The sequence below is a fragment of the Alosa alosa genome, chromosome 21, assembly GCF_017589495.1.
Source record: "Alosa alosa isolate M-15738 ecotype Scorff River chromosome 21, AALO_Geno_1.1, whole genome shotgun sequence".
Classification (NCBI taxonomy): Eukaryota; Metazoa; Chordata; class Actinopteri; order Clupeiformes; family Clupeidae; genus Alosa; species Alosa alosa.
This window is the reverse complement of record NC_063209.1, coordinates 588,294-790,793: the sequence shown is the minus strand read 5'-3', so window position 1 is coordinate 790,793 and position 202,500 is coordinate 588,294. Positions and strand designations below refer to the sequence as shown.

The 202,500-nt window shown below is 40.3% G+C and overlaps 5 protein-coding genes across 10 annotated transcripts; 4 read left to right on the top strand and 1 right to left on the bottom strand.

Moving 5' to 3' along the window:
- Positions 1-12,723: 12,723 nt before the first annotated feature.
- Positions 12,724-40,358, top strand: LOC125286773 (stem-loop binding protein). 3 transcript variants are annotated; one of them, XM_048232041.1, is made up of 8 exons: positions 12,724-12,885; positions 21,416-21,556; positions 26,647-26,751; positions 28,770-28,832; positions 28,928-29,059; positions 32,609-32,755; positions 32,845-32,929; positions 39,952-40,358. In XM_048232041.1, exons 1-8 carry the CDS (start codon positions 12,836-12,838, stop codon positions 40,009-40,011), a joined length of 783 nt encoding a protein of 260 aa, XP_048087998.1. In that variant the 5' UTR covers positions 12,724-12,835; the 3' UTR covers positions 40,012-40,358. The 3 variants fall into 3 exon arrangements, with proteins under 3 accessions (XP_048087998.1, XP_048088000.1, XP_048087999.1); XM_048232042.1 differs by having other exon boundaries at positions 12,726-12,885; positions 21,416-21,547; XM_048232043.1 differs by lacking the exon at positions 26,647-26,751 and having other exon boundaries at positions 21,416-21,547.
- A 2,928-nt stretch (positions 40,359-43,286) lies between these two features.
- Positions 43,287-65,701, top strand: stx18 (syntaxin 18). Its single transcript, XM_048231408.1, has 11 exons — positions 43,287-43,510; positions 49,560-49,627; positions 50,375-50,490; positions 53,429-53,506; positions 54,251-54,317; positions 54,706-54,800; positions 58,097-58,188; positions 59,077-59,135; positions 64,660-64,729; positions 65,326-65,406; positions 65,496-65,701. The coding sequence occupies exons 1-11, from the start codon at positions 43,358-43,360 to the stop codon at positions 65,589-65,591; spliced, it is 975 nt and encodes a 324-aa protein (XP_048087365.1). The 5' UTR covers positions 43,287-43,357; the 3' UTR covers positions 65,592-65,701.
- Positions 65,702-72,294: 6,593 nt separating this feature from the next.
- Positions 72,295-106,380, top strand: si:ch211-159i8.4 (matrix-remodeling-associated protein 5). Its single transcript, XM_048232237.1, is given in 8 exon segments — positions 72,295-72,550; positions 73,322-73,545; positions 76,838-76,967; positions 90,267-90,657; positions 98,435-101,308; positions 101,698-102,592; positions 103,988-104,552; positions 104,554-106,380. Coding segments are annotated over 7 exon segments (6,381 nt in total). The 5' UTR covers positions 72,295-72,550; positions 73,322-73,345; the 3' UTR covers positions 105,880-106,380.
- A 1,343-nt stretch (positions 106,381-107,723) lies between these two features.
- rab33a (RAB33A, member RAS oncogene family) lies at positions 107,724-137,568 on the top strand. Its single transcript, XM_048230585.1, has 2 exons — positions 107,724-108,013; positions 137,054-137,568. The coding sequence occupies exons 1-2, from the start codon at positions 107,762-107,764 to the stop codon at positions 137,498-137,500; spliced, it is 699 nt and encodes a 232-aa protein (XP_048086542.1). The 5' UTR covers positions 107,724-107,761; the 3' UTR covers positions 137,501-137,568.
- Positions 137,569-145,144: 7,576 nt separating this feature from the next.
- zbtb49 (zinc finger and BTB domain containing 49) lies at positions 145,145-188,435 on the bottom strand. 4 transcript variants are annotated; one of them, XM_048231744.1, is made up of 9 exons: positions 188,350-188,419; positions 186,949-187,017; positions 178,123-178,282; positions 176,802-177,868; positions 172,092-172,138; positions 158,711-158,784; positions 157,963-158,045; positions 148,295-148,456; positions 145,145-147,289 (listed from the first exon to the last, which is right to left on the bottom strand). In XM_048231744.1, the coding sequence occupies exons 2-9, from the start codon at positions 186,950-186,952 to the stop codon at positions 146,793-146,795; spliced, it is 2,094 nt and encodes a 697-aa protein (XP_048087701.1). In that variant the 5' UTR covers positions 186,953-187,017; positions 188,350-188,419; the 3' UTR covers positions 145,145-146,792. The 4 variants fall into 4 exon arrangements, with proteins under 4 accessions (XP_048087701.1, XP_048087703.1, XP_048087704.1 ...); XM_048231746.1 differs by lacking the exon at positions 188,350-188,419 and adding an exon at positions 188,058-188,298; XM_048231747.1 differs by lacking the exon at positions 186,949-187,017 and having other exon boundaries at positions 188,350-188,435.
- Between the last annotated feature and the right edge of the window lie 14,065 nt (positions 188,436-202,500).

The following is a 202,500-nucleotide window of genomic DNA, read 5'->3' as shown; positions in this document are numbered from 1 at the left end:
CACTGTCACTTGCCACACACATCAGCGCCGAAGTTTTTAACACGCAAACACTGGATGAACAATGGATTTTATGGAGCGGCATCGACCAAATATAACTGAATCGTGATTTACACGGCGGCAAAGTGCGATGCTGGTGTGCAGAGCTGTATTGAAAAGAATGGAATCTAATGTACAGTAAATGAATGTCGAAAGCAGAGTGCATCGCACTCATGTCGGCATCGGTGTCCACAGCAATTTAAAACACCATTCAGCTGACCAGGAGTTCAGAACTGCGTTGGTGTTTATTATACGAATCTACTCTTTGGCCGGCTCATAAGCCTAAACAAGTGTGTGCAGCATGCCTTTACGTAGCCTACTAAAGCGCATCATCATAAAGATAGGCTACATTTAATCTGCATCACGCTCCATGGAAAACAAGTTAACATTATATCATTGATTCCAATGGGAAAGACAGCTAGCCTAATCACACCTTGACGTTATTAATTTACAGGGCATTAAATCATTTTACTAACACGGCAGTTATGAAGAATTATGTTTATGTAATGTACTCATGTCGAAACTATGTACATTACAACCCATTTAGCACGATATCCCATGTAAAACGGTTAGCTTGCTAGCTAGCTAACTGTGGAACTTCAGTATAACAGGCATAGCCAATTATCTCACCTAGTTGTAGGAAAGAGGCTACGTTCGTTCATATTACAAGTGATAGAATGAATGTGTGACTTATGTTTAGTTGATGTTATGACATGTAAAGTTAAGCTTGCCGAACTTAGTTATAGTCAGCCAAGAGCAGTTTGACTGTGCCTACATTCGTGACACTCCTGTTAGTAGGCTAAACTGGAAAGAGCAAAAAATAGGGACATAATGGTCACATTAATCCCATAAACACACAAATAACTCTTACACCAACCTTATTTTGTGCCTTTTATTCACGTTTGTTTCAAGATTTAGTAAGTATGCCCTTTTTCGCTCCCCACTTTGATGCAGCATAGGTTTCCATTATCCAAACAGCTCCCTTTCCCCTAAAAGGGGGCGTGTACATGCAGCACGGTCTAGTTAGATCCAGTGTGGTGTTGTAGTTGTTCTAATGTTACTAGTTGTTGCAACAGCATGTGAAAAAACTACAAAGTTTGTTACACCAAAAAGAACGTTAATCTCGCGATAAAAAAATTAACGCCGTTAAAATAGGTTTACATTAACGCCGTTAATGACAGCACTAATATATATATATATATATATATATATATATATATATATATATATATATATATATACACACACACATTTGATGTTTGTTAACATTTTTAAATTATTGTGATTCACTAGTCCCCTACAGTATTTTGAAGGAAGGAACCAGTTCTGGTTCATTATTGGTAAAGTAGTTGAATAGCACACTACACATGCACACACACAACACGCACACAAACACATAAACACACATACACACACACCCACCCTCACACACATGCAGCCAGACATATAAACACACCTACATACACACACACACCCTCACAAACATGCACCCACACATATAAACACACCTACATACACAAAGACACACACACACACACACACACAAACAAACACAAAAACACACACACACACATAACTAACTTACATGCAGGCACACACACTCAATAAACACACACAGAAGCACACATATACACAAAAACAACCACACACTCAGTTACAAACACAAAAAAAGAAACAAAGTAGGAAATGAACACAATTTAACAAACGTGACTTATTTTTGTGGAAAAAATGTGCTGGACTGGGCGGCGGTCATATTTTGTACTGCTCTGCGGTACATCTATATTTATGCTGTAGCCTACACTATTATGCATTTTACGCATGCACACACAGGTGGAACAGTTGTGATGATACTGCAATAAGTCTACAACCTCAAAGCATATTTGCTGAGTTTCACAGTTCAAAAATGGTCAAAAACAGTGTACATTTTAGCACTCCGTGAAATTATGTGGAAGTGGTCACCTGTGTTGTTCAGCTACTGTAGTTAATCTAAGCTAGTTATCTTGGTCATTGCAATAGCCATCTATACATGCTATCTTCCTTTTTCAGGACAGTCTGGGCTACCCAGAAAAGTATAATGGGATAATATTTGCACATGTCTTATGTCAGCCTATATATCTGCGTCTCGTGATTTTTTTCTTCATAGTTTTTGCATTAATGTTACTAGGAAGCATGCTAGTAGAAACATATATTGATATCTGTGTAAGTGGAATTGTCTGGAATCTGGAAATATAAGAACCGTGGTGGTGGGCTACTCTATGGCTAAGCAATTTACAAAAATGTATGTACTGACAAAAATAGTTTACATATAGCCTACATTATAATTTCTGCCTAAAGTTGGAGACCATGTATAAAATATATTGCAATTTCAAAACCAGATTACTCAGGAAATGCTTATTGTACAGAGGCAAGCTTCATATCTTCGTATTCGGTAAGGTCTGTGATATGGTTTGCCATGTGTTGAATGAAGAGTTAATGAGATGTTTCACCGATTAATGGGTGTGCTCGTGTGGCGCACCCAAAACAGGTGACCACATTGGTCATATGTTTATTAGTAAATAAATAAATATGATCTATATATATATATATATATATACACTGTCACTTTAAGGAGTGGCACAAGCAGTTGCGTTCCGGTTGCTATGGGAACGGACCTCCGCTCGCTCTCAGATGTGTCTTCCTGACCTCTGGCTCAAAGAGTTGTGCTCTCTTACACAGAAAGGTAGGTATGTGGACTTTGCAGGGCACACAGTCTTCTACAAGGAAACCCTTGTCAACCATTATGGCCATAGATGGGTTTAAGCAGAGACTTTCTAATGAGGAGACACAGCACTCAAAAAATCCTTCATAGATATGCATGGGGCTAGTTTGTAACGCCGTTACTACACATATCACACCCCATTCCTCAGCAAAACATCGACTGTGAATACATTGAGCCAATCATGTGGTGTGATGTGAATACATTGAGCCAATCATATGGTGTGATGTGAATACATTCAGCCAATCATATGATGTGTTGTGAAGACATCGTGCCAATCATGTGTTGTGATCTTGCTGCTGGAGCAAGATTGGTGTCGTGAAGCCTTGCGCACGCGCATTTCTGCCGAAATGGATGCCCGACGAGCAGGGTCCGAATTATCTTTTTGTCTTTAAGGGGGTCTCTCTATCTCATAAAAAGTTGGCACACCCCGCGCATAGCCTAACAAGGCGATACAATTAAATAGCCTAGGCACGAGTGGCGCTTTTGCGCAGTAGCCTATATGCGCACGATAGGCCTAGACTTTTAATTCATTTCAACATATTATTGATTGTAATATTCCATATTTAATTTTAATTTCACAATACAAAGATAGACTAAAGGATTTACTCTGAGTGCCATTCTCAATTTCACAATGTAGGCTAACTCATTTGAAGCAGACCACCGTCTCAGATAGGCTATCCTCAGTGTCAAACACAATAATGCATGTAGTATAACTTATACACAGGGAAAATGCACTAACTGGCAGAAAATAATAAAGCCATTGCAGCCAAACTATGTTCTAGTATTATAGGCTAATGTGCACATAGTAACAACACCTGGGCGTTCAGTCGTCTCGTGTGTTGAACCGTGGGAATAAATAGACAAACAATTTTGGAATTTGCACTGAGATGTTGTCGGGTAGCCATTGAATAGGCTATTCTGCCATCAGAGATTGCTAACAGGTGTTTCAAAATATCTGGGAACTTTCCGGAGCTCTGAATGACAGAGGATAGCTACAGATCAGTTCACAGAATCATTGAAGTAAGCTGCATTATGGGTCATAATTTATAGCTTTGTTAATCAACATAGAAGAGGCAGGGCCGTTTCAAGGAATTTGGGGGCCCCAAGCAAAATGGACATGGAGGCCCCCCCCACCGAACGCAAAGCCTACAGGAACCACCGCATAGCCATACAGTTTAAGTTCACCCACAGTTTATATAAATACAAAATTTTGACAGTGCAAATACTGCAGTTGCATATATATACTGTGCATTAGTTTTGAACATTTTGAACATTTGAACATTTGCAAAAACACCACCGTACCATAAAATCCAATATAAATGTAAAAAAGTGCACAATAACTAAATCCAACATACTTAAACACACACACACACACACTCACATTAACATTTTTCAGTTCTCACAAAGTGAGAAAATAAAACACTGCCATCTTATGCAGAAAAAGGATGCATTGTTCAAACTATAAAGAGTGCAGGTTGTATGGCAATTAAAAAATCCAACATAAATACAAGTACATACATACACACACACACACACACACACATAAGATTAACCTTTCAGGCCATCTTCATCAGTGGAGGTATCCTTAGGAAGAGCCTGAGGGCTGAGAAATTTAAGCAGCAAAGCACCTTGAGGGAGAAAGAAAAGATATGTTAGCATTTCCATATTTTGATATTTAGAAGGGATGCAGCTGCTTTCACAACTACCAATGCTTACTGTAAAAACATCCCAAGCTAATGTTATACATTGACCTAGGCCTACTTGTAGCTTAACATAGCATTTAAGCATTCTGCTGTTTGAGAATTAGACAGACGCACCTGGTGCTTTAAAGACAAAAATATTTTTTTTTTTGCATTTTTAAACAACCAAAACAAATAATGCATAACGAAAATGACATGGCTGTAAAATGATCAAGCAATTGGCACAGAGGTATTTATTCTAACTCCAACATCAGGCTACAAAACTAAGCCCATTTATTGCAATTTACCCATTTAGTGTTTATAAGTGCCAGTGCCAACGATTAAATAATGTTCAAAATGCTCTCTGTAAAATTGCAGCCTCTTGTGCATGACTTGGGCGATGAGCTGGGCGAACAAAGCTGTCCATACTATGTTGTGAAGTGCTCAGAGGGAGAAGAGGGAAAGCAATTTAATGTATTAATATGCACAACAAGTTTCATGCTGTAATCTAGACCCAGAGGTGGAATAAGTACTAAAATATTGTACTCAAGTAAAAGTACCAATACTTTGATGAAATATTACTCAAGTACAAGTTAAATTACCCATCTGAAAATGTACTCAAGTAAAAGTAAAAAGTAGTTCATTTAAAATGTACTTTAAGTAAAAGTTACTTAGTTACTTTTTTTTTGGGGGGGGGGGTCGGTTTTACCCAGCTCTAGTGGCTGCAGCCAGCAGCTAAAGTAGCCAGGCAGCTACCGCGCTACATTCTGGGGGCATGTTCGTGAGCCCCCATGTTCATGCCCCCCAGAGTGTAGCGCTGCAGCTGCCTGGCTACCTAGTCAGAAAAACTAACATGGAAGTAGGACATTTCAAGAGAGAAAGAGCACTATATGACAGCAGAAAAATTATAATGACCATGACTGTAAGTATATATACTTTTTTGATCCCGTGAGGGAAATTTGGTCTCTGCATTTAACCCAATCGATGAATTAGTGAAACACAAACAGCACACAGTGAACACACAGTGAGGTGAAGCACACACTAATCCCGGTGCAGTGAGCTGCCTGCTACAACGGCGGCGCTCGGGGAGCAGTGAGGGGTTAGGTGCCTTGCTCAAGGGCACTTCAGCCGCGGCCCACTGGTCGGGGCTCGAACCGGCAACCCTCCGGTTACAAGTCCAGAGTGCTAACCAGTGGGCTACGGCTGCCCCAACGAGGTTTCATTTAAATCCGGCCCACTACCTAATATGAGTTTGACAAGGCCAAAGGTCACTCTCACTCTCCCTTGCTAAAGCGCAAAATGGTTGGTCCGCCTGCACAACGATTGATAAGGTATCTCATTTTGTTTACGTAGTTGAGCATAGCTAGTAGTGGACAGCTAATTGTTGTGCTGCTGGTACAATGTCTTTCTCCAAGAAAACCAAGTTTGATTACCAAAAAACAAAGGCAAAAACGAGAAAAAGAGAGATGAAAATGAGGGGAAACAGATGCTAATAAACTTCTTTCCAAAGAAAGATGAGCACACACGTTAAAACACGAAATCCCATGGTGTTAAACTGCGCAATTTCCCCCCTTCCTTTCGGTTGTCGTTAGTCTTAACTTTTTTTTTTTTACTCAGTAACGCATGGGATTTGTGATGTAGCTGGCACAATACTTCACTCAAAACGTAATCAAGTAAAAAATAAAAGTACTAATTTGAAAAACTACTTAAAAAATACAAAATACACAAAAAAACTACTCAATACAGTGAAATGAGTAAATGTATTTAGTTACTTTCCACCTCTGTCTAGACCTGACATCAAAGTAAATATCTGTTTTATGTAGATTTCTACACCTGCATCATTTACCATTAGGCTACTAACAAATAATTTTACTATTAGGCTACTAAAAAATAATTTCTGGGTGAGCTTATTTGCTATGGTAACCTAGCAACCTGTGTGTGTATGTGTGTGCACGCTGCATGTGCGTGAGGGAAGATGAGGGTGCATGCATGTGTGTATAAGGGGTTCTTCTTTAGGCATACTGTCTTGCAATTGAAAGTGAATAAGTTTACTACTTAAAAACATCAAAGCTAAACATTATATCACAACATCGCTACAAATACAGTATGTGATTAAAATCAGCCAACATCAATGTAGGCTATAGGCTACGTAGATGATAGATAGGCTAGATAGATTGATAGATGGCCTACTTTATTGACGCTTGGTGAAACAGCATGGAGTGGTTGTTTTCGGTTCAGATGCTTGTTCTTTTCCTTTTTGAGTATGTAATGATCCCAAAACTTTACTTGAAAACTTTAGACATTCTCTGCCATTTATGGACATCTTGACTCCGCCATCGCGCCAGCTAAATTCAGAATGCATCACGATTCACGCGCTAGTGGTGTGCTTCCTGAACAACGGTCCGTGTGGAACAATCAGATCCCGCGCCAGTATAAGGGCCATAGGAATTTAAGGAGGCTTCGAGGCAGGGTTTTTGCCTCGAGTAATTTTTGTAATCGAGTTATTCGAGTAACTCGATGAATCGTTTCAGCCCTATAAACATTTTTTGCTAGGCTAGCCTTCCTGCTGCGACATTACACCATTTGTACAAGACAAGTAGAGCTATTTTATCCAGTGTAATTTATCACTTACCACTATCTTGTTTTTTATTGTCATCCTCTTCCTTTCTCTTCTGGCTTCCGGACGCATAACTCCGCTTCATTATGACTGCCGAGGTTTTATATTTTTGCGGCAGCAGCAGAGACCACAAACCTGGCTGGCTGGCTGCTGTCAGCATAGACTGTATATATAGAACTGGACAGTGTGGTTGCATTCAGCAGTGTTCTATGGAATTGAAGCCGACGAGGCGACGCCATCTTGGAAAATTTGCAACCAATTTGAAGTGCGGCTGCGCAGCAGAAGTTGAAGCATGCGCAGTGAAGAGGAGTTAAACACGCCCCTTGTCAAGTGAAACCCGCCCCCTTCTCCTTTCCACAACACAGGTCGATAATGAGGTTGACTCGGCGCCGAAGGCTAGCTGGCTGAATGAATTTAGCGGCTGTGAGTTAGCTAAACAGCACAAACAACAGTCTTCGGTTTGTTCTTGTCTGGTAAGTTTTGTGTATCAACTGAAACGTTTTTTTGTCTATTGTTGTTCTTAAATACGTCTAAGAGAGCTTATTATGTTGATTACAGACTGTGAGAAATTAGTATGGTGAATACTAATCAGCTAACAACAGAAATACGGACAGCGAATTACATGCTAACGTTAGCAGCTACATTAACGTTACTGTAAACGGTAGGCTAAGTTGGTCATTGAGGTGAAGATTAACAAACAACAAACAGCTCCCGTAAGAGTCGATGCATGTTTAGTCGGTTTTATTAGTTTTTGCTGTTTTCAAATATCTCAATCTGAATGTATGCCATCTCAACATGGAGTAACCATTGACTGTACATGGAGATTACACAGTCAGTACAGTTTATGATGTGATAAAGCAACGAAAGTTAACGTTATATGAAGCATGGACCTCATCAACTTGTCATATTAATGTAACTAGCCTACTAGCCAGTTTACCAACGTTGCATTTTTTCTAACGTTAACGACAAAGACACCTCCGTTAGAGCTACACCTGTGACGGTAGGTCGGTAGTTGTAGACCGCATAAGTGAATGATCGATAAATGAAACGCCTGCATTAAACACTACGCCAAGAACCAGTCACAAATTCCCAGGGATATCGGTGAAGGTAACACCTCAATTTGTCATCTAACGTCCATGATCAGTCATACTGATAACGTTATTTTTCAAGCTGACGCAAGTTGATAATTCACATATTTAAATATAGAATTTAATATTAAAATCGCATGTTTAAACGTGTAGTTAACATTAGGTAGGCAGTGACATTTATTGCACACATATATTTAATTAATTGGTATTACTAGTGTTGTTGAGTGCCTCATTATATGCTTTGTAATATTGTAAAATTGTCTGACTAACTTTATTGTAACTTTCCTTTTTGCATATAAGGTATGGGTGATGGCTGAATGTACTGGAGGTGGCGGCAAGGAGGTCTCCATTAGTCTGCTAGGGAATGCCTACGTGAAGTGGTTTGGCTGGGGTGGTCTGAGGTGGCATGTCCTCCCCCTTTCTCCAAGTTCCCAGACATTCATCTCCCCGACACCACCCACTGTCACTGGATCAACCTGAAGCCCCTTATACATGGGACATGGCACAGCACCACTACGAAACACATGACTTTCAATAACTTGCGTGGCACCAAGATAGGTCTGCCGCTGCTCTGAACCTTCTGTTAACTTGACATCATTCATACTTGAGGCTGTACACATCACTTTGTTTCTATTTTCTTTTTTGATGCCACCCAAATTTCAACTTTCTGTATGCCCCTGAACTCACACAAATTGTAAATTGCAATGCGCCATTTAACCAGTGGTGTAGTCTAGTTAGCTGTAGTGGTGGGTATACTGTGAGCAATCCTTGCCTATTTTAAATGGGTATACTGAGATGGTGATGCTTTTTAAGTGGGTTTACTGTGTAGTCCTGTGTATCACATAGACTATACCACTGCATTTAACTGCCTTGGTATTTAACAGTAGCCTACACACAAATGTAGAAGTTAGAAGAACATTAATATCAGAATAATTATTGGTTGATACTAAATCAATTTTGAATGTTTTTATTTATTTTGTTTGAAGTATCAATCAGAATGCCGCAGCACGCCTGGTCTTCAATCAGCCTAAGAGGACACATGTAACCCCTCTCCTAGTTACTCTCCGTTGGCTCCCTATAGTAGCCAGAATTAAATTTAAATCTCACACTTTGGCCTATAGGACACTGACTGGATCTGCTTCTTGTTATTTTGATTCAACGATCAAGATGTACATCCCCAACCGCCCACTGCAGTCTTCTGCTGAGCGTCTGTTATGTCGACCAGTCTTAAACGCTAGGTCAAATTCAAGACTCTTTCCCTCAGTGGTTCCATGTTGGTGGAATGAGTTGCCCAGTGCTCTTCATTCCTGTGATAGTTTTTGGTCTTTTAAGAGGGGTCTAAAGGCATATCTGTTCAACATGCACTTAGTTCATTAACCGCTTAAGTGTTATGGTTTGTATAGTACTGTGTTATTTTCATTAGGCTGTTGATTAATTTGACATTGTTTTTTTTTATTGATATTCTCCTTAATGTAGTGTTACCATGTTATTGTTATATTATTGATTGAATAGGCATTGTTATTTATTATTGCCCCCCTCATTTTCATTGTTTATATTTAATTAGGCTATTGATTGATCCCTGTTAAATTGAAGTATTATATTGTTTTGTATTTGTATATGGCTTTGGACAAAAGTGTAACCTAGCCATCATAATGTGGTATTTTCTTATGCACTTGCAAAAAATAAAAATATGTTTCTTTAAATGTAGTACCACTTTAAACACATGACTCACTGAACAGCAAAGTAGCTTCCTGATTATGTGTAAAATGTCTACAAAGTATCCTGATGTAGTAGGTCCATGTTCTCATATTTTTACAGCTGACATGAAGGCTGCAATATTACATTTTTGATTTATAATGGAGCACCCTCTCTGGTGAAAGACTAGTACTAGCAACCCTGTGGTAGAGTCATACGATTACAGACATATTGAGAGAGCCTATGATGAGTTGTCACAGTTTTCAATTTAGACGTATTGAAATGGGGCGATCTACGGAGGATTTACACATCACTGGCAATACCTGATCAAATCATACCAATGCAAAATGCTTCTCCAGCAGTGCAATCGCAGGTAACAACAATACCTTAACTCAGCATTTTCAGATACCGCTGTTATGAGCATACTAAGCAAATTGTCCATTTGTAACTTTGAATCCCTCCTCACGTTAAGCTATGGTCCAATATGTGTTCACTAAAAAACAAGTAACGTTATTTGTCTGGCTTATTAATAAATGGTCATACCGAGGTTGTCGACCTAGCAGGCTAGGTGACGTTTATTGCCATTCGTGCAAAACTAAGCAAGAGTTAACGTTAATGAAACTTAACATCGCCTTCTCCCAGTGACTTAAGTGTATTCAAATGAAGTTGCAACGGTGGTGGCGGCAATCACTGGTCACATTAAACCATTTGAAACGAGTAGGACTGTAAATGATCGTGACTATGGCTAACGTTACTTCGGATCAATATAGCAGAGCCCTTTTACTTTACCTCTCAACTGGCTAATGCTAGCATGATTTAGCATGCTATAAGCTAATATACTTAGCATCTACGAAAGAACAGCACATATATTTTTTCACTAAGAATCTGTCACAACTAACAACGATGTCTCTTACAAACAATCACACAATGTATGACTATCAATATGTATTTAATCAGACTGTGATAAGATATAGCCTAATGATAATAACAGCAACACTTATTTAGGTTAGATTAGGTGTCGATATCAGGTGTCGTTAAAATAAGGTAGCGACAAAGCGTCGAGTCTGCTGCCAGCCAGCTTTCAATCATAGATGTAAACACGCCCTTTTTAGATTTGTTAAAATAACATTAAAAAAAATAATTTCAGCGAGAAAAGAAAAATAGTGTGTATTGAAGCATCTTGAAAACTATTTTTTTGAATAAAAAGTTGTTGATGCAAAAATAGTTTTAGGTGAGAAAAGTGACACGGAAAGTTGGCTACTTGCCCATTGAAATACATGGAGATGGGCGGAGTTACGCATTGTACTGCAACCAGCCACCAGGGGGCTCTGGACTAGCGCTCGCATCACTCTTAACAGACGGCACACTGTCCAGTTCTATATATACAGTCTATGGCTGTCAGCGACTACTGAGAGGGGCCCCCTTGAGGGGGATCCCGGTATTGCCGGTAACAGTGTCGTTGCACTTTACTGCATTGACTATCAAAGGGGCGCTCACAGTTTGTCGTTGCATTTTATTCTTAACCAGTGGTTGTCTTGGGGCCCCTGGCCAGCTCGAGGCCCCAAGCAATTGCTTGGTTTGCTTGCCTTCTAGCGACGGGCCTGAGAAGAGGTAAGGCGCAAGTTCAACAGCAAACAGGACTTTTCCGCACGTATCAACCCATGTAGGCTAGCCCAATGAACGCCTATGTAAATACACAAAACATTCTCATCAAAGCAGGGTAACTTCTTCAGACTTGCGAGTGCTGTCAAATCGATCGTATGCGGTTTGCTCATATAGTCTAGTGGTGTAGTGTCATCATGCTGCGTTCAAGAGCGTAGGGTAGGTCTACGTCCTAGCCTGGCTAGCACCACCACTTCTCAATGAGACGTGGTCTGGGAACCAAACGTTCATTTTCTCGTATTTGAAAAAAAATGCCCGGATCCGTTTATTGGGTGCCACGGATGTCTATCAAATGCGTCTGTGCATAGCTCATCATCGTCTTGTTTTCCCCCCTGTTCTGTGATTGGTTCCCTATCTCAGGCGAAAATTTGCTCCATGGTCTCCAGGCTGCCTTAGCAGCGTGAATCAAATCGCGCGCAAGGCAGCATGGGAACACCCAGGCTATCTACGTCCCGTAGTAGCCTATATTTTAATTTCACGTCTGTAATGGTAAGAGATCGCACAGGGATAGATAATGAGCGGTTGTTTAAGATTAAATTACAATGCCAGACACCTTCAGATATCAGAGACCCCCTCAGATTTTTTACTTTGTTGCTTTCATGGGAGCCAGTCCTCACTCTATGGGAGCTCGGCTCCCTCTGGCTCCCACGTAATTCGAGCACTGCTGACGAGTGCCCAAAAAGCGTTGCCATATGGCCGCCGAGTGGAGGGACATGCCTAAAAGGACTTTGGTTTAAGTTGGCAAAGGTTTGCACTGGCCAACTAGCTCTGCTGGTGGGAAAACGCATGGGACTCATCGCGCTGTCCTATTGCGTGCAGAGGGAATTTGAAAGACAACCGATTATCCCGCCCCTCGAACTGAGCACTGCCAAAGCCCAAAGGTGAGTGCCCAGACCCTACATTTTAATGTGGGTCTGGCTTGTCAGGCTAATACAGACCAGCTACCATTACAATAGCATTAGGATACATAAGTTTAACATTAGAGGGTTTACTTTCTTTTTCTTCTTTAAAACCACCAGCATGGAAACGTCTTATTACATACTTAAAATCAACAGGTGAAAGGATTTTAGAACATCACTTAACTCCTTTTCTCCCGTCTGATCCTTATTTCCATAGATCCACATCCCTAACAGTTGGTGGCGGTAATGCACCAAGTTGTTATGCCAATCGCCAATTAAATAAAAGTAGAAGAAGGCTTCACGCATGTGCAGTCGATGCAGCTTTGTCGCTGCCAGTATTTCTGCACAACACAGAACCGCACGCATAGAAAGCAATAGGTTACGCTCTCTCATTCAAAGACATGTCTTCAAACAGTCAAAAACGTCGGCAAATTACAGGTGGCGATTTAAGGTAGGTGGAAATAACTTTAATGTTAGACCTTAGCCCCGTAACGTCACAGGTAACGCTAACGTTAAATCTAAAGCAATTAACTAACTTAACGCAAATGTCAATTTCCTTAAGCAATTCATTAACTTAAACGCTTAGCAGCTACGTCAATTTTCTGTAACGTTTAACTTAGTTAACGTTAATGTAATTTTTGTTAGAGATGTAACGCTAATGTTCGTAATTTTTGCCAACGTTGCTTTGTCAGAGTTTAACCGAATGATAAATTATGTTAAAGCCAGGACGCCAGTAGCTAAGGTAACTTAACGTTATAGTTAGCGTTCCTTTGCTTCCGGAATTTTAAGCCAGTCACGTACACAATCGTTGAAATTGTGTGTAACCATTACTTCTATTAACTTAGGCATACCTTTAGACAGCTTGTATTGTAGATTTTAACGTTACTGTTTGTAAAGTGAAAGGTCTTGTCAAAGTTACATGTCTGTGTGTCCCTGCAAGCTAACGTTAATGGTAACGTTATTGGTTGGCTAACGTTAGTTAATAGGGAAACATTAACTTATACATTTTTGTCAGTTGTTAAGTCAACATGTACAACTTTACGCATTTTTTAACACAACAGTTGAGTAATTCAGTCATAATAAGGTTGAAATTCACTCAGAACGGCTAAGTTCGTGAGCTGTACCGTTAGAAAAATACTAACATTAACGTAAAGTTGGCAGGTTTTACTAGTTTGATAAGCATCGAATGAAATTGGCCATCAAGCTAACATGATTCCCGCCAAGTTTGTGTTGCATAGTAGAAAACGCAATTGTTGTCGAGTGTAAAACTCGCGAGTTTACATCGATACCTTCGGCTTACAAACACAAGTCTTAGCGTTACACCCAGCATTGAGAAGAACAGTTGCAAGCCAGCTGGTGCCTTTTAACAAAAGGGCTTTCGCGGTTCTTCTCTGTTTTCGCGGGGTTTCCGACGAATGGAGCAAAGATTCTAGAGCGGAGCAAGATAGATCAGTTACGTCATAGGCATGACGTACGCTCTGAGCCTGACAGGGCGCCATTTTAATAAGCTGTGCAAAATGTCATATACAGTTCCAATTATATGAGCCCATCTGAACAGCTGTTTTTAACGTTGCCAGCTATTTTTTTTCTTTCTCGGTAATGAACTGCAAGAACTGAAGGTGTGAAAGGCCCGATTGATCTTTTTCCAAGTTTACACTGAATAAGGAGAGGTAAATAGGCCTATTATTTAGACAGAAGTAGCTATTGCACTGGTAAATAGATCACATAAATTCCCATTGAGAGACTGTACAGCCTACTGATAAGCTAGCAGGCAAACTAACTTAGCTAACGTTATATTATCACCATTTTTCTTTTTTCTACCTGTAGGCTATAAGTTAACCCTTTGTTCACAGCCTGCTTAAACACAGGCTATCAATCACTAATAAGGTCGAGATTTCACTCAAGCGTCTGATGTTCATAACTTAAATAAATGCAAATGGTAGGCCTAGGCTAAACACAACCGTGCTTGACACTTGTATCGTTTCCATGCAGTCAAAAACTCCCAAATTGTCCTGCTTGCCTATGTAAAATGCATATGACCACAGAAGTTCGTTTTCAAAAAATCATTAGCCTATTTACAACTTAAAACACGTCCAGATGAATCTAACCGTTGAACTTAATTTGTGCAATTATATGTTAATTGAAAACAATTTGCTTGAGTTATAAAATAGCTGCAGTCCTATTATTTAGGCCTACTCATCTAGGCCTACTGTAAATCCTCAAATTATGGCAGGGGTCTTTTCTTTACTTATAGGCTGCGTAAGCACATGCCTTTATTGAATTAAGAATTATTTACTTTTTATTATAGGCTGCGCAATTGTGCATCTTAAGCCTCTCGCAAGCTCAAAAGAGGGCAGCAGGCGACTGAGCTTGAGAGCGACGTGAGACCCGTGGTGTAAATATTAACTTTCAGTGTTTTACGATGTCTTTGTAAATTAGGCCCTACGTTTAATTAAAAGTGTTTCTTGCGTCGTTCATTCTCTCATTCCCTCTCCAAAATGTTCCTGTTCTAGGCTGATCAAGTGCATGAACCCAGCATCGGTGTGCGCGTCACATGAATCACAATTGAGACAATAGATTTACCATCTTGTACAACTGCAAAGCCTTATCATAGGCATGTTACATTCATGACATGAAAAATGGAACTTATAGAACGAAAATGATAAATTAGGCAGTCGGCTAAATGTTTTAAACTTGCGCAAAACTGATGAACCCAGCATCGGTGCGTCGCATAAAACAAAACACAAATTGAAGCAACACTGACCATTGGACAATCCTACCACAAAACCTTTCCATAGGCATTCAACATTTATGACATAAGAAGTGGAATATGGACGCATTTCATCACACCAAACGGAGCTGTGGCTGTTCGCGATTTGACTGATTCTTGAGGTTTCAGCGCAGTGTTGACTTGCATGCGCGTCTTTTTAAGATGGTGAGCGTAAACGAAGGAAAGCCCTCTAATCGGACGGGCAAGACTGACAAGTAGACGGGCCTAGGCCTGTCCGTGGCTACGCGTAGGCCTATGTCAAACAGATGCTTTCTCTTCGATCTCCACAAATTAAGCTACAGTTAATTCCTTAGCTGTTTGAATTAATGTGCGATTGACAACGCGACAGACAACGTTGTGATGAATAGGGTATAATACTAACTTTGTTCAAAATTAATACATTCAAGTTGACTTTGCAAAGTTGTGTAGGCTACCGCGCCAGTTGAAGTCTGCTTTAACAGTTATTGCACAAGCCACCGTTTTGATTTGCTTATAAGGGAGATGCAGGCTGAACCCGTTTGAGGGAGAGAGGTGCAGGGAGAGAATGCGTGCTGTAGCCTACACTACGCACATCTCTATGAAATAATGTAGCCTAGGCTGTCAAGGCTAATCCATATTTTAAATAAGCAATCATGGAGACAATAAGTTAATAGGCTATACGAGTAGGCCTAGGCCTAATGCAGGAATGGACGATATGTTTTGCAACAATAAGGTTGCAAAGGTCTTGGGAGCTCTTTGCCTTTACCCATCATGAAATGTTTCTTGTGACACCTTGGTAACAAAAAACTTTTTATAGCCCACCAGTATGTACTAACCCAGCTTATATCAATTTGCACAGACAGGAGGGATAATTTCTCTTAACTACGTATAGATTCCAGTGTGTTCCTTGTCATTCCTCGCCTTTGTGTACTGCTTTTTCTTAGTGTGTTCAATACTTTTTCCCTGTGCCATTCCACTTTTTTACTAATAACACTACTTTTAGACATTAATGTTTGGGTTTTTATATATGTGTGGATTACCTAAGTTAATACTAATGTCTGTATTCAGTATACTTACTGAAAAAAATGTTGACGCGTTCAATACTTATTTTCCCCGCTGGAACTGGTCTAGACATGGTGTGGTCTATTGGGTTTCTCGTAATTTCAACATACAGCTTTAAAGAACAAATATTGATAACATTTTAGGATCAGCGCCATAGGATTCCCACGGTAGCCAGTGTCTGTGACGACACCTGAGCTTATTAAAATGGCGCCCATAGAGTCATAGAACGTACTTCAACATATCCAACGTATTTTCCAGCCAGTAATCCATCTTGCGCGTAGCGCTCTAGAATCTTTGGAATGGAGTAGGAAAGCCGGAAAGCGTAGGACTACTACATGTAGCAGCTGACGTCATAAACCAGTATTGTCAGGAAAGTTCAGAGCGGCGCCAGTCTTCTAAACTCGAGTTTAAACGCCAAACCGGTAGGAAAAACTATTGTCAAGACATTAGGCAATTAAACTGCTGTATCCTGGGATACAAAAATAAAATTAGGACAAACAGACATAAGTTTGTTTTCAGAGAGCCTCAATGACCGAATCATGGATTTACCTGTTGTCAGTTGAGTTCATTCATCGCAGCTCTACAAACACAGCTTAGGCTATTTTAGCTATACACCTTATTCAGCCCCGCCCATTTTTTTACATTTCTTGTCTTCCACTTTGTCTTTAAACTTCTGGTCGGCTAGCCATGTCTAGTTAGCTTCATTGGGATAACATGGCAGAAGTGGATGGAGAGGCTAATTTGTGCAGAAAACGAAAAATGCCATCAGGAGGTCAAATATTGTACTTCGCTACCCAAGGCTATTCACCTCTACGGAGGGGGTAGATGATATGCAGGGGTGGCCGCTTTATCGTATGGAGATATATTTTAGAGACGGACTGGCCATTCTCAGCACAGTATGCCAATACATAATTGTCATAATATATTCTCATAAAGTGCTTTCTTTATTTTTTTTTTAATCAAAAGCCCAATGCATTATCTGATTATTTACTGTCTAAAATGCTAAAACCAAAACACTTACTTCGGCGTGTGTGTGTGTATATGTATGTTTACATTCCACACTTCATTTAAAAGCCATTGATGGCATATGTTTTTTTTTTTTTGTTTTTGTTTTTTTTTACTTGGCTTTAAAAGCACCAATAGTTGGTGTGGATCTAATGTGAAAAGGCAGGTTGTTCCACAACTTGGGCCCAGCTACTGAAAAAACAAGTCACCTTTATTTTTTAGACAACTCTGAGGTACTGAGAGCAGTAGTTTGTCTGAGGACCTCAGAGTTCTGGGAGGGCAGTGAAAGTATACAAACTCACTTGGGTATTGGGAAGCTTGTCCATTTAAAGCTTTAAAGACAAAAAGAAGAATTTTGTAATCTACTCTAAATTTCACTGGTAACCATTGCAGGGATTTCAAAACTGGAGAAATAAGTTATGTTGTGTCTTTTTAGACTTGGTAAGCAGCCTTGCAGCTGCATTTTGCACCATCTAAAGTCTGGATGGAGTGGACTGAGTGACACCAAAATAAAGCGAGTTACAGTAGTCCAGGCGGGATGAAATAAAGGCATGAATCAATATCTCAAAGTCTTTGAAAGAAAACATAGTTTTTGCTTTACTTAAGATTCTAAGGTGGTAAAAAGATGACAACAGCATTAATCTGTTTCTCCAATTTAAAATCAGGGTCAAGTAGAAAGCCAAGATTTCTTGCATACGGTTTTACAAATCTGGCAAAAGACCCTAGTTCACTAATTGCATTATTTGCAGCTTCATGTGAACCAAAAAATATAATTTCTGTTTTGGATTCATTCAGTTTTAAAAAATCTTTAATCTCTTTTAGGCAATCAAGCAATGGGTTTACAACACCAGAGGAACCACGTTTAAATGGGAGATACAGTTGTGTATCATCCGCATAGCAATGATTGGATATACCGTGCTTTTTCATAATTTGACTGGCGACATGCACAGTTGGGGCCCTATGAAATACGTTTTATTATTTTCCAAATTCCGTTTTTTCAGATTTAATTTTGGTTGTTTCGGATTTTTTATTTTTTTTACTTGTCTTTTACTTATAACAATTCAATTTATAACAACAAAGCTTTTTAAATATTCAGCAAAACCAATAATTCAAAATTCTCCAACATTGAGCCAAACATTCAGCAAATCTCTGCGCAAAAAAACAGTTAGGGCCTAGGCTACATAACTTCAAATTAGGCTGCAAGTTTAGATCTCAATAAAAGGGCACTTTGTAATTCAAAATGTCCCACTACTTAAAATTAGCCCATTTTTTTTTTGTAGATTCTTGTTTTATTTTAAGTATGTGTTGCTTTCTAGAGCATTTAGCCTACCTTTGTCAGCACACATCTCCACTGAAGTAGGGCTACATGATGGTAAGGCGCTTGATGTTGCACTCTCCTGTTGGTGAGAATCTATTGCAGCACTTTTTGAATGGTAGGTCTGCGCGTCTGCTTGGGGTTGCTGACATTCCTGTCTGGGAATGGGACTGCTTGCAATGTTTCAAGAGACTGACGTAGTAGTATGTCATCTTATTTTACACATTTCAACAATCTTCCACAAACTCACGTCTTGCATACTGATTTTGTCATTGTCTTGGCTGGAGGGATTTACCCGCAGTGGATTTAGCTTTGTTCTTAAGTTGCCCTTTTGATTTCTATCGTCGCTATAAGCCTACATGTGTATTTGCGAGTCAAGTCAATTATGTGTTGCGAACTTGCAAACTAGTTGTTTTCAGACTCATAGTAGTCATTGGGGTATTGTTTAGCCCTGTTATCTAGCAATCAAGCAGTTTAGTGTTTTGCCACCGTTGTCGGGATCGCTTATTTTCTTTGTCACGCACCAATCAACAAACTCAACGCACATGAATATTTGAGATATAATTACTAGGCTACGGAATGCGTTTAACTAATGTCTTTCAGTCATGGTTTAGGCAGAGACCTTCTGATATGCTTTTTGTTTTAAAGTAAACTGAAATAAAAGTGAAGCAAGTAGAAAAAACACCCGTTTATTTAATGTGTCAACAGAATATCTGCAAATTCCATGCAATTCCGTGTTCATAAGAGAATTCAGTTTTCATGTGTAGATTCCGTGATTCCGTCCGCGTTTTCCGCATCGTGGAAATCATAGGGCCCTACACAGTGAGAATAAAATACAACTAAGCACTGATCCCTGTGGGACACCATAAGATAAGGGGGCAGATGAAGATGAAGTATCATTGAAAGAAACTGAAAAGGTTCTTCCCTCTAAGAAGGAAGCAAACCATTTCAGTGCAGTACCTGCAATTCCGACCCAGGCGCTCTAAAAGAATGCAGTGATCTACAGTGTCAAAGGCGTTGCTAAGATCTAGCAGCATAAGTAATGCACGGTTCTTTGCATTCACTGATGGTAACAAGTCATTAGTGACTTTAATTAAAGCAGATTCCGTTCTGTGTTTAGGTCGGAATCCAGACTGGAAGTTGTCTAACATCTCATTCTCTGATAGAAAGGATTGGAGTTGTTGAAAGACAACCTTTTCTAGGATTTTAGAAAGAGGGCAATTTTGAGATGGGTATATGATAGTTTAAGTCAGTGTCATCAAGCTCTGGCTTTTTAAGCAGGGGCTGCACTATTGCATGTTTAAAATGAGTTGGTTCTTGGCCAGAGATAAGTGATTAATTGATAATAGAGAGGATGGAGGGACCCACACTTTCAAATGCCTCTTTCACCACCCTTGGTGGAATACAGTTGAGTGGGTAAGAGGAGGGTTTTAGATTAAATACAACTTGTTTCAGCTGTGACAAGGAAATGGGTTCAAAGCTAAGTAAGGAGGCCATGAGCACTGGAGGAGTTTCTAGATATACATGTGCACATCAAATGTAGATACTTGGGTCACGTATATTAGACATTTTGTTAACAAAGAAATCAAGGAAATTGCCACAGTTCAAAGAAGGAGCAGTATTTGCAGTTTCCTTGGGACTGATTAAGGTTTTTAAAGTGCTGAAAAGAACCTTAGGCTGGTGACTGTTTAGCTATAAGATCAGCAAACTATTTCTCTCTTATTGCAGATTTAACAGCCTTCTGAAACACGGTTAGGGGGTGTTTAAAACAGTCATTACAGAAACTCGCAAATCCTTATCTGTTTGGTAACTGTTTAGAAAGTCATTACAGAACTCCAAAGTCAGTGTTTTCCTAACTTCAGATAGGAAAGGTGTATAACAAAAATGTCTAAAGCCACCAAAATCCTAAATAAATGTTCCTAAGTTTAGGATGACCCAAAACATATGATGCCAGGCCTCTCAATAGAACTCTGCTATCTCAGTGTATCACAATGGATGTGCGGCTCAATCGGAAGACAATGTGGACAAAGCTAGCGCCCCCCATGTTTGCGTGCGGAATAAGGTGAATAGAGTTTGGGATAGTGTCGTCAAATCGCTAAGAATTGTGGGAATTACGGTAACAGCAGCTACTGTACAGGGGTGTGTTTCACAAAACCATAGTTGCTAACTGGTTAGCTACTTACTGTATTATTATTTTTTGGACAACATAGTTAAGGCAGGAGGAGTGTGTTGCTTAGGTGGCCACCTAAGATGTAAAGCACTGGGGGAAACACTGATTATGGTTCTGGAGCATCATCTAATGATTTGACTAATGTTATCACAGGATTATCGGGGCTAACTCCCCTTCACTTCAACTGCAGGTTGTGAGCAACAGGCACTCGCAAGATGCAACTTCAGTCAAATGAGTTGCAGCTTTTTTCAGTGACCAACAGTTCAAACTGTGCATAAGTTATCTATTTGTATTGTCTCTCCCTCTACCAGTCAGATGCACCGAGTCAGAGCTCATAGGTCAAAATCCCAGCATGAATACACACTTACTATACAAAAGTACAGAAAATAACATCCTTAATATAACACGGAGTTCGGAAAAAGTCTGGAAAATGTTTCACTTTCAAAAAAGGGCAAGCACCCTGTAAATTACATTTCCTATTTCTGGCCATTACAGGTAGGAAAGAGAACAGTCCACTTTGAAAAGCCTATCCCTAGTTCTAGCCTGTCCTCAAATTATATTGACATATCTTATTTCAAAACCAACAAGAAATAAAAATGTTTCCCTGACTGTTTGATGCTGTTGATAAATTCAAATACAACCCTGTTGTCTTTATGGATGTGATTGTTTTTCTTTTTAAGGAAAAATGCTCCTTCACCATCGCACTATGGTAGGAAACGAGGATCAGATGGACAACTAAGGTCACAAGGAGACCCACAACCTTCTCTTGGAGCAAAGGGAGAACACAGACACACAGACAACAGATCTGAAAGGCAAGCTAGGTTAACAAGTTGTCTTTTTTTATTCATTTGTGTGTGTTTAATGGCAAGAACCACTTTTTCCACCTGATATCCAGGACACCGTTTTGGCACGTCTTTACTAGGGCCCTATGAAATCCAATATTGTTATTTGTTATTCCAGTTTCCGTTATTCTGATTTATTTGTAGCTGTTTAATGTTTTTAATTTATTTATTTTTGTACAGTTTTCACCTTTGCAGAACTTCTGATATATTCAGCATAGCCAAACATGCACAACTCCCAGGGCAAACATAACAGTTAAATAAATGAAATGGGCATTCTGCTTTAATGCACAGATCTTTAATTTAAAAATCACAATGGAGGAAGGATAGAGATAAATGTAGAGAATCAGGTTTATTGCCAAGTAAGTTTTTACCTACAAGGAATTTGCTTTGGTCTCAATATGCATGATGTACAATAATACAAAAAAATATGAAATACATAAAAAGAATTTACAAACAAACAAAAACAAAACATAGCCATTCATGGTGCCATGGCATACAAGAGAAAAGATGCCGATTGTGGCCTACTGGTTAGGGCATCGGGCTTGTAACTGAAGGGTTGCCGGTTCGATCCCCGACCAATAGGAAAAATGTGGGTGGGGGAAGTGGTTGAGCACTGCTCCGGGTTCGCTTCACCTCACTGTGTGTTTCACTAATTCACAGATTGGGATAAATGCAGAGTATATACTTATACATACTTACTTATATAAATTGCAAGAGTTCAGCGACAAGACCTTAATGACCAAACAAAAACAAGCCTAGCCTAGCTAGCACAAAGCCTCAATCTCTCAGCTGGACAGTCAACCGACTAGGAACCCAGCATAGACAGGATAGAAAGGTAGAGAGACACTAGCAGGCAGCAAGTCTTCAATAGCAGTGCAGTAAGTTATTTTACTGTCTATTAGTAGTAGCATCAATAGATCGAATAAGAGCAGATAAAACATAATTATGTACAGTATTACTGTCTATAATAATGAATGATTCCAACGAATTACTCTTTGGGACGTGTAATAATTTAATTAGTCTGTGAACTGAGCTAGCTAGCTAGTGCCATCTTAAAAAGATATACAAGTGGTTGGCGGTAGCTATGGCAATAAAACTATGCACAAACTAGTGGGTGACAGTTAAGGGACTTCGCTTAAACATAATATAGATAAAATTCACTTGGATTAAAAAAAATACACTTTAGGTCATGTCAGTTATGTTATTCAGCTAGTTGTAATTTCAAAGAAATGGCACTTCTCCGTGTAAAATGTTACCTTAGCTGGCAGGCTCACTAGCAACCGGGCAGTAACTGGCAGCTGCATGGCCAGCTGTAATTTTTCCCCAGATCTAAACACTGACAAATTACAGTATTAGGCTTGAAATGATGACAAACATGTCTGGATTATGACCAATGTTTCCAAAAAACCCTCTGCAAATCCAGAAAGACATAATGACCAATTTATTGGTGAAATTCCAATGGAAGTCTCCCATTAACATTAGTGCAGTGAGGGCTCACTCTTGTCTGCATAAAGGGGGATTTTTCCCCTAGCAATAGTCAAATGCTGAAGTTGTCGAACATTTACGCCTCTCGCTCCGCTCTAGCCCTCAGATAATCGATTGAAAGAAAAAGTGTGTGCAAGTCCGGGGTGTGCAAGTTTCCATTGCATGCTACATCGCCAAGCATTGGTCAGTAAAAAAACTTTTGGAAGATCTTAGCAACACCTAAATTATTGTTAAAGTCAGGGCTCTACAGTGCGCCCATTTCACTCGCACATGCGAGTAAAAATAATGGCGTGCGAGTGCAAAAAAATATTTAGGCGCACTGGTACGAATGACTTCTAACCAAGTCAATGTTTGTCTACAAAATACACCTCAACATCAAGAAACATTACTGGTGCAAACCATAGAATCACGTCGCGAATGCAGCATAAAAACTACAACTCCCATCAACGTTAGCAGTTTCGCATTGTGACTCGCTAGTAGTCGCTTCTATCAAATCCAAGAGCACGCAGAAAAAGTGGAAAGTTAGACTAGCCAGCCAAGATGCAAAGATTGAAGAAATTAGTTCTTCTATCCACCGAATTCATCGGATATCGTAGGAACAGGATGAGATTCTGAGAATGCAGTGAGAGAAGGAAAGGTTACCTAACATGCCTTTTAGCCCAGTTGACGTATTTGCTGCAATATGCAAAATATAGCTGTAGCGAACAGGCACAAAAGTAGCTTCCCGTAACACTCCCATTTTATTCAAAGGTAGAACGCTACTGACAACTCCAGGCTTCCACGCATGCTTGTTTAAACACCGAATAGGCTACAAGCTGAAGTGCAAAACGAAAGTAGGCCTAATGTTTGCCTACTGCCCCCATCAATGCAGATATTTCAAATAAAAAGTAAAAGTATAAAATATCCATATCCTTGATTAGCCGATGTTGGGTTTTGTGGAAGAGAAAATGGACTGTTTTAGTAGTAGTATTAGGCAGTATGCAGTCAGATAGGTCACCATGGGCATATTTGGATTAGCTACAGATGGATTCACAAATAAATAAATTAGCCTACATTTGGCAGGATACTTGATATACAGACTAAATGCAAATATGGCAATGTATTATACTATTTTACATTAACAAAATGTAGGAAAATAGAACAGACTGAAAATAAAGTAGGCACTGATCTTTAAAATCCTATTTCCTGTAGCCTTAATGTTGTCAGTCATTCTTAATATTCACAATTGGTGCACTGGCATCTTTAAGTGTTAGCTGCAGTGTAATGTTAGATTATGTTTAAGTTAAGTACAGAACTGACTGTGCGCCCAAATTTTTGTCTGTGCTCCTAAATTTTTTAACTTGGGCGCACAAGTGCTCCTGGAAAAAAATGTTAGTGTAGAGCCCTGTAAAGTAATAAATGTCTTCAAGGCTTGTCCAATTAACAATAGACTGCGCATCTGCTAGAATGAAGCACACCAAACGCTGCTGTTACACAGAGAGGTCAAGTGGACAAGTGCTTGTTCGCTTTATAGAACTGCAGGAAAAAATGGAGTAATTCTTGCAAGATCATAATCGAGCACTCTACGAGCAGCTGACTTGAGTTTTTGATCAAAACGGCCTATCTTGCGTACACGTTTGCTCTCTACAGCGAGACTAACAAGAGAACGCAGGGTCCTGAATCAAACGTCATGCAGTGCAAAGATGCCCTCTGGCTTAATGAGCAAACTGGAGTACAGAGTTTGAAAAATGTCAAAAGGAGAGATACAGCAATTTCCACTGATTTTTACAAAAAAATTAAAAAAAAAGTCTGGTGATACTATTTGTGCATCCAGGGGTCGAAATGAACTTTTTGACTTATTAGTACTACTTTGGCTTACTTAATGATTATTGTTTACCAGCCAAAACTAGTTAATGGTTTTTTCATAACTATTTTGAAAGTAGCCCATCATTCGCCTATAATACAGCTTTTCAGAACGCTACAGAAGATCGCAAGTTCCGCTGTAAATTTCATTCAATTGAATGGGCCTGCCCAATGTTCGGAGGTTCAATCATTTTGTAGCTTATGTTGCAGTGTTGAAGCGGAGCGAACAAAAATATGAATCGCATCTTTTTAGATAATTCTGTGAGTTTGTTCGCCATCATTGAAAGTGAAAGTAAGCAACTAATAAGCTACGTTTCTACGCAGCATCTGAAACTTTCAAGTTCTAATTTGTGTGACGATCTATTTGTTTTTCGCAGCAGATGCATGAAGGGGTAACCAAATAACTGTAAGACTCCTGACCATGTCAACTTCGGGTGCACAGAACACCAATGCAAAGCTGAGTTGATATGGCAAGCCAATTTAACGTGACGTGAAGTAGTCTATTCTTGCGGCTGTTTTCCACACTCCAAACCCACATAGCAAAATGTGTCTGTACCACTACCTTGCCTCAGGATTACCTAGTGTTGGCCCACTTCTGGCTTGGTCCCCGGCCCAAAAATGGCCCAGTCACTGATAACTGACTGACCGGCCCAGCTGTGAGCTGACCGGCCCACACACAGTAAAATAACTCTGAGTGTTGGCTGGGTCCCCGGGCCTGTACTAGCCCAAACACTATAAAACTGATATGCTGAGTGTCGGCTAGGTCCCTGGGCCTGTACTGGCCCACACACTATAAAACTGAGTGTTGGCTGAATGTCAGCTGAGTCCCCGGGCCACATGTGGCCCAATAACTACCAAAAGTACTTGAAAATAAACACAAATCCAGAACTAGTAATTAAAAGCACAAGCTAATTTTATACACGTTTTTAACACGTTTCACAAACACAACCTTGCAAATAAAATAAACATTTTAAAATTCTACAAGCTTTTATATATATACTTCAGAAATTACACCAGTTAAAATATACAAGCTACTTTTATGTACAATCTAAATATTTCATTTAAATAAACAAAAACAAATTTTTAAACATTTTAAAACCTGTATAATGATTCAAACAAATAAATTATTCTAAATTAACATAGTTAAAGTGTAATTCCAACTCTCAAAGGGTTTTTCTGCATTAACCCATTCGCGCCGGATGCTGCACGACGCACCATTCTATCTCCCGCCGGTTGCTGCATAGCGCAACATTGAATCTCCCGCTGGTTGCTGTGTAGCGCAGCATGCTTTTTATTTCATGTTTCTAGGTGCTACAGAGGCTTACATATTAAATTTTGGTAGACGTTGACAATTTTTTGTATTTTTTCAGAAAATGAAATAGAAGATGAAATGTAAAGTTTTTTTTTTAACTGAATTTTTAGTCTTTGGTGTGAGTGCTTGTGTGTGGGTTTATGCTGGTTGGGGTGTGAGGGGGGGCTCAGCTTCCATAGTTACATGTGAGGGGGCGTCTTAGCAAAAAAGGTTGGGAATCAAAGCATAGTTTGCCCACAGTGGTCTACCTTTGCTGCTAACGTAGCTTGCAAAGCTACTGTGTTAATGTTCACTTACCAGGCTAGGCAAAGGTCTACGGTAGTTAATAATACAAAACAATAGTTCAGATACTGTTAAACATGCTGTTGGTAGTTACGTAATATTCCATGAAGCATTTCACTCACTTCCTCTTTCTGGCATTGACACTTAGTTTCACTACTCCGGAGACTGTTCGACCCTTATCAAGATGCAAAGATTGGGGAAGTGAGGTGGAAGAGAGCGAGATGAGAATGAGCGTTAACCGTGATATGCAGAGGTGAGATTTGTTTTTTTCTTTTTCCTCACTTGTTAATGTCTTGGAGCATTGACTCGTACCATGCATTTTTTTGTTTTGTTTCTGGAAGGGTTATTAGGGCCTAAACACCAGAGGTGTAAAGCCCAATTGTTTCTGGAAGGATTATTATTATAGTAAGTAGGGATGCACCAATCTGACTTTTTCAGTTTCGATAACGATGCCTGGGCTTTGTGTATCGGTCGATACCCGATACTGATCCGATACCATAGTTAAATTAATAAACCATCCTGTGGAAAAGACTAAGGGCATTAGGCCTGATTTACACATTCTTTCTCTAACTAAACATCACTTTCCTAGGAGAAAATCTAACAAAGTAATAACACTTAGATATAAATGTAATGTATTATTGGGGGCCAAGCAGCGAAGCTGCGAGGCAACCCATAGTGATTCTAAGTTTTCTTATTATGACCGCCGCTAGCGAAGCGGTCATATAGAGATTGTCAAAAACCGTGGCACCGAGGATGAAGATATTTTTATGGTATGTTGGTCTCAAGGGCCCACATCAACCTAGCCCATAATCACTCATTTGTGATTTGCACCCCCCCAGTAAAAAATGAAAATGCAATATCATTCTGCTTTAATCGCCCCTCTCTTCAGTTAAGATGTTTAGAACTGCACCAAATTTTATGTGTATGATTAACCTGACATTCAGTACATCAGTACATGGGGTCAGGATCTAATAAGGAGGAGGCTCAATAAATGTAATGACCTTTAACCACTAGAGGGGCGCTATAATCACAGGAAGTGGGCTCATATTTCAGCAATGCTTTCACCTATCGAAACCAAACTTATTATATGGACTTGAAACCTTATCATGAGGACACAAAATACATTTGGTGACCTTCAACCACTAGGGTGGCGCTAGAGTAACAGAAGATTAGGTCATATCTCAGCAATGCTTTCACGTATCAAAACCAAACTTGGTTCATGGACTTGACACCATCCTGAGGACATGGAAAAAAACGTTTTGACTTTCGACTACTAGGGGGCGCTAAAGTTACAGGAAATGAGCTAATATCTCGGCAAGGCTTTCAGGTATCGAAAGCAAACTTGGTTAATGGACCCGGGACCACATACGTAGTAGACCACATCCTGAGGACGCACAATACATTTAGTCACCGTTGACCACAAGGGGCACTATAATAAGCCATACATTCTCGTATCGACACCAAACTTGGTACATTTAGTAATGTTTGACCACTAGGGCGGCGCTAGAGGAACAGGAAGTGCTGATACATGTCAGTTGCAGTGCAGTTGAGAGACCCTGGGCAATGGGCAAGTGGTGCAGTAGAGACCTTTAGGCAATTGGCAGGCGAAGCAGTAGAAACCTTGACAATGTCAAATTTATCTGCCATCTCGGCAGCTCAAGTATCTGCAACCAGCTTGGCCCCCTCATTGCTGCTTTGCAACTATATTTTTTTATTATTATTATTACTATTACTACTACTACTACTACTACTACTACTATTATTAGTATTAAAAAATAAACAATTGTGCACCAGCAGCAACTTTCTCCCACCAAAACCAGTTTTGTGCAGATAAAAATCCCACATTAGTGATATACATTAAAACACCCCTGCCAAAAAGGTTTCACCTGTGAAACCCCTCTATTTACCCATAGTGGTACGGTCCCTCGGTTTCCCCGCAAGCCGCGATAAACTAAGTTCACGCAGAGTTTCAATGGTGGTAAACCTAACAGTATACAAAGTTGTAAGTTTTAACTAATAAATGAGAAGTTTTTAACAGCTAGTGTGAACATTTCCATTTCTTGATACCAGGAACAGTTTAGATAAGAGATGAAAAAGACTATGTTTGGTTTGAGTATTTGTTGACCGTCACGCATTGAACGTGTTGCCTAAAAATGCAACAAAAATGCATGAATCAATCAAACGTCAATGGTCACATGGTCGGCTTTATTATCTTATTAAATTTTGAAATCAAGGATATGTCTTTGTGTTTTTTTTTTTTTTTTTTTTTAGATACAGAAGGAGAATTCTCACTGCAGAGTTTTCCTCTAGAGAAAGAAAAGTGTCCTCAGGAAGGTGAGTTTTCTCAGGAGATACTACAGTTTACAGTTTTTTGTGTACATTGATACGTTTGCATCAGTTGTCTTGATCGTTCCCCTTTCTGTGTACAGCTGTGACTCAAGAGACTCTGCTAGTCCTACAGAATTGGAAACCGATGAGAATGTTCTACTAAGGAGGCAAAAACAAATAAATTATGGAAAGAATACCCTTGCTTATGATCGATACATCAAGGAAGTTCCAAAGTGAGTACATTACAAATGTATGATTGTAGTTTTGTTTACCCTTCTCTACTTTTATGCTGTTTGGACAGGCTTCTTTTATACAAATATTATGAATGCATGCAGGTAACCATTGCACTTACCTTTTTAATATCAATATCAGCAAACTGTAGCCTACAAAATGAACGGATTCTGTCTTCAGATTGTATTTAATAATGAAATTGTAGCATTATATCGGGGGAAGCAAAGACCCGTCTCTTGTGAGACTTGAGAACCATAAGTGCCGTTAACTTCGATGCTGGCTGCAGGTGTTCTGCTAATTTCTGCAGATACATGAACACTCGGGCTATCAAACATGGTACTCCTCTGCTCTTACATAAGTCCCTTTCGGGCCATTAATTACAGGAACTTAGTTATAGAAACTGTCAGTTCTACTAACTACTTTCCCCCAAAAGCCGTTTTTTTCATTTGCATTCGCACTGACCATAGAACTGGTACGAAGTCGTAAGTGACTTAGGTATGCCGACGACGTTTATAGCAGTGTTTCTCAACCTTTTTCAGTCACGGCACGCTTTACGTTTTACATGAATGAATAATGAAATGATTGTTCTCTTAAAGCTGCAGTTGGCAAGTCTGATAGATTGAGGGGACTTAGCCAAAATGTTGAATGTTTACAACTCTCATGCCCCTCCCCCACTACCACGAGCACCCTCTCATCGTGTTTGTGCTCGTCAGTGCGCACCAGACTGTGATTGACAGTCAGATCTCACACAGCCCTGCTCTGATTGGACCAGAAGAACCAGGAGCTGTGGATTTTTGCAAAACAAATAACAGGCTGTAGGTCAGGGTTGGGCAAACTGCAGGCCGGATCCGGCCCGCCAAGCACTTTAATCCGGCCCGCCAAGCATTCAGGCTGCTCGCTTTTTTTTTTTCCTGCGTTAGACTACGTTGGTTAGCTTTACTGCAAACTGCTTTTCACTCTTTTTAGAGAACGGTTACATAGAGATGATAGGCCTACTCTTTGTTATCCCCTTTGCAGCTGATCTAACTTGAACGTTATGCTACTCCATTTAATTGAGAACGCGTCTGCAACCTTTGGCGTTGCCGGTCATCGCAGCAGCGCCATCGGTGCAGACACTGATACATTTTTCCAACTTAGACGTCCCTGTTCAAGGTATTTCCTCTCCTGTTGTTTTGTGCGGCAAACACTTGCAAAATAAAAAATTCTCACAAATTTCTCCTCCATCGATAAATCGCACACCTCTCAAAAGTTGTGCGTGGCCACTCATGTCTGTTGATTCATGAACTTGCAAAGAGAATTTCCCACATAGAGAAAATCAGGCTAAGACCTCTTCTTTGTCTGCCGACATGTCATTAATACGCCTTCCATTGGTAGAGTTCGAAAGTGGTACCTTTGTGATCTCTTTAGCTGCTTGTGGGCCTAACATTTTGTTAGCCGTACAGGCTGGCACTATGACTGATTCGGCAATAGTGTGAGGCTTTTTAGCCTTAGCCATGTTTTCGGCTACCAGGTAGCTAGCTTCCAGTGCTTTTTCTGGCACTTTTGCACACTTGAACATCCCCTGCTCCTGCTCCTTCCCTATTTTGGTTGGCATGTGATGGGTGATTGGTTGTCAGATGTCCTTCAACTTGCTGGGTACAGTGGGTCCCAGTTAAGTTTGGACGGGTTCCTTCAGGAATCACGCACCCCATTTTCTCAGCAGAAATGGCACAAACTGCAGTTGACACAAACAACCACAAGGTGTCACTTTGGAGTTCTGCCACTACTATTTTTGATGCGACTTGACTTACTGCTTCCATGATGCAGTTTCCAAGTCAGTAGAACAATCAGAGAAAGCTGAGCCATTACCAAACATGTATGATAATACAATAGAGTGTAATCTTTAGTAAAAGGTGCAGAACATTATTAAACTTTGACTAAAGTTTCGATGTGTCGATGTTTTTGACTAACGAACATCGAAACGTTAGTCAAAGTTTAATAATGTTCTGCACCTTTTACTAAAGAATAAAGAAAATTTAAGAAGACCTCTGAGCTGCACTGGCGTCTCTCCTTCTCTCTAACACTTTTTGGCTTTGGCTAAATATTTCTAAAATCATTTGAGTTTCACTAGTCACATGTTTTAACAAGCAACACTTGTTATTGAACTAATAACAGGCGTGTGTCGAAAATTGACTTTATTTTCCATAACGGAGAAATAACATATGCAGAGTCTAACCAAGGTCAATCTTGCCAAAAAGCCCTCAAACCTGAAAACACATGAGGCAAAAGTGCAAAACATCACAAAACTAACTGAACTAACACGCCGCATATTTTTGTATTGCAATCATTGTAGCCTACAGTTGTAACAGCGTAACAGTCGTTTTACTCCCGTTATCGCTCATTATAAAGAACGTTTAACGTGTCCCAAAACAGCTATCAATTAATTACCAAGCGTCTTATAAACAAGTATTGCCAGGAGCAACACCTTGCAAAAAATGATAACAATAGGCCTAGGCCTTTATATGGCTCTGCTCCTGCCTACATTCGAACTCAGAACTGCCTGAAATACGTGCATTAACCCACTCGACCGTCAGACAACGCTATCTGCTTCGAGTAGGCCTATTGGGTAGGACTGTAGCCTACACTGGTTGCTGTGGCACAGTCTTGAGTGACTGAATTTGTTTTTCTTTGTCATATGAATGCTGTCATTTTGTTAACATTGCTGTTAAGGAGATGCTGTAGGCAAAGGCTATATTTCAACCTCGTTAGTGTAGTAAACCATGCGCCGTCTGGTTCGACCGTGGAACGCCACAGCGGACTATGCTGCCCCCAAGCGGCTGCAGTTGTACTTACATTTCACCCAGCTGCGTGAATCACCTTGATCGTGAATGAAGTGTCAATTTTTAACTGGGACCCACTGTACCATTGCTGGTTGGACAATTTCATACCACATAACATAAACAGGGCTGTTAACTTCAAGCTAATCCTGATGCTAATTCTGACTTTTTCTGACCACTGTGATCAAGCAAGCAAGCATGCTAGTTAACAGCAGCCTAACATTAGTTATTAGGTGTTTTTGAAAAAAATTGATTTTTTCCAGTGAGCCTACCAATGTTTGACATTGTCACCGAAGTAATAAATAACGTCTGGTATTTTAGTGGAATTGTTGCTGTGTCATATTTCACTAAATTACAGGTTGTGAACATGAGTCATCTAAGTGTTCTGACTAGCAGTAGTGTATTGCACTAAATTGGAGAAACAAGGGCTTAAACTGTCTGTTTTCCTAAAGCGTGTGCTATTACGTATTCTGTGTATGTGACAAATAAATCTCTGAATCTGAATCTTTTCACTGAACACGGCACACTACCCATGTAATAGGAACATGTACAGAAGCCCCCTGTTGTGCTACGTTTTGGTAGTAAACAATTAAAATAAATGTTCTGTAAATGAGTCTGGTGCCGTGTGTGTGGTTACTTATATTGTGACCTTATTTATGAAATACAACTCGGAGGCATCATCAGTGCATGGACAGGTATTCTCTGCTAACTAAAAATGCATGTTGTTTTTGTCAGACATCTCAGACAGTCAGGAGTCCACCCCCGAACTCCAAACAAATTCAGGAAGTACAGTCGCCGCTCGTGGGATCAACAGATCAAGATGTGGAAGGTTAAACTCCACACCTGGGATCCCCCTGCTCAAGATGGAGACCTTCAAGCTATGTATGAATAGCTATTCTATTTATTGTCAATGTGCATCAGTATGCTTCAGCTATTTCTTCTCAATACTGATTGATCAAAATCTGTTTCAGAGAACAAATTGACCTTGGTGAAGTCATGGATATTGAGTTGGACCCAGATGGGGAAACTTGCAAAACATCTGCAGGAGATGAGATGGTAAGCCTTTAAATGAAGCAGGGAAAATACCTTGAAAGTGATTTATAACCAGTGGATATCTTAATGGGGAAATAGTGCTGTTTATCAGTCACCAATTCTCTGAACCACTCAGTCAACCAGTCCCAAGAGGGCATAACACTCCCTTCTTGCCCTCTTGCAGAGTAGGTTTAGAGACTAGAGCTGTGCTCAAAATATCGATATTGAAATGTAGGGGTGGGCGATGTATATCGTCTGCGATAATATCGTGATTGTTGTTTTAACGATGTGCAAATTGACATTATCGAGTATTTAAATTACTTATGGGGAAAGAAACACTCAATCACACACTGAAGACTCATACATTCCCAGGAGGTAGGCTATGCGGGAGAAGTGCAGCAGAGCAAGTGTCACGTGATCACTAGTGGGTCACAGCGTTGTCCCACGCAGCCTAATTTTTATTTTGTGCAGCGAGAGTAGCCTACTTGGGATTTTATACGGCTACTTCTGTAGCATTGATGAGGCAGTCACGTTTTTTCCTACACGGTATTATAAGGAGAGAAAACGGTAGCCTTTGAGTATTTTAATAGTCAGTTGTAAACAAATAACTATTCTCATGTATCTCTTTTGTAAATGGACTGAAGTTCGCTCTAAATATCTACGTTTACTGATTATGCTAACCGTTAGCATCTCTATAGGATTTCTCATATACATTAGCCATAAGCTAACACATTAGTTTCTATTCTGTTACTTGGAATGCTAGCCTACGTGATTGCTCTAAAACAAAACATAGAAGGAAATAACTGAGATGTAGGTTACTCTGTTGGTCTGCTTTTAGTTTCACAGTGAATCCTATGTAAATGTTTGAAAGGAACTTCAGCTTCAGACTTTCTCTTGGGAAACTGTTAGGCCTATTCATCTTCTCTAATGAAGCTGGCTAGACCATGTCATTGCCACACACAAGTGGGGGCAGAATTGGAAATGTGTCAGAGTGACGATGCATTGGTTGATTTGGTTAAAGTGTCACAGGTTAGGTTATTGGTTATTATTGTAATGATGCTATTCATAAATAATGAGCTGTAAAGTAACTTACGGCTCCCACACACAGCTGCGTGCATCGCGTTGCTGGAGACGCATCCCATTCACTTTAAATGGGCTCACGTGATCCGTTGCCGAACTGAATTGTGGGTCCGTCGCGTCGAGGAGTTCAGCTGTTGCTGCACCGACAGACGGCACCGGCCAATCAAGCCAATCTACGGACGGCACCAACCAATCACATTACGGTTTTACTTCAAGTTATTTGCATAGCTACCGTCGGGAACACCCACTGGAATGCGTTGATGGAACGCAGCTGTGTGTGGGAGCCGTCAGACTTGAACAAAAACAATTTTTTAAAGGATATCGACTAATTATCGTTATAGTCAAAATCACAAAAAATATCGAGATTTTTTGTCCATTATCGCCCACCCCTAGTACCATGATGTACTGCAGATGGTGCTGTATGCAGATCTTATGTAAAAAAAAAAAACTAAGTGTAAGAGACAGTTTTTAAAGTTGATAATTGTCAGATGGGAAAGAGAATTATTTAAGCAATATTGTAGAAGTGAGAGTGCCGTTGGTATCGATTATAGGTAAGTGGTGGCTGAGTGGCACAGGTAGTCACTGCCATGGCAATATCTGCTACCAACGCCACAATCACGAGTGCCGTATTGCTTTTATACAAAAGTTCTACCACCAACTAATCGAGTTTTAAGATTAATCTGGCTATATTTTTCACAACGCAAAGTTTATTCTTATTTTACTCAGTCAGTGGCGAATTGAGCCATGTGATTCACTTTCATTAAGCCTTGCGCCCAGGGGTGTAGCAGAGGGTGTGGTCTGGCGCATGATCCAAAAATCGCTATCTTACACCCTCTAAAAGTGATTACGGCACTGACCAAGAAAAACCTGGTCTATGGTTGAACGGATGTTGGGCCCAAAACAAACCCATGACTGATTAAGAAACAGAAGAACAACCTTTTTGAACAATGCGCCTGACGTTTGATAACAAACCCACCCCGAATGTATTTAAGCTTTTCGCCACTGACCATGCGTTTCTGATCGCCAAGATGGAGCCCATTGAGTTTTAGCCTTGGTGTCTCCGTTGCCAAGCAACGCAAGACTTGATAGCCTAGTTCTGTCAGAGAGGATATGTGTTTGTGCACATAGTAATTTGTATAGCCTGTCTACTTGTATGTCTGTATGTCTGTATGTCTTATTCAATTGAACATTTCCCCTACTCGTGACTTGTGATGTTGTAGCGTTATGGCCAAGGAACTGGGCTAGCATGAAAAGATGTGGGTTCATATCCCTACTTCCACTGTTGATAAAGGTTTAAATAGCCTTGCTAAATGCTTTCTTTACACAATTACGGTGCAATAGTTCAAAGTTGTCAAAATTACCTGTACCAGTACTTAAATTCTGCTACTTTACATAGTAAGGCAATGTTTACATTTAAAGACACCGTGAACTGCCTTGTTTAGTACAGATTTTAAATCCACTATAAATGTGCGCACTGCGCACAGGATTGTGGGTGTTCGAAGCACGCAGAGGATACACGCATGCATCCTTGAAAATTCGGCAAAACAAAGGACTTAGACCTTGGTAGAATTTGGTAGACTTTGATGGATGCTTGACATTGGGACATTACTTTGACGGGACTTGATGACGTAACATCCTTCAAATAGCAGCCTTGAAGGATCCCACCTTGACTTGTATATAACTAAAGCTTAAAGATAAATAAAGCTTCTCAGTTTTAACCTTAATAGAGCTACTGTTGCATGAATTACCTCACAAGTAGACATCAGTATGTGAGGTTCCATGGCACCATGCCTGATACATCACCACAAACATGGGGGAACCCTAGTGTACAGTTTTATCTACCTTTTGGTTACTATGTTGGTACATTTATGTACACCACTGACTGCAGGCACACAGCAGTGATTCCTGTCATATCTGCCTTAGTTGGTTACATTCTTAATAATAACCAGTCATCATACCAAAATGAGGTGTATATAGTTTTGTCAGTTGGTGTGATGAAGCTCACCTGATTCTTAATATTGATAAGACAAAGGAGCTAATAATTGATTTTAGAAGGGGGGAAAAACTGAGGTAACCCCCATCCTGATTAGAGGACAGTCAGTTGAGGTGGTATAAATACCTGGCATGTGGACCAAAAGCTGGGCTGGAAGATGAACAGCAGTTTTGTCTTAAAGAAAGCCCAGTCCATATTGTTTTTCCTTTGAAAAATTGGGTCATTTCAAATCAGCAGATCTATTTGAAATATTTTTTTATCATGGGATTATAGGAAGTGTCCTTTGTTTTGCTGTTGGTTGAAGGGGCAGCAGCTTGACAGTGGATGACAGGAACAAGATAAACAAAGTCCTTAAAAAGGCACGGTCCATTATTGGCCTGAGCCGTACTTCTCCTGAGGCTATTTTACAGCAGAGAACAATGTTCTATCGTAGGAGGACCATTGTCTGCATAGCATCTTTGTAAAGACTGGAAAGAGTCAAGGGGTCCTATTACCCAGTGGCTCCACTGAAAGGTTTAGGTGGTCCTTTGTCACTCTTCTGTACTTGTGGTGTTTGTTGTACATTGTACTGTACTGTCATTGCAGGGTGTCCGCGCGGTAGTAAATAGAATCTACCAAAATTAAGGCCCTTGAAAGGTAGTAAAAGGTAATAAATGCAATTTGACTTTGTAGTACATTTTTCATCACCACCTTAATATATAATGAGTTTACATTTTTGGCTTAATATTTGTGTCTACATGTTTTAACTTCATCTTGCCTAATTAAAAAAATATATACGTGCCAACAGGACCTGAGTGAGTCGGAGTCGATAGCAATGACATGGAAGTAAACTGTGTAGAGTTCCGTGGTTGACAGCCTATCAGCGACGCCAACAAACAACATTTTCTCCTTTTTTGCTTCAGTTGATATTACAGGGATACAAACAATGCGCTTTTCGGTGTCTCCCTTCACGTTGCTTTGGGCGACTTGTATGAACCGTGCAGATCCGAAGAGTTTTTTAGGGGCCGGGATGCAGGGATGCTTTTCGGCGACTCTCGCGTTTTTCACGTCATCTAGGCCCTACCGCAGGCTACCAGAGCAGCGTTTATCATATGGGCCTGCTGGTCCGGTGTCCGGTGCTTCTGTCACTCATCTGATAATATTTGTTCATCTAGCAAAGGAGCGGTAGATGTAGGCCTATGCTAGCCTATCACTCTGATAGCAGCTAAGAGAATATAGGCTACACTCACTCCGTTAGGAGGCAACTCTCTGTTTGCACTAGGCTAATTCAGCTGGAAGTTTTAACAACTGTGGACTTGACTAGTGTAAGCTTTCGTTCAGCTGACGGTAGTGCTGCCATCTGACTGTGATCATCCAGAACCGTGCAATAAAATTCCACCTAGCCAGTCAGTAACAAAGTTCGAACTAGTCACTGACATAGTAACTGACAACAATTTTTTTTAACGTGACCTAGTATCTAATGTTACGGAATTGCAAGAAAACGAGTGAAAACAATTCCTTACTTTTAACCACGCAAGTGCGCGTGTCATTTATTAAAACGGTAGAAAACTGAATCACAGACGGCACTGTCCATCAACAAAAACAGCATGCAGTTTAAAAGTCCCGTTATTTAAAGTCCCAGACATTTAAAGGGACAGCGATCAGTCAAGACAGACCTACACCACAACTGAGTGATGAACGTGAAATTCTTTGAATAGCCTACAAAACACTGCATTTAGATGACAACTGCGTGAAGAACCACGCTAGTTAATGGCAAATTAAGTTTATGGCATTCACATTTAAATCATTCAATAGCCTATGAAAACTTGATCAGTTAAATTGTTCTCATAAAAGGAACAACAGGCCTACAAAATATTCCAAATAGGCTAGTTTTATTGCAGTGACCGAAAACTGCAACATATGAGTTTAAAACCATGTTAAATTTGAAAGCATCTAGCTAGTGACAGGAGGTTTTAGGGGGGGAAAAGAAACTCTGTAGCCTACTTAATTCCACAGTCAATGTTCAGTATTTGGCCTATAATTTAGCCTATAATATTGGCATTTGAATCCATGAAAACTAACCAAAATCTATAATTTCCTATCGACAACAGACCCCAGTAACGCATCGAATCGCAATCGAAAAGAATCAAATCATTGGCTTAAATAATATGTATATTGTATATATTACTATATTGTATCAAATTGTGATTAAAACTTGATTTACACTCCTAAATGGCATCCTTACCTACCTACCTAACTGTTGTTTTGGGAAGTATTTATCATGCAAGCATCGTGCATCCATGCTGAGTAATGCAATGCAATGAAAGCATAGTTTTCAATTTTGCATTAGTAAAGCAGTCCACTGATGTGCATGTTTTCACGGACTGCTTTAGTGTCAAATGTGCAACAACAATACCATACGAATAATAATGGCTTTATATATCCATATAAATAGATTTCTGGGCCTATCCTTAGACTGGAGTTGTTGTTTTTTTTTTTGGGGGTAGTCGGTGGTGTTTGTTCTTCATTTTTCACCACACATGTTTGGTGTTTTAGCGTCATTTGTGCCAAGGGCTGGGGGCTGGCTAGGATAACTCAAAGCCCCCCCCCCCCCCAAAAAAAAAGGGCTGCTGCTTGATGTCGTGTTGGTAGTAAAAAATATTGTGGAGGTAGTAAAAAAGGTAGTAAAAAGTAGTAAATTCAACTCTATGATTCCTGCATATACCCTGCCTTGTCTTTTTGCTGTCCTGTTGCTATGTGTTGTCCAAGGTAGCAAACTTGTTTCCCCTCTGGGGATTCATAGAGTTATCGATCTTAAGTTGAAGGTGTGGGAGAGTTCACAGTTCAATAGACAAAAGGGAGTAGCCTCATCTCTTGGTCATCATGCTAGCACCTCAGATATTATCCTGACGTTAGACCAACGTGCACAGCAATGTAAGATTGTTAACTTTAGGTAAATCAAAGTTGGAGAGGCACTGAGATGTAGTTTACGTTTAGATTTTATCACCTTTCCACCTTTTAAACCGGTGAATTTATGTTATCGGTTAGGCCTTGCGTGTACATGACGCCGGCATTTTAGGAGGCTGTAACCAGTAGTTTTTGTAACCGAAGTGGGATTTTTTTTTTAAACCGCCGGCTAACTTTTGCCGTGTAGACGTCACAGCCGGCAATTTTATGATGACAGCCCACCCATCAACTCAGCCACCGCACTCGACCTGACACGCTGCTTGTCATAACAAACCAAACCATTTGTTTATCATATTAAAATGTTTTTTCTTTCCCCCGTCATGATTTATGGGCACAATGTATTAGCCTTTTGTGGCTAAGTTAGAAACACACCGTTAGCTTAACTTACTTAACTTAGGCATGTTAATGTTTTCTCCAGTGGTGCCCAGACCTAATGCAATACGTAAGCATACGTAATTCCACATAGCAGTCACATAGGCTACCTTGAAAATGAACTTTATTTGTTGAACAGTTGAATTGAAAACCAAATTGTCTGTAGTCTCCTTATTTCATGTGACTGCTTAACAAACTGTTTCAACAATTTTAACGTTTTTTTCTTTACCAGTAGTGTTAAAGGTGTGATAAAAGTGGTAAGAGAAAATACACCCGTTGGTTTCGTGTAGACGTAGCCTAAGTAGCTTCACTCAACTTCATATAGCAAAAAGAAAGCAAGTTCTCTGTCTTAACATTCCGAAAATCAAAAAACCCATTTGAAGTCAGTGGACAAAAGTGTGTAGGGCAAAATGTCTGCATTTCAGACTTCTTTGTCACCGCAAGAGTTTAACAGACACAATTATTCAAAATCCCAAAGGAAAAAAGCAATTACCCCACTGTCGATCTCCTTATATGGGCAATGATGGTAGCTTTTTTGTAGGCAAACAGATGTCTTTGATTCCTGGAATTTCATGTGTAGAGAAAGTCAGAAAAATATATTTTTTCTAATTATACTAATACAATTTAACTAAATTGTCTTATTTTCTTGAATTAGGATTGCTTCTCTGTAACACCAAGAAAAATGAAGAAAACTGAGGAACTGCCACAAGTGTAGAAGGCACAGAATGCAGACACCATGTTCAGTGGAGTAAAAGCAAGTATTACTGGCCTGCAATTTGACAATTCCAAACCAACCAGAAACAATTGTTATTATTCCGATCATACAATTTGTAATTTTACTGTCCTAAACTGGGAATTGCTACTGTTTTTCTTTTTCATTCTTTTTTTAAGGCTGATGTTGGTCAAATGTTTGCTTTTAAATACTTTGTCAGATGTATGAGAAGTTTGTACATACACTTATTTAGACTTTGTTTTAATGATTGTTAAAAAGTAATATGTGTATTTTCTTGTAATTAGAAATGGTTCAACATTTTGTAAGTAATAAATTTGAAGTAAATAAGAGTATACATTGCATTTGTAAAACATTTTGAAACCATGTGGGCATCAAGGCTCAACTAAGATCTTTATTGAGAAACGGGGCCGCTACTAGCCATTTGGATGCCCTAAGCATTGTTTTTTTTTAGGGGTCCAAGCGAAGCCCCATTGTGTTTCTACGTTTTCCTGTTATTGGGCGCCAAGCTGCGAAGCCCCATCATGTTTATCTTTTCTTACTACAATTATTATTACACATCTTTCCTCCGCCATTGAAGTCTATGGCAGCCCATAGAACTGTCTGATAAAATGTTGTGACATTTAGCACACTGATTTTGCACACTGATTGTGAATTTAGCACACTGATCCTTGGAGTTCAACGGCCTCTGACGATTTTTCTCCATATTGGATTTTAGCAAAAGTGAAACTAAATTTTAACAGGTCACAAATTTTGTCTGATCTTCACCAAGTTTGGCTCGTACAGGGGGAACAAGCCACGAAAAGTAGGCTATTTAAAATGACAGAGTAGAATTTAAATATATCGCGACTCTAGGGGGAGCTCTGCAGTCACCAAAAATATGTGAAACTGCGTAGTATATTTTTAACAGTGAAAATGATGCAGCCTACAGTGCATACAGAAAGTATTCACAGCGCTTCAGTTTTTCCACCTTTTGACAGTTTCAGACGCATCTTAAAATGGATTCAATTATTTATTTATTTTTTTCTAATCAATCTACACACAATACTCCAACACCCCACAATAAAGCTAGTGTTTGGATGTATAAAAAAATAAAACACTGAAATATTCTATTTACATTTAAGTATTCACACCTTTTGTTATGACGCTTGCAGTTGAGCTTTGGTGCATCCTACTTCTATCAGTCGTCCTTGAAGTGCGTCTACAACTTGATTGGAGTCCACCTGTGCGTAAATGAATTCACTGCACATTAGTAGGAGAGGCACACCTCTCTATATAAGGTCTCGCAGTTGGTGTATGTCAGAGTGAAAACCAAGCCACAAGGGTAGAGAGAATTGTACGTAGACCTGTGAGACAGGGTTGTGTGAACAGATCTGGGGAAGGATACAAGAACATTTCTGCAGCATTGAAAGTGCCCAAGAGCACGGTAGCCTCCATCATTCTCAAATGGAAAAGTTTTGAAGAACCAACAGTCTTCCTAGATCTGGCCGCTCAGCCAAACTGAGTAATCCGGGACGAAGGGCCTTGGTAACGAACTGGACGAAGGGCCAGGCAGGTAACCAAGAACCCAATGGTCACTATTAGTGAGATCTAGAGTTCCTTTGAGAGGATGAGAGAAGTGTAAAGGACAAACATCAATGCATCACTCAGGCCTTTATGGTAGAGTGGACAGGTAGAAGCCGTTTTTTGCCAGGAGTTCAATAATTCGCCCAAAAAGAACCTCAACGACTCTCAGACCATGAGAAGTAAAATCTGCTCTGATGAAACGAAGACTGAACTATTTGGCCACAATTCCCAACGGTGTGTGTGGAAGGAACCAGGCACTGAGCTGCACTGATGTTTGTCCTTTACGCTTTTCTCATCCTCTCTAAGGAACTGTGGATGTCATTCATAGTGACCATTGGGTCCTTTGTTACCTGTCTGGCAAAGGCCCTTCGTCCCGGATTACTGTTTTATATTATTCAAATGATAATAATGACAAAGTAATTTTGTTTTAAAATATTAATTTCTTAAAAAATAATACTGATTTGATGCTGTTTAACTCATTTATAAATAGTGCACTGTTCCTTTTAAGAGCATGGTATACATAATATTTTGCCATCCATTCAAATATAGCCTAGGCTATATTGTTTGTGCCACATTTATAGCACAATATTAAAAATGATGAGCATACTATAAGTTGGTATAAACCTTCATTGCTTTTATTTGGAAATAGAAGCATGTAATGATGATGTTAGATCTTTTCTGTTGGCAATTAAAAGTGAATTATGAACCTGGTAGCCACCTAGCTATCTCAGAGGAATGTGTTTCAATTGGCATATGTGCTTCATGTAGTGTAGTGTAGTGTAGTCATGTTCATGTAGTTCATGCTTAGTTTAGGGAAACGAATTATTGAAGACCTCAAGACTCACCAATTCCATCTTCATATTCTATCACATTCCAAATCACAGTGCATGCAGCCAACAGTATGTAAAATGCCCTCACATTTTATAAAATGGTCAATAGTGGGAACCGGATAATTCCGCAATCTCCTCTAGCGTTGTTTTTGTTGTAATCATGATTTCCTTTTTAAAGTTTCTTATATTAAAAAGGAGATATAAATTACAGTAAAGCCAGCTAGAACTCGGTCTCCCTCTCATGCGTGCTCAGACGCGTTCCGAATTTAAATGAGCATAACGTTCAAGTGAGATGTGCTTCATAAATGGAGACTGCGAGAGGACCCAAAACCATCATCCTTATCTAAGATGCTGTTGGTGCATTTTGACATTGGAAACGTTCTCTAAGAAGAGTGAAAAGAAGTTTTGCCGCTATCTGGCTAAATTGTGGTGCCCCTCTGTCCCTTGGTGCGCTAGCACAGTGCGAGATGCGCATGCGGTAGAGGCGGCACTGGACACTTTGTTCCAGGTGCGTTTAGCCTAAGCCAAAACAAAATTACCCAAAATCCATGTCCCGGACAATTCGGGACAGTTGGCAACTTTACTGTGTGTGTGTGTGTGTGTGTGTGTGTGGTGCCACACTCCCAAAAGTTTGGCGTGTTGAACTAGCCATGATTTATCATTATTATGTGATTTTAATCATTTGAACTTGTATTTTATTGGGTTTACTTGGTCTTATATTGATGCAGATCTATGGTAACATTAAGTTTTTTAAATTACACATGTATTTGTTGTTAAAGCAACTTTACAACTGATTATATGTTGTGGGACGCAAAAGGCACCGATTCGGTGGAATGAACCATAAGGACTTTTATTATGATACGGGAAGTTAAGGAGGTGCGACTGGAAGTTGGTCCACTTTGATATGACGGTTCTCTTTTACTAGCTTATTTGCAATGGCTGTGGATATTACATTATTGTTCAAAGCTAGTGTCAAAACTGTGAAAACGCGTAATAAAGCAATAGGTCTTGCTTTTGAATCACAGAAAGAGGAAATACTCAAGAGAAGTCGCCCCATCAATGGATTTTCATCCAAAGCTAAGGAGGTGGTGAGTATCCATCAGATACGTCACGACAATTTCACGTTACCTACCCAGTTTACTAAGTAATCGTAAGCAAAAAGCAAACGTAATTGATTGAGAATTGAGGAACTTGTTAAGTAAACTCAGCACAAGTCATTGCATATAAACCAAAACAGACTGCGTAACTTTTTAACAACATGATGTCATAATCAAAAACGTGGACCCAGTGACAATTCTGAAGACACCGTAGGACACAACTCCGAGATCAATTCACTGCAAGGACCTAGACTATTTCATGTAGAAGCCTAGCTGTCAGCAAATTAGTCAAATTACTACGTGAAGTTTCCAGGACCAACATTCTTCCATAACATTCCAGTAGGGCCTATAATTAAACAAATATTAACAGAACGTCTTCTAAAACATAATGTAGAATAGATGTTTCATGGTGGGTGCCTGGGTGGCATGAAGTGAGTGTCAAGGAAATATCCAATTAATTCATTTTAATAGGCCTATATGAAAGAAAAGCTCTAAAAATAATGGTAATGACTATTACTAGACCATTGCCAAATAATGATTGTGACTGAATGAAATGCTTTATTTTTAGGAATGCTTACTAAACCATACTCAGAACAGTTTTGGCAGTACCTACAGGGCTGTAGTCAAGACTGTCTTTTATATGTCGAGTCCAAGCCAGGACTAGTCGAGACATATAGTCAAAAGAGATTCAAGTCCAAGACAAAGCCGAGTCCAAAGTTTTTGAGTCAAGTCAAGACTAATCCAAAATGAGAGTCAAGGCTGAAAAAAGCTCATTCTCAACATGACTTACCTATGTAATTGTTTTCTGAACTACTTTTTACACTGTTAGGTTTAGGTTAGGTACTTATATTTATGAGTATGGTATATAATCACCACAGGATATACTTATAGGCTCAGGTGAGCTTCAATACATTTTTACATGATACATGATCATATAAATTAGAATACACGTTTGGCTCTGCCCGGGCATATACAGCATACAAAAGGCATTTTCATCATAGCCACAACCCCCCTCCAAGCCTAATTACAGGTTCTTCAGAAACATTGAAAGACCTGGTGGTCTTCTGGATGGGATCATCTGTCCTCCCAGAACACATGTATGTTGAGTTGTTGGCAGGGTCAATGCCAACTGTATCAACATGCATGTCAACCTTGAAACTCCCTGTAGGGAGCAGAACATACAACATCTTTAAAGAATCTATGGATGTAGCACTGAAGTCAAGCCATTTCAGTTTTGGCTTGATCTAGCATTCACATCCTTCCAGTTTTCTGCAAGTTCAGTGCAGTATAGTCCAACAATTTCCAGAGAGTTCCAGACCCAGTTGTTTATCCAATGAATAAACTATGCAGTGAGTAAAACTGTATGCCAATTGCTGTTTTTCCTAGTTATTAAAATATATTTAACAACTACAATGTGTGCACGATATGCAATAGACAGAAAAATTGTGATTTTGTTTCTTAACACCAACTTGCTCTGGTAAGAATCAATGTATGTAAGTTGCTTTGGATAAAATGTCAGCCAAATGAATAAATGAGGGTTAGAATAAAATGATTTATTAATGTTGACATGGCAGGGTATCCCAGCATAAGAATAACATTTAAAACAGTGCCATTTTAAATGTGTTGAATAGGAAAGGGAAAAAGCCCAAAATGTTGATGTTTAGTTATTTTCTATATTTTTTTACTTTTTTGTAGTTTTTTAATAGGCTACACTTTTTGCCTCTCTCCAAATTATGTGCATCGACGATCGCTCTCCGACTGCGAGTTTTTGTCGGTCGGTGGGTAAAGTTTGCCTTGCAAAGCAGTTCCTGCGCAACTTCATTGTTTTCCTGGCCACAAACCCAGGAAGATCATTAAAGTGTAGTTTCACCAAATGGCAGGTCAGCACTTATTTTAAGTTTTCCAAATTTGCACCGACAATAGGCTATCTTTGCTGGTGAGCTTTCAATTAATGGGCCTTGGCTATTTCAGGATTTCCTAACATTAGAATTAAGGTCTAATGGATAGGCTATAGGCCACTTCTAATTTTGGATGCTCTCTTAATGGTGTTTAAAACACATTTTTATTTAGGGATACCAGGCAAGCCTGATGCTTTTTCTCTACGAAGCTCCCCTACCGGGTCTGTGCGCGTGCGATACGTAATGCGAGCCTTTATTTTTCGGTCTGAAGCTCTTTTCCTTTTCTTTGCATCTTCCGTCAAGGGTTTTCGCTGCTTTTTCGCCGGCTCTACCAATACACACCCGTTTGCAACAATCGCTAGCGTTTCGTTAGCCTGCCTCTGTGCTGGGGATGCAGGATGTAAACTGATCCTGCTTCTCACGATGTCTGAGACTTTGAGAGACTGAAGGTCAGCGGGTAGGATACACCAAACTTGCAAGTGGGATATTCTTCCTACAGGCAGTAGGGGTGGCGAGAGAGTCTTCATTCGCCCTGTAATGAGTCATTTAACCATATACCGACTTACGAAGATGATTAATTAACACGAAAAAATGTTGCCTGGTGCCCCTTTAATAATTGCCAGATGATATGTGATGCTTCACATCTTATCATAAACGTGGAGGTGAAATTTATGGCCTGGGCCAGTACACGATGCCAGGATGTACCGGGAATCTAGCGACACATTTCAACAGGGTGCGTTAGGCCTATACCTTACTGGAATATCATCAGATCCACTACAGACTAATTCATGAGTAGGCTGTAACTTAATGTTATATGTGCAATTACAGGAGAACTTGATGGGTACTCGGGGATAGAGGATACCCATGCCTTCTGACATTCATCACCCCAGCTTACCTTGATTCCAATGCTGGAGTGCAAAACATGTGTTAAAATAGAAAATGACATTTAAAGAAAGCACCATTCAAAGCAGTCAATACGTAATGTCCACTGAATTATTTAATATATTGTGCTTTTGACATTAATAGGCTATCCTAAACGTACGCATTTACACGGTCAGTTAGGCTATTCTCTGCCAAGCAAGGTCTCGTTCCTTGGCAGATGCTGAAGTATTGCTCTTTTTTTTTTATTACAGCTCTCTCCACCTCGTAAGCCTCGAGGAGAACTTGTTACTCCGCCTCTGAAAAATACGGTGCTCTAATTGGTAACCGGTGTTTTTGAACCGACAGCTCGGGTTTACTCGCCACAGGTTCAGACAACCCAGAGGTTAAGTTTTATCTCAGTGTTTGTTAAACCTCCTTTCTGAAATACCCCCAGATCTCTTAAATTGATGGTACACGGGGCAATGTTGCCAGGAAATGTTGCGGTGGTTTTGTTAACAAAGTTATTTGTCTGTTGCCCTCATTAGTTCCCAGCAACATTGCCCAAAAAATTGCCCCGTGTATCAGGACCACTGGCTGTATTAATAATGATTAGTGGATATAAGCTTACCTCAAGCGATGATTGCTGGATGAACTGAGATTCATGATTTGGCTAGCCAAACCTGAGCATCGCCATTGGCTATTAAAGAAGAAGTGCTAGAACAGTACTCGTACTTGCAAAAAATGTACTTGTGCGATTCGTAATGGCAGAATAGATTTGTAATTGAAAGACAGTAACTGTGGAAGGTTTAGTACCTGTGGAATATATTTGTCAGTGAAGGACATATCGGTAATACTAAAAATTGTCCATGTTATTTTTTTGTAAAGTCACAAATCTGTTTTACAGTTACAAATCCTGATACACACACACACAATGCAGATGAGACACTTCTCATCCCTAAAGTGGTGCAAAAGTCTGTGCACCTGCAGAAAAGATTTGTAACTGTAGAATTATAGAACTTTTTGTGTGTAGAATAGTGATTTGTAATTGTAGAATATTTTTGTAATGGTAAAATATTTGTCACTGTAGGATGATTTATCTGTAAAACCGATCCGTACCTGTAGAATAAATTTGTTAAGTGTAGGGTTTGTAACATCGACAGATCATTTTTACAGTTACAAATAATTTCTACAGTTTCAAAATATGATGCACACGTACAACACATTTGAGCCTAATTTGCTTCCATAGACTTCTCAATTTAGAATCAACAACATCTTGACATCATATTTGACATGAATCGGATGAATCGTCTAGGAGAAGTATGTCAAAATTGATCATGTCACAACACACAAAATCCCAAATATCTCACTTCCTGTTGGGTGTGGCTGATGCAATGTACAAATGAAAGTGGTTCATCTTACGGAGTTACAAACACGTACCAAATTTGGTGTGTGTAGCTGAAACTATATGCCAACCACAGTGCGTCAAATCCGTTCATGTGCACAACGCACAAAATCCCAAATATCTCACTTCCTGTTGGGTGTGGCTAATGCAATGTACATGTGAAAGTTGTTCGTCTTGGGTAGTTACACGCACCTACCAAATTTGGTGTGCAGAGCTGAAAGTATTATGTCAACCACGAGACTAAGTGACAAGGGGGCACTACGGAGTCCATAGGCCACACCCGGGGCCAAGCCTTTGTCCATGACAGATTTATCGCTCACCTGTTGTTTGTGCCAAATTTCATGAGATTTTCGTCCATGGGAACCACCTCAAAAAAGGCATAGCGCGGCAGGATACCGCCAACTATAATAATAATAATCCTCCTAACAATAGGGCCTTGCGCTTTCGGTGCTCGGGCCCTAATAATCCTTACAGAAACAATAGGGCTTTGCACCTTATAATAATAATAACATAATTATTATTATTATTATCCCCTTAGCCCATCGGCAAGAGTCAAGACATGATATCAAAACATTCTGTTCTTGGTAGGCTAAACTAGTGGAAAACATTTCTGTAAAACAAATCTTGTAGCCAGAAAAGAAGGGAACATAAATGGAGGGTACAAAATACAAAAAAAGGAGCCAAAAAACGCAAATAAGTTATATGGTTCTTGACCTAATGAAAGGGGCCCGGTGCATGATGTTGATCCCTGGCCCAGAATAGCTTAATGCTTAATGTAAGTTGCTTCGTACAACCTGTTCATTCTCATCTGTGTGGCGCTCCGTTGCATTTTCAATTATCAGATTTTGAGGGTTCTAAAATATGACAATAAGCATTGCTGCACTGAATCCTTTTTCCGTAAATGTTTTTCCCACTGGGGATAAAATAATTAAGTAGAGGCAGGGATAACAAGACCAGAAGTAGGGAAATGCCACGGCAAATTGCACCCTGCAGGTAACCAAAGTCCTTTTAGGCAAGTTCCTCCACTCGGCAGCCATATTGCAACGCTTTTTGGGCACTCATCGGGCATCCGTTTCGGCAGAAATGCGTGTGCGCAAGGCTTCACGACACCAATCTTGCGCCAGCGGCGAGATCACAACACATTATTGGCAGGATGTCTCCACAACACACCACATTATTGGCTCAATGTATTCACAATGGATTTTCTGTTCCAAAATGATGACTAAAACATTGACTAAAATTAAACTAAAATTAAAACTGATGAACACTGTCTAAAATTAGACTAAAATTGAAAGTTCCACTTCCACTGATGAAATCCAAAAGTAAACCAAAGTGAGACAAGAAGACTAAAATGTGACTTCAAACCAACTGCAATTTGGTTGGTAAATCTACGAGTATTACGGCCACACATGAAGAAAACAAATATTTTGCCATGACGAGATTAAACTCGACATGTTGAGAATAAAGTTGAAATATCATGAGTTATCATGAGTTCGTTGAAATATCATGAGTTACCTATTTGAAGTAGCTGCTAGGCCTATTATTCATGATTGTCACATATTGTGTGTTAGTGTAGGCTACATGGCTTAAACTGTAGGCTATGTTTAAACTTTATTTCGAGATTAAAGTCGACATGACATTTCAACTTTTTTCTCGAAATGTTAAGTTTAATGTCGACATGTCGAGTTTAATCTCGTCATGGCAAAAATACTTGTTTTCTTCATGTGTGGCCCTAATACTCCGTCGGATAAATCAGTAGCATGACCATTTTTTCTCTTCTACAAATTTTGTTAAACATTAATTTGTCATCTTGTTATTCGTTGAAAATTCCAAATAAACAAGTGATATATAAGGCTTTTTATGTTTTTGATTTCCATAGATTTCAAATATCACAAAACTGAAAGACTTCCTGCTGCAACACAGAAAGGACTATGTGAACCTGGGCAGGTAAGTTTGTTTATTATCTTTGGACATAATTATGTGATTTCCAGAGTAGGAATTTTTGGATGGCCACGGCGCCCATGTTCGTTGCCCCTGCTCTGGTAGCAGCAGATATGATAGAAGCTTTTAGCTGGGTAGGCTTGCAGACTATGTTACTTTACAGTCTTCTGTAAAGTACTATCCTAGCCACTGTTCTGAAATCCAAGATGCTCCTTCACAGCGCATAATAAAGACAGTGACTCCTGTTCAAGTGTCACAGTCTTCTTGAACTCCTATTTGCACAGAGAGCTAATGGGCTCATAGACTCCAGAGATGTTCTATGCATGTAGGATACAACAGTGCAGTTAACTGCGCAAGTTTTATGTAAGTTTTGAAAATTATAGAACATGATAAATGTGCCAAATTATCACAGTTCACTGCGTATTGAACTGTAGGGGGCGTACCGTCCGATCTGGGAATATATTGTGTACCAAAAAAAGTTAAACTTCTCAGAAGAAAAGCACCCAACGTCGAGTGCTTTTTTGACAGCTGACTAATTATAAGCTGAGTAATGAGACATTCTTAACCCATAAGAACCAGCAGAAATGGAGACGGTAGCACTGAAGTAACTTATTACGATAGACTTTGAGCACAATGAGCTATATGGTATGGGAGTTAAACTGTATCGCCATTTTCACGCTAGGTTATGTCATGTGATTTTCTCCTGTTGTTACCTTTAATATGGTTATACATTGGTGTGCTCATCTTTTTCAGCCTTATCTCATCAGATTTAACCCGCATGACAGACACTGAGAGGGATCAGATTGATCAAGATGCTCAGATCTTTATAAGGACCTGTTCTGATGCTATTAAACAGCTACGAATGGAGGGTAAGACTCCAAAGTAGATGTAAAAAAAAATAATTGTTTGTATGAATTACAGTTGACTAAAAGTTGACTAAAAAGAGGAATATAAAATCATCTTTTGGGAATTGATCTTAATGCCTTAAGCCAGTGGTCACCAACCTTTTTGAGCCCAAGATCCCTGACCTTGGCCTTGAACAAAGGCAAGATCTACCTCGAAGCGTCAAAAGAGAATCAAAACCAAAATGCTTCCAATTTAAGGCCTTTTAATTAGGCAAATGTATCAGGTCAAAAATATCACATCCTCCAACCCCTTATACAGGCGTCAATGATATAAAACTCTTAACATAGTCTTTACTTACATGATTTTGGTTTTGATTTTCTAATTGAAGTGTTTGTGACAACACATGTCATGATAAATTTGATAATGTTTGCGCACTCTAGAAAGTGAAAGTAACCAGGCCTACGATGCGCTCCGTGTCTGTAGCTGTCTATGCACGTCCGCAATGGATTACGTTCTTCAAATGGAGAACAAATTCCTGACCGTTCCTGATCGCTAAACTTTTGTTTTAATTTCCTGTCAGGTAGCAGTTGTAGAAGCACCTAGTATAATTTGACTTCAGCGGTGACAAGTCCTGTTGCAAGACAGAGAGAGCGCACCTGCAAAGTGCTGTTGTGCGCGTTTGTGTGTCTGCATGGGGTTACGTCAGAAGTTGGTCCGTCCGGTCCCGCATTCATGCCGCTCCATTTTTACATTAACGTTATCAGACAGCGATGTAAAATGTGTGCGGGAATTTCTCGCATTATGATGGCTAGAGTTGCGGGTCTTGAATAAATCATGCGCTATACCCGCAATCCCGCACTGAAATTTAGGCCTTGTAAATGTTGCCAAACATGCAGGAATTTGATGACTGTGGTTTTACTTTTCCTGTTATTCTCGGGATCTACTGGGTAAGTCCTAAAGATCTACAGGTTGATCGATATTGACGGGTTGGTGACCACTGCCTTAAGCCAAAAAGCGGAATTTTAATTTCATCTGACAATTATAGACTACACTTCCAGACGAAGTCACAGTACCATTCAGTTACACCTGCCGTTTACATTGGTAATTAAATGACTGGACAGGCTTTTACCTGGCATGCCCTCTAAATAATCTATTAGCAGTGAGATCACTTTTGAAGATGTTTTGGGGGACTTGGTGACCCCAAGATGATACCTTTTTCTGTAACTCTCCAACAGAGGTTCTTGTGGATTTGCCTATCTTACCATCCTCCATACTGTACGTGGGGGCAAGATAACCATGGGTCTTTGTCCAAGCATGTTTGTCACATTTCCAGTTGATTAGAACCTTTCAATCATTGTTTTAGCTGTAAATATAGGCATTTTCAACAAAGTATTTTGTTTTTATAGATATTCCCTGACTTACAAATGTCAACACACTTTCTTTTTATATAAATTTAGTGAATTATCTTGTCTTTCCAATGTTGAAAAATGAATAGAGGATTTAGCCTCTGTGTCACTTTATTTTTATACCTTAGTGCAGGGGTGGCGAACCTGCAGCTCTTTGCCTCCTCTCGTGCGGCTGCTCAACTGATGTTCTCACTTCTCCTTGGATTTAAGGATAAATAGCCTATTATTTCTGGTAAATGAAAATGCTTTTCATAAGTTGATAGTACTGCCAATAGTTAGGCTGCAATGTTTAAATTAAAATAATTTTACCGTCATGTTATGGATAGGAATCTAGCCCAAAAAGAAGCAGACTTTGTTTCTTTAGCCAGGTGTAATGATACTGTTGCAATTAGGAAAACCCTGACGCTAAGCATAAATAGAAAGCGGAACACGGACATTCAAAAGGATGATTCATCTTTTTGTAGGCTAGCATAGCCTTTCTGGTTAATATGTCAACGTAACCTAAATAACACCATTAAAAAACGTGTTCTACACGTTAGTTTGGTACATGGTATGCCAGACTTAACTGATGCATAAAGCTTCCAACCTGAACATTTCCCAAAGGCACTGACCTTTGCAAGTACAAGGTAAAGGTAGGCTATATAGACGTCAGTCAGAGAAGCAGACTCGTTTTCTTTTTGTTTATTTTCTTTTAAAAAATTTACTGAACACTAGACGGAACATTTGACGGTCACATTGGCAGCATATCAGTTGTTACATTGGAGCATTTCTCATGCTAATAAGTCATTCAGTGAGGGGAAATTTGTGATGTGTGTCAGATATCTTTGTTGCTTGCTACTCATTTCTGAAAACGATAATTTGTAGCATGAACTACTTCTGAAAGTTCACAGACACTCTGATTAACTTAAATAAGTTGAAATTAGATGGGAAAGTCCTTCTGTTAGGTTTTATATATAAGATTTGTCTAGGGTAGGGGTGCCAATAATTGTGAGCAACGTGTTTTCGTTAAAAATAATTATTTCTTTACGAGATTTCCCTTTTTCTCAGAATAAATTTGCTTTCCTTCAAGGGTGGATTTTTCCTTGTTTTCATTTTGAGAGTACAATAAATCACCAAAAGATTATTTTTTATACCTGTTTTTAGTCAACTTTACCAAAGGTGGCAATAATTCTGGAGGGTACTGTACACTCAGTCAACATAGAAAAACATGAGATAATAAATAAGGACCAAATACACATATTCAAAATGTAGATCAAAGCAATTTCATGACCATAAAGGGAGTTATTTCATGAAATAAACATGTATAACATATATCATTTTGGGTACAGAGATTTTTTTAGTGGGTACAGAGAGTTTTTAGTGGTGACTGAAGTGGGTCTTATGCTGTGCTGTATAAAATGTAAGATTTTGTGATATGAGCACAATTCTGACCAACAATTTCCCTTGAATTATTGAAGCACTCTATTCATTCAGTGTATAAATGAGTCAGGCATGAATATTCTTATTGTGTACTACATGACTGTGTCCTTGTGTGTTTGTTTCTTTGTGTGTGCAGCTGAGAGACAAGTCATTTCACTACAGATTAAGGAGCATCATGGTGCCATGCTAGACCTTGTAGAAGTGTACCTGAAAGGTGTGGTCAGAATTTTTTTTTTGTTTTTGTTTTTTTTTTCTTGGTTGAATTTCATATTGTGATGCTGTGTTTAGAACATCAATTATTTTTCCGATAATTTCACACCTACAAAGCAGTTCCAGTTTTTTGCCTGCATTACGCTTGTATATCAATTCGCCAAACTCCTTGAAAAATTTAAATGAAGTGTCACGTTGCAACAGAGCTACAAATTAGTGATCTGACAGATGTTCAGAGCATGGTGACATTGGGACATACTGTATGACTCAGGTGGCATTTAGCTCAGTTGCACTGCAGTAGACTAAGTAAAACAGCAATTTTACAAGCTAAGGTCCAACAGAATCCAGGGATATGCCCACTTGACAATGAGAAAGATGGAACTAACGACTGGCCTTTGGCCATAGTAACCATCCATTTAGAACTACTAGCGACAGTTTGTCCTGCAAGTTGAGAAATTAGTTGGCATGTGGTTGAAAGAAATAGTTCTACAAACAAGACAGTTTTAGTGATTTAAAAATGGGAAATTATAGCTGCAAATTAACACAACACAAGTGGCAACAGTTGTATAAGTGGGATAATGGACTCCACGGCATTTGGTTATCTGTACATCGAGGCTGCATTACCACCATGAACATGCATTATTTTTCTGATAACCGAAAGCCATGTCGTCCATTATCTCTTACAGAAACTATATTAAAATGTGGCTTATTTGAATTTTTGTTCACATAATATTTTATTCTGTAACAGGTGTGTGCAAACTGTATTCAGAACAGAGGGCTATACGAGTAAAACGAGTTGTAGACAAGAAGCGACTGTAAGTGGGAGTGCATACTTTTATTATAATAAGACAGGAAGGCATGAAATCTATCAAGCGTCAACTAGCAGATTAATTTATTACATTGCAGTGCTAAGACTGCAGGGAGCCTACTGTATACCATTGTTTCTTCCTTATGATAATGTATTGTTCACTAGTTTTTCTTGAAATATGGTAGAACAACAAGTGTTTTACATGTCCATATACCATTGAAATGAATGTGAAGATTTTCCAAAACTAATACCTGTAAAACATGTTTCAAATCATAGGAAACTCCTGCATATTTCAAGTATTCAAAAATGTTTCTCACTTAAGTCTCTTAAAGTCTTATGATTTTAATATTATTTTTTTGTAATCCAAAAAACTTGCTGACTGGAACTTTTTCCAGTTCAAGGCTTGAACCTGAGCACCAAAGTAAGGTGAAGACTCCTCCAGAGCAGACCATGCAGAAAGCACAGAAAGAGGATAGCAGTGGTACAGCAGGTAAACAGAAACACACAGCGTGATTAATTCTAAAATGTCAGCTGACAGAGATTCAAAATCCATCGGGTTTTTTTTTCTTCCCAATGTGTTTATTGGACTTTTATTTTTGAAAGAGAACAACGTTACAACATTGGTCAAAAATAATGATAAAGCGATGTTTTGTGAGTTTTTCCCCCGCTATTATATTTTCGCAACGTCTTTGAGACATTCTACTTAATGGATTGGAAAACCACTTTGTTTATAGCGTAACCCCCTTTCGATAGACACCAGTGGCACCTCTGGACAACGAGGGTAAGTCTGTTAAAGTTAGTCATTTCCCAGGGGTGCTTCAGTGGCATGGATCCGGGCACCATACAAAGAACGAGACATATGTGCTGCTAAGCATGCACAGACACCCAAACACACATAGATACACAAGCACACCAGTCGACATGCACCCATTAGAAGCCTACATAGAGCTTCTGTGCATACATATAGACCACATACATACATAAAGACTGCATACATGTAAAAGACAACATACATACATGTAAGACCATAGACCTACAATGACCTGCAGGCCCCTAATGACCTGCAGACCTGATGATTAAAAAAAAAAAGAAATGCACTAAGGCATTATAGTGTTCATGATTTCAAGTCACTGATACAGACATGTTATTGTATTTTCTTTGGAAAAGAAGGTATGCTGAAGAAGATTTTACACAGCTTTGAGTCTCTTGTCATATGAAAGAAAATCTTAGCAAAAAAGAATGGATCTAATGTACCACAAAAAAAGGGTCATTCTGTGACAAATCAGACAAAATTCAGGAAAATGGTTGTTTTACTGTCTCAGATTTTACTAAAAGTTTGTCTACCTAATATTTAGGTCCCAAAACTTAGACCTGTAATTTTTTTTTGTTAAATTCCAATGTTTTCATACATTTTTTCACCCGTCATATTGTATACATTTTACACTCTCAGAAATGCCTCTTGGAGGCCATGTTTGGGCATTAATATCTTGAAAAGTATTATTCCTAGCCTGCCCAAACTCTGTAGGGTGGTGTTGTGTACACATAATTAACAATACCCATTTATCTACATGTACACACTGCTAGGAAAAAGTAAGGGGACTATTATGAAGATAGAGTCTAGCAGTGTTGGTTGTTATAGAAACAGCTGCGTGATGTTAGGTGTGTGCGCATGCAATGAAGTGTGAGTGAACAAGTTGAGAAAAAGTGTAATACGCATTCCGTGTGTCTCTGCTCCTTCCTAAACATAATAGGTGGAAGACAGACATGTTCTCGGTATGATTGGACAGTTAAAAGTTTTAGTTGCAAAACTGGTGATATTGAGGGTCATGTATTTTTGAGGGTCTTGTTTTTTTTTATCCATTTGGCACCAATCATTGCTTTGTCTGTAAATACAATACTTCATTAATGTTGAGACAATATTGAAGTCTCTACAACAAATGCACATGAAAATATTAAGGATAAAAGTATGTGTGATTTGTATTTTTGGTAGTGTTCATAGGACTAAAATGCTATGTGGGGTAGCTAGTAGGAACATGAAAATCAACATGGGGATAGCTCAGTTTCTAGTAATTTCATGTATAAAGTGCAAATGATGTACCGTATTTTCCGGACTATAAGTCGCTCCAGAGTATAAGTCGCATTAGTCAAAAAATGCCTCATGAAGAGGAAAAAAACATATAAGTCGCATTTATTTAGAAATTTATTTCACAAAATCCAAGACCAAGAATAGAAAGATTATGTAACTGGAAACATAGAGGCCAAAAAGATAATTCTACCGGGAATCTTAATCAAGCTGAGGCGAACTGGGCGATAAGGAAGGTGGCCCGACGGTAATTGTAATGCAATTTACAAAAGATTCACTGAACAAAAATGCTGATGTGGTACATGAAAATTTAGCTAAACATGTGGAGAATGCAATGCAATCAAGCATTTTGGGCAATGTGGAGGGACAAGCCAGCAGCAGAGCAAATGCTCGCCAGGCTACCTCTGAGAGAGCGAGAGCGAAAACAAGATGCATGTTTAAAATAACATTTTGAGTGCGTGTCAAATGTCGAGTTAAATCGAAACAATGTAGGCAATTATTACCCCGGCTTATTTGGGGGCCGGCCTTTATTCATAAATAGAATCCCGGCCTGTAAATTTGAGGATTTACGGTATTCATGTGGGTTTTAGGCATAGTGCAAGCCCTAATCTCTGACTGAAAGTGGGCAGAACTTGTGCATTTATATAACAATATTTAATACATTTTCCCAGTGGTGACACCCCGAACCCCCTCTAACTTTTGGGCTTAAGTACAAAAAAATGTCTGACCTGTCGCAAGTTCACCAAGCTCCCGATCTCATTCCACAAGCCTAGAGTGCCGTCTCGCGGCTGTAGACGGTAATGTTTCATGTAGGGTTCATGTCAATTCATACTAACTAACAGTCCCAAACTATGAAAAACGTACGACGTATATACATACATACATAAATACATTTGGTTACATTGTATACCTATGGGTTTTCGTTCTTGGCCCTGAAGCAAAACAATGATTTTGACTCGGTGTGGAGAGAATATTGGTACAGCATTGGTACAGCATCAATAACATATACTGTAGTTTGTAGAGAAAAAAATAATGATTGATACCAAAAGCGTACAAAAACAAGTTTATACTATCCTTAATGTCACTGGCCCTTTTTTACTCTATAAGGGCCTAAATCTAGGCCCTTATAAAAAAATCAATGAGAATGCTGTACAAATTTGTAATTGTTCAGTCACACTAAGAATATGTTTGTCTTCCACCCTACACAGTTTGGGCTGGCTATGAATAATACTTTTCATTATATTACTGCCCAAACATTGCTTACCTGACAATGTGTTTAGGCTGTAAAACTGAAGTCATTTCAAGGGCTGAAAATAATATGAAGACGTAGAATTTGAACAGAAATATTATAGGTTGTCGGAATAAGGTAAGGTAATAAGGTAAATGCATAAATTTACCGACAGAACGGTTCGACAGATATGCGAATAACACACAAACACAGACAGACAGACGTTCCTGTTATTTATAGATAGATGTAGTGTTCATACGATAAGTTGATTTGGACAAAAGCATCTGTCAATACCATACCATCATAACATAAACATCCAATTAACGATATTCTTCCTGTGGCAGATATAAATGCATATAGCAATTACTTTTGTCACACATAATAGACCTTTCATGCCCTATAGTACAATTTATGTAACTAATATTTTCAGAACAAATTTAGTGAATGCTTGTCCTCTTTACCTATTCACTTTCAGAGAAGACAGTGACCGAAATGCCAGGAAGCAGTGCACCTTTATGGGAAGACAGCAAAACAGATGATGAGCTTTCTCCTGAAGAGATACAGATGGTACAGAACTGTTTTTATCAAGTCATTCTGGAAAACAACTATGCAATTTCTTAGTCTGTTAGCCATGTAACATTGAATTGCTTCAGAAGCTTATTTGTTATTATTACCTCCCTACCTGCCATGGAGTTATGTTTTTATATGTGTCCATTGGTGGATAGGTGTGGCATGAGCTAAGAAAGAACCCATTGAATTATGGAGCACATGCTGCTTACAGACATTTAGTTTCCCTTTCAGCTAGTTTTTTTTTACAAATGTAACAAATGTATCTTTGCTTCTGCTAATGTTGCAGTATACGGCACTCAAAGGCATCCTCTTGAGTTTAATTTCACTTTTTAAAATTTAACCGATTCTTCATGAACCTTTGTCCATGCTACACATTTCTGCCAAGTTTCATTAAAAGCAGGCCAGTAGTCACACACACACAAACTAACCAATAATTACATAGTTACAATAATTACAACAACATAACATAGTGTGAATGCTTAAAATGTGAAACTTTATTTCTCACATAAATCATAATAAATGCATAGTTTAGTAATGCATGAATGAATTCTAAAAAATAATAGGGGTGTGCAAAAATTATTCACATTTGTATTGTGATTCAAGCTGTACCAATAAAAAATTGATTCATAGAATTCCAAAAATCGATTTTGTAACGGTATTTAAACTATCGTCGCTGCGTCGATTTCGTACTCTTGACTCCTTTTTCAAATTCGAATTTGAAAAAGAAAAAGGAAATTTGAAATGCGAGATTATAATATTGAATTAGAGTGTCCAATTATTTATTTCAATTATGAATTTTCAAAAAGATTATGCAATTCCATCATTCATTCACATATTCATTAATGTACTTTGCAATTGAATTTCTAATATAAGCCTTTTTCTCAGTTTGAGCAGGAAAATCAGAGATTGGTCAGTGAAATGAGCAGTCTGGTGGATGAAGTCAGGTAGGCCTTGCTTTCTTTTCCATTTTCAGTTAATTAGGGCACGAGTACCAGAGATGCAGGCTGTGTCCTGCACCAAAGGTGTGAAGCTCTATTGTTTCCGTAAGGATTGTTATTCAAATGTTTTGGGTCTAAGCACCAGAGATGCAGGCCATAGGCTTTAGTCCAGTCAATCTAGCTCAAAAAGGCCCAACCCAAAACAAATTGCAATAGTAATGGTTCATAGTTTTTATTGGTCCCAATACCCTCCTATATCATTATTTAAGACTAGAAATGCATTTCCTGAAGGAAATACCAGTGCATGCAAAGTGGTTGCTAGGATGTTGCTATGTTTTTTGGAGTGGTTGCAAGGGTGTGCCTAGGATCAATAATTAAAAGGAAAAAGACATAGAGAAAGTAAGCATATTGAAACGTTATATAATTTGTACAAATTGTTTTGTCATTTTTAAAACATTCATAACTTTAGGACATAAGACAGGCAATAAAAACTTAATTGAAGAGACCTCTACAAATAACTATTTCTTACACCTTGAGGTGTCTGGAAAAAATGTCTTCAGATTATCTCGCACCAACATTGCTGGCTAAGCCGCCCGTGAGGCACAACATTGCTGTATTTAGGAAGCACTTGTCACCTATGTGCGTAATAACAATATATAATATTTGAATAACCTACAGTTATTTCTCTAGGGCATAACATGAAAAGCGTCTGGTATTTCCAGCACGGTGTGCTAAGCAACAAGTCTCTAGCAGTACAATGTAACATTCTTTCATTAAACTGTGAATTTTGTGGGCTCCCTTTTATTTTCCTGTTTATTTCACTGCATTGTGTAGGCCAGTGTTTCCTAAACTTTTTTTCTGGGTACCCACTTTTTAAAAATGACAGACCATCGCGACCCAATTCACTTCAGATCTAATATGCAACCACCAATATTGCCCAAAACGTTGATGTTTTAGGCCAAAGGTACACAAACTTGTCAATGCCGGGCCCCCCAAACCATTCTGCAGTGCCATATCTGGGTGGTTGGATAGATAATAGCGCCTACTACTACAGTTCTAAATGATGTGAAATGAATAAATGTCAGAACAAGAGGCTTTTACGCAATAGCCGAAAGATGAATGAGCATTTAGGCTACTGTATAGTTCAGTTAGCGAGATGGAAAATGTGAGGAAAAGCGTTTAAAATGTCCATTTAAATTGTAGCCTAATTAAATGCACTGTTGTGCATTTTAAATCCGAAATGAGAAGGAATGTGAGAAGGCTGCTATGAGTGCATCTACAATTGAAACTATCTGCAGCCAATGACGCAAATTTAATAGCCTTATGTCCGGTCTATGGATGTCTGCCTTAGTTGTTAACAGCACGTGGAACTATACTCTCATTCAGGAGTAATAATCCAGTCAGTGTCGGTGATCATTATCAATAATACCGCTTCATGGCTCAGAGCTAGTTGATCTACAGACTGTCATCATTCTATAACACCTTCTTCGCACAGAAGATAGAGGAATAAAACATTTACTTATTAGGCTACCCACATCTGTTTACAAGTGTCATCCCAAAACTATCAACTAATATAAACAATAAAAAATAATAATAAAGAAACCCATATACCGGTATAGTAATAGGACTATCCAATAAATTGCAATATAACAAAAGTGGTGTAGAAGAGAAGGGGGGAGGGGCACACTACATATGTACTGTACCGTATAGAGCAACAACATCTACAAAAAAGGATGTCAAACTCCTCATTTAAACCAAATGGGGTCTGGGTGTTGAGGGCGTGTATGTGATATACTTCACGATGTAGAAGTAGCCGCTCATGGTCACAGCCTCTAGGGAGCCTTTCAGCCTTCTCTATGGCCATGTAACAAAGGGAACTGATGTTGTGCACACATTTCTTAAAATGTGCGGCGACAGGACTTCGCTCATCCCCGCATCATAATATTACTGCGGTGTTCACTGATGCGTGTACGTAGGGGTCTGCATGTCTTGCCAACGTAACCTAGACAACATGGACACTTAAGTAAACCACAAAGGTGGTTTTGCAGGTGATTGCACTGTGCACAGTTTCCACACCTATAATTGCCATCGGGGATGTTAATGAGACTGGTGTGTCAACTCGTAGGGATAAATGTTCTAACCGTTAGATCCTTGATGTTGGGGGGGCATTTAAAGACCAGTTTAGGTGGTTCTTTAAAAATGTTTGCCATCTGGGGTCATTCTACTATGTGCCAGTGTTTGTATATAATCCCTCTGAGTGCAGAGCCCATAGGCGAATATCTTGTAACACAGAAGGGGGGATTCGTCTTTTGTCTGCTGGCTTTGGGTTTAGGTTTGGGTTTAAGAGAATCCTCTTGGGAGATGGTGCTAAACCTCTCAGCGGTCGCCTCAACCCATTCACTTTTGTAACCCCTCTCCAGAAATCTATTCGTCAGATCAGCGGCCTGTGTGTCATAACTGGGTGTCTGAACTGCAAATGCGTCTAATCCTATGGAACTGGCTGATGGACAGACTTTTAAGTGTGTAGGGTGGAAACTGTCACCCCGTAGTAGAGTGTTCCTCTCAGTGGGTTTACGGTATAGGTCAGTGTGAAGGTTATGTTCATGTTTGATAACCATTGACATCCAGAAAACTGATTCTTTCTGGGTCAGATTCTAACGTGAAATTTAGATGCTTGTTGCTGGAGTTCACAAATTGATGAAAGTTCTCTAGGGTCTCTGCAGTGCCTAGCCAAATGAGAAAAATGTTTTCTATGTACATGTAGCGCTGATAGGTCAGAATGTTGCCAAAATATGGATTTGTTAGTGGATCAAGAATGAAGGTATTTTCAAAAAGACCCATACAGATTGGCATAATTAGGGGCCATCTTACTTCCCATAGCTGTTCCCTTTGTTTGTAAAAGTAGTCGCTCTTGAAGAGAAAATACTTATTGGTCAATACTACTGTATCTTTGTCAAATCAGCAATGCAAGCAGTGCCGAGTTTGTTCGTGGGAGACAATTGACCCAGGAAAAATGTAACAGCCTCTATCCCCCCATTATGTGGGATGTCCATGTATAGACTAGCAACATTTAAAGTGACTAAAAGACACTCGGTAGCTGGCAATTCTATGGTCTTAAGTTTGTTAATAAAGTCAATAGAATCTCTGGTCTAAGAAGGGAAAGACATAACCCATGGTTTCAGGCAGTGACCAATAAAGGTGGAAACGAGGTTAATGACCCAATGCTACTGACTATATGCCTACCCACAAGAGGGACTTGTGTACCTTAGGGAGAGTATAAATTACAGGAGTGATGGGGAAATTATTTTTCATGAATTCAAATTCATTTTTATTTAGTTCACCAGCATCAAACCAACTTTTTATAGCCTTAAAATGGGTGGTAGGGTCAGAGGGGAGCTTAGTGTAGAACGTATTGTCATTTAATAGTCTTTTAATTTCTGCCTCATACTCGGAGAGGTGCTGAATGACAATAGCCCCGTCCTTATCCACTGGGCGTACTATTGTGTTAACATCATTGCGTAACTCTGTAAGAGCTTTCCTTTCGACTTTGGGCATGTTGTTATACACCTTATACTCTTTTTGTTTTTAAGTGCAGATCTAACATCATGATCAACTAAACGGCAATAGGTGTCTAATGAAGCATTTCTGTACTTAGGGGGAATGTATGTGGACTTCTTCCTTAAAGTACAGTAGGTACCAGGTCTAGTGGGATAGTGGGATCAGGTCTGCTGCACTGTAGATAGGAATTGATGCAAATTGTCCTCCCACTGCAGCCTTGACTGATACTTTGTCTTAATAAAGGTCAACGCTGAAAAGCAACACTCACACAAGTAGGTGGAGGTGAAGGGGATTAGAATGTTAATAGCTTTTGCGGAGAGGCGAGGAAACTCGGTTACCACAGAAAGCCAAAAACGCAGAGGTGACATTTTAGTCATTATTTGCCTCAAATCCATATTGGAGTCCAAATCCATACAGTTCCTCCTGCAATGTCAGTCCATCACAGGGCGTCACAGGGAAAGAGAAAGGATATCTCACCCACTGATTTCCCATCATCTCCGCTCCAAAATACTCCCCGGACTGCTGATGCAACCCATTGAGATGCCCAACGACCACCTCCTGCCAACCTCGTCAAACACGGGCACAGCACAGGTCCAACTTTTTCCTGAATGCAGAAACCAGATCATGTGCCAGAAACCCATGGCAGTCTTTGCCCTGCAGTGAGCTGTTCAGGGTATTGATCCACTCAAATATATCAGACAGATATGCCAACATAGCATCCCTTTTCCCCTAAAGAGAGCCACCTGACCTCAGAATGTAGGAGCAGCTGTTGAAAGTGAGCGCCCATCTCATTGCAAAGGATGGAGAAGAGACGGGCGTTCAAGCTGCGTGACTTAATTAAATTTACAATTTTGACCACCTCATCCAAAACAGCTCGCAGCTCTTTGGGCATCTTCTTAGTCGCCAAGGCCTGGCAATGGATGATGTAGTGTTTCCAGACAGCAGCAGGGGCAACTGCCTGCACCTGTTTCACCAGACCGCTGTGACAGCCTGTCATTGCTCTTGCACCATCAGTGCAGATTCCACAACAGCGGCCCCAATCAATGTGATTCTCTTGCAAGAAATCGAAAAGAGTTCATCAGCTGTAGTGCAAAACTCCTCCTGGACACTGCTCTTTAATGTAGCATACATACACCATCAACTGAGTGCAGCTAGCGACGTTGGTAGACTCATCCAGCTGAATCGCAAACAAAAAAGGCTCTCACAAACACAAACACCTGTTCCTTCACATCACATGCCATATTTTAGATGCATCACTGGATGGTGTTATCAGACATTGGTATTACGTCTAGTTTGGCAGCAGCAGTTTCTCCCATCATGACTGAACACATCTTTAACAGCAGGGAGGAGTAACGTCTCACCAATGTTGTGAGGTTTACCTGCCTTAGCTATATGCAATGCAACGCAATATGATGCTTCAGTCGCCTTAGTATTGATTGTGCCAAAACTTTGAATTACTTTCTTCTGTGATCGCAATTCGTCCAGCTTTCTGTCAAAAAACTCGACTGGGGCCCCGGCCGTAGCGCGACTAGCGTCATTCCAGTGGCATAAACACATTGAAAGAATTTACTGATAATACATAACTGTCATTTGAACAAATGAAATATGGTATCACCAGATAGGATTTTCCGTTATTTACATATATATATATACACATATATACATATAAGGCACTATATACTGCATAGCACAACCTTAATTGATAATCTTGAGTATCTCCTTTTGAAAAATGCTTGTTTCAAACAGTTGGGAGCCTGTTCTATGTAGCCATGCATGCAGACATTATCTCAACTCCACTCTTTCACCCATGTGCCGTAAAAATGTAAAAAAGAAATTGGTACTGTACTTTATCTCATTGTCTTTGGTCATGCCACAAGCTACAAAGGTACCCCTAAGGTACTCCTAATAATGCCCCCCTCTCTCTCTCTCTCTCTGTCTCTCTTGCATTCTTTCTATTTTAATTTCACTGTAGGCAAATAGAGGGGAAAGTGGTAGAGATCTCTCGACTACAGGAAATATTTGCAGAGAAAGTTTTGCAACAGGTTAGTCAATACCTTGTTAGTCTGATAAAGTTACTATGCTTTGTTAAATATTTTATCATACATTATGGAAGCATTTTTCTTAATGAATGACTTTAATATCTCATTAATTCAGAAAAATGCTTTTTTTCTGAATAAACAAATAAACAGACATGTTTTTCCTGAATGAATACGTTTATAGTAATTAATAAAAGAAGCATACCTTTTTTACTGAATTAATAACATGAATAACAAGTCATGAATTCAGAAAACCACCCCTCAGCTCACGGGAGAGATTGCTCCAAAAAGCAAAGATTTTCCTTTTTTGCACTTAATTCAGTTTTACTTTATTGTTGGTGCAGATTGTGGAAAATACTAATGTCTTTTAGTAGTGTAGATAACATAAGTATAAACTTGTCAACTTGCACCGACACCTCAAGACCTTTTGACTGCTTTTCTGAATTAATAAGATAATACAGTCATTCAGTCAGAAGAACATGGCCAGGTTTTTTCAGTGAATGCAGTACGCTTCTGTATAAAATGCATTAATTTACTAAATACAACTTTTGAAAACATTACTGGAGAGAAAATGAAACACATCTAAATACATTTTCCCACAGGAAACCGAGATAGACAGTATCCACCAACTTGTTGTTGGTGCCACTGAACATGTAAAAGAAGGGAATGAGGATATCCGAGAAGTAAGAAATGCTTTCTCATAGAAAATAATAAAGAATAAGTAACAATTCAAATGTCTGCTTTAAAAATATATTTTTTTTTTATCACTCAGGCTATTAAAAACAATGCTGGCTTCCGTGTTTGGATCCTATTCTTCTTGGTGATGTGTTCCTTCTCACTCCTCTTCCTGGATTGGTATGACAGCTAATTTTATGTGTGCTTCTGAAGAACGACTCATCCAAATGTGCATGCTATCCAGTGCTATATATTCTTACTGAGACAACCACATGCTTGTAAAATAAATTTTTTTAAAGTAAACAAGATGTGTCTTTTTTTTTTTTCACAAAAAATCTGGCGGAAATGAGAAAAACTAAAACACATCTTTTTTTGTTTTTGTCACACTTGAGTTATGTTCACTTATTGACAAGGAAAGTTGGCCAGGGTGCTTTTTCAATTTTAAAAACCACTGGCAGTATAATCAGTTGAGGGATTTTTTCAGGTTGATTTTAAAACTGAATTTATACTTCATCTTGTCTTCATCACGTCCACTATTTCCCTAACAAGAAAAGCAAGGGTTTTCATGCTTGGGTGCGTTTTGTACAGGTAGCCTAAATAGAGGGGACTTCACCGCCTCATCTGTCACAAAACGTTTACACTGACATTAATATTCCGAATATCGACCGTATTCAGAAAAAAACAATATTACGAATAGGAGTTGTTAATACAATATTCTGTTCATATTCCCATTTACATGTCACGCAGCATATTCTGATTAATAACGGCTCTACCAAAGTTCTAAATGTTTCTTCCGTGAATGTTTCCACTGTGTGCGTTTAAATACCTGTAACTATTGTTACATTGTGTTTGTTACATATTTGTGCTGACATTGCCAGTGGTATTTCTTTCTGTAAATGTTATGGTATTTAGCCCACCAATAATTTGTTCACTCTTTCCTGATTTACCCCCCATTAATAGTGGGTGTTCCGAGCACTGCCATGATGCGTTCAATGTGTCCTAATCAACCGTTACATCCTACTCCGTAAGAACCAGTGTGAGTAGCTGAGAAGTTTCAAAACGTAGCGTAGGCTACCGACATGCCGGTTTTCCGCTTGGGCCTGCAGGTGAAGCCCACACCGCGAAATAAGAATCCTGTGTGGCAGGCACGCTACTGAAATGTCTTGAAACATATAAGGTTTAAACGAGTCAAAAGAAACGTTGTGAACTCGCAAAACAACAACTATTATAAACAAAAGCCCACTCCTTCAGGCTCCCTCCTATGGTTTCTGCGTCTCTGACTCTGTGTGTCTCATTTTGAATGTGTGTGCACTTCCTATACACAGGAATTGACGGGATAGAGTGAGTTCCATTTCATTCTGTCATTACTAAGCCAGTGTGAAAAATACTCTGAATTAATGATTTTGCTACACAGTCTATTAGTGCAGCGTGTATGTCCATTGTACAGTATGTCCAATGCAGCGTGTATGTCCGTTGAGAGTGTGTATGAACCTCATTGCCTCCCCACCACAAACAATAAATGCCAAAACATTCCCTATTGCTAAGCAATTCAAAGATGCATGCAATGTTCATGCAATGTAACCTTTGGGCTAGATCCCATATTCTTCTTTTTGCTAAATATATTTGACTTACCCTAGTAGCAACCTGGCTCAGGAAACCATCCAGTGTTCTTCCATCCTCTTTTGAAACCAAAAATGTTGAAGAAAGTTGGGGTATGACTGTCCAATAACTCAACACAAAATAATCCAACCAGAAAGCTCCAAACAATAAACACAAAAGGCTCCTCCTTCCCCCATGGCAGAGACGTGAAATTGATGTGGCCATTAGATAATTTAAACCAGCGGAACGTGCCGCTCTGTCTTGACGGTCATGAAGTCTGCCCGGACCAAATGCCATGACGTACACAGCTCCCGGAGTCGGCCAAGGGGGCAGGCGAATTCCCGGAAGTAGAAGAATCGACGTAGGCTGGAGGGACCACCTCTCTGCTAACTCCCATAGAAGTCCATTCATTCTAGGATTTTTTTGAAATACCATAACTTCATATAACATATATCCTGTGCTGATATTGTAGCTTTTGTGTAATCAACATAAACACTACAAAGGCAAAACAGACTCCACTACCTCGTCCGTAATGTTGGTTACCCCGTAAGAAGAATGGTTAGCTTGTTTGGTTGGAGGGAAGCTAGCTTTGACGTAATCTCTCTTTCGCGCCGTAGGGAGATCACCGTATTGTTTGGATAAGAAGCTCAGTCCACCTTACTGTCTATGACGGTAACTTCGTAAGCAAAACCTAGCACACCTAACCGCATGTTAAGGTAAAGCATTACACAGAGGCAACCTAATTAAAAAAAAAACAGCAGTAATCATTTCAGAGGTTTTCGATGGATTGACCCGTAGGTGGGAAAAGTGGAAAGAAAATAGCTTCAAGGCTATAACTTTTTTGTTTTGTTTTAGCATGACTGTTTTTGAAGATGATCATGTATGGTAGCTTCAACATTAACACGACTTGGTGAGGATGATATTAATAATAATACATAAATAAATGTTTAACTTTGATGACTTTGAAGGCTAAGGAAATGTGAGAAGAATTTCTGTGTGTCTATCATATGAGTTACAAGATTCAGTTCTATGGCTATCGTCACGAAGTTAAGTGTGAGGCTGCGCAGTACTGGGGGGACCAACTGAAAAATCGTTCTATTTGACTCCGTGCCCTCCCATTGAAAACGACAGAGTCTGTTCGTCCATTTCTTTTACTGTCTATGGAGTCGGCCCATAGACAGTAAAAGAAATGGACGAACAGACTCCGTCGTTTTCAGTGGGAGGGCACTGAGTCAAATAGAACGATTTTTCAGTTGTGAACTTTGTGACGTTAGCCATCGAACCGAATCTTGTAACTCATATGATAGATACACAGAAATTCTTCTCACACTTCCTTCGCCTTCAAAGTCATCAAAGTTGAACATTTATTTATGTATTATTATTAATATCATCCTCGCCAAGTCGTGTTAATGTTGAAGCTACCACACATGATCATCTTCAAAAACAGTCATGCTAAAACAAAACAAAAAAGTTATAGCCTTGAAGCTAATCTTCTTTCCACTTTTCCGACCTACGGTCAATCCATCGAAAACCTTTGCTTATGAGTTACCGTCATAGACAGTAAGGTGGAGCTTCTTATCCAAACAATACTGTCATCTCCCTACGGCGCGAAAGAGAGATTACGTCAAAGCTAGCTTCCCTCCAACCGAACAAGCTAACCATTCTTCTTACGGGTGACCAACGTTACGGACGAGGTAGTGGAGTCTGTTTTGCCTTTGTAGTGTTTATGTAGATTACACAGAAGCTACAATATCGGCACAGGATATATGTTATATGAAGTTATGGTATTTCAAAAAAATCCTAGAATGATCCTATTAGCTGGTTTGATTTGCATTGAGCTCAATGAGCATCAGACCAGCTAATAGGCTAACTGAAATAACACCATGCCAATCTCTAGGTATGGTGAAGGGTATGTGATGATGTGGGGCTATTTTAATTTCAAAGGCCAAGGTAACTTTATCAGGATGCACAGTATTCTGGATCCATGAAATAACTGGCCTTTAAAAATAAAAATCCGCCTGTCTCTATGGGAATTTAACATAGGGGTGTCAATACTTATGACCCCTGTATTTTAAGGAAGAACATGTATTTATTTATGATACATTATTCATTCACTAAGAAAATTGGTGTCCTTAAAGGTTAGATATTTCCTAATTTTTCACTTAAGGCATTAAGATCAATTTCCAAAAGATGATTTTATATTCCTCTTTTCAGTCAACTTTAGCATGGGTGCCAACACTTTTGGCCATCACTGTAAAAGCCCAGGCTCCCAACTCAGCGGTTAGAAGGGTTCTTAAGGTTAGGGCTGTGAGGATTTACACGCGCTACTAGCACGCTAGCTCAGTTCGTCTCCGTTACATAGGCAAATGAGGGAACACATCATCTAAATCCCTGAGTTGAGTAACAGCCAAGCTCACTGTGCTCTTGCACAATTCATAGGCTCGGAGATGCTCATAATACCATGCAATCAGTTACTTGCAGATGAACAAAACATCACTGTTTACCACCAAGATTTCATCAATCTGTTTGAACTCTGGAAGCCCTGTACATGACCCCACAGAAATCACCATACCAGTTGCATACTTAATGCCATCAACATGAACAGATGATGCTTTAAGAACTGTACTTTGAGTAGTCTGCTTTGACAACTGATGCTGTACACCGTCTGGGAGAGAAGCAACCTCTACACTCTTCACTTTGTTCACTTCTAAACTTGGTAAGAAAAATGAGGCTGAATCTAAAAAAATCTAAGCCATCATGCTCTGGTATTGCTCAGCTAAAGTTAGCGGGACGTTCATGAAGTTTTGGGCTTCACGGATGACTCGTTTGAAAAATGTGTGTTTTCCCTCATATCTCATTGTCCACATATCGACAAGTGGCCCAAAAACCTTACAGAGATACTGCTCCAAGTAGAGATGTTTTGGACGAAGCTTGGAGTTTGTGAAAACTTTTTGAAGCAATTGCCTGTGTCACATCAATACATTCCTCAGTGAATCTACTTGACAATGCCAATTCAAGAATATCTTTTACGTTCATTAACATCTCCCATGTTTCCTTATTCACAGGGGCATGATGGACCATCATAAGAGGAAGCAATCTCATAAAGGTTCAGTTCTCATGTCCATGTCCTCCAATTCTCTGCTTGGTGTTAAATGTCTTGGGAATTAACTGAGACCTGTTTGTTCTGTCTAAAAATGTGTAGTGTAGCTGGATTGCGTTATTCAGTGAGTCCAGTGTGGAAATAATGCTTCTTAATGAGATCACTCACTGACAATTTAAATGAGACAATGCCCTCCAAAAGATCATGGAGTATATCAGGAGGGAAGCCTTCCACAACATGGAAATGTTCCAAATGAGTACTCAGAGCACAACCACCTTTCACGTTTTGCCATGCATAAACGACAAAATCTGTTCACAATAAAATTCTCCTGAAATCCTGCTAATGCATGGGCAGCTAGGTTGTCTGCAGCTATATACAACACTGTCCCTTTCACACTTTCACCTCTGCACATTCCATGTTTCTCAAGTAATAGTAAATCCTGAAAAAGTGGACAAAGGACATCTACAAACCCATACTGCTTGACTGTGTTGACCTTGCATAAGAGGGCGAGTTGTATTGCATGAAGGGAAGAGTGGTATTTGGGTGCAACATTAGCAAGGACCAAGTAGAAAGCACATACAGTATCTTGTGCTTTTTTAGATGTCCCCAGGGGGTTTACTACCTTGTCGATGTACAAACTAGGGCCAATCCTAAATTCACCCTCTGTCAAGAGAGTGATCTCTTTAAAGCGAGAACCATCTTTGTAGCTACTTAATACACTCACCTGTGCACTATCAGAGAGGAGAGCCTTATCCAAAATGTCATCTTTGCTAAGCAAAGTTTGGAGCATTATCAGAATGGGAAACTACAGTATTACTAAAGAAAAAATCTGGACATTATCTGAACTGCCTTGTTGTTTTATATTAGATCCAGGACTTCAGGCTGCCTATATGAAATGTCTTGCTTAATTAACTTCCAAAACACTACATTATATAAAGTAATAGAGGAGTCTACCTTGTGAAGAATGCTTTATTTGCATGTTCCCTTCACTGTTCCACTGGGCAAAAGACAGTAACAGTAACTTCCATTGTTTTGATAGGTATGACAACATTGAGGTGCCATTGTGGGTGGGGTTTAGGACAACATAGAGGGGCTATCAGCCTGATAATTGGGGGAAAAAATGTTGGTCTTGAATATCACCTTATCTTGGCCTGTCTAGTGGGATTGTGGCTCTTGTATTTTGAAGTCCTCTTTTGTTAAAAGAGATCCTATTCTACTTTCTTTGTCTTGACCCACTTTACTCCTTTCCATCCTTGTGGCCAAACTCTGCCCAAATTCCCGGGTGAGGAGAGATCAGTTTGTCTTCTAAAGATATGTTTGCTATCCTGAGCACTAAGCAGTTGGAGAAATGACTCCCAGAGAAACTAAGAATGACATTCAAGATATCTGGGGTACAAAATGGGAAAACGGGATGTAAGAAAGTCGTGCACAGAATAGATCATAAATCAATTTGGTGCCGTTTTCTGTCTTCAGTAGAGCTGTGTGCTTGGATTACACACACGCACACACACACACACACAATGCCCTTAGGTTGTTTGGCCTGTCATTAAGATGTTAAGCTTATCTGAGAGTAAACTTATCCTAGGCATTGTGTATTATGCTCATTAAATCAACCTCAAACTGCTTCTTTGCCAGGGTCCCCCATTGGTACTAACACTAACTCTTCTCTTACCTTGACCCCCACTGACACCATACAGTCACACTGCACTACTAAGAGATATGTGATTACATATCTATTCCAATTTTTTGTCACTTATGGTTGTCTGTCTCGTTCTAACATATATATTTATTGTGTTATTGTATTTAATGTATTCATTATTGTATGTCATGCACCTTGAGAACAAAACACATTCCTCGTATGTGAAAACATACTTAGCAATAAACCTGCTTCTGATTCTGATTTGCTGACATATGCATTCAAATCTATATGTCATAATTATTTTCCAGTTCTGTTTAGTTGCGTTTCAAACAACATTCTTTAAAGCCATACCATTTTCTACATGGGTCAGTCAATTCCCTCAGCCAACCTAATGCATTCACCATGTGTTTTAAAGAAAACCCTGTATTCCAGGCTACCATTACCAGATGGATTTTAGTTCTTGCAAAACTCTTGCTCAATTGTGTTGATACCTAGAACTCTAGTATATAATATACTAGAGTTATACTAGAGTATAATTGATAGTATGTATGTCTCAGAAAGCAAATAAGCAAGTATGTCATGTATAGGTAATACAAATGTATGTCAATAAATACGAGAGAAAATAGAAAAACTTAATCACTAATCCAGATGTGACTTTTCTGAAAGGGCTTCTTGAGTTAGTGCTGATGTTTTTCAGTGGGAGTTCTGTTTCCTCGTCTGAGTCCAACGAGACCTCATTTCAGTTCCAAGTGAACAAAGCAGAGTTTTTACCAAAATCTATATTCATGGAACTAATATCTGCAAAGATTTGAAAGTAAGTAATATATTTTGTGGATTTGCTATGTTTTAATTTACTTCTATCTTAAGACAGACTAAAAATGTATTTAACAAGATTTCAAGTCACAAAGACGTTTTTGTCATAAATTGTTTGCATTTTACAGAACTATGCTCACTTTTGTTCACATCTTCAGTGCTTAAAACCTGTTTTGTGCTCAGATTTTTAATTCTAAAGGTAGGCTTTTTTATTGTTAAAAGTTGGCACTGAGCCAGTTGTGTGTGGGAATAGCTCAACTGCTCCTGTGATTTTTTTATCAAATTTAAAAAATCTACAAAGGAGGAGTTTAATGTCCAGTGTAAACAGTGAGCAATGTATAAGACTCCTTGCAGAAAGTTTGTATTACCACACTGGGAAAATTATTTTAGACTAGGAAGAGATTGATGTGATTCTAAATACAAACAGGTTTTTGGGATGAAGAAGTTTTGAAATTCTGCTTTGTTTCTTTTGGGCTAAACATCAATGATGGGTTTGTGATATTAATGGTGGAAACAGTGGGAGCTGGTGCAGAAGAATTGTACCATTAACTAAAGCCTATAACGATGAAGCTGCCTCAAAAGGGGACTATAATGTAGGAAGTAACCAGAAACAGTTCTGTAGTTTCCATTTCAGCAGTATAGTGTAACGTATTTCAGCATGAAACAATGCTAATTATAAACTAGGTAGATTTTAATCAACTTTGTGTGTCTGGAAAGTGTGCAAATTGCTGATGGAGTATGTCCTCCTTACTGAAGGTTACTGTCATTGCAGGTGATATGATGACATGAAACAAAGATGGCTGTCTTGTGTGTTTCATCTGTCTTTCTGATGTCATCCATGCTGTTCCTGTTTCTCTCTCCTATCATACCGAATGCTGAGGCTTCATGTCCAAGATCCTGTAACTGTCCAAACACAAGGGAGGTGCACTGCACCTTCCGTCACCTTACATCTCCCCCTTTCAACCTGCCAAGGGACAGTGAGCGTATTAATCTAGGGTATGTACTTGGTCAATTTTGTTATGTTTCTGACCCATCTTAAAATGGACTCAACTGTTTTTTTTCCCCATCAATCTACACACAATACTACACACATTTCTAAAAAATAAAAGATAAAGTATTTAGACCCTATGTTTTGACGCTTGTAAATGAGCTCTGGTGCATCCTACTTCAATCAATGGTCCTTGAGATGCTTCTACAACCTGATTGGAGTCCACCTGTGCCTAAATCAATTCACTGGACATTATTAGGAAAGGCACACATCTTTTTTTATAAGGTCTCACAGTTGATGATGTATGTCAGAGTGAAAACCAAACCACAAGGTCGAGAGAATTGTCTGTAGACCTGCGAGGCAGGGTTTTTTTTTTGCTGGGAGTTTCCCAAAAAGCACCTGAACGACTCTCAGACCATGAGAAGTAAAATCATCTGGTCTGATGAAACGAAGACTGAACTATTTGGCCACAATTCCCAACGGTGTGTGTGGAAGGAACCAGGCACTGAGCTGCACTGATGTGTGTTCTTCTTTACGCTTCTCTCATCCTCTCAAAGGAACTCTGGATCTCATTCATGAATCCATTTTTATTAAGATGAGTCTGAAACATAACAAAATGTGGAAAAAGTGAAGCGCTGTGAATACTTTCTATATGCAATGAATACTAGGGTTGAGCTGATTTAGCTCAAAGTCAAGGCATGCTATGTGAAAACGAAAACTGGGAGAAGAATGTGCTAATCTTGTCAATGTAGAAAAATAAGAATTAAATGAAGGAATGAGAGATAAAAGTGGAGAAAAAAGTGGATTCACTAGAACCATAAAATAGCGGTGACCAATTCAATATGCAATGTTGTTGAATGTACTTTGAAAAGAAAATCTATATAAAAAAAAATATTTTCATCACCAAAAATGTTAGGGCAATTTTAAGCTACAATCAATCCAAATACTTATTCTGTTCATTGTATGGCAAACACAGCAGTTCCTGTTTTGTGTATGCAGAATGTCTCTGTTGCAACTTTCTGGTCTAAACTCCAGCACATTAATGTCAATAGTTTTGTATTTATGGCCATTATTACAGGAAAAATATCTATATCGATAGACAGTAGCAGTTCATCTCACCAGAGACGTCCTGGTGTGAACACACACACGCAACTGTGCCGCAGCATCAACGCAATGGAGAGAAAACACGTGTGACCATAGACTATAAAATGTGTGACAAGCAGAATGTGGAAACCAATTTACAGAAACCTATTAATAATGGGTAAAAAAGGTCCAATGTATGACCATGGTTAAAGTATGCATTGGTTCCCACACGTACTGACTGACGTTAAAAGAAGTGACAACATTTATACAATTAGTCATTTTATACTGTTTTTTTACAGTTATTGGCGTAAACAGAAACAGTGTATTTCTGTAGGTGAAACGTGAATGACAGTAAGAAATTAGAGGCTAGAGTCTGGCCAAAATTCTATTCAAAATATTAAGCACTGTCGCATTGCATCCAGTTAGGACATTCCAATTGAAAACAATGTAATAAAACTGATTTTGTCACTGACGCTCACTCGTATTACATGCAGTTAGGATTTGCTGTTACTGCTAGGTGCATTCTCTAGTGAATGCAGCATGGTTGCACTTCACCACCAAGCCACTATGGGGCACAGAAGAATGTTGCACAAACTATCACGCACGTTAAACCTTTTAGAAGAAGAACCTGTCAACGTTGGATTTATTAGTTGATTTTCAAGATAGGAAGAAATACTATAGAACTTAAATAGTAATAGTAAGTTAGACAGGCTACTGTGTGTGTATGCAGGTATAATGAACCACATAGTCTGTCCCTCATGGAACTTGCACTTGTTAGGCTATTTATTTATTTAGCAGCTCACTGCACATGCACATAGGCTACACATTTTTAGATACCCCCACAAAGATCAAATCATAATTCCAACCCTGCTTATTTAGCTGCACCACAATTTGTGTGGCTGTTTTTCTAAAGACTTAGGATGTAAATAAAATCCATTCAGCTGAAAATGGGATTATCATTAGATCCTCCAGGAAAACAAGATCAAGATCAACTCAAAATGGACTTCTGCCATCTTAAAGAAGCCCTATGCAGGTCTGGTTATTCCTTCGCTGTTTCTGGCGACAGCCATGGCCTACTGGTTTGGGGCAGCCATGGCCTACTGGTTAGCGCTTCGGACTTGTAACCGGAGAGTTGCCGGTTCAAACCCCGACCAGTAACCACGGCTGAAGTGCCCTTGAGCAAGGTACCTAACCCCTCACTGCTCCCCGAGCGCCGCTGTTGTTGCAGGCAGCTCACTACGCCGGGATTAGTGTGTGCTTCACCTCACTGTGTGCTGAGTCTTTTTCACTAATTCACGGATTGGGATAAATGCAAAGACCAAATTTCCCTCACGGGATCAAAAGAGTATATATACTTATACTTATACTCTGGGTTTTCGCCTGATTTGAGCTCGCATCACGACATAGCTCCTCCTGCAGCTTCGGTAGCAAGTGACTGCTACGCTAAATCCCCACTAGCTAGCTAGCCATCAAGAAACCAAGCTAAACACATACAGGGCTTACAATAAAATGGTCGAGCAAACACATTGTTCAAGAGACTATCAAATCACATTACAAAAACGAAGTTCACCCAAGGGTAGGCTACTTACAATTTCAACAGCAACAAAGCCAAGTCGGAGTCCGTTTTGCAGTCTTCTTAGAAATTACAATCTGACTACATTTTCAAGGCGTGATTGGATACTTCCGCTGAGTCACATCCAGATGTGTTCGGACCGCGAACAGAAAGTTGCATATTCGTTTTTTCCGCGGAGAAGCACTAGGGGGAGACGAAGCACCCACCAAACGACCCAAAACGTGTTGTAGAACCATCAGAACGACTCTCAACCTGCATAATTAAGGTCATTTTTGCTAAAATTGTTGCATAGGGCTTCTTTAATCCCCTGATTTAAACCCCATACGTTTACTAGGTGATCAAGGACAGGATTGTGCTAGCAGCTGTTATATTGGCAAAGGGAGTTTGTACAAAGTATTGAATGCAGGGGTACCAATCAGTGTTAATGTTCTTGTGGCAATTATCATACAGGGCATTTCATACTCAAAACATGTGTAGCAAAACACACCAAACTACAGTGTTTTTTAACACTGCCAACATTTATTTACAGTATTTCTTGGCTAGGGAATAATGTGTTGTACATTTACAGTTTGAACTCTTAAATTAATTATGTCAGTAGTTCATGTCATCTAACAATATACATGTCATTCACTGTTTTCTCACAGTTATAACAGTCTCAAAGGTGTGACCGCTTCGGATTTTGGAAATCTTTTAAAATTGGAAATGCTCATGCTCCATGGAAATGATATCAAATTTGTGGGACCAGGAACATTTTATAATTTACGCCATTTACAGGTGGGTACGCATTAATAATATATGATGACATCAGAAAAATGTGTAGTGATGTGTTATTTTTTTCCAGAGCTGTATACACTGTATATACAATGCCTATAAAAATTTTCACCCCCCTTAGATATTTCACATTTTATTGCTTTTATAAATTGAATCTTGGTCCATTTAATTTGGCCTTTTCAACAGTAATGTCAAAGTGAAAGCAGATTTCTACAAAGTAATGTTAATTAATATATAATGCAAAATAAGCGATTGCATAAATATTCACCCCCTTCAAGTCAGCATTTAGTAGATAATAATAATAATAATAATAATAATAATAATGATAATAATAAATATAGCTGCAAGCAGCAATGTGGGGGCCAAGCAGTGCGCTATAGCAGGAATGGCGTTGCCATGACATGAGCAAGCACTAACAGCAAGTTTGATTGCAATTGGATAAAGAACGGCTGAGAAATAAGCTCATTTACTTTGTTATAGTGCCCCTAGAGGCGAAAATTACACCAATGTCCTTGTGCGTTCTCACAATCAGCTACCATGTCCCTGGACTTCATACACCAAAGAGTTGCTGAGATGTGAGCTCAATTTGTGTATTACAGCACCCCTAGAGGCCAAATGAGACCACTTTCCTTGCATGTCTTCACAATCAGCTACTTTGTCTCTGTATTAAGTTTGGACTTCATACATCAAAGCGTTGCTGAGATACAAGCTCACTTCCTGTATTGCAGTGCCCCCTATAGAGGCCAAATGATGCCAATTTCCTAGTGTGTCCCCACAATCAGGTACCAAGTCTCTATACCAAGTTTGGACTTCATACATCAAAGCGTTGCTGAGATACAAGTTCACTTCCTGTATTGCAGCGCCCCCTATAGAGGCCAAATGATGCCAATTTCCTTGTGCGTCATCACAATATGGTAACAGGTCCTTATACCAAGTTTGGACTTTGTACATCAAAGCGTTGCTGAGATACATGCTCACTTCCTGTATTGCAGCGCCCCCTATAGAGGCCAAATGATGCCAATTTCCTAGTGCGTCCTCACAATCAGATACCAAGTCCCTGTACCCAGTTTGGACTTCATACATTAAAGCGTAGCTGAGATGTTAGCCCACTTCCTGTTAGGTGGCATCATAGCGATGTGTGATTGGCTATCACGGGCAAATAAACTTGAAATTAAAAAAATTGACAAGTATCGTTTGTGCGGCTCGGTCAGAAGATCATTTCCACCAAGTTCCTTGAAAATCGGATGAAATTTGTAACCGCTGAAACTTTTCATAGAGTTTGTATTAAATCCAATATGGCGGAGATCCAATATGGCGGAAAGTGATAGGATTGGGGTCGATGAACTCGGGATGGTCCAAAGACTCAGATGCTACCTCAATTGTGAAAATCAGACAAAAGAGTCAAGGATCACGCGCATGAACGCATGTCCAGCATTGAACTGGTGGTGGCGCCAGAGCGTTCAATATATATGCATAAAAATTGCTGTGAGTGATTGGGACAGATTGGGACAGACTAATGGTATCGAGTTTTGTTATGTTAACTCAAAGCGTCACGGAGATTCCACTTCCTGTTTGGCGGCTTCGTCACTGTATTTGATTGGCTGTCACGGGCAAACAAAATTGAAATTGAAAAATCTGGCAAGTATCGTTTGTGTGGCTCGGGCAGAAGATCATCTCCGCCAAGTTCCGTGAAAATCGGATGAAATTTCTGACCGCTGAAACTTTTCGTAGAGTTTGGACTAAATCCAATATGGCGGAGGTCCAATATGGCGGAAAGTGACGTAATAGGGGTCATTGAACTTAGGTCGGCCCAGGGATTCCAACGGTGCCTGATTTGTGAAAATCGGACGCACCGTTCAATGGTCACATGCGTGAATGCAATCCAGGTTCGACCCATTGGTGGCGAGTGTTGGGCATAGAGTTCTGGAAATTGGTGAGAGTGATGATGGGACAGTGTTGAATCAATGTGCCAAATTTCATAACTTTAGACCCAGCGGTTCAATTTTCGGCCAGATTTTGACCTGTTGGTGGCGCTAGATGGCTGGGTTTAGAGGTCCGTAAATGAGTGTGAGTGGTCAGTGGAGTGTCCCGAAACTTTCTGCCAAAAAATCGGCACTTTTTAGCCAGACATTCTATGGGCTGCCATAGACTCCAATGGCAGAAGTGTAATAATAGGAAAAGCTAGTAACTCAATGGGTGCCTTCGCAGCTTCGCTGCTTGGCCCCCAATAATAATAATAATACATTTATTAGTGGGCTTGATCAAGCAAGCCCACTATTGTTCTTCTTAAGTTTACTTTATTAGTGGGTTTGATCAAGTAAGCCCACAATTGTTTTTCTTCAGTTTTCTTATTAGTGGGTTTGATCAAGCTAGCCCACTATTGTTCTTCTTAAGTTTACTTATTACTGGGTTTGATCCAGCAAGCCCACTATTGTTCTTCTTAAATTTTGTTTGTTTGTTTATTTATTTATTATTCCCGTTCACCCACTTTTTGTGCGGACTACTGCTCTTAGAGCGTTTGAGCTACACTGTATCAACACGCTGTAGGTTGCTTTAGAAGCCTGAAAGGGGCCAAGTGTGAAAAAAACCTTTAAATGGAGTGACGTAGGAAGTGGGGTAAGTTTTCTAGCCAGCTGCCATTTCTGAGCTCCACTGATGATGGCTTTTCTTAGGCTGTTTTCACACTTGGTCTACTAACGATTATCTGCTGTATTAGAACTGATATCTCAGAGTTTCCCCATCTCAGGGTTGATCAACCCAGAGATCAGGGTTAGACAGAGAGTTTGTTTCCTTTCTGGAAAGCCCCCCAGGTAATCTAAGAGCAGCAACACACACATAAAACACTATAGAGAACAGCAGCATAGATTAGATTCAGATTAGATTAAACTTTATTGTGATTGTACAGAGTACATGTAGAAAGCCAACACAATGCAGTTTGCGTCTAACCAGAAGTGCAAAGAGCAGAAAAGTGCAATGTGATATACAAAGACAGGTGATGCATACAGTAGGCAGGACAAGACATATAGTGCAGCGTAGACAGTAGTATACTATGCAGTAGGTTTACAGAAGTTGGTTTAGAGTAATACAAATTAGATATAAATATGTGCAGTGTATTAGCAGTTACTCTATAAGAACAGAATAAATATGGCTATGTGATATGAACAATGTATGAACAACATGTACAGATATGTGCAATGAAGTAGCAGTAACAATATAATAGTAGTAAGAATTATATAGATATATGCAGTGTATTAACAGAATATATTATAAGAAAAACAGAATAAATATGAACCACAAATATGTACAGTACGTACAGCGATGTGCAGCGTGGTAACAGTAGCATTGTAGTGCAGATACAGTAACATTATAAGAGTATTAAAAATAAGTGTGTATGTGCAGGATGGATAGTATGAAGAGCAGTAGAATAAGGCTATGTATAAATGTAATTACAGTATCTACATTTGTCAATAAATAGAACACTATGGGTGGGATAGGGTAGTGCAAATTGTCCGGGGGGTGGGGGTGGGGGGATGTCCACCTCCTTGTTGTTGCCAAATCGTGGACACCTCGCGTGGTGTGGGGGGGGTGACAGCCGCAGGAAAGAAGCTTTCTCTGAACCTGCTGGTTAGGGTGCGGAGAGACCTGTAACGCCTTCCGGAGGGTAGTGGGGAGAACAGTCTGTGGTTTGGGTGAGAACAGTCTTTGATGATGTTGCGCGCCTTACGCAAACATCACTTGCCCTGGATGGCCTCGATGGAGGGGAGTGAGGAACCGGTGATGCATTGGGCAGTTTTCACCACCCTCTGCAGTGCTTTTCTGTCATGGGCAGAGCAGTTGCCATACCAAACTATGACACAGTTGGTGAGGATGCTCTCGATGGTGCAGCAGTAGAAGTCACAGAAGAAAAGACACTGGTGAGCCTACTTGGTCAGGGTAGAGGTGTTGAGGGTCCAAGAGAGGTCTTCAGAGATGTGGACACCCAGGAACTTGAAGCTGGTGACATGCTCCACCTCAGACCTGTTAATGAGAATGGGTGTGTGTGTACCAGTTTTAGACTTCCTGAAGTCCACAATGAGCTCTTTGGTCTTTTTGGTGTTGAGAGCCAGGTTTTTGTTGGTGCACCACAATGTAAGGTGCTGGACCTCCTCCCTGTAGGCCGTCTCATCGTTGTTGCTGATGAGCCCAATCACCGTAGTGTTGTCTGCAAACTTGACAATGGTGTTAGAGCCATGTACAGGTGTGCAGTCGTAGGTGAAGAGGGAGTAGAGGTGAGGGCTCGGCACACATCCCTGTGGTACACTGGTGTTCAGGGTGATGGTTGAGGAGGTGTGATTATCTAACCTAACAGACTGAGGTCTGTTGGTTAGGAAGTCCAGAATCCAGTTACAGAGGGGTCATTCCACGTCAGTTCAACCAGGGCCCACACACTTAATTACCAGGTGTACCTATGTTACCCAGGAGACACACTAAAATTACTCTTATGTAAGATCAATACTTTCCAAGATACCGCCAGTTTTATAGGGGGAGGGGGGTGTCGATTTTGCTCTGCCTCTTTTTTTTGTCAAAGTTCACAAGCCCACAGCGCAAGAACTAAACCATGTAGGAGGCTCAAATTGTGCATGCTGGTACATAAATAGGAATAGCATGTAGCAAAATCGTCACGTTTGGTCGTTATAATCCTGCATGGTCATAGCTGTCCCTCAAATTTGATACAAATTTTATTGGAGTTTTTGGCTGGGCTCTGTTTAAGCCTTCAGAAGACATATATTTTTACTCAACATAGGCTCTTGATTTATTTTTCTTACTGAGATAAGTAGAAACATTCTCACAAAAACAATGAACAGAAAATAAAATCCTTCAGGGGTCTGAACAGCAGACCTCACAAGTCTGAAAAATAATTTTGGTTATCATTTTCAGAGCACCCAAACACCTTGTGGGAATATACAAAGATTTTTTAAATAGGTTTTTCTTTATTCTCCATGATCCCTTCTTTTTGAAAACACCAATTTGACTTGTCTTATGCAAATCTTTCTTTTTTATTTTCCACCCTGAACATGGGCAAAATGCCCCATTGACATCAATATGTTTTATATAGAGTCACCACACTGCCACCTGTGGTTGTATAGAGTTACCTGTGGTAGCTCTATACAAAACATATTGATGTCAATGGTGCATTTTGCCCATGTTCAGGGTGGATAGTGAAAAAGAAAGATTTGCATAAGACAAGTCAAATTGGTGTTTTTAAAAAGAAAAGATCATGGAGAATAAAGAAAAAAAATATTTAAAAAATCTTTGTATATTCCCACAAGGTGTTTAGGTGCTCTGAAAATGAGAACCAAAATGATTTTTTAGACTTGTAAGGTCTGCTGTTCAGACCCTGAAATGATTTATTTTCTGTTCATTGTTTATTGTGAGAGTGTTTCTACTTATCTCAGTAAGGAAAATAAATCAAGAGCCTATGTTTAGTACAAATATGTCTTCTGAAGGCTTAAACAGAGCCCAGCCAAAAACTCCAATAAAATTTGTATCAACTTTGAGGGACAGCTATGACCATGCAGGATTATCCAGACCAAACGTGACGATTTTGCTACATACTATTCCTATTTATGTACCAGCATGCAACATTTGAGCCTCCTACATGGTTTAGTTCTTGCGCTGTGGGATTGTGAACTTTGACAAAAAAAAGAGGCCGAACAAAATCGACACCCCCTCCCCCTGTAAAACTGGCTGTATCTTGGAAAGTATTGATCTTACATAAGAGTAATTTTACAGTGTGTCTCCTACGTAACATAGGTACACCTGGTAATTTTTTCAGAATTTTTTGAGACCTAAGTGCGTGGGCCCTGGTTGAATTGACGTGGAATGACCCAGAGGGAACAGCATTCTCACATAGGTGTTGCTGTTGTCAAGGGACAGGACAGAGTGAAGTGCCGTAGAGATGGCATCCTCTGTGCTCCTGTTCTGATGGTAGGCGAATTGGAAGGGGTCTAGTGAGGGTGGTAAACAGGTCTTGAGGTGGGCCAGGACCAGCCTCTCGAAGCACTTCATGATGATGGGGGTGAGTGCAACTGGACGGAAGTCATTAAGGCTTGTTGCAGTGGAGTGTTTTGGCACCGGCATGATGGAGGTGATTTTAATACACGCGGGGACAGCTGCCTGGGCTAGTGACAGATTAAATATGTCAGTCCAAACCTCAGTCAGCTGCACAGCACAGGCCCTGAGTACGCGTCCGGGGATACCATCAGGACCAGCAGCCTTACGTGCATTAGTCCTGCTCAGTGCCGCACACACATCGGTGGTGGAGAGTGTGAGGGGCTGGTGAGGGGCTGCCACCTCCTTGTTTTCTCTATCAAAGCGGCCATAGAAGTCGTTCTTGATGCCCCTTTTCAGGTTAGCCCTGGATGAGCTACAGTATAGGCTTGAGCATCACCTGATCTGAATGCGATGTCTCGTGCCTTCAGCAGGAGTCTGACCTCACTGTTCATCCATGGCTTCTGATTAGGGAAAGTCGTAATCCGTTTGAGGGTGGTGACAGTCCAAAACGGAGGAGGCATATGAATCAATGTCCGTGTGGGAGTCATGAGTGGCCTGAGTTGCGAACACTCTCCAGTCAGTGTTGCTGATCGCTGCTGAAGTGCCGAGTCAGCTCCCTCATGGGTTTCGATGTAGCTAAAAATGTGAGACTTCTACCCAAATTCAATAAGTATAATGTGGAAACCTTTTTTAAATTATTCGAGCGTGTGGCTGAAGCTTGCGAATGGCCCGATGCAACGCACACCTTAATGCTCCAATGTACCCTAACTGGCCGCGCAGGAAGCCTATTCGGCTCTCTGTGTTGCGGAGAGTAAGACATATTCATGCGTGAAGAAGGCCGTGCTAAATGCGTATGAATGAGTGCCAGAGGCTTATCGCCAAAAATTTAGCGGAATGCGTAAACGCCCCGGTCAAAATTACACTGAATTTGCACAGGAACTCTCTGTTCAATTAAATCGCTGGTGTTCAGCTTCGGAAATATACTCTCCAGAAGATTTGTCTAATTTGATTTTGGTGGAGCAATTCAAAAGTAAGTAAGTAAGTAAGTATACTCTTTTGATCCCGTGAGGGAAATTTGGTCTCTGCATTTATCCCAATCCGTGAATTAGTGAAACACACACAGCACACAGTGTACACACAGTGAGGTGAAGCACACACTAATCCCGGCGCAGTGAGCTGCCTGCATCAACAGCGGCGCTCAGGGAGCAGTGAGGGGTTAGGTGCCTTGCTCAAGGGCACTTCAGCCGTGCCTACTGGTCGGGATTCGAACCGGCAACCCTCCGGTTACAGATCCGAAGTGCTAACCAGTAGGCCATGGCTGCCCCTAAAGCATCGCTTCCTTCGAGGTGGACAGCCATTCCGCATTGTGAAAACTGAAACGCCTTCGGATAGAGCCGAGCCCCGTGCACGGGGCAAATTCGACCCGCATAGAACCTGCAACTACTGTTTGGGTCAAGGGCATTGGAAATTTGAGTGTCCGGTACTGAAGGTCAAAGACAAAGCCCAAGGTCACGGTGCTGCTGAGGGGTCCCTCCCTAGTCAGCCTGTCGGTGAGTTCAGGCCCTGTCTCGATTCAACGTTCTCAGACACGGCAGCAGAAAAAATTCACGGACGGGCATTACACCTTTCCAGGGGGGGCACGGGAACTTAAATTGATCACGATAATTTAAGCTTAAACTGAAAATGTAGATGCAATTGTTGTAAAATAGTGCAGCTCCTTTAAGAGAGCCCTGTGCGCAGGGATGGAGAGAGAGAAAGCGAGAGGGGATGTGTGTTAGAACTGAGATGCGTGTGGAAAAAGTAGACGTGCTGTTGAGATTGGAGCGAGTCATATTCAAAGTAATGCAAAAATAAATCCGCAGATAAAACCAAAATCCTCGTTCATTTGCTAACCACTTTCAGATAGAGGGTTAGGGAGTTAGCCCCGACCTTACGGATAACTTCGGCCCTGGAGCGGTAACAAGCTCCCCTATGTTCTCCGACTAGGTCAGAAGAAAAAACAGTAAAGGTTAACGCTATCAAACAAACCCAGAAACTAGGCCTACTTCTACTAATTACGATATGAGACTACCTGCGAGCCGATAAGCCATATTTGTCATCGGATGACAGGGGTTAGTGCAGAAGTGAAGTAGGCTAACCTAAACTGCACCACTAAAACGTCCTTTCCATTAAGGTGATAGCTGGGCTTACCTTATGTTCCTGATTAATAAGCTACGGAATAATACAGATTTTACAGAAGTTTTATTTGCTACTTGCTATATTGACAAACCTATAATATAGGCCTACATTTAATTAATGTTCAAAATCAATCTATGGGATTGGGGAAGTGGGGTTGGTTGGTGCAGCCAAGCTCGTCCAGGGCGGGCACAGATGACTTCCAGGACGCGGCCCTGCCCCCCAAAGCCCCCCCATGACGCCGGGACTGAACGTTCTCACCCTTTATTTTTGATGGGACTGTGTCGTTAGGCGCTGATGGTGAAAAGGTCCCCATTAAAATACTCTGCGACACTGGTTCGGCTGAATCCTTTGTTTTGCAGTCAGTGTTGCCCTTCTCTGCTTCGTCCGATACTGGCCAAACAGTCTTTGTATAATGGTACACAAAGGCTAGAGTTGGATCAGCCTTATCATTTGTGAGCAACATCTGGCAAAAGGACGTTATGAGAACCGTTTAGACTCTCTTAAAGTCTTAAAGTGACAATGCACCATTTAACAATACTTCAAGTTCAAATTGGCAGAATTTCTTATTCCTTTTGTTTTACTTTAGTGGTTTGTGGGGGTTTTTTTTGGGGGGGGGGGGCTGTCTAGCTAGACATCCCAAGTCTCCCGAAGTTTTGGGAGTCTCCCACATATTGATAGCGGCTTCCTGACGGCCGCAAATTACGTAAAATCTCCCAGAACCTAGAGCGAACAAGAGCACGCAAGCCAGACCAGACTTCAAATCGCTTGTGCATCTGAGTTTAATGCGGACACAACGGAGAGGGAGAGAGAGAGAGAGAGAGGAGTGGTGCGTGTGTGCCTGCAAGCGCATCCAAGACAGAGAGCATCCTGATGTGTTTTGCTAAATCAACCAGTCAGTTTTCAGTGTAGGTGGGCTTATATCTCTTTTCTCCCGAACTGAATTAATCAGTTCAGTCAGTGTATCTAGGAACAGGAGCGTCATGGCAGAGTCAGTGCCCCTCAAAAAGGAACATTTAAGACCCATTTGACATCAGACTACACAAAAGTGTACCCAATTGTCTCATAAGAGTAAAACATAATGATAGTCTTGCACACTGCACTGTTTGTAATAGTGACTTTAGCATTGCTCACGGCAGGTTAAATGATTGCAAAAGACTTGTTGAGGTGAGTTTAACAAGTGTAATTTCATTTGCATATTACTCAGGCCTATACTAGATGGCTAGTTGCCAAGGCTACATGAAAAGGCCAAACTACCAAAATCTACATATTTTAGTATCACAATTTCTATCAATAGGCCTTCCTTATTTGGTGTACTGACTAGACATCATTGAACAAACTGAATCAGAATTTCAGTATCTAAGTAGGTTAGGTTGGGATGTCTGCTATACATTGTTGACATTACTGTTAAAATGCACTTCCAGTGTAGTGAGTATTGGCAAAACTGGTAATCATTTTTATGTTGATTGGTGGGGGTGTTGTCGGCAGCTGCTGAAAGTAACTAATAAAGTAACTTGTAATCTAACTTAGTTACTTTTAAAATCAAGTAATCAGTAAAGTAACTAAGTTACTTTTTAAAGGAGTAATCAGTAATCAGATTACTTTTTCAAGGTAACTGTGGCAACACTGTCGGCAGGTGGTAGTACCATACTTGCTGCGCAAATTAGTTCTGAAAACGGCCCATGATGACGCAGGTCATATGGGAGTGAAGAAAACATACGACACGGTTTTGCGGTATTGTTACTGGCCTCAGGTGAAAAGGGACATCGCTGCTTATGTGAAAAGCTGTCACATCTGCCAGTTCACTGGTAAACCAAACCAGATGCCTAAACCAGTCCCTCTTCGGCTGATTGCCCCTGCACCTAAGCCCTTCGAACACCTTGTAATCGACTGTGTGGGTCCGCTGCCTCGTTCGAGAACTGGTTGTGTGTACCTACTGACGGTGATTTGCCAAACAACCTGTTACCCCGCAGCGTATCCCCTCCGTTCAGTTACTGCCAAACACCAAACCCTGCCAGTGATACGCTCGCCGTTTCAAGCGAGATTTGCAGGTTCCTACAGAGTGCTGAGCATAGAGCAAAATGATAATTACGTGGTGGCTACGCCTGACAGAAAGAGACGGACGCAACTCTGTCATGCCAACCTACTGAAGCCTTACTTTGAACGTAAATGCGTGATTGCCGACCATGAATCGTCTACTGCAACTGTTAATGCTGTTATGTGCTCTGTCCTTAGCCCTTTGGTGGCAGCATCGGGTGAAGGCAGTCCTGAGTGTCCCTCCAATTGTCCTGCAGCGTCTGCCCTTCCCCATCCAGTGGTGGCAGCACTGGATGAGGTGGACGTGTGTGAGCCAGATGATGCGGTCTTGTTAGGAAGACTTAAAAATTCGGAATCATTGGTCGGAATCATTGGCTAATATCCCGCTAATTTTGAGTCATCTTACCCCAGACCAGGCATCTGAGTTGGGAGCTTTTATAAAAGAGTTCTCGACATTGTTTTCGGACACGCCCACTCAAACTCATGTAATAAGTCACGACATAGACATTGGGTATTCTTCCCCTATTCGCCAGCGCTTTTTGGAGATAGAAGTGCAGTATCTATTAAATCATGGCCTTGCTGAACAATTGTTCTCTAGCTGGGCTTCACCTTGCCTGCTAGTGAACAAAGGTTTTGCACAGACTACCGAAAATTGAACAATGTCACTAAGCCAGATTCAGTCCCCTTGCCGCGCATTGAATATTGCGTGGATCAAGTAGGGTCGGCTAAATTTGTCAGTAAATTTGATTTGTTGAAGGGATATTGGCAAATTCCTTTAACGGAGCGCGCGCATGAGGTTTTGCCGTTCATTACACCGAGTGGCCTGTATGCGTACAACGTCATGAGCTTTGGGTTACGTAACGCTCCCAGTACATTCCAATGCTTGATGAATCAAATAGTTGCGCATCTTGATGGATGTGTCGTGTATTTGGACGACGTCGTTCTGTATAGTGAGACTTCACATCTGGACTGTATCCGTCAGCTTTTCACCCGCCTGGCCCAAGCTAATCTCACCATTAACCTGGTGAAGTGCGAGTTCGCCAGGGCAACGGAGACCTGCTTAGGCAAAGTTGTGGGCCAAGGTTTCGTGCGCCCTGTGTGCGCAGAAGTCATGGCCATTGACAAGTTTCCTCCGCCCACTAATGAAAAAGAACTGATGAGATTCCTTGGGATGGTTGGGTATTCTAGGGTTTTTTGTCTGAATTTCTCATCAGTTGTCGTTCGATTGGACGCCTGCTTGCCAAAGCGCGTTTGAACAAGCCAAACTCCTGCTTACTTCTGCCCCTCTCCTTGCTGCGCCGCGAATGGACAAACCGTTTAAATTGCACGTCGATGCCAGTAAGATGGGGGCAGGAGCCGTCTTACTCCAAGACGATGACCGTGGAACTGAACAACCCGTGATGATGATGCTGCAGTCCATAATAATTCTGTGTGGTGATCCGCAGACGCAGTTCGTCCATTTTGTTCACCAGGGAGCAAACATTGGCAAGGAAAAGGCTTGGAAGAGTGAGTCGATGTGGAGTTAGCTTTAGCCTCGCTCAAACTCCTCCACAAGACCTCCTTTGTTTACGTTTCCTAGACCGCCTGAAGTTCCTTTCAGTCGGTGTAGCAGAGTCCGTAGGACTCGTTTATTTAACAATCTCTGGGATTGCGCTGATAAAGATGTCAGGATTGCAGGAACCAATGTCCAAAAGTTCCTGTCGGGTGTACGATATGTACGCTAAACTGTTTTTACCGAAAATACTTGAAATAAACAAGCATATTACCACTAATTAGCAAAATCCGGAGAGACACAGGGCGTCGCGATTATAAGAGGCAATACAAGTCCCACTTGGCCAACTATTCATTCAGACATTGTTTTAATATTTTTTGAAAGGCTGTTGCATATACCTTGTGTAATAATTGTATTTTTGCTGATGTCTACGTGACACGTTGGTTTTGTTGGCGAACATGATTAGCCTATAAACCAACATTCGATATACAATTGCTTGAGGGGTTGATGTTTGATATTGTTTCACCGTTGAAATTCCACCTCCGACACTGCCAACCAATACCAACGTTTGGCCAACGTGTGCTTGCTATCTGGGTAGTTATACAATCAGTCACAGGCAGCTTGACTGTGAATACATTCTTGACACTCCTGTTAGTAAACAAAACAAAAAATAGGAACGTAATGGTCACCTTAATCCCATGAACACACAGATAACTCTTACACCAACCTTATTTTGTGCCTTTTATTCACGTTTGTTCAAAGATTTAGTAAGTATAAGCCCTTTTTGCTCCCCACTTCTATGCAGCTCCATAGGTTTCCATTAAATCCAAACGGTCATCTTTCCCCTAAAAGGGGCGTGTATGTGCAGCACATACAACGTTGCATGATGTTTGTATGTATGCTTGTTGTCATTGTTCTGTAGGCATTCACATGAACGTGCATCGCTAAGACCGGCGTAGTTAAGCCTAGGCATAAGTTTAGTTGGTGCAACCGACGTACGTTCAATTCTTAAAACTGGTCTTAACAAAGACCAACTTAGCAGTTAGGACCAGGCGTAGCAAAGCCCAGTTGGTGCAACCGGCCCTGATGCTCATTATTGCATGGGCCACCCTTAGCTGCCCACATTATATTCAAGTCAAAAAACCTAGCCCATAAAAACATAACAAACTGTTCCAGCAAATAGCAAATCACAGATGAGATGCGCGTTTAGGAGAGTCTCAATTGCACGGAAGTAGCGAGCTAGCGAGCTCACTGTTTTGTTTGAAAGTCAACAGAAGTGATGTTGCCCAGCATCGCTTAGAGCAACTCTCTCTGGTACTTCTGCACTTTCATCCTCTGGTTGTCTTGTGGTGTTTGTAAATTAAGTAGTGTTGTTACCCTACAGTCCTCCTTTGTGATGTAGCTTGAATGTCCTCATTTGTAAGTTGCTTTCAACTTAAACTAAATGAATAAATGTAATTTAATGTATCTGTACTAAGTTCTGACATTTTAAAAACTGAAATATTATTACATTGTCAACTGACATGAATGGCTTGACAAGGCTCATGAAAGTTTTATTTATTTAGATCTTGAAGCTGAGTTACAACAAGTTGAAGACCATCTACCAGGGCATGCTTGAGGGAATGAAAGGCCTTGTTCGTCTTCATCTAGATCACAATCTCATTGATTTCATAGAGCCCTTTTCTTTTAATGGACTCACATCACTAAAACTGTTACAGCTGGATGGGAACCAGTTAAGAGACCTACATCCCCACACATTTGTCACTCTTTCTTTTCTCGGACATTTTCGGAGCTCTGGCCTTCATCACCTCCATATTGCAGATAATAATCTGAAATACCTTTTGCCTGGCATTTTGAGGCCATTGAGCAAACTGGAGAGCCTCTCTGTACATGAAAACCCGTGGATATGTGACTGCAACTTAAGATGGCTGTTAGAGTGGAATAAGAAGCACATGGGTAAGTGACAGTCTTTTGTTTTGTGTGGCTTTAGTAGTGATTCATTTTCTGGGAAGATATTCAAGTTAGGGGAGGTGCAGTCAAAATCCATTTGCACCCCATGCCTCTGACTACATGCTTGGGCCTGTCAAATGACAAAACATAATTTTCAACAATCTTTAATGTTACATTCAGGCTGATGATAAGAATAGCTATAAAGAAAATGGAAACAGTGTGATTTCATTGTTTTATTTAAAGCTATTAACTTTATTCCGCATGCTTTGTGTTTGAACTTCCCCTTGAGCAGTACATCCATTGGGATACATTGAAATAGCAGAGTTCCATAAATAAGCTTCTCCATTTCAAATACTTTGTTTATTGTGTTATACCACAGATGTAGTTCTGGTGTTTTAGGTTGCTTCCATAACCTTGTCAACTGCTTCAGGCTTTCTTTACCCCTACCCAGAAAGACTTTATTACTGGGCAAGTTAAAAATATGTGTGTGTGGTTTGCTTTTACTTCTCCACAACCTCTCCAGCAACCACCCAAAAAGCAAAATCAGATTGGCAGATAGTGGACCGCTGGTGGTATGCATACACGTCAATAGTGCAAAGTGCTACAGTTCACAAGTTTAACATGTCCTATCTAGAAAGTTACTGAACTTCATGAACTCATTAAAATCATGTAGCCATGAATAGGTCGGCAAAAGATGTTGCAAACATTCTTTACAATGGCACTAAGCCTCAAAACATTAGCCCGTTAGAATAACCTCGTAGCTGAATAAACATGAATTCACATTACACCATTTCATCATTAACGCACATGTATGCACCAAAATGGCGTTCTAAATTGCAGCAGTAGATTAGAAAACGGTAATCGGTAGATTAGCAAACAAAATCATATCAAATATCTCCGACTGTTTTTTTAAATTGTCAAGGACATAACAGAAATAGCAAAGTAACATAAAATGCACATAGTATTGAATCATTAGCTTATCTTTTCATTTTGAATCAACTAACAAGGCAGGCTAGCAAGCAATTTCCCTCCTGTTGTACTCACCGGAGATTCTCAAATTTATCCAAAAGAAAACAAAAGTATAAAAGGCTGTTCACGATAACTAAGGCTTCTAGACACTTTTACTAGCTAATTTCACTGTTGAACTAGCCTGGCGGGCCATCCTATATCATTGAAATGTATAGTCTGGCATCGAACCATTCACCTCGCTTAATCCAAGGGGCGGGCAGAGAATTGTCTTTCAAACTGCCGAGGCATGCAATAGGCCAGCGCTACGACCATATCCGTATCCGGTCGGCAAAACGGCAAATACATCCTTCTTCGAAAGGAATGACTTAAGTGCATTGTGTTGCTCAACTTTCAAAGAAAAGCACAAGTCCAACTCCTCCAAAGTTGACGCCAACGCTGATTCAAACAACCGCTCTTCGTTCGCCATAGCCACCTTCCTTGTTGTTCACCGTCGCAGGACTGTCGTCATCCTGTTAAGCCCGCCTTAAGACTCTCTAACAAAATAGAGCGCTTTGATTGGATGACGTTCACGGCGTCAGCCAATAGAAATCCCTATGGTTTGATACTAGACGTACAGGGTGAGCAAATTAATTTGCCGCCGCTAGGGTGCGTCTAGATTTCTAGGCTAGTGTTGAACGACTTTTTCCTGTGTTCTAAATGGTCAGTTTCATAATGTTTATTTCACTCGTTTCTTCATATAACGATTGACTTGACGAGAGGGAAAAAGATAGTTGATCTTCTCTAGCTACACTACATAGGGTGGCTCAGCCAACAAAGATTAAGCAGAGCCATCTAGGGCAATGAAGAATTGCAGCAATTACAATACTTTGGCCCTGTGCATTTTAGGTGGGCTACATCAACAAATCACAAATGTAAGCATTCCCATGTGTTTGGCATGGTAAAAAAAAAAATTATATTAAGTTTTCATCTATAGCTTACATGTATTTGGTTGAAAAGTTGTAGTCAAAACCCTTTTTCGGACAGTAGCCAGATTGGATTTGGGGACTTTGAGGGTCCACATATACCCAATAATAAATCTAAATATTGTTTGTGTTTCCCATAGCCAGAAAAAGTGAAATATTTATCAACTTTATATTCTATCTTATCTGGTTCAAAATATGCAGTCTAATCCCTTTTCAAGTGGCGGCCGTATTGGATTTGGCAGCCATCTTGGTCTCAGGGATCACTGGCTCGGGCACCCTGGCTTAATCATTTCAGTATGCCCTCAGCTGCATCTATGCCAAATTTGGTGCTTGTAGATAAATTGGCGAAAACAATGGGGTGTAAGGCCCCATACTACAGTCAAAACTGCTTTTTTGGACAGCGGCCATATTGGAATTGGATGATTAAGGCGTCCAGATATAATGAGTCATAAATATAAACATTCATATGTGTTTCCCATGATCAATTAAGCTGAAAAAGACATCAAGTTTGTATTTGTAGCTCATGTGGTTCAAAAGTTATAGTCGGAACCCCGAGCAGCAGCCATATTGGATTTGGCTGCCATCTTGGCCCCAAGGGTCGCTAGCTCCGACACCTTAGTTACATCATTTCAGGATGACCTGAGCTACATCTGTGCCAAATTTGAACCTTGTTAATTTTGACAGCTAGAGAAAAGGTCATCAAGAAACCCGGGAAACTATAGCGATTTACTGTAAGTGCAACATACTTTATTTTCGTAGAGAGAATCATACTACAAATACATTCATTACAAAACCATACAACACTGCCATTTGTCCTTTGAAACTAGTAAAAAATAGTTTATAACTATTGTATTAGTAACTAATTTATCCTAATCCGTGAATTAGTGAAACACACTCAGCACATAGTGAACACACAGTGAGGTGAAGCACACACTAATCCCGGACCCAAGTGCAAGACTCCTCCAGGCAGAATTAAGAAAAACTCACCAACAGACATGACTACGACAGGGTGAACAGAGAGACAATCCGACAAGGAACAGAGAAACAGGAGGGTAGAAATACACATACCAATTAACAGAAAGACAGAGGACTGGACGAAACCAACGAGACAATAACAGGGAACAGGTGAGGAAGCAGAAACGGAGGGAAAACTAACAACACAGGAAGCACAGACCAAAGAAGGAGATGGGGTGGAGACAAAGACAGGTGACAGGCAGGTAAACACAAAGCACATGACAGAAAACAATACACTGAATGTGGGGTGGGCGGAGAGGGCCTAGACGGAGGGACTGGTCCGACAGAAGTCATGGGGCAGATTCAGACGGGGCAGACGCAGACTCAGACAGGGCAGATGCAGAGGGCTTGGGCAGGGCAGGAGAATCGCAGAACACAGGCGACACAGACGACACAGAGGCAGGAGGAGAGACAGGAACGAAGAGTGTGACAGGAACTGTGACTGGGACGGTGACTGGGACAGACAACTCAGGAGAGACAGGGACAGAGAAGGGCTCGGGCGGAGGCGGAGCTGGAAAGACAGAGGGAGGCGTGGCCTCGGGTGGCTGGGCTGCAGGCGTGGCGTCGGGTGGCTGGGCTGCGGGCACAGGAGCAGCGGACTCGGCGCCCCTGGGCTGGGCACAGGAGGCATGGCCAGATGACCGGGTTGGCACCACGTCACCTTCGGGAGGGAGGCTTGAGGGCAAGCCTAGTTACGCAGAACTGGGACTCCTGCGAGACCCCTGAGTGATACCTGTCAACATTTAGCTTTCCAAAAATGGGAGAATATTTTTTTCTGGGGGGGGTCAGTGTTTGTACCGGATCAGTGTTTGCATCTTTAACATGTTTCATACACGTGTTTCAACACTGCATTTCGGTTGTTGCTTTTACCTTACCGAAAGCCTATGCATGCCAGAATGTATCCACCAGCTGCTGCCTGCCTGAAGCCTAGGCCTACTTCCAAAACTCCAAAGCTGATTGCTGTCGGATTCGGTTCCAAGGGAACAAGTTGTCAATTGTGTATCAACAATGCTTAACAGTTTATGTGATGTGTTAATCAATTAAATTCAGCTAGTTCTGGAGTAGGCTATTCAACTAGCCCGCTTGCGAGAATCAGGCTGCGCAGTCGGCACCCGCTTCCTTATTTGGGTTGCCAGGTTTTAGCCTATGACAAAACGGTTGAAATTGAAAGTAAGTGATTGTGTATGTGTAGGGTGTAGTTCATACACAGTCTGACAACCTGGGAGATGTCAGACAAACAGAAAAAATGAATGGATCAATAATTTTAAAATGAAGTTTGATGGCCATGCAAATTACGGGAGTTTTCCGGGAGAAATGACAAAATGGGAGAGTGCTGGGAGATGACCTTGAAATACGGGAGAACCCAGGAAAAACGGGAGTGTTGACAGGTATGCTCTGAGTGCAGAGAGAACTGCACCTGAGCAGGCTGAAGATCTGGAGTGGGATCAGCTGGATGGTTTAGCGTTTGCAGCCATCTTGAATTTAGTCACGATAAGTCGAGCGACGAGTAAGAATGAACAGGTATGATAAGGGATCAGATTCCAAAAATAATTCAGTGGAAATGCATGGATTCCAGTTGCTGCTACTGGAAGAAACTGGAATCCATGCATTTCCACTGAATTATTTTTGGAATCTGATCCCTTATCATAGCTGTTCATTCTTACTCGACTTATCGTGACTAAATTCAAGATGGCTGCAAATGCTAAACTTCGTGAAGATACTGTCTGTATAAATCGTCTTGTAAGTAAACTACCAGTGCTTTTTCAAAGTTCTCAATGTCTGGTTTTAAATGTCAGGGCCCTCGGAAGTCTACCAATGAAGTGTGGAGATACATTGAGCCTCGTAAATGGGTGTAAAACAGTGATTTATTTGCATGGCTAGCCCGATGCTGAAGCACCACTATTGAAAAAGCTGTTGGTAGCATCGGCTAACTAGCGCCAGATTTTGGAGTGCAGGGGACAAGCCGAGATGGGCTATGAGACATACGTTCACACTCGGTATCATGTTTCAATACACTTTAGGTCAATATCACACCGGAATTCTCCTTTAATTGGTTGCACAAAGACCAAGCCAGGATGAGCAGACACAGATTCATCAAGCCAGGTGAAACCTATCCTGGATAAGTGCGCGCTCACGGCTCCCTCAAATAGACCCTGCCACCGATCACAGATTCACTGATTCACCATGGCAACTAGCGGCTTCATTGCTTCTTCTACGGTGTGAAGTGGGTAGCGATAGCCTTTTCACAACAGCAACAAACAACAACACCTCTGTTTAGGAGAATATTGCAGCTAGTGCCGCGACCACCACGCGCGAAATGGTTAGGCACTCCCGTGACGTCATATTGTTGCATGACAGGTCAGGAATGGTGAGTATGTAAGAGTTAATTAATGATCACAAACGTTTAAATAATGACAGTGGGTCTAGGTATATGTGATAACAATGTGGAGTGGGCAGTGGAATAACTATTGGTTTCTGTTTGTGGTGACTGCTGACTGAGGGGCCGTGCACACGACGCCGGTTTTTGTGAAACCGGTGAGGTTTTGTTAACGGTAACGCCTTGCATGTACACGACGCCGGCAGTTTAGGAGGCTGAAACCGATAGCTTTTGAAACCGGCTTCCGAGGTGGGAACTTTTGAAACCGCCGGCTAACTTTCGCCGTGTAGACGCCTGTAGGTGCGAAGCCGGCAACTTTATGATGACATAGCCCCACCTCTCAACTCAGCCACGGCACTCGACCTGACATGTTGCTTGTCAAAACAAACCAAACCATTTATTTATCATATTAAAATGTTTTTCTTTCCCCTGTCATGATTTATGTGCACAATGTAGCCTATCAGCCTTTAGTGGCTAAGTTAGAAGCACACGTTAGCTTAACTTAGTTAAACATTAACTTACTGCATGTTAGTGTTTTCTCCAGTGTTGCTCAGACCTAATGCAATGTGTAGGCTAAGCATTTGAAATTTCACATAGCAGTCACATACCTTGAAAATGAACTTTATTAGTTTAACAGTTGAATTGAAAACCGAATTGTCTGTAGTCTCCTTATTTCATGCGACTGCTTAACCAGAGCACTTATTAGACATTCTCTGGCTTAACAAACTGTTTCAACAATGTTTTCTTCTACGCGATTCACGCGAAATTATCGTGAAGCTTCTGCACAGCGGCGCCATCGACTGGTCTGGCATATGCACTAGCCTACAGCACATTTAGCTGGTTACACCTCTGTGTGTACACGTGAGGTTTTTACTTGCCGGAGTCGTTAAAGGTGTGAAAGCGGTAAGAGAAAATCCACCCGGCGGTGTCGTGTAAACGGCCTCTGAGATAAGGGATGAGATTAAATAGATCCTGGAATTTAGCCTGGTCTGGAGCAGGCTAGCTCCACAGAATAAATCGCCATGGTAACTTATACCCTAACATATCCTGCTGCCCCCTATCCCGCTTTTGTGCAACTGGATCACGGATAAATTGAGCCAGGATAACCAAGATATCCCAGCATAATCCCTTATCCTAGTTTTGTGCAATAGGCCCCTGGAGTCTCCTTCCCTGAGAACAGGCAAGCAACAGATACTGTAGATTTAGAATCATTTTACTGCAAAGATGCAATATAAATAAAAAAACATATATTTAAAATCGTATTCTTTGTTGAGAGGAACCTCCCACTCGGCTGCATGCCTCTGTTTAAGATGCTGGTGTAAATTTGTCGTGCTGCTACCTTTGGTAGCAACAGCTTTTAAACACACTTTGCAATGTGGTGTTATTTGTTCTGCGCCTGACACCGAAAACAACGGATGAAACTGTGCCTTCCTTTGGAACAAGCTCTTCCCTGTTAACTGCCATGTTGTCTGTGTGTCTGTAAGGAAAGCGGGGGAGGGCTGAGTCCACTCTGAACTATTGAAGCCCAAGGGGAGCATATGTGATGGAAGTTACAGAGAAAGCAGACTAAACGTCAAGTTCGAGTTAATCGAAAAAAATCTCCCAGCCCTAGGGGGTACAAAGCTTTATGGTCATGAGATGTTGACAACCATACCATTACAACTGATAAAGCAGATATTATTTTCACTAAATCAGTCATTTATTACATTGGTGGTAAGTAAATGGAATAACTTTTTTAACCTTCCCACCAACGTTATAACTTCTTGCAAACGTTGGTGGGAAATTGGTTTATTACGTTGGCAGTAGGCAACAGTTATTATGTTGGTGGAAAAGTATTACGTTTGCAGGATTATTACAATTAAAAGGATATTCCACCATTTGGGGAATTACACTCATTTTCCACACTCATTCCAGAATTTGCGGGGATTAGTTGAAATTGTGTTAATTGATGCAATCGCAACAACGCAAATTTCTGGAGGGACTGATTGGTGGTCTATAGCTGTTGTAGAATATGCCAAAAGTTATATGTGGTAATTATATTTTTTTCCCTCCTGGGTGACTTAGCCTACCCCTTTGAAAAGTCATTGCCTTTAGTCTTTCCATTTCTGTCTCAAACTGTGGGAAATTTTTGCATTTGGGTGCCCGAATTATGTTATTTTTTTATGCTAGCCTACGATAGCATTTTCATTTTCATCTAGCCCCTGCATTCCGAAACTCGTTCTGGCACCACTGGTGCTAGATATGAAGTAGATCAGAATAAATGCTGTAATGACTTGCCATAATTGTCACTTATAAAAGAAACCCTGTAATTATAATTACAACAATACAGTGAGAATTCTACACTCATAACATTACTGTAGGAAGCATATTTCAAGGTATTCTATCTATAAAATCCTTCTATATCTAAAGTAAATCAAATCATCTGACAGATTGTCTCTTTTGATGTTTTCTGCCTTCACAGGTGCAATTCATTGCAAGAAGGATTCTGGTGACGGTGTAAATTGTGCCACATGTGTCTCACCACAACTCCTGAACAACAGCCAAGTCTTCCAGCTAAAATCTGAACAGCTTGATTGCAAACGTCCCTCCATAGATTCCCCATTGAAAACTGGAGAGATAAGCCACTGGGAGGGTACTGAGCCAGACCTTCCATATATCAAAGATCTTGAGCCACCACTGGGCCATCTTACATTTACATTGTCAGACAGTCATGGGAATGTAGCACATGTCGCCTGTGAAGTAAGTCGACCATCAGAGAGCACATCAGTGATATGGGAGACCCTCAAGAACTCTGAAATCATAGTGAATGTGACATTGATGAGCCACCTGGAGTGTGACATTGACAGGGATGAGCTGCACAACATGTGGAGGCTTATTGCATATTACTATGAGAGTCCTGCTTTATTAGAACGAGGTGCAAAACATGAGAACACTTCCAAGATTGTTTTTCAGTATTCCCAAGCAGTTGAGGAGGATTCTTCATATTTCACAGACCTTAAAGGACACATAATGGCTGAACCCTCATGGCTGTTACAACCAAGAATTACACTCCAGCTTAACCGACGCAAAACCACAACAAAAAAGCTTGTTTTAAACTTCAGCACATTCCTCACAAGTCACAAAGAAACATATGACAAAGTTATGTCATCCTGGGCTGTGATACAACGAGGAATAGCAACACAAATCAAGTCAGTCGTTCAGGGATCTAATGTGACTTTTGAGTGTAATGTACACAGCTCAGGACAGCAACACGTGGAATGGATGCTCCCTGACTTGATGCTGCTTGAAAATGTTGATTCAGAAAATATCGTAACTGAGGACAATAAATTACATATTAAGAATACGACTGTCTCGGATTCTGGTCTTTATCACTGCTTAGTCAAGACTGAAATGGATGTGGATACAGTGTCCTTCCGGCTAGCTGTCAGAGAACAGCCAAAGCAAAGTGATCTAAATGGCAAGAGGATTTCTTTGGACAGTGGGGGTGTGCTTACACTCGACTGTTCAGTGTCATCACCTCATCCGAGTGAAACCAGCTGGTATCTCCCTAATTCCAAGATCCTTACAACCTCACAGCCCAAGGGGAGAGTGTCTATGCTTCAGAATAATACCCTAGTTCTAAAAAATGTCAGCCATGATGATACTGGAGTATATAGCTGCTTGGCAGTAAATCTCTATGGAGTTGATATGCTTTCACATCTTCTTGTTGTCACAGATGAAAGAATGGGAAAGAGAGAACAAGTCAGCATAAATGAAAATGAATCTCCTCTGTCTGAAACTAAGACTGAACATGAGGGATCAGGTTATGAAGAGACAGAGTATCAATTTCCAAAACAACAAAAAACCTTTGGGAAAGAAAGATGGCCTGGGATTTCCAGAGGTGGGAAGGGAAACCGAGGGAAGCACAGCTCCAGGAAGGTGAACAAAATTGTACAAGAGATGGGCTCCACGTATAGGGCAAAGAAAGTGGAAAAAGTCAATGCTAAAGGTCCATCACTGCCACCAAATACCCAGACAACAACAATGACATCACAAACAAATGTCACTAGTGTAATTACCACCAACACATATACAATAGATACAATTAATAGCACAGCGCTTGAACATGAATCAAATCAAAATCAAAACCTAGGTTCAACAGTTATGAAAACTAAAAACCATCACACAGGTTATTCAGAGTTTCCTGGAGGAAACAATGACACAGCAACACTTCAGTCAAAATCTGAGAACAGGATTGAAATCAAGTTGAGGAACAGATTAAGCATAAAGTCAAATTTAACACAAATAAGGAGACCCCCACCTTTAAGACGCAGAAGACCACCACTGCGAAGAATTCACCCTAACAGATATATTCCTGATTCTAATAAGAACATAACAACTGAGACCTCAATAAATGCAACATCTTGGAGTAAAACAAAAGACAGATATCACATAAATTTAGCACCTACAGATAGGAATACTGAAAAATATCCATTTAGAAGTGGGGATATAAATTCTCCAGCAACTACAAATCTCCTACAATCTCATGAGCGCACGAAAGATGGAGTGCACACTACAAATGCAGCTATTAATTATACGACTAAATATGTGACATTTTTAAATGAGAGCATAAGTCTAATATCAAAAAATGAATATAATGTTTATTCAAAAGGGAAACATGTAAATGATACAAATAATGAACATGTAAATAGTAAGAACATAAATATCAAAAGAAATAACCACAAAGAAAATACATTGCTTTCCACATCAACAACTTTCTGTCCAAGAAAAAATGAGACCACCATTACTATGCCTTTATCTGCTACAACTCTGAACACTGTTGGCTTGACACGGCAGCCATCTAGAAACTTCCAACAATGGACCTCTTTTATGACCAGTCGTCCAGAAATTGTAAACTGGTCTCCAAGACCCACAACTTCCATCCATAACACTGTAAATGGCCGGACCATTGCATCTCATCGAACTCATCATTCATCTTCATCCAGTGACAAGGACCTGTTGCTGCTCTCCAGACTCCGCAATCGATACAGACAGTCACAGTTAAACTCTCTTCTCTTGAAGTTTGGGAAGCTTGTCACCCCAAAGCCACAGATTATCATGCCCACTCCCATATCTAAGCAGACCCCTAAAGTTGACCATCCCTACAAGCCTACAACACCTTCCCCTACCCCAGTCGCCACTTACACTATATACTCCACAGCTAGTGGATTGAAGCCACAGATTGTATCTATGAATACAGTTGTGGTTTCCGCTCCACCTGAAACAGATGTGACTCTTCCATGCCAGGCCACTGGTAGTCCTAAACCTACGATTTCATGGAAGAGGGTGTCTACAGGTGAGCATGAGGATCATCTTATCATTATTATTATTACAACATATGGGTCATTTGAGGGTGGGCAGAATGCTTAAGGGGTGACAGGGTAAAATGTTCCTTCTTTGTACACTCAGGGTGTGAAATATACCCCCTGATTGATCCCTCTGAATTGTGGGGTGGCCTAAAATGGTGACAAGCCAAAAGTACAAAACACATCAAACATGCTGAACCTTTTCACATTAACTTTGTCACTTTATTTAATTGTGAAAGCAGAAAAGATGTGTGCTACTGTGATGTGTCTTCAGCAGGGATTTGTAGAAACTGTTATGATCGCACAACACAATTTGGGGTGATATTACTTACAGTATTCCTTACAGTTTAACATGAGTATTTTGTTTATTCCTTTGCAGGTGCTACAATTCAAGCAGGTATAAAATATGAGGAAAGTTTAGGAAAGTTTGAAGTTTTTCAAAATGGCACTTTTGTGGTCAGAAGTCTTCAGCCAGAGGACGAAGGACAGTATCTGTGTTCAGCACAAAATATATTTGGTGCAGCCCATAGTGTGGTCACTCTACTTGTTGTGGCTCAGACTCCAAAAATTGTAAATCCACCCTCAAGAGATTTTTCTGTGTATCTAGGCAAGTCAATTAACCTGCACTGCATTGCACTGGGAAAACCCAAAGCACACATTTCCTGGATTCTTCCTGACAGGACCTTACTGCAAGAGGTGGGAACAAATGCAATAGGCTCACTTTTTGCTAACGGCACACTGAACATTCCATCAGTAATTCTTTCAAATCAAGGGTACTATAAATGTATTGCCAGCAATGCAGCTGGGGAAGATACAATTACCTATAACATCAATATTATATCTTCACTGCCAACCATCAATGAGGAAGCAATTGAAAGCCTGGCAATATCTATTGGAACAAGTATCTATGCGAACTGTACAGCAATGGGGAGACCCCAACCAGTCATTAAATGGATTCTTCCCGATGGGACAAGCTTAAAACCCACTCAACTGCTTAAGCAACGTTTCTTTGTCTTTCCTAACGGAACACTCTACATCAAAAGTGCCTCAGTGACCGACGGTGGAAAATATGAGTGCACAGCTACCAATGCAGTGGGCTCTGTCAAGCGGTTATTTCTGCTTGATACAAAACAGAACTCATACCTCCCAAAAAAGCAACAGCAACAACAACATAATGTTTCTGCCATGTATGGCTCAAAAATATACTTGCACTGTTCTTATCCAGCAACAATTTGGAGATTGCCATCCAAGACACTTCTCTCACATCATTACAGGTAATTAATGTAACAATGTTGTAATTAGACATCTTTAAAAGTCCAATGTGTGAAAATGTTCAGTTGTTTGTTAACAAAATCAACATTTCATGTTTTACATTAATCGATTACCTACTTGACTTTACCAATACAGCTGGGGGTTCACTTACTTTATATATTAATTCCATGTTGCATGATTTTTTGGCTTCTCACACAATTCCCTCTAAACAAGTCCATGCATTTGATAAATATTCACACCTGACAGATCCTATTTAAAAACTGGTGATAAAATAAGAAAATCATGATAAAACAACGTAAAACTCCAAACTGTTCAAGGGGTTTACATACTTTCAAGCAGCACTGTGTATACACACTACTGGTCAAAAGTTTGGGGTCGCTTAGAAATTACCATTCCACTCCATTATAGACAGAATACCAGCTGAGATCAGTTGCATTGTTTTTTAATCAGGGCAGCAGTTTTCAGATTACATTATGTGATTACATAATTGCAAAAGGGTTTTCCAATGTTTTGTTAGCCTTTAAAAATGATATCAGATTAGTAAACAGAATGTGCCTTTGGAACATGGGATGAATGGTTGTTGTTAATGGGCAATGTAGATATTGCATTTAAGATCAGCCATTTTTTTCTACAACAGTCGAGAACTCTTTTGCAATTACGTAAGCACATAATGTAATCTGCAACTTATCTCAGCTCTGTGTATAAATGGAGTGGAATGGAAATTTCTAAGTGACCCCAAACTTTTGACCGGTAGTGTATACTATATACAGTAACCTCCAGAATGGCACATCTGCTAAAGTTGACTAAAAAGAGGAATATAAAATCATCTTTTGGAAATTGATCTTAATGCCTTAAGTAAAAAATGAGGAAATATCCAACCTTTAAGGACACCAATTTTCTTTGTGAATGAATAATGTATCATAAATAAATAAATGCTCTTCCTTAAAAAACAGGGGTCGTAAGTATTGGCACCCCTATGTTAAATTCCATAGAGGAAGGCAGATTTTTATTTTTAAAGGCCAGTTATTTCATGGATCCAGGATACTATGCATCCTGATAAAGTTCCCTTAGCCTTTGGAATTAAAATAGCCCCACATCATCACATACCCTTCACCATACCTAGAGATTGGCGTGGTTTTATTTCAGTTAGCCTATTAGCTGATTTGGTGCTCATTGAGCTCAATGCAAATCAAACCAGCGAATAGGCTTACTGAAATAAAACCATGAAGAGTTTGCTCCACGCTCCAATATCCTGGCTTTGAACAGTTTGTTCAAGGGACACTTTATCAGTCCATTCAGACTCTGTGGCACTTATGTATGAAATATTACATTTTCTGTTATTGTGGATTATATTGTAGATATATTTTAAATAATCGGTACTACTTGTCTTTTTCTAGCCCTGAAAGATTTATCACTGCTTTCCCTAATGGAACCCTAAGAATCCAACAACTGACAGGAAAGCTTGCCGGCACCTACATGTGTATCTCTCAGAAGTCAAATGGTGAGGATATACAATACTTTCAAGTAGAGGTCTTCATGAAGGCTCCCAAGATCGAAAACACACAAGTCCCACAGAGAAGTGTCATACATGGTAAAAAACTCCAGATGGACTGCTTAACTTCTGGTGTACCAAACCCTGAGGTATCCTGGAGCCTTCCAGATGGCACAGTTGCCAACTCTGCCTTTCAGTCACATGACAACAGAAGCCATTCACATTATGTCACCTTTAGCAATGGCACACTATTACTGAAACAGATTAGCAAAAAGGATGAGGGGGACTATATATGTTATGCTAAAAATGCACTAGGGGAAGATGAGATGAAAGTGAGTGTCAGAGTGGAATCTCCCATGATTGCCTTCAAGAACAAGGTTTCTGTGTGGGCTGAACTTGGGAAGCAAGCACATATGAAATGTAAATCTCATGGAAATCCTCCCAATCCAGTGACATGGCTTTCTCCTAGCAAAAAATGTGATTTCATCCACTTCCACCCGTCACCAAATTCTTAAAGATGGGACACTAATTATCCAAAAGGTCACTTTAAATGATGAAGGAAGGTACACTTGTTTTGCACAGAATTCTGCCATTAACAGCATAGAGCTGGACGTGGAACACAGGGAGCCATATATTAATGGACACAGGGGTGCACACAGCACACATGTTTCAGCAGTGTCTTACCAAACTACTCTAATGGACTGTAAAAGTGAAGGCAAGCCAGAGGCACACATTATCTGGACAACATCATCTGGCTTGTCCTTGCCACTGCCATATGAGGGTGGTAGGTTTCAAGTACATAAGAATGGCAGCCTGGAGTTGCGAGGAGTTAGAAAGTCTGACGAAGGTCAGTTCAAGTGTGTTGCAAAAAATAGCTTGGGAGAAGCTAGTCTCACAGTCACATTAAAAGTAGAAACACTTGCTGAAAAGCCCAGCTTCTCTAATCCGAATATAGAAGTTTATCCTATAAAGTCAGATGGTAGTGTTATAACTTTAGAGTGCATTGCAACTGGTAAGCCAAGACCAATATTTGTATGGATTCTGCCAAACAATACTCAGCTGATTCCAGGCACGAGACTAAACAGGTTTGCACATGTCATAGGGAGTGGAATCCTTCACATTACCAGCCCTGTGACTACTGATAAAGGCATTTACCGTTGCCTGGCAAAAAATGTGGCAGGGCAAGCTGAGAAACGATATGAACTACAAACGGGAAAAAAACCTTATATTCGAGGAAATGGAGGTCCCTTAAAGATTACATTTGGGCAGACCCTGAACATGCCATGTACTGTTGAAGGTTGGCCAGAGGCCTCAGTGTCTTGGACACTTCCAAATGGTCTAACTCTGGTCAAGCCACAGATCACTGGCAGAGTATTATTTCTGGAAAACAATACACTGCAGGTTAAAGACACAGCCACATTTGACAGAGGAGTTTACACATGCAAAGCTACTAATACTTATGGATCATCTTTCTTGTCCTACCCGGTCACAGTCATGGTATACCCTCCCCAAATTACAACTGCACCCCCTTCTGTTATAAGAGTTCACAGGGGGTCATCTGTGTCACTAAACTGCATTGCCATTGGTATTCCCAAGCCTGACATCTCTTGGACTTTGCCCGGACGCACAACACTTGTGCCCAACAGTCGTTTCATAGCACAAGGCGGAATTCATATGACGGGGGAAGGTAGCCTGGTCATTCAAAACCCAGGCCTGATGGACTCTGGAATTTATAAATGTAATGCAAAAAATGTACTTGGAACAGATTTTAAAGCAACATACCTTCAAGTGGTCTAAGCCAGCAGTAAAGTAGAGTTGTGAACATATTGCTTGTGGATAAAGAATATATTGTGACTGTTTTAATTGAAATAAGTGGGTAAAAGCCTCAAGACTCCAAAACACAATATTTTCATGTTTGTAGCATAGTTGAATTAAGTTAGATCCTTGACATTTTATCCTTGACATTTTTTTTCCTTGACATCCCAATCCCAATCTTCACCTCCTCTGTGACCTTCCCTATGTTAAATAAGAATAGCTACTGGTCAGGGGCGCTGTGGAGAAACTGGCTGCAGCGCCTGTGCCACTCTTCAACCCGGCCATTTCCCGATATTCCCAAAAAATAATAAAGAATAGCTACCAGTGTCTAGCATACTATTCCTATACCCAAATTGAATCATGTTACATGCTACTTATACTCTCACTGTCTATTGATGCTTGTGGTAACACCATATATGTTATTATTAATGCTACGTAACATACGATGGTAATCTGGTAATATTAAAAAGCTCACAAAATGAAGTAGATTTCTGATCATTTCATTTCATATGAATAAGGTTAATAAAAATAAAGCTTTCAATGTCAGTAACAGAACTGTCGTGTTAATTTGCAGTAATGACATGCATACACCATGGATGAGCTATTTCCGATATAATGTGCCCGTGCTGAACACATTACATTCTTTGGTGCTGGATGACCCTCTTTATACAAAAAACGTATTTCTTGAGTATATTACATACTATACCATCAATAGGACATACATACCATTTGAATCAGAATGAACAGTTCTATGAAATGATGTAAAATACATATGGCAATGTTGATATAATAATGAACAGTCTTTGAAAGTCCTCTCCAAATGTATATTCAAATTTGTCGAAATTTCATTTTATTCACATAAAAATTAATTTTCATCGTATTTATCTACAAGATACAGAAAAAAAGAGCAATTTGTGGGCTATTTAACAAAAATGTATGCATAACAACTAATAATAAAGTCAGACACAATGGTTTAGATTTATTTGGTCTATAATAAACTATTTATTTGTATAGAAGCAAATACAGTAAATAAGAGTGACATAAAATTACCAGTAATACAAAAAGTAAATATACTGTATATTTATTTAAAGATGTACTAAGCGATATTGCACGGTTTGTAAGTTAAACATTTTTTGTCACATACAGCAAACATCACCTCACAATCTGCTAGCTGCCGGTGCCCTGTCTGTGCCCCAGGCTCCAAAAACAACAAAAAACTTGGTCCAGTCTGGACCATAAAAACATGACTGTTTGAAACTGTTCCAGCCAATCACCGACGAGATCCGCATTTAGGAGAGTTTTAATTGCATGGGAGGGGGAGGGAGTAGTGCATAGTTTGGAGGTGTGTTTTTAGCATGTCGTTCCTTACAATGTCAATTAGCTGTTCTAAAATCAGTGTAGGTCTAACTTATGGCCTCTCGGTGCTTATTGCTTAAATAAGCTACTTCATAAGTGTGCAATTTTTTAAAAAAAAAATATGTTTGTAATATGTAATAATAATAATAATAATAATAATAATAATAATAATAGGCCTAATAATAATCGCTTGTGTAGTTTTCTGTTCCACCATAGCCTATTGGCCTTTGGTTTATTATAATTCAACCGACAGAATATTCTGGAATAGTGGAAGCCCGTTCACACATCTGGCTGTTTGGCAATAGGCCCTTCACAACAGAAGATTTGACAGGTAGGCTTTCCATTATTCACCGATATTCAAAATAGGCTAGGCCCAGCACATAAGCCTACTGGCTTAAAATCTTTTTCGAATGAGGACGTTAGCCTATCCCACACATTGACATTTTCTCTTCTCCCCACCCCTCCCTTTCACATCCTCATCATTGATATCCGGCATCATTGCTTCATTATGGCAAAAGAAGTGGAGGATAGGAAAAACGGGACCAATTCTGATCTCACATCATCTTTAGATTTTAGTTCATCTTTGGTTCACAGTGTAAAGACGCGTATATTCAAAATTATTTTAATAGGGGATTCTAACGTGGGCAAGACGTGTCTAACCTTCCGATTTACTGGTGGAACCTTCCCTGACAAAACGGAGGCTACGATCGGTGTGGATTTCAGAGAGAAACCTGTGGAGATTGACGGCGAGATAATTAAGGTGAGAAGTAGATAGAGTTGTATCTTATTTGTTAGTTTTCATTTCTTGAACATCTTTAAAAATGCGCCCAACTTCCCTACAAATTATGCGAACCTAGGTTAGGTTACTCAGCGAGTTTACAGTGTCGCCCACTTCAATTTAGGCTATAGGCAAATGCTCGTGTTGTTGTTTGGTATAATTTAGGCTAGCAGCATATTAGGCCCTTGTTCCACAGTCTATGATTATAGGACTAGGCTAGTTTGTCGAATCGAATTTGTTGTAGGCTAAGCCACTGCCAGGGGCTTGCCGCCGGTGGCGTGACACTTTTGGGCCCGGTTCCCCGATAACGATATACATGTAGGCTACTTATGAGGGTTTTCTACGATTCGTATTAAGATCGTTCGTTTGGTTTTTCCGACTGTTTCCCTAGCATGCCCGTAGCGTGAAAGCATGCACAGCTAAGATGCGCTTAAGGGGAGCTGTCCACGTTAATAGTGCTGAAATATCCTCTAATTTGGTGATGTCCGGTGACTTCACCGTCACTGCTACCGTTTAAACTTTGGATCTACACATTAGGCTATAGCCTGCTCAGTATGCTACATCTGCCATTCCTGTTATTTGCTACTTATGAGAGTCCCACTGTGTGTGCTGCCTTTTGGACTGTCACTGAAAAAGACGTTTGAAGATGAGGAAGAGGTCGAGTTAGAAAGTGAGGAAATGTGTAGGCTTAAATAGGCTTAGGTTTTGACACACCATGCTCCTTACTCTACTCTTAGCTTATAGTCATATTAAAAGATTGCCTACCCTACACTTAGACAAAGAGAATCAGAAACTATTCTGCCAATGTCTCGATTCATAACTTAATTGCATTTTGTCCGCTTTTAATCACATTATTATGAACATCAAATGTATGCTATTTTGCATGCTAAAATCTGCTTCATCACAAGTAAATACATGCTCCCACTTCATATCACTCCCACTTCACTATCATTCAGCAGAACAATATTTCTTATCTTTCATATGCCAATGACACACAATTATATGTCTCTGTTTCTTTCGATAATCCTAGGCCAGTGAATGACCTCAGTCAATGTATTTCTGATATTAAAACATGGATGACCCAACACTTCTTAAAGCCTAATGATAATAAAACAGAGATTATTCTAGTAGGTCCTAAGGTCTTGAGACATTAGTTTTATTCATTGCTAACTCTCTTGTCTATGAAACCTTGTGAGGATGTCTAAAATTTGGATGCAATCTTAGATGCTGAATTTAACTTTCAGAAGCACAGGTTAGGATAAATACTTTAAAAAAAATCTCAAGCAGACTCTGAAAAGCTGGTTTATGCTTTTATAATTAGACTATAGTAACACTTTTTGCTGGATTAACAAAACAGAACTCAAACAAACTCCAGTTTATTCAAAATGCCGGGGCCAGAGTGCTCTCCAGAACACAAAGACAAAGTCCTTTTAGGCAACTCCCTCCACTCGGCAGCCATATTGTAACGCTTTTTGGTCACTTTGCGGGCATCTGTTTTGCCAGAAATGCGCAAGGCTTCACGACACCAACCTTGCTACAGCGGCGAGATCACAACACATGATTGGCACGATGTATTCACAACACACCATATGATTGGCACAATGAATCCACATGTAGATTTTTTTATGTAGATTTTTTTGCTACGAAAGGGGCGGGATATGTGTAGACAACTGCCATATTGGCGTTACAAACTAACCCCATGCATTTCTATGGAGGATTTTTTGATTGCTGTCTCCTCATTAAAAAGTCTCTGACAAAGATCTTATCACATCACTCCAGTATTAAAATCACTCCATTGGCTCCCAGTAAAGCAAAGAATTTATTTTAAAATACTTCTTATTTTTAAAATCATTGATGGGCGTAGCTCCCTCCTACATTTCTGACATGTTCACTGCATATACACTGGTCAGATTCCTGAGATCCTCAAGTAAAGATCTCCTCGCATTACCCAGAATTAACTCAAGTCCAGCACATGGTGCCTTTAGTCACTATGCCCCCACTCTCTGGAATTCCCTGCCTCCTGAACTCAGGACTGCTCCGACAGTGTATTCTTTTAAAATCAGACTAAAAACATATTTATTCTCACAAGCCTTTAATTAGAGTTTTAAGGCTATTTAAATGTTGGCCGTTTTTATTATTTATATTCACTTATATTCACTTTTAGGGCCCAAGTACCGTATGGTGTGAAAGCCCTATTGTTTCTGTATTACTATGTACTTCTGTATTACTATATTGTTCCCTATTATTATTATTAGGGCCCGAGCACTGAATACAAAGCCCTATTCAACTTTTAAACTTTTATACTTTTTAAACTATTAAAGAAAAACTTTAAAAAAATCCCCATAGACTTAACATTGCCGATTGTGACATCATAATATGGCCGTTAAGCAATTAGAATCCTATGGCAGGTGTTCAGGTCACCTGCAGCCTCAGGCTTTAAGCATACAATCTGGGTCAATTAAGACTACACATCCTATTCAACTGTTTCCTCTGCCCAAAACTGTTTCAAAATAAAAGTCCTCACTACAATAATCCACTGTTAAACAATGTAACCCATTAAACTACTGAACTTTTTACATTCAACTTTTAAACGGTCTACTTTTAAACTATCATTAAACTATCTATCTATTAAACTAGCTGTCTATCAACAACTTTTAAACTATCTACATTCAACTTTTAAACTATATACATTCACTAGCTGTCTATCAACAACTTTTAACTTGTCATCAACTGTCAACACTTTTCATCAACTATGACTCCTACCCACTGTAGCTAGTTAGCATGGTTAAGAAAGTTAAGATGTTAAGATTGTTAAGATTTTTAGCAAACGGCTAAAAAATGATTAGCTAAGTTAGCTAAGTAACATGGTTAGCATAGTTAAGATAATGTTAGTTAGCATTTTTAGCAAAACTGCTAAAAATGATTAGCTAGGTTAGCTAAGTAACATGGTTAGCATAGTTAGCATAACTACTAAAAATGATTAGCTAAGTTAGCTAAGTAACATGGTTAACATAGTTAGCATGCTAGTTAGCATAACTACTAAAAATGATAAGCTTGGTTAACTAAGTCACATGGTTAACATAGTTAGCATGTTAACATTGCTAGCATAGTTAGCATGTTTAGCAAAACTTCTAGAAAATGTTAGTTAAGTTAGCTAAGTAGCATGGTTAGCATGTTAGCATTGCTAGCACTACTATAAAACATTAGCTAAGTAGCATGGTTAGCATAGTTAAATAACTGCTAGCAAACATTAGAGCCATTCCAACTTTCAGTTATCGTCAAATATCTACCTATACACAGCCATTAAACTATTTGAATATCAACATTCATTCAACTTCCAGTCTGTCAACAACTTTTAAACTATTTACCTTCAACTTTTAAACGGTCTACTTTTAAACTATCATTAAACTATCTATTAAACTAGCTGTATCAACAACTTTTAAACTATCTACTGTCTATCAACAACTTTTAAACTATCTACTGTCTATCAACAACTTTTAAACTATCTACATTCAGCTTTTAAACAGTCTACTTTTAAACTATCAACTTTTATTAAGCTATGCAACCACCATGTCTATCCTAGTATCACCGTTTTACATCACAACTTTAGCATTTTCATGCACTGGTAATTCCTTGGAATTGCATTTCTAGTTATTATTATTATTATTATTATTATTATTATTATCATCTTTACCAATTTGCAAATGATGGTGAATAACTACTCATTGTGAGACGTATTTCGTAATATCTTTATAATTATAATTATTTCCATTGTAAACGTGTTTTTGTAATGTTTTGCATGGATGTGCACTGGTGCCCGTTCCTGTGGACGAGAGAAGCAGGGTGTAGTTGTGCACCCGCCCATATCACTGTTGATAATACACTCTTAAAATAGCATATTATCATTATTAGGGCCTGAGCACCGAAGGCGTAAAGTCAGACAAGTTGTCTGGCCAATTAAGCACAGTAATACCATGCTAAGCAAACCAGTTACTAGCAGTTTTGGCATTGTCCTGCTGGAAAAGGCAATCAGGATCTCCATACAGCTTGCCAGCAGATGGCATGAAGTGCACTAAAATCCCCCAGTAGAAGGCGCACTGCTAGGCACACGTGTGGCAGAGAGCTCCCATATGGATTTAATGTAACAGCTATCAGTCAGCTTCTTTAAATTAAGCAACAGTTACTATTTGTCCCTTAAAATACAGAAACTACTAATATGACGTCGAAACCAAAGGCCAAAGTTCCAAAAACCACTAAATCTACGGATACCTCCTTGCTGCTAGCAAAGTCAGATGACGATGCTGCTAGTTCTGATCAAATTCTTGATGCTATTTACTCAATGAAGGAGGATTTCACATCAAGGTTTGATGGATTAATGAGCGCTATCCAGGGAGTGCAGGGAGAACTCAAGGCAGGCCGAATGACCGAAGCAGAAGATAGAATTGGCACCAATGAAGACGATTTAGCATCTCAGAAAATACAGACTGCTAGCATGAAAACGGCTATGGAGGAGCTAGTACTAAAGGTGGATGACTTAGAAAACCGTGCACGCCGCTCGACTCTTCGGTTGGTGGGTCTGCCTGAGTCAACAGAAGGAGGTGATATGTGTGCTTATTTTGAAAAATGGATTCCTGAAATGCTTGGTGAACAAAACTTTCCTGGGCCAGTGGTTATAGAAAGGGCGCATAGGGTCGGCACAACGAACAACGAGGTGAACTCGCAAGCCACTGTGCGACCTAGAGTGGTGGTGATGAAGTTACTGAATTACGCAGACAAAGTCCGGGTTATGAAAGCTGCCAGGGCCAAGGAGAAAATACTGGTCGACGACAAGAAGGTTAAGTTTTTTCCCGACGTTACTGCTGACCTGCTTAAACGGAGAAAAGTCTTTGATACGGCGAAGAAAGAACTTTCCTCCCTCTCTATGCGCGAATTGCGTTATGGAATAATCCATCCTGCTACTCTTCTGGTGACTATCAAAGGAAGACGGCACACTTTCGACACAGCATTGGAAGCGGAGGCTTTTGTGCGAAAATTGAAATCTCAAGCAAGTGGGACAACAGTGGACTCTGAATAGCGTGGTAAAGGCGGACGCAATACAGGTAATATTTCTCTGGACTGATTAGAGAATGCGGACGCCTGTATGCTACAGTTAACCATTTGTGGACTGTTAAATGTTGTGTCAACTCTTTATGGCAAAGTAGCTGTCTGATTGCAACATACTCAAGTGTTATGTTCAAGTTTAATATTCTGTGTGGGGCTCTGTCGTGTTTGCTATGCATGCTGTTCCTCTTCATGTGGACATGGTGAACCAGCTTAGCTCCTTAGTCAGGCTCTGTTTAGTAGCCTATTGGAAGTGTGGATCAGGGGAGGGGTGTGTGTATTTCATTTGGGGAAATACACCTTGTTATGTTGATTTTTATGTTTTAAGGCACATATTTGTTTATTTTTGCGCTTTATTAAGTTTTCTTTTTGTACAATACTCAATACTCAGCTCCAACACACATTTACATTATAGTATCATAGTATGTTATCTGAACTTCAGCTCACCTCTTGGAATGTCAGAGGTTTAAACAAACTTGTCAAGCTCAAGCAAGTAATGAGTTGGATTAAACAGTTGAAAGCTAAAATAGTCTTTCTGCAGGAGACGCATCTTACTCCTGAAGATGTAGTGAAGGTGAGGAGGAGATGGCCTGGCCGGGTATTTTCAGCCTCTTTTAGTTCCCACGCACGTAAGGGTGATTACTCTAATACATAACTCACTACCATTTCGTCTCATCAATGTTGAGGAAGATAGATTTGGGAGATACCTTGTTATCCAATGTGAAATTCTTTCAGTCAGGTTAAAATCTTGTCAATTTTTATGGACCCAATGACGACAACCCCTCATTTTTCAGAAACCTATTTCTGTCATTGGCTGATTTGCCTGGAAACTTCATCATAGGTGGAGATTTTAACTGCACCCTCCAGCCTGATATTGATAGATCTACAGGGATAGATGCCTCCCATTCTCAGTCAAGGAAGGAATTGTTGCAGTTTATTGGAGAGCTTAACTTAATTGATATATGGAGGAAAATTCAACCTTCTCATGTTATTCTGCCACCTGTCAGACATTCTCCAGAATTGACTACTTTTTGGTCTCTGCTTCTCTAACATCCATAATCCCCAGTAGCTGGTATGATAGCATCATCATTTCAGACCATGCTTCAGTTTCATTAAGTTTGAACATGCCACAGCCTCTGAATAACCCCACAGGGTGGCGTCTTCAGTCATTTTGGCTTAAGGACCCAGAATTTATGAAGTTTGTTGGGGCACACATTGATTTTTACTTTGAAATTAATACAACCCAAACTTCCTCTTCTATACGGTGGGAAGCATTTAAAGCCTTCCTGAGAGGACAGATGATAAGTTACACAAGTTATCAGCACAGATCCTGGAGGTTGGAGATGGAGCAATTGGAAAAAAAGATAAAGGATATTGAAACAGACCATTTTAAAACTCCCTCTCAACAATCATTTAAGGAACTTAACGAACTCAGAGCTAAATATAATGTTCTGTCTGTGAATAAGGCAACTAAAAGCCTGCTGAAACTGAAACAGTTCTATTATGAACAAGGGGAAAAGGCTAGTAAGCTTCTAGCTTGGCGTATTAGACAATCTGAAACTGAAAGAACAATAAATACAATTCAGTTGGATGATGGTGTGGAGTCTAGTGACCCAAAGGAAATTAATGCCTTTTTAGGTTTTTACCCGAACTTATACAGCACAGATCATTCAAACTCAATTTTACAAAAACAAAAGGATTTTTGGGATATGTTAAACATTAATCCTCTTGAAGAGAATTTGTTGGCTGGCTTAGACCTGGACATAACCATTGAGGAGTTGTCTGCAGCCATTGGTACAATGAAAGGGGGGAAGTCACCAGGCCCAGATGGGATCCCCATCGAAATTTATAAAACATTTCAGGATGCACTAATACCACCTTTGCTTGAAATGTATGAAGAGTCTCTGGAGAGTGAGTCTCTCCCCTCCTCTCTAAATATGGCAATAATTACACTGTTATTAAATCCAGGGAAAGTATCTACTTTATGTGGATCAAATAGACAAATCTCACTCCTCTATAACGATCTTAAAGTTTTGTGTAAGGTATTGGCTAGACGGTTAGATATACTTCTGCCACAAATGGTGAACCCTGACCAGAACGGCTTTGTGGTTGGGCGACAGGGCTTTCATAATATACAACGTGTTCTTAATATTGTTTTTGAGATCAAGCTTCTGTATTCTAACCCTCAGGCAAAAGTTTTAACAAATGGTCTGTCTTTAGCTCCCTTCCAGTTGTATAGGGGTACAAGGCTGGTTTGCCCCCTGTCTCCATTGCTATTTACCTTGGCAATTGAGCCACTTGCCATGTCAATTAGGAAGAGTGTTAATTTCAAAGGCATAACTATAGGAGATATGGAACATCGTATAGCCTTGTATGCGGGCAATGTAATTTTGTTTTGCTCCAATTTAAAACAGACTTTACCTTCTTTACTTGACTTAACAAATCACTTTAGTAGCTTTGCAGGTTACAAAATCAATTACTCCAAATCGGAAATAATGTTTTTGAATGAAAGGGAGAGACTACACCCTCCAATCCACACTCCATTTACGATTTCCCTAAAAGGTTTCTCTTACCTAGGTGTGAAGATAGCCCCTATCATTGACATAATTGTGCCTAATAACTACAACTCCTTAACAGATAAGGTTACTCACCTTATAAATAGATGGACAAATTTACCGATCTCTATGATTGGGCGAATAAATGTCTTGAAAATATCTATCCTGCCTAAATATTTGTACTTGTTTCAGTCTATTCCTCTTGCTCCCCCTCCTTCACTCTTTAATTTACTTAAAAAACTCTTCACAGACTTTATTTGGAATAACAAGCGCCCCAGGCTCAGACTTTCCCTATTATACTTACCATATGATAGAGGTGGTCTACAACTTCCTAATCTAGAATGGTATTACTGGGCAGCTCAAATTAGAGCAGCAATGTTTTATTTTGAGAGGAATCTTCCTCCTGCCTGGGTTTTAATAGAATCTCATTTAGTTAACATTCCTTTAAACCTTTATATATACTCTGCAAAAAAACAAAAACTAATTAAACATACTAATAACCCCTTTCTCAAAAATTCTCTAAAGGTTTGGCACAACGCTCTTGCATATCTGGGAGAAACTAATAAACTATACCAATTCTCTCCAATTTTTGGTAGTGATGACTTTTGGTATAGCCAAAATAGCTGACCTCGGTAACACTCCATAATAAGGGGCCATAATAAATAGCAAACTAGTAATTACCTAACTCTTTGTTAATTGTTACTAACATATCTATTTGGCACAAGTTAATAGTTTTTTAATCATTAATTAAATATTAGTTGTTTGCATAAAATCTGGATGTTAATGTTTTAGCAAATCTATTAACTAATATTGTATTAATATGTGTTAATAGTTAACTAAATGTCTTTTTGGCACTAATTAACAGTTATTTCTTGCATCATTTAAATGTTAAATGTTTATTTGCAAACTATATGTTAATAGAAAAGTTAATGACTTATTATTATTTAACTAATTGTTATTAAACTGTGCTTCTGCCTATCCCAATATGAACCACTCTCCATAGGACCCTTACAATAGATAGATAGATACTTTATTGATCCCCAAGGGGAAATTCAAGAAAAAAACACGGAGCTACCTTGACATGCTGCCACTGTTGTCGGCGCCGGAACCACTTGCAATAAAGTTGGTTAAGCTTAATTAATATATTAGTAGTATATAGCTATAAGCGTGGGGCCCTTTATAATAAAGTTGGTTAAGCTTAATTAATATATTAGTAATATATAACTATCAGTATGGGGGACCCATAAAGTTGGTTAAGCTTAATTAATATATTAGTAGTATATAGCTATAAGTGTGGAGCCCCTTATAATAAAGTTGGTTAAGCTCAATTAATATATTAGTAATATATAACTATCAGTATGGGGGACCCTTATAATAAAGTTGGTTAAGCTTTATTAATATATTAGTAATATATAACTAGTCAGACGGTAAGGGGACTGAGACCAAAACTGGCTTATCACATTTATTCCTTTAGGAAAAGTAAAAACAAAACAAGTAGTTGAATGGGCTATATTACATGCATCATTCCTATATTATCACTGTCAGCCCTACTAGCAAGGGAGACATGCAACATGGAATGTTCAGGTGCACAGAACAACAGTTTATTAATATTCTGAGACTCACTAAACACTCACAGACATAGACCATACGGAGGTAATGCATAAACATAATGCTAAACTAAATGTACATTAATTTCCTGCTAAACTGAATTGCACTTTCCATGCACACTAAGCTAAACTACACTGAATGCATGGAAAGTTGCTAGCGGAGTTTACAGCTAGTCACGTTAGACTCAGTGTGTATGAAACCGTGGTCATAATGAAAACATTAATAAACGTTCTCTAAGTTGCTAGAATTGCACCCAAATCTTAACAATACATGTAAAGTAACATAATACAGGTGGTATACCAAAGTTTTCAACTTAAACAACATTTTACAGTTACAAAATTAAAACAAAGTGGGGAGAGCTTTATACAGTCAACCTACGCAATGCAAAGCATACCGCTTCTGATCGGCTATGGCAACAATACAAGGACAAAACGCAACAGAGCTGCAGTATAGCGTTTCTCCAAAGGGGGCTCCAAAACACCAATCTCAATAAAGCTGCTTAATTACGGCGAAAATCACATACAAATACTAAACTACATTTCTAACTCTGTTACACCCCCCTCCCCTGAATTTCACCAAATTCAAGCAGCAACCAAATAGTACTTCCAAAGGTAAAGAGTACACTACTTTCAAACACTAGACAGAGTCACCAATTACAGGACAGCCAACCACAGAGGTATCCAATAAGGATGAAGTGGAAGAAGAGGAGTGCAAACTCTCACACAACCAACCACTGGCAGTAGGGTGCCTTATACACCCCACAAGACCATAAAGCCATAAACCATAAATTATCCACAAAGCTAATCAGAAAGGCTAGATAAATAATAATATGTCATTAACTTTTATATTAGCATATAGTTTGTAAATAAACATTTAACATTTAAATGATGTAAGAAATAACTGTTTATTAGTGCCAAAAATATATTTAGTTAACTATTAACATATATTAATACAATATTAGTTAATAGATTTGTTAAAACATTAACATACAGATTTTATGCAAACAACTAATATTTAATTAATGATTAAAAAACTAATAACTTGTGCCAAATAGATATTTTAGTAACAATTAACAAATATTAACAAAGGGTTAGGTAATTACTAGTTTGCTATTTATTATGGCACCTTATTTTGGAGTGTTACCCTGACCTCTACAATGATAACTTGGTTCTTATGTCATTTGAAGAGCTTAAAGGCAGTGTTGCAGGGTTCATTTTCCAATGAATTTGCACAATTTGCTTGTTGGTAATAAACATTTAAACTGTTATCCATTGTATTTGATTGTGATTTGTTGTTGGGTATCACAAAACGGAATATAATACGAAAAAGCAGGTACTATTTCACCGCGTTTGAAGTGATTCTCCTTTCCCCCACAATGCATTGCATTACGTCACCTTGGGGAGGCTACAGACCAAAGCCCACCTTGAGACCCTTGAGAGTAACGAGAGAGGAGTAAAGAGAGACGAGTAAGGGATTGTTCAGCAGTAGATAGCGCAGATTATAGATAAATAGATAGGCTATATAGATAGCCTAGATATGTATATAGACAGGTAGATAGATAGCTAGATAGATCATGTCATATGCTGGTCACGGGGGGAGCTCCTCGACCAGCGGCCAAAATGCACTCGCTTCCCTAGTTACTGCAGCTCTCCACCACAGTTTCCATCGGGACGGCACAGCCCACACAAGCACCTGCAAAACTGCGACTTGCTCATATTATCTTTGGTAAGCCGTACCCTGACGATGTCAATGGCAATCAATCACGAGCAGTAGTTATTGAAAATATTCATGCTGAAGACACGACCAGCCTAATCGGCGGCGGCTAAGTTTGCAACAACTGGGGTGGCTCACAGGTGGGACTAAAAAGTTAGCCCATAGCTAGCTATCATGATATTCTGATCTTCTGACTAAGTTTGCCCGGTAGCCTACTTATCTGAACTAACGACATGATCACTATCACTAGATATAAAGAAAATGTTGACTTTCACTCGGTGCTGTTCACTGACAGTAACAAAAAAAGTGTCGTAACGTTATAGGCCTAGGCATAATGCATTGAACTGAATAGGTGCATTATGTAAATAAAACTAAAATCGGAAGACATTGTTATATTTGTTAGACCATAGGGTCGTTGTCATATAAATGCTGTAACGAAATTCGAAGTGTAAATATACAAACTTTATGTTGAAAGTGTAACCGCGACCATTTCCCATAGGAATGAATGTAAAACATAGCCTACCCTCCAAAACGAGACCTCCCGAAATTCAGAAAAATTACTAAATTGATATCAGGCACCGTTATTACCATTGGTAGATCATAGGGTAGCTGTGATATAAATGCTGTGACGAAATTCGAAGTGTAAATATACAAACTTTATGTTGAAAGTGTAACCGCGATGTCCATTGAAATGCATTGAAATTAATGAAGCGCAGGTCATGTAGTCCCCAATGTGACGTCATCATCGAATTGCGTAAAAAAAACCCCGCTAATGCTAAAAACAACAAAAACTGGCATTTAACACCATTTGGAGACATTTTTAAAAATGATATAGATATATTGAGTGATTTATGTACCCATTAATCAACAGTGGTGGTTAACCTGCAACACAGGCTTTAAGTCAAAATATGGGATTCCTGCGAAGCACTTTTTTAAATATTTGCAACTGAGGAGCTTCATCCTCTCCAAACTGAGCAATAGTATGAAACCTCCTCCCCATCTTCCCTAGAAGACTACATTTTGGCTTTTTTACATGCCAGGGGCCAGATTTCATTATTGTATAAGCTGTTTGTTAGTAAGTCTAAAGAGTCATCTGAATGCTTCTGTTTCTTCTGTTCTTCTGTTTCTGTTTCTTCTTTATAATGTGCCTTATTGTGTGCTATTGTGCCGTTTTGTATTGTTCTGTTTATTTGTAAAATGAACAAAATCCATAATAAATAAATGTTTAAAAAAAAATAAAAAGAAGGCTGCATTAACTCTGGACTTGATAAAACACAGTGGACCAACACCAGCAAATGCCATGGCACCCCAAATCATCACTGGCTGTGGACACATCAAACTGGACTTAAAGCAACTTGATTATTTGCCTCTCCACTCTTCCTCCAGACTCTTGGGACCTTGATTGGACCTTGGTATCCAAATGAAATACAAATTCTGTTTTTATGTGAGAAGAGGAGTTTGGACCACTGAGCAACGGTCCAGTTTTGTCTCTTCTTAGCCCCAGGTAAGACGCTCTAACCTGGGGCCTATTGCACAAAACTAGGATAAGGGATTAAGCTGGGATATCTTGGTTATCCTGGCTCAATTTATCTGTGATCCAGTTGCACAAAAGCGGGATAGGGGGCAGCAGGATATGTTATGGTATAAGTTACCATGGCGATTTATTCTGTGGAGCTAGCCTGCTCCAGACCAGGCTAAATTCCAGGATCTATTTAATCTCATCCCTTATCTCAGTCAGCAGTCACCACAAACAGAAACCAATAGTTATTCCACTGCCCACTACACATTGTTATCACATATACCTAGACCCACTGTCATTATTTAAACGTTTGTGATCATTAATTAACTCTTACATACTCCCCATTCCTGACCTGTCATGCGACAATATGACGTCACGGGAGTGCCTAACCATTTTGCGCGTGGTGGTCGCGGCACTAGCTGCAATATTCTCCTAAACAGAGGTGTTGCTGTTTGTTGCTGTTGTGAAAAGGCTATCGCTACCCACTTCACACCGTAGAAGAAGCAATGAAGCCGCTAGTTGCCATGGTGAATCAGTGAATCTGTGATCGGTGGCGGGGTCTATTTGAGGGAGCCGTGAGCGAACACTTATCCAGGATAGGTTTCACCTGGCTTGATGAATCCGTGCCTGCTCATCCTGGCTTGGTCTTTGTGCAACCAATTAAGCCTGTACGCTCTTGTTTTGGATTCATTGAGCGCAGCTCAGTAACTTATCCCGGATGTCTTAATTCTGCTTTTGTGCAATAGGCCCCTGGTCTCTGATTCAGGACTGGCTTGACACTAGGAATATGCCACTTGTAGCCCATTTCCTGGACACGTCTGTGCTTGATGCAGACTCCAGATTAGGCGAGAAGTGAGAGGCACATATGGAGCACAGCTGAAGACACACTGTCACGAGGTGTAAGCAACTCCTCTGCAGGATAAATGCCCTTACGTTTTTTATTCAGTAAGTTCAGTTTGAACATTATTGGGGTAAGTGTTGCTTTTATCAGGCTATGTTTGCAATGGTAACCTTTTGTCAGTCAATAGATAGACAACAACACATGCACCCTGAAGCTGCGCTTATTGTGGCCGGTGATTTCAATCAAGTACATCAGAACCGGACCATGCCTGAATTTATTCAACACATTCACTTCCCTACACGTGGTGACAACACACTGGATCACTGCTACACACAGTTCAAGAACAGTTACAAAGCTAAGTCTCTACCAGCTTTCGGAAAATCAGATCATGCCGCTGTTTTCCTACTGCCTATGTACAAACAGAGAAGTCAGACGGACCCCCAGTGACTAAGGAGGTCAAAGCTGGACTGACCAATCGGAAGCCAGGCTACAGGACGCTTTAGCAACGTTGACTGGGAGATGTTCAAGGCTTAACTCTGCTGACATAAATGAGTTTACGGAAGTATCATTGATTTACATCAATATGCTAACTGATTCCATCATCCCAACTGTAAAGATCCGAAGCTTCCTTAACCAGAAGCCATGGGTGGATAGAGAAGTGAGAACGACATTAAAGACACGCACCATGACTTATAATGCTGGGCTCATTTCAGGGGATATGACGGATTACAAAGCAGCATCTTATAGTTTACATAGAGCTATTAAAGATGCCAAGCGGCGCTATAGAGACAAAGTTGAAGCTGATTTCTTGGAGGGTGATCCAGCACAAGTGTGGAAAGGACTCCGAACCATCACTGGCTTTGAAAGAAAGTCCCCTCATATGATGAATGTGAGTAAAGCCCTCCCTGATTAACTTAATGCTTTTTATGCTCGCTTTGACATGAAAAACACGGACTATCTTGCACTAGCTGCAGCATGTGAAGCAAATGAGGATGCACCTTTCTGTGTCTCTGAGGTCGATGTGAGCAATGCCTTTAGGAGGGTTAATTGTAGAAAAGCTGCTGGACCGGATGGAATTTCTAACAGGGTTTTGAAATCCTGCGCTGCTCAGTTAGCCCCTGTGTTCACTTATATCTTTAACACATCATTGGCTCAAGAGACAGTTCCTACTTGCCTCAAGCAGTCTGTTATTGTTCCAGTACCAAAAAACAAAAGTCCATCATGTCTGAATGACTACCGCCCAGTAGCCCTGACGTCTACAGTGATGAAGTGTTTTGAGAAGCTTGTGAAAAACATTATTTGCTTATCCCTCCCTGCCTCCTTCGACCCCCTCCAATTTGCTTACAGAGCCAACAGGTCTACAGAGGATGCCATCTCAAACCTCATGCACACCACCTTAACTCACCTGGAGGAGGGGAATGGGAATTATGTGAGGATGCTGTTCATTGACTTTAGTTCAGCATTCAACACGATAGTACCTCTCACCTTGGTCACAAAGATGAAGGCCTTAGGACTGAACACCACCCTGTGTCACTGAATATTTGACTTCCTCACCAACCGTTCACAAGTGGTTAGAGTGGGGGTCTGACATCTGACTCATTAACCATCAGCACTGGTGCTCCCCAAGGCTGTGTTTTGAGTCCACTGCTGTACAACATCTACACACATGACTGCAAAGCCAACAGTAGTCATACCTCCATCATCAAGTTTGCAGATGACACAGTGATCTTGGGCCTGATTAGTAACAACAATGAACAGCTCTACTTGGATCAGGTTGATGAGGTGGCACAGTGGTGTCAATCTAACAGCTTGACACTGAATATCAATAAAACCAAGGAAATGGTAGTGGATTACAGAAGGAAGCAGCAGAACTACAGTTACACCCCACTAATGATCAGCGGGCAACCTGTAGAGAGAGTCACAAGTTTTAAATACCTTGGTGTCCACATTACTGAAGACTTAACATGGACTGTTAACACTCAATATGTTCTGAAGAAGTCCAGACAACGACTCTACTTCCTTCGTCAGCTAAGGAAATTCAAAGTTTCTATATCCATCATGAAGGCCTTCTACACTTCAGCGGTTGAGAGTGTTCTAACTGGTCCACAGTTAGAGATTGTAGTACTCTGCAGAGAGTAGTGCGCTCAGCGGAACGTACTATAAGAACTATAAGAACTCAACTCCCTGCTCTACAAGATATCTATTCCAGAAGAGTACTCCTAAGAGCCCAAAAGATTCTGAAGGACTCTTCTCATCCTAACAATGGATTATTCCTAACACTGAAATTAAGAAGACGCCTATGTAGTCACAAAGCCAGAACTAAGAGACTCAGGAGAAGTTTTTATCCCCAGGCCATCCGAACTCTGAATTCACACTATACTGAATTTGCACTCATGCACTCATGACCCCCACACACACACACACACACACCTACATGACTTTTAGCACTTTTACATCCCTCTCCCTATGCTACAGACCTTTTATTTATTTTCTTATTTCATCACACGTCAAAACACACACACACACACACATATCTGACTTTCTCCAACTTTTGCACATCTCCATAGAACTTTTTATTTATTATTTTGGATTTCTCCTCCATCTATCTACCCATGTCCTTGATTGCCTAGCCTTTCTCAGGCCCACCCGCCCCCATCACTCTGTGTGGCTCCGCTTCCTGGGCATCATCATCACCCAGACCTCAAGTGGGAGCTGGACACCAGTGCCCTCACCAAAAAGGCACAGCAGAGGATGTACTACCTGCGACAGCTGAAGAAATACAACCTGCCAAAGCCAATGATGGTGCTCTTCTACACCTCCATCATTGAGTCCATCAAGGACAAGCACAGACTGCAGCGTATCATTCGCTCTGCTGAGAGGGTGATTTGCTGTCTGCCATCCCTCCACGACCTGCATGCCTCCAGGGCCCTGGGGCGGGCAGGTAGGATTGTGGCTGACCCCTCCCACCCTGGACACAGTCTCTTTGAGCCTTCCCGACTGCAGTTGGCCTCACAAACAATGCCAGGGTCCCCCACTGGTACTAACACTAACTCTTACCTTGACCCCCACAGACACCATACAGTCACACTGCACTACTAAGAGATACAGAGCAACCAGAAAGTTTTCAGACCCTTTCAAGTTTTCCACATTTTGTTTAGTTTCAGGCTCATCTTAAAATGGATTCAGTTCATTTTTTTCCTCATCAACAATTCCTACACACAATACTCCAACACTCCACAAAAAAGCAGGTGTTTGGAATGTTTTGTAAATTTATAAAAAAAATAAAAGACTGAAAGGTAACACTTTATTTTAAGGTTCACATGTTAGCCACTAATACATACCTAATTTATGCCTGTATTAGTGACTAAGGCAACATTAATCATTTGTTAGGTGTGTATTCACAAATTTCTTGTTCATGAAGAATTAGGTCTTTATTCTTGATATAATTAATTAATATTGATATATTCTTGATAGGTCATTCTTAATAATGACCTAGTAAGCCTTCATCTCTACGTACTAATTAGTAGTAAGTACCAAAAGAGAATATGTATAACCCACTAGTATACTGTCTGAATAAATCCCAAATAGTGGGAGAACAGTTGTAGAATAAGTAAGTATATGGCTCAACCTCATTGCTGTATTTCACTGCCCAGGTGTCTGTGTCAAACAGCACTTAAAGGTCCAGTATGTAGGAAATAATGGAAAATAAACTGTAACCATTCCAAAAATGATCACCATATGTTGTCAGAGAGCGAGGAAACACGATGAATTGAAGTAATGGCTTATTTGACAACATTACTCTAACCCGTGAAACCCCGTAAAACCCATGAAAAAAATCAGTTACGGGGCGGAATCTCTTGGAATTTTCATTTATGTTTTGAACGATTAATTCTAGAATAGCGTATTAATAATGGGCCAGCGCGTCCTCCTATTTGGGTTGCCAAATTAGCAAAGGCCAACTGTCAACAGCTGTCAGTTGTAGTCATGAACGCCTACAAGAGGCAGGCAAATTTCCAAAATTAAAACAAGAAACAAATTAAGTGGACATCGGAGGAGCTTCCTGAGATGGTGGACGTCTTGATCAAACGAAGAATATCAAGTCTGACGCAGAGCTGGCCATATTTCTCCACAACAGGTAGCCTAGGCTAAACTTCATCTGCATCGCTAACTTCAGCTACATATGTTACGTTGGTTAGAGAGGTATTTTTTGTTTTCACTGTTTCCGTAATGTGTAGCTGGGTCATGGTTGGAGAAACGTTAAAGCAGCTGCAGGTCAACTAACGTTAGCTAAGTCTTCATTACATCTGGCAACCCAGAAGAGGCTCGCGTCTGGTAGTCTTGAGAACGTTCACCAGTGTTTTGATTTTGGCCAACAGAACGTTCGGTAACAATCCTACAAATCGCACCTTTAACAACTGGGAGATTGGCTCCCATTCTAAAGTGGAAACTGGTTCCTTAGCAGCAAGCACATTATCATCATTAATACCTATGCAGTATGTAGGGGAGACCGGGGCTGGTTGGAACAGGGGCAGGTTGAAACACTGTTAATATCCAGGCTACTAGAGGGAGCTGCAACAAAATTCCAACACTAAATTGACGGCCTTATTGAGTAGAGTAAACTCACGTATGTAACTGGTCTCCAGGTCATTAACCCTTTAGGTGAGAACAACTTTTTAATTTTGTAGTGTCAAAACTTAGAATATGCACCTCCCACTAAATACATCCTAGAAGGGTAATAGTTAGGGATATAAAAAAAAGATTGATTATAATTGATTGCTAGGGGACTCATCTATAATTTAAAATGAAGTTTGAAAACCTGAGGTGACTGATATTAGCAGGCTAACAGCATTTGTGCAAAAAAGTTTGACCTAATGTGGGCGGGGCAGGTTGGCACACTGATTTTGGGGTTTGTTGGCACATACATTCCCTATGGCTATTTTGTGACAAATCTATAAACTTTGTATTTTATGCATAAAAACATCATCAATCTTTATTTTAACATTGTTATTGTAATTACTGAACATAGTTTTACATTTGGAAGCATTTCAGACATTTTCAGACAAATTTAAACATTTGAAGTTAAAAAAAATCGGTAGGGAGCAAATTTATCTTGACGGTGGGCCCTACTGAAGAAAAACACACAGGAAAGACATCAGCAAAGCCCTACAGGCAGTGATATAGATGAGCACTTTAAACAAAACCAAAAGGAGTACTGCAAAGGACTATAACATAGGTGTTCCAACCAACCCCGACTACATGTGCCAACCAACCCCGTGCATGGGGCAGGTTGGCACACATGCACAACACCACTTTAATCATAAATAACTCAAAACAAGGGATCATTTGTTGACATTGAATGTATACATTTTGTAGCTGAGATCCCAAGCTTTCAGTTAATCACAATTTGACCATTTAAACGCATTGTAAGACGGATAAATATAACCGAGAGTGAAAAGTGTTCCAACCAGCCCCGGTCTCCCCTACTTACTAGTCATGAATTGGTTCTATATTCTAAAGTCAGGCATTACAGTCTCTCTGATAAAAAATTACATGGTGGGAACAGTCTAGAGACTATAACCCCTGATCAATACATTCTTTACCTTTAATACATTACATAATGTGGACAGTTTTATACTCAATTCGGAAATGCTAGTGTAAACTTTACCATGCAACAGCCAAATTTGTATTTAGACATAATACATAAAATACCACTGTCTTATCTGGGCCTAAGCTTGTTTAAAATGGACTGAGGTAACGTGGAAAAAGGTCCTGTGGTTAGACCAATCAAAAGGTGCAATTATTTTTGGAAATCATGGACTCATCTGGACTAAAGAGGAGAGGGCCTACAGTATCTAAGTATCTAACCTATCCAACTTGTTTTAGTGCTCAGTTTGAAACTCAACATATATGACGATGTGGAGGAGCATCAGTGCCTACGCAGGGGTGGGCAAACTGGCGCATTCCGGCCCGCCAAGCACTTTCATTTGGTTATCAGGCTGCTCGCTATTTTTTTCCTGCGATAGAGACGACGTTGGTTAGCTTTACTGCAAACTGCTTTTCACTCTCCTTAGAGAACGTTTACAATGTCAATGTAAAAACATCATGTTAAATAGAGATAACATCACGTTAAACTAAGTTAACTCTTAGTTATCTCCTTTGCAGCAGATCTAACGTGAACATTATGCGATCCATTTAATTGGGAACGCGTCTGCACTCACGAGAGGGAGAGAGAGCCGCTGGTTCCAGCTGGCTTGTCATTGTTTATAATTGATATCTCCTTCTTATAAGAAACTTTTAAAAGGAAATCATGAAGGCAACAGTAGTTCCCACTACTGACCATTTAAAAACTGTGAGAGGGCCCAGCCGTAGGTACAGCACTAGCCACAGCGGAGCAGGCAGAAGATCATTGAGAAATAAACGTGAATTAAAGCGACTGTCTTAAAGCGACAGTGCACAGTTTACACATGTGTTAAACAGCATAAAATTAGCAGTATTTTTAAGAAATTAATATTTTAAAATAAATATTTTTCATACTAAATTATAGGCTATTTTTTATGTGTGTGTCGTGGTGGGTGGGGGGGTTGTGTTGTGCGGCCCGCCGGCCAATTTTCAAAACCCAATGTGGCCCTTGAGCCAAAAAGTTTGCCCACCCCTGGCCTACAGCATGGGCATCTTGCACATCTGGAAAGACACAATCAATTCTGAACGATGTATACAGGTTTTAAGCAACATATACTGTCATCTAGGCAATGTCTTTTCCAGAGAAAACCTTGAATATTTCAGGAAATCAATGCCAAAATGAATTCTGCACATATTTAAACAGTATTTCTCCACAGAGGAAGATTCCAGGTGCTAAAATGGTCTGTCTGCAGTCCAGACCTGTAAAATTAGGTGCACCATGGTATGAAAAACATGATTAAGAATACCCCATACTGTTGAGCAACTGCAATATATCAGGCAGAAATGCGTTCTCATGAGAGAACATTTCAGGGTATCTCATGGTCAACTGGTCTCCTCAGTTCCTAAACATTTACAGAATGTTGTTAAATAAAGGGGTGAAGCACTACAGTGGTAAACATTCCCTGTCCCAACTTTTTTGAAACATGTTGTTAGCATGCAATTCATATTCTATAACGGATAGTTCTGGTAAAATCCAGCACAAATATACACCTTGACCGCATTTCGTTCTATATTACTGCGCTACCATAACTTAATACAAAAGTTAAAATAGCTATGTCTCGACGTTGCTTGGCAACCATTCAGATAGAGGAAATATATTTATTGGCGGAAGAATGATTATCTATGAATAGTCTCGAGTCTAGGTTACACTGATTTTAGAACAAGGGGAGTTTTAGGCATTCCGCTAGCGCGTTGTGCCTAGGTTATACTAAAATCAGTGTAACCTACGGCCTCTCGGGGCTCATTGCTTAAATGAACATATATTTACCATGAAATAGTTCAAATTTAAATTTTCAACATTTGATATGTTGTCCATGTCCTGTTTATGAGACTTGTATATTCTGTTTTTATTTGCATTGTACACACCGCCGCAACGTTTTCTGATTTGGGGTTGTATGGGAAACGTTTTGGTGCTGCACAGGTTGACCTGTTTGCATTGAAGGTGACCTGCTATTGTGAGCCGTGGTTTTCAATTCACAATGACCACCTACCGCTGGAGTTGGATGCATCACAATAGTTAGATCTCAGGGCTGTATTTTCGGTTTTGGCACAACACATGTGCAGCTGATGTGTTGTGCTGCTGTGAATATGTGGCCATTGTAGCAATGAGTGCTGTGTTATACATATTTCCGTTGGTTAAAGGATAAGTTCGGTGTGATATTGACCTAAAGTGTGTTGAAACATGATACAGAGTGTAAACATTTGTCTCATGGCTTGTCCCCTGCACTCTCGGGCTAGCCATGCAAATAAATCACTATTTTACACCATTTACGAGGTCCAAAGTAGCTCCACACTTCATTGGTAGACTTCCGAGGGCCCTGACATTTAAAACGAGACATTGAGAACTTTGAAAATATGAATTATATCAAGTCTACCAATGAAGTGTGGAGCTACTTTGAAATAATGAAATATATATAATAATAAAATAGTGATTTATTTGCATGGCTAGCCCGATGCCCAAGGCACTCACATTGAATGCCTGTTGGTAGCATCAGCTAGCTAGCGCCGGATTTCGGAATGCAGGGGACAAGCCGAGATGTTTATGGTTATGGATTTAGCAGATGCCTTTGTCCAAAGCGACACATAAATACAAAACAACATAATAATATTTAAAAATGAACAGGGAACAGATTAAAAATGGATGAGATGGGCTATGAGACAAAGGTTCACACTCGGTATCATGTTTATAAGTATAACTATATACTCTTTTGATCCCGTGAGGGAAATTTGGTAATTTATCCCAATCCGTGAATTAGTGAAACACACTCAGCACACAGTGAACACACAGTGATGTGAAGCACATACTAATCCCGGTGCAGTGAGCTGCCTGCAACAGCGGTGCTTGGGGAGCAGTGAGGGGTTTGGTGCCTTGCTCAAGGGCACTTCAGCCGTGCCTACTGGTCGGGGTTCGAAGCGGCAACCCTCTGGTTACAAGTCCGAAGCGCTAACCAGTAGGCCACAGCTGCCCCATGTTTAAACACACTTTAGGTCAATATCACACCGAACTTATCCTTAAATGTTGAGTGAACTTGACTGAAAGAAAACATAAGGTTATGAATATAATCTCAGTTCTCTGAAGGAGAACACTAGACCCCTTTCTCCCTGAACCATGTGGTTGCTTCAGAATGTCTAAAAGAGGACTAGTTTATTGCGGTGTGCCCAGACCCGGCTGCAGAGTACAGTGACAGAGGGAGCACAGGTTTTTGGCGGTGCACAACAGTTGATGAATTGATTGCTTAATGTTAACGACCGTGAATAGTGTCCGCGAGTAGACCCAGCTGCAGGGGCGCAGGAGATATTTTGAAAGTGAGGGGGACCAAATTGTGAACACAAACCCATAGTGAAATCAGATTTCCAGATATCGGATCGCCAACTCTGGCCCACTTTCGACCATCATATTTTAAACTTACCAGAATATTAAGATAATACCATTGATTGTTTTCAAAATATTGTTTGATTAAAATTGTCAAAACTGTGAGATGAGCACAATGCCAGATCTGCCCTCAGACCAGCTTCTTGCTATGTCCTATGTGCAATTCTACTCATTTTTTTAGATTTATTTTACACTACTTGGGCCAATGGTAGAATACTCTAAAAGCAACATGATGTTGATATTTTATGAAGCCATGAATGAATCATCATGCCTATGATCCAAACATAGACTACATGATCAAATAGCCTAGTTAGGCCTACAGTACCTAAATTGTCTGGTATAAACCAAATCAACTCTCCACTATGTGTCTGCAGTTAATATTTATGCAATGTTAGAACATGTTGGCTTAACAAGTTACCAGTCTAGAACACACAGAAAATTGCAACAGAAAGTTGCCTTTATAATCAACTATTTGTTCCAACAGCATTTAAACAAAGCATTTATAAAATTGAAAAAAAATATATATATATATTACATAAGAAGTAAAATAAAATACTGTTACTGTAGTAACTGTACCACATCATCCCAAGCTTCAAAGAGCTCCCCATGTCTGTGACAGCCAGACGTGACACCGCTAAATTCTCAGCTTGTTTATACCTCACACTGAACGCGTAAGAAAGGCCCATCACTCTGGGGTGTGGTCGCCTACTCTCTGGGATTTATGCACCAAGGTAACTGAAGTATCCAATTTGTGCCTTGAAATTATGTTTGAAATAAATGTCTTAGAACAAAAACTTTGGGTAGGCCTATATACTTGTATTTTATAGTTAAGCTAGTGAAAACGAGTTAATCAGTAGGCTAGTTGAGTTTGTTATCAATAAACATAACCGCTAATGTCATGTTGAGCAGGAGATAGGCTACCATAAATCCTCAAATTATGCCCGGGATTGATTCTATTTATAGCCGGACACAGGGCTCGAATTATCTTTTTGTCTTTAAGGGGGTCTCTATCTCATAAAAATTGACACACCCCCCGCATCAGCCAGCCAGCGGCGAGACTCGCCAAGATAGCCTAACAAGGCGATACAATGAAATAGCCTAGCTAAGTGGCGCTTTGCGCAGTACAGTATATCGCCACGGTAGGCCTAGGCTTTACCTTGACACAAGCATACAACAGACATAGATTTTTCATAGAAAATTATTACTTTTAATTAATTTCAACATATTATTGATTATAATAGTCCATATCTCAATTCAATTTCACAATACAAAGAAATAGACTAAACGATTTAGTCTGTGCCATTCTCAATTTCACAACGTAACTTTAAACCAGACCACCGTCTCAGATAGGCTATCCTCAGTGTCAAACACAATAATGCATGTAGTGTAACTTATACACAGGGGAAAAGGCACTAACTGGCAGAAATGAATAAAGCCAGCCAAACTATGTTCTAGTAGGCTAATGTGTTGAACCGCGGAAAATTAATAGACAACCAATTTTGGAGTTTGCATATTGTCGGGTAGCCATTGAATATTCCGACATCAGAGATTGCTAACAGGTGTTTCAAAATAGCTGGGAACTTTCCGGAGCTCTGAATGGCAGAGGATAGCTAGATCATCAGACAACACAATCATTGTAGGCTGCATTATGGGCCATAATGTATGGCTTTGTCAATCAACATAGAATAGGTAAAGCGCAAGTTCAACAGCAAACAGGACTTTTCAGCATGCATTATCAAACCGCTAGCCCAATGAACGCCTATGCAAATAGACAAAACACTCACATCAAAGCAGGGTGACTTCTTCAGATTTTCGAGTGCGGTCAAATCGATACGATTTAAGTCAATGAAATAACACCTCTTCTTAATATTTTATTATATTGTTAGTTGGATTAATAAAGTCGTTTTCCTACCATGGGTCTTCAACACACGTTCTCAAGCTCATTGTCTTGCAGCCCCTTCGAAGCTAATTGCCAGAGGCTGAAGCCTACTACATTTAATTGTTGCGTGACTCAAGGCATTCCAGCCTACGAATTTAATAAAAAGTAGCCTACTAAATCATGCATAATTAAACAATAACTCAATTTAGGCTACTTGGCTACGCAAAAAGGTTTCTATTACAGCACAACCCCTATTCAATGAATGGCTACCTTGTCTCGCAATAAACAGCGGTGGAAATCCCGACACTTTTTCAACTGCATGAAACATAACAGTGAACCATCAAATATCTCCCAGAGTTCAGTGCCCATCAGTCCCAACATTTAGCAATATAATCAAACAGTCCAAAAGTAAATTAGATCCCAAACCAAACCGAAAATGTTATGCTTTTGATGGCCTACCAGTATGCCGCTCCAAACGAAAAGCATCTCTAATGATGGTTGTTAGTAGACAAACTGGCTTCAGATATCCAACAGAGTGAATATGATATTGTGCAGTCTGACAGTACTGTAGATGGCTGTGGTTAGTGATGTGATGCTGTTAATGGGGAGTTTTACATAGTTAGCGCAAACCCTATAGGTTATTATTTATTTAGCGTATATAAGGCTTTTTTCCCTTATCAAAAGTGAGGGGGACGACGGCTGTCTCTTCAGCACTGCGTGGGACACATCCCCCACGTCCCCCGTGCCTCCTGCGCCCCTGCCCAGCTGTGTTCTAACATTAGGCCTACTGCTGATAACTTTGCTTAACAAATTGTATCTAGCGATTGACTTTGTTGTGATAATAACAAACTAGTTAGACTAAGTACATACACAAGTATTCACAGCCTTTGCTCAATACTTTGTTGTGGCACCTTTGGCAGCAATTGCAGCCTCAAGTCTTTTGGAATATGAAGCCACAAGCTTGGCACACCCATCTTTGGCCAGTTTCGCCCATTCCTCTTTACAGAACCTCTCGAGCTCCATCATGTTGGATGGGGAGCATCGGTGCACAGCCATTTTCAGATCCCTCCAGAGATGTTCAATGGGATTCAAGTTTGGGCTCTGGCTGGGCCACTCTAGGACATTCACAGAGTTGTCCTGAAGCCAATCAATCGATATCTGGGCTGTGTGCTTAGGGTCGTTGTCCTTTTGAAAGATGAACCGTTGTCCCAGTCTGAGGTCAAGAGCCCTCTGGAGCAAATTTTCTTTCAGGATGTCTATACATTGCTGCATTCATCTTTCCCTCAATCCTGACTAGCCTTCGGGTTATTGGTCACCTCCCTAACTAAAGCCCTTCTCCCTCCCCCAATCACTCAGATTAGAGGGATGGCCAGCTGTCCTGGTGGTTCCTAGGGGTGTGACTTTCGAAACCGATGTCTCGAATCAGTGTCGAGGCTTCGAAGCAGAAGTGTTTCGAAACACTGCTTCGAAACGTCGTTCAAAACCAGGGGGTCAAGAGCGTGCAGATTAGCTTCGGCATGTTAGCATACGCCATTTTCAAGTATGGTGCCGCATGGAGCATTTGGAACCAGCTCCATGCACGAAAATCCGTGTTGGGCACGAGCTCTCATGCGCGTACATGTTGGTGGGCGGGTACCTATCCGGCGGCTACAGCCAAACATTATTCAGTGCGGATTTCTTGAGGAGCCTATGAGAAGACGTGTATATTATGGTTATTTATGCATCATATGACATAAAGAAAGTGTATTGATCTTGTTTCATTGTTGTTTGTCCCGAACAAAAATAGCCTAAACATGATTAAATACAATAAATTAAACAACAGCGGCATAAAGCCCTTGTCTCGTTAAACCATGGTCACACGTTGCTGTCAACCCATAGCCGCCCCCTTTTGAGCTTGCCAGAGGCTGAATCAGTAGGCTACTACATTGAAACACAATTATTGCCGCGAGGCATTCCAGCCTACAAATTTAATAAAAGTAAACCATGCATAATTTAAAAAAAATAGCTCAATTTAGGCTTAATTTCGCCACGCAATAAGGTTTCCATTAGAGCACAGCGACGCTCAATGAATGAGTGAAAGGGACTGCCTTGTCTCACAATAAACAGCTGGAAATTCCAACACTTTTTCAACTACATTTAAACTTTACAGTGATCATCAAATACCCCGTAGATTTAAGTGCCTATCAGTCTCAACATTTAACTATATATTAAAAGTCCAAAAGTAAATTAAATCCCATACCAAAACCGAAAATCGTCTGCTTTTGATAGCCTAGTATGCCGCTCCATACAAAACGCATGTCTCACAATAAAACGCGACAATGTAAGAAATAAAGTTCTGCCTCAATAAGCCTACCCCAAATAAATACCTGTGCTTTGCGAAGCCTAAAAGTAAATAGCAGACCCCGGACATAATGTAGGATTTACGGGAAAGTATGCAATCATACGATGTTGGACGCCTGGCGCATGCTGGCCGCCTACTGTGCCTCTGACTCCGCTGCCTCATTTGGATGGTAGCCTAACTCGACAGGTGAGCTAAGATTGATATCGTGATATGCAGACTACATTCTCTTTAACGTTACTTTACCATCTGGCGTGTACAACCCAAAGTATTTCCAGACACCACATTTTAGATGAGTTGGGGACGAATTGTCCGCTCATGCTGGCAAATAAAAACTAAAAACTAATCATAGACTGTAAAATGCGCTACACATGGCACTAAAAACCGAATAGTTTATTTATAGTTCGACAACGGATATTTCACGCCATGTTCGAATGCATATTTGCAGCAGAAGGACGCCAGGCAGACCGCTCTTACTTAGAGCCGCTGTTATCCAATGAAATTAAGTTTGGCGCTTCAGGGCGACTCCACTGGACTCCACACGCGTTCCTCGAAAGCAACTTTTTCTTCTTCTTGTTACGCGTGGCAAGCAAAGTATGTGCATTATCGCCACCCTCTTACTGGAGGATCTACTCTCTTTTACAGAATATCCAATAAAAATCGACGTTGGTTCATGCGCCATTTCCAGCTTTAGAACTTGGCGATGGTCAGAGCCGACTGGCTGGATCCGAGCCCCAGTGTTCAATATGGCGTTGACTATGAATTGGCCGGATTTACTAGCCTAGCTTCTGCCATTCATTTGTATGGAGGGCGGGACTTAGTCACTCTCTCCAGTTATATATAATACCTCCATGTTCAAAACAGCCATGTCATGTGACCACTGCTTCGAAACATCGTTCAAAATCCCCATGTCATGTGACCAAGTGAACCAGAGAATGTCTAATAACGTAGACAGGCTCTGAGTGAACCTTCGGTGCATTTCACCGGTGTCGGCAGGCGTGCCCGCGCATTCAATTAACAGTGTAGACTATTCTTAAGCAATAACCATGATGGTGTAGTGGTTAGTGATGGCGTTTTTTGCATGGTAGGCCTAGCCCAGGCTGCTCAAATGTGGTTCGATCTCCGTTTGATTTAAGGTATTGTTTCAGATCGTATCTGTTTATGTTTTCTTACTTCATCACTAACTACACAGTTTCAACTAAACTCTCAGAATGGGCAAAAATCGAGAGTTTTTATAAGAAGAAAGTGATTTAGAGAACACTAGCGGCAGCAATAAGAATTTCTTTATTGTCACGTCATGTGGTCTCCCATCCAGTAATTGACCAAGGGCATGACTGCTTAGCTTTTGACAAAGACTGAACACAGGTAACACAGCAAGCCACAAACTTTGAAGACTACATCTCCAATACGAAGCATTTGACAGATTTGTTTCACTCTAAACAGCTCTGAGGTGTCGGAATTGTTTCGAAGCTTCGGAACAATTGCTTCGAATGTTTCAGTGTTTCATAAAGCCTCGCTTTGCCCATCCCTAGTGGTTCCAAACTTATTCCATTTACGGATGATGGAGGCCACTGTACTCATTGGGACCTTAAAAGCAGGAGAAATTGTTCTATACCCTTCCCCAGATCTGTGCCTCGAGACAATCCTGTCTCGGAGGTCTACAGACAATTCCTTCAACTCCATGCTTGTTTTGTGGTCTGACATGCACTGTTAACTGTGAGACCTTATATAGACAGGTGTGTGCCTTTCCAAATCATGTCCAATCAACTGAATTTACCACAGGTGGACTCCAATTAAGCTGTAGAAACATCTCAAGGATGATCAGTGGAAACAGAATGCACCTGAGCTCAATGTTGAGCTTGATCGCAAAGGCTGTGAATACTTATGTACAAGTGATTTCTTCATTTTTTATTTTAAATAAATTTGCAAAAAATCTCAAACAAACTATTATGTGGTATTATGTGTAGAATTATGGGGTATTATGTGTAGAATTTTGAGGACAAAAATTAATTTAATCCATTTTGGAATAAGGCTGTAACATAACAAAATGTGGAAAAAGTGAAGCACTGTTTTAATAGGACAGTGGGGAGATTGACAGGATATATGAGTGAGAGAGAGAGATGGGAGTAGGATTGAGAAATTACCATTGGTCGGATTCGAACCCTGGGCAAAAAAAAGTGGTATGGATTCTGCTGTTTTGCACCACTGTACCACAACCCAATGCCATTTCAGATTTCCATTTTTTAATGTGCATTTACATTTGAACAGTTCCTCTGAATAGAATTACTGTGCAAAAATATGACAAAGCTGAATTAAAGAGAACCATCAACTTTTAAATAAGAGTAAATCATAGTCTTCACTGTAATTTATGACATTTGATTTGTATAGCCTAAATGTTGAACACCATTCTCTTGTAGGTACAGGTATGGGATACTGCTGGACAGGAGCGTTTCAGGAGGAGTATGGTGGAGCACTATTACCGCAATGTACATGCAATCATCTTTGTCTATGATGTCACCAAAATGACCTCCTTCCAGAATCTCAAGTTATGGATACAGGAATGCAATAGCCATCATGTCTCACCTTTGGTTCCACGGGTTTTGGTGGGCAACAAGTGTGATTTGGTGAGCCAGATTCAGGTGCCTTCTAACACAGCTCTCAAGTTTGCAGATGCTCACAACATGCTGTTGTTTGAAACATCTGCCAAAGACCCCATAGAGAGCCAAAATGTGGACTCTATATTTATGTGCCTGGTTTGTCGGCTTAAAGCTCAGAAATCCCTGATCTACAGGGATGTGGAGAGGGAAGATGGCAAAGTGAAGCTGTCGCAGGAAACCAATGCAAGAAAACACTGCTCATGTTGAATGCCACCACAGCAGAGGTTTCCTTACATCAATACCAGAAAATAATAATAAAAACTGTTTAAACCAAATACACGTATCCTCCATTTTTCTTCATAACAAACTGATGTAAAATGTTATGTCTATGTGTCTCACACAACATTGTTAAGTGAAACTCATAAACCATAGTCTGCTCTAACAAGCCTCTGTGAATGTGGATACATGGTGCATTTGAAGTGAAATATACAATCTGACCACCCCCTCAATGGCCTGAAAACAATTTTGCATCCCTTAGTACACCACTTTTGTCTGTTGTACTCATACAGGGCATGTTTAACAAGGCAAGTCATGGTTTTGAAACAAAATGAGATGATACTGGTGTTTGATAGAGTACTCTTTCTTTGGCTTTTACATCATGAATGACACAGCCTTAGTGGCAGTTCCAAAAAAGTGTACAAATAAAAAGCACATTGATTAAGCACATGTCCCCTGTCTGAAAGCATATTTAAAACGTTTACTGAAATTCTGATTAAAGTGCTTTTATACTAACCAGTTTATGGTTGGCCTGTGACAGGGGAGTTGAGAGTATAGCACTAATTGATCATCCATCCTTTGCAACATTTTTGCTGTTATTAGCTTCTGAACTATGTGTATAGTCAGAGTACAACATCAATCATCAATTACATTCAGATATGGTGTGTGGATTGTGTAGGCCTTTGAAGGCATTTTACAACATTCTTATGTTCACCCACTATCAGCCAGTTCATGAGTGAGTAGATTTATATGTAAGGAATACAGTTTTGAATATGACCGTCAACTTGAATGTCACTCAGCAACCGTAGGATGACATCAGAAAAATTTACAGTGGTCTCTTAATTTTTTCCATTTAAAGAATCCTCCATTTGCAGCCTTACATTTAAACGTTAACGTTAAAGCTAGTGAAAAACCCCTGGTAATATTTGGCTTGATCAGAAATGGTCCTTTACACAAGATTTCCTCCCCCTCGCATTTAACATTTCCAATGTCCACCGGATCTGCAAGGCATCCAAAATTCCAGACAGCAGACTGGACAAAGGATTCAAATTGTATGCATCCGAAAATTTTCTTGAATTTCCCCTGGGGATCAATAAAGTATCTATCTATCTATCTATAGTGACAACTACAAGGGTAAGTTGTTACGACAATTCCTTCGAGTGATGATGTCAGTGTCATTCTCTCTGTGTGGGACATATTCCAGTTATGTTCAATCGTTGTATCACTACAATAAGATGGATGACTGGGCTTTGTCTCTGCTCTGAGGTAAGTTCTCCAAGATGATTTAAATTTTTCACAGCATGTACCGGTGTGTGGGTGTACATCACATGTAAATATCTTGGTCAAAGGACAGGCAAGATGGTGGCCTAGTACATCAGAAATTATGTGTTTACCACTCACTCGCACACACATAGAATGTATTTCATATTACTGAATCTGCCCTACTGAAAGTTCACAATGACATCCTTCTCTCTGTCGATTCTTGTTCTTGTGCCCTCTTAGTCCTTCTTGTTTCTTCTGCAGCATTTGACACCATCAATCACCTCATCCTTTGGAAAACATTTGGAGAATGAATTTGGTCTGCAGGGCCCAGTGTTAAAATGGCTCACATCCTTATTGAGTGATATAACTTTTTCAGTAAGGATAAGAAGCTGTTGTTCATGCTCTTCTCCTAATATGTGTAGAGTGCCCAAAGGTTAAATATTAGGCCCTTTTATTTTTATTATACACGCTCCCCCCCAGCTCTATATTCTGTTATGCAGATGACACTGCATTTTACCTACCCCTGATAGTGCTTGCTTATTGGAAAACCTATTTGACTGTCTTAAAGGAGAAATCTGGCAAGTTTCCGCATAGATCTCCATTTCTCGAGGTTACCGAGTACTGTCATTACAAAAAATCCTGAAAACAATCAGTTTTACCTAGCTCCAGTTGTTACAGTCAGCAGCTAACGTAGCCAGTGAGTCTGTGAGCTCCCATTTACATGCCCAGAGTGTAGCGCTGTAGCTACCTGGTTGGATTAGGCATTTAGGGACTATTCAACTATCCAACATATCCAACTTGTTATAGTGCTCAGTTCAAAACCCAGAATCCATGATGGTGTGGAGATGCATTAATGCCTATGGCATGGCCATTTTGCACACCTGGCAAAACAAAATCAAATCTGAATGATGTACACAGGTTTTGAGCAACATATACTGTCATCCAGACAATGTCTTTTCAGGGAAGACCTTGAATATTACATAATCTCCGTAGAGAAAGTCCAGGTGCTAAAATGCCCTGTCTGCAGTCCAGACCTGGGTGCATAATGGTAATGGTGGGGTGGGGGTGGGGGTGATTAAGAAGATACATTTCCTTCTCAAAACTCAATCAACTTGTCTTATCAGTTCCTAAACATTTACAGATTGTTGTTAAATGAAGAGGTGAAGCAACATAGTCGTAAAAATGTTCCAACTTTTTTGATACATGTTGTTGGCATTAAATTCAAAAAGTTCAGACATATTTTTTTCCAAAAAAAACAGTTCTCTTCTTCAACAGTTGATATGATGTCTTTGAACTATTCTCAATCACATATAGAGTTGACATGATTTGTAAATCATAACATTCTTTTTTTAATTCACATTTTACAAAGCGTCCCAACTTTTTCTAAATTAGGGTTTTAGATGTTTTGGCACTCAGAACAGAGCAGCACATTTCTCAAGCATTGTGTGACAGGACTGACAACTTCTTTGAAATAGTCACACAGTTCCGGGTTTGGTTGGTCCGACAAGTTTATTTCACCTGTATAGTGTGAGCAATCAAGTCACAGCTTCACCGTCTGACCGTATAATGTGAGCACACAAATCATGAACTTTGGCTTTACATCGCATGATAATTACTCATACAGTAAGAGTAAGAATTTAACAAAAAACATCAATCGCAGTGTATGCCCAGCTTATAGTGCTCCTATGTCAATTAGGTCTTCCTCCCACCTTCCTCCTTTCTGTTCCCCACTCTCGACTTCAAACCAAAGGAGACCACACCTTCTCTGTAGCTGCTCCCTGGCTCTGGAATGGTCTGCCTTCCTATGTCAAATGTTTTCCAAAATATTTAACCTCACAGGCATTTTGTGTTAATTGATGACACAAATGATTTTAGGGGTATAATGCTGAATTAAAATCTGCCTTTATGTCCAGCTCAAAATTGAGAAATCCAAGATAGCCATCGCCACCACGCTAAAATCTATTGAAGTACTTGGGGCAATTGCTCTGTCATTAGCTTAGCCACTTTTTAGAGTTTAACATGGTTTTGAATTCGCCGGTGACGCAAGAAGTCACATAGTGTCTTAAGATCCATTGCTGTGTTATATGTACCTGTGGTTTAACCTGTTGCTGCGTTTTACCTTGATCTCAATTGCTGTGTCTTCAAGGAAATTCACATCATAAACGGCCACAGCAAGGAAGAAAAGTTAAAGTGATTGATAATGACTGACTCTATTATTGTGTTAAATGTTCCAAATGTAAAGCACTTTGAGCTGCATTCTGTGTATGAAAGGTGCTATACAAATAAAGCTTATTACAGTGCATGAAATGCACTGTACTGTTCTTCCAAGGCAACAACATCAACAACAACAACTTATTATTATTCCGCTTACCACTTTTTCCGTATGCAATTTCTTTTGAACAGTTTAACTTAGAAACTTCGTTCAAACTTTGTAACGTAGGTCTTCAAACGGACCAAGCTGCTATGTCTTTTCAACTTTTCAACTTTTATACTTTTTAAACTATTAAAGAAAAACTTTTTAAAAATCCCCATAGACTTAACATTGCCGATTGTGACATCATAATACGGCTGTTAAGCAATTAGAATCCTATGGCAGGTGTTCAGGCCACCTGCAGCCTCAGGCTTTAAGCATACAATCTGGGTCAATTAAGACTACACATCCTATTCAACTGTTTCCTCTGCCCAAAACTGTTTCAAAATAAAAGTCCTCACTACAATAATCCACTGTTAAACAATGTAACCCATTAAACTACTGAACTTTTTACATTCAACTTTTAAACGGTCTACTTTTAAACTATCATTAAACTATCTATCTATTAAACTAGCTGTCTATCAACAACTTTTAAACTATCTACATTCAACTTTTAAACTATATACATTCACTAGCTGTCTATCAACAACTTTTAACTTGTCATCAACTACTACAAATACTTTTCATCAACTATGACTCCTACCCACTGTAGCTAGTTAGCATGGTTAGTAAAGTTAGCATTGCTAGCATTGTTAGCATTTTTAACAAAACTGCTAAAAATGATTAGCTAGGTTAGCTAAGTCACATAGTTAGCATAGCTACTAAAAATGATTAACTAGGTTAGCTAAGTCACATGGTTAGCATAGTTAGCCATTGCTAGCATAGTTAACATGTTTAGCAAAACTGCTAGAAAATGTTAGTTAAGTTAGCCAAGTAGCATGGTTAGCATAGTTAGCATTGCTAACATAGTTAGCATGTTTAGCAAAACTGCTAAAAAAAACATTAGCTAAGTAACATGGTTAACATGTTAGCATTGCTAGCACTGCTATAAAACATTAGCCAAGTAGCATGGTTAGCAGAATTAAAAATCTTAGCATAACTGCTAGCAAACATTAGAGCCATTCCAACTTTCAGTTATCGTCAAATATCTACCTATACACAGCCATTAAACTATTTGAATATCAACATTCATTAAACTGCTAGAAAACATTAGCTAAGTAGTATGGTTAGCAGGTTAGCATTGCTAGCACTGCTATAAAACATTAGCTAAGTAGCATGGTTAGCATAGTTAAAAATCTTAGCATAACTACTAGCAAACATTAGAGCCATTCCAACTTTCAGTTATCATCAAATATCTACCTATACACAGCCATTAAACTATTTGAATATCAACATTTTATTTAGAAAATGTTGATTTTATTAAACTATTTACCTTCAACTTTTAAACGGTCTACTTTTAAACTATCATTAAACTATCTATTAAACTAGCTGTCTATCAACAACTTTTAAACTATGTACTGTCTATCAACAACTTGTAAACTATCTACATTCAGCTTTTAAACAGTCTACTTTTAAACTATCAACTTTTATTAAGCTATGCAACCACCATGTCTATCCTAGCATCACCGTAGTAACCATCTCTGTATTATCTGTTTTAACTATACATGATATTTTACATCACAACTTTAACATTTTCATGCACTGGTAATTCCTTGGAATTGCATTTCTAGTTATTATTATTATTATTATTATAATTGCATGCGGAATGGACAGTGTGCAAGATCTCTTTTAAACTACTGGTAATTATAACACAATTTTTTTTTATTTAGCTGCAACAATCATAAAAACATATCCCCAAGATCCTGAAATGCGTCCACCATTAAGTTAAGACTGCATCTGCTGGGTTAAAATTCAGAGTAGTTCTGGTTTAACCAGAGTTTAACTTGGAATCAGCTAATCCTGTGTGAGTCGTTACACAGCAATCACGTTCAACTTAGTACTCAGATGCGTGTTAAACTCCAAAACCTCAGTTTTAAGGAGTACAGTATGGTTTTAAATTGCAGCGCAGCTAGCGCCATGCTAACTGACAGAGCAATTATTGGCCCCTTGTGTTTTTGACGGCACAAAATAGAAACTTGAATGAAATTATTTTTATTTTTTTTATAGGTTTTCATATATAAGGGAGTCCAATGCCATATTCAGAAACTCCTTGAAACTCATAAATATTGTGAAAATTGTTGTTTTATTATAGAAATAATTTACTTTATTTGCAGTTTGTTTTTGAGATTTCCAATGTGCTATGATGGAATGTTTGGCACTGGGTTTGGCTATCCATTCTCGATGTTAGCAGGCTTCCAACTCGCTCATAGCTTTGATTTTGTTTGGTCAACAATATTGCACATGCTTTGCACAGACAAGTGCACATCAGACCGGTTGTAACATAAATGAACAGCGGCAGCTTGCTGGCACCCGAGAGTTTTAGACATGTGGAAGTACAATGCAAGTACAGAGCAGGCTAGTGACTTACGTACTGGTGTGATCCAGTTTATAAAAGCAGATTTTGGTGAGTATTTGATGATGAGTGATCATTCAGAATGGCTTCTGTTTTAGGCATTCAGGTATGTCAGGTTGAGGATGGGTCTGGGACAATGAAGTATCTGCTGTAAAAACCCCTGTTTAAGCCATCCGCTGGGGCTAGCTGAAAGGAGTGTTTCACTGCCAGATCTTCTATTTCTTGTCTCAGAGCCATTACGCTGTGAGGGGGAACAGTGCTGCGGAGAGCCCGCAAACTGTAGCGCTTAGCCTCTTGACACCCATGCGGAGTCTATGCATGCACGGCACATGACAAACTGGGACTCAGTACCTACCTCTGCAACTGGCTACTGGACTTCCTCTGTCAGAGGCCCCAAGTAGTACGTGTTGGCAACAATACCTCAAGCAGCATCACACTGAGCACAGGGGGCCCCAAGGCTGCGTGCTCAGTCCGCTGTTCTTCACCCTGCTGGACGATGACTGCACTGCAACCTACAGCAACAATCACATAGTGAAATTTGCTGACGACATTAATAACTCTGGTGGGTCTCATCACCAAGGGCGGCGAGACTCAATACAGGTTGGAGGTCCACCATCTGACCACGTGGTGCAGGGACAACAACCTCCTGCTGAACGCCAGCAAGACCAAAGAGATTGTTGTTGACTTCCGGAGAGGTCACACCCAACACCTGCCACTGACCATCGACGGTGCTGTGGTGGAGAGAGCGAGCAGCACCAAATTCCTGGGGTGCACATCAGTGAAGACCTCTCCTGGACCACCAACACTGCATCACTGGCGAAGAGAGCTCAGCGCCGCCTGTACTTCCCTCTGGAAACTCAGGCGAGCAAGTGCTCCACCAGCCATCATGACCACATTCTACCGAGGCACCATCGAGAGCATCCTCTCCAGCTGTATCACTGTGTGGGGCGGAAGCTGCACTGAATACAACAGGAAAGCCCTGCAGCGCATAGTGAACACAGCTGGAAGGATTATTGGTGCTTCACTCCCCTCCCTGAAGGACATTTACACCACCCACCTCACCCACCAAGGCGACCAAAATTGTGAGTGATGCAAGTCACCCCGCTCACAATCTGTTTGATCTACTGCCCTCTGGGAAGAGGTACAGAAGTCTCGCGCCCCAAGCACTACCAGACTCACCAACAGCTTCATACACCAAGCCGTGGGATGCTGAACTCTCTCCCTCCTCTCCCCCCTCCACCCTCAGCTACATAACATCCTGGACATTGGACCCAAAAATGGCCGCCTGCACTACTCCACTTGCACACTTTACAACTGGTGTTGTTGTCCTGAAACACAACACTTCTGCTGCTCTTACATAACTTGCACCACTATGCCACTTTCTTCTTACTTAGGTCAAACAGAACTACCCAAGCCTTTTATTGGCCTGAATTTGCACTAGTATTTTTATTGACTGTCTATGCACAATTTCAACCACATTTTGCTGCTCTTTATTTTTCATTATTATATGTGCCCTCTTATTTACTTATTTACTTACTTTTTTGTTTACTTGAATGTTATGTTTGTCTGTGGACCTAAATTGGCAAAATATGTCTTGTCTTCACCGTGGGATAGTGAGAAACGTAATTTCGATCTCTTTGTATGTCTGGAACATGTGAAGAAATTGACAATAAAGCTGACTTTGACTTTGACTTGCTCAGATGGGAAGGCAAGGTACTTGGGGAGATATTATGTTGCCGCTCTCCAAGTGAGTGATGGAGGCAAAGTGGGACCCACAGGGTCCAGTGTGGCCACATGTGGACTTGTAATGGTAAGGGAAGGTCTGTTTTTTTTGTGAAGGGTTTCATGCGACGCCAAACTACAACAACTACAACTACAACTGTGGAGCCAGGCTGGGAAAAGCACAAGCTACAACAGTGTGGGGTATTGAGGGAGAGGAATGCCGTGCTCAGACCGGGTAGACCGTGCTGTCCCAGAGCTTGGGTGGGTGACTTCTCATGCTGCCTCAGGCAATCAGGAAGGAGGCTGCGCAGGGCCTTTTGTGGCTAACCTGGAGCCAGAGTCAGTGCTGGGGAAGCTCTGTGTGGCAGCACAGGCTGGAGTGCAGCGGTGTCTTTCTTTTGGAAACCCAGTGCAGCCCTAAGCCATGGTTGAGCACTTTGTTGGCCGCAGCGATAAGTTTGATAAGCTTGTCAGCTTGTAGGAGAGCTGCGATTTTAAGTGCCCAGAAAAGCTTTTACACAGGCTTGGTGAGTAGTGTGGCTCTGCCTCCACTCCCTGTGGAGAAGACAAGGAAGTTCAAATGTGTGACAGATTATGTGTATGGTTGTACCTTCAGATGATTCATCTGTTTTTGAGACCATGAATTAAATACCCGCACTAGCGTCTTGAATGAGACTGACTTGAGATTGAATCTTTTAATCTAAGTAAAAGGAAAAGTCGCATATAATGCATCAGGGTGTGTGTAACTGTAGGAAACTTGGTAACCTGCAGAAGACTGATGATGATTGGGAATGTGTCGATGTGTGCAGATCTACCTGTACACACTATGAAGGACTATATACAACAACAATCTGAGAGTAGATATGTTAAAAAGTACTTAAATAAATAAACAACCAAATACCTATTTCAAACTGTTTCTTAACAATTAGTATCAACCTTGTTCTGTATCTTATTTGGTTGATTAATTATTTATCATTAATGGTAATAATTTTCACAATACAGTATGAGTTTCAAGCAGTTTCTTCCTATTTGATTCCCCATGCATGAAAACCACATTTCATTCATGTTTCTATCTTGGTTAGTCAAAAAATGCTTCAATAGATTTCAGCCTGGTGATGGCAGCCATATTGGATTTCTCAATGTTGAGGCATTATGGGACATTTATGAGTTGGGCATAAAGCAGATTTTACTTCAGCACCCTTCAATACCCCATTAAATCATGTATGTCATGAATTAACACAAAATGCCTTCAGCACTTTAAATAAGCACATTTTTAGAAATTCTGTCAATTCAGCCCTACACCTTTTACCACAACAGTTTGTGACTTCAAACACTACAGCTCAATTGGTGCTATAAAAGTAATTAAAACTCAACTGAATTGAAATTTCTTAAAATGTTAGAATGCAGTGACGTCATGTAAAGTTTCCAGAGTTACACTGATATGCTCAAAAGTATGCTCATTGCTCTTAGTGAGACTACCAGTGGTCTGGCTAGTTGATCCACTGTGATTACTAGAAGAGAGAGCGGAGTTGGTGCTATGGGTCTGCAGCTTGCAAGCTGGTAGCTGGTCCATGGTCACCTGAGAAGGGGCAGAAGGAAACTTCAATTGAAAGTGGGTTTTTTGAGTTAGTGTCAGAAACAGGGTGTTTGCCAGAGTGAGCAGCAAGAATGCGTCTGGGCACAGTGTGCTGCAACTCCATGACTGTAGAAGAGGAACTTTGTTCAGTGGGAACATCAGATGGAGGTGCCGTGTGTATTTGTTGAATTCGGGAGTCATAACGTTGGTTTAAAGTTCTTAGTGCTTTGACAGTCATTGCTGGGTGGGATTGTGGAGGTTTGTTTGCTTGATCAGTCTCTTTCCTGTCAGAACTGTGACCAACTCCTGTGACAGATTTATAGTGGATGCTGTGGTGCTGACGGAGAACAGCAGACCGTGTGAAACTTTTACCACACATCTCACAGGAATAGGGCTTTTCACCCGAGTGTGAACGAATGTGTCGCCGTAGATCACCTGTACTTCCAAAGCTCCTACCTATGGAAACACAGAAAGTAAGTAAGTAAAGTTTACTTTTAGAGCATATTTAACCACAGCTCGCACTGACCATAGTGCTGTACATAGTGAATCAGCTAAAAACAATTTTAAAAAATAAGATAAAATAAAATAAAATAGATAAGTAAATACACATACAGATCAATGATTTAAGCTAAGATGACATCAACAGACAACACTTAATTACAGACATAATAGGGTAAGACAATTAAAACACAGGGAAGGCCAATGTAAAAAGGTGCGTTTTGAGCCTGAATTTGAATAATGTGATTGAAGGGGGATTTCTGATGTCAAGTGGCAGTTGGTTCCACAGCTGAGGGCCAGCAACAGAAAAGGCTCTGTCACCTTTTTGCTTAAGCCGGGACCGAGGAGACCTTGGCTGGAGGATCTGAGGGACCTGGGGGCTACATGGGGATGAATGATATCAACTATGTAGACACAATTCTTAATTTTACACCGGCTTCATTGGCAATAGTTTGTACATTATGACATACTTGGTAATATGACCTCACATGGTAATATGATTTGACATGAGTATGACCAAACTTTGGGCAAATGATCTCACAGACACCCCTTTTCTCCACATATAGAATAGATACTGTTTCAGGCCTCATCCACACGAGAATGAAATGTTTTGAAAACTGCATTTTTCCTTTACATATTCAAAAAGTTTTGCGTCCATATATCATTGTTTCCAAAAAATAACCTCATCTAGACAGAAACACTTTAATGCATATGCCCGGCCAGTAGGTGGTGGCATCTTTGCAGTGAAAAGGTTTCACTCAAATTCAAAAAAAGAAACGCCGCCACCTGGAGCATACACATACTCCATTCACTGGAGCATCTACTCCTCGCCACTTTGCTGCAATGACTGTCTGATGTCACATTTATCGCTTTTTATTTCATTTATTTTACTTTATCATTCTCAATTCTCATGTAAAGAATTTCTCATTCAAAAGACATAAGGGAAATTCTAAGATTCTTTACCGCAGGTTTGGCAGCTGTGAGGTCTGTCTCCGCTGTGACGAATTTTATGCTTTTGCAACTTTCTGTGCATGTTGAAAGACTTGCCACACTGGTCACAAGTAAATTCTTTATCCGTTGAGTGTGTCTTTTCATGTTCTTTCAAGTTACAAAAGTTACTGAAACCTGTAGAGTAAAAAAAAAATGACAGAAGAATGAGATACAAACCTACATGATACATGCACTCTGGTTTTTAGTTGAGCTAAAACCTGCTTGTATCTATGTTTACATATATATGTGCAACAAGTACAATTATTTTGTAAAGATGCCTTCAACCTTGATAACATGTCTGTACAGTGTTTCCCATACATCAGGGATTCCCAAACTGTGGTACGCGAGTTGCCACTAGGGGGTACGCGAGATGAAAAGGGCAATGTCGGAAAGGTGTTAAAAATGATGAATTAATTAATAAATATAATAATCTAATTAATTAATAAATAATACATAATTTTGATTCGGGTTATAATGATATGGAAACGTGAAATCAAAGGAAAACATTTGTAAAATCTATAGTAGGCTATGTTTTCAAGGCTACGCAAACATGGAAAACTGGCTAAAAACAGGGACACTGTCCAAAAGGCCTAGTTAAAGCGATCGAAGAGGAGAAGCGAGAGAAACAGAGCAGGAGACAGGTAACGATGGGATGGAGGGCAGAATGATGACGGTGGAGGTGGAGAGCAGGGGGATAAAAGAAAGGACGAGACAGAAAAGACTGTGTGAAGAAAACGAAAGTATGATGAGGCATATAGGCCTAGGCTTCACGTGGATTGGGAGACAGATTGCCCAAATCCACAGTGCGTGGTTCGCAGTGAAGTGCTATCTAACCAGTCTAATGTTCTTCTCCACACTGTTTTTTTTAGCGTGCAAGCTCATAGACCAGTTGCACATTTTGATTTTGTTATCATGTAGGGCGGCTAATTAAACATGATGCCTGGAATGCGTCAATAGAATGTGTTACGTTTTATGTGTCGGATGGCGGGGGTACGCGAGCCGAGTCCGGAAGTAAAAGGTGGTCCGCGGGGAAAAAAGTTTGGGAACCGCTGCCATACATTGACCGACACACAATTATTTTTTTCTATGTGCTATATACATTCGCTGTCCAAGTCGGCTACCACCACAAATACACTGTGTTCCAAATTATTGGATTTAAGTTTCATAAACATTTATATTTTTGTTTTTCAATTAAACTCATGGATGGTATTGGTCTCAGGGCTCTTTGGATCATTGAAATCAATCTCGGACATCTGTGATAATTACTTTGCAAGGTGAGCCCAATCAAAGGAAAACTACTTAAGAAGGATGTTCCACATTATTAAGCATGCCACAGGTTTCAAGTTGTGCACTACCTTGGACAAGGTCTGAAACATTGGATAGTTCCCGAAAACTTCTGCGTGATCATCGTACTGTGAAGAAATTTGTCGCTGATTCAGAGCACAGGTGGGTTTGTGCAGACAAAGGCATAATAAGGAAGGTTTCTGCCAGACAAATTCATAGGATAAAGAGAGCAGCTGCTAAAATGCCATTGCAAAGCAGCAAACAGGTAATTGAAGCTGCTGGTGCCTCTGGAGTCCCGCGAACCTCAAGGTGTAGGATCCTCAAGAAGTCTGCAAGTGTGCATAAACCTACTATTCCACCACCCCTAAACAATGCTCACAAGCAGAAACGGTTGCAGTGGGCTCAGGAATACATGAAGACTAATTTTCAAACAGTTTTGTTTACAGATGAGTGCTGTGCAACCCTAGATGGTCCAGATGGATGGAGTAATGGATGGTTGGTGAGAATGGCCACCATGTCCCAACAAGGCTGAGACTAGGGGTGAACGATTATGGAAAATAATCTAATTGTGATTTTTCCCACCAATATTGCGATGCGATTATTTTTAAACACTTTATCTTCTGTCTTATTCAACAAAGACAAGCAATATATCATTCTATAGTATGACCAACACAAAATTACATACATTAAACATAAACTGTTCTTTCCTGGAGCTCAGACCTATGTTATGATGGCATTAGGTGATTGAATACGATTGATGAATGAAATATTTTTTATTTAACTATTTGAATCACATTAGTAGGCCTATATATGTTGAACTTCCAGCCTTGTAAACATTTAATGATTCGTATACGTTTCTATTTTGTTTCTATTTCATGTAGATATGATCTTCTTTCGTTAGTTAACAGGCCTATGCAGTGGCACTGACACGGCTTGTCCTTGTCCTGTGCTCTCTCATAAACGCGCACACACACGCACACACACACAGAGACCCACTCCTCTCATCTGTACTTGGAATGTACAGATGTGAATCGGAACAAATCGGTACAAATGTGAATCGGGCCGGCGCCAGATAGATCCTGGTCTCTGAAATGAGGAAGAAGGTTTGAAGTTACATTTAAGTTTTTAAGTAAGATTTTAAGGCCATGATTTTTTTCATTGTTGTTCTATACTTATTGAGGAACACAGAAGAGATTTAGGGCTGTAATAAACTGCTGGAGAGTATCTTTAAGCAGGAAAACATATATTATTGATATATGCATTCACTACACCGCAGCAGTACATACTAAGCCTTCTCAGCCACATATTACATTAACATGTGTAGTGCATTATGCACAAAATATGATCAGTGATCACTGAGATAAACATCACTGAGATGTTGCACTCATTTCTTAATGTGCTAAATAACATATTAATTTTGATAGCACCGATTATTCATGAATTTCATACATTATTTGATCATATATTCAAAATACTTTATTACATCTCATTATACTTGTATAGAGTAAAACTCTTGGATTTTTGGCTTCTCAACATTACAGCAATAAATAATAATAGCCTAATCAAATGCCCTGTGACCATCAAAATACCGATGCGCTGTTTGTCGCCCTGCTTGCTGTTAAAGGGAATGACAGATGCCACTCTCATTGGTTAAAGGATGTTACGCCCAAAACACACCCATGACTGATTAAGAAACATAAGAACAGCCTTTTTGCCCCAGGCACCCGACGTTTGATAACAAAACCACCTCCAATGTGGACTGGATAAACCCCTAAATTTATGTAAGCTATTCACCAGTGACCGTGCATTTTAGATCGCCCAAATAAATTCAATAAAAAAAATATGAAAACCTTAATAATATCCAAGTTGCTAATAACTAGTAACTAATCGGATCCTTCATTACAATCTAGCTATGTAAAAATAAACTTGGACATCCCGCATGAGAGCATTGTGTTGCAATGCTTGATCAACGTTCCAAACAAAGTAGCAAAACAACCAGGCAAGTTGGTCAAACAAACAATTTAGCTTGCTAGGACATTTGGAGAAATGCCACTCTCAACTGGATGTTACAGCAGAGATGAAATGTGCTCTCTCTCTCACAACGTGCTGTGAATGATTGGGGTCGGCAACATTTTGTGACATTAAAATAGGGTCACCTGTCAAAAAAGGTTGGGGACCTCGGGAGTGAGTGACTGAGTGAGTGAGAGATAGAGAGATCATAGACAGACGGGCTTTCATTGTTCACTATTCATAAGCCTGGTTTCCTGGCAAGCTGTTGCTGAGTGTGCAGGTCTGAGCCTTTAGGCTACAATAGGGTCACCTGCCAAAAAAGGTTAGGAACTTTATTGTATAGTTTTTGTGTATGTTATTGTATATTATTATTGTATAAAGGTTAGAAGCTTATTGTATATTTTTGTATATTTCATTGTATTTTGAACAGTGTTTTTGTATATTTGAGAGCAGTCAAATTCCTTATTTGTATACGCAAACCTGGCCAATAAAGCTGATTCTGATTCCGATACCGTTTGCCAGATGGAAGCAGTTGATGGAATCTGTGGTTATGAGGGCTAGGGTCCTTATTGATTTTCTTGGCTTTACTGATGCATTTCCTATTGTACAGTCCATTCAAGTCTTGTACAGTCACATCCACAGATGCCTTGAGCTGTATGCACAACCCTTTGCAGTGCTTTACATTTGATGGCATTGCAGCTTCTGTACCATGCAGTGATGCCTCCAGTCAAAACACTCTCTGTAGTGCCCCTGTTGAAGGTCCTTAAGATCTTAGATCTCATGTCAAACTTTCTTAGCCATCTGAGGGAGACGTTGTTGGGCCTTTTTAACTACATGGTCAGTGACCAGGTAAGGTCTTCTGTGATGTTGATGCCAAGGAAATTGGAAGTGTCTGACTCTTTCTACAGTAGAACCATTGATGGTGGTGGGGTCCAGCTAATCTTTTTGTTATCCTGAAGTTCACAATCAGCTCTTTGATCTTAGCAACATTGAGAGAGGTTATTCTCCTGGCCTTACTGTGGCAAGTTGTTGTTCTCACTCCTATAGGCCGTCTCATCATCGTTGGTATTCAATCTGATCACAGTGGTGTCGTCAGCTATTTTCATGACCAAGATGGAGTTATGCATAGCCATGCAGTTGAGGATACACAGGGAGTATAGGAGGAGGCTCAGGACACATCCCTGAGGGCACCGATGTTGAGGGTCAAGGAAACTAAAGTGTTGGAGCCCATTCTCTCTACCTGTAGTCAAGCTGACAGGAGGTGCAGGATCCATGCACAGACTAGGGTTGAGACCAGGGTAGCTCTACTTATCAGACCTTTCTTGACAGTGTTAGCTGGTCTTCTTGTTTACATTTTGCTTCTTTGAGGGTGTGCAAAGTCAAGGCAACTGTTGTGATTCAAGCAACTAAGCGCTTTGGTGAAACTGGCAACTAAGCGATTTGGTGGTTCTGTTTGGGATAGACCTGGACTGTTTTAGTTGAGACAACACCCTTTAGGATAAATCCTGTGACTGCCTCAGTGTAGTCATCTATGTAACAAATGGACATATCTCCCAGTCAATGCAATCAAAACAGTCTTGCAATGCACTGTCCAATTGGTTAGACCAGTGATGCCAGGGTTACGGCCCGCGGGCCGGACCCGGCCCGACTGTATGTCACATCCGGCCCGCGGGTGGTAAGGGGAGAATATATTTTTTATTTTATTTTTATTTAATTTTCGGTGGAATCCGTCAGTTGGTCTGTTGCTGCTGCTCGCCTCAGCTGCAGCAGCGTGCTGACGGTAGACTAGTCGCTATCGAAATGTTATCAAACTCGTTACAAACTATTATGATAGTGTTCGTGCTTTTCAAAGTAAACTGGGTTACAGTGGGTCCCAGTTAAAAATTGACACTTCATTCACGATCAAGGTGATTCACGCAGCTGGGTGAAATGTAAGTACAACTGCAGCCGCTTGGGGGCAGCATAGTCTGCTGTGGCGTTCCACGGTCGAACCGGACGGCGCGTTCGACAGCAAGGGCTGTGATTGGCCGAGTTTTCAGCGTTTCTCTGTGTTTTTAGCAGCCCCTGCAACATGCTAGTCCACTGTAGCCTAAGCTTTGTACATAATGTTTAACATAGTTTTGGATTCAGTGGCAAGATTTCTTGATTGTACAGTGCCTGTCTCTCAGTAATGTTTTAAAATGAGAGCTTCCGTCAGCTGGCAGTAGGCTACTTTGTCGGTCATGAGAAGTTAAACTTGCTAACAGAACATAAATATGCTGCTTTTTTTTACTACACTAACGAGGTTGAAATATAGCCTTTGCCTACAGCATCTCCTTAACAGTAATGTTAACAAAATGACAGCATTCATATGACAAAGGAAAACGAATTTGGTCACTCAAGACTGTGCCACAGCAACCAGTGTAGGCTACATTCCTACCTAATAGGCTACTTGAAGCAGATAGCGTTGTCTGGCCGGTCGAGTGGGTTAATGCACGTATATCCAGAACAGGTCTGCAACTTTCAGGCAGTTCTGAGTTCGAATCTAGGCAGGAGCAGAGCCATATAAAGGCCTAGGCCTATTGTTATCATTTTTGCAAGGTGTTGCTCCTGGCAATACTTGTTTATAAGGCGTTTGGTAATTAATTAATAGCTGTTTTGGGACCGTTAAGCGTTCTTTATAATGGCGCGATCACGGGGGAGTAAAAGCGACTGTTTACAGCTGTTACAACTGTAGGCTACAATGATTGCAATACAAAAATATGCGGCGTGTTAGTTTAGTTAGTTTTGTGATTTTTTGCACTTTTGCCTCATGTGTTTTCAGGTTTGAGGGCTTTTTTGGCAAGATTGACCTTGGTAGACTCTGCATATGTTATTTCTCCGTATGGAAAATAAAGTAAATTTTCGACACACGTCTGTTATTAGTTCAATAAGAAGTGTTGCTTGTTAAAACATGTGACTAGTGAAACTCAAATGATTTTAGAAATATTTAGCCAAAGCCAAAAAGTGTTAGAGAGAAGGAGAGACGCCGGTGCAGCTCAGATGTCTTCTTAATTTTCTTTATTCGTTAGTAAAAGGTGCAGAACATTATTAAACTTTAAAGACAGAATACGCACACAGGCACACCTAGGCTACTTGTTCTTTTACTCGGCTATCTATATATGGTTATCAGCACACAATGTTGGGCTAATTCACTAGTTATGGATATCACAAGTTTAAACAACGAAAACAGAAATGATGGAGGCAGCAAAGCTAGAGGAGTTATTCCAGATGGGCAAGAACAAGGTAGGCAATTGGTGTGCTTGTCAGAACGTTAGATTACAGCTAGTTAAAGCCAGACGTCACGGTACGCTAAAACAAAACTAAAGGTAACTTTAGTTATAGGGCTGTATCAATTTGTCCAAATTAATAGGTCATCGTAGACGTTGTTGTTGTATTATTGCATGTGGATATTGTTATGCTATGTAGGCTACTTTTTTTGCAATGCACGGACCTAAAACCGGGAAACGGACAAATATTGTACACGCGTGAATTTGTTTTTGAGGGGTGGGGGGTGGGTGGGTGTACGTACCATAGCTCTCTCTCTCTCTCTCTCTCTCTCTCTCTCTCTCTCTCTCACACACACACACACAGTACCTTTCTTAGCCACAGTTAATTTTAGTGGTGATATGTGTTATGGACATTTTTATGCACATTATTGACTGCAGTTTATTCTCATCAATGTCAGTCCATGAATGCATATTGATCAGTTGTTAACTAATACTGTAGGCCTAAAAGTTGCATTTGAAAATGTTACTGTTGTAGGCTGTTTGTTTTTTATTTCAGCCACACTGTTTTAAAGTGGTTAGGACCATTACACACTAATTTTGAATAAGCCATACTGCAATACCGATTTCATGGTTGCGCATGCACATGTTCGCCGATTATGTGGCCCTCAGTAACCTATAAATTCAATGATGTGGCGCTCTATGAAAATGAGTTTGACACCCCTGCTCTAAAATATCTGTCCTGGCCTGGTTGCACCGGATTGTGGCCAAACGACAGAAGCGCTGGAGAACCCTCCTTTGTCTACCAAAAGTGTTACTTTGTGCCCCCAGCTCCCCACTGCTTGTGAAAGAAGGGGGTGGGGGGGGGCTTAACGTGAAAAAAGCTTAATGTCCCAAAGCGGCAAAGTCATAATGGTAGGCTACAGGAAGTGGGGGAGGGTATGGGATGACCAGAGCCGTCTTAAAGCTGTGCTATTCAGAAAGCATCTTATTGTATTTCCAGGCGCACACAGCTCGTTATAGCCTATTGAGTGCCTTAGCAGATAGGCTCTGCTCTTGGGTTTGGCCTCACAGCGAACTCAACCCTCTTGTTGCTTGCAGTTTGTTAAATAAAGCGATGCAAATTACATTATTTATTTCTGATTAATTGTGTCTTTTTTTTGCAACATCTGCTTGTTAGGCTGGGCTACTGTCAATGTCCTGTACAGGTATATGTTCAACAATTGCTGGTGTAGGCCTACATGCTATAATCAATTAGGGACTGTTAGATTTATTTATTTAAGGGGCTACGGAGGAGTTTTGGGAGCGTTAGTCAAAAAAGACGTGACCCTCCCTCGCCAGCAAGACATTTTTCTATGACACTCCAAAGTGATTGAGAAAAAACGCATGACCCTCCCCAGTCCCAACAATTTAGGCTATTGATGCCTTCTGTCTACTGGGTCAATTTGGGAGCTTGCATGCTACGACTCCTTCCTTGAAATGCCTTGAAAAGGCTGTCGTTTGCACAATTTCACAAATAATCACTGGGACCGAAACAAACCTGTCAACTTTTCCCGGGTTTATCGCGTATTTTAACTTTTTCCCCGCTATCTTAGGAGGAGCTGCAGGGCCGTCGCAAGGGGGTGCGAGGCCCTGTACGAACTTGACAGATGCATGAACTTACGTGCATGAAATCATGCGATAGCTTACTTTACACATAGCCAAGGCTACTGTCGGTGCATTTTAATAGTAGCCTAGTCTAATAAGCTACACCAGCTTGTCTTTAAGAGGGGAAATTGTGTAGCCTATAACATTAGCTGAGTATTTGGCCATATGGTGTTTATCATAGGCTACATCATGAAACCAAATAGTGTAACAAAGGCTTAACACTTTAACGGGGAAATTAATTGGGCATGAATCATTGTGCTGAACGGTATTTGTCAATGCAGAAACACACGACATTCAAACTGTTGATAAGATGTGCACTATGGAAATTGGTCTGTAGGCTACTTGTACAGGTAAATGTTCAACAATTGCTGTACAGGCTATAATCAATTAGCTAAATCATTTGTCAAGCTGTTTAAATTCGTGTATACATTCAAAGCATAAAAAGGTGCTTTGATATATTTTTCCTTTGAGCGTCGGCAAGCAGGCATGCTGCGGTTGCAATGAATGAGGATAATTGGTTTTATCTATGGATTTATTTTTGCATTATTTTGAATATGACTCGCTCCAGTCTCAACAGCACTTTCCACACGCATCTAAGTTCTAACACATATCCCTCTCGCTTTCTCTCTCTCCATCCCTGCACACGGTGCTTTCTTAAAGGAGCTGCACCATCTTACAACAATTGCATCTACATTGTCATATTATAATGTTTTGTCAAGTGTAGCTTAAACTACCGCGTGATCAATTTAAGTTCCGTGCCCCCGCTGAAAGTCTCATCATGCTTTATCGTTACACTATCAAATCTATAAGTAACCGTGACAAATAGGGTATAAGATATATAAACTCACGCTATTGTATTATCATACATGTTTGGTAATGGCTCAGCTTTCTCTGATTGTTCTACTGACTTGGAAAATGCATCATGGAAGCAGTAAGTCAAGTCATTATCAAAAAATAGTAGTGGCAGAACTCCAAAGTGACACCTTGTGGTTGTTTGTGTCAACTGCAGTTTGTGCCATTTCTGCTGAGAAAATGGGGTGCGTGATTCCTGAAGGAACCCGTCCAAACTTAACGGGGACCCACTGTATGGAAGACGCAGCTCTCCAAGCGCAATGCAGCCCACTTCCCCTGTCTAAAATCTCAGCCTGTTAATCGAGTATGGACAAGTAGGTTCACGGTAGACAATCGATTCATGGTTTTTGCTGAACTGGAAAAGAACACTGCGCTTTTTTGCAGTAGTTTTGTAGTTAGGACATTTGGGGAAAATACTGTACCACTCTCAACTGGATGTTAAAGATGCGCTCTCTCTCACAACCTGTTGTGAATGATTGGGGTCGCCTGTCAAAAAAGGTTGGGAACCCCTGGCCTTTGTGTTAAATACTAGAGTGAGTGAGTAAGTGAGTGACAGAGAGTGAGACAAAAAACAATCACTCAAATTTCAATTGAACCACTAACCTCGTCCACAAACATCACACAGATGAGGCTTTTCCCCAGTGTGGATGACAATGTGACGCTGGACATCCCCTGAGGCAGCAAAGCTATCAAGAAAGAAAGGTCACGTTGATCATTACATTTTGCTATTGTTTGTGTAGTTACATTCAGGCCAACATACAGCTACAATTAAAATTGTGGATGTTGGGTTGGGGGTTTGAGTCTGACCCAGGTTGCTTCCCAATTCCCACCCCACGAAAACATAATATTGATTTCCTATTTCACCATCATTTTAGTTGAGATTGACCTCAATGGTAGACATACATTCAACAGTATGAAAATACTGCCAAAACTCGAGAAAGAGAAGTAGGCTTACATTGATGACAGTGACGTTGAAATATCATTGGTTTATATGTAAAGGTTAGGTAGCCTAAGGTGAATTTGAAAGGGATAATATATTGTCCGCCAGTCATTATTGGAAAATAAGTCTTGACAGGGCGAACAGGATCCCGACACGAGGCGGAGGGGTCTTGCTTCGTCCTGAAGGGACTTATTTGACCCAAATTATTGCAGAATTATTGCAAATTATTTGATCTGAAAATCGGTGTGTTCATCATACTGAGCACATCTTCATTTCCATTTAATTTACAATTTAAATATTATATACACATTTAGAAAAATCATAGTTAGCTTTTTCAAACAAAAAAAATAATTCGTCTTTCAACTACTGAGCAAATTCAAATGTGTATATTGATAAAAGTGTTTTCAGTACCTTTTTCCACAGAGTTCACATATGTAAGGTTTTTCTCCTGAATGCCGACGTAAATGTGTCTGCAAATTACCTGACTGTACAAAAACATAAAACATAATATTTAGTCAAATTGCAAATAATCAATATTTTATTTAAATTAATACTTTATTATACCTAGTTATATTAATCATATAGGTATAATAATATATACCTAAACAAACTTTAATTGCTAGCTGGATAATTCTATGCCAAGAATGATCGGACACCTTTGATCACTCAATGCGTCCCCTGAACGCTTGGATGATATGACGGGCTTCTTTCCCTGCCGTAATTGCATGTCCTGTACCTCGATCACCAAGACCAGCATATTCACATATCCAGCTGGTGGCCCAACCAGCTACACCAGCAAAGACCAGCAAGAGCTGGAAGAAAACCAGCAAAGACCAGCTAAAACCAACTACCAGCATAAGCTCATTTGTAGCTGTTTTCACATAACCCCGATTCTCTGATAGCATGAGTCAAGTATCTCACTAGACCACCCTCCTTGCTGGTGGTGAGAAGAGGTTGATTGGCTAGACTGAAACAATGATGTTCTGCCGTGGATTATAAGACAGAAGAAAGCAGGGGGTCAAGAGCGTGCAGATTAGCTTCGGCATGTTAGCATACACCATTTTCAAATATGGCGCTGCATGGATCATTTGGAACCAGCTCCATGCACGAAAATCCGTGTTGGGCACAAGCTCCCATGCACGTACATGTTGTTGGGCGGGTACCTATCCGGCGGCTACAGCCAAACGTTATTCAGTGCGTAATTGAGCTTATGAGAAGACATGTATATTATGGTTATGCATGATGACGAATAAAGAGAATTGTATTGATCTTGTTTCGTTGTTGTTTGTCCTGAACAAAAATAGCCTAAATATGATTAAAGACAATAAATTACACAACAGCGGCATAAAGCCCTTAATTGTCTCGTTGTAGCCTACACCATCTCCATCCGTCTCCAACACTCTCAACCCATCATAGCAGCCCCCTTTTGAGCTAGCCAGAGGCTGAAGCAGTAGGCCTATGCTACTACATTTAAACACAATTGTTGCCGCGAGGCATTCCAGCCTACAAATTTAATAACATGCCTACACCATGCATAATTGCCTACACCATGCATAATTAAAAAATAACTCAACTTAGGCTACACAATAAGGTTTCATTCCATTACAGCACAGCACACATTCAATGAATGAGTGAAAGTGGCTGCCTTGTCTCGCAATAAACAGCTGGAAATTCCGACACTTTTTCAACTACATGAAACCTCACAGTGAGCCATCAAATACCCCCTATATTTAAGTGCCTATCAGTCTCAACATTTAGATATATAATAAAACAGTCCTAAAGTAAATTAAATCCCAAACCAAACCGAAAATCGTCTGCTTTTGATAGCCTGGTATGCCGCTCCAAACGAAACACACGTCTCACAAAAAAACGCACAATGTAAGAAATAAAGCTCTGCCTAGCATACAATCCTGCCCCAAACATACCAGCCTAAGCCTAAGTAAATAGCAGACTCTGGACATAATTTGAGGATTTACGGAAAGTGTGCAATCATACATGGACGCCTGGCGATGCTGGCTGTCTGTGCCTCTGACTCCGCTGCTCATTTGGATGGTAACTCGACAGGTGAGCGCGACAATTGGATGTTGTGGATGCGTAAGTAAACTGTTTTTTGCAGAGTCCGCAGACTACATTCTCTTTAAGGGTTACTTTACCATCTGCGGTGTACAACCCAAAGTATATCCAGACACCACATTTTAGGGTCGTTGGGGACGTAATTGTCCGCTCAGGCTGGCCGTTCTGTGTGTTATCTTCCATTTTCAAAACAGGGTGGGTATTGAGGGCTGGCTAGAATACGTTTAGAGCACCCGCTATGAGAGGCAAACAATAAAATAAAAAACAAACTAATCATAGACTGTACTAAAGTCAAACTAATCATAGACTGCACTAAAAATCGAATAGTTTATTTATAGTTCGACTACGGCTATTTCACATCATGTTCGAATGCATTTGCAGCAGGAGGACGGTAGGCAGACTGCTCTTCGTTAGAGCCGCTGTTATCCAATGAAATTAAGTTGCGCTTCAGGGCGACTCCTCTCGGACTCCATGCGCGTTCCCGAACAACTTTTTCTTCTTCTTGCTATGTTGCAAGCAATGTATTGCAACATTGCATGCATTATCGCCACCATCTTACTGGAGGACGATTGGAACTTGGCGCATGGTCAGAGCCGACTGGCGCTGGATCCGAACCCCAGTGTTCAATATGGCGTTGACTATGAATTGGCCGGATTTACTAGCCTAGCCTCCACCATTCATTTGTATGGAGGGCGGGACTTCCCCCTCGCTTCCCCCTCGCTCGGTCTGAAGCTCTTTTCCTTTTCTTTGTGTCTTCCGTCAAGGGTTTTCGCTGCTTCTTCGCCGGCTCTGCCATTATACACACGTTTGCAACAACCTCTAGCGTTTCGTTAGCCTGCCTCTGTGCTGATCCTGCTTCGGTCGGCGGGTAGGATACACCGAACTTGCAAGTGGGATATTCTTCGTACAGGCAGTAGGGGCGGGCGAGAGAGCCTTCGTTCGCCCCGTAATGAGTCATTTAACCATATACCGACTTACGAAGATGATTAATTAACACGAAAACATTGCCTGGTGTCCCTTTAACCGCATATCAAACTTGGTTAAAAAAACACCTTTCGGCTATTCACTCAAGTAGTAGGTGATATATTGCCAAATAAGCATGCTAGTGATGCAGGTGGTCTCATACCGGTCAGTTTGATACCAAACAACGCTGTTGGAGCATAATTAAGTGTATACAGAATGACAACATCGATTTTAAAGTGTCACGAAAATGCCCATTCGGACGAGGGCGCTAAATATGTCAAAACTATATTACCGCACCATTTCCCAGAGTGCCACTATGCTTTTTATGAACCACCAGGGTCCCCTTGATACATCTAGCATAGTGACTTGCTTTCATACCAAAATTCCCAGGGGACTCATGATGCTGCTGGACTACATGGGAGAATTTGCCCCCATCACTGCAACAATCTACACAGTGTAGCAGCATCCAGTTACAGCGTTTTATTGTTTGTAAATTCGATCTGGCATTCTGGAAATGCCCGCAATGCTCTGCACTCCGAAAAAAGACAGGCGTACTCAGGAATTAAAGCAAACAAAAATGAAAAAATCATCTCACTGACAATATATTCTGCAGGCCAAAATGAATGGGCTGCAACCAAGTCTGTTTGTGTCAGGGTGCTGTGGGGTTAAAGAATATGAATTAAATATGAATGCTATTCTACTTTTTATTTTTATTTGACTTTTTATTACAGTAAGATACTTTTTATTTATTTATTTAATTTATTTGTGACATATTTTAACCTGGTGTTTGTATTAATGTCAATTTCCTACAACATGCACCAGGATGCACCGAATCCTACCCAATCACAATTTACCCCTACCCAATTTGCCTGTTGTTAATCCTTCATCATCTGGTTTAACTAATCCAGGGTTATAATTAAGATATGCAATGAGTCTCTGGTTAAGCCGGTAGGGCTGCAGTTATCAATCCTTTTTGTAATCGATTAATCTAGCACTTTATTGATCGATTAATCAGATAATTTATTTTTTTGCATTTTTAAACAACCAAAACAAATAATGCATAACGAAAATGATGTGGCTGTAAAATGATCAAGCAATTGGCACAGAGTTATTTATTCTAACTCCAACATTTGGCTCCACATTTAAGCCAATTATATGCAATTTACCCATTTAGTGTTTATAAGTGCCAGTGCCAACAATGAAATAATGTTCAAAATGCTCTCTGTAAAAATTGCAGCCTCTTGTGCATGACTGAGGTGGGTGAACAAAGCTGTCCATCCTATGTTGTGAAGTGCTGGGAGGGAGAAGAAGAGGGAAAGCAATTTCATTTATTAATATGTACAACTGTTGTTGCCCTGATGAAGATTATTTGTCATTCTGTACTGTACTCTGCCTTTGTATTATGTACTAAAAATAAGGAGTCGTGCAAAGGCAAAAGGAAGTAACTGACATATAATCAATATTTGCTTACCACCATATAGAAGATCATTAACTGAACACCTTCAATAAAGTCTAAATCATGGCATTTGTTTTAGATGACACACATTACTTAGACATTTAGTTGTTGCTATCCAGTGCTGGGAGTGCATTCAGTTGGAGACAATGTGTAGACTAAAGAACTTCAATTTTGTGTGCAGCAAAACCAACAGGTTGCCTGCAGATAGGTGACACAAGAGTGTACAGTATGAATAAATACAACAACTATCTCTGATAATTAAAAACAATAATTTATTTGAAAGAGAACGCAAAGATATCAAATTAATGGAAGCTTTAAAATTAATGTATGGAGATAAAAACAAGTGAATTGAGGTTTCTTACGACGGTGGGCATAACATAAGCAATGTAATTTACATTGTTTTGGATGCAATAAACTTGACTTGAATTATGCTGTCACTCCTCCACAAGAAGTGAGAGCCAGAAAGCCCTTCTATTGGGGGGCATAAGAGGACAAAAGTTATTTTACAGTATTCTTTCTTTGTCTCCTCAATGCCCCAGTTACTGCCTTTCGCCTTCGCACGACTCCTTATTTTTAGTACATAATACAAAGGCAGAGTACAGTATCTGACAAATAAGGGTTAAAGGTCAACTTTGATTTTTTATATACACATTTCTTCATCAGGGCAACAAGTCACCAGAATTCCATTGCTCTACCTATAATACATTTGTGTAGACAAAACAAAAAACTTTGAAGTCATTTTTCTCAGTTTGACACTCTGGTCAGTTACTGCCTTTTGGCTTTGTACAGCAGTATGGTTTTGGGGGTTACTGTGAACACAACCCTCTATTTTTTTCGAAAAAACAGTCAAATTGAGTATAGATATTTATCCACATGATAAAGGAAGTCTTTAATATCCCAAAAATGACAATAACTCATTTTTGACCAAAAATGCAGTTACTGCCTTTTGCCTTTGTAGGGCAGAATGTATAGGCTACGTAGATAGATAGATAGATTGATAGATACTTTATTGATTGTTTCAGCGACGCTTGGTGAAACAGCATGGAGTGGATGTTTTCGGTTCAGATGCTTGTTCTCTTCCTTTTTGAGTATGTAATGATCCCAAAACTTTACTTGAAATGATCCCAAAACTTTCCTCTGCCATTTAGTGACATCTTGACGCGCTAGTGGTGGGCTTCCTGAACAACAGTCCGTGGGGAACAATCTGATCCCTGGGCGTATAGTGCGCGTCATAGGAATTTAACGAGGCTTCGAGGCAGAGTTTTTGCCTCGAGTAATTTTTGTTTTGCTCCCCCTAAAGCTTTGGGGTGCATACTTCACAACCGTCTCTTTGGTCTTTTCGCTGGCTCTGCCATGATGAACATCTAAACAATGAAGCCATCTTATAGCTAGCCGGCATGGCTAACCGGTCCAACACCAGCATGAATAACAAATTAACCAAACGTGACAGTACAACGAATTCTTGCGATACTGGGTTGGAGGAGCTGGTAGGGGTTGGTAAGGTTGGTAAGTGGTCTTAACAGTCTTCTGTAATAAACTAATAATAAGCTTTAAAGCTCTGTAATAAACGAATAATACGCTTTCACAGTTCTTCATGTCAGGTTAGCAACGTGAACGCTAATGTCAGCAACTGAAATTTCAGATTTGTCCGCAGATTTGTCCGATTTGATGCTCATTGAGTTCAATGCAAATCAAAGCGGCTAATAGGCTAACTGAAAAACACATCATACCAATCTCTAGGTATGGTGAAGGGTATGTGATGATGTAGGGCTATTTTAATTCCAAAGGCCAAGGGAACTTTATCAGGATGCATAGTATCCTGGATCCATGAAATAAGTGGCCTTTAAAAAAAAAAAAAATCTGCCTGCCTCTATGGCAGCGTTTCTCAAACTGTGGGTCGCGACCCACGACTGGGTCGCGGAGACATGCCAGGTGGGGCGCGAACTGATGTGAAAAACAGGAGTTTTTTTTATTTTATTTTTTTTCTGTAGCCTGGGCCCAGGTAGCACCCGATGCGCAATGGACGCACTGTGTTATTCACAGGGAAGCACTCGTGTCAAGGCAGTTAGTAGGGATCGACCGATATATCGGCCGGCCGATATATCGGGCCGATATTTGCGTTTTTTACGTGTATCGGCATCGGCCGATAAGCCGCTGCATTCGCTGATAGTTTTTTCCCCGCATTATTTACATACAGGCGTCCACAGGCAGCTCTGTGTTGCTGGAGATGCTGCAATTCACGTGCAGACTGCCCCTCCCCCACGAGTAGAGTGCGGAAATCCTGCTCTTCAAGACAACAGTAAACTTTAAAAGCATCTTTTAACTGTTTGACTTAGCTGAAATATTGCCATACACTTTGAAGGTGGAAGCAAGTTTGTGGGTCCAAATGGAAAACACGAATGATAGATAGGTAGGCTACTTTTTTGTAGGGCTTTGACTTTTGCCCAAAAATCATATTCGAAGTTCGTTTGTTTATTAATATTAAAATTCGAATATATTCGAATATGTATTAATAATATTTCAACCATTAAATGTCTTCAGTAAGGTCGATATTGGTATCAAACTTAAGTTCTATATATTGAAGAGGTTCATTAGGCTTACTGTTTTACTAATTCTTACTGTTTCTCTCTGTACAAGCCAATAAGGTAAAATTGTGTACCTGACAAGTTTCGGCTACCTTGCCTCTGTAGCCTTCATCAGAGGTGTCACGTGATGTTGGTGTGACGTCGTCTGAGCTGTGTTATATGGAGTTTTCCATCCCACCTGATGTGGTGGGATGGCGCGGTCCCCTGGGGTGCTCGGGGGGGGGGCCCTCTGCTGTCTGGTGGTTTTTCATACAGCCGGGGGCGGCCCTGCAGGACTGTGTCCCAGGTGTGGGATAGCTGGTAGGCTCCTTCATCCCGGTTCACAGTCTTTGGGGCCCACTCTTCAATATACTACGTAGAAGTCATGGACAGATTAGTGTCAAAGAATTCCGTTGTTTGGAACAACTGGAACACAAACTGGCCCGCTTCCGCAACCACCTGAGATTCACACTACGTTGCCGAGATGAAGGAGTTGCTCCAACAAGCTTGGGAATCAAAAACCCAATTCCGACGAAGAACGCGGAACGAATTGTGAGTAAAGCACGGAATGCCTTGGTGAAGGAAAGGATACGTTGCACGGTCAACAAGATAAACAACATCGAAGAGCAGTTAGCCGAAAAAAGGAGTGGATTTAAACAACGTTTCCCCCTGGACACGGAAATCGAACGGATAATGAATGAACATCTACAATGTGAGCATGAGAAAGAATTCAAAATAACAAAATACCGTCACAACAGAAAACTTGAGAAGCTAACCTCAGCAAAAAAGGAGGAAGAACACACGGAAAAAAGAAAGGAATGGGTATGTAATCTTTCACAACGAAAACTAACAGCAACGGAAAGCAGTGTGTTGTCTTGGGGTCTTAACTGCCACAACTGCCACAACACCAATAAACATCCCATACGAAGAATTCATCGTAGCAACAGAGTTAGCATGTCAGAAGATCACAAACCAAGGCGACAAAGCTGGTTTACGCAATGAAATAGCGGGGATACTGAAGTCTGCCAAAATTACACACAGGAACACAAGCAGGGAAGAATGGAAGGCTATACAGTCAATAGCCAAAGACAAAACCATCAAAGTGCTACCCGCAGACAAAGGCAGAACAACAGTCATCATGGACACAGAACAATACGAAAAACAAATGATAGACATGCTGGGCGATAAAGACACTTATGAAATCTTAAAGAGGGACCCTACAGAGGAGAAAAAGAAGAAACTGAAGACTCTGCTAAACCCATTAGTGGACGAGAGAAAAATAGACAAGGACAATTACAAGTACTTAGTACCTACAGCCAGTATCACTCCCAGAATATATGGCACCCCCAAAATTCACAAAAAGACGTTCCCTCCGCCTCATTGTTGACAGCATAGGCTCAGTAACATACAACCTTTCAAAGCCCTAGTTGAGATTATAAAACCTCTCAAATAACAAAGCAACACTGTAAAAATTCAAAGCAACTGGCACAGGAACTAAGCACAGTGAAAGTAGAGGCAGACGAGATACTCATATCCCACGCATGTAGTCTCTGTTCACAAAAACTCCAGTGGACGCCACAATAAATATAGTGCAGAACCGTCTACAAGCAGACTCAACACTCCGCCAACGAACAAACTTAAAAGTTGAAGACATAGTCCAGTTGCTAACGTTTGTAGCAAAGTCCACATACTTCCTTTTCAGAGGGATCATATACAGACAAAAGGAGGGTTTTGCCATGGGGGACCCCCTTTCAGCCATCATGAGTGGATTCTTCATGGAGGACCTGAAAGCCAAAGCCATCGCCACCACTCCCAAAGAATGTAGGTTGACCCTCTGAGACGCTGATGTGGACTTTACATCTTGAGAAGATCAAGACCGCCACACACCTAAGACTCACAGACCATCTAAACACCATAGGCTAAACTGGAAACATAAAATTCACTCATGAGGAGGAAGAACATAGATCCATCGCCTTCCTGGACATGAAAATACATCACATTGAGGATGGTAGCATCAAGATAAAAATATACAGAAAACCCACACACACAGACCAGTATCTACTATGGGCATCAGAGCACCCCACAGCACACAAGCTATCAGTGGTCCAAGACCCTATATGACCGTACCAAGGTCATCACTGACAACCATGACAGAGAGGAGGAGGAGAACCACATAAAACAGGCACTCAAAGCTTGCAACTACCCAAACTGGGCCATAAACAAAGGCAAGAGAGAGGTCCAGAGAAATAACAAGGAGGAGAAAAAGAAAAAAGGTTCTAGGCCTGAGAACCTAGGGCATGGTCACCCTCCCATACGCCAGGGGTCACAGAACGCTGCATAGACAGAGGCGATGAGGAAACACCACATCATCACACCAGTGAAGCCACACATCAAGCTTTCGCCAAATCCTAGTACATCCTAAGGATCAGATTCCCCTGAGAAAAAAGTGTGATGTGATATACGAGATCCCTTGCCTAACATGCAATAAAATGTATATAGGAGAGACAGGCCGGCAATTCAGCACACTAAAAAAAAAGGAACACCAGAAAGAATGTGAAAAGGAAACATCTGGAACGCTCACCCGTGCAACAAGAATGAAAGCAACACAAGAAAATCTGAAATCTGCCATTTCAGACCACTGTAAGAGGGAAAACCATCTTATGAACTGGGACGCAGCCAAGGTCATCAAAACGGAAAGCAACAAATTCCATCGATGGATCAAAGAGGCGGTTGAAATCAGGAAGCGGGCCCCAAAGACTGTGAACCGGGATGAAGGAGCCTACCAGCTATCCCACACCTGGGACACAGTCCTGCAGGGGCCCGGGCTGTATGAAAAAACCACCAGACAGCAGAGGGCCCACCCTCCCCTGGAGCACCCCAGGGGACACGGCCATCCCACCACATCAGGTGGGATGGAAAACTCCATATAACACAGCTCAGACGACGTCACACCAACATCACGTGACACCTCTGATGAAGGCTACAGAGGCAAGGTAGCCGAAACTTGTCAGGTACACAATTTTACCTTATTGGCTTGTACAGAGAAACAGTAAGAATTAAGTTCTATATGTTCTGTCCACCAGAGGGCAGTGTATCAGTCAATGTCAATAGACTACGTGCATGAAAGGCTGAGTATTTATGCGTGTGTTAAAATTGTTATTATTGAGCAAGGGCTGGGCGATAAAACGATAGCGATATAGCAATAGACATGTAATCGATATCAATAACAAATACGTTCGATAGAACATTCATAATTAAAAGCAACACACACCTCCTGCCTTACGTTGTCCATAAATAAATAGGCTAAATATATCTTGCATTGTAGTATGTCAAACTCTACCAGAGTAGGCGATAGAAGTAGGCCTACCTCAACACAGACTCTCCTTGCCCTGTGTACTCTCTCTCTGTCCCTCTCAACAGGCGCATCCCTCCTCAGCATGCACATGTAATCCAAACATTAATCATGCAAGACGACTGGCTAAATTGCTATTAAATCCGGTTAGCATCATTAGAACGCTGCACGAATTTGTTCAAAACTGTTGCATTCAAATTGACTGCTAAGTTCTAATCATCTCAATCCCGATGCAAATGGAAAAGTATTTTCCAAGACTCGAACGGGTCTGTCCCAAGGAGAAAAAGTATTCATTTGAAACTTAAACACACGTAAGGAAACTGAACAGTCTAACCAGACTATGATAAACTAGCAAATTAAGCTAACGTTACTTTGTTTACAAGGCTTCAAACCAGTGCTGCTTTTCATTCAGATTTATCTGTACATTTATTTATTTGAGTGTTTTTCATGATTGTTTTGCCATTTCTTTTCCCTGTTTGCTTTGATTGATAACTTAGGTGATTAAAAACAGAGGAAAGTTTAAAATAAAAGTGTCTATTATGTCTATGTGTGAGCTCACTAAGCGCGAACCAGCCAGGATGCTAACGTCACCTACAGGAGCCCAGATGACCAATAATAGCCTTGCTAATGAGCTCGTGATTTTACTTCACCAGGCGTGAAAAAAACCTCGGAATCTGAATTGAAAACAACGTTTACAACCAAATACATTTATAGAAATTATCTCCATAGGCTACAGGTTCGAATATTAGAAGATCCCTAAAATTCGTTCGAATATCTTTAATTTTTAAAATAATCGAATTATATTCGAATAACGAAGTTCGGAGTCAAATCCCTACTTTTTTGAATGCTTAATGATCGTTTATAGCCTAAACTGCTTGCCATTGTATTTAGGGAGCTGCAAATAGCTAAGTTGTAGGCTATCCATATTCATGCGGTAGCTGTTACAAACACTGGTCATATGATTAAGTAGCCTAATGCCAACGTTGTTTCGTGGTATTTGTGGGAGTTTTATTCAGCGACCACCTGGCTGAGTGTTGGAGCATGTGGTGTGTGTGTGTGTCTCCCTCCCTGAATGCCTGTTCTGTAAAACATGCTTGCCATTGTATTTAGGGAGCTGAAAATAGCTAAGTTGTAGGCTATCCGTATGCATGCGTTAGCGGTAGCTGTTACGAACACTGGTCAATCATATGATTAAGTAATGCTGACGTTCCGAGATATTTGTGGGAGTTTTATTCAGCGACCACCTGGCTGAGTTTTGGACGGCGTGTGGTGGTGTGCTCCCTCCCTCCCCCTTCGAAAGGGCGGAGGTGCCATCGCAGTGATATCAGAGCTTTAATAATGAGAGACGTGTAGTTAAATATTAATTTGTGTTAACGTTTATCATGTACCAGACATACCGTGTATGCCTTACTTGTTTAGAGCCGTTTGCTAACGTTATCACTATCAATCCAGTTCAATGGTGGTTCGTCAGCTACCAAACAGAAGTTTGTGTGTGCGTCTGGTCTCATCACAGCGATATGAGAGTGCTGCGCTACCTGAAGGAGAGATTTTAAAACTTTGAGAGATATGTTTTTATACCTTTTGACGTTGATGCCGTTTAGAACAGAAACATCTGACACCACGTTATTTCCACGTTATTTTCCTCTGCTGATTTATGTTCTGTGGTTGACAAATCTGGCAGCTTCTTTTAGAAAAATATAGACATAGAAAAATTGAAACCATGCAGTCTAAAATGACAAATCAAGCACTTTATTTCAATAGCTACTTTTCAGGCTTATTGTTTTCTTAAATTATTTAAATGTGTTGACAAAGGACATTTTGTGATGACTTGAATTATGTCTTATAATATGTCAGCAAGCAAAGCATCATCAAGGCTGTGTTGTAAGATGTTGATGAAAGCATTTTGCACAGTTAACCATATCCAGTGCACCCATCCATAAGTTCAATAAATGTTCCTTTTTTAAATTGAGACTTATAACATTTGTTATCATCATTTGTGTAATTATGTGTCATTTGTATGATGTAAATTGAGGAAGAGCGCATGTTTGAATCTGCAAGCACGTTCACTAATGAACATTTCTTGACGAAGCTGGCCTATCTTAGCGATATATTTGATATATCTTAGCGATACATTTGAGTTAAATGTCCAGTTACAAGGCAAAGACAAGCACCTACCTCACCTAGCAAATAAGATTACTGTATTCACCAAAAAAACTTGAATATGGGACAGGCGCCTCGATCGCGACAGTATTATGCCTTTGAGATTTCTGAGCGAAATCGCTGAAACGTCTGATTGGGAGCCACTCTTGTGATCCCATGTATTAAACAGTAGGCCTCCATCACATCCCTGCAAAGTTTATTTCAAAAATATTACCCAACCAGCAGTGCTTAATATGACTGGATTATGGAACCATTTAATGCAGCATGTTGGTATTTCATTGAATATATTGTACAATGCTGTAAAATGGCCTGCTTCCTAATATGTTGCTGGAAAACAGAAATATGTGTGTTATGTATTTATTTATTATTATATCTGCAGCACCAGCTGATTTTAACTCTGTTGAAGAGGATATATTTATAATTTGACAATTTTAAGCTTGACCTACCACTTTGAGCAATGAGGGACAGGTGGGGCTCGAGAATGCCCCCTTGATCAAAGTGGGGAATGAAAGAAAAAGTTTGAGAATCACCCCCTGTAATTTAAGGAAGAACATTTATTTATTTACGATACATTCTTCATTCACTAAGAAAATTGTTGTCCTTAAAGGTTGGATTTTTACTCATTTAAGGCATGAAGATCAATTTCTAACAGCTGATTTTATATTCCTCTCTTTAGTCAACTTTAGCATGGGTTCAAATACTTCTCCCCACTGTTAGGCATTACCTTCCAGCAATAGACGTCATGCTCCGTGTAAGATATCTGTCTTCTGTGACATTAACAGTCTACTATGGGTTCGCTAACTACGTTGCTGGTGCTTAGTTTTTGTGGAAACATGTTCTATAGTTGCTTTTAGAATCTGTGAGAAAGTACTACTTTGTTCCAAATTGTAACTTTGTCTATTTGATTAATTGAGTGTTGAGACAATTTGTTGCTCAGCCTACCATTACAGTGGTGTGACTGACCGGACTTTACAGATATTATGTTCTCTGGAGGGACTTCAACTCATTTTTAGCATTTTGTATTGACATAGTTGGTTTCTGTTTGAGAAGAGCTTTCATTTGATCGCATACATGATGGGTTTATACAGTAATGTGCATTTAGTTATTTTTTTATGGTCAAAAAGATTTGCAGATTATGTCATAAAAAAAAAGCTAAAGAAATCTCTCTGAAAAGCAAAATGTATCTGAAATGTCTTTAAAATTAATGATACAAGAACTTCATACCTGTGAAAAATGTTTTCCACATATGTTACATTGGAATGGTTTCTCACCTGTTCAATGAAAAAAAAGAACTTCATTATTAAAGGGCTTACACATAACCACACCACATTTTACAGTGTTGTACACTGAATGACACATTAGCTGGTATGAAATATCATACATACAGTAAACAGTTTACTTCACATGACTAATGAAGCATTATCCCAGGTAATAACTGAAGGAGAATACATGAAGTACTACTTATTAATAGATTACTGTGATCTTTGATACCTTTTGGTCTTATAATGACTTCCTTTCACAGAACAACCTTCTGGATCCAAATCAGTCTGGGTTCAAAAGCAGCCACTCTATCGAAACGGCTCTGCTGTCTGTAACAGAAGCCTTAAAAGAAGCCAGGGCGACCGCTCGGTCATCAGTACTCATTCTTCTTGACCTATCGGCTGCCTTTGACACGGTTAATCACCGCATCCTTCTCTCTATACTCTACATGGGAATCTCCGGTTCTGCTCTCTCCTGGTTTGAATCCTACCTCACAGGACACTCGTTTAACGTATCATGGCTTGGTCAGCTATCTGTACCTCACCATCTCACCACAGGGGGCCCCAGGGCTCAGTGCTGGGCCCCCTTCTCTTTGCTATCTACACCACCTCCTTGGGACAGATTATCCGTTCGCATGGCTTCTCATACCACTGCTATGCAGACGACACACAGCTCTATCTGTCCTTTCCACCTGATGACCCCTTGGTTTCAGCACGGATCTCGGATTGCCTCTCAGACATAGCTACATGGATGAAGGCACACCACCTCCAGCTGAACCTCTCAAAGACTGAACTGCTGGTCCTCCCAGCTAAACCTACCATACACCACGACATCAACATCAAATTTGACTCCCTGTCTGTTTCACCTACCAGGACTGCAAGAAATCTAGGAGTTGTTCTCGACAACCAACTAAACTTCTCAGATCATGTTGCCTCAGTCGCCCGGTCATGCCGTTTCGCACTCTACAACATACGGAAAATCAGGACTTAATTGACTCAAGATGCTACCCAACTTCTGCTTCAGGCAATAGTCATCTCACGACTCGACTACTGCAACGCCCTCCTGACAGGTCTCCCAGCCTGCGCAGTGAAACCACTTCAGATGATCCAGAACGCGGTGGCGCGCCTGGTCTACAACCAACCCAAAAGGGCACATGTTACGGTTCTGCTCCCACCTACTTGAATGCCCTCATACAGACATACGCTACCTCCAGACCGCTAAGGCTCCTCAGGCCTAACGACGTCTAGCTCTACCACCAGTACACTCAGGCCAATCCAAACTTTTCTCATCTGTTCCTCGTTGGTGGAACACACTGTCAGTTCCTACAAGGGCAGGGACATCCCTCTCCATTTTCAAAAAACTCCTAAAGACCCAGCTCTTTAGAGAACATCTCCTCTCATAGCAACACTTACAACAAGTCTTGCTGATCCTAGCACTCACCAGCCGTCTTAAACTGACACGTAACTGTTAAAAACAGCACTCACTCATGCACTTATTCTTACTGTACTCTAATGTTTTTTAAATTGTCCTAAAATTGTTGAGAATTGCTCTAAAACTTAAACTGTTTACCATGTTGTTAGTCGCTTTGGCTAAAAAAGCATCAGCCAAATGTAATGTAATTTGAAAGTAAGAAATTATTCTTTCTTGATCCACATGCCCCCCGTGTGGAGGGATACCTATGTTCCCATGTTCCCAATTTCATTTCAGGAGGACTTGGGTAGTCTTAAACGCATGTTTGCAACAACATTCTTCCATTAACTTCCATTGCATTTTTACACAGCGAAATACAAAGTACAAAGTTATATTACCAGATATATGGCCAGACCAGGCAAAGTGGTATTACCAGAAGGATGGCAAATCTGGATATCTGGGCAACACAGAGCATGTAACAGTACGCTCACATTCACTTGAATGGCTAAGGTCATGCATTGTCTAACTGAATTGTGGATCTGTTGGCGTCTCTTTGCTCATGTTGCTTGCAGCAAAAGTTGAGAAAATCAACTTTTCAAGCACCAGTGCAAGAATCAAGCAAACGTGCGTTCTCATGGAGGGTTCACCTTATCAATGGCTGACCAAAACCAATTACTGTTTACACCATCAGTAATATTGAATATTGTGTGATCATTCACACCAGTGGTGATCCTAGACTTTGTTCTGAGACATTGCAGCTGGCTTGGCTACATTTTAGTTCACAATGTTCACTTTGGGGAGAGTTTAAATAGGATATTTGGTAGCCTACTAGAGTTATTTCTCTGACTATTCTGTACGTTCATCTGCCTTGCTGTTTTATTTTGAATCTCCCCTAGTGGGGAAGACTATCAAATAGCTTTTAAAATTCAAGTAAACATTCTCATAATATAGCCAGGCTACATAGTTATAACATTAGCGAGCTATCTGGCTACAACGTAGCCTAAATATACAACTGAAACAAAGCAAGGTCACAACCTCTGTAACTACACATTACAGTTTTATGTACAGTAGGATATGTACAAAAACAAATAGAAACTGACTGTATTGCTCACAAATATATAGGAATTTGAGCTGCAACTTGCCATGCCCCTCGACTTCACCTGCCAACACTAACATCCACACATCCCTGAACTTGAAACCTGTCTTCCTATCCAATTGCGACATTATGCTGTCAATCAAAAAAAGAGTCTAGCCTCTATGACGGTTCCTCCAATCATCATTCAGAAGCTCCGCATCCAGGCCATCCCACAGCAAGAGGAGGAGTACAGGAGCCTGGTGGAGGACTTTGTGCAATGGTGCAAACAACCACCTTCAACTCAACACTTCGAAGACCAAGGAGATGGTGGTGGATTTCCACAGGTCAAAGCCCGCTCTGCTACCAGTCTCCATTGATGGGGTCAATGTGGAGGTGGTAAACACCTACAAGTATCTGGGCTTACACCTGGACAATAAACTGGACTGGTCAGCCAATACTGAAGCACTCTACAAGAAAGGGCTGAGCAGGCTGTACTTCCTGAGGAGGCTGCGGTCCTTCAATGTCTGCAGTAAGCTCCTCAGGATGTTTTACCAGTCTGGTTTTGCCAGCATCCTTTTCTATGCTGTGGTATGCTAGGGAGGAAGCACAAAGAAGGATGCTGGGCGACTAGATAGGCTTAGCCCAAGATTATGCTTCTGCTCAAAGGGGTTCTTGTGTAGTAGGACTTTTATTGTTAGTAGGCATTAGTGCATTTCCCATTAAATTTTAGCTACGAAACCATTTTCCTCATTGCATGACGTTTGAGGGCTGTTGTTGTAAGACTTATGGTGAAATCGCACCAATCACCAAAAAGGTCCGCTTCTAAGCTACCAGGATATCCAGGTGTCGTCTTCCAAGGCTTGCTGTATGCTCAAGTTATTGTCAATCAAAGCTGGGGTGCCTGATTGACAGCTTGTTAGCCCAATTCCATGCGGTTTCTTATATCTCGAGAACCATTGGTCGCAGAGACACATGGGTGGGTTAAATCTAACCGGGAGAGTCACGTGATCACGCATCACTAGTCTGTAGCAGGAAGTATGCGCCTTCCAGACCACGGAAAACACAAGGAAATAAGTTTGAAATGTATTTGTTTCTAACTCTTTGTGTTTGTATAAGCTGGATTATACATCTACTAAACATATCATGAATAAAACAACATGGATATTTCACTACTATGGATTTTTACAGACATTTCAAGACCATTTATGACGTATAGGGATATTGGCATCCTTATCTGATCTACATTGAAAGTAAGAGAGTCACAGCTTCACAGGGGGTAGAAGGGGGCATTTTATAGTAGTTTGATAAGATGTATAGTGTTATTAATCAAATACAGTAATGCACAAAACACGTTTTGTCATAGAAAGCTTGACATTAATTGATTCCTGAGACTCTTAGCTTTAAAACGAGGTATATTATGACTATAGTGCTTCATGTTATGGTGCATACAATTGATTGTACAGTACGGGGAGGAGGAGGGGGGCACTGTAAGTGAGGAAGGTGCTGATATAGCTCAATTTAATGCCTTAAGAACACAATTAAGAAATTCTTAGGAAGATATTGGTGAATGAGGCCCAATGGGCTTATGTCAAATGTTTCATATATTTGAGATTCATATAAACGTTATATATGTTGCTAATAATTGTATGATCTGCATAATTACTGATGACTAAAAATACTTAGTAATTTGAATACTTCATTTTGATTTTTAAACTATTACAATTGTCTTTAATGTCTTTGAGTGCCCGTCAGACCGTGAAAGTAATTAGCCGTCAGTCTCACGGTTTTAGGCTAGTAAAAAATAGTTGTGCATAGTGCATAAGGATATGTGAATGCAATTCATTATGTTTTCTATGTCATTAGATAAAATGTATGTTCAAAAATCTTTTTGGGATCATAGAAGAGATATCTTGCAATGTTCATTTCTGTGATTTTGTTGAGCATGACATGAATGACTGACATGACGAGAGCTAACAGGATAGTTAGCTAGAAGGAGTTCTCTCCAGAGGTAAAAGTTACTTTCATAGCCTATGTAGGTTAGCAACACAAACTATGCTAGACGTGCACACCAAATAACCTTTACTTTTAAGCCCTTGTCTTAACACATCACTTGATGAATTAAACTGTTTATTTTGATACATATCTCCCTTTCTCTCATTGTGTGTGTTTGTATGCAATTTTCTACATACCAGTATGCGAGCGCTTGTGCAGCTCCAGGTTGCTTGGGTGTTTAAATGCCTTCCTGCATATTTCACAGGAATAATTCCTATTTCTTGATTGTCTTGGAGGGGCCCTGCTTGATTCGGAGCAAATCTCCACCGCGTTTACTGTTGGGATGGAGACTTTCTGACTACTGCCTGACGTTGAGTCTTCCAGGTTTTCTAGTGCAACCCGCTCATCCAAGCTTTGCTCGGTCTCCTGCAGACTCTTATTCACACAGTGTTCAGTGAACTGACTCTTCGAAATGTGCATTTTTACGTCCATTCTCTCAGAGCAGAGGTAGTTGTACTTTTTCAGGTATACAGCTTTCTTGGAGCGCACAGGCCTAGACAAAGGGCTCTTGAAAGCAGGAAGATACGTGCAGTCAGATGCTACTGAAATGGAACCTCGAGGTGTAGAAAGATCCTGATCCATTGGTATAGCACTTCTTTGGCAGGCAGGGCTATAGTCAATGGTGTTATTTGTGCATTCAGCTGAAAAAGTTCCTTCCACCGAAACCTGATCCTGACTTTGCTTACTAAGAGAGTAGCATGTCTGTACAGCACTTTGTTTAAAATATTGCTTGCTAGAGAAATTGCGCAGCTTGTAGCCATGTAATGGCTGTTTTATTGACGCTGTAGTCATGTTTGTGACCATATCAATTGAAATGTTTTCCTGAATGTGTGAATCTTGTTTGGACTGATCTTCCTCAACGGTAATGTTCAGAGGTTTCTGGGTTTCTGTGGGCATAAGATCAGTCTCAGGAGGTAGGTTACCACTCATCATGCAGTCCTGCTCATGTGACAGGTCACCTGGCATGGAGAATGTGGAGGAATCAATAGATGAGGCACAAGACTTTGGGAAACTGTTGCACATGCTCAGTATGTTGGGCACCTGTAGATACTGTGCAATATCCAACAAGGCTTGAACATTTTCATGATTCAACTCCAGGTGAGAGGTATACATATAATCCAGTACTTGGCCAATTCCTCCAACATCCTGAATGACTAGATGGAAAACATCATTTCTCTGACCTGTTGTATTATGGAAAAGAGACCTTAAAAAATAAAAATATTCAAGTTTAATAAAGATACAAAGATACAAGTTAAATAAGTAAAAAAGTATAGTGAAATATTCCAGGATACACGTTTTTGTTAGCCTGGCTAACACCAAACCAAATGTGTCATTAGATCAGACAGGTTCCCTGGCCAGGCTTTTGTATGAAATTTGAAAGAATAAAGACAACTGGATTTGTCTCGAAATCTGAAAAGTACAGACAAATGTACATAAAAGAAAAGATCTGATTCTTACCTGAAATATGAGCTGAATGCAGCCAGGACATTCTTATGGGCTTTAAAGCACACACCCTTGACAACGAGCATGCAGTCACAGAGCATACCCTGGATTCGCTGTTCCTGCAGCTGCTGGAGTAGGTAGGTGCTGTGGCTTGAGAGGCCTTCCATGGTTCTGGCTGTGTAGATTTGTTTGAATATATATATATATTATATTATGAACATTCTTTGCCATAGAGAAACAGACAATAGCGTTGGATTATAACCATGCTTTGCCACAAAAACAGACAAAAACATGAGGTAAGTCGAGCTATATGAAGTTATTATTTTGCTGTCACTTCGTCTGTTTTATAACCCAGAAGGATATACTTGGTATCAAATGATAGCTCTGTGTCTCCTCTTTCATCTGACATGCGTGGCATATCTATCCGATCACAGGTCCGCGAGTAATTCAAACGAGAGTAATGGGTGTGCAGTTGGTTTTTGTACATGACGTTATTATTTTTCAGTCACTTCGTCTGTTTTCATAAGCCAGAAGGATCGACATACTTGGTACCAATGGATAGCCCTGTGTCTCCTCGGGTTGCGAGTAATTCAAACGAGAGTAATGGGTGCGCAGATGAACGCAGAGACTGTAAATATGATACAATTTGATTTAATATCATGATTTTTTTTTAATCTTCATATTTTAACGTACAGACAAGTGTCTCGTTGGAATGTCCCACTTCTGATCTGTCACACAATAAAGGCTTCTCGCTGCTATGAACAGTTACGGAGCAATGTAACAGAGAAGAAAGGGTGTGTTTTTTGATGCACTTTGCGTAATCGGCTTCTAAGGGTTAAAATCTCACGTACCCCCTGGAGTGCCTTCACGTACCCCCAGGGGTACGCGTACCCCCATTTGAGAACCACTGGCCTAGACTCTGCCGGAAAAAAAAAACAATATATGTGTGTGTGGCACTTAAGGCTCTGGCATGGTCCTGCGTCACATTTGCGCGTGTCCAAGACGTGCGTCATTTTTGCTGTGGACGTGAAGCATACTCCAATTTCTGCTGTCCTGAATGCGCGTTAAATTGTTAAGGTTAGCGCCTGCGCACTACGGATTAACTGTGATACTCTGCCCCACCAACTGGCGGCGGTACATTGAGCCTGAAAGTAGGACACAACCACCAAAGAAGCCTGAAATGCCTGAAGAAAAGAAGAAGGAAGAGCTGATGACGCGCGGTCTTAAATTTCGGTCGACTCAAAGACGCGACGCATGCTGTAAAAATGACGCAATTCTCGTCACGCGCTCACCAGTGCCGCGTGCGCGGGACGCAGACGCGGGACCGTACCATAGGCTTTACAATGACCAGAATAAAAGGGTTAAAATATACATATATTTAAAAAGTAGAATCCATGCAAAAATACTTAAAAAACAATTATTTAATAAATATTTCAGGAAAAAATAAGTTGTATGTGTATGTGTTTATTAGTTCCAACGTTTAATAAATTAGACACTGATGGCACAGTGCTCTGTTTTAAGTCTTTTTTTCTCAACTAAAAAGGCTTTGCGCTGGTTAGGGGGTACTTGGCTGAAAAAATATTTCACAGGGGGTACATCACTGAAAAAAGGTTGAGAACCACTGCTCTACTCTACTAGGGTTATCAGTCAATGAGTTTTAGAGTTTTGCGGTTGCGGAGATTGCGGTATGACAGATTTCAAACTTTCAAAGGGCTAAAGATGCGAAGGAATATGGATTCTCTAATAATGGAAAGATAAATGCAAATGTCTATATGCATAGCGTTATTTAGCTAAAGTAGGTTACATTCATCAAAATTTAGTTCATATCCAGTTTTTGCTTTTTGTTCTCTGAACTGTTTCTCATCCCTAGTTACACATATATCATTGCAGAATAATTGTCTCGTGATATACCATTATTGTGGACAATTTAACTTGCCACCATACTTTTATTTGCTTTTACTGAATGCCGTTGTTTATGTAAAGCACATTGAATGGCCTCTGTATATGAAATTCGCTATATAAATAAAGAAATGCATTACTACTTTCTCAAAAATCGTATAGCAACTACTCATGTGCTATATATTTCCAAGAGGTTTATTTTATTAAATCTTTCTGGGATCATAGAAGAAATAAGTTAGTGAGCACTACACAAATGACAGACATGACCTGAGCTAGCAGGATTAGTTAGCAAGGAGCTCTCTCAAGATGTAAAAATCTGACAAGGTTGTAGCCTATTTCTAAATAACATTAAACCCAATAGTAGACCTAAATTACCTAAATCCGATAGCCTAGGTAGGTTAGCAACACAAACTTGAGAGATGCAAGTGAGCAAATCAACTTCATATTAAACTTATTAATGTGTTACCACAGAATCACTGAATAGAGTTTCACAATATTCAAAGTTTCATTAAAAAATGGTTCAAAATAAGAGGCACAGCAAACCATAGACTAGCAGCCATGTCTCGCTTTTTTTGGCATGACAGCGCCGCATATGTGTGTGAGGAAAAAAGACGCACCGCCACACCCCCTATACACCCCTGTTGTATAGAATTTTCACGTTGTTGTGTTTTCCCCCCATTTCACCTTGCGTTGCAGTCTGGTTGACTATGAAAAAATAGGCTAGGTTAATGAAATTTAACACCTTAGTTGAAAAAATTAAGACTTGGGAACGGAATTTAAGACTTTCTAAGGCCTTAATCTAGGAACATGACATTTAAGACCTTATTAAGACTTTTAAGACCCCGCGGCTACCCTGGTGACATAGTAAAAAAGGGCAGGGCTTGGAATCAAACAATTACATGACACCTGTTGGGCAACCACGTCGACAAAGGCAAAGTAAGGCAGAACGTACGGAGACAAATTATGATGACTCTTCCAGAAATAACTTGCGGGCCCTAACAAAACAAATGTAGGAGACCAGTGATTAGATATTAGGATTCAACCAAGGGGCGGTTTCAAAAAATAGACTGGCAGCTGAAGCAGCAAGAGTCAGTAAGGATAACTGTTGAGAGGAGTAGAGTAGCGGGGTCATTCGCTTATTCATCCGCCGGCCATAGACCTCTGAAGTCCGCCTACAAAAAAGAACCAAAGCTGCCATCTTAACCCATGTAAGGAGATCCGGATGTTAATTGAAGCTAACTACCTATGGGAAGTTGCATTGCAAGTTAGCTCTGGGGTAGCAAAAATCTAAGTTTGCCATCTTAATGTACCGAAGATCACAGGAGCCACTCGAAGGCAGAGGACAAAAGTCCGTTGAGCAAAACGTAACTTTGGATCTACACATTAACATTCCTTACTGTTTGGGAAAACTCCTTACTGTTGAAAAACTCCCTTCTATTTGTAGTATGTAACATTCTTGTTATTAAGTTCTTTAAAAGTTTGATGGCGGGTCTCTTTCATGGGGGATAAGGGGTTAATCTGTGACAGTCTCAGTATTTAATTGTTTGCCATCACTGAGCATAATACTAAGTTATTTCCACTATGTTCATGCTTTATCATCACTAAATTCTCCCTGATCTACATTCCAGACTTCTGGAAACTAGGGATCGACCGATATGGTTTTTTCAGGGCCGATACCGATATCAATTATTACCAAAACAGGAGGCCGATAACCGATATGTAAAACCGATATGTCAGTTGTCAAAAAGATAGTAAAGGCGATATGCTGCAAAAAATTCACTCAAAAGCATTTAATTATGCAAACTTTTCTTTTGATATACAATTGTCTCTCAACTTGCATCACATGTAAATCCTGTGTATGATATTAATCCAAGAACTGAGTGATAGCAATTATTTTCATAGACTAGGCCTACACAATGGGCTATGTGCTTGTTAAGGGACCTGTCACAAAGAGGATGCTTTGCCAGCGTGTGTGTGAGTGCACGAGAGAGGGAGAGGAAGTGGTGCATGCGTGATGGCAAGTGTTACGGTTGAACAGTTTAACAAAACAGTTTAAAAATAGTTCTTAGGCTATTTAAGCATGCAATTTGTGTCCATGTGTAGGCTACACTTTGGTGAGCCTAAAAAGCACGTTAATAGCCAGCTCAGGCCGCGATTTAGGCTAACCTACTTCAGGTCGAATTAAATTACGGCTGGCCCTGGGTGCCTGTAGCCTAGTCTTTTCTGACAGTCCGTTTCAAAAAGGAGCAACTAGACTTTTTGACGTTCGCTATCGCATATTTAGGACTTGTCTACTATGTAGACCTAAGGGATAACGTCAGCCGAGGTGTCCCGTTATTCACAATTAATGGACGAGGCAGAGGCAAAGAACTCCTGACGCGCAGCACCCGAGTTTGTAGGCTAACTAGTAGCCTAGGCTAAACTCACTAACGTGCATCAATCGGGAATTCGCTAAATGAAGGAAGTGGGTGCTTTACTTATTGATCCGGATCAAAGAGACAATAGCGTCCAAAGTGGTGTTTTTGTAACTTCAGTGTAGATGATTGTGATCAAGCAATATAGCAATATAATGTACACTCTGCCTCAGTGAGAATCCTAAACTTTCTCTGTGTTCAGTCTTCGATCCTGATTGGCTGCATTCGTGTTAACTAACAAATCAGACGGTGTAGTGGGCGGGACAATGCTCTCAACCACAGAGTAGCAAATGCAGGGAGTGAGAGACACTTTACAGACAAAGTAGCGCGTTTCATTCTTTATCCATTTCAATATCGGCTTATCGGTGGAAAAAATTACCGATACCAATTATTATAAAAATGCTAAATATCGGCCCGGCCGATAATTGGTCGACCCCTACTGGAAACAATGTCCACAATGATGCATTATGAAGCATAAAATTCATATTATGGAGCTTCATAGTCAAAGGTTTTATTTCGTTAAAAGAAAGAACAAATATGTATCTTTATCTGGTATCAATCCCATTAGGATCATCAAGGGCCCATATAGTCATTTGGGGGTCCAAATATGGGGTTCCAAAAGTGTCACCTCTGCCAGAGAGGGTTTTTGGACCCCCATGAAACCCCCACCAGTGGTACCATACCCTTCAAATTCATTTTGTCAAGAGCAAGGTTCCCATATATAACAAATAATCCTGTTTAGAATAAATATGATCATTAATTGTGGTGCTAGGGCCACCCAAAAAGTGAAAAATCACACATGCTGTCAACATTTTTTAGGACTTTGGTGACCCACCTCTCACCCAAACAGTCAGGAATGTTGATTCTGCCTCCAGAATTCGGTAGTACAGGCTACAATGAACTACCACACCAGTTTCCAGCCTTCTACCACTATTAGAACAAATGTTATAGTGTCCCAGTGACTTCCGTTTCACTTTCGCTACAAGGGACCTATCTTTCAAAAAAATATGAACGGGAGTTAATGGAGAGATAACAATTATTTTTTGGTCCAGTCTGAATTGTGCCGCGAATTTCACATATGATGTGTGTAAATTTAAAATATATTTTCTCACGTCCTACTGTTGTTCGATAGACTTCAAAAGTTATGTTGGTTTTGTGCGAATCCGCTCAGAGGACTACATCTCTCGTCTCGAACAATGTACGTCACCAACGTAATGAAACGATAAGATTAGTTGTTATGCTAGTTAACGGTTGCATCTTGCTGCCTGTTATGTCACTTAACAGTATCTAATATACAGTCTATAGACAAATACAACTTACCTGATGTGTTTAATCCTCTGACTCATGGTATTTTCATCGGCAAGGAAAGCCCAATTAAGACCTGTTGCTGGTATTACGATCTTTCACAATGTTGTAATTCAATAGTTACGAAACAAACTGCAAATGTCTTTACATGAAAAATTGTCTTTAAAATTGACAAACATCATATGGGTAATTCAAGGCACAAGTCAACCGGGACCAGAAAATACTTTCTTTTTCGCCATAGACTGGCGTTCAAAATGTTTTGAAAGATAGGTCCCATGGAGGCAAACGGAAGTGGCGTCACTAGGACACTCTATGGGCTTCCAAAAATGGCAACAGATGAATTGACCGTTCGCAAAAGCCACGCCCCCTAGTTACTACGCCCGTCAAACAAAAAAAGAGTTGTGAGAAATTCAATGGTACAGTACAGGTACAGTAGCTGTTAAGACTCTAAAAGTTACAGCACAAGAGGCTCTTTTAGCGAGCCAAGGACCTAAATTCATTTACAATCATTTACAATCCGTTGAAAGACTGCAGTATGACATGGACACACATGTATAAAAACTCATATCTAGCTTTGTTGGGTGACAAACTTAAACGGGAGGCGAGTATATAGACTTGCATGCATGTTACAAGGACACTGGGCCATGTCATGTAAGGAACATGGTGCTGCCAAAAAACGGAAGCATAGCCTACATTGCAGAGCCACTTCAACTTTATTATTATATGGTGAATGAATGTTACACTACTGTGCACAGACCACTGATCTATAAAGATCAGTTGCACAACCCCATGCTTCTCTGACGTGACGAAGCTAGCACATTATTAGCAGCGGTTAGCTAACTATGCTAACGTTAGTTATCTACAAGTCTCCTCCAAGTGACAATCATTTTATATACAATGAGCTGCCAATGCTGAAAACAATTAACATCCTTATTTATCTTACTTACATTGAGTTGACTGTGTGGCTTAATCCTATGTGGTGGAGCACTGTTTCGCTAACGAGTAGTGCTAACCCTTTGCTTTAAAATAGTGGAGATCTGGGACGAGAGAATTTAATCTAATTTAACATAATTACAGAAAACGTAATCAAGATTGAAAGGCATGTGTCTGTGTATCGGTGTTGTGTTAATCCCACATGTCATTTGACTGTCCTTTTCAACATCACTATAAAATCCCATAAAACTAGACAAATATCAAGCCTCCCTATACACGAATCCGGCGAAACTACCGGAAGTAAGCGGGCACCATTACTGAGCTGTTGCTGGGTAGCATTGCACCAGTGCCTCCTACTGGATTTGTTGCGTCCACTGGGATAACAGCCCGCGATTTACGACGGTCTCACTACTTCTTCATGAATTTGTTTATTTGATATCCATTCATTTATTTATTGTTGCCAAATGGACAGATATTTTTATAGTTTCCTCGTTAGCTAGCCTATCGGAACTCCCCCTATTACCGTCGGTCCCGTATTTCCACCGTCTTGCGTTTATAGTTCACTTAATATCTATTTCTATACAAACCAAGACGGCGGACTTAAGGCCCATTCACACCAAAAACGATAACGATAACGATAACTATAAATAAATATCGTTCTCGTTAATATGAATGACGACGTTCACACATAAACTATAACGACATGAAGAACGATATCGTTGGGGATCACTTTCAGAGCGATTTTCACAACGATAAAATGCTAATAGCCAGTCAGAACCCATCGAATTTTAGCCCTCACATTTATTAACACAATGAGAGACTTTGTTCATCGTTGTTCAGTGTGAACGCTTTTATCGTTATGGTTATAGTTATAGTTATCGTTATCGTTCTTGGTGTGAATGGGCCTTTACGGCTGTAAACAGTGTTGTAAGGCTGCGTGTACACAACCGCTTGGAGCTCCAGTGGAATTTTAATTTCATGACGAGAATTCTCGGTCTAACCGTTCATGTGCAGTTGAAACGGTGTAAATAGGCGACCCATCAGGCCAGCACTACAACTCCGAGCGTGGTAAACAAAATTGGATATTTCAGGCAGTAAATGCTCCCGTTAAGAACCAAACCAGATTTTGTTCAAATCGACACACCTATGGCTACTGAAAAATGTAAGGTTCATTTAGCAAATGTTATTTTGAAGTGTTAAAAAACATTGTTGTTTTAGAATTTCTGAACAAAAGTGGTGATAATTGGGGGTGTTACGATAGCTAACATCATCAGCCCAACAAGCCATACTGCCTGGCTGTAGCTGTCATTGAGGGTGCGTTATCACGGTTTTGTTTACATACCATATTGGATTGGTTGTGTCCACTGGGATAACAGCCCGCGATTTACGACTGTCTCACTACTTCTTTTATAATGTCAAGTAGGACAACATGCCAAATGGACAGATATTTGTATAGTTTCCTCGTTGGCTAGCCTAGCTAGCATAGTTATTGCTAACGTTAGCTAGCTACAGTAGTTAAGTAGATATAATATCAACCTAGTCCCAATTATGTCTATTTCCTCGTTCTCTACTCTAAACTATTTTCATAAATAATCTGTAAGATCGCTTGTACCTTCATCTCTTCATCTGTGACCGGAGGCCACTGTCTAACACAGGGGTGGGCAAACTTTTTGGCTCAAGGGCCCCCACGACACACACATAAAAAAAAACATTTTTTATAGCCTATAATTTAATATGAAAAATATTTATTTTAAAATATTAATTGCTTAAAAATACTGCTAATTTTATGCTGTTTAACACATGTATAAACTGTGCACTGTCGCTTTAAGACAGTCGCTTTAATTGACGTTTATTTCTCAATGATCTTCTGCCTGCTCCGCTGTGGCTAGTGCTGTACCTACATTTCTATGGAGCCGTAAGGTGAAGTTGACGGGCCATGTCTGCCTGCACAGAGCTACTGGACTATGGAGTGAGGATTGTCTCAAAATTATTTAAATATATATAAAAGGATATATATACATATACATACATTTAAAAATATCCAAATACAAAATACAAATATAAAAATGTGACGTACAAATAAATAAACAAATTTATAGAAATAAATGTGTAAATATATTTTCGAGATTTGAAAATAAATATGCTTGACTTTGTATGTGAAATCCGCATTTGTGAATCTCCTTTTTGCCTTCATATCGATGACGTAATTTTGAGACTGTCTATAAAATTAAAAACGGCACTACACATCGAAACCGATAAAAAATTGTTCGGGCTAGTTGTTATTACTTACCCATCCATTTAATCCAGTGTCTTCCATGTCGTTAATCCTGCTAGTCATAGACCACTTGACTGAACTGAACTAGGGAAAACAGCGTCGGAAAGATTCAGTTGCTATCAGTTGATAACAGACATGTTGCACAACACTGCCATCTGCTGGTTGTTCAGTGGAGGGTGTCTTCGCATTCAAATCTAGTGGCATTTATTTGTGGATCTTGGTGTGCAGTAGGAATGTCTCAAAATTACGTCATCGACAAAAGCAAAAAGGAGATTCACAAATGCAGATTCCACATACAAAGTCAAGCATATTTATTTTCAAATCTCAAAAATATATTTACAAATTGTTTATTTATTTGTATGTCACATTTTTATATTTGTATTTGGATATTTATAAATGTATGTATATGTATATATATATATCCTTTTATATATATTTTTAATAATTTTGAGACAATCCTCACTCCATACTGGACTGCCATTGGCTCATCTGCGTTCGATGGGCGGGGGGGTCAATTGTGAAATTCCAATGTGTCAATTAGGGCCATGGCACCCAAAATTCAAATGGACACCATGGGCAAACCGTTTGAGATATTGACCTGAAACTTCAGATTCCTTTGTTTGGTAACATAAGGCATATTTTCACCAAAATCTGAGAGGTGTCATGTACATGGGTGGCTGAGTTGGCGTGGAATGACCCATTATGGTGCTGTGGGGAGTGCAATTAACAGCTGAGATGGACAGCAAATAGAGATACTATGTCAGGATATCAAAGCGAGCATAGACGCACTTCAGAGTGGATGGATATGCCACACATATAATTCCTTAGGCTACTTAGCCACAACAGTGATATCTGCAAAATTATTTTTATTTCTGAGTTTTCTTTCTTCAGACATTAACGTGTTGATAAAAGCAATTGCATGCCACCGGACAGAAATGTTTTTCTGTGAAGTCCCTATACTGTTTCTGTTAGCTCTGACGCTGACAGCGGTGCTGTGAAAAAGGTGCCCCGGCATGAAAAAGTTATGGGAACCAGTGCAACCAATGTAATACCCATATTCTGGACCTAAGGGTAGGCTACGTTCTTTTGTTTGTTGGGGCGCAAGGTCTCGAACATCGCCTTACCTCGGCCCAGCTCGATGGTGGGTTTGCTGCCAGCACTTAGTCCTAGTCTACGCTGCATTCAAAAAGCAGCTAAATATCCGTTCAGAGTTCATTTCACGTTTGTTATCCTATTCCATGGTGGACTAACGTCACCTTGTCCTTACCTTAGTTGCACTTAGCTTAGTCGCCTAGCTCAAATTCACCTACGTTTTTAACGATTTTGTAAATGGAAACTGAATGATCCGACAGACTCTAGGCCTAGCCTACAAATGAATCATTTTAGGTCACTGACGAAAGTTATAGAATGCCACACCTGTTTCATTTGCAAGTAGTTGTTGTTGATCTTGTTAACTCTTGTTAGTAGTTCTTCTTCTTCTTCTTCTTCTTCTTCTTCCTCTGTCAGGTTTTATGCGGTTTACAAGCAACGTGTATTACCGCCATCTACTGGACTGAGGGAAATCCTATTTGCTAGTGTGTTTCTTTGATAAATGCTACAACAGCACTAGTGATGTTCCCTGATCTAGGCTCACCTAATAAAGTGTCTAAAAAAAGGCTTTCTTAACTGCACTCACTTCCCTCTTCAGCTTTTCTCTTTGTCTGGAAAATCTTAAGCACTGTAAAAGAACATGATCTACATCCTCTCTCACTCCACAATACTCACATTTTCCAGATGGATGTTTGTTTACAACGTATAAGCTATTTAAAGCTATTCTTGTAAACCAAACCTCCTCCTGTCTTTTTGGGTAACTAGGTTTATTATTTGAGATACTTTTTTGTATATTGTATAGTGTCTACCTTTCTTCTATCCCATCCGGCTTGCCATATTCTGTTAACTTTGTGTTTGATGATTACCTTAATTTCTTCCTTCTCTTCTTTAGTTGCCTCTTTTGCCAGCCTGTCTGCTTCCTCGTTACCACCAACTCCTTTATGGGCAGGAACCCACACAAACTGGATTGATGTTCCCTGTTGACTGATTGCAAATATGATATTATTTATTTCATTCAATAAATCCTGTCGGCATGATGATTTTAAGCAATAAGCCCCGAGAGGCCGTAGGTTACCTATGGACTTGAGTGGCTTATTGCTTTTCTAAAACTGTTACTATAAATACCTGGCAAAGTTTCATACAACTAGAAATATACCGAGTTATTCCTAGATAATCATTTTTTCCACCAAGAAATATTTGTCCTCTATCTGAATGGTTGCCAAGCAACGTCAAGACGCAGCTTTCTTCCTGGTAAGGTAGAACACAAGTGTCAAGTAAGGACCATTTTTTGCCCACAGCATCTGAACCTTCAGCCTTGACATCTAATAAATGGGATTCTCCATTGATTAAGTTAAGTATGTATAAGTATATATACTCTTTTGATCCCGTGAGGGAAATTTGGTCTCTGCATGTATCCCAATCCGTGAATTAGTGAAACACACTCAGCACACAGTGAACACATGGCAGTGTGCTTACTTACTTTGTCGGTGTGTTTTTAACACGTTGTGTACTTGTGTGGAGCTGACTTGATGAGACCATGTCAGGTAGGGCAACAGATGTGTCAAAGCCACTCGCTGGGCCATATCTTGAGGATGGTCTGTTGGACAAATATTCATATTTTAAAATTTTGTGGACAGCTTATTAGCTTTATGTGAAAAAAGAGAACAGAAAAACATACTGTCTTATACGCCCACTTTCTTCATCTGTGCTGAGGAGACCTTTTCCCTTTGAAAACTGCACAAGTTTTTGCCTTGCTTTCTCATAGGTCTCTTAACACACACACAAATAACTGTTACACAAGGGGGGGAAAAAAGAGAAAGAAAAAGTGTGTTGCCTTAAAAAGCTTCTAGACTTACTATATTGGGCCACCCATTTAATTTGAAGTTCATGCCATTCTTCATCTGGTTGTTCTTTAACCTTAGCAGCAGCACTGCACTTGCTTGCCTCATATGGGGGCCAAAACGTGACTCTCTTATCAAGGCTCAGCCAGTCATTAGGCACTATCTCCGTCTCATCACTCTCAACAAAAATTACTAGGGAATACATCTATAAAAATGAACAAACAACATATAATTATTTAAATGATCATGACTATGAGAACATCTTTTGTCCTAAATATTTACAACTAAAAGACTGTTAATGTTAATTTTGTCTTTGTTATCAAAATCAATCAACAGCCTTTGAAACAAATTTGGCAGGAATTATGGAAAATGATGATGAAAGGTCTTTCACAAAGGATATCTGAAGACTTAAAGAATCAATAGGGTATGTGAAAAAAGATGAGTTGTGTAAGAATTTAAGACAGGCAAGGTAAGATCTGACCCTGTCTTTTAAAATATTTTTAACAACATAAACAGTGCCGTTGAGATGGACGTAATTGTCTCCTTTAGTAAGGCTGATCACAGTTCCATTGTTAACGCAACGCTTGTACTGTTTGAATTCATAGGGTAGGGTATCTAGTGGATGAGGTCCATTCCTGTGTTCTTGATAGCAACCATCCTTACACACTTTTGAACTGTATTGTTGACGTTCTTTCTCTGTAAACCTTCTGATGGCCTGCTGAAGAGGCTGGGAGGGGCTCCTGATTGATCTTTTTATCTTATGGAGGAAGTTTTCAAAAGGGAAGCATGAAAAATTATCCAGCGCACCAAACTTTCGCGCGTCATTGGCCAGATGTACTAGGTTATGCATATTGTAAACCGTGTAGTTGCCATAAATTGATTGAAAATGCTGTACAAATGTTTTCAGCAAATTTTCAGCTAGATCACAGTATTGACTGCACAGAGTGGGGCTGCATAATATTCGCAGTGCCACATGCAGGATCATGAAATTATTGTAGTGTTGATGTGGCAGATGTTTTGCAGCCACAGGGCCAGTGTACAGTAAGAATGTCCGAAATTCAGTGGCCTTCCACCGCTCAACTTCGTTGAGAGAGCGCCCTTTCCGGGCGAACTCCCTTGGTAGTGCCACTGCAAAGGACATTATTGCTGCCGAAATCCGGCCTATCTGCTGTGTGCCCATGCGTGTTGGAAGTGGCCCCTTCATCCAAAAGCCAATTAGTTTTCGCATAACTCCCAAGCAAATCAAATGCATATAGTCCAATGGGAACTGGGACACTAGGCCAACTCCAGCATCGGCCAAGATGCACGGCCCTTTGTGGTGGACTTCATCTTCATGCTCAGCAAAAGATGCATCCGTTCGTAGGGGTGCATGAAGCTCTGGGAAGGTCATGCGGTTCCTATCCCAGGTCCCCTCCTCCGTGCACTTTTCACAGCCGTGGTAGGCATTGTGTGCTTTCACATTTTTAATAAACGATCTTGCTGCAGCATCACAAACAAATTTAGATATTTCAATATTAAACAATCTGGCCCCTACCCTCAAACCTTCTGATTTTAATTTCTCGTATTCATTTACAAATTCCTGCAAAACAAATTTGGATCTGTCGGCTTATGTTCACCTTGAAACAGAGCCATCACAAAAGGAGTACTGGTTTTGGCTTCCTCTATTAGACCTAAAATTGGCCAAAATTGCTTATTGCTGCTTTTAAATAGTGGCAGCCCATCAATGTTAATTTGTAAAGAAATTTGGTCAGGGAGTGCGCTTATATTTAATTATAATTTTCCAATATATTTGTTATGCCCCTCTCTATGCCAAAGTAGTGCATGCTTCCACCAGCAATATGTGCTATTTCATATGAAGGTGGAGTGCCCAAAAGGGTTCGGGCATCCTTTGGGAGTTGGGGGTGGTACCAAGAATGCCCAGGAGCATGTTTATATGGCTCAGTGGCGTTTGGGTGGCTATCCCCCACTCCCTAAGTTCATCCAAAAGACATGGTTCAGGTTCAGAATCATCATCATCACTATCATCACCAGGGCTCCGAACCGGTTCAAGGAACGAAAACCAAAAACGAACGGAATTTTACGAGGAGCGGAAACGGAAACGAAAACAAAATGGTCTTCAACTGTTCCGGAACAGAAACGTTATTCTGAAATCCACAAAACCGGTTAATAACGTTTTTTTTCGTTCTCTATATATTTTATAAAATTTCACAAAAGCATATCCTAAGTGTTCTACTTGTTTGATTGTAGACGGACAGCCTAATAATTTGATTTCTGCAGTTTGAAAAAAAAAAACGAATAAATGGACCTTTGGTCCAAATGTGTATATTTTGTCTTGCTGTTGTAATGTAACCCATCCGTCTGCCACTTCGATCTTAGGCCAGCTCGTGAGAATTAGGCTACTGAAACTGATTTGGAAATTGTTTGTAGCCTATGCGTATTAGCCTATTTTGCCTGTCCACGCCTTGTCGCTTTTAAAGTCGGATTTGAAATGTTTGCGCAATTATAGCCTATTCTATGTAGAAGAGTTAAACGGGAAATTTGAGATAGGCCTTGTCAGCAACAGACAGGTTCGTTTATAAACAGGGTTGGAATTATAGCGCAAGCCTTTGAAGATCTCCATATGGATAAAACTTAAAGCTACAACCAGGTAAGGAGTTTAGCACGTATCCAGAAATATTTTTGATAAGAAATTATTTATAGGCATAGGTTAGGCCTACAGTAAGTCTGTAGGCTATGGGATGGATAGCCCATCTGAATGTTTTTGGATGCCTTCTGTTATTTATTATTTTGGGCATAGCTACGGTATATTCTAAATCAAGGGGGAAATAATGAGTACGTCTATTCTAAGGTAAAGTCCACAAAATTAGACTTGATAGGCCCGCCAAACACTGCCGGAACTTTAAGAACTAACGATATTTTTGTGTTCAACCGTTCAGGACCGATATGTTGGTGGCGGAACGCATGCAAGAACGAAAACGTTAAACATAGGCCTACCTGAACCGTTCGGAACGGAACGTTTGAAAAATAATTTCGTTTTCAAGCCCTGATCATCACTGTAATAAATGTAATCATCAAAATCAATAGATTGGCTTGTTGCCAATGCCGACCATCCAGACACATCATCATACTCTTCCGAGTCAGAAATTGGCCAGTCGGACACAGCATCCTCCCACATATCGTTGCTAGGGGCGTCACTAATCTCCACCAAGCCATATTCGTTGTAAACAGTGTCTACATAAGACTCGGAGCACTCGCTCAATAGCTCGCAAGCTCTACGCTTCTGAGTAGATTTTGTCAGACATACTGCTTATACCAATTAGGTCTACTTAGTTAACTAATAATAATTCTGTCTAGTTTCTATTTACAAGGCTAGGTGCTATTCTTGTTATCATTTCGTTCTAGCAGTAGGCTAATGTTGTTAGCTGCGAATGAAGTTCACTGAACTTCTAGCGACAATTTGTTCAACTAGATGTACCGCATAGCGGTACAAAATATGACCGCCGCTCAGTCCTGTACAGTCGTTCCGCGAAAATAAATCACACTTCAATTTGTCTCCATATTTTACTCCATCCCCCACTCTTGAAACTTTTGTGTATGCTTGTTTGGCATGCCTGAGTGTGTGTGTGCGGCTGCACAGAAAGTAGCCTACTGGTGCTGAAAAGGTGAATAGATTGTAGAATAGCCAAAGAAGATGTAGCATTGTTATAAAACCTTTAAAATCTCTAAACAATCACAAGTAGGGCAGTTCATCACAGTTCATCCATTGCAACTGGATTGATGAAAGGTCACTTACACCTGTAGGCTACATTGTATTTGGGAAAAGCAAAAGGTATCAGCATAATGTTATTATTTATTTTTATTTTTTTTATGTATTTATAAACAAAAACATCTCTGTCAGTTCCATGCCGTTTTCAACAGCTATCAAAAACAAAGGTCATTTTTGGATGGATGGATTTTTTGTGAATGTTTCTTCTTCTACATAAGATTTTAGTCATCTTTAGTTCATGTAATACTTTATTGTCAATGCACAAATTAAGTAACAGTAGTCTGAAACGTTATTGTTAATGCACAAATTAAGTAACAGTAGCCTAGTCTGAAACGAAATGCTGTTTTACATCTAACCAGTGGTGCAAATAACTGACATGTCCAAATGGGCCTTGATGAAATGCGTCGCTAGACTGTTCATACACATTTTAACGGGCCAAAGTTGAAGAGCTTTTGTCCGTTATTGTTCGTGGCAAATATAGGCTGATTCATGTTCCCTTGCATTGTTTAACTGAGGTCCATGGCTAGTCTGGCTTTCATCAGACCAAGCTCAATCTTTTAAGAAATCAAAAATAAATAGCGGGCAGATCAGGCTGGGTTCACCCAGCCTAGTCCATAGGCACCCGATATTGTTTAATTTTCCGATTGAGATATCCACGCTCTGGCTATTCTAAATGCAAAAATGCATCAGGGAGTTATGACAAAACGGTAACTAACAAACTAGATCCTAATAGAAAGTTGTTAGCTTCCCTACGCTACAGGTAGGATTATAAGGTAGGCCTATTTACAACATAAATTGTCAATAGGCTATGCTGGCGCACAAATAAAATCTCCTTTGAAACCAATGGCTTACGCTTTACAGTATCAAGCGGACTTAAACTGTCATATCGCTGCGAAAAGTTGTAATAACATTCACACAGCCCATGAGTCAAGGAAAGCGTGAATGAAGTAGCCACTTCTAAATGGGACCCACTATACAGTAGCTTAAGGTGTTTTGCTAAAGCAGCCATAATGAAATGAAGGTGTCATTGTTTGATACTTCACACACGCGTTTTTTTAATTTCACAGACTACAACTACCAAGCTGTAATCAAAGCACATCGATTCCCCTCTCACACCCTGCACGCACTTAAAAACAAAAATAAACAGGCGCCTCAGTCTCACGCATGTATAGGCAAAACTGTATCAGACCGGTGTAACGTTGGTAAATCTTCCATTGCACAGAATGATTTTGTAGCACGTGCAATAAATGACAGTCGAAAGATACAAACAGTGCTGCTATACATTTGCTTGGTATAACCGCATTTATAGTTTTCTACAAATGCAATCAATCAAATGCCTCCATCACTCAACCAATGCTAACGGTAACATTACCTAGGTCCTTATTGATATTACAAGATTAACGCATACCTGCAGTAAAACCAAGCATGTCCGATAAACATCCTCAGATTTATTTCGCTTCAAGAAGAAATGGGAATTACACTTCATGTGAACATCGCCCTATCCTTATTAGATGTTCGCCATGTAAATTACAGTCCTTGTAGGAAGCGTCCATTGTTTTTTTCCAACCCACTTTTAACTTCCAACAAAATTACGCCTCACTGCAACGATGCGCCATCTAGTGGACAAACGACTACTTCGCCAATACTGAAAATGCAGCCATGATGATGATGAATATTTATTTTGGCTTTCTTTTTAATCCCACTGAATTTGTAATTATGTATCGGCCGCTCTAATACCGATAGTATGTGGGTGCCTGTGTGTGTGCATGTGTATATGTGTGCACCGCCATTTACAGGCCAATGAGTGTACAGTCACTAAATGTACACATAACCTAATTTTTAGACCCCCATGGATGAAATTCTACGAAACTTGGCATACCCCCAGAGAATGCCAGGTCAATCATACACATAAAATTTGGTGCAGTTCTGAACATCTTAACTGAAGATAGGGGCGATTAAAGCAGAATAATATTGCATTTTCATTTTTACCGGGTGGGGGGTGCAAATCACAAATGAGTGATTATGAGCCAGGTTGATGTGGGCCCTTGAGACCAACATACCATAAAAGATTATTCATCCTCAGTGCCAGTGGTGGTGGTGGAAATGAAATTTTTCCGTAAAAGTCTAGTGGGGCTACATACCCACCAAATTTCATGTACCCCAGTGGTTCGGTGTCCCGGGTATCAATGACCAAAAATTCAGGAGTAGATGACGGGAAAATTCTTGAATTGTGTGCATGTGCGTGTACAAATTTATGTTTATGTGTGGTGTGTGTGTGTGTGTGTATGTGCTTGCTTGTGTGTTTGCCTCATGTGATGTGTGTTTTGTGCATGTGCATGCATGCGTACATATGTCTACTGTGTGAGTATGTGTCATAATGATGATTACTGTAAATGTATGTGTGTGCGTGTGTATCTGTTTATGCACATGTGTGCACATGGAATGGGCTAACATGACCCCTGGAGGCAAACATACGGAAAAAGTTGGTCATCCTAGGCCCTACAGTTCTCAAGATATTCACAGAGAACTGTGTCTGCCCTACCCTCCTTCGGGGGGTCCAGTCCAGCGGGGGGGGGGGGGCTACAGATCAAAACGAAGAATGACGGTTCCATGCTATCCATGTGGGGGTACATGCCCACCAAGTTTTGTGTACCCCGGTCTTTCAGTGTCCCGGGAATCCTTGTTGGTGTACGTCACTAAATGTACACATAAATTATTTTATTGTAAGGCCCCCCATGAACGAAAGTACACAAAACTTGGCATGCATTCGGAGGGTGTCATAATGATCCTACACTTTTAATTTCGTGCAGTTTTGACCTTGTCAGCCAGAGATATTGTGATGAAAACACCTAATTTTCATAACTGTACAATCACAACATGGTACCACTTACATTCCTGACCTGGAACATCCGTGGGATTGGATCTCAGGCAAAGAGGCTGAAAATCTTAAATCATTTGGATAGTTTAAAAGCTGACATATGTCTCCTACAAGAAACTCATCTCTCAGAATTAGACTACACCCAAGATCAAATCAAGACAATTCAATCACATTTTCTCATCTCATTACAATACAAAACAAAGGGGAGTTTGCATTCTGATTAACAAAAGAATCTCATTCATCCATAACGCCACCATCACAGACCCAGAAGGACGTTTTGTCATCATAAACATCTCAATTCACAATACCCCTGTAACAATTGTTAATGTTTATGGCCCTAATACAGACAACCCAGTTTTCTTTCAGAACCTCTTCACCTCCATCTCAACTCTATCGGGCTGTCCCATCATAATTGCAGGCTTGACTTTAATACAGTGTTAGACCCCACATTTGACAGATCTGATCACTCTAAAAGCAAACGAATCTGGCAATCCACAAAAACAATAAAACAGTTCATGAGCCATTCTGGCCTTGGCGATTGTTGGCGGCTTCAGCACCCAGACTCCAAATGCTACTCTTTTTCTCTCCGGTCCACCACTCCCTATTCCCGTATTGATTATTTTCTAACCAGCAACTCTATAATGAAAAATATCTCTGATTCAACTATTCATCCCATAGTCATTAGCTTATCATGCCCCAGTTACAATTAAATGGAACATAACGAACCAACAGCGACCAATTAGCAAATGGCATTTTTAATACATCCCTCTTACAAGACCCAAATTTCATCAGTTTTGTTGGGAGAGTGGGCATTCTTTCTAGAAATGAACGGCTCCCCTGAATCATCTCCTTCCCTTCTGTGGGAAACAGGAAAAAGCAGTACTCAGAGGAAGAATCATCTCATATTCAGTATACAAAAAAAGAAGGAAAAAGAACAGGAAGTAGAACTCAACAATAAAATTAAACAGTTAGAAGAAACCAATGCAAGCAACCCAACTGAAGAAACACAGGCAAAACTTAGGAAACATAAATTCAAACTCAATGAAATACTCAATAAACACACTCAATTTATGATTCACCGTCTAAGGCAGGAAAAAACTTCCACCATAGCAATAAATCAGGTAAATACTTAGCAAATCAAATCCAACGTAACAAAGAAAAAATCAACAATCCGGTCATAAAGAACTCAGCAGGAAGCTAACCAGCTCACCTGAAGAAATAAATCATGTTTTTTACCAGTTTTACAATAAACTATATTCTTCAGAAATAAACCCCAACAAGGAATTCATAGACTCTTTCCTAAACAGCATCGAATTACCACAACTCAATGAGACCGAAATAAAAAACCTAGAATCACCTATAACTCAACAAGAACTGTTTGATGCTCTGAAACAGATGCCCGATAATAAAGCACCAGGTCCGGATGGCTTTCCTGCTGAGTTCTACAAACAATTTTGGACCTTCTTAGCTCCACTTTTCATCAGAATGATTAATGAATCAAAACAGAAAGGACGTCTTCCAAATAGTTCCACCACAGCCTCAATTTCACTGCTCCTCAAGCCCAATAAGGACCCAACATTGCCATCCAGCTACCGACCAATTTCTCTCCTCAATGTGGACAATAAGATAATCGCAAAAATGCTAGCACACAGATTAGCAGAGGTCACCCCATCCATTATCCACCCAGACCAAACAGGCTTCATTAAAGGTAGAATTTCATCCACCAACACCCGCAGACTGTTAAATATAATGTATCCTCTACAAAATTTTCAAGATAATACCATCATAGCAACTCTGGACGCAGAAAAAGCTTTTGATAGGGTGAACTGGAATTTCCTGTTTTCCACATTAGGGAGGTTTGGCTTCGGGGAGTCGTTCATTAACTGGATTAAACTTCTATATACCTCTCCTTCAGCCACAGTAATCACCAATGGACTAACATCACAAAGTTTCACTCTTCACCGGGGAACTAGACAGGGGTGCCCACTCTCCCCCTCACTATTTACAATCTTCATTGAACCCCTAGTAGCTGCCATCCGTCAGAACCCCTCATCAAAGGTGTCCAGACTCCATATATGCATCACAAAATCAGCCTTTATGCTGACGACATTCTTCTCTTTCTTCAAGACCCCACAACATCAGTAGAAGAAACCATCAAACTCATTGACACATTCTCTAAAATTTCTGAATACTCAATCAATTGGAATAAATCTGCAGTTCTCCCATTACATCCCAACAGCTGGGATGTGACAGCCAACTCTTCACCTATCCCACTCTGCACTAACTATATCACTTACTTAGGGATAAAAGTCTCCCCAGGCTGTCAGACTTATTTAGCCTAAATTATTCCCTCTACTCACTTCAATAGATGATGACTTCAACGCTGGAAGAACCTCCCATTATCCATCATGGGCAGAATCTCAGTAATCAAAATGACAATACTGCCCAAAATAAACTATCTATTCTCTATGATTCCAACCCAGCCCACCACCCTCTGGTTTTAAGTCTCTCGATTCATTAATCACTAAATTCTACTGGAAAGATAAGACCCCAAGGATCAAACTCCCGCCACTCTCCAAAACCAAAAGCAATGGGAGGACTAGAGGCCCCACACTTCCAGCACTATGCCCTGGCCAACCAGCTCCACTTTATCCACAAATGGCTACACCCCCCCCCCTCAGACAACACCTGGTTAGACCTAGAACAAACAATCTGTAAAGAAATTAAAATCTCAGTGATCTCCCTTTCTGCAGTCAGTCGGTCAAAAAACATCCATCCTTCAAAAGCCCCAACAATTTCAGCTACTCTGACAGCCTGGTGGAGATTCTACCACATCACTGATTCACCTATAGCACCATCACACCAAGACCCCCATTTGGAATAACCCAGATTTCACAATAAAAAAAACACTTAACTTTCACACATGGATGGGAAAGGGCATCACTCACCTTCAACACATTCTTTCAAGACAATAATCTGGCCTCATTTTCCTGTTTGGTCCAGAAGCACTGCATCTAGAGTAAACACTTCTACAATACCTGTAAAATTAAATCATCTATCCTAGGAAAAAATTAACATCCAGACAGCTAACCTTTGTCATTCCCCACCAATCTCAGAGCTGCTTTAATATGCCCCTCTCCCAAAAAAAAATACCTCCCAATTTACAAAATTATATCTCGCTCAGAAAAAACAATTGGCCTGCCATATCAAAATGGGAATCAGACTTATCACTACTCCCCAGTGCCTAACTTCTGGACCAAAATGTGCAAAAAACATCTACCTCATGACAAAGAATAGTAATCTACAACTACAATACAAGGTTCTTCACAGATTCCAGCACTTCACTGCACATAAATTGGCAAAAATGGGGTTTGGTTCGGATCTTTGCACTCACTGCACAAAATAACCCAGATACATACATTCCATGCGTTTGGCATTGCACTCCAATCAACCACTTCTGGGTGAGTGTCACAAAAATCTCTTCCATCTTTGGCTGTCACATCCCAGCATCCCCTTCCTATGCATACTTGGTGATACATCCACAGCATCATAACAACCCCGCAATAAAACACTGTGGTAGCGCTGACTATCGCCAAGAAAACAATCCTCATGAACTGGAAATCTAAGAAAAGCTCACATCACTATTGGAAAAACTTTGTTAACAGACTATATATCATTAGAAAACCTATCAACTACAAACTTAATCAATACTCAGGATACAACCCTCCTTGGTACCCTTTTATCACCTACTTACAGTCCTGACCCTCTTTGCCTGAGAGTTCCATCTCCCACACCATCATAACACACTTCATCAACAGATAATATATCATCTAACACTAGGCAGGGAGGGGTAGCTGGAACTATTATTATTATTATTAGTAGTAGTAGTAGTATTAATAGTAGTAGTAGTAGTAATATAAATAGTATCCCCTTCTTTTCCCTCCCCCTTTTATTTACATTCTCTCAACTTTACTAATTTCTGTCATGAGCCCCTCTCACTCCACCGGTTACCACCCATTGGTTTCCCCACCATCTTCCCACTCTGCTCACCACTCTACTCAGCCTAACTAGCTCCACCTGTCCCCCTGCTCTGCTCTGCTCTAATTCATTTCCACAGCTGCCCTGCATTACCCACTCTTAACCCTCTCCCAGTATTTAAAGCCCTGTCTTTCAGCTCTCCTTGTCAGATCGCCTGCAAGCTCACACTGAACCTGTTTGTTTCCCAAAGCTCTGGCTCACTCTTTTGTTTTGTGACCCTGGACCCTGCCTGAATCTTGATACTCTTTCTGCCCCAGAGAACTGCATCTGCTTTCTGTCAGAATTTAATTCCTCTTTACTTTTCATCCCGTAATCCTGGTCTCAGCCTTCTGCCTTGCTACTACGAATTTGGATCTCCCTTGAACTGTACTTCTGCCTTGTTTCATCCGCCTGTTGTGTCTTCTGTGTTCCCCCAGGACTTCCGGGACCACCCACCACCGCCGCCTAGGACTATCGCTGCCACTGGGGTACCACAGACCCAGCGCATTGACGAATCCTCGTTATTCCCAGTAACCCCTGAGCCTTCACTCACTCCCTACTTCCCCTTTTCCTCCTTTAAGTTTATGAAACCTTTCTTGGTGTGACGAATTAGGTCCTCTGGTCGCCTGTCTGAACCGGGGTGACAGTACGATTCGATCATCATGGACCTTTAGCCATCACCTTCCACATGGAAAAAATCACTAACCTGAGCAACCCAATCGCCATGCAACGCCTGGAACACACCAGAGGGGCTAGCACCGCATGAGCCGGGCGACATCACCTCCCCTGCTTCAGGTCGCCACCAACAGTATCAGCAGTTCCAGCAGCACCAGCAGCAGTTCCAGCAGCAACAACAACTCGGCCATGATCATCCAACTCTCAACAACCCTACTTCCCCAGCCACTTCACCGCCCAGTCTCCAGGTAAGTAGAAGTCTGCCCACCAGCCCTGCCCCTGAAGTTACCTGCCCCGGCTCGGCTGTAGCCGCTGTTCGAACCCAAGATTGAACCCCGAAAGGTTCAACGGCGATCTGGGAACCCAGGTCCGCCATTCCTGACTAGTTTCACTTCAGTTCTCCTGCAGCCATGACCTTTCACACGGAAGGGCCAAAGTTGGGTATGCCATCACTACCTGACGGGCCGAGCTCGACTCTGGGGAACAGCAGAGTTCGAACGCCAAACCCCCGCATGTGCAACCTTCAATCTGTTTGCTGAGGAGATGCTGAAGGTGTTTGGACCTGGATTCACCAACTGCAGAGAGGCGCCTCGCGGAACTGTTCAGTATTCACAAGGCAGACGCATAGTCGCAGACCATTCCATCGACTCTCCGAACTCCTGCAAGACGAAGTTCTTGGAACACACACCATCATAGGACGCTAAGTCTTCCATAGCTTGGCCAACTATATCAAGGACGAAGTTGGTCTCCCATGAACTCTTCACTTCTTGATGAAGCTATCGCGACTGACTGTCCGGATCGACAGAAGGATACAGACCCATCGTCGTGAGAGGGGGCCAAGGTCCACCAACTACCGGCATTCGAGATCCCACTGGGCTCCTGTCATCTACTGCCACTCTCACCCAAGTCAGCTTGACCAGTCTGAGCCCATGGAGATTGGGCGAGCCTCTCTCACTCCTGCAGAGCCAGCTGCCACCTCAAACCTCTGCCTCTATTGTGGAGGTGATGGATCGTGGTGGTAACCTGCCTTTTAGGCCGGGCTCACCGGGCATAGGAGAGTCCGGGTTGGAGCTCACGACCATCCGTCCCCTCCGACCGAACCCCTGCTGCAGGTTCACTCCGCTTCTCTGACTCCAACCTCACACCCTGGCTGCTCTGGTGGATTCTGGGCCGGCCAACATAATGGACACTGCTGGCACGCCAACGGGACTGGAGAACCACCGCTTGGACACCTCCTATTCCTGCCTCGGCACTGACCTGACACTTACTCGATCGTCACTCATGTCACGCCCCGTCTCGAT

What these genes read in the sequence shown, in the direction of transcription:
- rab33a (XM_048230585.1), top strand. Translation starts at nt 107,762, where the DNA reads ATGGCAAAAGAAGTGGAGGATAGGAAAAACGGGACCAATTCTGATCTC. An exon ending in TTGACGGCGAGATAATTAAG is followed by an intron (nt 108,014 to 137,053) that starts GTGAGAAGTAGA and finishes ATTCTCTTGTAG; the next exon opens with GTACAGGTATGGGATACTGC.
- LOC125286773 (XM_048232041.1), top strand. Translation starts at nt 12,836, where the DNA reads ATGTCTTCAAACAGTCAAAAACGTCGGCAAATTACAGGTGGCGATTTA. An exon ending in AGATCTGAAAGGCAAGCTAG is followed by an intron (nt 21,557 to 26,646) that starts GTTAACAAGTTG and finishes ATTGACACTTAG; the next exon opens with TTTCACTACTCCGGAGACTG. An exon ending in CATCTGCAGGAGATGAGATG is followed by an intron (nt 32,930 to 39,951) that starts GTAAGCCTTTAA and finishes TTCTTGAATTAG; the next exon opens with GATTGCTTCTCTGTAACACC.
- stx18 (XM_048231408.1), top strand. Translation starts at nt 43,358, where the DNA reads ATGGCTGTGGATATTACATTATTGTTCAAAGCTAGTGTCAAAACTGTG. An exon ending in GTTGTAGACAAGAAGCGACT is followed by an intron (nt 54,318 to 54,705) that starts GTAAGTGGGAGT and finishes AACTTTTTCCAG; the next exon opens with TTCAAGGCTTGAACCTGAGC. An exon ending in CTCCTGAAGAGATACAGATG is followed by an intron (nt 58,189 to 59,076) that starts GTACAGAACTGT and finishes CCTTTTTCTCAG; the next exon opens with TTTGAGCAGGAAAATCAGAG.
- zbtb49 (XM_048231744.1), bottom strand. An exon ending in TGTGAACTCTGTGGAAAAAG is followed by an intron (nt 158,046 to 158,710) that starts GTACTGAAAACA and finishes CTTTCTTGATAG; the next exon opens with CTTTGCTGCCTCAGGGGATG. An exon ending in TCACAGCTGCCAAACCTGCG is followed by an intron (nt 147,290 to 148,294) that starts GTAAAGAATCTT and finishes GTGTTTCCATAG; the next exon opens with GTAGGAGCTTTGGAAGTACA.